The following is a 288,358-nucleotide window of genomic DNA, read 5'->3' on the forward strand; positions in this document are numbered from 1 at the left end:
GGTTTGAAATCTATAGCTGGCTTTTATCAAACCAGAACTTGTAGCTCTCGGCTGACAATCAGCCAGCAGCTAAAACCCACGAGGGATGGTTCTTTCTCGAGGCTTCTGGCTGGCTATTAGCTACCAGCAGCCTTCTGACCCTTTTTTCCAGGGAAGTAACAGCTGGCAGCTGACAAAGGCGCTGGCAGAGCGGGCAACTTTTGCTTCTCTGGAATCGAATGTAAGATTGGCAGGAAACAAGGCATTTAAAAAATGACGATTAGAGGCGCTTTCATTTGCTTTTCTTTACGAAGCTTTTGGGTTCTGGCTCTGATTGCTAAAATGTATTATGTGCTAAGGAGCTTTGATGGCTTTTTTTTTTTTTTCAAAGTACATATCTTCTCTTTTTTTCCCTGTTCACGAGTACTAACCCAGATAAAGGTGCATTCTGTGAGCGTTGTCTACTTAACCCTCTGCAAAGCAAGAATTAATAAACAAAGATGACGGACCAATGGCCACGAGATAGTAGGAGCTCAGTGTGGTGCTGCTGCCTAATGGAAACGTGGCTTTGGTTTAGCTGGTCCTTTCCGGCAGGGCCCTCTGCCGTGTGTAGCAGTTGGGGAGAAGTGAAATTGGGATGAAGTAAAGTACAGGTGGGTTAACTGGCAGTGTCGGAGGATAGAATTTAGTCTAATTTTTCTATGCTCCGCCCGGCTCTCCATTTTGCTGTGGGGAAGGGCAGAAATGACAGGGATAGCAGGGGGAGCCAGCTGAGGAGTGAGCCATGGGATGGGTAATCATCCCTGGGAGAGTGGAAGGCCATGGTGTGGGGATCCCACACTTTGGCCACTTTGGTTCTAGCTGCTTTGCCACTCACTGTGTCTCCCCTCCTAGAGCACAGCACTTTGGGACTGTAGCTAATACGTTATTTGCAACCTTGCTGTTTTTATCCTGATAATCATTTTACAATCTGCTATTGTGACAGGTGACCTATACCGAAAGTTTTAATTAAAATGTAGATGTTCAAGGTAATGTTTGTCCGGAGAGCACCAAATGGATGAGGGCAAAAAGCCTGGATCCTGAACCCATGAGGGCGACAGGATAGAGAAATATCTAGAAGGTCAAAAGGACCAGACTAGATGGAAGAAGTATGTTTCTAACACAGGCTTAAATTACACACACATATGTATGCATTTTGACTCTGTAAGCAGAGGATTTTCAAGACAATGGATTCTGCTTTTTATATTCTTGCCTAAGGAAAAAAAAATTAGTCCATGATGAGAGGAAGGCTTGTTTTTCAAGATGGGCACATGGGTTTCTATATGCTGCCTTCCAAGGACCCATTAAAATGATAATGAAGGAATACGAAAAAGGTATAACCCCACAAACATGAAGAAAATGGAGAAGCAGGAATCTGTGGACAGTGGAAGAAGGAAGGTAAGAGAGAGGGCAATTGGTTTACTAAAGAAGTCCTCTCTACCATTTGTTTTTTAAATTGTGTAGATATATCACTCTGGTAAGAAATACATTTTTTTAAGTTAAAAGGGATCTTTGTTTTGTTTCTATTCCAGTTTTTTTTTTTTAATTGAAGTATAATTGATATACAGTATCTTGCTAGTTTTAGGTATAGGTCTTAGTGATTTGATATTTTATACATTATGAAATGATCCCCATGCTAAGTCTCATTACCATCTGTCACCATAAAAAGTTATTACAATATTACTGACTAGATTCCCTAAGCTGTACATTCCATCTCCATGACTTATTTATTTTATAACTGGAAGTTTGTACCCATTATTCCCCTTCACCTATTTTGCTCACCCCAACCCCTCCCCCTCTGGTAACCAACAGTTTGTTTCTTGTATCTATGAGTTTGTTTCTATTTTGTTTGTTTGTGTTTTTAGATTTTACATATAAGCAAAATCACATGGCATTTGTTTTTTTTCTTTCTGACTTATTTCACTGACCATAATACCTTCTAGTTTCATTTATTTTGTTACAAATGGCAAAATTTCATTCTTTTTATGTCTGAGTAATACTTCATTGTGTGTGTGTGTGTGTGTGTATACACATGGATACGCACAGACATAACCACATCTTCTTTATCCATTCGTCTACCAATGGACACTTACATTGCTTCCATATCTTGGCTACTATAAATAATGCTGAAATGAACATGTGAGTGGATGTGTCTTTTCAAGTTGTGTTTTCATCTTCTTCAGGTAAATATCCAGAATTGCAATTGCTGGATCACATGGTAGTTGTATTCTTAATTCTTTGAGAAAACTCCATACTGTTTTCCATAGTCTCTGCACCAATTTATGTTCTTGAAACAGTGTGCAAAGGTTCCAATTTCTCCACTTCTTCACAAATACTTGTTATTTTTGTCGTTTCCATAATAGCCAATCTGACAGCTATGAAGTGATACCTTATTGCGGTTTTGATTTGCAGTCCCCTGCTGCTCACTGGTGTTGAGCATCTTTTCATGTTCCTCTTGGCCACCTGTATGACTTTTCTGGCAGAATGTCTATTTAAATCCTCTATTTTAAAATTGGCTTCTTTGTTTTATTGATATTAAATTGTGTAAGTTCTTATTTATTTTGGATATTAACCCCTTATTGTATATATGGTTTGCAAATATCTTCTCCTGTTTAGTAGGTTGCCTTTTCATTTTGTAGATGGTTTCCTTTGCTTTGCAGATGCTTTTTAGTTTGATGTAATCCCATTTGTTTATTTTAGCTTCCATTGCCCTTGCCTGAGGAATTTGGTCCAAAAAAATATTGCTAAAAATGGTGTTAGAGTTAACTGCCTGGGTTTCTTATAGGAGCTTTACGGTTTCAGGTCTTACATTCACATCTTTAATCCATTTTGAGTTTATTTTTGTATATGGTGTAAGGTGGTGGTCAGGTTTTATTCTATTGAACATAATTGTCTAGCTTTCCCACACTAGTTATTGAAGAGACTGTCTTTTCCCCATTGTATATTCTTGCCTCCTTTGTCATAGATTAATTGATGGTAGATGCATGGATTTATGTCTGGACTTCCTATTCTGTTCTATTGATCTAGGTGTCTGTTTTCCTGCCGGTACGGTATGTTTTGATTACTATGGATTTGTAGTATAGTTCGAAATCAGGGAGGGTAATACCTTCAGCTTTGTTCTTCTTTCTCAAGATCGCTTTGGTTATTTGGGGTTTTGGTGGTTCCATACAAATTTTAGGATTTTTTGTTCTAGTTCTGTGGAACATGCCATTAGCACTTTTTAAAAATTATGTATTTAATTTTAATTAATTAATTAATTAATTAATTTCAAGTAAGCTCTATGCTCAGTGTGGGGCCTAAACTCATGACCCTGAGATCAAGAGTTGCATGCTCCATGGACTGGGCCAGCCAGGTGCCTCGTCATTAGTATTCTGATGGGGATTGCATTGAATCTGTTAATTGCTTTGGGTAGTATGGACATTTTAAAATGTTAATTCTGTCAGTTCATGAGCATGGTGTATCTTCCCATTTATTCATGTTGTCTTCAGTTTCTTTTATTAATGTCTTATGGTTTTTGGTGTACAGGTTTACATCTTCTCGGTTAAATAGCTTCCTAAGTATTTTATTCTTTTTGATGCAATTGTAAGTGGGATTTTAAAAAAATTTCTGATGCCTCATTATTAGTATACAGAAACGCAACCAATTTTTGTATGTTAATGTTATATCCTATGACTTTACTGAAATCATTTATTAGTTGTAGTAGTTTTTTGGTGGGATCTTGAGGGTTTTCTTTATACAGTATCATGTCATCTGCAAATAGAGTTTTCTTCTTCCTTTTCAATTTAGATGCCTTTTCTTTTTCTTGCCTAATGGCTATGGTTAGGACTTGCAATATTATGTTGAATAAAATAGTCAGCGTGGGCATCCTTGTCTTGTTCTTGATCTTAGAGAAAAAGCTTTCAGCTTTTCAGGATTGTGTATGGTGTTAGCTGTGGATTTCTCATGTATGGCCTTTATTATGTTGAGGAACTTTCCTTCTATATCCACTTAGTTGAGAGCTTTTTTCTTAAATAGATGTTGAAGTTTGTCAAGTGCCTTTCCCGCATCTATTGAGATGATTGTATGACTTTTATCCTTCATTTTGTGTGGTTGGATTGATTTGTTGATGTCAAATCATCTTTGCATCCCTGGAATAAATTCTACTTGACTGTGGTGGACAATCCTTTTAATGTACTGTTGAATTTGTTTTGCTAATATTTTATTGAGAATTTTTGCATGTATGTTCATCAGGGATATTGGCCTGTAATTTTCTTTTTTGTGTCGTATCTGTTTCTGATTTTGTAACAGGGTAATGTTGGCCTTGAAAAATGAGTTTGGAAGTGTTCTTTCCTCTTCAGTTTTTTGGAATAATTTGGGATGGATAGGGTCTAAGTTTTCTTTAAATGTTTGGTAGAATTTACCTATGAAGATGTTTGGTTTTGGACTTTGGGTATTTTGGGAACTTTTGAATTACTGATTCAATTTCATCACTTGTAATTGGTCTATCCTGATTTTCTGCTGCTTTTTGATTCAGTCTTGGAAAGTTGTGTCTTTCTAGGAATTTGTCCATTTCTTCTAGGTTTTCTAATTTACTGGTATGCAGTTGTTTGCCACAGTCTGTAATGATCCTTAGTATTTCTGTGGTGTCAGTTGCAACTTCTCCTTCATTTCTGATTTTGTTTATTTGGACCCTTTTTTGTTATTGATGAGTCTAGCTAGAGGTTTATCAATTCACTTTTGTTTATCTTTTCAAAGAACCAGTGTTTAGGGGCGCCTGGGTGGCTCAGTCGTTAAGTGTCCTGGGATTGAGCCCCACATCAGACTCCCTGCTCAGCGGGAAGCCTGCATCTCCCTCTCCCATTCCTCCTGCTTGTGTTCCCTCTCTCGCTCTCTCAAATAAATCAATAAAATCTTAAAAAAAAAAAAACCCCAGTGTTTAGTTTTAATCATCTTTCTTTTTGTTTTGTTTTTAAGCTCTATTTCTGCTCTGATCTTTATTGTTTCCTTACTTCTACTAACTCCGGGCTTTGTTTGTTCTTCTTTTTCTAGTTCCTTTAGTTATAAAGTTATTTGGGAGTCTCTTGTTTCTTGAGATAGGTTGTATTGTTATGAACTTCCCTCTTATGCTGCTTTTGCTGTGTCCCATAGATTTTGGAAAGTTGTGTTTTCATCTTTATTTGCGTCGAGATTTTTTATTTTCTCTTTGACTTCTTCATTCACCCATTGGTTCTTTAATGTCATGTTGTTGAGTCTCCATGTGTTTGTATTTTTCCAGTTTCCTTTTTAGAATTGATTTCTAGTTTCATACCGTTGTGGTCAGAAAAGATGCTTGATATGATTTCAATCATCTTGCATTTTTGAGACTTGTTTTGTGGTGTAACATGTGATCTGTACTGGAGAATGTTCCATGTGCACATCAAAAAGAATGTGTACTCTGCAGTTTTCTGATGAAATGTTCTCCATATATCTCTTAAGTCATCTGGTCTAATGTGTCATTTAAGGCCAACATTTCCTTATTGATTTCCTGCCTGGATGATCTATCCATTGATGTAGGTGGGGTACTAAAATTCCCTATTATGTAATTGTATTACTTTCAATTTCTCTCTTTATGTCTGTTAATATTCGTTTTCGATATTTAGGTACTCATGTCAGGTGCATAAATATTTACAAATATTATATCTTCTTCTTAGATTGATGCATTTATCATTATTTAATGTCCTTTGTCTTTTGTTACAGTCTTTGTTTCAAAGTCTATTTTGTCCAATATGAGTATTGCTACCCTGGTTTTCTTTTCATTTCCACTTGCTTGGAGTGTCTTTCTCCACCCCTTCACTTTCATTTTATGTGTGTCTCAGATCTGAAGTGAGTCTCTTATAGGCAGCATACAGGTGGGTCTTGTTATTTATTTATTTTTTAATCCTTTCAGCCACTCTGCATCTTTTGAATGGAGCATTTAATCCATTTACATTTAAAGTAATTATTGATAGATAGGTACTGATTGCCATTTTGTCAATTGTTTTCTGATTGTTTTGTAGTTCTCTGTTCCCTACTTCAGTTTTTAATCAAGACCACACTTACACCACCGGAAAGATACAAGGTGCCACCCTATTTTCAATCATCCCTAGAGAAAGGCAATGCTAGCCTCTCCTTAAGGAAGCCACTTCATTGTCTATCTTCATGGTTTTGATTCATATTTTCCTTGCTGCTTCAAGGTGATAAGGTCCTGTCTGAAGGACCTCTTGTACACTCAGGGTGTGGCTCAGCTTTGTTCAATGAAGTAAAATATCCAGAGCTGTTCTCTTGATTCTTTCTACAGCAACACATTTTTGTATGTGATTAAGAAACAAAACAACAAAGGAAGAAGGTACTAAGCTTATCAAAGTCCAATACTTGCCACTTCACCAGAAAAACTGGTTTGCATTCTATTTCTGGTGCTGTTAGGCTGACCTTGGGGAACCAAAGATGTTTTGCACTGAAATGATTAACATTTAACAACTCTAGTCAGCCCATGGCAAAACTGTCAAATAGGCAAAGTTTGTCATTAGGATTTTTCTATCAGCCCTTGCTGGGTCTTTCTTCTGCCCCCTCTCTTAGCTTCAAGCCACCTATGGCTCTCTAGGTGCCCGGAAAACAAAACAAACTATTTTACACTAAAGTGTCATTGACTTTTGGTGAATTTTACCCTAAGGACATTTGCATTTTACATCACTCTGGATCCAATAAAGAGAATCTACACAGTCATTTGGACAAGGAAAGTATATTACAAAGAATTAGTAACTATAACAGGGGACTGAGGTAACAAAGAGTTAGTAGGAAATAAAGAGAAGTCTAAAAAAATACAAGAATGGCAGATGAGGAGTAACAGCTATGCTCAGGGCTGAGATACAGCACTCTAGCCAGAGGCCTCTGGAGTCAGGATTCCGATCTCACCCAAGAGGTCACAGCTGGGGCTCCCAGGAGGGCTGAAAAGACTCCCGGAGGCTGCACTGGTAGAACTTGCTGGAAATCTGCTCTCTAGGGTGTTAGGAGAAGATGATCATAGGGAGATATCTCACTGCTGCCAAACCACCTGAGGCGGGGGAATCGAGAGGGAAGCTGCTGGCTCCCAGGGGCTGACGGCCTCGGGGCGTTGGTAAACTGTGGGAGTCTGCACAACAAGCATATGGCAACTGGCATAGAAAAGCCCTTCCTCCTGCAGTGTCTCTCCAAGTATCCTTATCGACAAAGCTTAACCTTGTGCCTGCTGCAAAGGAAAACTCTTCATTTATTTATTTGAAAGAGAGAGAATGAGAGCGAGAAAGAGCATGAAAAGGGCGGAGGTCAGAGGGAGAAGCAGACCCCTTGCTGAGCAGGGAGCCTGATGCGAGACTCCATCCTGGCACTCCGGGATCATGAGCTGAGCTGAAGGCAGTTGCTTAATCGACTGAGCCACCCAGGAGCCCCAGATGAAAACTATTTAAAGGATGCACATCTATTTTTGAATAGCAGGCAATGCAGGATGAATATCGAGTTAAACAATAAACGGATCACTGGCGCACATTTTAGAAGAGAAAGAAATGATCAGGGTAACGTTGAACCCCGTGGGATTCTGTAGTGTTACCCTTCCAGAAGAGGCAGGCTAGAGAAGGTAGGAGAGTCTCCTGACAGTCCAGAAATTACATCAGGTAGTTGACAGAACTGTATATCCACATTAGATGGAATTATTACATGTTGCTTCTAGGTGGGCAGGGAAGGGGTCAGACCTTGAACTCTTAGTTCGGCTCCGTTCCTAGATGTACATGAAACTGGCTACGGGCCCACGAATTTCACTTCCTCTTGCAAGCACAAGAGGAGGCAACATTCCTCAGACTCCTGGCTTCTAGGTGAAGCCTGGGACAAGTTCTGGAAATAGAATGTGAGAAGTAGTAATAAACCCTACTTCCAGATCTGGCCCATAAGATGTCCCATTAGAGCATGTGTTCCTTATCCCTTCACGGAGGACCAGATGAAGGTGGAAGACTGAGCAGTAGGTGCTAGAGAAGCCTCCAGAAGTATCATGAGGTAGACAGAGCCTGAGTCACAGCTCCCAGGAGGTTTACGCAGCAGAGATGCTCAGCTCACACTAAACCAGAATGTGACTGCATTGTGTAAAGTCTCTGAGACTGTGCGGATTTTTGTTACCACAGGTAGTATTAATTTCCCTGACTGATACACCAGGTAAATTAAGACCTCCCCCCTTACCTCCAGGACAGCCTGTCTAGCCTGAGATAGCAGAGAGATTGTATCCATCATTCCCTCCCTCCTCCTCCCACCCCAAGCTTATCAAAATGAAGAAGTTGGTCTTGAATCGTTAGCTGTTGATACAAATGGATTTGGCAGGAGACCCACACTTGGCCTCAAGGCACAGAGAACATGTGCTGGGACAAGAACCGAGCACTTCTTGGCCGGAACTCAGCCTCCACTGCATCAGGGAACCCCGCTCCTGGCCCACACCATGTGCCCCAGGAAGAGGCCTGAGGTGGGTCTCCATTCTCCCCACTATTCACCGAAGAGCAGAGGCAGGTTTGGTGCTCTCTATAAATATTAAGAAAACGTACTGACTTCCATATTTTAAATATACACCTCTAATTCTGTAGATAATATGTGAATATACATTTCCCCCTGTAAGGGCCTATTTAGCCAGAGTGGCCCCATCTCGGTTGAGCAGCCATTTTGTTGTTTATGCAGTAAAACTTAAATTGACCCTGCCCCCCGCCCCCCGGGAGCTTACTTAAAAGCAAGTCCCGGAAACCAGTCCCAGGTAACAGAGCCCAAATACAAGGGTGGGTCAGGTCAGGTGGAGATAACAGCCCAAATGCAGGGATGAGTCGGGTCAGGTGGAGACATCCAGTCAGTAAAGCGCGCATACTGTCTCCCTAGCTACCAAGGAGTGTGGGCCCCGCCTTTTGGGCCCCAATTCTGACCAAGGTGATAGGCTAGTTCAAATAGCGACTATGGGGTGAATTGTAATTCAACTGGCCACCCGTGTGTGACCTAGCATGACTGTGCAGCTTTCTCTGTGTGTTGCAATCTCATTGGCCACCTGTGTGTGGCCAGGCTCAACCACATGGCCTTTGCTCTATAAAAGTTAGTCTGTAAGGCAGGGAGGGGTCACCCTCTCTGTAAGAGGTGGCCCCGACTGGTCTGTTTGACGGTCGGTTTGATTCTCGATGCTTGGTATGAAATAAAGCTTTGCTTGACCTTCACTTTGTATCAGTCTTACTCCTTTAATCACGGGCCCATTATTGGGGGACCTTTCACACCCCTTGGTTTTTCCCCTTTCAATATGTTCAGACCTTCTCTGGGTATGTATCGGTAAGAAAGGAAAGATTCGGCCCCTGGGTTTGCTGCCATCTATGAAAACAAGCGAGGTCTGCTTCTGAGGCCTCCTCTGTTTTATGGTTGTCAGGCTTCCAAGCCAGATGGGAGACCCCCTCAGCCACCTGGCCTGGGAGAAGCTTCGGCCCAGACCTCTGTGATTCGAGGTCCGGCAGAGAATTGCTCTGACCTGTCGGTGGTGTCTTTACGTGACATGGGCGGGGTTAGCCCAGGTCTCCTGAAGGGCTGCTTCCTGGGAGCCAGCGCCTGTGAGTAAATCACTTTCAGCCGCAGACAGGCACGGCATAAAGTTTAGGTAGGATGGCCGTAAATCTGGGTCTGGAAAGAGCACAGTTTCCTGTGGTGACAGGCAGCAAGGCTGGGGTGCTTTAACACTGCTCACCCCTTTTATTGGCTTCAAATAAAGTGTCCAGATGGAGGCCTTTGGAGCAGAACAGAACCCCAGTCTGGGCGGGGGGTGCTGCAGGCCAGCCAGCCAGTCGAACGCAGGCACTCAGCCTCCATCCCAGTCCAAACTTGCAACAGTCTTTTATGCCGTGAGTTGTGCTTGGCGGAGGAGATCTGTGACCCCTGAAGGCGGCAGCCTCGAACCCCTAGAGGAGGCGGCCTCACAGACTGGGACAGTAGAGCCTGGCAACAGGCAGTGTGCACTCGGTTCTTGGCTTCCCCCTTTTAGTAGCTGTGTGACCTCGGGCAAGTCACTGAGTCACCCCATTTGCCAGTTCTCTCAACAACGAAATCGGGATAATAGCCTTAATACATGCAATTAACAGAGAACATAGCAGCTCAGGGGCTAATCTGGAGGATCAGGATTCATTCTAAGGATGTAGAGGGGTTAAAAAGGAGATGTGAGCCCCTCCGCACCTCCATGCTGGAGGCCACATGGTTCTTCATGAACCCAGAAACTTTTTTGGCAGATGAGAGGGTCAGGCACATAAAAATTAATGCAGAATTAATACTTTCCTGGTGGTTCTCTTTCTTTTTCCAGGCAGGTGGTAGAAAGACCTTGGCAGGGAGTCAAAGGACCTGCTTCTCCAGCTCAGCCCTGATGCAGGAGGCATGGACCATACATCCAGTCTTCCTGGCTTCCACTGATCGATAGAGGGATGCCTACAGTGGCTGAGTGGGGCCTTGAAATTAATCTGGTCCACATTCATAACGTCGACAATAGCGACAACTGCTAATGTCAGTATTGAAAGTTTCCCGTGTCACTGTACTTTTTTTTTTTTTTTAAGATTTTAATTTTAAATTATCTGTACACCCAATATGGGACTTGAAGTCACAACCCTGAGATCAAAAGTCGCATGCTCTGCTGACTGAGCCAGCCAGGTGCCCTCCCCCTGCCACCGTGTCGATGTTCTTAGCAGTTTATGTGAATTGGCTCAGAATTCCCTTCCGAGGGGAGGTAGTTACCACTTTTATACCTATTTTCAGGCGGGAAAACTAAGGAAGTGTTTAAATGACATATTTTATGTACATTACCTCATCAGACTAATATATATGAAGTAGGTGTGATCTCTATTACAGAGGACAAACTGAGGCTCAGAGAAGGTAAAACATTCCACCTGTTCACTAAAGAGAGTGGACTTAAAATTAAGTCCTTATAACATAACTTTTAAAATGAGCAATCTTTGTCAATTATTTTTTTATTAAATTTTTCATTTTAAAAAAGTTTTTAAAGATTTTATTTATTTGACAGAGATAGAGAGGGAACACAAGCTGGGGGAGTGGGAGAAGGAGAAGCAGGCTCCCCGCTGAGTAGGGTGCCCCATGCAGGACTCAATCCCAGGACCTAGCCGAAGGTGCCCCAATTATTTTATTTTTTATTAAGGAACGATTTACCTTCAGTAATGTGTTCGTATGAAGTGAACAGCTCGGTGGATTTTGACTTATGTATAGATTAATGTAACCACCAATCTGATCAAGATTCAGAACACTTCCTTCACTCCAGAAGGTTCCTCTGCGCCTTCTCTGTTAATATCCCTCAACTCCTAGAAAATCACAAGGCCAATTTCTATTACCATTGATTAGTTCTGTTTGTTTTTAAACCTTGTATAAATGGAATCATATGGAATGTCCTCTTTGCGTCTGGTTTCTTTCATTCAATATTTTAATTTTGAGATCATCTTATGGCTTGTATCAATGGTTTCCTTTTTTATTGCTGTGTAACACGTGCCACTGTATGAATTTATCCACAACTCACTGATCCCTTCTTGTGTTGATGAACATGCGGACTGCTTCCAGTTTGGGGCTATGGTGAATAAGGTTGTTGTGAAAATTCATGTCCAAGTCTTTTTGCATGTGTATGTACTAATTTCTCTGTAATGTACAGCTCAGGATGAGACTGCTTGAGCATTGCTTGAACATAGTGTCGCAGGAGTATGCTTAACCTTACCAGTTCTCCAGAGTGGTGGATGAATTTATATTCTTACCGGCGATGAATAACCTTCCAGTTGTTCTTCACCCCACTTTGGTAGTGTCAGACCTTCCCCCGTTGGCTGTTCAGTAATATCCTGCTATGACCTTAATCTATGTTTCCTTGATGAGCAACACAGTTGAGTGCCTTTTCCTGTGCTCACTGGCCACCGAGATATCCTCATTTATGAAGGACCTGTTCAAGTCTTTTGCTCATTTTTAAAATGAATTGCCTTTTTAAAAAAATAGATTTATAGTTCTTAATATATTGTGGGTATGAGTACTTTGTGAAAAATAGATGTTGGGGGACCTGGGTGGCTCAGTCAGTTAAACATCTGACTCCAGATTTCTGCTCAGGTCATGATCTTAGGGTTGTGAGGTTGAGCCCAGAGCACATGCCCAGAGCCCAGAGTCCTCACTCAGTGGGGAGTCTGCTTGAGATTCTTTCCTTCCACACCTCTCTTGCTCGTGCCTTGCTCACACACGCCTGCTCTCTCTCTCTCTAAAGTAAGTAAATCTTTAAAAAAATAGATGTGGGGAGCTTGGGTGGCTCGGTTGGTTAACTGACTGCCTTCGGCTCAGGTCATGATCCCAGGGTTGTAGGATCGAGTCCCACATTGGGCTCCTTCTCAGTGGGGAGCCTGCTTCTCCCTCTCCCTCTGCCTGCTGCTCTGCCTACTTATGCTCTCTCTTTCTGCCAAATACATAAATAAAATCTTTAAAAAAAAACAATAAAAATAAAAAATAGATGTTGTAAATATCTGCCCCAAGCCTGGGAACTTGCATATTCACTTACTTAATGTTGTTTCTGATGAATATAAGTTCTTGTGTTTAATAAGTTCTGCATTTATCATGTTTTACTTTAAACAGTTGAAATCTTTATTTTATTATTTTTTTAAATAGTTCAAATCTTTTATTTTTTTTTAAGATTTTTATTTATTTATTTGACAGAGAGAGATCACAAGGAAGCAGAGAAGCAGGCAAAGAAGCAGGCAGAGAGAGAGAGAGAGGAGGAAGCAGGCTCCCTGCCAAGCAGAGAGCCCAATGCTGGACTCGATCCTAGGACCCTGAGATCATGACCTGAGCGAAGACAGAGGCTTAACCCACTGAGCCACCCAGGCACCCCTAAATAGTTCAAATCTTTTAAAGAAATCTCTGCCTACTCCAAGATCATGAAGATATTCTATTATGTTTTCCTCTAAAGAACTATTATTTTACCTTTCATACTTAGGAATATGATCAAACTTCAAATTAATTTTTACGTTTGGTGTTTAAGTGTAAAAGTCCATTTTTACCCACATGGATATGCAAATGAGTTGGCACCATTCTATTGAAAAGACCATCTTTTTCATATCAGATTACAATTGTGCCTTTGTTGCAAATTAAATGACTATATATATGTATGGGTCTATTTCTGGAGTCTCTTTTCTGTTCCATTGGTCTATTTGTTTATTCTTACCCCAATACCAATACTAATACTCTATCTCATAGTTTTATAGTACATCTTCTCTTCTGGTAGTATAAGTCCTCCACCTTTGTTATTCTTATCAGAATGGTTTTAGCTGTTCTAAATGTTTTGCATTTCTTTTTTTTTTTTTTTGAAGATTTTATTTATTTATTTGACAGACAGAGATCACAAGTGGGCAGAGAGGCAGGCAGAGAGAGAGAGGAGGAAGCAGGCTCCCCGCTGAGCAGAGAGCCCGATGTGGGACTCGATCCCAGGACACTGGGATCATGACCTGAGCTGAAGGCAGAGGCTTTAACCCACTGAGCCACCCAGGCGCCCCATGTTTTGCATTTCTTATAAATTTTGGAATTTTGTCAATTTCCATAAAATTGTCTTGCTGGGATTTTTGACTGGGATAGCCTTGACTCGATAGATCAATATAGAGAAAACCGACCTCTTAATAGTATTACACGTTTTAATCCATAAAAATGGAATATCTCTTCTCTATTATTTGGTTTGAGTAAGAATAATTCGAGTAGAACTTAGTATTTTCAAATGAATAGGGATAAAGTTACCATATGATCTAGTAATTCCACTCCTAGATATATACCCAAGAGAATTGAGAACATATGTGTAAGGGGCACCTGGATGGCTCATTTGGTGAAGTGTGACTTTGGCTCCAGTTATGATCTAAGGGTCCTGAGGTCGAATCTGGCCTTGAGCCCTGGGTAGAGCCCAGATTCCCTCAATGCTCAGTGCTTATCCCTCTACCTTTGCCCCTCTCCTTGCTCATGCTCTCTCTCTCTCTCTCAAATAAATAATAAATAAATAATATCTTAAAAAAACATAGGTGTACACAGAAACTTGTACATGAATTTTCATAGCAGTATTATTCACAATAGGCAAAAAGTAGAAACATCTCAAAGTCGGTCAACTGATGAACTGATAAATAAAATGTGGTATATTCATACAATGGGATATCATTTGACAATAAAAAAAGGATGAATAGGAGTGTCTGGCTGGCTCAGCGAGAAGAGTATGCGACTCTTCATCTCAGTTCGAGCCCCATGTTGGGGGTAGAGCTTACTTAAATAAAGAAACTTAAACAAAAGTACCAATAAATGCTACAACATGTGAAAACATTATGCCAAGTGAAAGAAGCTAGTCACAAATGAACACATGTTGTATGATTCCATTTAAATAAAATATCCAGAATAGGCTGATCTGTAGAAATAGAAAGTAGACCAGTAGTTGCCTAAGACTAGGGAAATGGGTAGGGATGGTGGGAGCGCTGGCTAAGGGGTGTGGTTTCTTTTGGGGGTAATGAAAATGTTCTAAAATTGGCTGTGGTCATGGTTATAAAACCATGTGACTACCCAAAAAGCCATTAAGTTGGACACTTTAAATGAGTGCATTGTATGGTATATGGATTACATCTCAGTAAAGCTGTTTAAAAATTTTTTAAAAGTTATTTTGCCCATAATCTGTTGTTATAGGTTTAGACACAATCTACAACATATTATGTTTGACCCATGACAGTCTCATTCTGAGGTACTGGGGGTTAGTGCTTCAACATATGAATTTGTGCCATTAAAAAGAGAAATTGTATGTATTTAAAAATGTAGATTTCTGGGTCTTGCCAACTTGCTCCAGGATCAGTAGAGCACAGCAATCTGCATTTAACTAAAATTTCAGACCCTGTTTGTTCCCGGAGTCGGCACTGAGCTGGAAAGGAAGTAGCCAGCCTAGATAAGAGCTTGAGCAGCCAGGGTGGAAGAAAAACTATAGGATTTCCCCAGGGCGTGGGAGGTAGAGGACAACTTGCTTGAGGGTGTTTTAGTTTTAAGAAAGCCAAATCGGGTGTGGAAGCCTTAGTGTCATTCAGCTTCTGGAGAAAGTTCCTCTTAACTGCCACAGTCCTCTCTCCCAGATGGTGCTTCTCCAACTGACCTGGTTCCATCCTCTGGGGGTGGGGGTGGAGGGACATAATCTGAATCTCTGAAGGGTAAGGGGAGCCTCTTGAGATAGTTATATCTATCAAAAGTGGGGCCTTTCCACATGGAGACATCTCGTTGGGCAAAGGATGAGGTAGGGGTCAGGAATAAAGCCAATAGATTTCAATGTGTTTGTTTTTTGGGGTGTGTGTGTGTGTGTGTGTGTGTGTGTGTGTGTGTGTGTGTGTTTTATCAGTTTCATCTATAAATCCAGGGCCATTCCACAAAAAACAGGCCTCTGTGTCCTATAAGTTTGTGATGTTCTGGGCCTCTGTAGTGGAGGCCAGGTTCATTACATCCAATAGGGCGGCCCCGCCTTGAAGCACTTGGCTAGAGGGCCAGGCCCACCACCTTGCAGCCCCAGATCCTGCGGGGAAGTGCTGTGAGCTGGCAGCTCACCCTGGTGTGCTGGGAGTCGGGCTCCCCTACTCCCTAGACCTCCATCCGACTGCTCTTGGGGAACTGGCCACAGGTCACAGGGCCTTATCATAGCAAGGACTTGCTTTCTGAGGGGTTGAGTCAGGCCAAGCCCAGCTGGCCTGACCTGGGGCCTGCTCTAAGAGCAGCTGCACCCTGGGGTGCTCCGGTCACCAGCCTTTGGTGCAGGGGCAGACCATGACGTGGTTGCCAGGGCTGCCCTGACCAGAACTGAGGCAAGTGGGACTTAAAAGGAGACTTAAAAGGAGAAGTGTGTCATGAATCAGCTCCGGCTGTGACTTGGCAGGGAAAGAAGTGCGGGGGGGGGGGGGGGGGGGGGGTGGGGGGATGGGGAAGGTGGGGGGTGGGGAAATGGGGGGGGTTGCAGGTGAGAGGAGAAAGGGGCACTTTCCCCGGCCTCCTGCCTGAGAAAGCCTGATTCAGCAAGTCTGGGGAGGGGCCCAGAAACCTGCATTTTAATGGCTTCTCTGAGGACCTTCACAGGCAGATTGACAAGGGTGGGTTGTAGGTGGGGCTTAATGCGGAAAGGTCAGCATCTGAGCGTGGACTTCGCTTCAGGTGTTGGGATCCTCCCTCCACCTGGCTGAGCAGCAAGGTCTTGGCTCATCCCATAACCTAGAACCCAACTCCTCCCCGCTCCCAGTCATACAGGAGGAGCCTGGGCTGGGCAGGTCAGGAAGGGAGAAGCCTCAGGATGGGAAGGTAGCAGGAGAGCAAAGCCCGCAGGAGCTGTGAGGCCTGCAGCTGCCGGGAAAATCGCCTTCGGGGAACGCTCATCCATTTGCAAAAGGCCGATGTCATGTCAGGCACTGTCTGCAGGAGCAGCGGCTTTCTATTCTCAACACAGGTCCACGGGGCCTTGAACCTGAGTGGACGCGTGTCCCCAGGCAGGACGAGGCTACATGTGCCTGTAATTCCAGCCAAGAGCAGGGCCCGCAGATCCCTCGTCTACACGGAACGCTTCTCCGAAGTCAGTCTCCCAGGTTTACCAGCCAGTCTCAGCTGCTGGCCTGGGCACTCGAATTTTAGACAAGAGCAATCCTAACACTTACAGTCAGGAGGCAACAGCCTTTCCGCCAGGCTAAAAGTTTCAGAAAGTTTTATATTACAGCACCAAATCCAGTGTTATGGTTCCAATCAATTCAGGAAATAAAATGTCTACAATTTATTTGGGTCTCTAAGACTCAGAACTCCTGGCCAAGAATGTGCCCTTTGATCTTCATCCCCTTAATCTGCAGCATTCCCTAAATGCATTTCCATTTTAAGGAACAATGTCTTCTATTGGCATCCTACTCCTGATTGAAGAAACTCGGATTGTGTTTTAGGGTTCCAACCCTCGGATTAAATTCAAAGCAACATCCGAGGGCCTGATGTGTGCCAAGTTCCTACCCTCAGTGAGCAGAGGCAAGGGGGGAAGCCAGGAGGAAATGCGCCGTTGGAGCCACTGAGTGGCGGGAAGCCAAGAGCAGCGGGTTCTTAGGACGGAGTGATCCCGTGTCTGGGGCATCACAGGAGGCTTCATGAGGGGGGAGGGTTTGAGTTTGGCCTCGAAGGACAGAGAGACTGCTAAGATGAGGAGAGAAGGCAAAAGAACATTCCAGGCCACGGGAAGGGACTAGAGCAGGGCAGGGCATGCTTGGGGAATCTTAGGCAGTTCAGTGTAGCCAGGAGCTAAGGTGGAGGTGATGGAGAGGGAAAGGGAGAGACGAGGCTGGCAAAACAGCGGAGCTGGACTACGGGGGCCCAAACGCCCTTGAATTTACTCAATGACAAGATGGCGCACTGCACGGGTTTGAGGATCTCAAGGAGATGGTGCTCCGGAAGTGCAGCTGGACCTCCAGATAAGGAGTGTGGAAAGCAGCTACTCCCAGTCACTTTCTCTGGTGGCCCGGGAGGTCCAACCACCACTTCCCTCTGCCCAATGTGGCTCCCCCATGGGGCCAACCTAACCTGTAGGCCAAGTGTCTATCACCACAGCCCCTTGATTCTTGGTTTCGACTCCAAGGCAACCATTCCACTAGCTAGTGACCACTCAATGAATTGGTTCCTCCTGGTCAGGCGTCTGCCTCTGGTATCATCAAGCCATTCTGGTGGGGGGGAGCAGACGGAGCAATCAACAAGAAATGAAGCGGCCAGTGCCGCAACAGTTGATCTAAGCACAAGCCAAGTCCGCCTCTCCCCTGCATCCCGAACATTCAGATTTAGCAGCTTTCTATCTCTGAGGCTTCCTAAAAATCTTCCCAGTGTGGTTGGAGCTTTATCTGCCCATCAGTACTGCTGCCTGGGGGCTCTTTGTCTCTTCCAGAAACTGCCCTGATTGCGACAGAAAGACAGATTTTGAAATTGCAACCTGCGTCCTAAAAAGGCAAGACTGACCTTGTTGGGGCTTTGATCTTCAGACAGGCTCCCGGGATAGCTCAGGTTATTTCCAACTCTAGGGTCATCACATACAGCTGAACCAGTTGTATAATACACAATTTGGCGGGGGGGGCACCATTCTCATGATCTTTTGGCGTATTTACTACAACAGTTTTCTGGCAGATGGCAGCGGTGTCTGGAGGTAGGTTAGCTTTTTCTAATTTGCAAAAAGATAACTTATAGCTAGTGGTAGGAGACGTAGGAATCAAACTAGTGTCCAATAAATCTGGGCCACTGGCAGGGAGGGGCTGGCGGGAGAGAAGGCAGGAGTGGGGAGGAGGACTGGGAAAGGCCCCTTTTGGCTAACCAAAGAGCTAAGAAGTGTTGGTCTTTGTGGGGTTCAAGATTCAGCCCGGTGGGGCCATCAGGGTCACCGAGGAGGCAAGACAGGCAAACAATGTGAAACCAAAGCAGCCACAGCTCTGACAATTGGAGATCTAAGGGCTGCATCCAGTAAACAAGTAATGAATGGCTTTTAGTGGAGAGATGGGGATGACCGGACTGTGGGAGTGTCTAAATAAAAATTCTATGGTTCTAGTAGGGGAGGGGGAGCAGGGTAGGAGGATGGGAGCGGGAGGGGAGAAGGGAGAGAGCACAGGGCTTGCTACGGGGGTGCACGGCCCAGTTCAGGGCACCAACCCCACCTCTGAGCACTCTGGTTCTGAACACCTCCATCAGTCGTGCCCAAATATCAGCATTCACAGCCGCAGCCCGGCTTCTGAGGGGCTGGGGGCATTACACGAGGACTTTTATTTCAAATACTGTAGATTGCAAAATCTTTACAGCTGGAACAATGTTCTCCATTCTGCATTTCACTCCGAAGCAGAATCCCAGCCAAGCAGGGCTTTTTGTTTTATCTGTTTATCTTGCAAGGTCTCCTCTGGCTGCGTGCATGTTGCTTTTGTTCTTGGCTTGCTGTTTTAAGTATAGCTTTGCTACATTTCCATTTTCTCTACTATTAAAAACCAAGCGCTTCCTCGAATTAGAGCAGAAAAACACTGACTCGAGAGAAGCACCTCTTCCCGTCTGAAGTGTGGTGAGGCTGTGGTTTAGTGATCGCTCTGACAATGATTAATACCCCACGCTCTCCCTTCCAGACCTTCAGGAACATATAAACAAATATTTTCTGGAATTTGCAGGTGAAAGGAGGGAGGTGAAGGGGCTCACGCAGGATTGCGCTGATTATTGTCTGATTCCTCTCCCCTTCCCAATTACCTCACAAATTACGCTCTGCTGAACAGTGCGGGAGCTGTTCATATTTTAAATCAAACTAAAGTCCACTGAAGTAGGAAAATTATGCATTTTCCATAAATGATGTGGGCAAATTATTATTCAATTTTTTAACAGGGTTTTTCCATCACTTTACTGTGCATAATGTAATATGGTTAATTTACCAGAAAGCATTGTTATTCATTCCCTAATTCTCTTACCATTTCCTCGCTGTTCTCTGGGAAGGGGCAGACCTTCCTGGCTCCGGGCTCTGTTAGGTTGGTTTGGGCTCATGGGCCGTCTCCAAGAGGCTCTGTTTCCTGGTGTGTTCTGGGGCTTGCCCCTCGGGAAGCGTCTAAGAGCAAAAGGATTCGCATACCTGGGTTTAGTTTGTGAGTGGTTTTAAATTAATCCTTTTGTAAAGACCCACCTAAATAAATAAATAAATAAATAAATAAATAAAGATGATGAAACCTCTTGCGATTTGGTAATACTTCCCCACAGGATTACATGTACGGTTTTCATTAAAAACACTATCTGCCTAATAACCATTTCATTCTCTCCTGTTTCTAATTAGCTACTCATTGATTACTACACTGCAAGCACTTGATAATTAACCAGAGGGAAAAAAATTCCAAAACAAAACAACCAGAGGACATCCCGCAACTGCCCCTATGTATCTTCTTTCGTGAGTGTGCGTGCTGCGTGGGGATTCAGGCAAAACGGCCTACTGAAGGGGAGGACAGGGAAGAATGGCAAAGAGTTCACGAATGGGAGACCAGCCCCTCCACCCTGCTCCTTGCTGTTAAGAGAGTGGGGAGGAGCTATGACAAGTCTCTTCACCTGCCACTTTTTTATTCTGATACTCTGTAAATAGATATGAGACTCCTGTACCATTCCCGCTGGGACACTAGAACCAACAACCTGCCTAAAACCTTTCTCTCTCTCCTTTTATGGTATTATCTACCATCCTCTTTGTTAGCCGCTCAGTGATCAGAGTAACTGATGCACCTATATGGTTTTGTGTGTGTGTGTGTGTGTGTGTGTGTGTGTGAGAGAGAGAGAGAGAGAGAGAGAGAGAGGGAGGGATTTTTTTTTTTTTTTTGGTTTGTTTTTTCTTCATTTAGATGCATTTGCTGAGCACCTTCTATATTTAAAACATATGCCGGTCCCTCACAGGGGTTGGGAATCAGAAGGAAACACATCCAAATACAGAAAACACCATTAAACAGTACATAATCTATTTCCACGTGTCCTTTCAGATCAAGTTCAGGCATCACCTCCTCTAGGAAGCCTTTCCTACGCTCCCCATTCTGGGCTAGGCAGCTTTCATCTTTTGCTATCATCCTTTGCTATCATCTAGCAGACTATATATAAATATATATTTTAAAATATATATATATGTTTTAAAGTAAACTCTACCCTCGATGTGGGGCTTGAACTCACAATACTGAGACCAAGAGTCTCACACTCTAGGGGCGCCTTGCTGGCTCAGTTGAGTGCATGACTCTGGACCTCAGGGTTGTAAGTTTGAGCCCCACATTGGGTGTAGAGATTAGTTAAAAATAATAAGATCTTGGGACGCCTGGGTGGCTCAGTTGGTTAAGCAGCTGCCTTCGGCTCAGGTCATGATCCCAGCGTCCTGGGATCGAGTCCCGCATCGGGTTCCTTGCTCTGCAGGGAGCCTGCTTCTCCCTCTGCCTCTGCCTGCCATTCTGTCTGCCTGTGCTCGCTCTCTCTCCCTCTCTCTCTGACAAATAAATAAAATCTTAAAAAAAAAAAAAAAAGATCTTTAGGGAAAAAAAAAAAAAGAGTCACGTATTCTACCAACTGAGCCACAGAGGTGCCCTGCGGAGCACTTATTACAACAATCTTCTATGGGTGTCCACCCTCACTGGGCTCGTATCATTATCTTTCTGACTTTCTAGTGCTAGCACAAAGGCTGGCCCATAATAAGCACTCAACAACTGTATGGAGAAAGAATGAATGTTGAGTCTTTATACATATCCATAGTCCTATCTACCATTATCCCACTACCTTGAACAGCCTTGGCAGAGGACTTCTCTCATCCCAGCTCTGTTTCTTCCTCCTTATTCAATGTCTCCATCCTATTTACTCCCAATGGCTGCCATCTTGGACCAGCAGGTTGACCCGACCAGACTTTGACTGCTGGGTGGCTCTGGATGGTTTCCTTCTTCCCACTATCAAATCCTCCTGTCTTCTGTCCCATTCTCAGTCAGAGGGCTGTGCTTTCCTGAAAAAAGGGAATCAGATAAGAGAATCCATTTTAATGGGGTTAATGTCACCTCTCCCAAATACATTCTTTTTAGGTTAATAGTAATATTTTCTGGACAATATCTTCATGCTGTGATTCTCAAGCAGGACGCAGGTCTTGCCTGGGTCATGCAGGAGTGTGCCAGGAATCCTATAAGCTGTGGTCTGCTTAACAATGCACAACCTGAAGGTCTGGGAAAATAATTTTATGTGAAGATAAAAAATGGGATATCCTAGGGAGAATATCAAATTTTCATAAAAGTACAAAGTTAGAATGAGACCTGAAAGGCCCCAGGTCCCAGGGCAGACAAGTTTATTCCCATTAGTGTTGGGGTGAGTTCTGGGCAAAGATTTGGGAAGCACTAATGGGGTTCCCTTCAGGTTCCAGACTGGGTCTTTAAATCACATACTGAGGACTGGCGACCACACATTTGCAAGGGGGCAGGGTAAGTACATGGAGCAGCTCACAGCAAATCCTAGCATGCTTGGCACTGGCCCAGGTTGGTGCATCCTTTTCAGGTCAGTCACACCCCCTGGGTGGCCATCACCCATTCAGCCACCATCCATCCATCCATCCATCCATCCATCCAAAGTCTACCAGCAGCTCATCATTGCTCTTGGTGTCGGGAGAAGACTGGTGAACCAGTTAGGCAGTTACTGTGCCCAAGGAACTCACACTCCGGCAGGAAAGATGCATTAAAAGAAGAGTCATATTATTAAACACAGTATTACAAGGAGTAGTAGTTATTCCGAAAGAGAGCACAGTGTTCTGGCTGCTGGAGGAGTAGTCGTTTGTCGCTGATCACATTCTCCTTGGACTAGTCCCTGCCAAGCTGGAAAAAGGCTTATTTTTATGTTCAGTCCTTAGAATTTTGAAAATAAAGGCATGTCTCCCCCTGCCCCCATAGGATTCTGGATATTCTGCATGTTGGAAAAGAATGAGGCATGATTTAGGAACTTATTATGAAAGGTTTCTGGGAAGATAGGTATAGATACATTATGAAGGTCTATTTGAGATTTCAAAGATATTAAAGATACTAATTTTTCATTATTTTCTTTGCTGTAGTTGTCACCTATTTTTGAGAATTAAATAAACATACATTACTGGTACTCATTAAATCTGTACCCCAGTCTCATTTTTAGAAGAAGATATTTTTGAGCTCCCTTCTCCCTACCCCCAGATTATTTTTTTCTTTCCTTCTTCCCCCTCCCCCCTCTTTTTTCCCCCCTCTTCCTCCCTTTCTTCCTTCCAGCAAATATTTTGGGCAGCCTAACTGAATCCCCACAGCATAGTATCTAGTGATGAGAAAGCCAACAAAAGCCATCTAAACCTATTATACTACATTTCAGGAACAAATGGACCAAACACCATTTTATCCAAATATAACTTGTTAGGAATGCCTCTTCTGTCAAGCGAGGCTCCCTTGTCCTGAGCACTGACACAGGGACAGATGACATCCCTCCGGAGGTAGGTTCCCTTGTAGTTCTCACCTTCTTTCAAGACTCGTGAAAGAACCATTCCAATTAGTGCAGTATACATTCTTCAGGTCCCGGAGGAAATTTCAGATAAAAATTCTGCAGCTCCAACGCTACTAGAAAAATCCTCTGGTGCCAAGATTTAACCACAGGAGGATTCCTGTCTTTCTCCAGGCGGGTAAACACCCTCTGGCACCTGTCAGAAAATCTTCAGTAGTGTGGCTGTATTTGAGGGTTTATGAATACCCTTCACTTTTCTGGGGGAGCTGCCTGGCTCCCCATACACCTTTCTTTGCCACGACTGAGTCAGAGCCAAATAAATGCATCATTAGCTCAGCCTACACCCGGGGGCCCGAACCCACAGGAGGCCCCGCAGCCCCTCCCGGCTTGCGGGTCCTCCCAGCCCACCAGGGCACCACGGACGAAGCGCCTGGGAGATCGTGAGCTGCCGTGGGCGTGGGTGAATGCCCGTCGTGTTGTCACATTTTCAGCGTCTGAGCTTTGTCAAGTGGTCTTCTCCAGTCGCTCTATTATTCGATTTTGAGAAAATAAAAAGAAAGAGTGTATTAAGAAGTCCCCCTCTGCAGTGCAGCAATGCCGGAAGCCCGCTCTCCTAAGGCAGCAGAGACAGTACTTACTAGCAGGATCCCAAAGACAAAAATCTCACCATCACCTGCGGCTAAGGTCACAGCCATACCTCGTTATACGGCGCTTCGCCGATACCGTGTTTCTTCCACATGGAAGCTTGTGCCTTCCCGGCGTCCAGCAAGCCTCGCAGCGCCAGGGTTCCAACCGCGGGGGCTCACTCCGCAGGGCTCCGTCTAATTCTCGCGATATTTCATCCTTTCTCGTTATTCTATTTGTTGATGAGCTGTGGTCAGTTATTACAGCTCACTGAGCGCTCAGATGCGAATCAGCATTTTTTAGTAATATTTTAAAATTAAGTTCATGTTGGTTTTTTTTTTTTTTTGGACATGGCTCTTGCACACACACTTAGTAAACTACCGTATCGTGTAAACATCACTTTTCTACACACTGGGAAACCAAAGCCTCCATTTGACTTGCTTTATTGAGGTGGTCTGGGTTGAAACTTGCACTATCTCTGAGGTATGCCCGTGTTTTTCTTTCTTAGCCAGACATCCTTCTGGTCAGTGAATTCAGTTTCCTCACTCCACACTTCTACAGCCTGGGGGAGGGGGGAGGGAGGCTTCTTGGAGGTGTTGGGAACCCCCGCAGGCAGTTTCATTTGCCTCAACTGGTCTACCTCAGGAATATCTCTGGGCAGCACAGTAGCTTCTGGAAGAAAAACCCTGAAAACGTCTCTGATGTCTCTGTATCTGTAGCTACTCTCTCATCCTACAGCCCCACCGTGTTCAAGAGCATTTTCTCAGATTGCCCTCGAGTTAACCCAAGTCCTTGGTTCTGCTTCATAGGAGAGAATCCACAACAAACTCAACTGATGTGTTAAAGGCTACACTTTGGTTTGAAGAAACCAAATTTTGTCTTAAAGAATCTCTGTTTAAAGCAGGTTGTAACTTTTTTTTTTTTTTTTTTTTTGAATGACCGAGTCAGAAACATAAATAACAATCCTCTGGAGAATATTTGCAAATTATCCAACCTAGTGAAATGTGAAGATGAAAAACAAAGTTATCTTTAAAAATATCTAGAACATGTTAGTAAATTGCGCGCTAATGTGATAGTAATTGTTGAAGATGTTTGATTTTTTTTTTAATCAATTTAGCAATTGCATTAATACCAAAAACAATACCAGAAAGACTTGGTTAACTAGAAAATCCCTTTGTTTCAACCATTTTTTTTTAAATGTTGGAAACCCTTTCTAAATATAGAGGTTATTTGGCAAGAAAACTCTCCTGCTTATGTAACTCCACATGACAGCAATGATCTCCGAATTACAGGATCTTAGATCTGTAGGAACCTATGGCAAATCTCATCCAACCCCCTCATCTCTACAGACAGGACCCAAAACAGAGGTGCCAGATGGCTGCTGAGGGTCCCACAGCTGAATGAGTGCACAGCCAGGCACCTGGACAGAGAGTACAGTCTACCCACTGCCCCTCCTACCACACGTGGTTGTTTCCCTGCCTAGTGGCACGCTGACAGAGGTAGAGGACCACGGGAAATACATACACTGGCTCTAGGGCAATAAAGATTCTTCTTGTAATTGTCTTTCTCCTACAGGTGGAATACAGAACATTCCAGTTAGAGATGATGTCTGATAGATTGAAACGTGAAAGTATTCTTAAGCTTGCTTTAATAATCCTCTGAAATAGCTCAACAATGGCCCATCCTTTCTAGGGGGAAGAACCCACTCCTAGTGTTCTGAATGTTTCTGTCACTTGGAAGTCACTGTACAATGGTTAAACGGACCAGAGAACTCCTTATCACCTGGTGTGGGACAGATATGTCATTACTAGAGTACCTTCCATGCTTTAAACAAATGAGCAAAAAAAAATTCAAATGTAAAATGCTCTCTTTTTAATTACTAAATTAAGAAAGTTAAACAATTTAAAAATGTAAACTCACAAATAAATCATAACAAAAAAGGAATTAAGATTTCAGAGTCGCTACCCAGTATTAAAAACTTAATAGAAATAGGCTTTTTGATTTGTTGTTGTTAAACATGTAATTCAAGGTTGGTACAAACAGCAACTAAAAATGTAATTTTTTTTCTTTTTTTCTTTTTTTGGTGCATCCCCATGAAATGTAAAGTAGTGCATAGTTATTCCACTGGAGACTTCTTGGACATAGAGAAAGTCATTTCATTAGCAGTACAGAACGTTTAAAACACTTATTTTACAATGGGAAATGTCCAACCCCCACCCTCAGAAATTTTAGTTGCATGAGAAAGTTTAGCAGGTCGCCATGATTCTAATGCTATGGGTTTTAGACCATTTAAATGTGGTTACAAGGTTTATTAAATAAAAAAAGTTTGAAACATTTCAGCATTCATATTTTTATACAAGAAGTATGTGTGGTATCCATCTTCCAGTTCCCCTGGTAGTTATTGGCCATTTGCTTGCTTCAATATGCTTTTAGGCTTCGAGAACAGATCGCAGTTAAGACAAAGCAAATACTGGAAACAGAACTTGTGAATTCAGCTCTGGGGCTGCTTGGAAAGAGTCAAAGGAACAGCCATCTACAGGTACAATCATGAACCAAAAAAGTGCAATCCAAATTAAAAAAAAAAAAAAAGAAAAGAAAGAAAAAAGAAAAAGGATCATGCTTTGCAAAAGCCAAAAAGGAGGCCACTGGTTTGCAGAATGATACCAGTGCTTTTATGCTGATTTGGCAGTAAAATCCTCACTCTGGGTCCCGAGGCTTTATGGCCCAGGTGGGCCATGGTCTCCACGTTAGCACCCACATGGTGTATGTACAGGGACATATATATGATATATATTCATATTATAAAAAAGAAAAAAAAACCAAACACCTGTCCTGATTGGTTTTTGTTAAAACATGAAAAAAAATTTTATTGTTTTAGACAAAGAGGCCACTTTTGGAAAATAATACTTTTTTTTTTTTAGTTGAATCAGGTGAAGACAGTTAAAATCACATAGGATTTGCATTTTAAAAAAAGGAAAGCACTAGGGTCGTTGGCACTGGAGTAACTATTTACATTGAACAGAGGTTTGGCCTTTTACATCACATCGATACAATGCATTTTCCAAAAGTCTGAGAAATAACAAGGTTCTGTCTCGTATGCTTCACAGAGGAGGTTCGGATTTGGGGGACAAGTGTCATTAATGAGGGCCATGGAAGTTCGTCAGCTTCAGAGTCACATGCAATCTGATCCGGGACGGCTCGCACTGCTCGCGCAGCTGGCTACGGAACTGAAAGCTAATGGGGAGGGGGCGGGGAAGCCTCGCCGAGAAGGCCTCTCTCTGCGGACCCCGGCCTCACAGGTTTTCACCGGGCTGGTACTGGGGCTCTGTGGCGGTGAAGTAGTCTTCCAGGAAGCCCTGCAAGTACTCGAAGGTGGGCCGCTCTTCCGGGTCCTTTTTCCAGCAGTGGATCATGAGCTCGTGGAGAGAGATGGGGCAGTCCTGCGGGCAGGGCATCCGGTAGCCGCGCTCCACCTGCTCCAGCACCTCCCGGTTGTTCATGCCTGCAAGACAAGGCCGTGAGTGCGCCGCCCCGCCGCGAGGGGGTGGGGAGGGTTGCGGGGGCGTGGGGAGTCCGGCCCTCCATGGGACGCCGCCCCCCAGTCCCAGCTCAGAAAGGAGCAGGGACCGCATGCGGAAAAGCTGGGTGATGAATCTCGAAAGCGTCGTCCCCGCAAGGAGCCAGACACAAAAGGCAACGGACTGTATGAGTTCATTTATGTGAAGTTCTAGAAAAAGCAAAGCTACAGTGACAGAAAGCAGATGAGTCGTTGCCAGGGGCGAGGGGAGGGGAGTGGCTGCCAAGGGTCAGGGGTCAGCAGTCTCTGCTGTAAAAGGTCAGATAGCAAATATTTGAGGCTTTGTGGGCTGCCTATGATCTCTGTCGCATAGTATTATTTTGAATAGCCCTTAAAAAATATACAAAACAAAAACAGGTGGGAGTTGGATTTGGCCTACACAAAGTAATCTGCCAGCTCCTGTTCTGTATCCTGCATGTGGTGGTGGGGCCCTTTCTGCTCATCAAAGCGCAGTGTTCTTAAAATGGTTGAATTCTGTTGTATGTAAATTACAATTCAATTAAACCAGTCAAAAACTATGAATGAGTCAGACCAAAAAAAAAAAATAAATAAATAAAAAGAAAAGAAATCCGTGGAATGAAAAATACACTATCCCGTGTTTATAGCATCTATGAACTCTATCTTTGAACTTCCTAAATTTGTTTGGCTTCTACCCGGGCCAGCTTCTACCCCACCAGCTGAGATCTGCTATTGTGTCCCCATGGCTGGGCACCGTCTGGCCCAGTGACCCCGAGGTGCCCCGGGATTTGGTGACTTTGATGGGGAGACAGGGCGCCTCCAGGGCCCGTGTTTACTGATGACCTTGGACAGGCCATTTATCATTTGAGACCTCTGTGACCCTCTGGGGGGGCTGCCTCATGTTGAAACCTCAGGCTGCCCAACACAAACGGGAGACCTCTGAGGGAGAAGGCAGCCTCCCTGCGTGCTGGCCTTCCTGACAGGGCAGGAAATACCATAGGTGGGGTGAAGTGAATGTCCCTTACTCTTCCAATCACTGCCAGACACTTCTCTACTTCTTCCTTTTCCTGCCCTGTTGCCTTCTGCCACTGCCCGCCAAGCACTTGTATGTTTTGGCTGCTCCTTAGCCCCAGGCTTGTAATCCGGAATCCTCCCCAACTTCTGGCCTGGTTTATTTACAAAATCAAGAACCTGGTTTCAAGCCATACAGAAACCTAGATAGATGTCTTCCCCCTAGGTCTCAGGGCTATCAGCCGAAGACCACAGCGTCTGCACGTAGCAGCTCCCTTCAACTCTGGAGGAGCTGGGCCCAGAGCACAACCCCGTCCTGACTTTTGGAATCTGTTGCCATTCTCTTTGTTTTCTTGTTACTTTTGGAACTGGGTTTATCCTGGCTCCCAGGCTGTCAGTCACATGTCACTCACATTTATGAGCCTTTTTGGGATGTTTTTTTATTCTCTGCCACTGTAACTTCTTGTGATAAAATCCATGTATCATTATTCCTGCTGTGTTGAAGTTGGCCTTCGATGTGATTATTCCAAAAGAAACTTGCTCACGTTTTGGGAGTGACCCTTAGTTTAGCGAGAGGGCTTTAGTGAACCAGCATGGGCCCCCTGCCTCCACGCTTTGCCTGACTTCACAGGTGCCCTCTGCAGTTGGGTGTTGGGTCAGCTCTGAGGCTAATTAGCTGAAATCCTCCTCCAACTGCTGAAGACATTCTGAAAACTCGGAGGGGGCGGGGAGCTGGGAGCAAGCGGAAGAACACGCTGCTGCTAGCAGAATGTCCTGTGGTGCTCTGGACAAACTGGGTGAGGGACAGGGACCAGCGTTTCCTTATCCACCATCCCAAAACCCAACAGGCTCTGGAAACACGAAGTTCTGGTAACTCACCTGGCAGCAAAACAGGTCTGAACTGACCCCATTTAGCCATATAACCCAAGGCTGTTTACTGTTTCTATGTATTCATCCATACTGCTATGGAAGTGATAATGTCTTATTTGAATATGGAGTGTGGCCTCAGACTCAAGGATGTTACCTGGTCTATGCACAGTATGGATTTTTTTTTTTTTAAGATTTTATTTATTTATTGGACAGAGAGAGAGAGAGATCACAAGTAGGCAGAGAGAGAGGGGGAAGCAGGCTCCCCGCTGAGCAGAGAGCCCGACGCGGGGCTCCATCACAGGACCCCGAGACCATGACCGGAGCCGAAGGCAGAGGACCAACCCGCTGAGCCACCCAGGCGCCCCAGTATGGATGTTCTTTTAAAAAAAAGTCTGATTCTCGGGATGCCTGGGTGGCTCAGTTGGTTAAGCGGCTGCTTTCGGCTCAGGTCATGATCCCAGCGTCCTCGGATTGAGTCCCACATCGGGCTCCTTGCTCGGCAGGGAGCCTGCTTCTCTCTCTGTCTCTGCCTGCCACTCTGCCTGTGCTCGCTCTCGCGCGCTCTCTCTCTCTCTCTCTGACAAATAAATAAATAAAATCTTTAAAAAATAAAAAGAAAAGAAAAAAGTCTGATTCTTGGACACATCCGGGCCCAAGAGTTTTGGCTGGGAGGCTCTGGCCTGAGTGATGGCAGTGACCACATTCCAGCTTGCCCAGAAAGGTTAGGCAGCCAGTGTCCTCATGTATGAGGAATGGCACTCTCTAAAGCCTTTGCTTTGTGTTTGACTACAGGCCTTGGTTTCGTATCTCGGAAGCCATGCTGCCGAACCTGCAGAAATGCCCCTTGTCCCGCCCCTGCCAGGAGCCTGTAGGAACTGGGAGGAAAGAAGGGCAGAAGGTCTGAACCTTGGAAGGCTCTTCTGGAAGGGGTTTCACCTCCCCTCCACTCTACCCCCTGGGCCCCAAACGCCTTCTAATGCTTTATTCTGGCATTGAGACTGTCCAAAATGGCACCATGGAGTTTAATTAAGTGTTCTCCTATTGCTCTGTGGAGCTTATGTCAGTAAATGTTTCATTTCATTAAAAAACAAACTACTCAAATGGAAAGATTTCATGTATTTTTTTTTCAACTCTTAGTTCAATCTCTGCCAATGGAAAGTTTAATTGGCCACTTGGGTCAGGCCTGTTTTTCCAGCGCTCTGCCCAAGTCCCAGACCCAGCAGATAGAGCAACTTGACCCTATCGTGTAGCATCCCCCGAGACACACTTCCTGGGCGGAGGTAGCCAGGGGACCCATGCAGGCGCCAGCAGGCCCACACCATCAGTCACAGGCCCACTACTGTCTCGCTCCGCCTCCTTTCCTGCCTGACTTTCCCCCTGCTTCTCCTCTTCCTTTTCTTCTCATGCCTTCTCTCTCCAGACTTCCTCAAGGCATGGGGACCATATGTAACCAGTTCCACACCCTGGGCCAAACCGAAACATACCAATGACAGCTTTGCCAGAAAAGTGGGAAAAGAGACAATGCACGTTCGGCTGACATTGACGGTGTGAATGGGGTCAGCTCTCTCCCTGCCGTCCTAAGCCAGAGCCCGCACAGCCAAGCCGGGACGGCACCTTCCCCACCCTGCGTGGTCAGGAGATGCCCTCTGAGCAAGGCTCACTTAGGTTGGTTTTAACTCTATAAACAACAGCTAGATTAAGTAGATTGTGTTCTTATTTAAAGAGATAGTATTCTCAGCTATAAGAATTTTGATAAATCCAAATTTGATAAATTCCAAGAATTTTTTTTTAGCAAAAACGGGCTTTACTCTATACATTCCCATAAAGATGAGCTTATTTCATTTTTCTTTTTAGATGGTTTCATATTTTTGTTACCAAAATAACTTGTTCCCCTCTTTTAGCCACTTTTCCCAAGACGCTGGCTTTACCTAGTACGTGGGAGGTGAAGGCCGGGGACCAAGGAGGGGCTACACGTGAGCCTGAGTGCGGGGTGCTCAGAGGAGAGTCTGGAGGGACACGGGGTTGCCAGACAGGAATCTCGTTACCATACTTCCTATCAAGGAAGCAGACAGGGAGGGAGGAGGGCACTTGGGAACGCTTTTCCTTTTTCTCTCTTTTCATAGGGGGTAATGCTGGCAGAGAAACAGCAAAGGCAGAAGCTTGAAAACATGGCCTATGGGCACGTTTTAGGGAAACACTGTCGTCAACAGTTTGGGCCTCCAGGTTTCCTAGCATGAGCTGCACTAGAGACCATTTGTCAGCAGGAGGGGGTTTCTCTGCCATCAGGAGTGCCACCAGGAGTGTCACAGTCACGAAGCACAGTTGGGTGTATGCCCTGGTTCCCAACCTCCACGTTGGAGGAGGACTGGGTTTGGTGGGGGGACTTGGTGGCCAGTGCCGCCCCAACCCTGTCCTTTTCTGTCCCCACCATGCAGCCCCTGGGTCTCTGCGCTCTCACCAGATCTGGAAAATGGGCCATTTCCATAGGTCACAGCGGGCGCAACTCACTGGTCCTCAGTCCACAGAAAACCCGTGGGGCTTGCTGTGCTGGGGTTTGCTTTCTAATTCCTCTTCCCTACATCCTCCATGGGACCTCCTGTTGCCATGGATTTCTGGCTTTCAAACATGGTCGCGGAGAGAGAGCATCACTGCCAGTCGGTTTGCCCAAGGCCCTGCAGCTGAGACTCTCCAGCCAAGGGACTGCCCTCCCTTCCTGTCATTAGGGCCACACTATCCTTTCTAAATCATTTTGCTGGTTTCCTCATGGTTTCTGAATTAGGGTCAAGCATCCGACACTCACCACATGCGGCTGCCCACAATGTCAGTTTTCACGTGTGTCTGTTTTCTTTTCCCCTCCCCTTCTTCTAGATTGTCCCATTCCTGTCCTTCCAGCCAACTACTAAGTCCACAGAGTCTCCCTCCCTCTCTTCTGTCAGATTCTTTGCAGAAGGGAAAGAAAGTCATTTCCCCTGGCAGAGCCACTCCGCACCTCTCACTGATGACTCAACCTCCCTGGCCTCAGTTTCTTCATTTGTCAACAAAATGCCTCCACGGTCACTGTGCTTTCAGCTGTTTAAAAAACAAAACAAACAAAACCAGTTTTCTGTGAAGGAGGCGGGTTTGGCCTTAAGGCTTCCCATGTGTGCCGCTTCCTAATAGGGATCCCGGAGGGGCCAGCTCTGTGCCATCAGGCATTTTCACTGGTAGCAGATCAAGTCTGCATCTGGATGTGACCGTGGGTTGCAAGAACGTGGATTTCTGCGCCATGGGAAAACTGAGCACTTTCACAATGGGAATGATGGGAGGTTATCAGACGTTGAGATTACTTTTGCAAACGGAGCTTTCCGTTCAAAGGAAATTAAGCTCTATTGTGCATCAGGCTTTCGTCAGGGGCTCCCCCTTCTTCTCTGCATAAACCCTGTGAAAAGCTCCGTCTGTGTCTGTCTGTTGGGCAGCGCCAGGCTAAGCCAGGGGAAGGAGGGCTGGGCTGATGGTGCTTGCTTAGTGCGACCCTGTGCTGCAGACCATCACGTGCTCTAGTGGGCTTACGAGGCGACAGCAGGAGGTGGCACATTAGGTCTGGTGGAGGATCAAAGTACAGATTTAGGGCAGACAGATACTGATCAAAGAGTGCAGGCGAAAATAAAGGAGTGCCTCTGAGAAGGCCCACTAATGTCCAGTTCTCTTTCTCTGGCCTCCTTTGACCAGCTAACCTCGGAGCAGCTGTTTTTACTATGCCCACCGTATGAATAAGTACAGAAACGACTGCGACTCAGGGGCCATCATATAGAAAGATCATCTGAAGCTGGTCATGCAGTATTATGAAGAGCTCCCTTGCCTCAGAAAAGGAGAAGCGAGGAAGAGCGTGAGGGTGTCCACCGGGAAGGCCGTGGAAGCACTGAGCTGAGAGCGAACGGCAGCAGAGCGCAGGACTCAGTATAGTGGAAAGTTCCTCTCTGGCTGCCCTCTCCACGTGTCTTCTCCTCCCCTGCTTTTACCTCTCACCAGCCACACTGGCCAAGAGAAACCTTGTAGGGAAAGGTGGCAGCGTGACCCCTGGGGACTCCAGGCAGGCTTCCTGCTCTGGGGGAACTCAGGAGCTGAAAGGAGAAGCCCTGGGGGCTATGGACAGGGGCAGGGAGGGCAGAGGACAAAGCACCCTTGGCAGAGGGTGGAGGTTCCATTCTGCTTCCCATTTTCCTGGCCGGACAGTCTAATCTTTCCCTACCCCAGGAAAAATCTGATCTGTCGGCACACTGAACACAGCAGGAGTACTAAGAGTGCAGGTGATGGCAATGGGCTGCTGAACACAGAGGAATTTATGTCTAGGATTTAGGGCTGTAGGGCGACTGAGGGGGGCGGAGGGAGGAGAAGGGTGGGACTTCTAATTCCCTAAGGAAGGTGGCTTCTAGCTTCACTAATTTCCCTTGTCTCTTCCAGTCACTGTCAGGAGACGGGATATAGTCCCGAAAGCCAGGCAGCTGTCATTACTAAAAGATTTGAAAGTGCTTCAAATGCATGGATAAATGTGATGTGCTTAAGAGAAGGCTCCTGCTTGCCAGATCCTCCACATTCACAAAGCAGGTTTTCAGCTGCGAGCCAGGGCACGGAATGGCCAGGACAGTCTGCCTAGAACGGTACTGGAACGTGGTGTTTCAACCAACCACAGTGTCAATTTCCCAGAACAACTCTGAGGACAGAGGCTATCTCATGGCTGGGACGATGCGGGCTATATTTATGTGTGGAGATTATGGAATAGAGTTAAAAGGCTTTGCAGGTTATCAGTCAAACTAAAAAAATCTTGTTTTAAAACCTCATAGGCATCATCTTTTTTTTTTTTTTTTCTCCCTATCCTGACCTTCCATCCATCCATTCATGTGCTTACACGTCTTGAAAGTCTACTATGGGGCAGACACTGCTGGGCACTGGGAATATCGAAAGGAGCTCCTGTCCCCTCAGAGCTGCTGTGAATTCCAGACTCAGGGACGGGGGCTTTAATAGAGATGCACCGTGTGTGGTGGGAGCAGGCAGACACGGCAAGTCGTTTGGTATGGACATGAAGAAAGCTACATTGAGGAGGTGATGTCTGGGTTGGGCTTTGCAGGATTCTGAGGCAGACAGTGAGGCCGAGAAGAGCAACTCACACCAGAGGGACAGCTCAGTGTGAGGTCTGGGGGTGGCAAGAGAGAAACCATGTCAGGTCATGTCGCTCTCCCACTCAAGCCCCTCAGTGACTCTCTCACTAACAACGCAAACTAAAGTCCTCACAATGACCTAGGAAGGCCCTATCTGATCTCCCCAGGGCCTCTCAGAACTCCTGTTCCCTCTGTTCCACCCACACTGGCCTCCCTGCTGTTTTCAGGGCCCGCCTTCCTCGAGGTCACCCTCCCAGTGAGGTCCTCCCTTGCCACTTTCCATCCCCTTCCCAGTTTTACTCTTCTCCCTGCCGGTTACCCCCAGCCAATACAGAATAGAGTTTGCTTATTATCTTTGTTTATTGTCTGTCTCTTACAAGAAGAGTAAACACTTATGAGGGCGCAAGTTTCTGTCTGCTGGTTCAGCGCATATGGCAGGTGCTCAATAAATATTTGTGGAATGACTCACAACGTCCCCTTCCCCCACCCCCCTCAGGGAAAGAGTTATTAAGGGCCATGCAAACTTAAGGCTTCTGGAGTTTATCTGGAAGGAGAAGGGAAGCCACAGACGGTTTTAACCAGGAGAGCAAGATAGCTGGGTCTCTGTTTTCTGGGATAACATCCCTGGTGGTGACAGGGAAAGAATGGGTAAGGGGGCAGGAGAAACCGAGGCAGGAAGTCCCAAGAAGAGGTCACTGCAGAGCGGATGGCCTGACACAGGGCAGTGGAGGTAAAGAGGAAAAGAAAGATGTGAGGGAGAGTTTGAAGGTGCCTAACTCTGATTGTATGCATGAACCCCAGAAAACTCCTTTCATGGAAGTGTTGTCATTTCTCACGTTCATCAGCCCATCAGTACAAAATCCAGTCTAATCTCAACGCAAAGGATGGTTCTGCACCTCAGCTCACGGAAAAGCAAGGCCTGGTATGTGTTTGAGTGCGGCTGCTCCCGGGGAGTCCGTAGAGCAGAGCTGTCCTCTGGAACTGTGTGCATCTCTGTGACACGTCTCGGAAGCAACCTTTGTCTGGGCGGGTGGAGTGCGTGCAACTCCTCTTCTACCTCTCTGTTAATCTCAGTGTCACATTTCAGTATTTTTTTCTTTGGCTCTAGGGCTGTCATTCCATTTGAGATTGTCCTTCTTCCCTTCCTTTTAATCCATTCCTTTTACAGAACTCGCTAACTAACCAGCCGGTCCATGTTTCATTGTCTCCTCTCATGTGGTCACAAATCACATGCTCCACTCTAGGCTCCTTCTCTGATTCTTCCTTCTGGAACTCCTGTCATGCTGGGCAGAAATGCCGGGAAAGCTTTACGAACCCATGGGTAACTCACCTCCCTTTCCTTGACCTCCATCCTCATCTACCAGCCAAAGGCCCTTTCCTCTGTGTGAAGGTAACAGAAGGTCATGCTCAGGTATGAAAGAATTCAGAAAAATACCGCCACCTACTGTTCTTGAAAAACGAATTACTTAAAAATAGACTCTAGCCAACTGAGAAATTTTTGCATGGAGATGTCAGGATGGAAGGCATGATGGGCGGGGACTGGGAGTCCGTCCCAGGGTACCCCCAACAGGCACAGGGATTTGGCGTGGTAGAGAAGCAATCCCTGGGCACACACTGACTGGGCCACACCAGCAGTGAGAATGTGGAGGGGAAGGTCCTTCCTTTCACAGTGACGTCTGGATGAAGCTTAATGACACTGTGCCTTAGGAATTGTTACCCTTCATTAAGGTAATAGTCCTGTAATTGGAATTCTTCTGTAAAAGCCTCTCCCTCAAGAAGAGTTTCCTCTAAAATCCAGAAGTCCAATTAAATAGGATTATAACTATGTTAAAAAACAAAAACAAGAAGCCCCCATGGCTAGGAACAGGCCTGGGAACAATTTTCTGTGGCTGCTGGCTGTTTGTGGCTAAGACGCAGCTCATGTCGCTCGCCCACTGACACAGTCCACCCCCAACCCCCTGCCCTCTACTGCGGACCCTCCTGGCCCCAGAGCCTCCCTGTGGCAGCGTATGAGGCCCCCATGATGACGACGACAGGTTCTGGCCAGCCTTTCCTGCTGCACATCCAGGCTTCACGCCCCCACCCTCAAATTCCTTCTCCTGCAGCTCCTTGAATGAGCTCTGCCCTCCTAGGCCTTGGTGCCTTCCCATATGCCAATCTGTATCCAGGACCTTCTTCCCTCTTCCTTGACTTGCGGAAGAAACTCTGCTTGCCCTTTCCATGAAGCCTCCCAGACACAACCGGCCCTGCTACCTCAGAGAAGCAGGGCGGCTCTCCCAGCCCCGCCCCGCCCGTCAGCAGCTGCTCTGAGTATGTAACTCCACGCAATCCAGTGGACTCAGTTCTCACTGCAAACTCCTTTGCCCCTCACAGGACTCTGAGGGAAAGGTCCCTCTGCAGACACCCAAATCACATGTCTCTGACCCCATTATCAGAATTAAGATTCGAGGCCCACAGGGGGTAAATTCAAGTAATTCATCCCATGAGGATGATTCCCTCTGATAATAAATAAGTATCAGAAAACACTGATTTCTTCCTGGACGTGGTGCATATTTTATCTATGTGACTGTAAATCCCATGAGTGCAGGAACTAAATTTATTTGCTCATTGTTCTATATCCCCAGCAACCAAAACAGTGCCTAGCTCCAGGAAGCTTTTAATCTGTTTCCTCAGAGTGTGAATGTCTGATTTGTACTTACTTTCCAGGTAGAGCAAAATGCCCGGCACAGTTCACGCTCACAGACACTGAGCTAAGTGAATCTTAGTCCGAGTTACAAAATGAGGCCATTTTCCTTATGCTAAATCCAAACTTTGGCAAAGCCTCTCCCTCAGAAGCACACACCTGCCTGCCTTCTCTGGGGTCCCAGCCCCTGCCCCTTTGTCTTGGTTTCTTTGTGCAACCCTGTCGAACAAAAAGTGGCTTTGTGTCACTGAAAGGAAAGCCTTTGCAGAAACGCAAAACAACATTAACCTTTTCCCCTCCGTGGCATTCCACACACCAGCTGACTGTAAACCTGGAGGGTCCAGGGAGAAATTTGTTGAAAATTAAGGCCAAAAAAAAAAAAAAAAAAAAAAAAAGTGTCTTCATGTCTTCAAAACCCCCAGACCTGCATTTATTTCCCCCCGAAGAAGCCACTTAAAAATGCCCACGCTGCTCTCCAGGCCCCTCGGGGGCAGCCCTTCCTGCCATGCTGGCTGGCTGCTCGCAGCGCGTCTGCCCACCCGTGCATGCGGGGACCAGCAACCGCCAGCCCATCAATAAAACTGGCTTCCACCCGCGTCGCCAAGCACCCCGTGCTGGCGCTTCAGGGATGGGGAATTTTGTTCATTTTGTCTCGGTGCCAAGCTGGCTCTCCTAGGAGTCTCAAGGCCACGCCAACCTGAAAAAAGATCCTCTCTCCCTCTCTGCATTCTCCAAAGATGACCAGAAATAATCATAAAAAACGAACAAAGGGATTACACATTAATCTGCCCTCCCTGTCTCCTCTGACTGCAAAGATAGAATTACAAACCCAGGATTTGCAAGAGACATCAGTTCCTCATTAATCTCCACTATCTTTTTTTTTTTTTTTTTTAAGCTCCTTTCTTAGGCAGGGAATGAGGAGGAGCTATGTTCTTTCTTCACTCAACAGTAACTGAAAAATATGTCCTTAACATTTCAGAAAGCAGATCGCCCACGTGCTATAATATAACCACTAAAGCGTGGAGGTGAAATGGCACGAGAGTCCTTTGCATCAGCATCTGTTGAAATTAATGAATTTAAGGGGGATCATCTAAATCTGTGGTTTCTTTGAGAAGCATGAATCTGACAGTCCAGAAAATTTCCAGAGCCTAAGACTCTCCGATTTCTTTACTGTACACTTGCTTTCACAGGGCATATTTCGACTGCTTAGATGGGCAGTGCGTGGCCTTGAAACCGCGTTTCGCAAGTGCCTCTGCTCTGTCTGGCCATCTGGGGCTGGGGCCTGCAGAGAGGGCAGGTCCTGGCATTTTCCTGCCAGGTTCATTCCATGGGTCAGTGCTACAGTGTAATCAAAAAGCAGTGGGGGCTCTTCTCCTTCTCTTCCCTGCAAGGGTCTGCAAATTCTCTTTGCGTAAAGCCGTGCCAGAACCCTTGTTCCTCCTGGAGCCACAGCTGCGCGCCCCTATCCAGAGAGCACAGGCTCCTCGAACTGGGGTGGGCTGCAGCGCTCGTGCTAGCTGCTGTTTGCATGAATCCCGGCACACCAGGTGCGGCAGCTGCTTGTCTCCATGATGCCCACGGGGGCTCCCAGTTCTGCTTTTCCCTGGCTAAATCCCTGTCCAAGTTCCTCAAACTCACATTGGGCAGAAAGTTGAGGGTGGGGCTTGGAAGGCAAAGTGGGAAGAGAGCCTCCAATCCGAGGCCCGCCTCGGCTAGGTCCCGCTCTTACCTGGGTACGGCACTCTTCCTTTGGTGACCAGCTCTGTGAGTAAGATTCCAAAAGACCACACGTCAGACTTGATTGTGAACCTCCCATACAGGGCTGCTTCTGGGGCTGTCCACTTAATGGGGAACTTTGCACCTGCAGAAAGAACACGTGGTGGGTGACTCGGCAGGCAGACAGCATGGTCCGGGGGATGGGGCCGGGGGAGGAGCACTAGGAAGTTCGCAAAGGAGGTGGGGAAGGCTGCAAACAAGAATGGACTTCAGTCGAGCAGCTGTGGGGTCTAGTCTTGGCTCTGGTGCCTTAAGCGAGCTCATCTAATTTTATTTTTCCCATCAAAGGTTGATGTTCAAAGCCCCTTAAAGTTCTGGCTTCTAGAACTTGAATCTAGGACCACACTGAATGTCACAGGACTGGTCTGGTTGTGGGGCTGGCTTGTGATTTAGGAAACTAATTTTACATGGTTTTTCTTTTGCTTTGAAATGATGTCATATTCTAATTAATACATAGAGTATTGAATCATAATGCTACTCTCACGAATTCTTTGGTAGAGAAGACCACAGTGTGCTTTTATGAGGTACACAGAAACCATACCCAACTACCATGCTTCTCCCTAAGTGAAGACAATTTGCTGTAGCCCATGTATTTTGTAGAAATGGGCTCTATTTCCCAAGGCCTTCAAAACCCATGGCAGAGAAATGATTTCGCCTCTGGCTACTTCCCTCTACCTTTTCCCTCATCACTGATAGTGGCCATCTTTACTCCTGGGACAGCTTTTTCTTCTGTATTCTATGATCCCTTGCTTACCTACCTACCTTTCTGCTACCGGTCAGAAAGCATATTGTTTTAAGGAACAGTCTTGCTTTGGTGACTATCTTATGAGTCTGATTTCTCAAGACCAAGCAACGAATTCATGGCCAAATCAGTAGAATCTTTCCTTTGAAACTTCTCAGATCATTAGAAGAATCCTCTCTCTAATTCAAAAGGGAGGGTGGCGTCCACCCTGCTCTTTATAAGGCTAGATGTGTGTACAGGGAATTAAAATTGATTTCAGCAGCCTGTGTGCTCACATATGAAGCTCAGAGATTATAAAGCAGTTCCAGAAATTTCACTGAACAAACTAAAAGAAAAACAAGGCATTTTTATTACTGATGTAAACACAATTATATATTTAAAGCATGTTAATTTTCTTAGGACCTCCTAAAAAAAAAATCATACAAAGAATGATAGAATCAGAAATTTTTGTAGTATCTTCGACGAAAAGTCACAATATGCAAACGTGGCAAATAATTAAAATCTTTAAATTAGCACGGTTTTAATAACAAGAGGTATGATAAATGACAGCAATTAGATTTTTGTTTTAAACACAGTACATGATAATGTCTTTAGCAAATCTACCCTGGCATTTTCTGGCAATATAATTTTCCTCTCCATCTCTTTTATGCCAGTGTGAAACGAAATTTAAAAAATCCTACTATTTCATTATGTGGCATCTCACATTTACACTGGAGCAGAGAAGTTATTCTACAGTTTTCCTTTCCTTGTATGCACGGAGTTATTTTTAATTAGCTGTGTTTCTCAAGCATAATTATTTCTATCTTTTCTTAAGTGCTGCATGATTCCACACAAGGCCTGGTATTCTCCAAACAGTCGTTTTGTTTTTAAAATTTCTTTCAAAGCGTTCTGCTGTGTGAGAACCTACCCTCGAGCATTCTGTTCACGCAGCTTTGGACTCTGAGCCTCTGGGATTAATGTGATAGATTTTCTTCAGTGTCGAGAACAGACTTTGCCCTGGACCAGACCTCAGCTGGAGTTCTCTTATTTCGGAGAATTAAAGGTATATTAAATTCATTCCTATTTAAACTATCTTTTGAGCCAAATGGCTTGGAAATCTATGTCCATCTCGAAAGCAAAAAGAACTTTCTTTTCTCCCCTGTGCAGAACACAAATCCTGTAAATAAAATGATGAGCAAAAGGAGCCTTTCTTCCCACTTTGGAATTATTCAATGTTCACGCAGGGGTGTGTGTGTATGTGTGTGTGTGTGTGTGTGTGAGTGTGTGCGTTTCTGAAAGGAAACTTCAAAATTTGGATAAAGTCATTTTGGATTTTCTGAGAGAAGACTTCATAATCTGAGGTGAACAAAATCCCAAACAAATGTCAATATCTCGGCCCGCTGTGCTAGTCAGGTTTATCGTTTTCTCATGACATCATCTGCTACAAGAATTCTAATATGTAAACCTTGAACAAATACATTCAAACGAAGGCTGTAAAAGATCTATGATAGGAAACCATTTGCAGATATGTGCTTTGAGACTTATTAGCAGGAGCTTTCATAAATAAATTTATTTTGCGTTAGTTTTCTTTCTAAAATAAGCAATATATTGCTTTTCTGTAGAAAAAGAAAGAATGCCTTTGTCCAATTTCTCCTACTTCTTTTCAGCCTTGAAACAGCAGCCACTGTTGACAAAAGAAGCTTCTCTAAAGATAACTCATATTTTCCTTCTCACGGCAGAAAAAAGGTTAATAAATTAAAGCAGCGATAATCTGTTAATCATTAACTACGGTTTCAACAAAAGAACTGATGGATGTCCTCTCACTCATTTCATTACCTCTACTTCCCCTTGCCTTGGTTTTCTGCCTCCTGGGGGTACAGATGCAGCTTCAAATGGTCTGTGGTGGGGGTGGAGGCTGGGGTGGGGGGGGCAGTGGGGTCTCTGTCCAGGGCCGGGCAGGTTGCACACTGCAAACCCCAGTCTATGAGAACAGCATCCCTGGGGCTGTTCGGAATACCACCTACACATCCGCACAGGCGCCCCTGTGGGGGACTGTGCGGGTTCTTAGCCTCCAGTGAAGTCAAGACACCTCAGAAACCTGGAAGGAAGGATCTCCTGGGTGTAAACACTGCCTTTCCTTTGAAAACAAAGTTCTGCCCCCTCATGTTTTTTTCAAGTTATCATGACAGGCAGTGAAAGTCAGGATCAAAGTTGTCTCCTAGGCAGTATGGATTTGTAGAGAAAAGGAGACAGAGTCCAGAGGCCTCTACTACAATGAACTTGGCCCTACTATGTAACCAGCCGATTTGCAATTCTTGAAATTCTCTGGTTTGGGAGCAGGATTCAGAGGCCAACGCAATTTCCCCTCCTTTGCATCTTATCAGGGGAAACGTAGCCAAACACAGATTATCTGCAGGTAGCATAATCTGTGTCACTGGTGTCATGGGCTTTGGAGGACACAGGAACTCAGTGAACTTGTTCGATGTTTGGATAACCCCAAAAAATAGATTTTCATCACTCTAGTGTTGATTTCTGACTAAGTTACTTTGATAGTTCAGGGTTCTTTGACGCCAACAGACAGAGGCCGTACATGATACATATGCATTTAATGCACAGACTTGAAAGCTCTTTCCACTGTTTTCCAGGCAGCGTCTGTAGATTTTGGACTTGCCAAGGGAAAGGCCTTGCAGAAAGCCTGACTTGGTGCTGTCACGGAGACCCAGTCCCTGAATCACCATCTGGACTTGCATCATTTACCTTCCTGTAATCCTAGTGAGGGCCAGCGAGACCAAGGCAGAGCCATTTTCTGTAGAGAGTAAACATGCCGGTGTTTTAGATAATAATCCGTCACCGACATCTCCATTGTGTTTCTCTAGGTTCCACTGAGAAGTGAACTCAGTTGTCATGAGCTCTGTGTGACATGGGGGAGGGTACTCCCTCTCTTGGCTCCAACCGCTCTCCTGACTCCTGTGTCACCTGCGTTTGGTCACCCGATGGGCCCTCCCTCCTGAATTTCTGATCTGTATAATCGAGTCTCTGCTCTCCGTTTCTGCTGGGAGGCCTCAACGGGCCTCACAGATACAACATCCGAAAATTACCTTCCTCAGAATTCTGCTTCTTTCTCACCGTTTGTTGCCTTGTAAACTGCCCAGCTGACGCAACCAGAATGCCGAGAATCCTTATCTGGGTGCTGGGTCTAACCGCCCATACCCATCCCTCACGAGGCAGTGCACGGCCTGCCCAGGGAAGGAGCTCAGTCCACCTTCCCCATGTCGTCTTTGGCCCCCGCTGCTTTATCACCCACAGGCCGAGTCCACTTCACCGTGAATGTGTCTGGGCACTACCATCACTCCAGTCCTTACTCACCTGTCCCCTGCCTGCACTCCTGCAAGGGCCTTCTGGCTGGGCCCACGCGCACAGTCTGGTCCATCCTCCCTACTGCTCCAGCCGCTTCCAGTTACCGCCCCCCGCCCCCCATCCCATTGCCCTTCTGGATTGTTCCCACCTGCTGCAGGGCCATAGGGCAGGCTGTTCCCTTTGCTGAAGTCCCTACCCCATGGCTAACTCCTGCTCTTTTGCTCTTAGCCTAAATGTTATATGCACGGGCAGCCTTCGCTTGATCACTAGGACCGGGGCTCGTCCCTAGCGCTGTGCCCCAAGAGCCTCTGGTTCTTTGGGGCCACTACTATTCAAGGGCAGATGAATACATCAGTCGTTTGAAGCATGCCTCTCTCAAGAGACAGAGACTGTCCTTGAGGGCAGGAGCATGTCTTTCTGGACGGCCACCTTATCTCCACTACGGAGACCAGTGCCTGGTGCACAGAAGAAACCAGAGAAAGCTGTGTTGAATGAAAGAGGAACTGGACAGCTGCTTCGCCCTTCCAGGCAGAACCACCACAGCCCCTCAGTTGGCTTGTTATTAGTTCCCTGCTCTCCAGCGGGTCCTCTCCTTGTCCTTAGTGACCAGTGTCACTGTCTGCCACCATCTGGATGCCCTCATAAGGCTCTCAGCAGTGCCGACTGCAGTAGAAGAACATCTGTCACACATGCCACTTAGAAACACCGGGAAAACCCTGTGTTTTTCCTGTCAGATGGAGTGTGGAGTGAATCTGAGGTGGAAGGAGCCCCAGACTTTGCTCGGTGAGGAGTGGGGGGCCTAGATCCCTAGAGCAGCAACTGGGGGGGGCTTATCTCAGCAGAAAACCTAGGTAGCCAGAGGCCTGGGGAGTGTTCACAGCAAAACAAAGTAGAAAATCCTTTTCTGAATAGAACAAGATGAAACAGGTAACTGGACGCCAAGCACTCACACCTCCCCCCACCCCACCCCCAGGCCCCATCTTTCTCCGGTAGAATAAGGTTAACAGTCATCCAGGCTATAGGGATGGGAAAAGAGAGGGCTGTGAATATATCCAGTTGTCAACGTTTGCCCACACAGCAGCATCAAGCCCCCACTTCCCTGGCTGGTTTTGTTCTCTGTTGTTTCCTACCGTCAGTTTTTCTGTGTTTTCCCCTCGTGCCTGGCCCCATACCTGGTGCTAGGGACGCAGCAGTGAGTGCAACCCCTGGCTCTCATGGAGCTTGCAGCTCAGACTGGGACGGAGAGAAAACAGATGAGGGGCCATTATACATGCCAGGCAGTGACAGATGCTAGAAAGAAGAACAAAATGGGCTACAAGGACAGATTTTTATGGCGCTTTGCAAGCCCCACTAGAGTCTTTGGATCCTATCCTAAGTGTGATGGGAAGCCACTGGGGCTTGTGAGCAGAACAGGATGACATCCCACCTCATTCTTTCTCCTTGTCTTTCAAGTGTGGAAGATGACATACCGTTACCTTGAGAATGATTTATGATGAGAAAGAACGTGTAAAGCATTTTGACTTTTCAACACTCTTGAGAAGCATCATGACATTTCAAGACCCATGGGTGACTCTTAGCAGTGATCGTTGGGTAGATTATGCTTCTGTTGTCACTCCTGACGTCATGTTTGTTTAACTCGTGGACCTAGTCACATTTGTGCTATTTTAGCACACTGTTCAGTTTGAATAATACTAATAATCTCAGTAACAAAGGAGTAAAACTTAGCATACTCCAACACTTTGCAAAGCTCAAGCATTTCTATGAGAAATGAATTAATTATCTTCTCTGAGTTTATTCTTCCCTGATGTCCTTCCTTCCTTTCCAGCCTTTCTTGTGTCTCTGCTTTAGGCTCTTCTCCATCCTTCACTTGATAATCGCAAGCATCTGAGAGGCTCCAGTGCTGGGACACTTTCCTCTCTACTTACTCCCCTGGGAGATACACCCTCTCTCAGGACTACCCCTGCCTATCATCTCCATGTGAATAGGCCTGGAAACACTACACAGACTCTGTTTCTCCTCCGAGAAAGTCCCAGTTCTTGATTTGCCCCTAGGGTGTCCCACCCTTATCTCAAATGTGGCAACTATGAATCTAAATTCATTATTTTATTAAGTCATCTTACTATGAATAAGACATTATGAAGGAGATTCTTGTACTAGGTAGAAAATGTTACAAAATGACAGATGACTTAAATGACTAAATCACTTAAAAAGCTTATTCTCACTTGAATATTTTAGGATGCAAATGGAGTACTTTTTTTTTTTTTTTTTAAATATCCCTTTTCTGGGGGTCAGATCATCATTCTGCCAGGTTTCAAAGTGGGGAAAGCGGCTGGAACTTCTCCCTCTCCTCAAACCTCCAAGCCAATCCACAATCAAGGTTTCTTTTCTCCCTCTCTCTCTCTTTTTTTAAGTAATCTCTGTGCCCAAAGTGGGGCTCAAGCTCATGACCCTGAGATCAAGAGTCACATGCTCTACTGACTGAGCAGGCCAGGAGCCCCATATCACCAAGGCTTCCTGTTTTTCTCTTTGACATGTCTCTCCCATTTGCCCTTTCTTGTTTAAGCTCTTTGCTGAAACTTGTCTTGGGTCCTTGTGCCCCTGATCAGTCCTCCTGTCTTGGTTCCTGGACTGTGCCCTGCCTTCGGCTCACTGTCCTTCCAACAGGTCACTTAAACCTCAGCTCCCCAATGCTCCCCTCACCAACTGCACAGTGGGCCCCCCACTGCCTCAAGGCAAAATACCTGGTCTTGTTTTCACACCTACGTATCTAATCAGCTTCAGCTCTTGCAACCCCAAACACATCTTCTCCTCTGGTCTGCTTTTCCAGAACCTGTACCCTGCCCTTGGTGTAGCCAGCCCTGCTTCTTCTTAGCTTGTTCTAAACACCTTCTTTCCTTCCACCTGCTCAGAGGAAGCCTACTCTTCTCAAGTCCACCTTCCTCACGAAGTCATCTGTGATTACTTCAGCCTTCATTGATCCCTCGATTGCACTCGGAGCCAATCTTATAAATCATAGTTTAACGCTCGACCGTAGTAGCCATAACAATAGCTACATACATACCGAGCACTGGCTCAGTGTGAGGCATCATGCTAAGTACTTTCCACGCAGGAGGCAGATGCCAGTGATAGTCCTGTCCTCCACATGAGAACAGTGAACACAGAGAGGGAAAATGATAGGCCAAAGAACATGTGGCAATGGTGGAACTGGGATTTGAACCAAGAGCTTCAACGCCATATCCCTTGCTGCTGTGCCCAGTCCCCAACAAGTCTTTCTGCTAGTTCTGCTGGCGTTATTTTTTATCTTTTTTTTTTTTTTAAAAGATTTTATTTATTTATTTGACGGACAGAGACACAAGCAGTCAGAGAAGCAGGCAGAAAGGCAGGCAGAGAGAGGAAGAAGCAGGCTCCCTGCTGAGCAGAGAGCCCGATGTGGGGCTCGATCCCAGGACCCTGGGATCATGGCCCGAGCCGAAGGCAAAGGCTTTAACCCACTGAGCCATCCAGGCGCCCCTATTTTTTATCTTCTTAAGTAGAATGTACATCCTTTGAGGTTGGAGACCATGTTCTGTACTTCTCTTCCTTGACAGTACCCTGCCTAAGGCTGCTTAAAGAGCAGCTGCTCCCCAGATCTTTAACTGGCTCATGGCAACTCGTCCTAGCCATTTGTCCAACACTGCGATGGCCAAACTCTCTTCCTTTACACAGATTTAATCAAACCAGAAGAAGGAAAGAGTGAACACACAGCAGTGTAATCAACTAATAATTATTTTCACTGTTAGTGTTTTAGGAATAAAATCATCGCTACCACACTCTGGAATCGTCTGACAGAATGTTCTTGGTTTTTAAGTGAAAACAGGAAGACCAGTTAAATTCATTAAGTCAGGACGGTTCATCCCAACCCCCAGGACCCATTCCAGTTAATGGAGGTCCTATATCCCTAGCGGCCGGGCAAGCTGTTTTCTTTGCTTCGAGAGGAAACAGTTCTCATTTGATTTGGTTACTCATCACACTTTATGCATCTTCATGCATTAAGATGATGGCAATGACATGGGAGATAGTCAAATGAAAATGGCTGAGACTTCCACTCCCACATCTACCTCCTGCACTGTGCATGTGAGGTGGCCAGGAATCAAGGAGAAAATGCTCTTAAGTGACAGTGCAAAGGGCCCACCCCGTGGGCTGTGCTGTGATTGAGGGCTCATTTGTGAAGGCCCAGGATGGCCACTGACGAAAGGAGCTCTCCGAGTCAGCAGATCTGGGCTTGCACATTCGATTTGCCGGGTGGCCACTTAAAACCTCTCCCAGCCTCAGTCTCCGTGTCTGTAAACTGAGCCGATGATACCCTCATGAGCTTGTGGTGAGAATTATAAATAATGTAAGGGGTTCAGCACACACAGCCTCTGGCACCTTGTGACAGCTGCATAAATGCCAAGCATTATTCTATTCAGACAGTAACGCAAAGGCACTGAGTTGAGGCAGGTTAGCCAAGGCTCTCCCAACTTCGAAAGCGGGAAGGAGCATGAAGAAAACCCAGCGAGCTCATCCCTCAATTACTGACAGCTTACGGAGCATCCTGTTAGCCCCAGGCACAGGGGAGGGCCTCCTGAGAAAACCAAGTGTGGGTGCACTTCCTGCCATAAGCCTTTCCAGGCAGGTGGGGAGACAGAGCTCACAGGCAAACCCAACAGACAGGTAAATAGATGGCGGCACTGACTTTAGGAAAAAAAGGGGCTCAGGAGAGAGGAAAAGAGAACACTCACAGGGAGTGAGGGCTCTGGATAGAGGTGGCCACACTGAAATGCTGCAGTGTGACCCTGTAGTTCTCCTGGGAGGGGCTCAGCCTGGAGGCCAGGACAGGCCTGGGGGGGCGCGGGGTAGGGAGGTTGGGGGGGGTTGGGTAGCCAGTTCACATCATTGGGGGTGGGGCCAGCTCACATTATTGGCTCTTGGAGAGCTGGGCTGTCAAACCTTTTTTTCCTCCCCTATGACCGGGCCAATTCCATAGTCCTGTCTCAGAAACCATCCCCTCTGGCTAAAAAACTGGGCCAAGGTGGAGGAGGCAAAGCCAGCGTGGAATAAAAGCAGCCAGATCCTTCCTACAGAGACTACAGTGGTGCCCTGATAGCATTTTCAAGGGGGGAAGGCATTCGCCTCAACAAAAGATGCTGTTTTTCTGAATTAAAGATCCATCCAGGGTCCCCTTTAATTAGAAAGCCACCAACTCTGCGAATTATTACATCTAAAATTAAATAATGTGCAGTGCTTTGACTTTCAAGTTACCCTGTGGAATAAAGGGAAAGAAATCGCACACCAGGCCAACAACAGGAAGCTGACTGTGTTGGCTGGGAGGGGTGACAAGGCAGGACCGGGACGGGATATCCTGTAGAAGCGGCAAAATCAAAGCTGACCTGACCTGGAACTCTGTGGTTATTCAAACAAAACAATGATTTCAAACCCAATAAAACCATGCAAAGCAAAACCCAGATTTTTCACACTAGGCCAAAGGAATGACTTTCGAATTTCCCAAACATGTCTGGAGTAATAGCACCATGTTTTAAAAGTAAAGGAGAGGTACAGGGTGCAATGAAGTCACGAGATGTTTCATCTGAAATGTATCATGGTGAGCCGGGATCTGAGAAGGAAGGAAGGAGGCAATGAGGAGGAGGAGGAGGAGGAGTGCTGTCCCATCGGGGATGTGGGTGGAGGAGGAACAAGTTCGGCCAAGGAAGAGACGAACCAAGGGCCAGAGGCAGGGCCTGGACACACTACACAGGCAAGGACCGACGAGCGGGGCGCGGATCCAAAGTCTGGCATGGCCGACTCCCTGGCAGGGATGCTCAGGCTGAGAGGGGTGAGGAAAGTGTCAAGGGAGGCCCAGAATGGAGGACCAGATGGAGAAGGGTGCAAGGTCCACCGGTGGGTGTTGAACACCGAATCAGAACACCCAGCCGCCAGGGAGAACGGGGGATGAGACTGCAGCCAGGGCACTAGGCCTGGCATCCTGGAGCTGAGGAAGGGCAGGCAGGAGGTGAACAGGGAAGGGCAGCGCAGCCTCATGGGGAGGAGACCAGAAAGCCAGCTGGGACACTTCTGCAATCCTTGGGGGAGCCAGCAGGTGATGGGAGGCTGATCTGGCAGCTTGTCTCCCCACCACCCTTCCCAGTGGTGACCACAGGCAACCCAAGAGAACTCTCCCCGGCAGCATAAAAGACCAGAACGCACTAGCACCTCCCGAAATCATGAGTATTGGTCCCCTTCCTTTCAGGAAGGAAATCTAAGAACCACCCAGACGACTTTGCTTATAGACTGCACTGGCGGGGGGGGGCGGGGCGGTTAAGTGGTTCTCTTGGGTGGAAGTGGGTAAAGGAGGAATCTTGCTAGCTATTCTAGAACTATTCTAGAACCAAGGACCCTTTCAGCTTTCCAAGAGCCGAAAGAGAAGCAAAATCAGAATAAAGATTCTGATTCACAGTCCCAGTGGGAGGGACACTACCTTTGCGGACTTTCATCCAGAATAACAGACAAGAAAGCGGTGTGTCGGGCTTTCTAGCCGTGTGGATACTGCTGTTCAGGGTGGTGGGGACTCAGACCTAAATAGTAAATGGGTGTCTGGGGATGCAGCTTAACACAAATTATTCCAGGAATCCAGCCGCCCTCAGAAGGGGCAGCAGGCCTGGTTCAGTCTGACATCATGCCGCAAAGTATGCTGAGCGGAAAGGACAAGCACTGGGGTTGGGGAACTGTGAGGGAACAGCTGGTGGTCATATTGAGGCTTTGGTGGGAGTCAGCAAGAAATCAAAGGAAGAGAGGATATGCAGAAGACAATAACCACGTTGGGGCTGCCTTTTCCAACTGCCCCCACACACTGCCTGTGCCACGGGGAAGACCAGCCTGATGCTGCTGTGTGCCTGCCTTCAGCGGCAGGAAATGGAGGCTTCCAAATGGGGGGCAGTTTTCATCAGCACTGCCTGCCCCTGATTATCCAGATGATGCAAATGAAGGAGTTCCTTCTGCCAGCAGAGCAAGACGAGGAAGCCAAGTGACAGTTTTGATGTTTGATGGCAGTCTGCAGTTCCTATTTACACACTTTAAAATCACAGAGGGTGACCATCTGCTTCCTTCTTGCTGATTACTAAGAAACATGGGAGGCACAGACCAAGGACATGCTCTTGACCATTCAGAAACAACCGCCAAATTGCTCTGCCCAAGACAGCACAAAGGAGAAAGACACCCACACGGAGCAGAGCACGTGACTGCCCAGTGCAGATAAAGAGGAAAGCTATTCAGAGGAGCGGGCTGTCAGGGATCAGGGCTTACAGCGGTCCCATCTGTTTCCCCGGGGCTGTCAGGGTGTGGAAGGAGTGAGTCCACCTCCTTCCCGTAGTTCTAATCTTAAAAGAGAGTCTGGGGTAGGCAGGGGTGAGGTAGTCTGTCTCTTTCTTTTCACTGTGATCTCTGGCTTTCCGCGTGTTCTTTCTGTGCGGAAAATGGATGGTGTGCACAATTCATCTCGCTTTCCCGGGCAGAATGACCCACCCTCCCTGGCGGTCAACCCGGCCCCCGCAGCTCCAGGGTGGCTCGGCAGATAAACAAAGCATCCCTTTGGAAAGGCCACGGAAGCCTGGGGCGGGAAGCCGCAGAATACCAATGAAGGTGCTTTTCTGCCTAGTGATGGAAGTGTCCAAACTGGGGACCGGGGAGGCCGGATCAGAACCAGGCTCGTTTCTGGCATGCACCCCACGAGCTCAGCGGGAGGGCTGGCTTCCACCGGGCTGAGGGCAGGTCGTTCTGCCCCCCGAGGTTCCCCAGGCTCTCACCAGACAGCCCTTCGGGGCAGACTGTAAACTCTGGGGGCCGGAGGGTCAGTCCAAACAAACAAGTTTCCTGCTCTGTCCTTAAAACAATGGCTGCTTTGGAAAGGGTTTGCTTTTCGTCAAAGGATGGTTTGCTTCTCTAGTATGGGAAGAATTAGATTAAGTCCAATGATTAAAAGGGTTCCCCTCCTACCTCCCCTTCCCTGACATTTGCTGTTCAGGTCACAGCACACTGTGTGGGAATTGCAATGCTGTTGTTGACAGAGAACAAGAAACGCATGTGCCGACAGGGGCAGAGGGAGGGCATCTCAGGGCGAGATCAGCCTTGATGTGCCACCGGATTACAGGGGCCTTGGATGAGGCTGATTAATAATTCTGCAGAAGCCCTTGAGCTGGAAAGCTGGCGTTCTGAGTCTGATAATCCCCAGTCATTGTAATACAAAGGAAGGACAGAAATTGAATTCACAGTTCTGAATTGCTGAAATTCAGAATTTGAAAGAAACAGGGATAGCTTCTTCCTGACTGTGTTTGTCAACCTAGCTGCCTCCTTGTTTGTGTTAAATGGCTACTGTGCTTTTTGAATCCAAAATCTGATTATATTTAATTAGTATAGGCATCTGGGATTTCTAATACACAAAGAGTTATTAAAGTAACAAATCTTTCTAAAATATGTTCACCATGAAAGAATGTGTTAATTTATGCAGTAACAATTTTTTAACATGAAATAATTAACATGAAAACTGCAACAATTATGAATTCTTCGCAGTCTAATTTATATGTGAATTTTCCTCCAGATACTAATCTATTCAACCTAAATCTGCAATACTGGGAGTGTTTGAACAGACGCATTTTTCTTCTTCTATTTAATACACAAGCCTAAACTCACAGCAGGTCTTATAAAAAGTCACGGAAGCCCCGGTTTCTACACACATTCCCAAGATCCAAAGATTAAATTGCCTTGACATTTACTTCCCCAACAACAAGCCGGTCATTAACTTAGACCTTAAAAAAAAAAGCCAACTAACACACAGAGCGACTCTTATGTTTCGTCTTTGTGATGATTCAGATCAGGAGAGGAGAGGGTTAAATAGGCAAATTGGCAGGTGACCTGGCTGGGAGCTGTTAGGGACAGACCAAGGGGCTTGTGTCTGTGTGTGTGTGTGTGTGTAAGCGTGTATGGGAGGGGCAAGGAGGAAGGAGGGAGGGAGGGAAGGAGGGACGGCGTGTGAGAGACACACAAGCAGCTTGATCAACCCACTGGATCAGTAGTAGCGCTATTACTATCACTACTACTATGACTATACAGCTATCAGCTCAGCATTTGCTGTGTATTAAGTGCTTTACAGACACTCCCAGGAAAGCCATCCAACAATTCTGTGATGTAGATAACTATTATTATCCCTGTTGTCGGAGGAGGGAAGGAAGGCTCAGAGAGGTTAAGAAACTTGTCCAGAGTTTATAGCTAATTAGCAGCGATGCTAAGATTCACACCAAGATCATCAGATTTCATGTGTCTTAACCAATTCTTAACCAATCCAGAGAGAGAGACAGTGTGTGTGTGCGTGTGTGCACGCGCGTGTAGCTGAGTGGGGTCTGGCTATCCAGAACGATGTGACACTAAGTGCTGCTGGGAGCAGTGGGAAGGAGTGATGAACACCGACAGTTTCTTCTCTGACCTTCCCAATCACCTGAAAGGTGACCAGTAACAACCCTCGTCCAAGGGTGAGAGAGCTGAGGCTCCCAGAGGTGAGAGATTCTGCAAAGTCCATGAGCAGGAAGTGGCAGAGCCAGGATTTGAACCCAGACCTCCTAGGTCCAAAGCTCCTGTGCTTCCCATTACCCTAAAGACAGTCTCACTGCGTGCAGGGGGTGCTGCAAACCGTCCTCACAGTATCCGATGCCCGGAGAGAGCTGTGCCCAGTGCCCAGGGCGCAGGAGAGCACGCCTGGGAAGAGTGAGTAGACGTGACAGTGACTTGGGCTGTTTTCACTGCCATAAACAGATATCTGTTAAACACCTACTAGGTGCTCTGTGCTGATCTTCAGGCCAAATGCTCTAGAGAAGCAGCGAGACTGGGTCCGCAGACACTTGGGAGAATTGCTCCAACAGTGCCCGTGCACGTGCGTGTGTGCTCGCGCATGTGTGTGCACAACCATCAGGGGCACTGCTGAGAATGCCCCACCAGACGCCCAGCTGGCAAAAGAAATAAAGAAAAAGCGACCGAGGCGGCCTGGAGGCAGGGGCGGTTCTCAGCAGTGAAGGCAAGTGCGAGAAAAAGGAAAGTCTGCTGGCATCTCTGGTTGGCTGTGTCAGGTTGGAGGGGCCCTGGGGGCAGGCAGGTAATACAGAGCCGTGGCTGCACAGACAAAATGACTGCCCAAACAGTCCTGCCCAGAAAATCATCCACTAGTTTTGTTTTTTTCCTCTTTGAAAAGACTGACTCTTCTTTACTGATTAGCTGTTTTTTTTTTTTTTTTAAACATTTTGTTTTTAGGTAAGAAAGATACTTTTCAAGGACAATATACATCAAACACAAAAATTTCAGGTCTGTAGGAATGGTTTTTATATTCCACAACCCTCAAAGAGCTTTTACAGACGGCTCATGTAGTCCTGCACTAATTATGTGAGGTAATTATTTTCATGTCTCCATTTCCCAGATACTATAACTGAGGCTTACAAAGGTCAAGTGATTTGTAAGTGATACAGTTAGTTTGAACCCAGGCCTTGTAACTTAGAATCCTAGGCTGCGCAGTCTTACTGGTCCTGTCCACAGCCTGGAGGGAGGTACACGACCAGCAAAAAACACAGTAACCCTGTATTAGACCTTCAAAGATATGCCCACAAAGTCCGTGGGCAGTATTTACAGATGCTAATGAGGTCTGTAGGACTAATGGTTCTATTTATTTATTTATTTTTCCAAAGATTATTTGAGAGAGAGAGCGAGTGCGCATGCGCAGGCACAAGCAGGGGGAGGGGCAGAAGGAGAGGAAGAAGCAGACACCCCGCTGAGCAGGAGCCCTATGCGGGACCTGGGGATCATGCCCTGAGCCGAAGGCAGATGCTTATCCGACTGAGCCACCCAGGCTCAGTTTTTAAAAAATTTTTTTAAAAGATCTATGTATTTATGTGAGAGAGAGAGTGAATATGAGCAGAAGGCGGGGAGGAGAGGGAGGGAGACTCTCAAGCAGACTCTGTGCTGAGCCTCGAGGCCCACACGGGGCTCGATCTCATGAACTTGAGGTGATGACTTGAGCTGAAACCGAGAGTCGGATGTTTAACCGACTGCCACCCAGGGGCCCCTAATGGTTCTATTCCTGGGATTATCCAAGAGATAAGGAGGACAGCTGTCTACCACCATGGCAGCCTAATTCATAATGGCCCCAAATCAGAAAGGCCAGTGGAAGAGAGAAGCGATGCATTTGTAGAGTGTAACACAGCGCAGACACGAAAGGGAAAGAACCGATCTGTGCAGCAACAAGGATGAAGCCCAGAGACACGATGGTGGGGAAGCCAGACACGGGGGAGTGAGACTCTGGGACTGGTGTTTATGAAGTTGCACTGCCAGCAGGAGTTCTGCTGACAGCAGTGGGGACAGCGGCTGCCTGCTTGGGCGCTACCGGCTGGATGGGGCTGGCGGTGGACTTCTGGGGGCGCTGGCAGTGCTCTGTGTCTTTGTCCACAGGTGGTTTCAGAGGCAAACCAATGTGCAAAAACTTCCTGAGTTGGACATTTCAGATTTACTTATTTTATTGTATGTATGTTATGGCTAAATAAAAAATAAGTGTCCCCAAAAGCAAGTCATTCTTATCCACAAGCCAAGTCTACCCGAACTTATTAGGTTTAAATCAAAGACTAGTCAGTGCTGGGCTTCCTGAAAGCTTATGAAGAAGAATATGGAGTCGATCAAGAATTCTCCCTGTTTCCTGTGTGTTTGTGTGAGCTCTGAAGGAACTGATGTTTGGAGGGGCTGGGAGTCTTAGAGAGAAAGGCCTGGTGACAGCCACCCCTGCTGGTGGTTATGGGAGGAGGTGAGGTGTGGATATGTGAGGACAGACAGACAGACAGCAGAGCCTCGGGGTGCCCACGGCATAGGCAGGGCTGGGGCCATCTCTGCTGATGCTGGGGTAGGGAGGTGGCTGAGGGTGGACCTCAGGCGATGGTGCAAGTTGCGGGGAGAGGCCAGTGTAAGTGGTGAGGCAGGGAGTGGGGGGAGGTGCTGGGAGGTGAGCACCATGGCAGCGGCACCTGGTGAGGGCTTGGACACTGCACTGGGACGTACCACCACAACCACCTCAAGTTCAGCAAACCCAAAGCCAAACTCACCCTCTTCCTCTGAAAATGAGCTCTTCTTCCCGGACTCCCTCATTTCTGTTGCTGGCAAGTCCATTCTCATGACATGTGCATTTGACTACGTGGACATTATCTTTGCTTCCTCTCTCCCTTTCCAGCACAGTGTCTGAGCCTTTCCATTGGGTCTAGAGTCCATTCTTGCACGTGTTTATTCCCCAAGGACTGTCTTGTACAGGATGACAACAGGAGCATTTATTTACCACCTGCTATGTTCTGGGCACTGTACTAAGTACTTTGCATGTATTGTTTTTTTGTTATCTTGGCAAAAATTAAAGCACGAAGCAGGTAAAATATATTTCCACCTTACAGAGAAGCAAACTGAGGTGTAGAAAAGCTCAGTAACTTGGCCAAGGCCCCAGGCAATGGATTTATGTGGCTTTGGCGCCCCCCCTGTGTGTCCCTCTTCACGCTTGCAGACCTCCCCAGTGCAAACTCAGGCTTCTTGAGATCTGTAGCTCCTAGCAAAGTCCCTTTCCCAGACAAGGCATTCAAATAATTAATGCTGGCATCACTCTGACACCCTGACACAGAATTTAGCAATGTGTTTATGACTACAGAAGATCTGCTGTGACGGAGGGAGGCGTACAGGTATTAGGGAGCAATACCAAATAATTTCGAGTTGCCTCTAGAAGGCTGTTGGCAGAGGACCACCCTCACAGGCTCTGACCCTGGTCTTGACCTTCTCCCTGACACGGCTTCTGCTTACAGTCCAGTGGGGTAGGGGGGTGGTAAGAGGAAAGGAACGTAGGAAGGGCTGTTTAACACATGTCCAAATTTCAATTCTACTTGTGCCCTGGGAAATATCACTGGATCCACCCCCGGCAGGGGGGATGGTGACAGACATTTCAGTGTTCCCTTAGATGGGAAACCCACAGCTGTGTTGAAAAACAACTGTCCCTAAATACCTGTGTTTGGCCCTTGCTTCTCAATACCGCCCACACTTCCGTGATCAAGATTGATCCTGGCCGTGGCCTGTGGGTATCATAAAACCCGACTTGAAAATATTAGCCAGCACATGGACCAGCTGTGTGGAGGAGCTGGTTAATCCCAGCAGGAACGTTAGCACGCGGCTCGCATGCCATCTGCAGAGCACACGAGAAGATACACACCGACCGGGCCCTTTCTGCCTCGTAAAGAGGCCAGGACAGGCCAGGCCCTCGGGAGGAATTTTATAAACAGCTGGGTTGTCCCAGAGCTGGAAAATAAAGCTCTTCCAAACTCCCTCACACGTGCACATCAGAAGCTCCCCCTTAAAGACTTTCCCAGAAAATAAAGGGAAAAAGAGACTCATGTCTAATCTTAGTTTTTAGTTTTTATTTTTGCAATGACTGTCTTGATGAGAGGCAGTCAGTACAGCTGACTAGAGCAGAAGCAACAGTGCTGGCCGTACCTGGACTCAAATCCTGCCTTGGCCCTTTTTCTAACTGTGACTTTGTACAAGTTACTTAACCCCTGAGTCTATTTCTAACAGTTCCCTCCACACTCTTCACAGTGACCCCCTCAGGCTGGCTCTCGGTAGGTATCCTGTAAATGCCCCAGCTCCTTCCTCTCCCTTTCCTGCAGGAGACCATTTCTTTTATTCTCCTTGCAAATCCTAGAGCCCCACAGCCTTTGTTTTTCCCCAAGTTCAGTTCTCCACATCATTTACTTCTCCTTACTTATCTCCAGTGTTTAGCACAGATGTGAAGATATTTGTGAAAGAGGAGAGAGAAGCAAAAAATGTTTTAAGAGGGATGGGTGGGACTCTCTATTTGGAAGTTAAGCAAAGGAAACACTGTACAAAGGGTATGAAGCTGATCCTTCAAAAGGTGTCAGGACAGCAGGTGGGACAGTGACAGTGGGGGTGAGGAAGCCACCAGAAGGGGGATGGGGACAGCCGGTGGGAGACGAGGATTGGATGTGATGGCCAGGGCCGAGGGTGGCCAGTGTGGCCCCGCTCCACAGAAGCATGCCGTCAGGGAACTGGGGAGGGGCTCTCACATGCCTTCCCCTCCGGTGCCAGGCACCCAGGGCCACAGCCAAAGGACCCCACTCCATGAACTAAACCTCTAGCCCTGTCCGCAGTGCCTCTGTCCACATCCTGGGTTTCTGCCCTGTAACCTTCTGGATGGTTCAAGGCCAGAATTTGTTACCACAAATTCTGTAGAGTCCAGAGTCCGGGAGAAGGGGAGGGACAAATCCTGGACGGCCCCATCTGGCACCAGGACTCCACTCATGCACACAAGGATGCTTTCACGACCGTCTGCTGAGACCGACTCCAATCTCACCCCATCCCGAATCAAATATTCACGGCTCCAAACTTTCACCTGCTCCCCCTCCTCTGGGTCTCTGGGTTGGGACGTGATGGGTTTGCCGCGGGGTGAACTCTCTTTTAGGGCCAGGTCTCAGGCCCTCTCAGCTCGCCTTGACTCAAAATCACATCCACATTTCTCTCTGAACTACCAGCACCAATCACAGCTGCCCGTGTGCCTTTGATTAGGGACATGGCCTGCCATCTGGCTCCGCAGTAGCGTGTGTGTGTGTGTGTGTGTGTGTGTGTGCGTGCGTGCATGTGTGTGTGTGAGGGCATGCTGGTGGTTTGGGCATTTGGCTCCAGGACAGGAACTGCAAAGTGTTGGGAACATTCAAATAGCCGAGCTGTCTGACCAACATGGGACTGAGCATTTGGACGGTATCTGCATGAGCCAGGGTCTTCGTTTAACCATTTCCCCCATCACTCGAGACTGCTGAGAATGATGAGGGAAGAACAGGCATGAAATGAAAAAATTTAAGAAGAAAGAAAGGATCAGAATTCCAGGGTGGCCCTTCTAAAACCCAGTAGAAAGTATTCCCCTGTAATATGTCCTCATCATCGCTCAACCCTGCTCAGAAGGCCTAGGCGTGCTTATGAGCAGCAGCCATGACCCCCCCCAACCCCCTTCAGACTCGAGCATTACGTTCTACAGGAGGAGGATACATTTGTCTGGCACACTTAATTCCACACACCTACCCGCTGACCGCTGTGTACAGATCCAGGACAGTAGAAAATAACCCTGGGAATTCCATCCCTGGCACTGGGTGCTCTCAAAGCAGCCAAAAAGCTCCCCACTGGAGTGGCTACTGGTTTGGGATGTGTTTGATCTACAGTCTGATTTCTACAAATCTCTGGGGGAGGGAGAATGGAGGCAGATGATCTAGAGGGGGGTTGGCTGCTTGGGGGACACTGTTATTTTCTATCCTCCTTCTAGATCCCTTTTCTGCTCTCTCCTGGCTCTGGACCCAGATGGACTCACCAGTGGGCTCCTCTAAGCTTGGGCTTCCCGCCAGGTTGGGCAGGACATCTGGAGGAGGCCCGAAGAGTGAGCTTGGGTACAAATCACCGGATCCATGCCTGGCCTTTCTCTGCCAAATGTGGCCTCTTGTTCTTAGCTCTGGTGGAGGTTCCCTCCCCACTGCCCTCTGGCCTCTGGCCCGCTGGGTGGCTGTTACTTACTAGCTCTAGGATCTCACACTATGCCATGTTGGTTTTCCTAACTCTGCCCATGCCTTTATGAATAACTCCCTTATTAAATTCTCCAGTGAACGTGTTTCTGTGTTCTGCTGAGACTTCGATGGAATGACGAGCTGTTATCTGACTTATCTTTTGGCCTTCCACAGCCCTCATTCCCCAAAAGTAAAGCGTCCCAGGCCTGGATGTGAGGAGGGCAGCACAAGCCAGGAAGACCACCTCGGTGGACACTCATTCGCCAGAAAGCAACATCTTGTCCATCTATTGAACCCACTACAGTCTCCCACCTGCAGAGCTATCAGATTCCTGCCAGATCAGGAAGAAAAACCTCAGCTGAAGAATGCCATTTCAAATGGAGGAAGGGCATGGAAGGAGAGAGGAAGGACCGTGCAGTAAGTCACTGTCCCCAAGGATGTGATCACAAGCTATCCTATGGAAATGCCCACCTTGTCTTGCTGTGTACTCATTGTCTTCGATCAATCTGGCCAATCCAAAGTCAGCAATCTTGCATATGAGTCCATTCCCCACTAGAATGTTTGCTGATCGCAGATCCCTGTGGATATAATTCATGCGCTCGATGTAAGCCATTCCTGCAGCAACCTGTGGGGACCAGGGAACAGGACACAAGTCACACCATGACTCGATGCACCTACACGGCGCTAAACCTGAGGCAAGGGTCCAAGGGCCACGAGGCCTACCTGTGCTGCCATATCCACAAGGTTTGGTAATTTCAGAGCTCTTCCTTCCCCATCTTTTAAGAAATCAAGTAGACTTCCTGTGAACAAAATATAAAACCATTTCAGTTTATTCTGAAAGATAAAAATGCCTGACAAAGGGCGATATTTGGTTTTCTTATTAGAAGGAATGAGGTGATTGAATGAATAATGCGGTCAATGAAGAAAAGATTTATACCAAAAAAAAAAAAAAAAAAAAAAAAAAGGAGGGTAGGAAAAAACTCTGTGCCTTGAGAGGCAGCAGTTTTCTTTCAGAAACAAACAATGCTGACTCCATTTCTAAGGACAACAAAGGTTTGATAAAAACCACAATACATGGAATACGGTTCCTTTTGTGTCACAAAGAAGGACACGTGGGCACACGTGGGGAGCTGCACCATTTCAGCCTCATCCCCCGGCAGCCCCACACAGAGGAGGGACATGGGAAAGACCATGTCCAGCCCTGTGGTTCCCGAAGTGTGGTCCCGGGACCAGGGGGATAGCACGCCTTGGGAAATTTGTTAGAGATGCAAGCTGTCGGGTTCTACCCAAGATTCAGAATCAGAAATGCTGGAAGCTGGGTCCAGAAACCTGCATTGTAAGAAGCCTCCTGAGTGATTCTGACACATGGCAAAGTTCGAGAATCACTGGCCTCGCTTATTTACAGATTTTAAATCAAGGAAAGAGTATCTGAGGAATACAGAGTGGGGCAGGTAGCTCCCCCTGCTAGCTCCGGGCCTTTAAGGAGCTCAGGACCAACACCAGGGCTGAAACAATCACCGGCAGAGGCTGGAGGTTCACAATGATCATTTGTGATTGCTTCCATGCTTTAATCACAAAGTTATTTACCAAATAACCCCGGACACAAAGGACAAAGCATTTGCCAGGTAAACAAGAATTCTACATATATTGAAAAAGAAAGTATGTGCAAAGTAAAAATTACACCGGTGTCCTCTGATGTGCAATGCTTGCCTTTTAAGGTTATTTCTTGTTTGCTTTGTCTATTTTTCCAAAACAAAGTGATCTTTGGCCTTATCCCTGGCAATAATGCTTTGATTAGAAAGAGAGAGAATGAGAATAAAATGTGCTCTTTGGGATGCCTGGGCAGCCAGTCAGTTGAGAGCCCAACTCTTGGCTTCAGCTCAGGTCATGACCTCGGGGTCTTGAGACTGAGCCCTGCATCAGGCTCTGTGCTCAGCGTGGAGTCTCCTGACACTCTCTCTCCTTCTCCCTCTGCCCCTCCCATTTGTATTCTCTCTCTCTCTAAACTATGTAAATAAATCTTCAAAAAAAAAAAAAATGTGCTCTTTAAAAGCACGTTTTTCTCCATCTGATGTTTAAGAAGCATTCTGGAAAAACAAAGGTGCTGAGAAGATGGAGACTAAACTGAACCCAGAGATCTGTGTCTGATATTAACCGTTCAGCCCTGAAAAAGAAAATTTAGCCCATGGCATTCGAAGTGATAGCAGATGATCATAGCCTCCCACGCCATCCCTGATATTAAAAATGAATGCTTTCATTACGGCCAGGAGCTGGGACTCCTGACATGTGCAGCGTGCAGAAGGTGTTGCATTTCATAAGTATGTGGGGGGCAAACTCAAGGTCATGGTCTGTTTCAAAAAAATGTTTTCATTAATGAGCACACAATTTGTGCTTCACTCATGGGAATGCTTGACTCATGAAGAAACTAGGAAAAAAGCAAGCAGGCACCGCCACTGCCCTCCCCAGAACAACCTCTGTGGGTCAGCTGTGAGGTGGGGCCTAACCTTTGTTCATGTACTCGGTGACAATGTAGATAGGCTCCTCAGACACCACGGCGTAGAGCTGGACCAGCTTGTCGTGTTTCAACTTCTTCATGATCTGTGCCTCCTCAAGGAATGACTCTGGGGACATTGTGCCTGGTTTAAGTGTCTTTATGGCTACTTTTGTGTTTCCGTTCCAGGTACCTGCACACATCCCACAATATTAAGTTAAATCCAAGATCCTCTTTTGATGGGGGGAAAAAAAAAGATTTTAAATCAATAGCTACTTGCATAAAGTTAGAGTTTAACTTAGAAGAACTTAGTATCTTTTTTTGTTGAATGAGGACAATCAAATGTAAGGACTCTGTCAAATATTTCAACAGGAAAAATGTGTTTCCTTATGGCTATATTAAGGTTTATAATTCTTGCAACTTTTTTCTTATTTTGATACATGCCACTTTCCTGTTCCGTAATCACCCATTTGACTACAAATTGGTACCAAAAGCTCTGGACACTTCTTTACAAAGACGAATGTCTAAAGGTTAGAACAGGCCCAGCCATCCCATAGCTATCCCTTAGGTAGTAGAGGGAGCGTGGAAGAAACTAGATTAAGTTCCATGTTATGAAGTGTGCCATTAAAAAAAAAAAAAAAACCATGGCAACACATTGAGGATGTCTGGAGATTACCTCCAGACTTTAACTGTTTTCAGTAAATGGGCTACTTGACTGAGTCCTTGAACAGCTGATACAGAAGTAAGATTACAAGTATGCTGATAAGCATTGGCAAGAAGCTCGCAGTCTACTTGCCCCATACTTCAACCAGGTAAGGAAAATTCCTCAGGTTTACTGATGGTCTGCCACAAGAACAATAGCTTCTATCAGTTTAGAGTGGAAAAATCAAACAGCAGCTAAGAGGGAACAGAAATATTTAGGCATAACATGTTAAAATCAGGTAGGTACAGAGACAGGCCTGGTTTATGATCATTGGTTGCCTCATCTGTAAAACATAGGAATGGAACTGGATTATCTTTTGAATCTCTTTCAGCCCCAAATGTAAGAAAAAAAAAAAAAAAAGAAAAAATGCAAGTTCAATGTGTATTCCACTATTAGCTCTAGGACTTTGACTTATATCTCTAAGGGAAACAGAAAGATCTGTGAAGTTAGAGTACACCTTTTCTATTTAGAAAAGTGGTTTAAATTAAAATTTTTATATTGAATATAATTGACTTCAGAATTAAAAAATTCAGTGAACTTTTGTCACCCTGTTCGAGACATGGTTCATATAATTACAGCATGCAACCTACAAGAATCTAAGTTATGAAAGAACAGTGGCTTAAAGAAGAGTTCATTCAAATCTTATAAAACATCTGACCACTAACTATAAATGGAAAATCTGACAATCTGTCAGTGGTCTTTCTTATTTGAGTGCTGTTAGCATCCCAAAATTTTAAATAGAGATTTTCTTCTCTAATAACAACACAGTTAGTCTCACTGGCACTCCTTCATGATCCTGAACTAGCATAACTTGATGTTTTATGTTCAGTGGGAAACAGATTCTTAATAGTATGGCATACTGATTTAAAGTTGTTAATTATAAAGTTTGATAATAAATTTTTGTATAACGTCTGATTCTTCCTGACTGCATAATTGATTGAATTAAAATCCTTGGCATCTACAACTTCAATTACAAACTGGGCGGATGAGGGAGAGGAAGGCCATATAAAGATATTTATACACACTTATTATACAGTATCTTATGTGTACACACACAAACGTGTAAGTCTGAGCGTCCATCTCCAACCTCACTGCTGTATCTACATCTATATAAACACTTGGTCCTTGTCAGGCTTTGTTCCAAGTGCTTTCACTGTGTTAAACCTTTTAATGCGGACCACCACTGACAGGTACATGTGGCAACAGGTACCTACCTGTATTTTTTTTTTTTTAGCAACATTTTAAAAAAAATTTTGTTTTTAATTGAATCTAAGAAAGAAAGAAGGAGGATTCCATAAGCACCAACATCTGTCTCACTGACAAGTGTGTTTGGGTGGGACCAAATTTATGGATTTTCTTTAAGCAAAGCTGCAACAGGGCCCAAAGGGTGTTATGAAAGCAGTGGGAGGGTCCCTGTGCAGTCAGCCTGATCAACGACATGACAACCAAATTAAGGGGAAGTAGGAGTGTCTACTGAGCATCTCCTATACACGGGGACTCTAAGTGCATTGTCCCGTGTAATCCTCAATCTTAAAAAGTAGGTATCATTCCAATTTTACAGATGAGGGAACAAAGGCACAAAGAGGTTAAATTGGCCCCTTGCTCATGGTTAATCAGTTAGTAAGGATTCAAACCCAGGCCTACTGAGCAAAAAAGCCCATGGTCTTTCCTATAGTAACTGTCTGTAGTATCTTACCTTCCCAGGTCTTAGGAAGAGGAAACAATGGACTCTTATTGTACTGGTTTCTTGTTCTGTGTGTGCCTGCCTTCATTAACTATATGAAGAAGGACAGAAAAGTGCAGCGGTTTTGCCACATTCTCAAGATCTGAATGTCCTGTGCCTATCTAGCTAGCCAGGTTAAATGTCTTGGTCCCAACGACTGTGTGGATGTTTTTGCCCCAAACGGTCTTTTAAATTGGCTTTGAGATGCATCCAAAATGAAATGTGCCCTCTGCCTTACCAAGCCACACTTCAGCGAAACACCCCTGACCCAGCTTCTTCTCCAGAAACAATGAATCACGTGCAACTTCCCAAGCATCTTTAGCCAATCCAGAAGTTTGTGGGGTACAACTCGATGCAATCCCAGTTAAGTTAAAACATAAACCATCAGCTTTCTCTAAAGGAAAGGGAATTAATAAAGAAAACACAGTCCTTATAATCCATAATTATGCATGCACTAGGAAAGATGGAAGGTGACTTGCCCTGTGGGGTGACAGTGCACTGGGCAAACAATTGCACTTGAAAATGAAAGGCAAGGCATTTGTGCAGGCTGGAACATGCCTTATACTATTTTCTGGCTTATGAGTCAAAACTCATATCATAGCATAATTTGAGCCATCTGCCAATCTTGACGGCTATCTCTCTTTTGGAAATTCCGGAATTTTGAAATTCAAATCAAAGGCATAATTCCCCACTATTAGTAATTTAAACCTTTTTCCAGGCCATAAAGTCTTCATTTTTCACCTTCCATCTTGGATGTTTGGGACTTCCCAAACAAGAGAGCTAGTAATAGAATAATTGAGTCTCAGCATACCCATCCATACTTCCCCAAACTGCCCATTTCCCAGTCTCTTGATCAACTGTAGGGATTCTCGTGGGATTTCCCAGACATCTTTGGTTTTGACAGACAGATCGGTAAGCCTTGGCATCCCTTTGTGACAGGGAACTACTAGGCGGCAGCAGAGACCCGCGGCTCTCTCTGATGGAGCGGGGACAGCAGCAGGAGAGGGAGAGAAAAGCAGAACACGTGAAACAACACTTAGAATTACACAAACCCAGCGAGCGCACGGCGTTGCTCAAAACAGCGCTACGTCAGCAGAGAACTGCACACATCTTGGAAGATTAGACACCAGACATTGAAACATGTTCACTGGAGGTAGGACAGAGGACATTTTAGGTGTGGACTGCTCTGTGCCTCCGGGTATAATATAGGCTACGCACATATACAGGTACAGGTACGGCTGTTTTGGTTTCTATACTCACTAAGGAAGAAAAATGTTTTCTGCCCAGTATGCTAATATCATGTCTCTGGAATCCTGAAAATACTTCCGCTGATTTCAAAGGGTACATCTGGACTACAGAACATCAGCACGACTGTCCCCTCCCTCTGTATGTCAAGGGCTTAGGGACCTTCTTTGCTATGAATATACTTAAAATTGTAACTTTGGTACAGGATCTTTCCATAGAATGTTAGACTATTATAAACTAGTAAGACTAAAGATTATACCTGGCAGGGGAAGAAAGAGGTCACATTTCTCTAGGATTTCTCTGGCTTTTTAACTGACTCTATTCTACCAATCAGATACTCTTGCTTCTTTGATATTTCCCATTAAAACAAATCTTTATAACAATCTCTAATATATAATTTAGAAATCTGGTTTCAAAACAGAAAGAAAGGAAACTGAAATCTGCAGAAACTCAAGGATGTGAAAGCACTCTATTTCCTACGAAAAAGACAAAGGAAAACAATTATCACTTATGGGTTATTTGGAATTTTCTTCTTTCTTTTCTTTCTCTCTTTCTTTCTTCTTCTCCTTCTTCTTCTTCTTCTTTTTTTTAAAGAATATACCTTTTAGAATCTGGCAGTGGTGAGGGGGAGAAATTGCTTGAATGCCAAATGAAACATCTTGTCAGGTAAGGGAAGGTAACAAAGCACGAGGAATCAGGGCAGTGACAAAGGCTGTAGAGAGCCTGGCTTGTGAGGTGGACAGAGCCCCACACCCCCCTGGAGGCCCCTCAGACCCAGGGAAATCATATGTAGGGTTGTTGTCTTTTCTCTGGGAACCAGCTCTAAGTTACTTTTTACTCCTTTCTTTGTGGTAGGATCAGGTTCTGAGATGTTTAGGCAGGAAATTATTTATGTGTCAGTATTTCAAAGACACTTTATTGTGTGGGAGAGGGAAAGAGGGAAGAGGAAAAGCCAATATAAAAACAAATCTAACTTGAGATGGATTTTTTTTGAGATTAAAAAACGTCTACTGCTCTTCATATCCCTTCTCTCCTTCCAGCTTTATGATGTTATTAAGGTGCCCTTTCCAACACAATATTTTCAAATGATCCAAACCCTGGGGATCCTGCTGATGTCTGGCTGTAATGAAATAGATTTCAGCATCTGAAAAAATCCTTACACATGCAGGCATTTTGAGTATGTTGTTTAAGCTCGAGGAGATATTCTGCTTCATTTCTACTACATGTTTCATTAGAACCCACATAAACTAAAGCTACCCAATGTCCTAATCAACGAGTAACTCCAAGTGTTGTTAATTTTTTCACTTTTTCATTAGTGCCCAGGATCAACTGAGAGGTGTTTCTTATTGTCATTTTCAAAAGATTGCTTTTCTTGGTGCTAAAAAATGACACACACATTTTTTAAAATGAATGTGCACAGAGCAATAGTTGAGATCAAGTCGTGCACTATTTTGTGGTGTTATTAGTGTCTTGAAGAACAATATAAAATGTGTCTATGTGTATATGCATATATGAGTGTATATATACAGATACACACACATACACATCACAAAAACACTACTGGGTTTAAGGGGACATAGCTCTATATCTGTACATATGTATCTATATAAAAAACCACCTGTGTATGTTACATAGTGGGAGGCTTTTGCTAATCTTGGAACAGAAGTGGTCATTTTGATACTTATGTGTAAGACCACATCCTCTACTAAAATGTACAGACTGCACACCTAAACACCTAGTGAGTGTACATCTCTAGGAACAACACACTAGCAGTGACATTGGGGGTCAGGACAGCGACTGCTCTACTGACTGTTCCTAAGTTTCATACAAGAGCTGTAACCGAGCTACGTGTGTGGGTCACACAGTCTACAGTATCTCGTTAGGAAACAGCAGCACTGGTGGAGAAACAGAACATGATAAGTGGATTGCAAAATTCCTCTGGTCATGGGAATGAAAAGCATGTGCAGCCACTCCTGTGAGTGCTGAGTGTGAACTGGGGGACCCCCGACAGGAGACCCCTGTGAGTTCCCTCCCAGACACTGTTCCCTCTCCTGTCACAGTTTCCGATTCCAGACTCCAGGGGAACAGGAAAAGACGAAGGCTTTTATAATTTAACTTACTGCTTTGTCCTTGGGAACTAAAATGTTAGTCTTTTGACAAACGTATACATATGGAACTAATAACAACACTGGTAGAACCTATTCAGCGGCGCCCCACCTTGTGCGGCTGGCGAACTGTCACTGCTGACTTCGTATATGCTTGTACCCATCCCCCCCAACACACACCCCCTCCCTCGCCTACCCATCCCCTCCAGGGTACCAGGGGTTACTAGTTAGTTAGAATTAGGGTTACCTGAGTAATGTTGTACAAGCTGCTGAAGTGTTTCAAACTGGGCCCGGGTGGTAATATAGTATCCACCATTGTCAAGTTTGCGAATTTTATAATGTTTGACGTGGTCTCCTTTCATGTCGTCCCAGTCTCGGATTGACAGTGAATAGGCACCTGGTAAAAACGCACATAGCATCAGCAGCTCCAATCATTTTGCGAGCTCGTTTGTCTTCTGGGTCTCGTTTACTTGAGGATTCTGATCACCAATTATGAAGAGGACACACACGCGCGCACGCATGTGTACACGCGCACACACAGGTGCACACACACACTTCCACTCAGCGGAAGAAAACACCTCTTTATTACAAGTGTCAGGAGATAGCAGCAATTCAGTGATTTTATCCTTGAGAATGAAAGCCCACCTGGGCTTTTCCTACAACACTCTCTTTAGTACCCTCGTGTTGCCTAATAGGGTACAGCCCCAACTCCCCTGGGGAGGGGGGAGATGAAGAGAAGAGCAACAAAGCCCAGCCAGCAGGGGTGGCTTTCCTCATCATCCTTGTCCATGGAGTGTCGCAGAGGCAGTGTGAGTTAAACAGGTGTAAGGACTGTGGCTCTAAAAGGAAGCCTCCAGTTCCTTCTCACAGCCCTGTCTCAGGAGCAGACCCCCACGTCTGGTAGATCAAGCTGGAAGGCCACTGCTCCTGCTTTCCCTTGGCCCAGCTTCTCTCCTGGGCTCTAACGTGTGGTTAAATAATAAAAGGCCGGCGGCTGGAGGAAAGCAGTCAGTTTTGAAAAAACAAAAGGAATGCAAGAACAACCTGTAGGATTGGTGCCTGAGAAACTAAGAGTTGAAGAAAATCGTAATTCTAAAGACCTGCTGCAAATTCTATGATCCTGTGTGCCTGCAGGAGTGAAGCTGCCTGGCCTCTGTTTCCGGACGAAGGGCTTGATTCTGAGCCTCTGCAGGCCTTTTAGCTGTCTGCAGTTCTAGAGCCTGGAGGGAAAACTGAAAATAGGACTCCGTTCACAAGGCAGGGAGGATATGTGCCATTTAAAAACCCTTGTACATTAGAGATAAGCCTTTCATCCCCTCTGACTAATCCACAGATTTGAATGACAACCAAGTTCTTCAACTCCTTATCTTACCTTTGGTGGTTTCACTTTCACGGATAAGAAAGGTACCTCTCGGGTTTCCAAAGGACAAAAGCTGTCGCTCAGCATCTTTTCGGCCAAGTTTTCCAAAGTACCACCTTTAAATGAGATCAAGGGAAGGAAGCGTTTTGTAAGGCTCATTTACAAAAATGCAATAGCACTCCTCCTCACCTCCGATCACATCCGCAGCCTTTCCCTCTACATGTCTTCCTAGCCTCATCTCGCTCCCTTTCAGTCTGCTCCTGATTCCATCCATCCCTAATCCATCTCTTTCACTCTTTAAAGAAAAAAAAAAATCAGTTTCGAATCGTGGCTGATTTCCCTTCCCTTCCAGAGTGACAAGAACTGGTTTGTGTTAACACTGCCCCCTGCATTCACAAAAGGAGAAATCCAAGACCTTGTTTTGAAACGGCAACTGCAGGAGACCCTTCCCACGCACACCTCCAAGACCCTGGGATTTCGGAGCATAATTACAACCCCTGGGAAATAATGAAACGCAGCCTTCGTCTAGATAAGATCATTAATCAAGCATTAAAAAAAAGTCAGAACGGATAAAGAACAAAGACCCGATATTTTCAGTAACTTTGTACCTATAGCAGCTTTGAAAAAAATTGTCAAGACGACCCCTAATTTGAGATGACTGCTGCCCTTGGATGCCTGCTTTCATGCTCTTCCTGGCCAGCAGGTGTGAGGACTTGGGTAAATGAAAGGCTCTGCCCGCAGGTGGGTGGGGATCTGCGCATGCGTGCTCGGCACAGCTGCAGGGATGGGTCCCTGTGAACAGTCAACGAGCGCGTCCCTAACAAATGACTGGCGTTGCAGACGCTTCCTACCCTCCCTGAGACGACACTCTGGTGCCATGTGAGAAGGCAGCACCTCCAGTCAGCTCACAACCTCGGCTGCTTATCTCTTCTCTTCCCTCCCACCCTGCAGCCCTAACTGTGGCCCCGCCCTTGGCTAACGTCTCCGCACGGGGTGCTGAAGCAGCAGCAGCAGGTGCTGTGAGAACCCGAGGAGGAAGTCAGGAGCGCCCTGCTGGCATCTGTGCCTAGAAACAATTTTAGAATATTCGACTGTGAAAGGATCCAGTTTCTAAAATGAAATTTTAATTCATTATACTTGAACACAGCTATTATGTGTTCCCTGTCAAATTCTTTTATGAATGAAAGAGCCTCACTGAAGATGAGAAAAGACACGAGGCAAGCGGGCTCCTCAGTGACTTTTAAAGGCACTGGACTGGGTAATGATCCTAACTTAGCACTAGACGGTGGAAAGAGAATCACAACAATTATTTATGAAAAATGACTTTCTGGGTTTGCATCAGCCGCCCAATGAAAATGCAGCACGAACGCGAACAGTGCTGAAAAAAGAGCTGTTAGAACAATGGATGGAACTAAAACAAGAGCATTTTCAGATAATGGTAATTAATTGCCTATGTAAAACCATACGCGTTATCTCCTTAGAATGCTAATTTATTCTTTAAAAACAAAGTATTTAAAAAATATATTACATTACACACGTATATAACGTAAATATAGAGTTGGTAGGTTCCCAGTTAAATCAAAATGCCACATTTAGTGGTACCTTTTATTCTGAACGAACACAAAGATGTTTGCAAACGTGCCCTAAAATAAAAATTCGATACAAATTCCTTTATTTTCTGATGATAAAACACACTCCCTAGAAGGAAAAAAATGAGCGCAGAAGCACTGAGTATTTGGGAGTGAGGAACAAAAGCAACTGTCTTAGAGCGAATATAAAGGAATTAAAGGCAAGACGGTGAACCAGCTGGGGGTTTGGCTGGGGTGTGCAGTCTCACCCCCAGTGCAAAATGCAGTACCAGAGCCAAAGGTGGCCTCGTGTCTGACTTTCTTGACTCCCTTACTGGTAAGGCAAGACTCCCAGAAGAGACAGATCCCCAGGGCATCAGGGAGGAGGAGAGATCCCCAGGTTTGGGAGTCCTGGGCCAGTTTTCTTTCCCTCAGTTCAAAAAAGAGGGTCCTCACACAAGCCACTCTGAGAGTTCTCCCTTTTGGAAGTGGCCAGGAGTCCTCCACAGGTCAGGAAAAGGAACAATGGCTGTCCCTCCTAGAATCTCCTCAGCCTACGGACCATCTCCCCAAACTGGTACCAGTGAAATTTCTTGGTCCAGCTAACAGCTAGTCACAATTTACTATCAAAGAAACCAACCAAGACCCCAATTCAAAGGAAAGGAGCATCTGAAATGCACCATCAGAGGATTTCCCTGAGCTGTGGGAGTATGTGAGATACTTCTAGTACCTTCAGTATCCCCTTAATATTTCCGATTACATGAAGAAAGAAAATCTCATGCTGATCTTTAATAATTACTTGCCCCCTTGACCCCCCTCCCCGCCTTTCTCTTCCCCTCCCCACTCCCATTCTTTTTCCCACCCTCGCTCTCATTTTTTTTCAGCAGACTATAGGCTTCAAACCTTGTGCTCACAGTAACAACATATGCTCTGGCCAGAACTTCATCGTGTTTTCCTGGTTAGTTTCTATCTATGGCAAGTAATATTGTTTTTTTTTTCTTTTTAAAGATTTTACCTATTCAATTGACACAGAGATCACAAGCAGGCAGAGAGGCAGGCAGAGAGAGAGGAGGAAGCAGGCTCCCCACTAAGCAGAGAGCCCGATGCGGGGCTCAATCCCAGGACCCTGAGACCATGACCCGAGCCGAAGGCAGAGGCCCAACCCACTGAGCCATCCAGGCGCCCCTAATATTGGGTTTTCATTAGGGTTCTGATAACGATCCCTTTCAAATTAAGTATGTTTTTAAAAAACAGGTGTAAGGAAAAATAGTAAGTTAGTAATAGTACAAGTGTTACATAGATATGGCAAAAACCACAGCACAAGGCCTGGGAAAACACGGCATATCCTCTCAGCCCTGAAATCACTCTAGCGAATTTCTTTTCCCTCCTGCACAAAGTTAATGGCATTTTATTGTGACAGCTAACTTTTAAAAGCAAGTAGTTGAGTGAAAACAACAAACAAAACATACTCTTCTGCCTGGATAGAGTCAACGGGAGCCACGTAATTGCTGGGAATGTAACCAGTCTCTCCGGTTGTCAAGGAGCGGGCTTCCCACCAGTCTCCTTCCCTGCAGAGAACAAAGAGAAAAGGAAGTGAATGTGTTGACCATTTCAGTGTCCTACAGTTACAGACTCAACGCCGTAAGAGTATAAGACCATCTCCTAGTCATTCCACTGCCTGATTTCTCCACACTCCAACATAGCCTTTTGTAAGGGTCACAGGGCTACAGTCTGAGCTGACTGTCACTTGACTCCGGTGCTGTCTCTCATTTCTTATTTAATTTGCAAATTAACAACGTCGGGCCCTGGACATGAGATAGCTCTCTTGGGGTGGAGGGGCATTTGGCTTGATAAGTGTCCCCAACTTGGACAGAGGGGAAGGGAACCCAACCTCAGGCTACTTCAGAAAAATCCTGTAACAAAAACAGAATGGTAGTTATATGAGGTGAAGGATGTGTTATTGTGGTAAATATTCACAATATATACATGTATCAACCCACCACACTGTACACGGTACACCATACATATCGTACAACCCGTCATGTTGTACACAACTCATCACGACCTATACAATGTTATGTGCCAATTATATCTCAGCAAAGCTAGAAGGAAAAACAAAGCATGCACTAACTCTACTAATTTAGCTAAGTCTCTATTTCAACTCACATCCTGAGGTAAGTAGCATCTTCTGGTACTGCTGGACAGATGCAAACTGCTTGCTGGCTCTAGTGTTATTTTGTTAGCCATTAATAGATATATCAGGAAAGAAAACAGCTCATCTGCCCATCATCTCAGATAGGAAGCCTGCTAGGAGGCCCAGGAAGGAATGAAAGTGTACCCCTCATACCTGCCTTGCTTGCTTTCAAGACAATGGGTAGAACGACGAGGCCAACAGGGTAGGCCTGGTTCAGAAGCCTTCAACCTGAGGTTATTCCACTGACTACAGATCTGAGTCTGGTGCATAGGAGAGGAAGGGTCTAGCTGTGTGTGTACAAGTGTGCAGGGGTGGGGGGAGGACACAAACCGGCCAGGCACTTGAGGTTCTGAGTCTCCCCACTCTGTAAGACCCAGTGCTCCAGGCAACAGCCTGTCTCAGTCGGGATGGGGAGGGAGGGCTCTCAGGTCTGCGGGCAGAAGGACGTGAAAGGGGGGCTTGTAACACCACTCTCAGCTTAGAACCAACGGGTCAGTTCAACGGTTAGAGTTCACGTGTTGGATTCACGGCAATGGACGTGTGACGGAGAGAAGGGGCAGAGTGTGTGACTCTCCCCACACACATATGTGGGGCTGCAGCCCTGCCTTGTCCACAGCCCAGCGGAGTCCACAGAACCCGGCTCCCGCCTGCGGCCAGGGGTGCGAGGGCAGGGGAGGAGGGGAGGCCGCTTCTCTTGGGCATACCAAGACCTGTCTGGTGGCTCCTCAGCAGGGGCTCAGGGCCTGTTCTCCTTCCTCTTTTGGTCCTTGGAGGCAGCAAGAGAAAACCCTACCCTTTTATTTTTTTTAAACATCATTTTGTGGCCGGACTCTGTGTCAAAGCCCTCAGCTAGTGAAGAAAATGTGTTAGCTTTTAGCCCCGGTCAAGATCGTCCTCAGGCTGATGGGATCAGGTAGAGAACAACCAGCCTCTGTATTAACATGCGCTTTACTCGAGAGCCCCATTCTCCGAAGACTGACTCTCTGAGCGAGGAGACTGATGAGCAACAACTCAGACAGGATTTAATAAAGTAACAGGCAAGTGGTGACAAGCCTGCACATGCTCTGGGTGTGGTTGTGGGCCAGTGCTTGGTGGCACAAGTGACACAAATCAGCCCATGAGAAAACAGGGTGCTGGCAAAGGCTTTTAAAAACGTATGTCTTTTGGCTTTTTAAAGATTTATTTATTTATTTTAGAAGGTGGAGGGACAGAGGGAGAGGGAGAGAGAGAATCTTAAGCAGGCTCTGCGATGCGGGGCTCCATACCACAGCCCTGAGATCAGGACCTGAGGCACTTAACTGACAGCACCACCCAGATGCCCCTAAAAACTTATGTTTTAATTCATTTTTCAGTCTTTCCTTTTTTCACCCTATTAGACAAATTTAAACAAACAAATCAACCAAAACAAGGAGATAAGTTCTCATACCTGGGAAGTCCTTTGCTAAGAAAACTTTAGTTTATGTCCAGATTTGTCTCAGGAAATGACTGACAGGCACGGAGGAACATACGTGTGTATGAACCCCTGTGGACACACCACTCGACTTAGGATCTGGGTCTTTACTGATCGTGTGGTGTACTGTGCTGCTCCCCTATTGGATTCCTCTGGCTTTTGGCCTCAAATCATGAAAGTAAAACTGTTAACCGTTGAACAGTTTATACTGGTTTCATTTCTGTTTCCTTTAAAAGAAATACATGCAATTGATAAGTATACCATCTAGGAACACATGTGGAAATTAATTTTTTTCTTTGAACATGTGCTAAGAAATGGCTTTGGAGGCTTCAAGCTGGTGACAATGTTTACTACTCTAAAGTTCCACCAGATGGAGACATTTCATCATAAAAAATTAACAATACCTACCATCTCCCCGACCTTCTCCTTTCTCTTTCCCTTACTCCACCTCCCAAACCCCACACCCAGGAAATGCTCCAAAATAGTAAAAAATTAAGAGCTTTCAGCAGCAGGTTATCTTTAATTGCAACCTCCATCAAGTTAGCTCTAATTGATTTAAATTAAGAAGACTATCTAGTATCAATGTTGGGTACGTGGAAATGTCACCTGAGGCAGGAAGCCTATACATTTTGCAGGGGCTGGACAACCCGTCTTACTCAGATGATCTGGGATTTCTCTTCCTTTCTCTTTCTTTCTTTTTCTTTCTTTTTTTTTTCTTTTTTTGACAGAGAGAGAGAGAGAGAGAGATAGCCAGAGAGGGAACACAAGCAGGGGGAGTGGGAGAGGGAGAAGCTGGCTTCCTGCAGAGCAGAGAGGTAGATGCGGGGTTTGATCCCAGGACCCTGAGATCATGACCTGAGTTGAAGGCAGAGGCTTAACAGCCTAGCCACCAAGACGCCCGGTCAGATGATTCGGGATTAATCAACTATGCTTGACCCTTGAACAGCACAGGTCTGAGCTGCATGGGTCCACTTATACGCAGATCTTTCCCAATAAAAACAGTGTAGTAAATGTACTCTCTTCCTTATGATTTTCTTAATAACATTTCTTTTCTCTAGCTCACTTTATTCTAAGAACACAGTATATATCATACATATATGAAATATGTGTTAATTGACTCTATCGGTAAGTCTTCTAGTCATCAATAGACTATTAGAAGTTTTTGGGGAGTCAAGGTTATATGCAGATTTTTGACCACGGCACATTGTGGGGGAGCTGGTGCCCCAACCCTCCCATTGCTCAAGGGTCAACTACAATTTCCATTTCAAATCCAGCACTAACATCTCATTTTGAAATTAGCACCTAAATAGTTTAGCACAGATTAGAATCCAACTATCAGCTCATTCTAAAGTCATGTATCAGGAATTCATGATTTTCTCTTAAGTGACTCCATTAATCTCACAAAGGTTTTCAGTTACTCATGAGAAAGAGAAAATTCTTTTTTTTTTTGAGGCCATCTAGGGTCACTTTTTCCATCAAAGGCAATATGAGGTGATAAGGAAACAATGTATTATGTAGTAAGCCTCACAGGTTGTGCCAAAAAGGCTGGTACAGACTCAAAACATCTATCAAAAAAATCTTTTGAGTAAATGAATAAATCATCCTTTCAATGCACTGGAAGTTCAATTCATCCACAAATATTCTTTCACAAATCATTCACCTTGATTTAGGAAAACAGAATCTTTACTATGTGACTTATTACTTCTTAAATTATTGTGAAAATTAACATTATTAAAAATGCACTTAAAAAAAACCTGTTCTTACAGTTCAGATATTTCATTAATTCAGCATTGGTGAGCTTTTCTTTAACTTTATCTTGCTTTGACTCAAAAATATGATTTAAGGCTCTCATTTAGAATAACTTTTAAGTTTTTATAATAGCTTCCCCTATTTCTCTAATTTAAAGACTTACTAAAAGAGCCCGTTCTCAATCCCCTAAATCACTCATTGGTTTTGTTGGCCCCTGAGACAGCCAGGAAGTGGCATCTGCACACAGAAGAGAGCCTGTTCCATTGAGCTGTTGAGTGTTTTTATTATAAATGCTATATTCTTTCTCAATTTGGTTACTGTCATCTTACATAAGAGAGCATATCCATAACAACGTTATCAAATGCATAGATGGGACCCGCTAATCCGGGATTTCTCCTTAACAAGATGGAAAGAACTTTAAAGGAGTCACTACCATAGGCACTATTCCACTCTGTGTAACATGTTTATTATTAGGTGGTAAATCACCAAGTCACGAAATGTGAAAATAGGGAATAAAATAGATGCATTTAAGTAGTCTGTAAAATGGGTTCAAGTTTATTGATGTGCAAGTGCAATACACCGAGTACTTGTAACAGGTCCCTGAAGAACCCTCACCCCATGCCGGGCGGCCGTGCCACTGGCTCTGGGCACAAGCACGCACATATACCACCCGGGTCCTGCCATACTTGAAAACACAAAGGCCAGCCCTGCTGCCTTCTCTTTCTGCCTCTGGATGGGGTAAGGAGTGGGAGGACACAAGTACTAGGAGGTGTGGCAGCTGCCCCAGGGAGAACAGAGTGCCATTCCTCTCCCCCCAGTGGAGGAGAGCCAGGGGCTGGGAGGGACTGGGGGAGGGGGAAGGAGGCGCTTGCCATCTGGTTCTCTATTATTGCTTTGTTTGTCCTTCATGATTTACTCTTCCCTGTTATTACCCTTTACTTCAAGATACTGTATTTGTTGTAAAAACCTTTTTTTCCCCCATAACCCTGGAAAAGGGCATTTAAATGGCATGTAAGATGAGGAATTTCACTGGCAAGAAGGAAGAACATTAAATAAGGGAAAAAAAAAAAAACTTCGTAATATTTTCTGATAAGAGAACAAGGCCAGAGCCTCAAAGCCTGTAAAACACGAAAGGCCATTCATGTAAATCATAAAACACAGATTGAGATAGACTGGATCTTCCTGGAATGTTTCTTCAAAATTTCAACTGGATGCCATTGTCGATCCTATCCAGATCAACAAAGGAAGAAGTCACAAATTTGACTTTGGCAAGGACTGGCTTTCCAAGGGTCCCAGGATCTGATGTGTGGATCCTCTGCTGGTTTGTCCACACTGCAAGGCGATCCACACATCAGATCGCCTTGCAGTGTGTACAAACCAGCAGAGGAAGAGCTGGGTGGTACTTCCTACACCTCCCTAGTTCTCACCTTTCTGAAGTTGGTTAGAAGTTCTAACCAGCTTTGGGACTGAGAGAAAATTATATAGTACGGGGAGGGGAAGTGGAGGGTATTTCAGAATTCAAAGCAGGTAGACTCAGAGGAGAAGCATTCATCTGAGAATCAAAATAACAATAAGGAATCATAGATCAGAAGAGATCAAAGCCCAATTCCCCTCTCTCCCATGTCCCAGCCGACCTAAACTTTCATGTATCTTGAAAGGTTCAGTCTTCTCTGGGCTGGAGTTTGGGGGTTGGTCCTCTGGGTCTTTCTGAGACCAAACCTGACACAGTCCTCAGGGTGCCACTCCCACACCTCACCCGTGGCTCTGCCCCCTGCTGGCTCCTCTGGGCACCCAGGCAGCTCCCTAACTCCAGCCTCTGGCTCCTTGTATGTCGAACCATGACTGTGAGGCACATCGCAGACAACTGCCTGCATGAGGACACTTGCAACTGAGTAAACAGCCGGCACAGAGGAGCTGTAGTAAATGGCAGCTGTTTCCTATTAAAAAAAAAAAAATCTCTGTGGCTGTGGGGGCTTTGTTGGGGGCAGGTCACGTTCTTCTTGATCTGGGTGCTGGTTGCACGGGATACTCAGTTTGTGCAAATACAGCAAACTGTACACTTTGAAAACATTGTGGTAAAACACGCATAGCAAAATTTACCATTTCAACCACTTTCTTTTTTTTTTTTTTAAAGATTTTTATTTATTTATTTGACAGAGATCACAAGTAGGCAGAGAGGCAGGCAGAGAGAGAGAGGAGGAAGCAGGCTCCCTGCTGAGCAGAGAGCCCCATGTGGGGCTCGATCCCAGGACCCTGGGATCATGACCTGAGCGGAAGGCAGAGGCTTTAACCCACTGAGCCACCCAGGCGCCCCTCAACCACTTTCAAGTGTAAAGTTAGGCAGCACTAAGCCCAATTTGTTGCGTGACCACCACCATGCATGCTTCTGACACATGCAGTTTTCTGCATGTATTTAAAAAGTTCAAAAAAACCCCCCACCCATACCCATTAATGATGACAATAATAAGTAAAAAAACCCGAGCAACCCCGTGGCTACTATGTAGACACTGTTTTCCGAGATCCAGAAGGGTGACCTCTTGTGGGAGGAACCCAGCACCTGTCCTTGAAAGGTGGTATATTCTAAGAGTTGGGGGCATCCCAGGAAAGGGTGGGCTTTCCAAGGAAGCAGCTTTCTGGCCCGAGGGAGTTCCCTGTTACAATGACCACTTGTCTTTCCCAGGACAGGGATGCTCTGGGGCGCCGTCTCGCTCCCCTTGCTCCCCTCTCCTCTTGCTGGAGCTCTCAGGAAAGCTGAAGAGCCAGGCTTTGACCGGTCCTTCTGCCATCGCAGTTTGCTCAGGGAATGGAGAACACAGCAAGTGGAGCTGGTGGCATAGGACTTCCTGGTAGGCCCCCAGCCCTGGGGTGGCATGCCTTCCCAGTCCCTGGGGAGTGCTCACAAGGAAAACTTGAGCTACAGGGTAAGAGGCCTGACTGCTGATGGGGACATCACCATTTTCTTCTTCTTTTCTTTTTTTTTTTTTTTTTTGGGGGGGGGGGGGGGAGGGCAGAAAGAGAGAGAGAAACTTGAGCAGGTTCCATGCCCAGCACAGAGCCCCACATGGGGCTCCATCTTACGACCTTGAGATCATGACCTGAGCCCAAATCAAGAGTTAGATGCCTAACTGATTGAGCTAGCTACCCTCTTTTTTTCTTTTTTAAAGTAAACTCTACACTCAATGTGGGGCTCGAACTCACAGCTTCAAGATCAAGTGTTATATGGTCTACAGACTGCACCAGCTAGGAGCTCCCACCACCATTTTCTTTGAGGCCAGAAGTTCCTGGACAGGCATACTGCCTTAACCTAATAGAGGCAATATTTAAAACCTACAGGGAGATATGTTTCCCTATATATAATATCATATATACCATGTTTACTCTTCTATAGGTCTTAAGTGTAGAATTACAGTGAGTGATTCTTACCCTTAGAATGTCCCCATTGCCTGTTTAACTGTTGTTCCTACGGGTCACATTTAAAACGCACACATTGTAGTCATTCGCAAGTGGGCGAAATCACTTCTCCTTCCCTCTCACAAAGATTTCAGTCACTTGCGAATTTTCACTATGGGGCAACGCCTCCAGAGCCTCACCAATCAGAGTATTTAGCAGTTTTGAAAACAGAAGGAACTTGTTGCCGGCTGTGAGTGAGGGCTCAGATAGTGCATTTTGCAAAATACAAAAAAACCCCAAACAACCCATGTCAAGGCAGAGAGACGGTGGTGTGGATAGCCAAGCTTTGTGCCAATCATCGGAAAACACAGATCTACAAGGGGCGAAACCGGAACTTTTCCAACCTGTAAACCAAAAGCCTCAACTCTGAGACTGTGGTGTCTTCCAAAAAGCTCCTTGGACACCAGCCCTGTAAAATATTGCACTGGCTCGTCAACTCTTCATGTCTCAAGTTCAGTTGTTACCCGTTACTGAATTCAGCAAGTGTTCTTTTAGCATTTCAGAAACTAAAAAGGCACAGACTGGGAACACAAGTATCCTTTCTCAATCTGAAAGACATGCACACTTCCCTGTCCCTCTCCGAACTTACGAGCTGTTCAGTATTTGGAATTTCTCTCCTTTGTGAAAACTCAGGTCATCTTCCGTCCGTGCTTCATAATCATAAAGGGCTACAAACAGGGTCACTCCTGAGAACCAAAAGGGGAGAGATTATTACACAAGGGGAAATTAATGCCAAGAAATGACATCGTTCACTGAAATCTCATTCTCACAATCTTCGTCTAATCAGCAGTGATAACATGGTGCGATGATGTAATTAACATGAAACTAGGGTGGCAGGGCTGAAGTCATGCCTCGCCCTTTGCAGGGGAAGCACTGTGCGATCTCTGAACGAGTCCTTGGGAAGAGACAGATATTAATATCATGTCCACAACCAAGAGCAGTGTTAGAGGTCAGATCTGCGGAGGCCTGCGGCAGTTAAAGACACAGATTCCCTTCCTCTCAGGAGCCCACATTAGGGTGAGGGTAAAACAGATCCCTCTCTCCCGTGACCTCACAGTAATGGAGACTGTAACGGGAGACTCCTTCTGCGGCCTGGGTCTGAGAAGACCCTCTCACAAATGCTCACCCTAACTGATATCTTGCTCTTGGCATCTGCAGTTGCTCTGGGGACTCCCTCTCTCCTGCCACAAGTCTGCCTACCCTTGCAGTGATCTGTAGTCCTTATTCCTCTTCACACCCCCCACCTACGTCTTCTCAGCTGGTGGAGTCCCCACAGAGGCCCTTCTTGCTCTGCACAAGTCTGCTGTCAACAACAGGAAATCTCCAGCAGCCCATTTGACTTAGGACCTCCTTCATATAGTGGGTAGAATTCCAAGACAGTCCTCCATGATTCCCACCTCCTGGCATTCCTGCTCATGTGTAATCCCCCTCCCGTGAGTGTGGGCGAACCCAGTGATTTGCTTCTAACCAAGAGGACATGGCAAAGGTGATGGGATGTCCCGTAAGTGACGAGGCTTCAGAAGATGGCAACTTCTGTCTTCCCAGCCGACTCTCCGTGTTGCCACTGTGGCCTGAATGCTTTGATGAAGCAAGCTGCCATGTTGGAAAGACACACATGACAAAGAACTGAGGGTGGCCTCTGGCCAACAGCCAACGAGGAACTGAGTCCTGCCAGCACCACACGAGCTTGGCAGCAGATCCTCCTCAGCTGGGCTGTGAGGTGACTGCAGCCCAGCCGACACCCCCTGAACTGCAGCCAGTGAGAGGTTCTGAAATGGGGCTCCCAGAGAAGCCATTCCTGGATTTCTGACCCCCAGGAACTGTGAGGTCCTAAATATGCTTTGTCTTAAAGCTGCTAAGTTTGTAGTAACATGTTATGCAGCCGTTGTTAACTAATACATTCCATTTCTTCACTCTCTGGCTCCTCGTTTTGATCTCCGCACACTTCGAAGTGCCTTTAGTGGCCTAAAGAACGCATGGCATGGATTCCACGCTTTACCAAGCCGCCATTTTGCTGTGTCAGTACTTCCAAGGGAGCAGATGTGCCTGTGGGACTATTTGAAGACCAGAGAAGGAGGCAGGGCTTGTTTTTCTACCCGATCCCAAGTGGGACTTCCTGGGGGAGAACTGGCATTCAGAAGGTCTGACCGTGCAAAGTAGCAGGGTTCACTTGGCAACTTTCAATTTCTTTGAAAGGTTAGAAACTGGCTTAAAACAAAGACGTGGAAGCCTGTAAAGTCATGCTTGTTCTCATTGAACACTCGATTAACAGACTCCTTTTGTTACATAATTTGAAAACAAACCCAAGCTCCATCGTGTGGAAGATAAGGCGCACGAGGACAGACACTTCCAGTCTCCCACTCTCTCCCTGCTCGGCCAGTAAGTTCTCACTGGGGTTTTGATCTTTTAAGGATGGAGGGGAGAGTCAAAGGAGGTCACAGGGGCACACAGACGCTGTTCTCGGCCTTAAAGCACTAAGCACAGTGATGGAGAGACAGACACACACATAAAACAAAGCCAAATAATACAAGGCAGAGAAATCTGCCAACATTTGGGAGTACTGTGTATTAACTTCCAAATTTTAAAAGGGACCAGGTGGCCTCTTATACTAAGGTTGTCCCTGACTACAGTGTAGACTCCCATGTTCAAGGCAATTATCCCTTTCTAGTGACTTTATGAATGATACCTGCAGACACAGGGATTCAGATCCAGCATTCATGAATGAATGAGCAAGGTCAATGTCCGCATCAGCAGAACTCAGTCTGGTTGGCGAGAACTCAGCAGGCACAGGAAGTGTGTGCTGGTGCATTTTTGGCTCTTTTCCCCCTCCCGCATCCTCAGAGACAGACTTCCATAGAATGCTTCTTTCTTTCCTCCCTCTACTCCAGGTGCCTTCCAGGAAGGGAGGAAAGATTAGTGAGTGTGCTAACACTCATTAGCTCACACAGGGCCTACTTTAAAGAGAAAGTTGGATCCACTACAACACAATGATGTGGTGCCTAAAGCTCTGGGTCAGGTCCCCTGGATAGAACTATACCGCCATGTGGCATGCAGAGGGGAAAAACAAAAAACAAAAACAAAAACAAAAACCCTGCTAATGTCTCAGTAGTGCCAACCCCCCCAGGTAAAAAGGCACAGTGGGGTCCTCATAAAAGTCTTCTGCTCCCAGATGAGCCAAGAGCATAATGGCTGACGTATATTTCTTTAAACTTTTCTAATAAACAAAACAGTTTTGGAACAAATAATGTCAAATATCTAGTTACCATGATTCACATGCTGGAAGATGATTTGGAAGGCTAAGGATGCATGAGATAACTTACAAATATTCTGCGAAACATATGTCTGAGAATGTATGCCAGATATTTTACAAAGTATTAGCTAAGTCAGCAAATGTACATGGCAGTAAAACAGAGCGTCATGGTGGGAAAGGGAAGGAAACTTAAAAAAAAAGAGAGAGAGAAGGATTCCTTAGAATACATAAAATGTGATTTTAAGATACAAGAGATCACAATACACTTGAGGGTTGATAAACTGCGTCCCATGGAAGGTGATGGGAAGATCAGAGAGAGCATTAATGAGGAGGAACGGCCAAAACCGGATGCCGCCAAATGTCCCCACTGGCTGGAAGGTGACAGGCAGGCTGGCGATTAGGAAAATGAGGGAGAAGGTGCTACCACCTGCGAAGTGGCTCTTAGCTGGGGGAGGGGAGGAAAGTGCACCGATATCTAGAGGACTCAAAACATGACAGTCTCAGATCCAGTCCCAGAGCTTCTGATTCAAAAGATCTGGGATGGGACTCAGTGTTCTGAGAAAGCTGCTAGTTACTCTGAGACAGCCAGCCACCGCTGGGACCACCGATTGGCCTAGAGTACCTAAGAGCCAGCTGTGTGTCTCCTAACCCACGCAGAATCCTCCCAGAGCGGCAACCTGGGGGCACCTCGCCCCACTGAAGCCAGCATTTCCTCAGTCCATCAAGTCCTGTTTGTTTCGGTTTTTGTTTTTGTTTTAAGAGCCCTTCATCTGGCAGTGGAGAGATGGAGACTGATGAAAAACTTAATGTTTAATCCGTAGTCAAAGGGAGCGGCCTGGAACAGGAATGTTCAGTTGACAAAAGAATGCAGAACAGCTTCACTCTTACCCGTTCCTCCCCTGGTACGCAAGGTCCCGGTATGAGACGAAGAGTTCACACCCCCGAAGACGGTGAGTCCTTGGCCTGCGGCTGCGTGGAAGTTGTTGTAGTTTGGGATGGAGGTCACGCCGAAGCTGGGGTAGTGCTGCGGGGTGGGGTCTGTGCCATAGCGGTACCCGGAGCTCTGGGTCAGGCTGCCGTCCCTCTCCTCCGTCAGTTTTGTTGCTTCTTTATCCTTACATTGCACACAGCCCATTATCTAAATTCCTGCCGAAAACAAAAGGGAGCCACGTGAACTTGATGCTCGGTAGCTGCGGGGCTGCTGGATGAAAGAGGGATCATTTATAAGGCTCGCCCTTGGCTATTTTCAGGCCTAAAAGGGACAGGAGGAAAGGCAGTGGCTAGGGCTGATGGTTAGAAGCGATCTCATGGCCTTAACTTGACAATCACATTCGTTCCCCCTGTGCTCAGGGTGACAGGAGCCACAGAGAGTATGGTCACTAGGCAGCGATGTCCTGAAATGAGGCCTGCACCCCTTAAAATCCTCAAACATTATGTACCTGCTTAAAGATAGCACAAGACTACATATTATGCTTTTCTTTAGTTATCTAAAAGGATAATATATGCTCTAGAAAGTGAGTCCATGCAATATTAGAATAAAACCTCCATTATGGGGAAAAAAAAAAATCCAAGCAAGAGGGTGGAGGAGTGCTGGAAAAGCCAGAAGATAGCCCCTGAACAGCTCATCATAATTCTTTTCTCATGGGTGCCCATTATTCAGGCACACACCTGGTGAATTTTAAGCAGTCAGATGATGATAAGTATCAAAATTAAGAAATCGTTGCTGGATGAAAAATACAATTAGAGGTGCCTGGGTGGCTCAGTTGGTTAAATATCTGACTCTTGATTTTGGCTTAGGTCATGATCTCAGGTCGTGAGATCGAGCCCCACGTTGGACTCTGGGCTAGGGGTGGAGCTTCCTTAAGATTCTCTCTATCCCTCTCCCTCTGCCTCTCCCCACCTTTAAAAAAATTAAAAAATAGAATAAAATTGGTAGAAACAAAGAGGTCTGGGTATATTTGCAGGATGTCATGATAGCCTACAGTAACAAAATCATTTTCAGCTGCTAATTAACTTTCCAAATTTCCATTAGCTTTTGACATCTTTCAGAAATATTAAAAAAAAAATCAATCTCAAGTTCCAGAGTTAGTGGTGGATTGAAAGCTCAGGTCATTGTCACCCCACCCTCCTCCAACCTACTTCTGTGTTTATTGTAGAAATGCCACCATCAATGACTGACTTGCTCAAGTCAGAATCCTGGGAAGCAACCTTATTTGCTTCCGTTTTACTTCTCACTCTCCCTGTCTCACACTCTACTATCCAGACATGCCGAACTTCTCAGTTACTTAAAGGTTCAATTTTTTCTGCCTTCCTTTAGGCCTTGGAACGTGGCCTGGAACATTCTTTCCTGAAGTGCAACATACCCTTCATGTTCCAGGTAAGACACTACTTCCTCTGCAAAGCCTTCTCTGATCCCCGCACGCACCTTCCAAGGCTGGGGTGATGCTCTTTCTAAGTGCTCCCCTGGCATCTTGATTTCTCCCATCATGGCACCTATTCTGCCATATTAAAACATGGTTTGCCCACTTATCTCATGGCCCGGTGGACTGTGGGTTCCAGGAAAACAGGGCCCTGTCCACTTTTGTCATAGCTATAATGCCAGTGCGTGGCACACGGTAGGTGCTCAATACAGAAGATCAGATGAGTGAAGGAGAATTCTCTAGCCCAGTATGTTTCTCTGTCACCCTTTCTCTCTGCAGCCAAGACCAACCCTTCTCTCAGCAACTAACATCAGCAGTTGACCATACATTTTTTTTTTAATCTATTGGTATATATGAGAAAGAAAGAGGATTCAGAAATACAAGGTTAATTTGGTTAAGTGATTGTACTTTGGACTGTAATACCTATCAGGTCAATGGGGGTAGGTAGAACATGCAATGGATGTCCCTTCCAAAACTCTGAAGAGTGGCCCGTATGGAACCAAAGGATCAAATAAGAAATGAATGACATCATATGTAATTACATGTGTTCACTGGGGAGGGCAAAGCTGGTAAGGGAATGGAAGGGACAGATAGTCGTGAAGAAGAATGAAAGCACTAGTTGCTCTTAGTATCTTGCAATCCAAAGTGGGGAATGTCATATCAGATACAGAGACTCTGTTCTGAGCACGCCCTTTCTGGGGAAAAGGGACATGAAAGCAGCATCAGACTGCTCTAATGTCCTCTTACATTACACATTTCAATAAATACTTGTGGAATTCAATGTCAGTTCCTGAGAATGGAAATGTCTGGAAACGAGCCGCCCACTGCCTGAGTTGAGATCACCCAATCTGGAACACATTTATGTGTAAATCATTCAAGATTAACTTAAAATATACTGGGTCCAATATGCTCTCTAACTTATGGTAGATGAATGCCATTTTAACCAATTTCCAATAGGAAATGCAAACTATGTCGAAGGCATGATTTATTGAAGGAATTTCATCATTTGTTGTGGGTATTGCTTCACAGGATTGAGAAGTATCTTGCTTATTTTATATTAACTCCTTTATGGCAGAAAGTTGCTTTGAGCTCCCACAAAGGCCCAACAGAAGACAGTTCTTGTCCCAGGTGCTTTTTTTCAGGGATTTCACTGATCTACTGTAATCAGAAGCTGTGAGAACTGAATCACAGTATCACATTATCGACACCAGCGGTTTTCAGCTGGGGCTGACTTTAACTCCTCTCACACCCACCAAGGAACATAACAGACAATGTCGAGAGACACTTTTGGTTGCCACAACTCAGGGAAAAGAGGCACTACTGATACCTAGTCAGTAGAGGCCAAGGATACTGCTAAACATTGTACAATGCAGGACAACCTCCAACAGCAAAGAATTAACCAGCCCCAAATGTTAATAGCATCAAGGTTGAGAAATTCTGATTAATGGAGGAGAAAGAGATCTATATCCATTTCTTCAAAACACTATCTAACAGCTATTTCCCTTATATGTGTGACCAATATGCAATTCACAATGCTTTTCTTAGGAAAACAGGCAGGCTAGGTAGAAGGACACAGTTTTAAAAATCGGTATAAAATGCTAATTCTCCCCTAGAAGTGTGTTCCTTGTGATAGAGAAAAGAATCTAAGCCAATGAGAACTCTCATTACAAACTACTCTTTCAAGTTCAACAAAACAGTACAAAAATGACACACCAGAACACCACTGGAAGCAGGACCTTACATCTAACCAAACTAAGAAAAAAACTCATCTTTTACAATCCACCAAGAAAAAGTATTACCACTGGAATAAACAACTAACACCATCTATACAGTTATGAAATAATGAAAGGAAACAGATAGTAAGCTCCTCGAGGGCAGGGATTATTTTCTGTCTTGGTTTTAGCATTGCATCGTGAGGGTCTAGAACGGCGCCACATGCTGTAGGAGCTCAATAAATATTTGTTAAACGATTACGATGCAAAAACCCAAAACTCAATCAAAATCATTTTGGAGAAAAGAATTCTCTTTTGTAGAAGGGACAGCTCTGTTACCACTTCACACATTTGCAGTTTTGAGTAAGAAATGTTTCTGGACAGGTCTTGGCTTACTCTCTTCCCTTCGTTGACAAAGAAACTGAAATAAATCAGTCAATGCAGGCTCAAGACATTAAAAGTTAATCACAATGAAAATATTTGTATAAGAACTTGTGGTCTTCTTCCTCCCACTTGGGGTGGTCAGACTAACCGTTTCCTGACGATAGAGTCAGAAGCCGCTCTGTGAGCTGTACCCAACGTGACTTCAGGCTCCCTGCCATGAGTCAAACTTCTAAGCACTCGAGTTAAAATAAAAACATCCTTTTTTATGCACAGTTCTGTGGTGTGGCACTTATGGCCAATGCTCTAGGTTCATTATGAAGACGAGATGTACTGATATACCTGCGGAGATCTGTGGGGCACTGGGAAACACGGAATAATGCCATTCCAAAGGTGGGACCTTGGCATTACTCTGACGAGTAAATCCTGAGCCATGAACTCATGGCCATGCTTCTCTCCATGGGGCTGTTTCTAGGAAACTGATGGACAAGCACTTTGACCAGTAAGATCCTGTGACTGTGGTCAAGGCGTCTGGGTTATAGCCCCAAAGGCCCCCCTCCTCCTACCATTCTTCAGTCCTTTGGCAAAACTAAAGGGCTCGCTACTATGCAAGGAAAACCGGATTTACATAAAATTTCCTTAGGCCTGTGATCTTGTATGTGCCAGCAGCGTTAAGCAGCTCAGGAGAGAGCTGTCCAAGGGAGAATCCATGGACCACCACACCCTGTTCCTGTGAGCACGGCAGATGCCATCAGCTGATCGCGGCACTGTTTCGTGCTGTGCCACACATGGCCTCAGAGTCCTCCTTCACATATGCCCTCGCGTGGTGGATGGAAGCGGACATGAAAGATGGACTCTATGCCCGACTCTGGGCACAGGCTGCTGTGATCCAGAATGAGTCCAGCTGAACACACCTTCCCTCCAGCAACGCCACAGACCACAGTCTAGCTGCTCGGTGCACATTAAACACAGATACAACAGATAGGCTCACATCGCCTTGTACACCACTCAGCAAAGTAACACCCGTCCACTCAGGTTATAACAGCAGGACTTCCGAGGAGAGTTCAGAGAGCTAGTTACCAAAAAGGGGGAAAGGCACTGGTAGTCTTCTGCAAAAGCAAATTACCTTCTGACACACATACACTTGCAGGTAGAAAGAGGGATGGCAGGAGGAGGGAAGGTGAAATGACAACAAATAATTTTAATTTCAGCTGTGTGAGCACTTCTGCCTCAGAAACCATCCCAGGTGGGTGTGGGGAAGTGAGGGCCCTGAGGCATAAGTTGCCATCCTGGCTGCTGGAAGCACAAACTTGGAAGAGCGACAGGTCGGGCCACACTGGCCTGCACTGGGATGTGGCAGCATATTTCCCACTAGTACCATTCACCACCCCTTTAGCTGGTCTCCCATTTACTTGGGTGAAAAATCACAATAAAAGCAAAGGTACAAGGAAGGGAAACTAGAAACCAAACATAAGCAACTGAGATGGAGACAGCTGAGAAAGAACTTAAAGCTGAATTGTATATCGACGGCACGGTTTCATACACTTCTGCAAACACAGAAAGTATTGGTAGTTTAATGAGCCACCACCCTTTTCTGGTCAACAGTAGTAAGATGAGGCAAGAGGGAGAGACGTGGTAGCAACACATCAGAAATGACTTGACTTCTGGCCAGAAGAGCCATGGTAGGGGGTTCTTGATCCTTGTCAGATTGGAAACAGCCATAAGAATCCACCAGAGAGGGGCGCCTGGGAGGCTCAGTGGGTTAAAGCCTCTGCCTTCGGCTCAGGTCATGATCTCAGGGTCCTGGGATCGAGTCCCGCATTGGGCTCTCTGCTCAGAGGGGAGCCTGCTTCCCCCTCTCTCTCTCTGCCTGCCTCTCTGCCTACTTGTGATCTCTCTCTCTCTCTGTCAAGTAAATAAATAAATAAAATCTTAAAAAAAAAAAAAAAAAAGAATCCACCAGAGGTATCTAGCTACATTCTCCACCGAGCAAACAAATCCTCTGAAAGCCTAGGGAAGGCTTACTTTCATTCACACCGTGTAAGTGCTGTTAGCAGAATGTTCTGAGACATGTGAGTGCCACGGTGGAAGCAAGGGCCGTTGGGACACGGACCCTGTCACCCAAATTTCCCAGCACTTTCAATTCCTTATGATGGGACTTTCCTCTTTGGAAGACATTGGGTCCTGACACCCCACAAGAGAGTAGGGCTGGTGCTGTCTTCTGGGGATACCCTGGACAGAAGGGCCACTGCTGGCTGGGGAGGCCAGAGAGAAAGCAGGACCACACTGGACCGTCTTGGAAATGCATACACTCCCCAAGATCCCAAGGCCGGGAAAAGGTCACAGCTGGGATGGGATGTTGGGCACATCAATACTCGAGGCCTGAACCACATACAGTATTGGTGTTGGGTCCAGCCAGTAGTCCCAGACTGGCTATAAAAAAAGAATACACAGGACTCTGCTTCTTTGCTACCAAATGGAAGTAAGGAGTAAAAATCTGTGCCTTGCTGAAAAGGTGGTGTGGTAAGCAGAACTCTAAGGTAAGCCCTAGATTTCTGCCCTTGCTGTGACAAACCCTGTATCATCCCTAGGACTGACGGGATAATCACTCCCTCGATTAGGCTATTTCATTAGGCATGGCTGACTTCAACAAAGAGAAATTATCCCAGGTGGAAGTAACCTCATGAAGTGAGCCCTTGACAGCGACTGGGCTCTCTCTGAAGTAGATACAAAGTGTAAGAGGCATCCTAGGGACATTCTGTCCTGCTGGCCTGGCAGATAGAGAGAGCTATGTGGCCAGAAATGTGGGTGGCCTTTAGGGACCGAGCACAACCACCTGCTGGCAAAAAGCAAAGAAATGAGGACCTCAGTCCTACAACCACAAGGACCTGAAGTGGGCCAAGAACCTGGAAATGGATTCTTTCTGGTCAAGGTTTGAGAGGAGAATGCTGTTGGCCAAAGCAGTCTTGGGAGCCCAGAGCTCAGCCACGCCATGCCCAGATGCTCAGAACTGCAAGCTAATCAACGGGGTCTGTTTAAGCTGCTATATTTGTAGTAATTTGTTACACAGCAAGAGAAAGTGAATACTGCTTTGGTGGAATGGGCACCACTAAGGGGAAGGCTCCAATCTTGGTAGTGACGACCAATATTAAATGAGGGCTCGCTGTACTCTGGGCACTATGCTATGTACTGGAACATCCTATGTCACTCGACCCTCATGACAGTCCTTAGAAGTATCATGCTTTCCCCTCATTTGTCAACAGAGGAGAAGAGAGGTTTGAGACTTTGTCCCCAGCTCTGTGAGGGATTGGAGACAGGATGTGAAGCCAGCCAGACTGATTCCGTGGCTGGCACATGGAGCCTGTGGACCAGAGTTGCTTCCTGCCCCATGGACTCTTGGACAGTCCATGCAAGGCTGTGGGTATGTGGTCAGAGGGGCCTGTGGGGATGGCCCCCTAGTTCCCTAGAGCCCAGCTTCATGTGTATGACTAATGGGGGCCCTGACATCAGGGACTGGGCCTCACCCCCCACCCCCACATTCACACCCTGCCCACACCCAGACCATGGGCTCTGTGAGGGTGTTGGGACCATGCCAGGCGTGGTGAGTCCCTGGCTTCTTCCATGTGGTGTAGGGTCTTAATGAACATTTGGGCTAACAGCACTGACATTCCCCCTAGTTTCCTGCTATTTCCTAGATGTGGTGAGTGTTGATGTATACCACAAAGGAGTGAGCACTGGTTTCCTTGGTATAGTGAGCTTGCCAACTGCATTTAAAACAGGATTTGCTTTACAGGCAAAACTTTCTGGAACATATTTACCGTATAAACAGAGCACAAACAAGGCCTCCTTCAAGCACAAAATAACAGATTTCTACTCTTGGTGGAGTCCCATGAGGGAGAGCACCCCACCCCCAACAATAAAATGTCACATCTTTGCGGTGAAAAGACTGATTTTGACACAGGAACGCATACAGTGCAGACAGCAGCCACATGCAACAGTGGGAGAACGGAGCCTATTTAAAAAGCAAATCAAAGTTTTCCTTTGAAAATAACAAGACGTGGTGTTGGATGACCATTTGTGTGTGACTCTGCTAGGTCCTCTGGAGGGCGAGGACCATGGATCTTGTTCCATGGCACACAGCTCATATTTGTATGAACTCATATAAATCACTCTCACAAATGTCATACCACTTTAAGAAAAAAAAAATAAAAACCACATTCCTTGTACCTAGAAGATTTTTTGGCTCCCCCACCTGGTTTGTCTTGTTCAAATGACCCCCATGCCGAGAAGCAGCGGTTCACTGCCTGCAGCAAGTTCTCCTTTCCCTTCTCTAAAACCTTCCATTCCCGGATGCCCAGAGAGTCAAAAGTACTTAATAAAAAAAGAAATGGAAGCATTAGACCCCGATGGTGAGATTTAACACTGCAGCCAAGGAAGAGCTGGAACCATCCCCAAACCCAAATGGCCAAATGAGGTTTTAACACCAGATTGTGGAAAAGCTCCAAAAGGAGGGGAGAACTTTTTCTTCCTATGCTCACTTCGGATCTCAGGGTTAAGACAAGAGGGAAATGCTGATAAAAAACAAGGATACGTTTTAACTGTCTATGCCAAAGGGTTCAGAAAGAATTAGCGCAAAGATTATAAAGTTTTTCAGGCCTTCTCCCACCTCTTTTGGGAGGAAAGAAGGTTCCTTTGTGGTTACTGGTTTAAACTTTTATCTTATTTTTATTGATCTACAATTCCCATACCACAAAATTCACCCTCTTAAAGTTTATAGTTCAGTGGTTTAAAATATATTTTTAATATATATGTACATATTACATATATAAAGTATTAATAGATATTAATATGTATACTTAATATACAAAGAAACCATTGTCACTATCTAATGGTCACATTAGATATTGTCACTATCTAATCCTAGGACATTTTCATTACCCCAAAAGGAACCTGTACTCATTCCCTTCTCAGCCCGACTCCTGGTAACCAGTGGTTTTACATCTTTATGGACTTGCCTACTTGGACATTTTGTATGGAGGCAATCATATAACATGTGGCCTTTCGTGACTGACTTCTTTCAGCTGGCACACCGTTTTCAAGGTTCATTCCTTTTGTAGCATGAATCAGTGCTTCATTCCTTTTTATGGGTGAAAATACTCCATTGTACGGATGGACTAGTTTACCAGTCATCAGTGGATCGACATTTGGCTTGTTGCCACCTCCTGGCTATATGAATAATGAGGCTATGAACACTCACGCATAAGCTTTTGTGTGGACATATGTTTTTAATTCTCTTGGGTTCATATTTTAATATGTAAGGAATTTATATAGATTAAAAAAACCCTATGATTAGGTACATGGGAAAGCATGTTAATTGGCAATTCAAAGAAAGGAAAAAGGGCTTGTGAAACTTATGGGAAAATGTTATCTTCAGTAGTAATGAAAGAAATACAATGTAGATGAATGAGAGACTTTCACTTCTCAATTAACAAAATTTCAAAAGGAAGTCTGCCCGATAGTGACGGAGGTCCCCTAAATGCCCATTCCCATATATTGCTGATAGAAGACCAGGAATTAGGGTGTAACCTTTTCATAGACCAATCTGACCGCGTCATATATATATATATGTATAGATATATATCTATATACCTATATATAGATATATATCTATATATCTAAGAAAACTTAAAAAATGGGCCTGTTCTTTGTGAATCTGTGCTAAAGAGACACTTTTTGAAAAATGACATATGAAGAGGTCCTGTGACATGTTATTTTTAATTTGAAAGTTAGAAAACCAGCTAATTTTTTAATGAGAAGATGATGGCTAAATAAAAGGTAAGGCATGCCCATCATGTAAAATAAAACAGAAATTAAAACTTAAGTTTACAGAAAATAATCAGTAATACAGAAAAATGCTCATATTCTATTAAGAAGGATCACATGATTGTGACTTTATGACAAATGCCTAAAAAACCGTCTGGAAGGAAAGATACCAAGATGCTTGCTGGTGGTGTTGGGGTGGATAACACTATGGGTGACTATTCTTTCTTTTGTTTTTTTCCCTCAGATTTTCTAAACTGAGAAAGCAGAGTTTTTATGAGAATAAATCATTGTTTTAAAATAGGAATAATCCCTTTAATTTTATCAGTTGCTGATTTAATTTATACAGAAGTATATAACCATACATTGATGAAGTATGCTTTATGAACTGAAAAATTAAGAGAATGAAAGAAAGTGACTGATTCTAAAAATTAAGAGAGGGAGAGAGAGTGACTGATTCTAAAGTCTGTTAAGAAGCAACCTCTCCTCCTGGAAGGTTTGAAAGGTGAAAGGTCCTGAAGGACAGAGAGATTCCTTTTTCTTTTTTCTTGTTAATTAATTTATTTGAGAAAGAAAGAGAGAGAGAAAGTATCCTCACACAGACTACCCACTGAGTGTGGAACCTGATGCCAGGGCCCTGAGATCACGACCTGAGCCAAAATCAGGAGTTGGCTGCTAAACCGACTGAGCCACCCAGGTGCCCCTAGGGCAGAGAGGTTTCTGAGTCTTTCTAACATCTGTGCTGGGAAGTGTGCAGTGAGGGAGCAGCGCTGGGAGGGGTGGCGAATGCACCCAGATGGGTGGCCACAAAAATATAATTAAGAGACAGATTAAGCAAAGCCATGACACACAACAGCTCAGAGGACCATGTAGGTGGCAAGTGGTAGAATCTGTGATATCAGAACCAGAAGTCAGGTGGCTGGACTAGTGGGTTCTTGAAAACCTTTGGGTCCCAAGCTCCAACGTACCTGGGGAAACCCAATAAAGTCGGAATGACAGTACTCTGGACAAGTCAATGTTGGAATATAACCAAGGAGTTCAGGTTATTAAGGAATCTGCAAGACCTTTCTGTGAGCAAGGGCCTGGAGACCACGCACTGGCATGGCCCTAAGGAGCCGGGGAGAATGAAGCAAAAACACTTTTGTTCTTTGGATGCTTGCTGTTGGTGGAGACAAGAGGACTTGCTCAGGGCACCAGGCAGAAAAATTCTATCCCCTTCTCTCACTTCTCCTCTTGTGGCCCTCACCCTTTCCTGTTGGGGCATTCAGCCTGGCATTTTGATGAGGTGACTTTTGACTTTGCTTAGAATTCCCCAGTCCTTAGCATCTGGTGCATTCCAAGCAGGGCACAGAATAGTAATCAACATTGGTTTATGCGACCTAAAATTTTTCAGAAACATAAAAAAGATACAATAAAGACGCTTCTTCCTAATGTTGATGTTTGTTCAAACATCTTTCTACATCCTTTGGCCGTGTTGTGTAAAAACAACCAGAGGGAAATAAAAATAAAACTGTAGGCTTCCTTTCACGAACTGGAAGAGAGTCAGTGTCACATCTGGACCACAGTGGTAGAGACTGCCTTTCTATGCTTAACTGGCCAAGGGCCCAAGGATAGGGGTGTCACCTGGCGGGGCCACAAGAAAGCACGTTAGCACAGAGCAGCTGGGTGAACAGGCGTCATCAATGCCCCCTGCCCGCCAGTGTGGAGAATGAACGCTGAGGAGGTTCACTCTCCAACGCCAAACAAACACCCTCTGCCAATCTTTCTATTCTCTATGGAGGTTCCTCGCCAGATGATTCTGCAAATGTGGCCTCATCCTTTCAGAAAACACTGAATTCTTTTTCCCTTTAATTCATCAGTTCCAGTCAAGAAGATCTACTCCTTTAAAGAAACAGAATGGATTTTGAATAAGGAAATTTTACTTTTCTTCTTTTTGCCCTCGAGCTCATGTTTGTGTTCCTGTCCCCATGAGACCCCTTTTCCACTGGTGACTTATCTGGTCATGAAGTCAGAGCGCATCAAAATCCACCGCCCTGAGAATTTGGTTGTGAAGCCACTTGCATTGTGTTTTTGGCGCCGAGGCAGATGTCTTTTCTTTGAAGACTGACATGAAGGCCCGCCCCCCTCCCCCCCTTCCCTTGATCTTTCTGTTGGCACTTTGTCAAGGAATCAGCAACACTCCCGTCCTTAACTTCTGCCTCCCTTGCACTGGTTTTGAATTTCAAAGCCTCTTAGCAGCTGTTTTGGTGTGAATGCTGATAAAGTAGGCCTTCAGAAAACACGCCCCTAACTCTATGGCCTTTACTGGGACAAGGAACAACAGTGACAGTGATGAGGGGAACAAAGGAAACACAGAGGCCGGGGACTCTCGCCAGCCTCCTCCTACCACTTCCGCGCCTGAAGGGAGTGATGACTGTCTCTGCCTTCCCTCGACCTTACTTTGTTTATCCACGGTGAGCCCAGGTCGGCTGACTCCGTGGTGGCTGTGTGATGAAGGCTTTCACAAGAGGCCCGCACTCACGATCGCGAGCTGAGAGCCCGCAGAGACCCGAGGAAATTAACGATAAGTAAGAGGAAGAGAACGTGGGGCCCGCTGAAAGCAGTCCGTGATGCTTTCCCCAACAGCACGTAAAAATGACAAACTGTGGCCACTCTGTGTGGGAGGAACACGTGTTGCTGGGCCACTCGTTGATGACCTACTTGGCACCAGATAGAAATCCTGTCAGGTTCCTGTTAACAAATCTGAAAAGGAAAGATGTGGTTTATATAGCAGCATACATTTTGTAAACACTGCTGCTTATAAAATTTACGGAAAAGCAATTCAATAGTGACTTTTCACCTGGCATGTGAATGCGGCAGAGTGGGAATTTTCGAGTGTCTTGCACGGTCATTGAACTTGGGGTTTATCTTCTTAAAGAAGACTGCACAGCAGGCTGTCCCCTTGCGGGTTGTGGTATCAGATAGGGCTGGTCCTTGGCCCAAAGGACAAGGGACACAGCCTTGCAACCCCAAGGCGCAAATCCAGGTCACTGAGAATGGGTAGCAGGAGGATGAGGTACAGGGCGGGGCAGACCCCTCCCTGCACCCCCAGACCCTCCCCCTCCTCCACAGCGAGGCCAATGGCTATGTACCCCAAGATTCCACTTTTAGTCTCCCTTGCAGCTCGGTGTGGCCATGTCTGATCCTGGCCATCCAGCTGAGAGTGGACGTGTTCTATCCAGCCCGTGTCTTCAAAAGACAGTGGGTTGCTCTCCATCCTCCTTCCCGCTTCCTATGGGCTGGACAGTGGATGTAGTTCTGGTGAGTTGGCTTCAGCCAGGCAGAGGATGGCAACCCAGCAGGGACTGGCAGAATGGCAGGACAGAGGACCCTGGGTGTTAGACGGTCTTGCGGAGCACGGCTGCCCATCTGCCTTAGAGGTGGGATCTCTGAGCCAACACAAGAGAGGCATGAACGTCTGTCTTGTGGGAGCCACTGGATTTTTGTGAGGAGGAGCGAGAGGGATCTTTTGTTATAACAGGCAGCCTATACTCTACCACAAGAAGGAAGGGTATCCAGCATAGAGGTCAAAGGTGGCTCTACTGGTCACTTACTTGGTTTCTTCCCCTATAGCCTCTAAAACCAATAAGAGCTTCTGACCTTGTCTGATACTGACAGTTCAACTTGTACTGAGGCCGGCCAGCAGGACAACAATAACAAATAGTTAACAGTAGCTACCATTTACTGAGAACTTATTTTGTGCCTGGCACTTCACATGTGCTATTTCATTTTAATCTTCAGAACAACCTCGAAAGGGTATTCCACCGTTAAGGAATCTTGGGCTCACAGACTTTAAGTTAACTTGTCCAGTGTCACCCAGTCAGTGGGACCAGGATCTGTGTCTAAGGCAGTCACATCCTCTTTCTACTCCTCCAGGGTTCCCTTTTGAGAAGCATGCTCTGCTCCTGGCCATTTTCTCCATATTTTTTGAAAAGATCAAAGAATGAGAGATTTAATGGTGTGACAGGAGCTGGGCACTGCTGTGTCCTACCATTATGTCAGTTTTTGCACTAGGGCTGAAAGTCCTCTTTAAGTGTTCTTCTCTTTACAGGTCTTCAGCGTAGGACTGGCTCCTAGGTCTCCAGGACATTTCAGTGCTGGGGTACCGGGCTCCTGGATTGGAGAAGCTCTGCGAGCAGTAGCATAGCCTGGGACAAAGCTGGGGGTTGTCATGTGGCCCAGAACATATCACTTGACTCTGTGGAGCCTGGTTTCCTTCTCCGTCAAGTAACAAGCTTCAACCAGGAGGACTAAGCATTCATAGCAAGCCGAACACTCCTGAAGGAGCCCAGAGCCTTCCTGTACACACTCAAGCAGAACTGAGTCTATAAACAGGCACAGAACTCTCCACTCCCCACAGCCCCAGATGCTTGTTACGAATCACGAGGACCCACGGAGTAATGTGACCCAGCTGTCCAGTTTGGCTAGCAACGCTCAGGTGTCCCTCTACCATGGCCAGAGCCTGGACCATGAGTATTATGGGAGTTTTAATGACGTGACAGGAGCTAGGCACTGCTATGCCCTACGGCATTTATTTTATTTTTTGCACCGTGGCCTAAAATGTCCTTTCTTACTGCGGTTTTCAGAAGACCTGACCATGCCCTCCACTTCTCTTAGCTGCTAAAGTGAAGAACAACTTACCCCAGGGCACATAGCTCAGGTACTCGAGACCTGCTGGGGTCCTGACCCACCTCCCCCTCCTCACCGGGAGCCTCTTTCCTAGCATTGCCAGGTACAGCTGTTCTCCTGAGTTGTACAGAAAACAATGAGAAGGACAAAGAAACACCCCCCCCCAATAAAAGTTACTCAGCAATCATCATAGTAACAAATCACCCATTTATAACAATTTCATTTTCCTTGCATTCTTACCTCTTTCTTTACATCCAGGCCCACCTCTAACCTCCATTCAGTAAACATATTTTGATCTTCTCTCTGTGACAGGTGCTGTGCAAAGGGTTGTGGGTATGGAGTCAAGTAATAACCAAGGGCCAGACTGGGAGGAGCTTATATGTACTTAGGAGGGAGCCCCTCAAATTTGGACCCGGGTTGAGGAGGGAGCACTGAGGGGTCTGAATTCATCCAGGCCAGCCGCCGTGATGTACCTGGCCCAGGTGAGGAGGGGGCGGAAGCATACACGAGAGGACAGACGTGTGGCTGGGCACAGTGCCGTGGGGCTTTCTGCGTTTGTTCTTGTGGTTACAGAGCACTGAAACACGTGCCAGGCAGCTTGCAAGGTTCTCAGACGGAAGGGGCCCGGCTCCTGCTCAAAAGGAGCTTACGGTTTAATGGGATGGGTATATGCAGCTGGGAAGGTGGCTGGAGATGAAGCCAGATCCTAAACAGCTATGCATCCATGTTACTGAGCGCCCACTCCCGTACCTGCAGCCAGTGCCGTGTACGACAAGCAAACACTCTCCTTTCATCCACCCACAGCGCCAACAGCCTTGTGAACGGGGTACTGTTATCATCGGTGCATTTTACAGATGGGGGAACGAGTATAGGGAGGGCAAGTGACTTGCCTAAAGCCCCACAGCGAGGCTGAGCTGGATTCCAACCCACAAGTGGCTAAATCTAAGACGTAATCTTAACCACGTGCTCATAGGCTAAAGTATCTGCACATTTTCTATCTGATACTTACTCAGTATTAAGTGGGAGTGGAACTGGGTCCTGATAGACACAAACTGAAATGGGGTAGGGAGAGGAGAAGCATGGGGAGGCCAGAGTGAAGCCAAGAGTGGGATGAGACTGCACACGGGTGAACGGAGGCTTCGGGGTAAGTTGTGACTTCTTCAGTGGACAAACAGCTCCATCCATTCTAGCTACCTGTCTATGCCTAATTCATACCTCGTATTTCATCCCCAATGGTGGCAGCACTGTAGCATCTGTTGCAAGTGAGAATACAGATCTAAAACCAGGCTGCCGCTCAGGCAGTTGACTACGGGACTGTGTAAGTTACATTTCCGGAGAGCCCTGTCACAAAAGCAGCCCAGAATCTTTGGGGGCTGGTAGGAGTGGGAGATGTGCAGCTGCGTGGATGGCTGCCTAAACATGACAAGGACAGACAACAGTGGAGATAGCTACACATCGGCAATGTATGACATCTGGAAAAAGATAACAATTGTTCACTAAAAAGGGCATGTAACAGCTAATCTGCAACAATGGACTGAGGAGCCCGAAGAAGGAGATAGGGGTAGAGGTGCAGGTGAGTATAAGGTCAAAAAGTGCTCACCACCCTTCCCCTCCACCCACGGGCAGTTTACTCCATCAAGCCAAAGAGGAATGTCTTTTGGCAGAAATGGTGGTTACACCTCAGCTTTGTGTGGACTATGTAATCTAACACATTCTTCAGGCTAATGTCAGAAGATGCCTTATATTTTAGCTACGATAGTTCTGCTCACATCTACAAGCTCACCATGGTCAGAGGATGGAAACTCTGACCATCCACCAACAAGAGTCATCGCTCAGCAGCTCTGAGCAGCAATCCGGCCCAGCACTAGGCAGAACTGGCCTGCTCCTGGGGCTCATGCTGAGCTCCTATGGGGCGGCCTTATATACTCCAGGTGACAATGACCCAAGTATGGCTTCATACTCTGCCCCAGTTCTGGTTCAATACACCCCAACTGACTGGGTGAGTAATAATGGTCCATACTTGGAATGAGCCCGGGCAACAGCTCTGTCATAATTATTTTTGACAAAGGCTGATCTGATCATCAGTCCAGGAGGTGGAAGAAAGGTTCTGTGGCTAGCCAGCATACACACCCTTGGTTTCTGCCAGGGTTCATCTTTATTTATTTTTATTTTTATTTTTTAAAAAGATTTTTTATTATTTATTTATTTGACAGACAGAGATCACAAGTAGGTAGAGAGGCAGGCTGGGTGGGGGGGTGGGGAAGCAGGCTCCCTGCTGACAGACAGCCTGATTCGGGGGTCGTTCCCAGGACCCTGGGTCATGACCTGAGTGGAAGGCAGAGGCTTTAACCCACTGAGCCACCCAGGTGCCCCCAGGGTTCATCTTTAATCTGGACATACATTCCCTGGATGCACTCCCCACTCAGTCCCCTCTTTATTTCCTACACATTGTGCTTTTCTCTTAAGATTTGCATGTTCTACATAGGTTCCATTGCTAAAATGAAAATGTTGCTAAAAATTGGTAGATCTCTGTATCTCTTATAGAGAATTGATTATTTGTACCAACTCCTGCCTTCCAAAACCCACTAAACTGTTTCCTAAGTTTGTTTTTCTTAACCCATATCTTAACTGTTTTAAATCTGTGTCTGTCTTAACATGCTGGCTGGTTAATCTTCCTTTCCATTTTTTGCATTATTTTTTCAAACATCTGACTCTCCTTTAGCTTAAGATGATGCCTCAACTAAATTCCTCTTTTTTACTTTTGGCTCTGTTTCCCATGGCAGAACAAACAAACAAACAAAATTTATCACTTTTTTGGTACCAGAGCACTTTTGCTTTCTTATTTAGGTCAGGTAACAAAATATCATTTATTCACAAGCCAAACCAAACCTACCCCAAACTCTCCCCCCTCCTTTCTCTATTGTAATTCCAGCAAAAAGAAGTGACACTACTGGTAGGATTTTCAGTCTGCTGATACAAAGTACTGATAAAAATGGCGCCTGGGTGGCTCAGTCAGTTAAGCATCTGCTTCTGGCTCAGGTTATGATCCCAGGGTCCTGGGATCGAGCCCTGCATTGGTCTCCCTGCCCGGAGGGGAGTCTGCTTCTCCCTCTGCCCCTCCCACTCTCTCTCTCTCTCTCTCTGTCAAATAAAAAAAAATAAAATCTTAAAAAAAAAAAATGCAGACCAACAGAATTCCCAAACACTGCTGGTGGGATGCAAATTGTTATGATTACTTTGTTATGTTATTACTATGTTATGATTACTTTGTAAAAACAACTTTACATTATTTAGTGAACGTGAAGATACATCTCTCCTCCGAGTCGCAATTCCACTCCTAGGCATACATGCGGAAGAAGCATGCTTATGTGAGCCAAAGGGTAAGTGTCCCAGCAGGGCTGCGGCAGTGCCAGGAATCTGTATTTGTTACAGTCCTAGAGGCAATGTGGGGGCCTTCCTCCACAGCAAGGGCCTGGGACCTAATCAACTCAGACCTACCATATCAACTCAGATCTCTCTCTGCGGCTGGGTCCCTCCCCGGCCTGTGGTTCCAGCCACAGGAAAGCTCACTGGAGAGGAGTGACAGGAAATGGCACAAGCCTGCTGCTGGAGTAACTATGCTTGGGGTGCTGATCCCTGGTCAAAGCCAGCCAGTCTGAGGATCTGGGAAAATTCACTGTCATTTCCTCTTCTTCCTTTTCTGTCAGCCCTGACTGCCAGACGAGGCTGGGCTTGTGTTCTTCATGCAAATTCCCCCTCCTTTGGAGGGGTGCTTGAAGTCAGCACAGTTATCATCCCCATCTCCCGCACAAAGCCCCGAAGCACCCAGCCAGACAGCGTGCTCCGAATGTGCTGTTCCCCGCCAGGAATGAGAAAACCTCTAAGGCGAGGCTTCAGGAGAGAAGGCTGAAGGCTGAGCTCTCGTACGGAAGCATGGTTCTTCTCCGTGTGAGCCTGTACGCGGGCGCCCACGTCTGTGATTCTTGGTGTACGGAGTCCAACATAAGTACAACGCTAGGTGCGACCTGGCTTTTCATAGATATTTCCAAATGACGATGAATAGAAAGTGAGATGAGGAACTTCTCGAGAAGTGAAAGCAGCTGTGTGCCTTCCGGCGTGAGCTTGCTCTCCACCTTCCTACTGGTCTGTCCGCTCTCATTCGGGGAGGTTGTATAATGGTGGCTGTCTGCACCCTCACTTAGGTTCCTCTCTCCTCCTGATGCCAAGAATGGCTTCCACCATCCCTCCCTCCCCCATTCTGGGTGGACAAGTGGAGAAAGTGCGCGGCTTGGCCAGATGACCTCCCTCCGTTTGTCCATTCCCATAATCCTCCTATTTTGAAACTGAAATATCCCTGGGGCAAAGTACCGATTACCATGTGGCTGTTGTTCTTTTAGGTTTAAAAATATCTTCAAGGTGGCACAAGTTTACAGAGTCCACTGGGGACCTGAAATCTGCCCTGTTATTCAACCTCCGTAACGTACTGAGGGTGGAGGCAATTTGTTTAGTTTAAATCATTAAGCTCTAATAACGTGGGGTTCTGGCAAGATGGAGTATGTGTGGGAGACGATGACGTGATGTTGGGAGGAAATCAAGATGATGCTATGATGTAAATACAAACGGAGTTTGGGTAGGATTTTGGGGAGGCCACACAGAGCCCATCTCTCCATGACTTGGCCTCATTCCCACAGCCCTGCCAGGGTTCTGTCTCTCACTTAAGGCTGCTGTGGTCCCCACTGGAGCAGCCTGCCACCTGCCCAGCCAACTGTCTCCAGAGAGGCCCTGGCCAGGCAGTTCATTATTTGGGCACGGAGGAGAGTGACAAGAGTGATTTTTCTTTTAATGGCTTCAATTCCACTCCTTCAGTTCTGAAATGGGTTCCCTTCTAATTCTCTCCTCTTTGCTTCCTTTCTCATTGCCTTCGGGTGTCAGAAAGGTAGAAAGCTATGACTGAGGGTTAGAATTTATATTTTGAGTAGGTAGCTAAAATTATTCTGGTTTCTTCCCCGTAAAATGGGGATTATGCCAATGTTTATAAGAATTGACATTCTACTATTAATTACTAGGAGGAAGTTCTGACACCTGACCATCTTTGATCTGAAAAAAGGAAACATCAATTTCATATAGTTCAGATGAGTAGATAATATCTAGACCATTAACTGGCCATGTAGTAGCAGGCTTCCTAGGCATGTGTGTAGTAAAGAGAGGGGCCACGCAGGAGTCTGGAGGTTCTCCTGGGGTTATGGCTGGTCTTTCCATCCCAGGCACACATGACATCCAGTGACTTCCTGGCTGGCCAGGAGACAGCCAATCTGCCATTACTGGCGTCCAGCGACACTACCAAACTAGTCCCCATGGATTAGTAATAACATTTAATGAGTTTAACTGAGTAGACAAACAAAATGAATTATTTTGACAAAAAGTAGAAGACAACAAAAAAAGAAAGAAGGGAGAAAGCTGCATTTCTGCCTGATCTTTATTTGGTTTCAACTCAAGAAAGAATCTACCACCTAGAGTTCTCAAAGGGAACCACACCATTTGTATGATAGTCACATTGTTAATGTATCTGTTGGAAGGTGGGGATGGAGGACTGTTTACTCTCAGAAAAAAAAGGAGCTTTTAGTGTAACTCTTGGGTTAAAAATCTCAGTATGAATCACACCATTGAAGAGCCAGTTTCAGGGGCTACTAAAACTACAGCACTCCTGTCGGACAGCATTTTTGCATCTACTAAGCTTATTGTCACATAAATACTAATATTCGAAGCACAGATTTCTCAGAAGCTGTAGGCTGATGATATAACCAGGAGAACAGCACACGGATCTCAGCGGAAGGGGTGTTATATTTAGCTCCACTGCTTCCTCAGAGCCACAAGAAGACTGTCCAGAAATCCCTGGCATTTTGGGCACAGTCCTCATGGCCTGATGTGATCAGAGAGCTCCGAAGGAATCAGGAACAGGTGGGTTTGGGGCAGCCACATTCTGATTCCTCACAGATCACTCCTGTGGCTCCATGAAGTGTCATCAGCCTCTCCCAGGACACTGTCTGTGCCCAAAGGGCCCGAGTCACCGGAATGCCGACCTCTCCTTCACGCGCCAGGACATCCAGTGACTTCCTGGCTGGCCAGGAGACAGCCAGTCTGCCATTACTGGTGTATGGTCCAGTACTGGGACTGCTAGTCCAAGCAGGCACCAGATGCTGGCAATGGCCCCATCTCCAAGGCATTTGAGCAAGGTTACCTGAGGACCTTCTCCTTTACCTGTGCTGGGTTAAGAGCGGAGGACTCTTCCTGTCAGATTAGACACTGAGCCTTTGGCCAGAACTGGGTGGTCTAGAGGGATACGGCTTTGCAACATTTTGGGTTAACAGTTTTTGGACTTGTGGCTTTTTCTGATGATAATCATTCTTGCGAGGCATCTACTCACAGACCTATATGCCCAACACTTATTTGTTTGCTAAAAATAGGCTCACTGGGGGTGGGGAGGGTGGTTTGTAATGAAAAGGAGTACACGACAGAAGAGAAAGACAGTTTGCTTGGTGGTGCCTGGAAAGTCTCAGCGTGCTGACGACATCCCTACTCTGTGGTGTGCCGGGCTGCCTGGAACGTGTATGGCTGACACTGGCGGTGGGAGAGAGCTGTGAGTGTGTAAGACCAACGGGGCCACAAGCACACGAGCCCAACGGTTGAGGAGTGGGTATATAGGTACAGAGATCCCTCCTCTGTCTGCAGTCATTTGCTGAAAGGAGGCTAAAAGGCCTCGACTTCTATGTGGAGGCCACATGTTGGGGTGAGGCAGAGAAAGAAACCAACATATAAACTGAAAACTTACTTGGTTACTTGAAGGGTTTTTTTTTTGTTTGTTTGTTTGTTTTGTTTTTGTTTTTTTCTTTGGATTCTGGCCAATTTCTCTTTTCTGTGAAATAGAAAAAGCCTCCAAACTTTACCTTTTTTTTAGCTCCCCAGTTTTCCTGAGAAGGTGGAGAGAATGAAGGGAATCACTGGCCACTGTCGGGACTATGCGGTTAGGCTAGTTAGACACCCTGTAGGCTCCTAGTGAATTCGACCCAGGAGCCATGGAGACCTCCCAGTCATAACCCTCAGGGCAGCTGGGTGGGACAGGGAGGCAGATACTCGATCACAGCCGTTCATGATTCAGGGAAAAACAGGGTGCTTAAGACAACTGTGCCGGGACATACCTGTAAGTGAAGAATGGGGATCTGCACCCAGTACCTGTTACATGTTTGTGTTTCCTAGCTGCTTAAGAATGAGGAGGATAACAGAAGCACGCACTGTTACTATGTAGCTGACAATAAGTTAGCGACAGAACTAACTCTCTAACAGGGTAAGTAAAAGCAGACTCAAGCCTACAGACAAGTAATTACTTTCTTATGTTTTTCTTGTATAAAAGTGCCAGGGCCAGGTCTAGGATAAAGTGAGTGAGGCACGTGCCCCGAGAGCAGTATAAAAAGATGCTGAAAGACTTAGTAATCAGGATTTTAAAAATTGCCTTAAGATATTTATCTTGATTACTGAGGTTTTGTTTTTTGTTTTTGTTTTTGTTTTTTGGGTGCCTTTAAATTATGCACCCCAGGAGAGTGCCTCACTTGTCTCCCTCTGGCCCCTGCCTGGTAAAACACATCAGCTAAAGGTGTTAAGTGACTGGGGGACACCAGTTACATAATTACAAATGAAACCAATGAACAGACCCAGGAAAGAGTCTTCAAATTTCCTTAGGCTAAAGAAGTGGGGAAGGACTTCTACTTCTAGGAATGATCCTAAGGAAGCAACAAGAATGTACACAAAGATTTGAGAGAACTCCCTTTGCTGTTATCTCCCTTTGGTGTTATTCAGGACAACAAAAAATTGGGAATAATCCAAGTCCTTATCTATAGGGGATTAAAAAAAGATGATAATCATACCAGATTCCTATATAGCTATGACAAAGGAGGATGCCGCACAACTTACTTGTAAGGGATGTTCATGTTCAAGTCAGGGGAGAACATGCAAGTTAGAAGACATGAGGTGGAAACAGGAATCTGCTTCTCCTGTTTCCATTCTTGCCCTCTATAATCCATCCTCTACCTAGCAGAGTGATTTTTTTTTTTTTTTAATTTCCCCTCATCTTAGAATGGTTTCCTATTATATTTAGAATAAATTTAAACTATACAGCCATCCCTGTTCTGGCCTCCTCTTCTCTCTCTCTATCTCTCTGGTCTCTTCTACGGCTCTCCCTTCCATGCCTCTTCCCTAGCCAGACGGGCTGCCTTTAGAGCCTCCACACAAGCTCGTCCCTTTGCCTGAAATGCTCTTCCCTCCCAATACCCACATAGCTGGACTGTTTCTGGGATTCAGGTCCCAGCCCAAGTGTCGGCTTCTCAGAAAGGTTTTTCCTGGCACCATCTCTTAACTAGACACTGCGCTGTCACTCTATAATATCACACTCTCATTTTCTCTCTTTTTAAAAGCATTTATTTATTTGTTTATTTATTTATTTATTTATTTATTTATTTGAGAGAGAGAAAGAGAAAGAATGTGAGCAGGGGGAGGAGCAGGGGAGAGGGACAAGCAGACTCCACGCCAAGCACAGAGCCTGACACAGGGCTCAATGTCATGACCCTGAGATCATGACCTGGGCCAAAATCAAAAAGAGTCAGATGCTTAACCGACTGAACCACCCAGGAGCCCCTCATACCACTCTGTTTTATTTCCTTCACATACCTAATACTCTCAGAAGTGATCTTATTTAATTATTTGTTTACTGTCCACCTCCCTCCATGAGAATGAAAGTTCCACAGGGAGAAAGGCTTTTCCTGACTATACCCACAGATGTTAGGCACATAGGTTCCTATAGGCATCTGCATTCACATTTAAAAAAAAAAAGGACTGTAAGAGCATGGGACAAAAAAACTGAATTTTCAGAGGGTTCTAAGTTTCTTCATTTTGCTTATTTTAATTTTCTACAACAATAATGTACTACTTTTGAAACAATGAAAACAAAGTTTCCCTCTGTTTTAGAGTACGATCATTATGAAGATGTTGCCTGGACACAGCTAGGCTGAGATTAGAGCCACAGATGCCAGAACTGGAAAAGAGCAGAGAGAACGTTTGGTCCCTCCCAGCTCCCGTTTCAGAGATGCGGAGGTCAAGGTCGAGCAGGGAAATGACTGCTGGCGCCTAGAGCAGAACATATAATGAGTCTGGTGTTCTTCCCACTACACCAGTGGTTCTCAAAGTTAACACACATGAGAATTATCTGGAAAGGCTTGTGAATATTAACCGCTGGGCCTTACCTGCAGTTTCCAAGAGTGGGTCTGGGGAAAGGCCTGGGAACCTGCATTTCTGACAAGCTCCTGATCGATTCTGAAGCTGCTGGTCTGGGTCCACACTTGGAGAACCACTAGGCTATGCCACGTGGCCTCTCATAACTCCCTCAGAAATGTCTTATTCTTTTTGTAGGAATGGTAGTGATGAAAACAATACCTTCAACCAAAGAATTAATGAAAAACTCTATCGTTTTGGCTCACTCGCCGAGCTCCTAGTGAAAAGAAGGAAAGGAGACAGGGATAATTCTGAGAGCCTACTCTATACCAGGCATTGTTCTAGATGGATCTACTTTTGTTTGTTTAATCTACTTTGCCGCCGGAAACCTAAGGTACTTCAGAGGGATAAAGAAACTCATTTAAGAGCAAACAGCTAGGGAGTGATTGAGACAGATTTTAAATCCATGTCTATTTGACTACATGAAGTCCACGCTCCTTCTCCAACCTTCAGAGAAGAAGGAAAATCTGTCACTTGTGGCATTTAGTGTGGCAAATCAATGTCTCCCAATGCAGAAACAAACACCCCCAAGAAGTATTAATATAATGTCATGCTCCCAAAGATACTGAAGGTGTGTACAACAATATTAACATCCAGCCTTTTCTCTGGGCTTGAAGCCAAGGTTTATTCATTTACATGATACTCAGCAATTTCCAACTCAGACCCTCAAAGTAGAGATGATTTGAGTCAATGCCTGGATCATTGCAAATCATCTATGAAATAACTGGGAAGGGAGAATTCATCAATCTCAGTTTCTGACAAAAGGAAGAATTCACACATGCTCTGTGGGAATAGAACCAAACAGACTTTGCAGCTAAGCAGAACTGTCCCACTATTTGGAGAACTAAATTTGAATTCAAAGGCCAACACCCAAATATGAGAACGTATCATTTACTATTTTAGGTAAAAAGTAACCTAGACATTAGTTATTGTTCCCTTTTTGTTTGTTGATGAGGAAATTAATAAGAAACAAATCTACACGGCAAACAAATCACTCATACCTACAAACACCCACACAATCAACGAGTCACAGTTTGTCCTATTATTGTGGTCACACTCAATCCATGTTTGAGAAAGCTCTGGTAATACTATAATGGCAAAGGACCTTGATGACATTCTTTAGCATTGTAGTTTTGATTAGGATTCCAAGTTAGGTACAAAGTTAAATATTAGTGGGTTATTTCAGGACCAACAACAAAAAGGCGGTTTTCTTTCTTCCTTCCTTTTTTTTTTTTTTTTTAAAGATTTTATTTATTTATTTGACAGAGAGAGATCACAAGTAGACGGAGAGGAAGGCAGAGAGAGAGAGAGGGAGGGAAGCAGGCTCCCTGCTGAGCAGAGAGCCTGATGTGGAACTCGATCCCAGGACCCTGAGATCATGACATGAGCAGAAGGCAGTGGCTTAACCCACTGAGCCACCCAGTTGTCCCAAGGCGGTTTTCTTTATCTATCTCTCTGTATTTCTTATTTCACCTCCTGATTTCCCCCCTTATATTTTATTCCAGATCCCTGAAGCAGCTATAGAAATAGATTTCACATGAAAATAAAAGGAAATACTTGCTATAATTCTGGATATAGAATCAGAGGAATGAGGGCTTCGACGAAGAGGACTCACATGATGGTCCCTTCCTGTGCTTTCCCCAAGGATCCTTGGAACCTCTTCTTTCAGAAGGTCATTTTCTAACTGTGATCACTGAAATGTCTGCATAGTTTGGCTAGCAAAGCTGGCCAGTGGAGACCTTGAAGGAAAGATAAGTGGGAAAGAGGGAACAGGACAGAGTGGATGTGAAAAAAGGAGAAAAGGATCCCAAAGATGGGTACCCGAGAGTGGTTTAAACACAGTTGTGAATAGGTTTAAGGTTGGGAGTGACTGTGGTCTTCTCTGTGCACAAATCAGTAAGGTGGGCCAAATACCTAACCCCTCATTTACTAATGTTTATAAAGATATGGCTCTTTCACTCCCAGTAAAATGCATGGAATTTTATTTATTACAGAAAAAAGAAGGTCTGCAAGATCTAGTAGAACGAACCCTGGATCTCAAAGCCAACGAGCTGTCTCTGCGGACAGCTTCTGAGCTAGGGCTCTAATGCAAGGCGTGAGATTGGACTGTGCCGTATTAGGTATGAGCAAGCTGTCTTTTCATTCCCGACTCTCGCCCTTCATGAACAGTTTGGAAAATAGCTATCTTGCCTTCCCCAGAGGAATGATGCTGCTGCAGCTGCAAATGCAGTTTCTGCAGCTGTTATTCCATGGTTTAATGTTTCCTCTTAAATATGAGACCGGCCTAGCAGAAAGAGCAGTCTTGTGTCCCCCTCCCCCTCCCTCCCTTCCTTTCCCCCACCCCCCGCCCAGTCCCCCAGCATTACACACACTCACAGAACATGGGACAAAGCTCCATATCTGCATTAGCACCCGCACCTGTGTCCCAGCAAGGATTTAAGAAAAGGCATTCCCTAATTTCTATCCAAATGGACGTTTATTCCGTAAGTTGCAAATATATTTTGGCAGTGTGTGGTCGCTGTCGTTTCAGTTTTCACAGTGGCCTTCAGCGGGGGGTAGTTCATGCAGAAGACAAAAGAATAGCTACTTGGCAGATGATACTCTTCAGGCCTTAGGGAGGGCACTCAGCTGGAAAGATCTGTTTTCGTTGGAGATCGGAAGTGCTTTTCCAGCAATTATTTGATCTTTCCTGGGAACTCGTACTTTTGAAAATCTCCCAGCCTGGTAGGAGCACATGGACTTCTATTCTGGTCTCAGCATTATCACTAACCAGACGTGTGACTCTGGGCAAATCATCTGGCCTTTACTTCACCTCAGTTTTCTCATTTGCTTGCTGGAATAATTATCCCTTCTCTGCTTAATTCATGTGGTTTTTGTGAAGATAAAACCAGGTGTTGTATGCGAAGGTATTTGGAAAACATAAAAAGGCAAGTTTTTTGTTAGGTGGTATTTGTATGAGGTTTTTCATTTTGTCCCTGCCCTGGTTTACATGACATTGGTATGTTCTGGTTTTCTTTCTGAGAACTAGGTAGGAATTCCCTCGTGCAGAGGAGAGGTAGATAGTGCAACTCAGGCAGAGAACAGGATCAGATCCTTGTTACCTCTCGGAAACAGAAAGTAAAAAAGCCAGAACCAGAACACTGTAACATCATCCTAGAAAGTCTGCTTTTGCTAGGTTTGCTAGGACCACAGCATTCTGGTCCTTATCTGCCTCCTCTCCAGAGGTCCATACAGAGAAAGCTACTGCTGCAGTGCTGAACGAAGGAAGGAATGAATCCAAACACCCAGCCACCCATCTTTTATAGAACAAAATTATATATCAAGCAGTGTGCATAAAATACAAGATGCAAAACGCTGTCCCCCTTGCTGAAGAGAGACCAGCCAGCCAGAGGCAGACATGCAAAGGATTTGCCCTGCCCCAGTGTGGTCAAGTGTGCCCTCCAGAGAAACACGCATGTGCTCTGGGAGTTTGAACATGCGGGTCATTCCTTCCCTGAGGAGGCTGGGACATGTTCTCAGAGCTCAGATAGCTGAGCTGGGCCTGCAGGAAGGACTGGCAAGGACAGGACAGGCGAAGTGCTCTCCAGCTCTTAAAGGAACAGATTCTAGAAGGAACATTCCAGAGAGCATCCTTGTTTGGTGTGATGAAAGCCAGGAGTGGAGATGGGCAACTAGAAAGTTGGGCAGGGGCCTAAATGTGAAAGCAGGAGCAGGCCGTCCAAGCTTCTGAGCAAGAATTACACAATAGATCGGTATTTCAGAAAGATTACTTAACAGCAGGGAGGACAGACTGGAGGGAGCAGGTCGGGGGTAGGAAACAGATTTAAAATCTAACGTAAACATCTAGATTTCACAACACTGGACACTTTACAGCAAGTATGATGTAACAGCATTCCTCCAAATTCTAAATTAATACAGCCAATCACAAAGGTGATTAGGGAGATGAATAGTCAATGCCTTCCAGAAACTATTCTCCAAGCAACAAATTTCCCTTGCACAATTTAGAAAACACTGATTTCCCATATAATCTGGAAAAATCTTTGTGAAAAGGCAGTCACTCTGATTCTGAAATGTGGCTAAGGAGCAGAGCGAGAGAGAGAAGAGATTCTCAAGCAGACACCATGCTCAGTGCAGAGCCCAACGCAGGGCTCCATCTCACGACCCTGGGATCACAACCTGAGCCGAAACCAAGAGTTGGATGCTTAATGGGCTGTGCCACCAGGCAGCCCCACTTTCTTTCTAGTGTTTGCATAACTCACATACAATACAACATATAGATCTTAAGTGCACAGTTCAATGAGTTCTGACAAATGTACCTGTGTAACCCAAACCCCTCTCAAGAGAGAGAACATTTTCATCACCCTAGAAAGATCCATCAGGGCCCCTTGCTGTCACCCTCATGCAAAACAATCACAGTTGTGATTTCTACCACATAGATGAATTTTGTTTGGCCTAGAACATCATATAAATGTAGTCGTATAGTGAGCACTTTTTCTATTACTTATTTTTGACATTTACCCACAATAAAATGTCTTTCGCTAGTTTACTAATGTTGGGCAGTATAGCAGTTTTTACTGCTTCATTCATTACAGTACTTTTTATCACCGAGCGGTACTCCGTGGTCTGAATAGACCACTATTTGGCATGTTTTTAACAGCCTTCTCTTCGGCTGGAGTGTGCAAGTGCCTAACCAAGACAAAGCAAACAAGAAAGGTGCAGTGTGCAAGGTCAGGTGAAGTAGCCGACTGTTTTCTGTGTGTTTGGGGCCCGACCTCCTGAGTCAGCTTGGTCTTCAGGACCCCTAACACCAACAGTGGCTAAAACTTCGGGTGAATCAAGGAAACTAAGAGAGACTACCCTTTATATCTTCTTAGTGCTATATGTTTGGATCACAGAAACATGAAAAGGGAGAAGCCAACTTACTGAGAATCAGGTACTTGGGATGAATGGTTAGACCAAAGATTTAGGTAACAAAAGCCTTCTTTAAGACCTTAAAGTGTGTCTATGGAGTCCTGCATATAGCCTAGGGTTCTAGGTTATTCCTACCACAAGTGGCTCTTCCGTAAGGGGACTAAGGGAGTTCAGCAGAGAAAGGGAGTGATTCAGAAATACTCCCAGGATTCCCAGTTTCTGATGAGAGAAGGGCACCCAGGAGTGCCATGCAGCTGTGAGGCAGGACAGTCGTTGCGCTCAACTAGGAGATGATACCTGGAGGCTTTGAGGAGAGCCGGTGAGCTCCTGCCAAGAGGGGTACTGGGCAGCACGGGAAAGAGTCCTTACTCTGTGGAACTGTGTAAAGAAGCATCACAAAGGATCCAAATGGCTTCCAAAATGCTTATTCAGGCTTCCCCTGTACATCTGTCACAGCTCACTATGAAATCAAATATGAATACCATTCTAATGACTTGAAACACACCATTTGGGTCAGCCCCTCCCCCCGTCGCTATACAATGCCTGTCCTTTAAAATGAACTAGTCATTTTGGCTCCAACATTCCCATCATCACCAAAAGTGATGCTGGTTACAATCATGCTGAAGGCACACTGGAAACATAAAGCTCTCGGCTCTGGGTTGAGCCTGGTTTGGGTCCAAAAATCATGCGGATAATGTCCTACAAAAAGCTGGCAGGCTCCCTCTCCATTCTTCAGACTAGACACACCGATTTGCTTTCTCTTTTGCCCAACTGTTTTTTCGAGGCCCTTGCAAAGTAAATAATAACAGCTCTCATTTTTGTGGAGCCCTAACTATGTGCCGGTCACTGTGCTTTGCCCATCATTCTTACAGGCCCTTGAGGCAGGAGCTGTTACTCCTCCTCCTTCAGTGATGAGGAAATTAAGAGCTAGCCACAGCTCCTCCCGTCGTCATTCCCATTCCCTGTGTTGCCTTTGCTCGGCCACTGGGTGGTGGGGGCTGGGAGACATAAGAGATGATGCTGAACTAACAGAAAGCAAAATGATCCTCTTCTCTGATCTCCCCTCCTTACATATTTTAATGTTCAGTTTTGTAATTAGGTCAAAGTGAGAGATATCACTGTGGAGAGTGACAGCTCAAGTTGAACCATTATTTCTTAGAAGACCGTTAATTAGACTGACTGACAGAATTCATACTCTTTCTGAGAGCAGTTACAGCACAAGACATCTCATAAATAAAGGCCATTTAGAACATTATCCACAGGAAACAGCTGCAGCTGGCAAGGGAACTTCTGACATTAAGGAAATGCAGAACTTCATGGAATTAGAGGAAGGCAGGAGTCATATATCACAGGGTAACACTATCTTAGCAAGAGTTGGACCATGTTTTCAATAGATACACTTGTTTTACAGCAGTTGGTGCTTGCTTCCTTCTCTTGGGTTTTCAGGAGACAAGCTTGGCATGTTAAGAGCAAAAATTCAAAAGAAATGTGAACTAGACTCAGGGGTATTTACAATTTCAAAGGCTATGAACCTGTGGTATGGTGCAAAGCTTGGGGCTGTTTCACAGTACAGACCTGTGCCGTCCAAAATGGCACATCCTCTCTAACCGCATGTGGTTATGATTTAAGTGCGCAGTATATTAGCCAGATTTCAGACTTAATGGGAAGAAAAGTATGTAAAATCAGTAACTGATAAATTTTGAAATACTGACTGCATGTGAAAATTATAATATTTGGGACATGTCATCCTAAATAAAATATATTATTACAATTACTTTCAGGAGTTTCTTTTTGCTTTTTCATCACGGCTCCTAGAAAATGTAAAATGACCCGTGTTGCCTGCATTTGTGTTTTGCATTGTAAGTCTATGGACAGTACTGGTAACATACTCAGTAACTGAAAAGAGTATTTGATGAAAAGTGATCAACCATCTGCAGTGAAATATGTTCCCTAACAGGTGAATGGAGTAATTTAAAAAGTAAACATGCACACTGCTGTTCTGCTCTGACCCACTGGAGACCTCAGGTAAGCCACTCATTGTTCCTGGGTCTAGCCTCTGCAATGGTTGAGTCACATAATTTATTTATTTATTTATTTATTTATTTTTAAGATATGTGGAGAGCTGGGGGAGAGGCAGAAGGAGAGGGAGAGAATATAGTATCATAAGTAGGCTCCATGCCCAGGGCCAGAGCCTGGTGCAGAGTCCGATGTGAGGCTCGATCTCATGACCCTGAGGTCGGATGCTTAACTGACTGAGCCACCCAGAGCCCCTGACCCGGATAATCTTGAACATTTCTTCTAGCGCTCACATTTTAAGTTTGTGCCAGCTCCTAAGTGTTGTTTGCTCGCGGGTGATGTGAATAATAGTAAAAAATATTTGCAACTCCAATATTGCCTGCTGATCTTTCACAAGCAACACAAACCTTGACTGTCTTTCTGGAGCAACAGCTAAAATTTAATGGCAATAATAATCATTTTTCAAAAAAGATTTTATTTATTTATTTGACAGAGAGGCAGGGAGAGAGGGAATACAAGCAGGGGGAGTGGGAGAGGGAGAAGCAGACTTCCCGCAGAGCAGGAAGCCAGATGAGGGGCTTGATCCCAGGACCCTGGTCTCATGATCTGAGCCAAAGGGAGACGCTTAATGACTGACCCACCCAGGCGCCCCAATAATCATGTTTATAATAGACAGACTGGACTCCCTGAAAGGAGGGACAGTGCCATTTGCCAGTGCACCTGAATAAGTGGGTTTTATATGATAAGATTATATTTCTTTTTTTTTTTTTAAGATTTTATTTATTTATTTGACAGACAGAGATCACAAGTAGGCAGAGAGGCAGGCAGAGAGAAGAAGGGAAGCAGGCTCCCTACTGAGCAGAGAGCCCAATGCGGGGCTTGATCCCAAGACACCCTGGGATCATGACCTGAGCCGAAAGCAAAGGCTTTAACCCACTGAGCCACCCAGGAGCCCCAAGACTATATTTCTAATATGGAAAAACTTAAGAGCTCCTTAACCCAACAGATGCTTACTGAAAGGTGAACCCAAGATACTATAAAATATCCCAGGAGAGGCCAAAGAGAACCAGTTATTCTTTTAGTTCAGATTCTGCCCTATTTCTTTTTATTTTCAAAGCATCGAATAATTTGCTGGAAGCTGTTCTGTATCTCTCAGGCAAATTACACACTTTTTAGATGATTCCAGAGTTTTTCCTTAAAAGGTAAAAAATTTCAATTTAGATAACTCAATTATAACTAATAGGGTAAAGTTGCAACACAAGCAACATAGATAGCATTCATGACCCTGTGAAATATTTGAGCAAATGTATGCTCAAAATCTATGTGTGGAAACAAATTTGGAATTAAGAAATTGTAGGAATAAAGGCCTGCAATGTGTATGGTTGGAAATCTTGCTTACTGTGAAGACCTCCAGAAATATTGCATGAGTTCCCCTGGAAAGAATTCTAGAATTTACATTCCCATTTCTCTTTGTGTCCTGTTATATCTAATTAAAATCTGACACCTTGAACTTCTGAACATGGAGTGACAGTGTGTTTAACTGCCACTAAGATACTCGCCCATTTTGAAGTAGTCCCTGCCTTTATTTACATGGCTCCAGATTCCTTCAGTTGTGACTTTCGGCAGCATGACATTAACGTCACTGATACTGATAAATCTTGCCTGTACCAGAGTAACTCAAGAGATACTTGGTGAGAAAAGGAATGTTAGACAGGCAGGCTCTTTCCCTCTCTTCATCTCTTTTCTTCCTTCCTATTTTTTTTTTTTTTTTTGGTCTATCCATAATCATGCTACTATAATGCATGTCTTTTTTTTTTTTTTTTAACTAACATTGAAGGCAAATTGGAAAATTTGACTGAATTGCTGAAATAAATGGCTTGGGCTTCAGCCCTCCAGACTTTAGGGGAACTTATTTTAAAAAGCAAGAAAGAAGCTCTGACATCACAGAACAACAAAAGGACAGATTGGCCACCTTCACTTCTGAAATTGGTGGAGTGGGAATTGGTCAACCCATGAATGAGAGCAAGTCCTGGTGGGTCTATTGTGCAAGATAACAATTTGACTTGAAAACGGAAAAAATGACCCTGCATTTCTTTCCCTTTGCCATTATCTACAGAAGCACATTTGAAAATGCACGAAGAGAAGCAGATTAAAAAGAATAGCTTCTGGCTGGCTTTTCCTCAGCATTTTATACTTTCATTCCTTTGTTCTTTCCTCTTTCAACCTCATTCCCAATTATTGCAGTGTTCTGGAGGCACTGGGGACAGGACGTCTGGGAAACATAACACATATTAGTCCATCTGCTTTCTCTGCGAGTTCTTTTCAGCATCTTCCCGTGGCAACAGGAAGGATGTGGGCTCCCTTTCAGATTCAAATGAAGCTAATCAGCCCTAGCTCAGGTTGACAACATCATGCTTTTGTTACAGGGTAGCCTGAGAAAGCCAGAACCACCTCCCTCGTGGGGTAACCATTTCATCCCTGGGCTTAAGCTCTTATTTTTGACATTGGATTCCTAGGCCACTCCTCCCCCCAAAAACTGCTGATGCAGTATGACTCAAGTGCATTCTTCCATTAAGAGAATTCTGATTTTCGCAGTTGGAAAGACCAAAGTTTCCAATGTATTTGAAGATGTTTTAAGTTGTGTGGCAAAAGGTTTCCAAAGTGGCAGTGTCTCCTTCTTTCACATTATTTATGAAGAATGTGGTAAGAAAAGCCCACCATGTCTTTCCCCCAAGTATATATTTCTACATGTGGTAAAACAAGAGGTATTATAATCAAATATGGAACTTTGGGTCTAATTCTTAAAATTGGATGCTTTATGACTAATACTTCTACAGAAAGCAAAACCATGGAAGAGAATGTGGTACAGTGTTGGATGAATACCTTATTGTTGAATTTGGGAACTGACTCTATCATCAATTCTATTACCCAAAACTTTGTGATCTTGACAAGTTATTTATCTCCTTTGAATCTCAGCACCATCATCTATCCATCCATCTAGTCATCTGTCCAACACTATGTCCCATTTACTAGGTGCCTGGCCCTTTGTGAGCTTAACAGGTGAATAAGCCACTGTCTCAGCCCTAGAGCAACTTTTGATAAAACAAGGAGAGAAACAATTCTACACAACTGTTACTTGGTAGTTACACAGCGCTAACAGGAGCTCAGAAGAAGAAGAAATCCCTTTCAGTGGAGAATCAGTCAAGACTTCATCAAGGAGAAGCATTTATTTTATTGCTTGAGAGAGGAGCAAGATTTCTAAATGTAGAAATTGATTGGAATATTCTCCACCTCAGGAACATTGGTAGCAAAGATGGCACCAGGGAGTCCAGGAGGCAGGGGAGACTTTTAGGGAACAGTCATGACCCCACTCGGTGGTGTAAGTCTGAGGAATGGGGAGGTGGCTCTGAGCAGACTGTCAGCCAAGGGAACAGGATGGATCTAGCTTGGAGTGTGGAAGGGAGGCCCTGAAGAGCTCTGAGCGAGTAACTTGGTCTGTTATCTCTATGCAGAATGGCTCAGCAAAGGGAGAACCCAGAAGAGGGGCACACAACTAACAAGGAGTTTGGTAGACCAAGCCAATATTAATTAATCTAGATTTAGGAAGTGATGGGGAGGGTTGGGTAGAGGGACACGCAGGGTTGTTGACTGGTGGAATGGTACTGGAGAACTTGGTTTCTCTCTAACGTTCTAGCGGACATATTCTGGTACTGAATAGGTTAGCACATGTGAGGAAAATTGTTGAACCAAATGCCCACAAAACGAGTAAAAACAGCTTTGGATAAAGTTCAGTCCTATTTCCATATTTGAAATCTCAAACATTAATTGGTTTTGTTAAATAGATTGGTCTTACGGAAAAAGCATCACGGAGTGCTAGATGAAAAAAGCCCAGTTTGGATCATCCCATGAAAGTGTTTCAGTATTTGGTTTGATCCCGCCTATAGGATAGGGACGGTTAGCCCATTTTCTATTTTGAAAGGAATCAGAGAAATGTGGTTCTTTATGGACTTTAGCAGTGGATCATCCAAAAAAGCTTCTCACATTCCCTTGGGAGATAGGAAAACGTGGACTTGAGACCAAGGCAATGAAGGGAATGATAATATTTAAATGGGGCTGATCAATGAATTCGTGTCCTCTCAGAAGGTAGACTCCAAAGGACACAGAACAGGGCTCTGAGCCCTTCAACAACTTTGCCAACATCTTAGATGAAGATATGGAAAAATTACCTGATAAAATACTCAGATGAGTTTGGAGGGGCAGGAAATGTTAGGTGACATATCTTGCTAGGCCAGGGTAATAGGGCCAGAACTGAGATGATAAAATTAGTGAAGGAAAATGTGAGGGCCTGAAAAAAATATGTTGCATAACTACAGGAAGGTGGGCGTGTGGTTTGAGCAGCAGCACGTGTGAACAAGATTTGGGGGGTGCTAGCTGAGTAATTTCAGTTTGAGTCAATTGTTTGACATGGCACAGGAAAGTCAGTGCGATCTAATGCCGTGCCTACTGAAACAGCATTAGGTTTGGCCTCACTTAAGAGAAGGTTTCAGAAACAGAAAGACAGGAACTTTTATTATATAAACGTGTTGGGTAAAGTTACTTAACAAACCTAGCTTGACTTAACCAAGAGAAGAAGTTTTGCTGGTTATCATGAGGGTCCTCCCCTCAGTCAGGCTAAGCTAAGGAGGTTAACAGATCACAAGGAGGAGCTGTCACACTAGAGGCTGCACTGACTCATTCTTAGCAAATCTGAACTCTTGAGTCTTTAAATTGCAACAATAATGAACTTTTAGGCACCACAAGACAGACACCATTTCAAAGGGCAATGGTGTCCCTCTCTTCCTCTTTAAGTAAATGCTAAGCATTGTATTAAATAATGAAGATATTGTGTGTCTGTTTGAAGGTGGGACTCTTTAACTGTCTGAATAGTTCTGGGCACCAAGCTGGGGTTTGCTTTCCCTGATGGTTGGAGAGGATCATGAGGGAAAGGGGGTAGAATGCCCATGATTTATAGCCAACTCCCTGCAAGCACAATAGTGTACTATTCCCACAGTGGGAGGAGGTCTTCTGACACCTCTTACTATTCCCTCTGTGTATAAGTTGTGAATTCTAAAACTTCCAAACAGAACACTTACTTTATGTCAGCGAATTGGCATAATTTCTAAACAAAGTTGGATTTTTTTTTTTAAATATATAAAAGGAAATCTATTGCTGTGTATTGTTTCCCTTCCTCCTATAGCTGCTGCTGATCTTCAGGGCAAGGACTGCATGGATCTTGGTGTACAGTTTAGAACAAGAGACAAGAGCCATAAATCTCTCATCTCAACTATTTCTCTTGGGAGAGAGAAATTCCTATATGATGTGGTCAGTGGGTTTTAGCCTCAATGTAGCATATTTTTCTGAGGGGCTTCCCTAGTCATTATCAAATAAGATATTTTCAAAACATATATATATAGAGAGAGAGATACATACACACATTTACACATATGTGTGTGTGTACAATTTGAAAGTCTCTCAAGCCATGAGTATATAGAATCTAGAACTTGTCCAGAAAATAAGGGATATTGAAAAGACCTGAAATTATGTTGGGACAAACTAATACAAAAACTGAAAATTGTTTGGCTCTAAGCAAAAGAAGACGTTTAAGCAGTCTTAAAAAAAAAAAAAAACAACCCAACCTGATGGGTTGTTACATAGAAGAATATTTTCTTATGACTTGTTTTAATGATGAGAACTTCCCAAAGATTGTAGAGACTATGTGACACTGGAGATGTCCCAGCAGAATTTGGATCAACAGATACTGGTTGGACTAGATGAACATTAAGGCTCCTTGAAGCACAGTAGCTCTTCTCTTCCCCCCTGAAATGGCCCACAGTGGAAATCTAAAAAGGTAATCTGAAGGTGGATGCCTTGAGGCCAGGGCTTCTGAGAAACTAGATTCATAGTTACTTAGAAGCTCAAGAAGGGAATCCATGTTCTGAGAGAAAGAGGACGGTACCAGCGAAGGACTCTTTGACACTCTTCCATGATTAAAGCAAATTGTCAGAACTGTAAGGACAGAATGACAAACATAGTGGGAGATTTTAACAATACCTCTCTGAATGACTGGTGAATTAATAAGTCCATAAAAGACTTGAACAACATGATTAAGAGGTTTCATCTAATGGGTATATTTTTAGAGTTCTATCTTACCAGCACCCATCAGTGAATATGGATTTAAAAAAAAACATACATAGATTGTTTTTAAGAAATCGATCACACACTAGGCTATGAACCAAGTCTCAATAAATTTTGTGGAACTGGTTTCACATAGAAAACATTCTCTAACAACAACAGATTTTTAAAAGTTAGACTCCTAAACAAAATGGTTACTTAAAAACTCTCACTTGTTTGGGGATTTAAGATGACACGGCTAGTATCTCATGAATCAAAGAAGAAACAATTATGGTAATGATGACATTCTTAAAATTGAGTGATGATGAAAATATTCTGTAATACCACTGGGAAGATTCCACTAACAATGTACTTAGAGGAAAATACTTAAATCTGATCCTAGGAAAGAAAAAAAGTTGGAAAATTAATGAGTAGTCAACTCAAGAGGTAAGAAAGTGAACGAGAGTAAATGCAAAGAAAGTGGAAGAAGGGACTAACGAAGTATAGAAACTAATAAAATCAGTAAACAAAGATATACTAGAGAAGATTAACAAAGAAAAAACCTGCTTATTTGAAAAGGTTGACAGGCTAATCACCAAAATCGATCAAGAAAAACACAGGGAATACTCCAAATAATATTGGGAATAAAAGAGAATAAAACTATAGGTACAGCAGAGATTAAAAAATAAGGGTGTACTATGAATAACGGTATGTCATTAAGTTTGAAAATTTCAGTAAGATGAAGAATTTCAGAAAAATACGGTCCTATAACCATTGAAGAAACTGACATATCAGTTAAAAATCTACTCGTCTCTTCATCAAAGAAAACAAAACCAATAAGCACTAGGTTCAGATGGTTTTGGAGAAAAAAAGATGCAAGTTTCAAAGATGGAGACTGGAAAAGCACTAGTATAATCTTATTACCAACACCAGACAAGGGCAGAAGGGAAAAGGGAAAATTATAGGCCAATTTCAGATATTAATACAAATAAAAATCCTAAAAATACATTAGCAAATGAATCCAATAGTGCACTGAATATATCATGGCTAACTTGGATTTTTACCAATAATGCAAGGGTGATTTAACTTAAGAAAGTTGCTGACAGCAAGTTCCCCATTATCAGATTAAAAGAGAAAAAACCCCTTGATCTTATCAATGGACACAGAAAAAGCACTGAGTAAAATTCAACACTTATTTGTGATTTTAAAAAACAGAAACTCTTAGCAAAGTAGGATCAGAAAGGAACTTTCTTAACCTAAAGTGTATTAACCAAATCCCAATGGTAAGCATCATGTTCAATGATGAAATGTTAGTTAGCAGCCTTCCCTTTAAAATTAAGAACAAGTCGAGGTGTGCTCTCCCTATTCTGCTTAACACTGTACTGTGGGTCCTACACAAAGTGGCAAAATAAGAGAGAGAGAGAGAGAGAGAGAGAGAGAGAGAGAAATAAATAAATAAATAAGTGTTGGAATGGGAGAACTAAAACTCATAATTATTTATGGATGTCACTGATTATATGGACCAAAGAGAAATTGCAGATAAACTATCAGAGTTGGTAAAATGCCTTAGCAAACTATTAGTTCAATATGAAAAATTCTGTTCCTATGCACGGGTAACAGTTAAAGTAATTTTTTTCAAAGAACTAGAACACTTACTTTTCTTGACCTTCATTTCCTTTTCCTTTTTAAAGCTTTTATTTATTTACTTGAGAGAGAGAGACAGAGAGTGTGCGAGCGCATGCACGTGCAGGAGCAGGCAAAGGGAGAGGGAGAAGCAGACTCCCTGACAGGAGAGCTCAATCCCAGGACCCCAAAAGCATGACCTGAGTCGGAGGCAGCCGCTTAACTGACTGAGCCACCCAGGTGCCCCTTGACCTTCGCTTCCTGCTCTTTGATGTGCACCTCATTCAGATAAGCATAGGACGATAAAAAAATTATTCAGAAAAACAAGTAACCAATTATATTGCAAAACTATGAGAAGCAGACAGCACAATTTCATGGAAGGCTTACAGGATTCCTTTCTATTCTATGGTTCCCACAGAAAAATTCCACTTGAAAAAAATGGGGCGTTGTAGATGGGGTTACCTTGAATCATGGTGAATCACATGTGTTACTGGAAAAGAAACATAAACAGGAAGTTCCAGGCCTCTGCAAATCAAACTCTGCCTCAAAGGAAAAATAAGGTTGCCACTTCTCTTCCACACAGCTTACAATAAAGTGAGCAGGAACCAGCCCTTCAAATAGCATCCCGCGTCGGGAAGGAGACAGTTATCTTGAAGAGAGAGGTGCGGGCAAGAGGTAGGTAGAGGGAGAGAGTTAAGAAGTTCTTCATCTACATGAAGATAATATTGAGGGTTACTTAAAAAAAATTTTTTAAACTGAAATTTCACTATATCAAGCACAGGGTATTTACATTCTAAGAACTATCTACTTCAACTAAGACCCCTAAACTTATTCTACATTTGGTAGATCCATCAGCAGGGGGCTTGGTCTGCTTGTGTTTTCAATACTCTTAGAGCAGTATACTATGGCACAAACAATGTTTCTCCACTCAGGGGTTGATTATCATTTTGATAAAGTGACAACAAAAATGAGATAAAACTTCCTGAAGAACTTTTATGTTCACTTGGGTCTGACTGGGCAAGTCACTCAATAAAAACAAGGTTATCTGAAAATACTATAGTATGATGTTGTTTTTAAAAATGGTTAGAACCTAAATCACTGGAAACAACCAAAATAAGCAAAAAAAGAGGCTGTTTTCCTATCTGATTAGATAAACTATGGCACATTCTTATGGTGGGATAGGAGATAGCACTGGAGTCATACTCTAAAATAACCTTATCGACACACAAAAGTATTCATGGTATATTGCCAAGTTGTAAAAATAAGATCTAAAACATTAAGTGCAATCACTTTTAAAAAGTTCTGAGTTTGGACATTGAACAAAAATACTAGCAACGTGTATGATTATTTCTGAGTGAGTGATGGAATTAATAGTGACTTTTGTTTTGTCCTTTATGCTTTCCTGTATTTTCTAAGTACTCTACACTGAGGGTGTGTATTAATGTGGATATTATTTTTAAAAACTCACCCTAATGACACTTGTGACAACATGGATGGACATTATGCTAAGCGAAATATGCCAGACACAGAAACACCAAATACCATATGATTTCACTTGTATGTGGAATCTAAGAACAAAACAAAACAAAAAAAATGAACAAATATACGAAGAAAAAGAAACAGATCCATAAATACAGAAAATAAACTGGTGGGTGCCAGAGGGGAGGGGTAGGGGGGATGGACAAGATAGGTGAAGGGGAGTGAGAGGTACAGGCTTCCAGAAAGGGAGTGAATAAGCCATGGGGATGCAAGGTACAGCACAGGGAATACAGTCAGTGGGACTGTAATAACGTTGTGTGGGGACAGGTACTTGTGGTGTACAGAGAAGTTGAATCACTATTTTGTATACCTGAAACTGTGTAACATTGTATGTCAACTACATTTTGATAATTAATAAACAAATAAATAAAATTGTCCATAATAAAGTACCTAGAGTTCTGCAGCACAAACTTCTGGAGCTCTCCGAAAACACTCAAACTTAGCACAGCTTTGTGGCAGCCAAAACAACCAACAGAAACAGTGTCTACTCACAGTCGCACTGGAGGATCTTTTCTTACTCTTGTTCCACCACCCGAGTGGTGGTAGTTGGGCTGCGGTATATCAGGGGCCCCAGGAGACACTGAAAAAGCTCAGTGCCCATCCCAAGGAAGGGTCTGCTTCCCTCAGCTTCCCCTCCTTTAGCGCAGAGCCCCGAACTCAGCATCTGCAGCTGCAGGACCTTAATGAGAATTCGGGGCATGGGCAAAAGTTCCACTTAACCACACTTCACTGTTGCTTTCCTGCTCAGCACTCTCCTCAGCTCTCCAGCTCGGCTTCCAAGCCTTCCACAGTAGGGCCCCACACGTCTTCCACCGATCTCCCATGGCCCCCGCACAATCTCCACCCAGGACGGTGCATGTCTCCACGCTACCGTCCCTTGGAGTTCCCACACCCCATTCACGTGCCAGGCCCCAAGCTGATCTTACCCTCCAGAAGCCTTCCTTTTAGCTCCTCCAGCTCACATGGATCTCCCAGTCTCTCAGCTCCTTGGCTTATCCCCCACACTTGATCACATGGGGGTGGGACATTCTCATTGATTCACTGTTTCCTGTGCATGGGAGGGTAGGCCAAGTCCCAACCAAGTCCCAACAATCAAGGGAGAACCCTGATTCTCCCTCTTGCCTTCTCCCAACTCTCAGCATGGGGCTGCGACACGGTAGGCTCTCCCTTCCAGTCTGTCTGTTTGCCTGCTTCTTTCCCTCTTTCTGCTTGTCCCATGCTACAGAGCAGAGCACGACATCTTCCCTGCTCATTTTTCTAAGCTTCTATCTCTAGGTTTCCTCTGATGTCTTTGGCTCTTGTTTAGCTGCACTAATGGATGGCAAGTCACTAACGCAGACGATTCACGAGGGTGCCTGGTGCTCTTGCCTTCTCACGCCCAGGCACCCCCACGGTGCTGCACGCATTGAGGACTAGGTCTCTTTCAGTTCCTCCCTCGCTCTTCTCCTTGCTTTTCAGGACTTTAGTGGGTTACATTACCCGTTCATCTCTTTGCCACTCATTCAACTCCGCGTTACTGAGTGCCTGCTGTGTGCTGGGCACTGTTGCTTAAACTCACACTTGGCGGTCTGTTTCCTCCACTAGACGGGAAGCTCCCTGGTGGAAAATGTTATCTGTTACAATTATTTAAATGTCCAGACAATCTAGCAGTGTGCTGATAAAGTGTTTGGAAAAAATATATGTATATTTTAAAGATTTTTAATTATTTGACAGAGAGAAAGGACAAGCAGAGGGAGAAGGAGAAGCAGACTCCCCACCGAGCAGGGATCCCGACCTGGAGCTCGATCCCTGGCCCCCGGATCATGACTTGAGCAGAAGGCAGACCCTTAGCCGACTGAGCCACCCAGGAGCCCCAAGGGTTTGGAAAATATTAAACTGAAACTAGAAAGAGAAAAGGAATGAAGCAGAAGGCTACAGTTTCATTCTATAACTCTCCACTTTGTGGTTTGACTGCAGAGATGGTGTAAAGACAAGGAAAAACTCCCACTCTAGCAGAATGAGTAAAGCCTTTGCTTCTTCCTGAGTTTAAAGCAGACAAAACGGGACAGTGATGTAGGTGAAGGCAACCTTTAGATAGCAGAATGGGTTACAAATATGAAGCACCGTTGTCATCATGATACGCGTTATCTATACCTGGATATGGGAAGTTTGATCCCAAACCATAAGCAACGAAGTCACCCCATTTCGCAACTTCCTGCAACCAGCAGCAGAACACAGCCTGAAAAGAAAGCTGATAGCCTGACGAGCCCAAATGAAAGAAAAAATGAGCAAGAACAGCCACAAACCCAAAGAAAGAACAAACCCCACTGCTGGGAGCAAGAAAACCTCTAATTGCCTCCACACCCCTGCTTACTTCCATCTGCTCCCGTTTAAGCCCAACGACACGGCTCCTTGCAGCTGCGGAGAAGAAAGTAAATGCGTTCAGAGTGTCTGGACGGCTGCAGCAGGCAGGAGCCCACAATACGGACGGAAGATTCACAAGCAAGGCTAAACAGCAAAGAGGACAACAGATTCGATGTTTGTCATGCAAAACTGAGCAAACAACCTCTCAGAGAACACACGAAATGATAATGGAAATCATTGTTGGGAGGAGGGCAGCAGTAACACGCGTGGGCAGGAATGCCGCAGTGGCGCTTCGGAAGTAGCCGGGAGCCTCCCTGGGGCAGGGAGTCGGAAGGGTCCTGGGCTGCAATAGGTTTCCTATGCAGAAGGGACCAGAAGCGCAGGCAGCCACACTCCTTAGCGTGCTGTAACCCAGCCTTGACAAAACTCCCCAGTGGTGATCTGAGTTTTTAGAAATGCTAACCTTTGGATTTTGGTGTCATTTTGATCATTTCTCCCCTGCTGTCCCTACCTCAAGCTCACCAGTCCCAGTTCTCAATGTTTCTGGGCTGCCCCATGCTCAGGAATTTCCCCTGTGCCCCCACAGTCTGAAGGATCCCCCTAAGGAGCAATTAGGTGGTGTAAAGTCGCAGCATCTTGGAGAAGAGGCCATTTTTAGATAATGAGATGGAGGTGTACAGATGCAAAAAAGACGTGGTCATACCACCAGCTAGTGGCAGGTATATGAGCCCTCATCTCATACTTTACAATATATCACACACGGGAGAAAAGGGAAACCAATGCTTAGGGACATTAGCTATTCGTAGTGACACTATGTTAGGTGGCTTCACATACTTTTATCTGAGCTCCAACCTTACAATAATCCTATGAGCTGGGCTCAAAGAACTTCGGCACTTTTCCTCAGTCTTAACAGCTAGGAATGGGAGAAGTTGGGGGTCCACATCCAGTGTGATTACAAAGCCTGTTCTTCCTTCCAGCCAGGACTGCCTAAGCATTTCAGGATAAAGGAAGCTGAGGAACTAGTTAACTTAAGGGACAGGTACCTTTTGAGAGCTTTAATTTCTGTTCAGGGCAGAATGAAAGGAGAATAGTATAATGGTATGAACATCAGGGTCACATGGGCCCCAAGACTCAATCAGAATTTTGGAAATCAGTGGGAAAGGTGGATACTAGAAACTTCTTGGTTTCCTTATGTGACTATAGTTTTGCAATTTGTGGGGACCCTGGAGGATTCTGGTGGTGACTTTCCTATCTCTAAGCAGCTTCCTCCTGCAGAGCAGGCTAAAGCTAGAAGGGCAGGTTGGGTAATGCCAATGTCAACCACGCTTGGGCTACTGGGACACACAGGGTTCTCTACAGGAGTGGGAAGGGGCCTGCTGGCTATACCTTCAGCAATGAAACACCCTCAGGAATCCCTTGAACAGAGTATCTTTACATCCAACCATTGCTCCCAACAGAGCACAGGCTGCTCAGCAGTTCCTGGCCAGGCCAAGTAAGGTGGGGCCTGTGTTACACAATGGAATGCTGTGGGCCGCTCTATTTCTGATGTAGTATAAAAGAAATTGATTATGTCTTCCCATGAGAAGGAATGGCTTCAACAGGCAAGTTGAATATGCATAAAATGTTCCTCTGGGTAAATGATGGAATCCCACCCAAGGGCCATAACTGGAAAAGAGGACCGTCCATCATTATATCGAGCTCTAGCTTTCCATGAGCCGCAATGGGGTGGGGTGGGGGGGCGGCTTCTGAGCTGTCAGCTCACTGGCACCATCCCCGGAGGCTCTGTTTCTGCAGGGATTTTCAAAGTATTCTTGGACCTCACCAGTCAATGTCAGTTAAGTACACCTCCAAGCGATTTCTATCCCTGGCCTGACATTTCTAAAATTAAAATTCAACTAAGTCTCTACTCTGTCTCTTTGAGAAGACATGACTAGGATGGGTAACTGAAAATAGCTTGTGTGTTTTGTCCACTGTTCGATGGGTAAGACAAAGTATGCTTCTGTTGGAATTCCCCTTCAACATTTTATTGTGAAAAACTGCAAATATGTAGTTTTAATAGTTTTACATTATCTACCTAGTTCTAACATTAACATTATACTGTATTTGCTTTAGCATACAGCTATCCATCTCCCCAGACTGTAAAACTCTCATATCTGCACATTTAGTAAGTTTACATTGAACATGAACCTAGCTTCTAACATTAACATTATACCATATTTACTTTATCATATAGTGATCCATCTACCCAAACTAAAACTTATCTATGCATTTTTTATGGCCCTTATTCTCCTAAGGTGCAGCTTGGGGGAAAAGCAACGGCTTTCAGACACGTCTGGCCGTGAACCCCTGCTCGAGCACCTACTAGCTGGGAGACTGCACACGTTTGATTTCTTAGCGCTTCAGTTTCCACAGTTATAAAATGTGGGGAAAAATGCCTTGGGGTGTTGTGAGGATTAAATGCCATATGGTGGGGGAAACACCTGTAAGGACATGGAACCATGTTTTAGTTCAGAGACAACGCATGAGCATGACACACGCGTGTGCTCTCTATCTTTTTTCTATGAAACAAAACTGCAAAGTCAAAAAACAGTAACAATAATCTAGGTACAGACGAAACAAGAATGGTAGAATGTGGGTAACTGTGGGAGCTGGGTGAAAGATTCATGGGGGGGGGGTTGGCCCTTTAGGCTACACTGTTTACTTCCTATAAATTCAAAAATTTCCATAATAGAACAAAATATTTTTTTTCAAAGATTTTATTTATTTATTTGACAGACAGAGATCACAAGGAGGCAGAGAGAGAGGAAGGGAAACAGGCTCCCTGGCGAGCAGAGAGCCCGATGCGGGGCTTAATCCCAGGACCCTGGGATCATGACCTGAGCCGAAGGCAGAGGCCCTAACCCACTGCGCCACCCAGGTGCCCAGAACAAAATATTTAAAAAAAATGAACTCATCACTGGATTTTGTCAGGAAAAAAAAAAAAAGGCATCCTATATTGGAAAGACTTAATAAGAAACCTCTGAGAAAGTAATAAGGAAATGATGACACGGCAGTTAATAGTACAGGTTTAGGGAGGCCCTGGGTCATTTCACTCTCCCGGATGGGAGGAGAAGCAGAAGCAAAGGGCTTCAGGATTTTGTAGACACTCCCCAGGTGACTTGGTTCACTAAGGGGTGAGAACCTTCGTCCTGGCAGAAAAGTGTGAAACCACACTTTCCAACAGATTATTGGTGAGAATAAATACTTAGCATAATGCAACACTTGTGGCTCCAGCTAATCCGCAGGCAGACGATGACGGAGCCTCTGATCTAGCAGAATAAGAACTATTCGTAACCCAGCAGCCTCCCTCTGTAAGTCGGGGGTGGGTTAAGGAAGGACCCAATTAGACTGCATTCTCCCATGCTGCCTACCAAGGGTCTAAACTGGTAGAGCTGAGGACTTCCTTAGCAGTTTTCAGAATTGGGGACCTGGGGAAATCTGGAGGAACCAAACAAAACACCCGTGGACAGTGTTTAGCAGAGAAGTAAAAGGAAAGACTTCATTTCTTTCTTTTAAAACAAAAATGTCCCCCTCCTGTTCTCGTACCCTGATTCCTTCCCTTCCCTGCTGTGGGTCAATGTCTTTCCCCTTCACTGGCAGCCAGGTGCCAGGAGAGGCTGCGAGGGCATTGCTCTGCTCAGGAGACGGTGTGTGTCTCCTGGAGCCCTCGAAGTGGCAGCGGGGGGGCTCTGGGGGGTGAAGGCAGCTCTACTGGGCCTGCTGGGCAGGGCTCCCACAGGTGAGCGACAAAGCCATCTGCTGCTCTGTGGGCTTTCTGTATGACCGTGGCAAAGATGCAAGCTAGTAACAGAGCACAGAGGGGCATGCGCGCGCGCACACACACACACACACACACACACACACACTCCCTCAGAGGAGTTGGAAGTATTTTTATACGTATATATAAGTATTTATATATTGACTGAATAGTGTCCCCCCAAAATTCATATACTGAAGCTCTAACCCCCACTATCATGATATTTGGAGATAGGTCTTTTAAGGAGGTAGTTAAGGTTCGATGAGGTCCTAGGCTAATAGGTCTGCCCTCGTGACAAGAGGAAGTGATACCAGGGCTGTGTCAGTACAGAGAGGCCACGTGAGGACACAGTGGGAAGGTGGCCACCCGCAGGCCTCCTTGCAGACAAGAGAGGCTTGACCAGGAGAGGCCTCTCTGAGCACCTGTGCCGACAGAGAGACACAGTGTCGGGTGAAGAGGGGATTTTTCCAGCCTGAGGGCCTGGGAATAAAGGGCATTTAGGATGAGCCTCGCTCGTGGCAGACTCTAAGAGATGGGAGGAAAGCATGCTGGAGGAGGAGAGTGTCCAAGGCCCACTGAGGGCACAGAGGCGGCTTGCTTTGGTTGTGGGATGACTATTAAGTGTAAGGGCAGATGTGGCAGAAAGGTAAGTCAGACAGAGGAACGGTGAAGGGCCTTGAATATCAGGTTATGACGTTTCTTTCTCAGAGGCTAATGAGAACCCTGAAAAGTTTTTCAACAAGAGGATGACAAAAATTGATATATATGCTAACAAGGGCAGAGTAAAGAGGCCGGACATGGCATAAGCATTTAACAGTGTCAGGTATCACTTGATCACCACATGTTATCTCCCGTGATTCTCGACTCCCACTTCAGAAAGTAGGAAGGCAAGGTTCACAGAGGTGAAGTGACTTGCCCAAGACCCCACAGCTCATTCGCAGTGGAGAGCTCGGATTTCAACCCTATGTCCAGCACCAAAGTGAATGCCCTATCCATCCTGCCATTTATAGCCCTAAACCCAGTTCCCATGGCTTCATCTACTTTCCCTGCAACCAGAATGGCTACTTAACGGAACACACACTGGAAGGCACATTTTGTTTAGGCTTTGGAAATAGGAAGAACAAGAGCAAAAACTTCCAATGCACAGGGTACCTCCGGAAATCTTATTCAGCTTTCTAAAAAAGGCAGTAAGGGAGCTAGTTCTCGTCCTCCCATGTCACAACAGAAAGCTACAAATGTTCCTGTTATGCTCAGCGGTATCAAAGTAACCAATGATGGTAATTTGCATAGAAGCTGCAAAAATGTGTAGGGAGAGCAGTTGCCCTGGGTGAGCTGACACCCTGCACTGAGAATATTTTTTTCAATGCAGTGTCAACAGCTCCTCTCAAATACTCTTTGCTCCCCAACTCCTGAAGGAGCAGCCAGTACCCAGGAAAACACAATGCTGTGTCCCGGATCTGCTGGAAGGACAGACTTGGTAAGGGATGCCATGATCATTTCTTTTTGGCTCAGTGGCTCATCCAAAACCTCAGCTACATTGAAAAGTGAAAAAGAATAAAAAACTGGGTTAGCAAGAAGAGTTACTGTTCTTGAAATATAAAAGTCAAATCATACCGTGACACACACCATCAGGAACTACTTAAATATTCTTAAATGCACTCTCCTTCAAGGGCAAATATTTTTAGTGTTTAGGAAGCAATACTTACAGAGGTAACTTGGGTGCTATTTTGAAAATTACACACTACTATTATTATCCCAAGACGCAGCGGTGTATAACAGTTTGTCGGGGGTGAGGCAAACGACTGAAGGAATCAATTCAATTCAGCACACCTACTGTGTGGCATGCCTACTGTGTCAGGCACTGGGACAAGATAGAGCAGGATAGACAAACTGAAGACTACGAAAGCTTGTGGAAATCACTGTAAAAACAATTGATGACATAATGACTTTTTTTTTTTAAATTAACTTTGGAGCCAAATAACCAAATTTTGAGAGCCATTCCTTTGTAAAACAGGCATAATATTTTCCACTTCCTTGCCTAATCATGCCCCAGGACTCATGTTCTGTGGCTTCTCTGTGAAATTTTCCCAGGACTGCCTACCACATTCTACTTTTAAGAAGGAAGGGGGGTAGAGCTGGGAATGTGTGTGTGCGCACATGGGTGTGTATTTGTTGGGGGTCTTCTTTTCCTTTTTTGCTCTATAGATATATCACACTTTCCATTTTGCATCCTCATTGGTGGATACTGGTCTCACCCATAAAACAAAACCCTTGTCAAAGTACTGGGTCTCAATGTACCTCTGTTTTCCCAAGGCAGAAACAATGCCTAGCACTGCTCCTTAAATGTTTACTGAATGAATGAATGCTTGTTTTGACTGTGGGCTTTATCTCGGAGTCTAGTTTGGTAGTCAAAATATTCTCCATGGTGGGTGTAAACAATTTCAAAAATCTCAATGCATGCATATAAATATACTTCGGGATATTAAGTTTGATAAGGTATAATTTACACATGGCAAAGCTGTCCCTGAATTTTGACAAATGGACGCAACTGAGTAAGAGTGGGTTTAATATACTGGTTTGGGTCCCTGTCCCCAGGGCTTCTGACAGTGAGGCCTGGGACCAAGTTTTTTAACATCTCCTAACGTGATCCAGATAAGAAACCTTGAAGTAGATGAAGCTCTGCCTTTCCATTCCATTCTAGATTTCCTTTCCTTTCCTCTGTCCCTCATCCATCACTCTCAGTCAACTATTAAGATTGAAGATGAAACTGAAACATTTCTAAACTGAGGCAACTCAGCCACTTGCCTGGAGTCAACTATGATTTCTGGTTGTAGAGCAGAAATACAGCTAGTAAATGATATTTTGAAATGAACACAAGATATCTGCTTAAAGAAATAAAAATGCCTTTGAATCAGAGTGAATAAAAGGGCTGTGATTTAAATGGGGACTGAGGGGTGCCTTGGTGACTCAGTGGCTTAAAGCCTCTGCCTTCAGCTCAGGTCAAGATCCCAGGGTCCCGGGATGGAGTCCCACATCGGGCTCTCTGCTCAGGAGGGAGCCTTCTTCCTCCCTAACCCCCGTCTGTCTCTCTGCCTACTTGTGATCTGTCAAATAAATAAATAAAATCTTTAAAAAAAATGGGGACTGAGTACTGATGTAGGAAAGGGTGGGGGGGAGGTGATAGAAGAAAACTGCCCTTATAAAATACATCGTTTTGATTCCAAATGCAACCTTACACCTAAAGATTCAGGGGCCCTGTGAATAGGAGAGATTGACACAAGGTCAAAACCTAAGGAATACAGAGTTGAAGGAAAATAGGGGAAACTCATTTCTCTGGTTTGATGGAGTCATCCTTCAATGACTGGAAGAGGCCAGAGGATGAGAAAAAGGCATTATCCTTTCTATCCTTTATTTAATGGAGATTGTTGGAAGATGTGGAGTCTGGCCTCTAATTAGGAATATGGGACAATCTTTACACTATTCAAATTTCTATTTTCACAGTTCAGCATTTCCATTTGGGTAAAGTCCATCATAACAAACTCCAGGGACCTGTCACCCTTCTTCTGTCATCCCCCCCCCCACCCCAGGATTGTATTATAATCTAATACTTTAAGCGACAGGGTCAATGTCCAGGAGACTTGACATTTAGCAGAAATGGAATCTGACCTTTATTAATGTTTCATTTTGAATAATGTTCTTGGTTTCATTGTGAATAATGCTCAAAGTGGGACTGATGTATTGACTAGTATTTCACTAATAAAAAAAAAAGAAGAAGAAAAAGAAACCATCATGAATCAAAACAAAGGTATACCTGGTGTTAAAACAGCTAAAAAATGTATAATGCTTACTTGTTCTGCTGAGGTCCTGGGAGATTACAAGTCTGCACGAATTTTAAGAATCCATTGATTAGAATGGGTCTTTCAGTGAAGATGAATTAAAAAAAAAAAAATCACCCTGGGTTTGCAAAATGCCCCGGAGTTACCCCCTCAGAGAAAGGACATCATGGAAAGTGCTGTGGAGACATTTGGAAGCGTGCTTTACACTGTCATTTACAAGGCCGGGGATGTGGGTCTCACCAGCTTCCAGGACTGGAAGAAAAATGCTGAGCTGGCTGTTATGGCCAAACCCAGCATCTCCCTGTAATTAGACTTAGCTGGGGGAAAAAGTGGCACACAGAGGATAGAAATATGTGGCCTCAGACTGGTGGGGAGGACAAGAAAGCTGATTAAGTTTCTCTCAAGAGAGTCAATTAAAGAATCTTGCTGGGTGTGGCCTTGGACTGCTTTGCAGCCCAAAGAAGTAGCCATGAGCCACACAGAGAGCTTGAAATGTGCCCTGTCTAAACTGAGATGTGCCATTAGGTGTTACATACACACTGAGATTTCTAAGACAACCCACAGATATGTCAATAATTTTTTTTTTTTAATTTGACAGAAAGAGAGGTCACAAGTAGGCAGAGAGGCAGGCAGAGCACAGGGAGAGGGGGAAGCAGGCTCCCTGCCAAGCAGAGAGCCCAAGGTGGGGCTCGATCCCAGGACCCTGAGATCATGACCTGAGCTGAAGGCAGAGGCTTAACCCACTGAGCCACCCAGGTGCCCCTCAATAATTTTTAATACGGATTGATGCTATAATAATTTAGCTATATCTTAGGTTAAAGTGTATTATTAACATTAATTTCACCTATTTCTTTTTACTTTCATTTAACATGGGTACTGGGAAATTTTAACTTATACATGCACTTTGCCTTCTATTTCTATTGGACAGCATGGATTCAGACCTTCATTTCTTCACTTGTTAAATGTTCCTGGCAGTGGGAAGCTGGGTCATGGAGGGTTAGCAATGGAAGAAACACCGTGTGTGTCTGTGGGACGAGGGTCATGCTGGGGTGAGGCACTATGGTTTGTACTTGCTGACTAAAAACTAACTTCAGGAAATGTGAGGAGGAATCACAAGAGACCCAAGCTAATTAGGTCTGACCTAGGCCCGACTCAATGTGCCGGTGCCTCAGGTTGTTAATCTGTAAAATGGGAGGGCAGGACTAAATTCCTGCAGGATGAAGTAAGACCAGAGAGGGCCTCTACCTGCAATTGTTTCCCCGTTACTCCAAACTCAAGGATAATTTCTCCTACAAATGATTAGAGTTAACTAATTGGTCCTTGGCCTTGGCCAACACACTGTGACAACTGAGGCCCATTCTAAGGAGCCCTGCTATCCATCTGTGTCAGCTCTGCTCCAGTTCTCCTCATGGGAACAACACACAGTTCCTTCCGCTGCACGTTACTGTAGTTAAATACACACAAAGAACGAGGAGTGTGAGGTGGGTGAAACAGACAGGCTTCGTCTCCTTGGTAAGGACTCAGAGAACAATTATAATATTTTTTGGAAGATTTTGTTTATTTGAGAAAAAGAGAGTGGGAGAGAGAGAGCACGAGCGGGGAGGATGGACAAAGGCAGAGGGAGAAGCAGACTCTTCTCTGAGCAGGGAGCCCACCTCGGGACTCGATCCCGGGGCCCTGAGATCATGACCTGAGCCGGAGGAAGACGCTTAACCGATAGAACCACGAAACCGAGAGGTGCCCCTCAGACAACAGTTTCAAACAGAAAAATCCTACAGATGATATTCAGAGGGAAATGTGTTTGCTTTCGTTCAAAGCCACAGATGAAATATCCACGACTGTGCTATTAACCTACTAATTAAGAAATACGAGGATTTGTAATAATATATCAGTTAAAGAACACGTCTACAAAACCCAACTTTCCCCCTCTTCAAAAACCAAACACCCCTCAAATCAAATTTCAAGAACATGAATCTTTGTTTAAAAGAGTGTGTGAAACGCAAGCAGAGAATTCCATTTTAAACAAAGCCTTGGCTGACAAGAGGAGCCAGCCAGCCGCAGTGCAGGTGCTGAAACCTGCCGGTTCTGCTGACGAGTGTCAGAATATATAAATGAGCTCCCGACACTGAAAACCTGGGAGGGTTAGAATACAGATCAAGACTTCTGATAGTACTGGGCCCGCAGCTGTCTGCGACCCTGGAGCACATGCACCTTGCGTTTCTGCAGCGGCACAGCCCCCTCCTGGCTGACTTTGCCTTATTTCACAGACCTGGGCATTCATCTACGGCAGGAACTGTAGGTGTAAGGCACCGACAGGGCTGGGAATCAGAGGGAACACGGCAAAGTGGAAAATCCCTGACAGATCCTGCTTGACCTCGGCTCCACCAGAGGAGCCGGGAGACCCTGAACAAGTCCCTTTGCTCGCTAACATGAGCCGGTGTGTGGGGGAAAAAGTGAAAAAAGTTCTATAGTTAAGGAGCCTATGTGGTACTCTGGCATGAGGTAAAAAGCTTTGTTAAAGTTACTCCTTCTTATCCTAAAGACAAGAAATCTATTATCACAGCAAAACCTAGCTGACCACCAGGGAAGTGGCTAATCATTACTGTAAAAACACGAAGGCCTAGATCATTCCCTATAAAGAACCGAGGAAGAGAAAGCAAAGGGTAAAAAGTATCAAACACTATCCCAGTGTAGCAAGTGATCCAGGTAGGGATTACCCATTGCTGCTCAAAGCACTGACAAAAGGCAGGAGGGTGGCAAGATGTTCACAAAGGATCCACGGAGCAGCCCGCAGACGCCTCACTGACTCCCGGTGTATCTGGGCATAGGGAAGGTCTGGTTACCACCGCGCCCGAGAGCGCGAACTGAACTCTGTGGATGGCGGCACAAGTTGACATTGTCAGCCTCCTGTTGTGATGTAGTATCAAACACGCATTACCATCTATGAACTACCCTTGCCAAAAATATGTTTAACCCGCATCTAATACCAAGCCTCTAAATCTAACAATTTTCAGGAAGAGAGAAGGAGTAAGTTGACTAACACTATGAAGAGACAGGCAAGGCCAGAACTCAAGACGTTCTATACCACATGCAGCCTGGATAATAGGGGAGGTCTGACTATGGACCAGATGTTAGACAGTATCATGGAATCACTGTAAACTTCTTAGGTGTAAGAGTGTTGTGGTTATGTAGAAGAATCCATGTTCTTAGGAGATACACAATGAAATATTTGAGGTAAAGTGTCAAGATGTTTGCAACTTTCAAATATGGCACAGCAAAAATTTATATAATGTATGTCATATATATTACATGCAATACATAGAAATACATATGTATAAATAATTGGAAGAAGGAATAAAGAAAACAAATATGGAAAATTCAGAACAATTAGTGAATCTAGGTAAAGGGCATGTAGGTGTTGGTTTTATCATTCTCCTAAACTAGTGGCTTTGTTAAGAATAAAAAGTTGGGGGGGCGCCTGGATGGCTCAGTGAGTTAAAGCCTCTGCCTTCGGCTTAGGTCATGATGCCAGGGTCCTGGGATCGAACCCCACATCGGGCTCTCTGCTCAGCAGGGAGCCTGCTTCCCTTTCTCTCTCTGCCTGCCTCTCTGCCTACTTTCGATCTCTCTCTGTCAAATAAATAAATAAAATCTTAAAAAAAAAGTTGGGAAAGAAACTAGAAGAGAGATAAAAGAAAAAAAATGATAGGAAAGAAAAAAAATAATGTAATATCACTACCTCTTCTTTTCATAATCCTCTCGACATTTTTATTCAGGTCAGCTTCACTGTGTGCTTCGTTCAATATGGTTACATTTTTACCATTTTAATAAATTCCATATGTGCTCATTCAAACTGAAGTAGCCACTGTTTTGGCTGCTTTGTTAGCCAACATCAAAATCAAACTTCAAAAAAACCTCTTAAGAGCAGGCTCTTGAAGTGCACCAGGTAGGTACAAAGCCTAAGGTATCATATCAAAAACTCCTGAAATTGACACCCAATTCCCTATCTACATGGTTTTTAAGCCAGTAAGACTGGATCAAAGGCTCCAGGTGGAGCATCCTTTTGGGCTGTGATCCTTTCCCAAGATGGCGCTCTTTTGACCAGTGCTAGGCCCTGATAGGAGACTGACAGGTACAAGGTGCTGTTCAACCCGGGCCACTAAGGTTTCAGAAAGGCTGTTTCCACACAGAGTATGCTGTGCTTGTGTTCTGGTGCACAGTAGCAATGGCACAACCCAATTAAAAATCAGAATTTGATTTTTAATGCAGTGAGAGCTCCCAGTGAAGCAGAAATTCATTCTATGATGCCTTTAACAGGGAGGGGGCCATAAAGGGCCTGGATTCAGATAGCATAGATACAAGCACAGTTCAACTGCACAAGTTAGCCCTACAACTTCAGAGCAGTGTTACTGAGTTAGGGTGCAACCAACACCATGCCGGGGACAGCTCTTCACTGGGCAGGACTGTGGGAGACACTGTAGGACATTTACCCTCCCTACCTGACACCCCATGCCAACTGCATGCCAACGCTCCTCCAGTCTATGAAAGGAGGACAACACATAAACCCCAGGACACCTGGGTGGCTCAGTTGTTGGGCATCTGCCTTCGGCTCAGGTCCTGATCTGGGATCAAGTCCCGCATCAGGCTCTCGGCTCGGTGGGGAGCCTGCTTCTCCTTCTTCCACTCCCCCTGCTTGTGTTCCATCTCTCGCTGTCTCTCTCTCTCTCTGTTAAATAAATAAAAATCTTAAAAAAACAAACAAACCCATAACTCCCAAATGCCTCCTAAGGCAGAGGCTAAATACTCGGGAGTCGCAGATTTTATCTGGGGATAATACCTGTTCCACCATCTAAGAAGTGATTTGGGAGGAGCGAGTATGCTGCAGCTCCTTATAAGCTTCTGTTAGCTCTACAAACGATATCACGAGACCCATTTACACAGGCAGCCGTCCAGTTAGAGGCAGGGCTCTAGAGTTGGTCCCAATACCTGTATCCCAGGTGGGAATTATTACACAGTGGCAGCTGTCCAGCATGTACTAGAATATGCAACAGTTATTTATTCTGAAAGTGTTTCCTCTCCATAAGTGGGAAATGCTGGTTTTACGGCACCCACGCTACAGTGTAAATTTTCGGCAGATCCATGGGCTACTGGAGTAGACAAGAAGGACGCAGTCTCAAAGCAGCTTCCAGGAATCTAGGATGGGCCCACACTAACCTGGAATGAGAAGAATGCTTCTCTCCATGAGGGAGGAATGAACTCAAGGATCAAGAGAACGAGGTAACAATATGGTGCTCTACCCTCCCACGCACAGCAGAGCAAGGAGCATCACGCACAGTTCTGACCTTCAAAATGGCTGATCTGTTCTTTGCATTTTTCAGCCATGCTTATGGAAGAGAATCTTAGAGACTGGGCAGGGGTGCATATTAGTATGGACAAGAGCCACCTGGAGAGTGGCGTGAAGAACACACCTGCCACAGGGGTTTGGATTCTAGCCATCTGGACTGGGCCCGGGGACCCACACTCTGAAATTCTCTCTCTGGGTGATCCAGGCACAGGCTGCAGCCTCTGGGAGAACAGGGACACCTCTCCAGAGACTTCTACAGTTAGAAGGCTTTGCTTTCAACCCTCCCTCCCGAAATTCCCTCATGGAACATTCTTGCTCTCATTTTATTGCTTCTATGACTTAGAATTTAGGTGAAAGTGCTTCTCTGCCCTCAGGTGTGGTTGGTTTTTTGGGTTAAAAAATTGTTCTTACTCGACCTCTGTTCCTCCTCCCCACCCACCTACCACACACATTGTGTAAGCGAAAAGTGAGTTTATTTTGTTGATCTAATTTCTCCTTTATCATTTGCTATCAAATGAGGACTAGGAAATGCTGACTGGGCAGAAAGTTCCAACCCTTCCGCTGAAGAAGGCCAAAGGCCTCGGGTATTAACAGAGAAGTGAAGGAGGCCACCAAAGGCAGAGCTGGGGAAAGGCATGAGTCTTGAAGAGCAAATGTGCAAATGGACACCCACTCTAGGTTGTCAGCTGAGATAAAAGGGCAATGAGGTGGCCCACAACAATCCTTGGGGGCTGGAGAGGCAGTGCTGGCAAATCAGGAAGCAATAAATGTGTAGCTTTTCTATCATTTCTTACATTAAATATTCAGCATCACCCAATGCTGCTTACTATTCAGCCTTGGTACATTTCTCCAAATTCTGTTCATCTTTTTTTTTTTTTTTTTAAGATTTTATTTATTTATTTGACAGAGATCACAAGTAGGCAGAGAGGCAGGCAGAGACAGAGAGGGGGGAAGCAGGCTCCCCACTGAGCAGGGAGCCCGATGCGGGGCTCAATCCTAGGACCCTGGGATCATGACCTAAGCCAAAGGCAGAGGCTTAACCCACTGAGCCACCCAGGTGCCCCAAATTCTATTCATCTTAAACACAGCAGACTGATAATGTAAAGGCCCTAAATCTCTGGACTTGGCCATCTGAAATGAGATCTTTTATCCTTTTCTTCTCCATGTTTCCAGAACGCATTTTCATAGCATACTTGCAAAGGGAAAGATTATCAGAAAAAGAAAAATGTTTGGTAGTAAACTAGGAAAGAATATTATACCAAAGGTTTTGGTAGGAAAATATTTATGTCCACAAGCACAAGCCACACCCTTTCTGGGAAGATATTACTGGCCTTGAAGCTGGGTTAGTGCATCCCAAAATATATCTCACAAAAAGCACAGTTACCCTCCCAAAATAAGCCCTATAATTAAAGTCTTTTCAAGTGGATTGTCCTATATCACAACTTGACATATGTTGCTTTAATCTCCCTGCTTCAGCAAATGTAGCCGTCTTTGGGCTATAGAAGCTCTCAACAACTTACATTTAAACCAGACTGTGGTGTCACTAGGAAATTGATGCAAATAAACAGCACTGTGTACCAAAATACCCAATCTCAATCATCTGTAATGAGATCTCCCTCCTCCCTAAGCACATTTTCATCACAACAGAATCACTGCCCTTGATTCAAAAGGAAGGACTAGCCCAGATTGAAATGCCATTTTATCTCAGAGACCATCGAAAGGCAGGCACTTCTGAAGAAGCCGGGGCTGAAATTAAAATTGGAGAAAACCTCCTTTGTGTGAATGTGGGGGTCATGTTGTGTGAGTCTCATTTTTAGTTGACAATCATCAGTGTAAGCCTTCAGACGCCCAACTGTCTGTCTGAATTCATTTAAATCAGTTCTTGCTCGGAGTTAGGGGTGGTGTAAGAGAGAGAGCCTCTTACAAGACCTTTCAGGCCTATGATTCTCTGACCAAACTTCTTTATGTTTTCTAGTTATATATTTACATATAATTAGATGTTAAACTATTTAAAATTTTAAACCTTCAAAATAATAAGTACTTCCGATATTTGAATTTTTTTATTACTTCCATATCAGGTTTCTCGGTGTCAGCATCGCCGACACCTTGGGCCTGATCATTGTGGGTGGGGGGTGCTGTCCTGTGTTCTGTAGGACAGTTAGCTGCACCCACGGCCTCCACCCACTAGGTGTCAGTACACACATTCACACCCCACCCCACCCCCACCCCACCCCCAGCTGTGACAACCAAAAATGTCTTCAGACATTGCCAAATGTCCTTTGGGAGAACAAAATTAACTCGGGTTGAGAACCACAGCTCTCTATCTCTCTCTATTTATGTATTTATATATCTCACCGTGACATGGCCGGGGCAGGGGTGATAGATTTTTTAAGGCACTCACAAGTTTATGTTTTAAGAATTTAAAACTTCCTATGATTCATAATGAATTGTTAGGATCTGTGACACAGTGCTACTTTGAAAGATTTATAAACAGCACTACTGCTCTCTTCAACAAAGGGTGGCAAGGCCTGGCCTCATTTCAGTCAAGACACTTAAGAGAGAATGGTTTTGCTGTCACCCTAGCTCTTGGACGGCTGTCCTCCCTACTTTGAGGAGTTCCATTCTTAGAAGACTACTGTTAAGAAATCCTTCACAATCTATTACCAGGCACTCAGTACCGACTGCAAAGGCAGAGGATTATTGACATTTTCTATAGAAATTGACATTTTCCATAGAAGCAATGGCCCTCTATACTGCTCATGGGCCAGGTCACCTTAGGGGCAGCGTTAGGGGAGGGAGAGGGAAATAACATCAGGACACAAACAGTACAAGGATGGAACATGATTAAGTTGAGCCCAGAGAAGAGATGATGAATGATGGAGAGGGTCTTCAAACACCTGAAGAGCTGGTGTGTGAGAGAGTGGGTAGACTTTTCTCTGTCTGCTTAGAACATGACTACAAGCATAGTTGGCTCAATAAGTACTTATCATAGGCCTTCTAGGTGCCAGGCACTGTCTAGGCACTGGGACCAGAGGAAGGAAGAAGACCAAGTTCCCGGCTCACGGAGCACATACCATTCAACGTAAGGACTAGATTGCTTTCCTCCCTTCTCTCTCTCCCTTCTTTCTTCCTACTTTCTTTTTAACAATTTGAGCTAAATATCCAGGTATTTGTCTAATTGCTTGTTTTTTTATTTTTCCTATTTTAAAACTGAGATTTAATTAACAGAGCAAAATTCAACCTTTTATCATAGAGCTCTATGAATTTTCATGAAACATACAGTTGTATAAATATGGCCACAGATCCAAGATCCAGAACGATATCATCACCCCCTCAACTCTTCCTGTGTTCCTTAACTGCTTTCTTTACTTGGAGCATGCTGCTTTATGCAGTGCCAGCTCCTCACCTGAGAGAATTCGGACTCCCCTGTCACAGATTCTGTAGAAGAGACCTTGTTTTGGCTGGTGGGAGAATGGGCCAGACAACCCTGAGGCCATGGCCATCTCTTCGATTCTGTGAAACCGGAGGGATCCACCTAGGGACACCAATCTTCAACACCAGCCCATCTGCAGTGAGTGATCTGGTTGATTCCTTCCAACCAAAGATAAAAGCCCTATCCCAGAGCCAAATTTTTTTAGTCAAAGCTCAAAAATTTCAGCCCAATAACTGGACCTCTGCGAAGGGACCTAGTAAGCACAGATGAAAAAAATCAGAAGAAAGGTTTGGAAACAAAAGCCTAAATATGGTAACTGCTCCCAACTCTTCTTTTCCTTCTCATTATTTTTGTTCAAAGTAACATTAACTTCAAAACCAAACAAAACTCTGACAAATGTAACTGCACTTGTCTGTAGAGGTGGCAGGAAGGGAAGTTAAATTTGCCAAGCCTCTCTAAGAATGGGTAGACAGGAGGCGAGAAGATGACAAATGTCTTGGGGTTGCCACAGTGTGTTATGGAGTGGACTCTGGAGGACAGTCTGTGGTGATCGGCTGTGACATCCCTTGGGACAGCAAAGGTGGCGTGCCATCCCCAGTGGCCCTCCTGCTGGGAGATATGTACACCTTTGGGTGGTTTGATTTCAGTGATAAATGCCCCGTTTCCAAAAAGGCTGTCCCGTTTTCAAGAATAACTGTTTTACTGAGTCACTCTTACGCCCCAGCACCACCTCGCTCAGTTTACTCTTGCGATAACTGTACGAAGTGGGTAACATTACAAGCCTCATTTTACAGACGAGGAAACTGAGGCTCAGAGAGTAATGTACCAACCAGTTAGCAAATGAACTTAAATTTTAGCCAAGGTTGCCTGACCCTGAAGACTGTTCTTACTACTGCTAGGAAGGTATTCTAAGTGGTTGCCGAACTTAATGTCCTTGGTCTCTTGGGCCACTGTCATTGGTGGAACCGACTCCCACACATGACGGGGCTCTCGATTCCCTTCCATTTCCCATTCCACAAACAGCCAATTGCCATTTCTCACTTCAACAGACAGGCCGGAAGGATTTCTCTGCTGGGGAGACTTTGTCGCTGTTGTTACCCTACTGGTCTGCCCTTCATCACACTTACATTCTGTGGCTTACTTAGACCATAAGCTAACTGTCAAGGGTATTCTTTACCCTGTGTCCAGAAGCTTCCTAAATCTAGACTTCTTATTGAACCTTAGACAACCCCCTATTTCTTAATAACATCAGCAATGACAAGAAAAAATGTCATACTGTCAACAAGTACCGACTGAATGTCACATCTAATTATAAAATCCCATTTTGTCTAAGTTAAGTGCAGATTTAAAAGATGCATGAAACGAGGCAATGGCTACCCTTTGGGGCACCATTTTACAACAAAAGGTATTAGAAATAAATGCAGCAACACTTACCAAAATTTCCCCCAACTATTACAAACTTTATATACACCGCATGTCTTCTTCTACAGCTGCTGGACCGGTCCTGAAAAACAAACCACGACAAAAGGAAAAAAATACATTGCTGAACAGAAGTCATTTGCTTCTGGAAACCACGTAGTCTTCCTCATTTGAGGCCCTCATCCATGTACCAAAGCCTTACTGCCAGATTCTTCTCTGTTTTTCCCAGATGGAAACAATTTATGAGTTAACAAATAAATAAAACTCTGGAGGATGAAATAAACCAGAAGCTTTGCTCCTACTTTATTTGAATTTTTAGCCCTTTAAAATAATTGGAGACAAAACAATGCAAAAACTATCTAAAAGTGAACTCATAAAAATTTTCCCCAAACCAATTCTTTTTCCTACTTCTTTCAATAACACACTCTCTTTTCACTTGCTGACTGTGAGACCCTCACCTTTCATTTCCGGAGTTCACTTCCTTATCTGTAAATCAGGGATTATTGTACTGACCTCCCAGGGTGGTTATGGAGATTAAATGAGATAAATTTAATGACATATAAATGTCACAGAGCAAGGCTTAAAACAGCATCTGGCATGTCGTAAACACTTAGTGCATGCAAGGAGCTATTATCTGTCTCCTAATCAGCCAGGCTTGAAAACAAACCCGGCCTTCCTCACCTCCTCGGTAAATGAGGGCCCCAGCCTGCCCTTCTAGTCCTGCGGGTGTGCTGGAACTCAGCGCCTCACTCCATCTTATCATTACACCAGCTGGCATAGCTCCTTGAAGAAACCGGTTCCCTAGCCCCAGGTTTCTTCCCTTCCAATCCTGTTCTCATGGTTCTGGAAGGCATTCTTCCTAAACACAGCTTAAAGCCTTGTGGAAACACCTTCCACTGTTTCCCGTGACCTACAAATTTACGTGTGAAGTTACATTAGCCTGGGACTCCAGCTCCCCTCTGCTCTATCCCCACAGCTTCCCACCGGAAGCTATAGTGTCCTGTCACCTGTCCTGCCTGAGCCCATGGGCATGCCAGTTCCTTCCCCGAGTGTCTCTGTCTCTGAATTGCCGGTAGGAGCCTAGCCACTTTCTGGGGCAGGGGCTCTTGGTCTTCTTTGTCCCATAGCAGTCTAGAGACATGTTTCTCAGCATAATGTTTTTAAATGCTTGAAATTAATGCAGGAAATGAACAGCATTCAAAAGAAGTATATTGATAAATAGTTATCAAAATATATAACAAAATTATGATGTCTTTCTTTTCATATTTAAATAAGTTCCAGCAAAAGTCTAAAAATTACTGTAATTTGAAGTACTGTTGGGCATAAATGATATTTAGGATATCTATAACCAAAATGTAATATGAAAATACCCATAATTTCTATTGGTGAAAAAAAAACTAATGCTACTTTGTAATAGAAGGAAATATTAGATTTTGGTTAAGGGTTAGTGAAAACAACTTTTTCCCCCCATCCAAGTTCACAGAGCCCTGAATTCCACTCATGGACTCAGGTTATGAGCTCCTGCTTTTAGGCCTGGCCTAACTCTCCTCTTCTTCTTGAGTCTGCCCACCCTTCCTTCCTTCTTTCTTTCCTTCCTTCCTTCCAGATTTTATTTGTTTGAAATAGAGAGAGAGAGAGAGAAAGAGAGAGAGAGAGTGAGAGCATGAGTAGAGGGGAAGGGAGGGGCAGAGGGAGGGGGAGAAGTAAGTTCTCTGCTGAGCCAAAAAAAAAGCCTGGGACCATAACTTGAGCTGAAGACAGATGCTTGACTGACTGAGCCACCCAGGTGCCCCTCCTTGAGCCCTTTCTACCTTAATTTTCCCAATGGCTATGATCTTACCTCTCTTTTTCTCTTTTCAAAAATTATGTTTCACTTGATATAGATACTTGAAATACACTTACTGTATCCTGCTTTTTAGGCTGTAAGGGAAGGTGCTGTTTTTTTATTCCTCCCGTGGCTAATAGCATTTTGCCTCACAGCACACACAGGCCAGAAGGCGTGTGGCCAGCACTGTTTGAATCAATCAGTTAGTCTAAGGGCTTTCTTGCCGGACCCCCCAGATCACCTATTATTACTATGAATTCACCTCTCTTTGGCAGGCTGTAAGGTCCTAAATACGTAGACAGGACTCCTAAACACTCCATATTTTGAGTATAAATTACTGAAGTTAGGCAACAAAACGTTCTCTTCTTTCACTTCTCTTTAGAGTGTGGACACTCAGCTGGGCCATCACACTGGGGTTCCTGCATGATGCGGGCACAGTTCCTGCCTTCACGGAGCACTGAGTCCAGCAGCTTTCCCCCACCTGGTAGAGAGGAACTGGGAATCTCTCAACCTTTCATGGGTTTTGCAAAGATGAGAAATATCTGGTGATTTCCTAAATAGGGGCACCTTGGTGACCTATGTAGGCAAGGCCAATGAAGATTTGCTCTGGCTTCCCATTTGTCTTACAGATGTGAGCCTGTGGTTCCCATAGATGGGGAACTGAAATGTCATCTTCACTCCTAAGTGACACCGTCCTTGCATATGATGTCAGAGATTAAAATCCCACCAAAGAGACTGTCTCAGGAAGGTCTACTTAACATCTGGCTGCGTACTTCACTCTGAACCCCATGGGGTCTACGATGGATCTGCCCCGGGACGGACACCAGTCCTTTGGTCTCACCAGCTTTTCCCCTAAACAGCTGCAGCCCAGGACTCCTGTGTATCTTTTATTAAGAAAACTTCTAAAATAACAGAATAGGGGGTGTCTAGCTAGTTCAGTCAGAAAAGCATGTGATTCTTGGTATCAGGGTCATGGATTTGAGCCCCAGACGGGTGTAGAGGTCACTTAAATATGTAAACTTACAAAAAAAAAAAAAAAATCACAAAATAGTTCTTCCTTTCCAAATGGTGAGAGCATAATGATTTTCTCCCCCTGATAATCACTCATAAAGGCACTGTGACCATTTGCTTTGGCATAAATCCACCACTGGCAGCATTTTTCATGCTCAACATCATATCAAGTGACTCTGAGGACAGTAGGGGTGTACTCTCTCTCCCGAGAACCAAGACAGATGACACATTCACTCAGATCAAAGGCTGGGCTTGGCACACTCTTTTTAAACTTATGGACATTTACATCCATCTCATTTGAATTTGTTCTTTTCGAGACACACTAAATATATGATATTAAATAAAAATAACTGAATGATAACGAGGAGGGCAACATGACTGTTTAATCTTTTGTTTCAAAGAATTATGACATATACATCCTCATAAATAGTAAGATACCAATAGGCAGTCCCACACAACACATTGCCCTGCACGAACTTTTTGCTTCTACTACATAGACCCTGTGCAGCTCCTGGTTTAAAGTTAACATTCTCATTACCACTGGGAACAAATACCTCTAATACAGTCCTCACATGCATGGGTCAATCGTTCCTTCGCCCTTCTTCCTAACAGATCCCCTATGTACCTTCAGCCACAGTGCCTCAGGGGCAGGTGACAGCACTCCCAGCTGCTGAGTGGGGACCCGAAGGGCCCAAGGCTTTGTGGTGTGCCACCCAGCAGAATCAACATCACTGGGGAGCTTCTGAGAAATGTTAGCTCTGAGGCCCCAGCCCAAACCTACCGAATCAGACTTTATTTTACAAGATCCCCAGGTGATCTGTGTGTCCACAGGGTTTCAAATGCACTGATCTAAGTGGAACACATTCCTCTTGACAGTGATTGGTTCAAGATTAGGCATGTGACTCAATTCAGGCCAACATGATGTGAAGAATGTTTTTGCTGGGAACTTCTCATTCTGAGACAACCCCCCTCTCCCCCCCCCCGCTGAATGTTGTGTGGGACAGGATGCCTAGGACTTCTGTAGCTACCTTGCTCCAGTCTAATGATAAAGCTGGCTCAGAGAGGAGGGCAAAGACAAAAAGCCCCACTGAAGTGAAGTTGGGGTGACTCTATCAGGTCAATCCTGAAGTCTGTGGAACCAATGGAGCTCCAGGAAACTTCTTATTGCTCAGGCCTCCTTGGGTTGGGTTTTCAATTATCTGCCGCTGGAAAGCATCTGTCCAGCAAATCAGTGCCCCGTAAAGCATTGTAAAAAGAACAGAACCCCTAGACTTTGGGCTCAGCCACATGCTGAAGAGTCCAGACAAGTCAGTGCATTGAGAGACTAGAGCAACAGTTTAGAGACTTGTTTTGTGCGGGGAACTGACCCAGGAGGATTTCTGGTTCTGACAACCTGACAACCTTTGTTTGCTTTGCGCATTTCCAAAAGCTTTCTAAATCAGCCAGTTTAAGTGATCAACCAGGGGAAGTGCTGAACACTTTCCAAACTGTTTTAACCAGAGTGGTCAGCAGTTGCTTTCCCCAGAAGCCACACGGATGTCATTTCCTGTAAAGACAATGGGAGACTAATTGCTCAGCCTCAGACTCCAGTAGGGAAGGCAACCTGTGACATGTAATTACTGGCAGGGTAAATAAGGAAAAGCTTGAGGATCTCAGAATCTGCTTCTGGATCTACTCCAATAACTCGGGGGAAAGTTAAAAAAAAAAAAAAAAGCACCAGCTGGTCTAGGAAAAGATTTGAGGGGCTAGCAACTTAGGTAGTCATCTATAGCATTTTTACATACCCTGGTATTTATAAAAGACCTTCCCAAGGAGACCAAATAGAGCTGCTCTTGTAGAAAACCATATAGGACTCTGGTGTAATCTTGCTTCATATACGGGAGTGATGTTGTCAAGGAGGCCGGGCGTCTAACTGGACATTCTCTCTTCTGTGTGTTAAAGCTTCTTAGCCACAAAAGGATATTTTGAGGACGGGTTTGCTGTGTTGGCTTGATGAAGAATGTGCTTTCAATTTCTATCATGGAGTGAAATTAGTTGGTTCTCCACAGAATGCTCTTAGGTTCTATCACCTCAGGTCTTCTTTTCTCTCAAAACCTTTTTGCTTTTTCTTCCCTGGTACCTTATATGTTTCCAAAGCTCCAACCATCACCCCTTGTCATGAGTTTCAAACCACACCCCTAAATCTATCAACCATGCTCCCAGTTCCTCTGCTGCCTCCTAGACATAACACACTCTGAAAGTGGGGACTTCATTTTGGTTGCTGCTATATTATCAATGCTTAGCACAGTGGCTGGCACTGAGTATTACCTGTCTGTTGAAGGAATCAGTAAAAGCCCTCATGCAGAGTCTTAGGGTGGCTCAAAGAAGTTCTTGCTATCACCTCCTAACTGGCTTCTCTGACTTTGGTCTCTCCTTTTTCCACTCTATTGACATGCATGAAAGCTCTGAATTATAGCTCTGATCATGACACTCCTAGAATGTCCCCGCTGGGAATGACTTATCAGTCCAGCCCTGTGTTTTCCAGGTGAGACACCAGTCCCACAGATATCAGGAGACTTGACTGTGGTCTTATGAACAGCGGGTGGCAGAGACAGGATGGTTCTTGCTACCGTGTCATTGACAAGTTGGAAATCTTCAATGGTCTTTCAGTAGAACCCAGTGGAGGGCTAAGAATGTAGGAGTCACTTAAAATATATTTGTTAATTGACTGGAAAAATGAATGGGTCACTTTTGCATGTACCAAGGGATTTCAGTTTTTCTTAAAGTGGAATATTCTTAAAGAAAGACAATTCCCCAGTAACAAAATGGAGAAGAGAAGAGTTGCTCCGGACCTCTGCCCTGCAGTGTTTCTGAACCAGCTCCTAGGAATCTCAGGGCTTGGTGGCATTGCAAACAAACAAACAAACAAACAAAACCAATCAAACAAAAAAACAATGACTTACATAAACTCAAACTCTTCAGCTTTGTTCCCAAAGCCACCCACTATTATTCCAAACCCACCTCAACCTTATCTTCCATTTCTTCTTCCTCCTTCATGCCCAGTCTTACCAAAGCACTTGTTGTTCTGACACTTGCCCCTCCCCTGGGCCTTCATGTGCCCTGTTTCTTCCCTCTTAGGTGCTCTTACCTCCACCTGCAAGAATGGAGAACCAACCAGTCCCTCTGGTCCAACTCTAATATAAACCTCTCCCTGAAGTTCTTGCCCAATTTCTTCCACTGGAATTAATCTCATTCTACTTGTACTTCTACTACAGAACTTACCATACCATCTGCTTCAAGGGAAAGAGTCAGCTCCTTGAGGGCAGGAACCTCCTCTAAATTTATCTTTGAACCACTAGCACCTTGCTTGATCCAATGCCTTGCACAGAAGAGGTACTTCTAATCTTCTTGTTGCATTTAAAGGGCATTATCCTTTTTGATCCACCTCTGTAACCAAATTACATAAATTCTGTAATGGGGATTCCAAGTCTCCCTCTAGATAATACAGGCTGATGATAAAGCCAGCACACACTTGTGTGGAGCCCACTTGCTAAGAAACAGCTGTGGGAGTCTTTGCTGAGTTTTATTTCCAAAAGCAAGAAATGTGGGGGCAGGGAGAGTGACTCTCCCTCCCCTCCATAGCTCTCCTGTGGCTATGGCTGTTCTGCACAGCATGAGGCACAAGCCGGGCAGCTTGTGCACAAAGGTAACAATAGATTTAAAATACAGTCCTGATCCTTCCACGCTACCATATTCTCTGTGAGTCTAAAATCAATTGTCTGAAAAATTAAAGCATTCCAAATGGTGGGATAATGCATTAAACAAGCTAGTGCACAAAGCCCAAGCACAAGGGAGGAGGATGGGAACCAGAAAACACTGGTTCCCTAGGAAACCAAGCCCACTTTATGACTGACTGTGGCCTTCGTTCCTCTTAGGGGAAGAGAGGTGTGCTCTGAGGAGGTAAAACTGACCCATCTGCTTCCCCCTGGTGCAAGGCCCTATTTCTTCTGGCTTCACTCCCACAAGTTCAGGAGACTTGAGCAAGGCTTGGTTGTTGCTTGTTTTATTATTTGCTGCAGGGGGAGTAAAGAACAGAAGAAAAGAGGAGGAAGCCAGCCAGACAGAAAAAGAGATGAGCACAGAAGGCACTTGGCCAGAGAAAGAAATTACTGACCACACAGTGAGAGGGCAGGACGGCAGAACTACAAAAGGCCATTTCAGGGAGTTAGAGTCTCCCTGTGAGCAGGGCACCACCAAACCAGCAGATGAGTTTGTCCTCAGCGGCCCAAGAGGCCAGCTCTGAAGTCAGACTAGAGAGGTATACAGTTTGGGTTCACTGTCACAGATGGTTGGACTGAATCATGCAAAGGGATGCTGGAGGGGTTGGGTGGGGCTTTAGGGCACCCCCTCGCCCCTGGTAGCTTCCATCAGGCCCAAGAGTAAGTAGTAATGATATAATTTCTAATAATAAGAATAAATTATTAAGTTTAAACCTTTGGGCTGAAGACGCCCAGTTTATTTGGGGAAGAAATCAATGCCACTGGAATAACTAATTAGCTGACTGTCAGAAGGAAAAATAAAGATTCTATTCTATAAGACTCATGAGAATGAAGTACAGATTTATAATAATCATGTCTTTTCTTAAATGAGTTAAAGAATGAACAATGTGTTTCTGTCAGGTGACCACATCACTTATGTATCAGGTAAAGAGAAAAGAGAAACTTTTTATAGTACATTTGAATCGTTTCTGACTTGTCCTTGTAAGTGAAGCCATTTCTAGGGATCTACAGTCCAGGGTCTGAACAGAAACACTGCTTTGCTATGATGCAGGAGCAGTTTCTGGACAAGTCCCTGAGCTATCTTCCAATCTGCATACTACTCCCAAGACCCTTCGAACAGATATTCTGCACTGGCTCCTGGGAAGGCCTGTGGAACGCACATGGTATCACAACACTGCCAAGATCCAGGCTAATAATGATGTGTGCAGAGCCCCTGGGGTGTGTAGGCTGGCTACAATATTAGAATCCCAGAATCCTAAGGAAATGTTAAAGAATATCCAGTCCGGTAGTTTTAATGCCATTTTTAAAATATAAGAACCTTGTGAATTCATACACATGTGTCACATTTTCAAGGTTTATACTAAACGCCAATATAGTAAATGAAAGTAGAATATGACAGTCCCGGTTCAAGGGGGGAAAGGACTCAAAATGCTACCACCTGGGCCATCCTCCTGGCCCACTTGGCACTTCTGGGGAACCCTAATATTCTAAGAACACTGACCATCCAGATCTAGTCCCTGCCCCCACCCCGGATCTGCATCTTGTCTTCACTTCTTCCAGCCAAGCACAGCCTCCCCATGTAGCACTGTGGGTGACCAAACATCACCTTTCTTCTATCAAGGGCCTATTTTTGCCTACCCCCAAGGGGTCCACATTACGAATGATTTCACCTTTCATAAAAATTGCATTCCTGAAGCAATTACTAGTTTATTTGCCTAGTGAGACCTCAACTTAAAGCTTAGCCCTGCTGTGCTTGCTTAACTTGAGCAAATTCCTTAATAACATAAAGTAGAAGCCCAGTAGAAGCTTTTCTTCTCTTCTCTGCCTCCTATTTCTTCAAACAATCTCCATCAAAGAAATATCAAATACCTAGGAATAAGTCCAACAAAGAATAAGTCCAACATGAAACACTGAGAGAGATTGAAGACCTAAATAATAGAGGGTTATGCATGTAGAAGGACTGGAAGTCTCACTATTTTTAAGATGTCAGTTCTCCCCGGCTGCCCGGCAGGCTCAGCTGGAGGAGTGTGTGACTCTTGATCTCAGGGTCATGAGTTTGAGCCCCATGTTGGATGCAGAAATTATTATTTTTTTTTGTAAAATATTACACAATTTTTTATTGTGAAATGAGAAAAATCTCATTTGTTACATTATAGAGATTACTTAAATGAAAATAAAACTTGAAAAAAAAATGTCAGTTTTCCCCCAAATTACATCTTCAATTTCAAAAAAATTTTTTTTCCTGGTACAAACTGACAAGCGGATTCAAAAACTTACATGGAAATGTAAAACTCCAGGAGCCAAGATAATCCTGAAGAACAACAACAAGGCTGGAAGACTTACTCTACCAGATTCAAAATTCATTACAAAATAATTGTAATTTAGACAATGTGGTATTTGTTTAAGGATAAATAGGCCAATAAAACAAAACAAAAAAGGAGGTCCCAAAATAGACCTACAGAGATAGTCACCTAAATTATGACAAAGATGACACTGAAGTTCAATAAGTTGTGCTGGGTCCACTGGGTGTCATGGGTTGAACTGTGTGCCCCAGAAAGATACACTGAAGTCCTAACCAACCCCCTCTCCCCGTACTTGAGAAGGTGACCTTATTTGGAAATAGTGCTTTGTAGGTGTAATTCACTCAGTGAGGTCATAGTGGCTTAGGGTGGGGCCTAAATCCAATATGACTAGAGTCCTTATAAGAAGGAAATTTAGATACAGGGAGACATGAGGGGAAAGGGTCATGTGGTAACGGGCAGAGAGATCAGAACAATGTAGCTTGCAAGCCAAGGAGTGCCAAAGATTTACTGGCTATCACCAGAAGCCATGAAGGATTCTTCCCTAGAGCCTTCAGAGAGAGCATGGCCCTGCTCATACCTTGATTTTGAACTTCTAGCCACCAGAACTATGAAAGGACAAATTTCTGTGGTTTTAAGCCACCCAGTTTGCAGTACCGTTCATCAACGGTAGTCCTAGTTGATGAATACATTGGGTATCCATATGAAAAAATTATTCTTAATCTCTACCTTACACCATGTAAAGATCAATTCTACATGGGTGGTAGATCTAATTGTGAAAGGTAAAATATACCTTTAGAAGAAAACAGAGAACACCTTCACACTTTGCAAGAGGTGAAGATTTTTAAAGAACAGAACCAAAGAAAATGCTAATCATAAAGGGAAAATATGATAATTTGGAGTATATTAAAATTAAGCATCTCTTTGTCAAATGACATCAACAGAATCAAAAGCATGCCCACAGTGGGAGATAACTGCAATACTACATCCAGCAAATACCGCCTGCAAATCCATAAGGAAAAGTAGGCACCCAATAAAGAAATAGGCAAAAACTTTAGAAGAAATTTTGCAAAAAAGAAAACCCAAATGGCCATTAAACAGATTAAAAGATGCTTTAGTTATCAAAGAAAAGTAGAGTAAAATCACAGTGCTAGCAATACACACCTACCAAATTGCCTAAAATGACAAAGACTACAAAGTGTTGGTGAGGAGATGGAGTAAACGGAACTCTCGTACGAACGTTGATGAGAGTAAATTGATAAAGACACTGGAAAACTCACAGTATTTGAAAGCCGAACACACCCATAACCTATGACCCAGGGTCTCACCATCAAGGGGTCTACCCTACAGAAATGTTACATATGCTCACCCACTGATATGTACAAGAATGTTCCTGGTAGTGCTCTTTTTGATAGCCCCAAACTGGAAATGACATAAAAGTCCATGTGCAATAGAACAAGGGTTAAATACATTTTGGGGTAGTTATACGATACTACATAGCAGAGAGAATGAACAAAGTACAACTCATAACAACACGAGGAATCTTCCAAATATACTGTTAAGGGGAACACAAGATTACATGGTGCAATTTTATTTATGCGAAGTTTAAAATAGACAAAATCAATGTTGTTAGAAATAATGCTATTAGTTACTTTTGGTTGGAGTGGGGGTGGTTAGGGACTGGGAGTCAAGGGGCTTTGGGTATTTGGGTGACATTCTTTCTCCATCTGGCTGCTGTTCACATAAGTGTTCACTTCATGAAAATTCAGTATTTGTGTGCTTAATTTCTGTGTGTTTCTGTATGAATGTTATACTTCAGTTAAAAAAAAATCTTGGTGGTTAATGCAGTGAAACCAGAAACAAAACAGGGCTCTTACACGTACTGAAAGAAGAGAGCACAGCAATTTAATTTAAGCAAAATAATTTAAAAATTTGCTTTGCTAAAAGCTTAAAAAGTGCCGTTTCATTAAATTGTGTTTCTTATTCACTTAAGAGGACTCTCATGCCAAAGCTGTTTTATTATTATATGTTAGGATGGAATGAAGGGAACAGTTTCAAAATAAAATAACACATTTTATTTGATTTCTTAGAGTGAAAATTTAGATATTAAGCCCATTTTCTTCATGTCAGTTAAAGTTTTCTGGGTCCTTGGTGTACAGTCTGAAGAATCCCTACATGGGAAAGCCCTGGGGATAATGGCCTTCTCCTTCTGTGCACACAAAGCACTCAATTTCCCTTCCAGAGTCTCTCCGTGAGATCAGCTCATCCCTCCAGTGGAAGCGACAGCAGCTTAGCTTGCCTTCACAACCTGGTTGTTGGTAAATTTGGTTTCTACCTGACAGTCTAAAATACTCAAGATAACTCCCAGGACACTACTCCAGCGTTGGCCAACTTTGATGGCTCTTTGGATTCCTGCTACGTCACAGGCAGAGTCCTGACCTCCCTCAGAGCAGTCAGCATTAGAAGGATGGAGAGAGAATTCTGTCCCCTCGTCCTGGGGGGCAGCTCAGCCCACACCTTCTACTGGGCCCTCTCCCTCTTCTGGTCAGTGTCTGGCGAGGGGCGAGCTCATCGTCATTAGACGCGCGCTCTGTACAACTGCTCCAGCTACCGCTGAAATAAAGCCCTTGGAGCACAGAAACCAGACGGCCAGACTCTTGGCTTTCTCAGACAGCTTTGTTCTCTCAGACCCTCTGGGAGGGAGATTTGTTTGGGTGCTTACAGGGCATCCTGAGGCTGCAGGCAGTCCCCACAGGAAGTGAGAGCTGGCCACAGACACCATGGCCTACATGGTGAGCTGAGAAAGAAACTACGTGAGGGGACCGTGGAGGATGTGGGGCTGCTCTGTGGGCAACCTCACGCACCCTCACCCTGAGAGGAAAGCGTGGGGACCGGGGCCCTAGATCTGAGCTGCTATCCTCTATCTGCCTTGAGGAAACCTGGGCCTTTCTCTGGCCGCTCTATTTCCCTAAATATCAACTTCTAGAGACTTCTTTTTAGATTCAAGCTCTGTTATTCTGGTGCAGACTTTCTGTGCTAATTCTATTCCTAACTTTATTGCCTCACAAACCATGACTTTCTGGGCGCTTTAAGAATATTTCCACATCCCTAGTTAGAGTTCCCTCTGGTAAAACAAAACAAACAAACAAACAAACAAAAAACAACAACACTTGCTTTTTAGATAATTTTTTTTTAACCCTGAGTAACCATGGAGATTTTTCAGAATTTATATGGATTGAGGAAAATCATTCAGGCCAAATTCCTTGAGAGCCTTTTAGCTAGATACTTTGGTTCTGCCAGCCAGGGAAGGGGTAGGCAAACTACAGCCTGTGGGCCAGATCTGGCCCACAGCCTGTTTTTGCCAGAGCCCATGAATTAAGAATGGTTTTTATATTTTTAAATTGTTGGGGGGAGAAAAGTCAAAAGAATATTTCATGACATATAAAAATTACAAGAAATTCAAATTTCAGTGCTTATAAATGAGGTTGTATTGGAAAACAGCCATACCCTTTAATTTACCCATTGTCTCTGGCTGCTGTCATTATACAACAGAGCTGTTTTGGCAGAGATCGTGGGGCCACAGAGTCAAAAATACTTGCCATCTGGATATTTACAGAAGTTTGTTAATGCCTAAGCTTAGGTAACTGTTACGTGTTTGCAGAAGGTTGTCCCCTCTGATCTTCTTACTCTCCCACACATGTTTTCAGCCTCTGAGGCTGTCTCTACAAAGGCAAATCCTAATGCTGGTCCCAATTTCACACTAACCACCACAACCCACTAGAGAAGTGCCTTTCAACAGTCTGGTAATCAATATAGTGGACTGCAAAAATTGATTGAGTTGGTTGTGCCCAGCATTTTCTTTGATAAAATAACAGAAAAATATCAAGGGCGTTGTTGCGGACTGGATTAGGTTCCCCTTGCCAGTTCATATGTTGAAGTCTTTAAGTTTCCAGTACAACTGGTGTCCTTATAAGGGGAGATTAAGACATGCACAGAAGAGAGGCCATGTGAGGGGCAAAGACGGCCATCTGCAAGCCAAGGAGAGGCCTCAGAAGAAGTCAACCCTGCTGACACTTTGATCTTGGGCCTCTAAGCTCCAGAACTGTGAGAAAATACATTGTTATTGTTTACACCACTCAGTTTGTGGTACATTGTTATGGCAACCCTAGCCAACCAATATAGGCATCATACATAATATTATTTGGTGAAATTTCCCTTTTCAGCCATGTATGCATGTGATATGGCTGTGATGTAAAAATGTATATTAAATCCTTTGTGTTAGATGAAAAATAAATTGACAAATACTACATGGGAGAGACATACACGTGCCAGGTACAAAATCACAGAGGGATGCTCTAACTGAACCAAGACAAGAAAGTGGGGGGCGGGCCCTTGCTGACCACATTATTTCATTCTCACAGCAGCCCTGTGCATGGCTTATGTTGTACAACGGCCTCACACAGATGGCAGGGCCAGGTCTGACTCCAAAGCTTATGCTGTATTATTCCTTCTCATCAGTTTGCACTTCTAAGTCCCTGAGAATAGGTGTAGTCTGACAGTACTAAGGGATCAAAAGAAAGGGGAAACATTTACAAGTAAAAATAGCGCACTGACCAAGCACTCCCTGGTGCCAGGTACTGTGCTATGCTTTAAGAAATGACCTCACTTCATCCTTATCAACAACCCACAGGGTAGGTTCTGTTGTCCACAATTTTTAGCTGAGGAAGTCCGGAAAAAATTAATTAACTTGTCCAAGTTTACAAAGCTGGTAAATTGTAGACCCAGGATTTGAACTCCCACTGGTCTGATATTGGAGCTAGAACTCTTGCCTACCACAGTCTCTCCTCTGGCCTGACTGTACTTATTGTCAGCCTAAGCATAGAACCGTTTGCCGGTAGTTTCCACATGGAGAAAAAAGATGCATACTCTTTGTTCATATATCCAATAAATACCAACTAACACATACCACAGGACCTGGGGGTAGGGATACAATAATGAACAAAACAGAATTCTTGCCATCATGGTGATCATTTGGAGAAAACTTTAATAATATAACCATATTGTGGTTATTGAAATCCTCTCGTGTGTGTCATGAGGAATAAGATCCAGGTGTGTGAAAGGCACAGACCAATGAAACTGAAGAATCTGTAGAAAACAAAGGAAGGTGGGTAAGGTTTACTAGGTATTTCTGGTAATTTTAATATCTCTGGCATCCAGATTTACTTATCATGTGGGCCTGTTGAGTCTCCAAGCTGACTGGAAATTTTTCAATGGCAGGGGGTACGTCATACTTTAAAATATCTCCTTTAGTCCTTGGCACAGTGCACAGTAGTTTGAATGTATTTACTTATTTTTAAGTTGTTTTCAAAAGAGATATACGGAGGTTACTCAAGGACTTTCAAGTCAGATGTAATGACAAGATTCAGACAGCCCTTGGGAAGTCCCAAGAGGATAGACAGATCCTGTCACATGGTATCTAGCATGTGAGCAAAGAACTAAACGTTTAATGGGAAGAATTTTAGCTAAATCAAAGGAGATACCATTACAATGGTTAAGAATTTATAATGAATCCCTGGTCATGAGAGTGTGAAAAAAAATTACTCTAAGTGAAAGGAAACCAGGATGTGGAGCATCAAGAATTTTAATATATTTGTGGCAAGTATTTTTCTTATGGTTTATTTTGGCTTTATTTAGGATTTTACATGTATAGAAACTTCATATTTTTAGTCAAATCTATTGATTTTTCATTAAGAAATAATCAAGGAGATAAGCAAATATTTACATAGCAGAATGTTTACTACATGTTATTTATAATAGTAAATATGAGAAAATTTAATTGCATTATAATAGGATGGTGAATGTTTAATTATGTCTATTCATACAGTGGAAAACCCCATAGTCATTATTTAATTATATTAGAAAATGACCATAATTTAATATTTAGTAAAATCAGGATCTAAACCTTACATATATATATATATATATGTATATATACGTATATATACATATATATATATATACATATATATATATGATGCACATCCCCCCACACAAAGGAGGGGAAATAAATAGGAGCTTAACATTGTTATCACAATAGAGTGGGATGAAGAGATGTTTTAATTTTCTTGTTTACAGCTCACCGTATTTTCTACAATGAGTATATATATTAAAGCCAGGAAAAAAATAACCATTAGAAATAATCTTAAATCAAAGAGAACATTTGCATATAGTTTCCCCATTCCACACCTCTGATTTGCTGATGGTCTTGGCCGCCAGAGGCCTTTGGCCACTTTGACACATATGGCTAATTCTGGTAATGTTATTTAAAAAAGAAAAAAAAATTAAAATATGTATTTTTTTAAAGATTTTATTTATTTATTTGACAGAGAGAGATCATAAGTAGGCAGAGAGAGAGGAGGAAGCAGGCTCCCTGCTGAGCAGAGAGCCGGATGTGGGGCTCGATCCCAGGACACTGGGATCACCACCCGAGCCGAAGGCAGAGGCTTTAACCCACTGAGCCACCCAGGCGCCCCTAAAATATGTATTTTTAACACTTACCTGCAATGAGGTTTCAAAATAGATTTGGCCGTGGCCAGGGCAGTCACAAGGACATGATGATGAATTATAATGAATTACGAGGCTTTGACAATACTTTCATTCACAAGCCTTTATCGAGTACCTGTCATGCTCCAAGTACTCTGTGGGATACTGACAGGTCAAGTTGGGTCTCTGGGAACAACTGGCCCCATCGGGCTAACACTGGCCCTACACACCCCGACTCCAGCTAGGATCCAGCTGCAGGCAGGGCTGGGCAGTAATCCTGCAGGTCTGCCCTCAATCCTCCTGCCTCTTCTGGGCCAGGATCTGCAGCCCTGAGGAAAGCTGGCTTCACCTCCCCAGCACCGGCCGCCTCATTTGTAAAACAAGAATAATCCTGACCCAGTTCCCAGTGCTGTGGCGAAGAAAAAGTAAAAAGCTTGTTTCTATCTATTCAGTGCCAAATAGATTCTACCTGTTAATAGCCAGCATTGCTTCCTTCCTTTGGAAACTGTGTATTTATTCTTAAAAAAAGAAAAAAGAAAAAAAGGGAGGGGTTGGAGATGAGGTTTACTGTTAAAGGCCTATTCTGTATTTTTCTCCCTTAGAATATCTAGATGAATAATTACAGAAATAAAAACTTGTTTCTCAACCTCTAACAAAAGCAGAGGAAACTCAAAGTTCTTGCAAGGTCTGACGACATTCCAAGGACAGAACTAGGCGAGATGCTGCCAGTCCTTAGGGAAATGATTCAATTATAACCAGCACTTCAAAACCTAATAAAAATTAACTTATAGTTTTCCATCTCCCCATGTTGGGTAGGATGATTTTCCAAAGAACAACATTTAAAAACACACAAGTGTTGGGGCGCCTGGGTGGCTCAGTGGGTTAAGCCGCTGCCCTCAGCTCAGGTCATGATCTCAGGGTCCTGGGATTGAGTCCCGCATCAGGCTTTCCGCTAAGCAGGGAGCCTGCTTCCCCCTCTCTCTCTTGGCCTGCCTCTCTGCCTACTTGTGATCTCTGTCAAATAAATAAATAAAATCTTCAAAAAAAACCCACACACACAAGTGTTAATCCAAATGTTACAAAATCTCAACCTTTCTAAGAAAGACGAACGAGCACTGAAAGGACACCATACGGTATGCCCAAATCAGACATAAATATGAAAATACCCCTTCTCTCACCCAAACTGAACTCATCTTCCAAACATTGGGAATATCTGTGTAATAAGCCCTATTACAGGCAGAAGAAGAGGTAAGGAGGGAGCAGGCAAGACAGAAGGAGAAACACACAGACCCCAAAATGGGGCACATCACGAGAGAAGTTTTCCCGGATCAGCTATCCAGTGAACACACAAGCAGTGTACAAAAACACGCAGCGAGAAGGGGCAGTGCTAACACCTCGTGTTTGCATTTTACCTGAAAGATTAAGAGTATTTTCAAGGTGTTTCTATACTGTCTTCCGATTCTTTGTGGTTCTTCTACCATAGCAAGGATTGGTAAATGGAGGATTTCAACAGCTTTACGCATACCTGGACTGACTCCCCCCAACTCCCCACTGTTCATTTTAGGAACATTATCTGTCAATAACCACACAAATAGATCAGGTGAAGCCAAAACCTCTACTTTTCTTTGTCCTATGGGTGACAATGGGTATGGTTTCTGTCCTACTTCCGGTGCCTTCTCCAGTGTTGTGATGCCGCGTCCCAAGTACTCCAGCAGCCCCCCGATGGACGGAAGTGTGCAGGAATGGCGGGCACAAGGTTAAGCCTCCCAACACTGACCTTGCCTGCGTTGGACAAAGCTCGCAACTTCCAGCCTGGGTGGAGCAGGACTGTATGAGTGACTACAGCGTTTATTCCCAAGGACTTGGGCATGTTGTGGTGATACATCCAGTAATTGCTCAATTTTTTAAAAAGGAGTTGTAAAAATCGTATTTAAAATGCTTGTTGATGCCCTGTGGGTATGAGTCACTTTGCAAAGCAGGATCAAAATGGAATCCTCTGTGACCGGCTCCTGCCGGTTCTTTGATTCTAAACAATTTTATAAATGTTAATGGGAGTTACGCATACATCAATGAGAGAATAAATTCCTTGGGTTTAGTGGCATTTCAATTAATGATAATAAGCAACATAAAATGTTTTCTAATTCTTTCTCCAGGTAATGACACACTACCCCAGCAGAGCTGAAGATGAGGCCCAGGTCTCAGCCCCCGGGGTGGGGAGGACCAGGGGGATGGCAGAAAGAAGGCTCTCCATCTGGTCGGAGGCCTGCCCGAGGCTCTGCAGAAGTCCTCTGTGAAGCGCGTGGGAGCACAGCGGGAGGGACAGACACAACTCGCCTAAGGGACGATGAACGTGATGAAGACAGGAAGAGAAAACTCACAAGGAGCGAGCCTGACGCAGAAGGAATTTACTATAATCTAAAACGGGAATGACTGCTGCCGTGCTTCTTAAATCTGTCACCGGATCATTCTCTTTTTTTTTCAGAGCATAAGTTAATACTATTCATTGACTTCCAAAAATACCCACCAAGATGAAAATGGGAATTTAAGTTCCAGGGATGATGCAGCAGGATTCCTAATGAATAGGTTAGTTTGCAGTGACACAGAGCTCTGCCTTGAATTTCTGGAAACCCAGCTTGCGATTTAACCCTCTCTTGCCCAGGCCTGCAGGCCTGTCCTCAACTCTTCCCATGGGAAACCAGGTGCCGATGATCGATACTTGTGAGGATGGGGTGGGATGCCATGGGGGCCTACAGCAGAGACAAGTGTAAATTGCAAAGGCCTACATTCCACCATTCAGGAAGAGAATGGATTAACGTTCTCATCTAGGAATCTCCTCAGTATTTGCTGTTCCATACTTAATCACCTTAGACCTCCTTATAATTTTATCCTAGTAACAGATACTGAGAAGACCTCTGCCCACGAATAAGACCCCACAACATTGAAGACCAGACACAAGGGACATCTGCTCTTAGCCACCCAGAGTCTGGTGTTGTAGTGATGTGGAAGCATTACATGCATCCCTTGTCCTGCTGCTGGGGCTAAGCTCCCCTCCAGTCTCTGGCAGCAACAGGGCAGTGCCCCAATTGTTTGCTCAGCAGTCACCTCCCACTCGGCAATTTCTGGAGCACTTTGGATTTTGAGGGTTTTGCATTTAGACATTCCAGTGTAAACCATTTCCCAAATAACCAAGGCAGGGGTCCATACACCGTGGGCGTTCTATGAGGATTAGAGAGCTTTACGAGGGAGTTCTTCCAGTAATATCTGCCTACAGGGAATACACGGAAACAGAATTCAGAAACTCTTAGGATGTGTAGTTTAACTGAACAAATATTTATAGGGAGAAAAATTTGCTGGCTCGGGAAATGAGTACCAAAATTCGAGAGAATTTCTCTACCAGTCACTCGGATACATCTGGGAAGGCATCATTCATTCTATGAATTATCAGAAACCTGAGGGGTCTTCCCAGTGATCCAGGTCATACTAGAGAAAATGAATCAATGACACAAATAGCAAGTGAAGAGAATAAAGTATTCAAAACCATATTAGCCTTCAAGACATCTAAGATACACCCACATGTCAAACTGACTTACCAATGCAATACTTAACCACTGAGTATTTGCCAAACTCAATGCAGAGTCTGTTTTGAAGAAACTGGGTAAAACTCCTAGATTTCCCAACCATACATGTTTTTCTTGGCTATGAAACTGGAAAATTTTGGACCAGAAGATGACCAAAATCCAGCTGAAGTTTTTCTAAGTGAGAAAAGTGACAACTAAGGAAACTGTTTACCCACTTTTCTCCAGAAAAAGACCCCATCCTCTTTGGGAACTATTTCCCGGATCTGTCTGCCTCCAAACAGCAAGTTCTCACTGACCTTTAGAGACCACTGGGAGTTTCAAGGGCATGCTGCTGCTTCCTCCTCCGAGGACTATTCTGGGCTAATTTATAGTTTTTTGGATTTTCTAAATCAGGTACCTTTAGGGGTACATACATATCTGGCTCTTTTAAAAAGTAGGAATTCAATCAGTTTAACTATTTGGGCTTCATTTAAAAAATTTCCTTTCGAAACCATGCTGCTTTTGTGGCTTGACTCTGGAGGTGAGGTTTCTTCCATCCTATGGGTCATTTTTGTAAGTCAACAAGTAACTCTAATAAATGTCGAAGAGGCTTTCTTATTCGCAAGCTACGCAGATTTGAGGACCACAGTTTACAAAGCCAGTCAGCTCCTGGCCAGTTGCATTCCCATAGATTCTTCACTTTTTTACTTTCCTGTCCTCCAGTCTGCAAATGGTCAAGTATGATTCTTGGGACCATCAGGGAAGAAAGTTACCCACTTCGTAATGTTTTCGGCTGGTGTGGGTGTGGGGGGTGGAGGCCATGGAGGTAAAGGGCGAAGGAGGAACCTTAGTAACAGGTGTCTTGGTTTCTGGCTCTAGCTGGTTCCCGTTTAACACTATCGCTCCTGAGATCATAAAGCAGCGATCTGCCAAGGATAATTTCATTTTTGCAGCAAACAGTGCAAACTGTAGCAGCACCTGAAGAAATAATGTGTGGAGGAGCATGTGGGATTCCAGCTTCCCAAAAAGCCATGCAACGTTAACGTGGGATATTTTGCTTTCCAAGAAAACATCGCAAATATCCACCATGTCAGGAATGGGGCAAACCACATGAGTGGAGAAGAAGAAAAGCATCTTCTTTCCCATAAATGACCTTCTCCCCTCTAAATAGTTTCCCACGTGTTAATTTACTGAGAGGCTAAGACAGTGTGGACACAGCTATGGGTTCACTGAAGTATTCTTATCCTCAAATCCACAGTTTACATCAAAAGCTGCTAAAGTAAACAAAAAAAACTTAAAAAAAAATTTCATTCCCGCATATTTAAAAGCCAGGAAAAGGCACAGTGGTCCTGAAAATATAGGAAGGCCTTGCTTAAGGATTCAGAAGAAAAAACAGGGTCAATTCAATCTTTGGGTAACATCGACACCTCCTGTTATCATAAAGCTCTCGGTCTGTGGAGGAACTGGGGGTGATGGTTTTCTCTAAGTCAAAAGAGACCCTGACCCTCCCCATTCCTCTCCATCCTAAGCATTTCTTTCTTCCCAACCAGGCACTGTGGAGGGCCCCGGAGAGCTCATATGCAGGCTTCTGCTGACTAGTCCCCGTACCACATTTCAGTCCTAAATAGGAATGAGTGCTACATTGCAAAATCTCTGGTACTTATTTTTTTTAAGGATTTATTTACTTGAGAGAGAGTGAGAAAGCGTGCATGAGTCGGGGGAAGAGCATTGGGAGAAGCCGACTCCCCGATGAGCAGGGAATCCCATGCTGGGCTCGATCCCAGGACCCCAAGATCATGACCTGAGCTGATGGAGGACACTGAACGGACTGAGCCACCCAGGCATCCCACTGATTCATATTTTTAAGCCAGAAGGAAGCACAACTTTAGGTTTTTCTTTCATGCTACCGAGTAGCCAGATTTTGGAAACATAGATAACTGCTCCCAATCGCACCTAATGCAATGAATGGCAAAACCTGGGTGTTTCTGGTCCCTGGTTTTTGTTAACTGGGATCTAAAACGTAACCCAGCCTCTTGGTAATAAGGGGCTACCAAGGAGGTTCTTACACCAACAGAGAAGAAAATGAGGACAGTGATTCATAAGCAGAGAGTCCTTCCCAGGGCTGGCCGGAGTGGGTAGAGCATCTCGAGCCGCGCTTGTGTGGAAACTTGGAGGGCTGGATACGAATCTGCAGTGTCAGCACTACGGACTGGAAAGAACTCAGGGAGGACTTAAGAAACCCGATTCTGCTCCCAGCTTCACGGATGTTGTTTTTCTGCGGCTGAATGCTCAGTTCACCTTATCCTTCTGAGGAAGGATAAACCAGGTGACTCTTACGTTCCTTCCTGGCCTCTGCCCCAACCTCACCTGCGTGTTCACTACCTGGAGTCTCTGTCCTCCCAGCTGTCCAGGGCTTTTGGAAGGAAGCCCTCTGCCGCCCTCACCTCCTTCCAGGGCCCTCAACACCATCGAGATAATACCAGACAGCCCAAAGTGTGTTTGGGAGCCTGCTGTCTGGTGCTAGTGCGTGCTCCATGGTTGGTATGGGGACTGGGAACACCAGCTTCTGGAGACTTTTTCACTAGCCAAGAGGCTAGAAACCACAATCCCTCCTAGCCTAGGCTTTCCCATCACTGAGGTGGGGCCAACAATATCTTTCCCACAGAATTGCTGAGTGTCAGGAGCTCAACCATTCCGAACACTGCCAGAGAAAATTCAGAACACCCAGTTAAATCTGAATTTTGGATAATCTGGGACAGACTTATACTTAAAAAATTACTGTTTCTCTGAAATTCAAATCCTGTATTTTCTTTATTTGCTGAAGTTGGCAACCCCACATATGATGGATGGTACTGTTGGTGGTGTTAGGTACCAAAACAGCCTTACACAAAACAAAACCCCTGCTGGCCTGACTTGGTGTTAGGAAAAAGACTCTATGTGGTGAAGGTTCTTTCTCCCGCATCTTCTCGCCGTTCCTAAGCTACCCCCTTCTAGTCCCGCATTGGCTTTATATCACCGCATCTCCTCCCTGGGTCTCTCCCGGGTACCCACATTGTGTACTGACCACTTTCCACTCACACTCCCCTCCCCCTTGGCTGGGAAATCGGATCCAATGAATTCACGTACATGTGTCACTAGTCATTTCATGAGTCATTAACCTCCTGTGAAGCAACTTTTTTCTTTTTTAAAGGTCACTTATAACCTCAAATTAAATGATTGAACTGAAGGCCATCAAAAAATTGAGGTGAAAAAAGTAGGTTGTGTGGGGAAAAAGAAAGAAAGCATGGCAGGGGTTGGGGCAGGGCCACCCCCCCGCCCCTCCTGCTGGCTCTCATGGCAGTTCCTCTAAGGTGTTTCTGCTGCTTCTAGCTTTTTCCTTTTGTCTCTTTCTGAGCCCACAGCAGCTCTCGTGGTAGCTGAAGACCCTGTGGATAAGGGGCAAATGGAAGGATGGAGTGGAATGGGGGTCTACTATCTCCTAAGATGCTGGTCCCCACACTGCCCCCACCTGCAGCCACCCTCTTGGTCACCAGTGCAGGTCCTGGGGGGTCCCCAGCATATCTAATTCAGTTAGACCGTGGAAAACACAAACCCTGACCAGCCTTTCTCCTTTTTGAGCACCATGTGTTCAGAGATGAAACCGTACTGCACACACCTGTAACTCCTGGCTCCTGAGTGCTGGTCAAAGTAACTCCGGGGGCCTTAAGGACCCTTTCTCTCTTTCTAGGGCATATTAGTCTAGATGGCTCTGAGACCTAACCTGGAGAGGCAAGGAGTGCCTCGAGGTGGATGGACACACTTCAATCAGAATTGCCCAAACACTTCCAAGTGGGTCAAATGAATTCCTCCTGGCCCAGCTCTGCCCTCCTATAAAGGATCTCTGTTCCTAGGCTGTTCTATCCAAGATGACCTTTTATCTTAATCTCCACAACCCATCAGCTAAAAGCACTTCGCCAAACCATTAAAAGGAAAAGGCTTAAAATGAACGAAATGGCAAAATATTATATAACACATAATTTATTATCCTTCTCTAGCAATTAGCTCTCAGCAGACTATCCCTCATTCCACCTTCTAAGAAGACAGAACTGCTACATGCCTTGGCTCACTATTTGGCTGAGATGAATCACTACTTAACTTGGGACTGAGAAATTCTCTTATAATTTTGCAAGGCCTGTTGTAGGGTAGATGGGGGCACCTGGGGTCTGCAGACTATATTTTGCAATTATCTTGACATCTTTGTAACTGCCCTGAGATTAGAGATGTGAATTTTTTTTTTTTTTTGTTAAAGATAATAACAGAGTTCTGGTGGGGACAGTGGTTAGAGCGGGGGCAGGGAGTAACACTGAGACTCTCACACGTCCCAACAGCTTAACTAGGAGAAGCAGATCACTTGGCCCAAGCAGGATTTGAAACTGTGTCCTCTGGACACTCCCCATTGTCCATGATACCATTTTATTCAAGGTTTTGAGCCCCAATCTCACTTTTCCCTTGGGAGTGTGAACGCTGACGCTTTTTCAGAGTGTGGTCACTGACAGGGACTGACTAAGCATTTCATTGGTGATAAACAGCAAGTGCTCTACTGAGGGATTTGCTTTAAAACAGTATTTATAACTTCTTTTTTGCAGGAAGTGTCCAGTATTTAGAGAATTACGTTTTGCACCTTGAGTCATACTTTGATAGTCAACAAGATTTTTCCCTTAACAGATGATGGTGAGGAACTCTGACAAGACAGACACGAGGCTTTCCTCTTGGATACTAGGCAAAGGTCTCTTCCTTTCCAAAGCTCGAACAGGAACCAGGAATCTGGCCATCCCGGCACTTAATGCATTAGTTCACTGTTGTTAACAAGGAGTTAAGAGAACAGTTATTCTCCTCTCTGAGGTTTAATTTTATTTTCTTTTCTCATCAAACTATATTTTTCAGGAGAATCTGTATTTTCCAACCATCAGGTGTTTCTCTCACTTACTTCCAGGTAACAGTAAAAACATGGCTCCTAAGGCCTAGTGCCCTTGAACCAGTTACCTGTTCAGAAGGTCACCTGGGTTTGGGGTACTATAAATTATCATATTCTGTGTCTAGTGAGCAAAGGTCAAGAGGTACAAGCACCTCGGAGCCATCCTCAGCACCCTGAAGCCAGGAGTTGGAGGGGAGGGGCCTAGGAAAATGCCTAGGGGCATTTTCACAACCTCCCCAAGCGATCTTGAAGCACCTCTGAGTTTGGGGACTGTTCTGGTATACAACACATGGCTGTTAAAGCTGAGGTCAGAGGTCAGGCCATTTGCGACCAGTCAGTTTGGCTGTGCTGTAATTTGCCCAATTCACCAGTCAAGGTTCCAGCAGGAAACAGGTGACATTCTCAAATTATGATAATTTGAAAGGAATTTAATAAAGGGGCTATTTACAAAGAAGTGGGTGGGGAGCAGGAAGGCTACAAGGCCTAGTGCAGTCCCTTGGGTCAATAACATGGGGGAATCCGGTAGGCCAGGCTCTGTCACACCCCAAGGCTGAAGGGGCAAGATGAGAAAGTGGCTACCGGAACCTGGGACAGAAATGCTTGTCGGACAGCACTGCCTGACAAGAGCTGTGATCACCCTTCAAGAGCCAGGGCCTGAGAAACCCCACAGAAAAAAGGATCCTGACCTCACTCCTGCCCCCCAGGCTCAGGTGCCCCTCGTGCTGAACCCAACTGGGAACCAGAGGCAATGGCATCCACCAAAGCAGTGCACAGAAGTCAATTTTCAGGGGCACAGAGCAGGGCAGGAGAGGCAGGGCAGTGGACCTGGGTGAGCAAAGGGAAGACGCCTGGTACGGTATCACTATAGAAACCTAGAGAAACCACACCAAGGAGTGTCCAGTCTTCACCAGCATCACAGATGACAGCATTCTGTCTGCAAACACCAAGTGTCTATGCTTCTGCCACACCCACTCAGCAAAGCACCTGGCAGGATAGATAGCTACAGGAAGGGCAAAACTTTGTCAAGTATTTCAAAAATAAATTCACAAATGTACCTATCAACCATCTACTGAGCACCGATTCCATGAAAGACATGATATTTCACACTTTAGTAGTAAAGGTCTTGGTGCCTTTTATGTTGAACTCAATGGGGCTACTGCTGAGAGATGTGCTTGTAGGGTTTAGAGAAGCGGCTGCTGCTGCTTCCTGAAAATGTGTGCACGTGTGTGTGTGCGTGTTACAGAAAAGAAAAATATCTCAGATTTTTAGAGTGGAAAAATTGAGTTTCTGCATGTACTCATAGCCTACAGCAAAAATGACTCCCCCCCCCACTTTAATATATATGACTTTTCAACTAGGCTTCACCTGCATGTGAGCTGGTGATTATGCACAGAGTGTGAGGTCGAGTGGTCTGAAACAAATGGGGTGAGGGATGATTTATTCCGTCCTTCAACTTCTACCCAGCTGATGTTGGTTCGGTGGAATCTAACAAGTTCTCAGGAGGCCTCGCGTTTGATCGCCATCTCTCCTATGGTCACCTTCACTGGGTGCTCAATAAATGACTTTTAAGTCTCACCGTCTCCACGCTGACCTGGTTCACTGGTCTCCACGAAGGAAACAGGCCCTTGAGTTCTCTGGGTCAGCCGCACGGTGCAGCGCCCGAGGTCTGCCACCAGGGATGCCCCAAGTGACTTCAGAGGCACATCACGGAATTACAAAATGAAAACCTTATTTCTTTCTCAGTGCTTTTCAAGCCTTCTCAAACACCAAAGTGTCAGCTAGATGCTGCATGTCTATGACAGCTCTCCTCCGTAACACCTGCCAAGGCCCCCCTTTCCCTGCAGAGGGACGGCCTTAGGCCCTAGTCTTATTTCACTTATTTATTTTAATGATGATCATCTGTTTGTATCAAGTGACGCAAACTTTCTACTTGAGGAGGTCACACAGTCTCCTTTCAAAATAAGTTTGGTTTAGTATAAAAAATTAAGGGCTATTATATAAATAATGCAGGTGGTACAAGGTATACAGAGAAGACAAGACAGGTGGTGTACAAATGACTAGAGTCTGGGAAACACTGATCTAATGCCAAGTATACCTCATGAGTCACAGAGACTTACGTTTAGTTCTAACTGCCATCCAATAGCAATAATGACTAATTTTATTGCCTTGTAAACAAACAGTTCTCTCATAGAAGGTAGTAGTTCTGGTCAGAGGGTTAAAGCTCAAAGAGAGTAATAAAAATTTAGTAAAATTGCTTTGTAATCCGAATCCTGTCTTGTTCTTAACAGAGATGCCCGTGATAAATATTAAACATTTATACCGAATACTACTGTAGGATGAAAACACAGCATAATAAATTACGAAGGGAGAAGAAAACAGCTAAATGCTGCTCTCCTCATCAGGTCTGACAAGAGGGACTTCGGCAGTCCCTGTAATGCAAGGAGAAAAACCTTCCCTCATTCACTTAAGATTCACTGACCGTATTCCAGGTCCATCCAGGCAGAATAAATTACAAAAGCAATCTGTCATGGTCCGTGAATCCTTCTGATGTTTTGGTAAAAGTATTGTGTATTCTGTGGTGCTGATCAGGGAAGACATGGCCAGTGGTCCCTTCCTACACAAACTGTAACGCTCTGAAGGCATTTTACTTCAGCCCTGTTTTGTTTCAAGTCAGCCAAAACCCCCAATTCCTACCTCTTGAAAAATTTACATATATGTTCACGTTCCTTTCAAGTTAAGACCTCAGGAAACATTAAATCAACCAATGCATGGTGGCTTTTTTCTTCTTACTATCATGAGCATGAGAAAGCAGAGTGTTGCGGTGCGCTCACGCCCACTTGTGCGTACACCTGCACACACACTTGCCCCCACCTGCTAACTCACCCTGGGGGGGTAGAGCCGGAAACAAATGCTGCCCAACTCATTCCAGAAAGAGGTGTTTGAAATGAAGTGTGCTGTCCTTCTGAGCCCGTATTTATCCTTGTCCTTTACTAAATATCACACGTCGGCAGACACTCTAGAGCTGGGGCCCCTTCCCTATGCACTGTCTGCTGTTCACTTGTTTTAAAAATATTTCTACAATGCATCTATTGTTCTCCATTCATCATATAATTGTATGATACATTGGCAAACAACTGTTCCTCAATGAATAAAAGTGTGTTTACCAAAGAATAATTGGAGTTACTTGGCACAGGGACCAGACCTTGCTCAGCACCAGCTGATGTATGTTGCAAACATGGAGCCCTCAGCCTTCTGCCCCTGCTGCATGTGTAAGTGGTCAGTACTTGTTAATCCTGGGACCTCAGTTTTAGCCATGTAAGATAAAGAAATGCTATTTTATGCTGTATGATTTCATTTGTAGAATTTTTAAAATTATGCAGTTGCTAGAATTATAGAAAATAGATTTGGGCGCCTGGGTGGCTCACTTGGTTAAGCGAATGCCTTCGGCTCAGGTCATGATCCCGGACTTCCAGGATCGAGTCCCGCATCGGGCTCCCAGCTCCCTTGGGAGTCTGCTTCTCCCTCTGACCTTCTCCTCTCTCATGCTCTCTCTCACTCATTCTCTCTCAAATAAATAAATAAAATCTTTTTAAAAAAATTTAAAAAAAAGGAAAGAAAATAGATTTTAATTTTATTTAAATTCTAAAATTTAGATTCAAACAAAATGGTTTAAAACATGCTATAATAGATAGTAGCTTATTTTGGCGGCGGCGGGGGGGGAGGTTCCTATAACCACATTTAGACTTATAAATGTACATATAGTGAATAGAGGCCAATACAGGTCAAGATACTGCTATGCTCCTTATTCTAGCAGAACCCAGTTTTGTAAAGAGACTTGTTTGAGGACAAGTATTTGAGAGCAAATACAGTTTTATGTTTCAGGTCTCTCAAAATCGTATCTGGACCATATATGTTTCTGGGTGTCTGCCTCATCCTTGTCTTGTTCTCTAGGAATCTGTCCCACCAATGGCTCAGCAGCAAATCATGTGACCACAGCTACCTGGCAGCATAAGATTGGACAGAAGTGTACAAATGAAATTACTGAATATCAAAGAATAAAAGGAGCTCCCAGAGCAAATGCTAAAGGGATGAAAGTAAGAATCATCAACTGAGAATTGGAAGCTCCAGAGGAAGAGACATGTCTGATGGGATTTCCACATGCTGGTGGTAAGGAAGACTCATAAATGCCCCAGCAGATCGCAAGTGATTACCTCATAGCACACACCAGTGGTTCCACGTGAAGTTTCCAGGCAAGAACAAAAAGGTCGTAGCCCAAATGCCAGAGAGAAATGTGGCACCTGTGAGTCCTACCTGAAGTCACAACTGCTGCTTTGCTGTGACTCTCCTCTACAGTAATTTTTAAACATTGTGGCAAGATGACCAATGATTACCTAATCAGACAACACAAATGTCTTTATTTCAAATTTCTAGGAGGTAAAAGAAAAATCTGATCCTGACGCTTTATACGTGCTCAAGGCCAGCTTATAAAACACTGAATTCAGTGATAACATAAATATGCAACAATGAAAAGAAACTGGCAAAATCCACCTCTTGCCATTCAGCTGAAGGAGCCCCACCCACAAATGCTGGTTGGGAAGCTTCCAGCTGTACAGCTTGGCTTAAAAAGATAAGTCAAGCCAATCAGATTGCTCTGCCAGGAATCTGGAACTAGAAAGTAGAGAAGCTGTTACTGGTTAGCTGTGGGCTGCTAAGTTAACAGATCATTTCAGTCGCCAGGCTTTTTAAATCTCTTTTAATTTTGGGAAGGGGAGTAATAAATAGAAATGGCTAGATGAAGTATCCACAAAGTTTTTTCTGTCCCAAAGAACATTTGGGGTCGAAAAAAGTTCTGAGTCTCTGCCCTTTAAATACAGTTAATAATTATTCACCTAGGGAGAACATTTGTGAAGGAAGAAAAGCGTGTACGTGATTCCATGGTGAGCGGCGCAGAAAGCAGGGGCTACTGCCTGGTTCCTCTGATGCGTGAAGTCTCGCAGGCCAACAGCTGTTGGCTCTCCAGGCATCGCAGGTGACAAGCCAAGCTGCAGCCTTGAAATCAGAATACAAAGAAGAAACATTTGTGCCAGCTCCCAGGGAGCCTGTCTGAGGACCCTCGGTGCCCCAGAGCCCAGGCTGGTGTGCGGAGGGTGCTCATGTCTGTGGAACTGCGTGGGCTTGAACCTGGCCCAAGAGCAGCGCTGGGTGGAAGCCGGACAGGCTTCGAGTGAAACCGGGGTGAGTGAGGGACGGGGCGGCTGCTGTCAGCACTAGGTCTGAGTGAACCAAGGGTGTCCTGAAGAAGAGGCCAGTGACTGCCTGGGCAACGGGGTAGGGTGCCACGGCCTCACAAGAGGCCGGGCAGATGGTGATCCTTCAGGGGAGCGAACAGAAATGCCCAGAGCAAAACCCCGAGACTCCTTCCTCTAAATGGATGTGCTAATGGCTCCCATGGCGCGGGTGGAAAAGGCCTGAGCACATATGCCTCCGTCTACTGTACTGGCTGTAAATAAACCATGTGCTCGTCGACGCCATCTGCTTCGTGTGCACTTTGTGGAACTGTGTGAAGAGAAAAAAGTGTCTGGGGCCAAATGTCTAGAAATACTTGTTGTATACTTAGAAACCAAATGTGCTTACGCAGCTAAATTATTACATTTCTTTTAAAGTGGGTAATTAATTTAAAATGCTCCCCCTTTTAATAAGGGGGGTAATGCTGGACAGTAGGAGGCCACAGCTTTGAAAGGTCAACTTGTAGGGCGCAGGCTCAGAATGAGGCTGGAGGCAAGTTATCCTACAACTAGAGTTAATCAATCTTGGGTCAGTCATACTTAACCAGTCTTAACCATAAATTCCTCATCTATAAAAGAAGGGTGTCCCTCATCTTCCTCAGAGTGGTATTTTGAAGAATAATTAGTTCCTTAGATAAAATATAATCTGAACATACAACACTTTTTTTTTTTTTAAAGATTTTATTTATTTATTTGACAGAGAGAGATCACAAGTAGGCAGAGAGGCAAGAAGAGAGAGAGGAGGAAGCAGGCTTCCTGCCGAGCAGAGAGCCCGATGTGGGGCTCGATCCCAGGACCCTGGGATCATGACCTGAGCCGAAGGCAGAGGCTTTAATCCACTGAGCCACCCAGGCGCCCCACAACACTTTTTTTTTTACAACACGTTTTTATGGAAACAGTCATGCCCTCTATAAAATACTTAGTATACATCGTACATGATCATTGGCCCAGATATACACTGAGTTTTGCTCATTATTCATTATTTTTAGTTCCTCCAAATTATATAAATAATGCAACTAATTCACTCATGAAGCAATCATTTACTGAGCATTCAGTATGTTCTAGACCATGGAATAACTTACATCAGAAGTAAGACACCTACAATTATGTTCTAAAATCACAGACTTAGTATGGTGCATGTAATTTCCAAAATACATAGTTGGATTTGTGTTTTCAAAATTAAAACAGTCTACAAAACTTCACATTGGGGTATTTTCCCACTTCTGTATTGGTGATGATCTAAAGTTTAGTGATTTTTGACGAGTTCGAAGAAATCCCTCATCTAACCTGGATGACCTTTTCCCCCAGGACTAACACAGCAGCAGTTCGGGTAGATACTACGCACACACTGCCAGACAGCCCAACGATTTTACGGAAAACTCTACAATACAGCGTGAACGCCTGCTATATGACGTGCAAAGTGAAAGAATAACCACACTGTGTTAGACTGAGTTACAAGCCACATATCACGGTAACGGAATCCCCAGAGATAATGAAGGTCAAATCCTGATAAAACACATCCCAAGGATTGCTCAAATACTTTTTATGGAGCTGAACTTGGGCCCCATCAGAAATTGCTTAGAGGAAGGAGGAGGTAGTGAGTGCAGTACTTGGAGCACGTGGAGTCCCACACCACGATGCATCAGTCATCATTTTAAATCAGCTGCTTTAGGTTTTGTCTGTGGCTTTGTCATCTACAAAATGGAGACGATAATACAACCTATCTCAGAGGATTTCCAAGTGAAACAGTAAAGGTCTTAGTATATGGGAAGGACTCAATATATATTAGCTAATACAGAGATCTTCACTGTGTGGAAACAGAATTGGCATGGAAGCCAGGAGGTCATCAAAGTGTTACTGAAACTGGAAAGTGGGTTGAGGAGGGGGAGACCCTGCTCCTTCTATGTTCCCATTGGCAGCTCTGTCGCCCTTGCTAGGTAGAAAGCACAGAGGTGCCAAGGAACTCGAGGGAGATGGACCATCCTTCTAGTCTGTCTCAGCAAGACTCGAGCTGAAGGACAGAGTACAGGTCATTCTGGAAGCAGCGCAAGTGAACCTTAATTTCACATCACGTCCCAACAGGGGAGTGCCTCGGTACCATCTCGATTTATGTTAATTCCATAAAGAGAAAGCACAATGTGTGCTCTGGATGAGTTTTTAAACTAAAGGGGAAAATCCCACACTCACAATGCATTTTAATACTGTTCTTATTAAAATACTTTAAAAATAGGTCAAAATGGTGGGGACAAAACAAATCCTAACCACTGGGTTAATTTCAGAAGTGGCATTGGTTTTACAAACTAAGTCTTGATTCTAAAGACAAAAGTAGAGAGGAGAATGATAAAGCCACAACTCTCTGACTAGGTCCCAGATTCTCACCAAAACCAGAAAGAAATAAAAGCCTAAAGCATGAAAGGATCTTTTTCTGCATGTGTTTGGAATTTCCTAGGAGAAGGATAAAGATACACCTAGAGCTGTGAATATAACGCAGGTACATTTTGATCTTCTTTTTTGTCAAAAGATTGGAAATAATTAAGAACCTGAGATGGAAACAAGTTTATGCAAAAATTTTTAACACGTGGTATATAAAATGTATACTATGCATCGAATCAAGCAAATATATACCTACACTATGAATTTCATAGAGTGACAAGGATATTCTCAAGGAGTATTACTAAACAAAATGTTTTTAAAACATCTATTTGATTTAGACCTTTGAAACAACCCCACACTTGTTACAAAAAAAAAAAAAAGAAAAGGAAAATGGCAGTAAAATTAAGACGATTTTTCAACTAAAATAAATTCACATGGAAATCTTAGGAGGGCCTAAAGCCAGGACTTGACTACAGAATGCACAAGCATGAGAACAGAGAATATTTGAGTTCCCTCCTTTCAGAAAATTTATGAAATGTAATTCCTGGATAATCTCAATCTGCAAGGCAGATAAACTGGTGAGTGCTCAGTTTTGTGTGTGTGTGTATGTGTGTGTGTGTGTATGTGCCTGTTTTAAAAAAGATAGACAACAAGGCTTTTTTGAAGAATTGGCTTCAAAGTAATTTGAAGACCTTAAAAGAAATGTGATAACAAAAACTTAATTTCGACACTATAGTAACACAACTATCTCATGAAATCCAGCTCAGCCACATGGGATGAGACATAGAGAGCTGAGAAAGATTCAGTCCACATTTGGTCAGTGCAAGATCGCCTCGCTGTTCTCCCAGACCGGAAGCAGTGTAGACGGGCTACAGCCCCAGCCTCCTACAGTCTGTAAACATCTTCAGAAATAAGGGGAAAAAATGGCCACATTATTTGATTGCGTAACAAGAAGATCTGAATGATGAATTCAGAGGAATTGCTGAAATAATGTGGCAATTATAGTTTTAATTGTCCAAAATGTCTTTCAATTACACTTAATCCTCACTCTAACAAAAAAAAATGTGTTATAAGTAAATAGTAACACAAAATTCTCAATTCAACTGCAATTAAAAAAAATCAATCTGGGTAACCACTCTTTCCTATTGTTGAAAAATTAAGTATAAGCATTTGCTGAAATTCAAAATCTTGTACAATTTTAGTATAGTCCTACTTTTGTAGAGCAGGTATCTGGAGGAAAAAAGGACTGGAATAAAACACCCTCAAACCAGAAACACTGATCTTCTCTGGCTGGTGGAATTTTAATAAAGGGATTATATCCTTTTCTGAGTGTTTCTAATTTTGCTAAAATTTCCTACAATCACTGAGCATGTATTAGAGGCCAGGCAGGATCCTGTGATGCTTTCTGCATCTCACAGAGGGCTCACACCTGCACGAGGTGGGAATTCTTACCTCTGCAGATATGGAAGCAGAAACCCAGGCAAGTGACACTGGAGGGGTGAAGATTAGAACCCAGACATGCCTGTCTCATAATCATTCTGCTGCAAACTAGATTTCATTTGTGGCCAGAAAACAAACAAACTTAAGAGTAAATTCAAGTGCTACACAGGCAGGTGAAGGGTGAATGGAGACGATATACTTCTAGGCTTTTTTTAACGTTTAAGATTTTTATTAGGTAATCCTTCAATTTAGTAACTATGATTCTTTTTTGTGGATATTTTCAAAAGTATGGCATCTATTTGAAAATGAAAGGAAATGAATGAAATCTTACACAATGCTAAAAGCAATGAACTGGATTTTGGGCAGTTACCATGTCTATATAACATCCTTTCCGTGAGGATTTTTTGACCGAAATACCTGACTCTGAAGAAAAAAGTAAAAAAAAAAAAAAAAATTAAAAAAGAAATAGAATCTTCCCTTTTAAGAGGTATAGAGATTGGACTCACAGCAAATGGTATTCCATAGACCGCATATGGAGCCCATGATTTCCTGGTGGCTAAAACTCCCATCTAAGCACAACAGAAAGCAAAGAAATAGAGGTTAAAACAGTGGAGCCTCATTTTTCACCTGTCACACTGACAAAGACAATAACCAATGAAAAGTATTATCATAAAAGTATTGAAAAACTGGCACTCACTAATCAGTAGAGAGTGGGTAGGCAATAAATATGGTTCACACTTCAAAATGTGTAAACGACTGACCAGCCAATTCTCTTCCTAGGGACTTATTCGAAGGAGAAAATTGGGTTATGTATGCAAAGATAAATGTGGCAGTAATTGCTGTTCAATGCAGTAGTGTTTATAACATAGAAAAACTGGTGAAAACCAAAATATCCTCTGATAGAGGAGTTTGCTGCTTATCCCCAGAGTTTAGCAGTGTCCACTTATACAAGTAAAAATAAGTATCAGTGAATGAATAAATTAACAGGGCACAGCTATACAACGGAATTTCATGCTGGCATTAGCATTCCTGAAATAAAGCTATACTCAACCTAGAAAGGAGTGTGCAGCATTTTGTTAAGTGATCAAAACAGATTACAGACTAGCCTATGTAGTAATTGATCCCCCTTAGAAAAAATTCTATGCATGTCCACCTGTGTATAAATGCACAGAATGGCAGGATAGGTGGGATTTGTGAAATTTTCATTTTTTTTCTTTATACTTTTCTGTATTATTTGGGTTTATTTTAAAACAGTAGCCAAATATTTTCTATTTGGCTGAGGAGGAGGCTATTTTTTGAATTCTTATCTTGACCACTCAAACTCTGGAGAAGGATAATCCTACTAACAGGTAACATCCAGAGGATATAAGACAGTTCTTTTCCCCTTGATTTCTCAAATATTGTGCTAGTTCTCTTTTCTGCAACTTACTCCTGTAACAGGCCTGAAGCAGAATGAACACAAGGCACATCTGTTTTAAAACAGTTGCAATCACATCCTGGTAACCATTACACCAAAGAGCAAATCTCAACGCACGGTATTTCACTATTTGGACTTTCTTTGTCCACAACCCTTCCAAACCCACCCTTGTTAACTTTCTGGCTGACCCTCAACACCCAAGGGTGCTCTCTTGTGCATTCAAGTGTATCCACCATCAATGGACTTCATCTGTCAGCTCTACACACAAAGACCTTCAAGTTATCTGGCAAAGAGACACTGCTTTTCTTGAATGCTGGATTGAGTTTAAAAGTGGACAGTTTGTATTAATAACTAATGGCTTCTGGTAATTTTTTTTTCAGCCCAGGAGAAAATACAAGCATTCCTAATAAACAAATGACAAAGTGTCTCTCTTTGGATTCAAACGAGAGCAACGTGATTCCTCCATTGGGGCACTGTCTGCGATTCTGGCCAGCCTCTGAAAGCAAGAGTCAGGGCCAACAGATGTGGCGTCTGTGCACGTGTGCCCCGAAGAACAGCCAACTGTGAGAAGGACAGAGAGAACACATGAGCTGATGACTGATACGCTGCCTTTGCTGGATGCCACTTATCTGAAAGTACAGAAGTTGGCTGATGAAACATGCCATGCCAATGCCTGGGTTCATCAAGTCAAGAATAAACTACATATTCCGTTCCTGTCGCATCTTCTCCCAAGTAATCAAGCCCAGAGAAAGAGCAAGATGGAGGGCTAAGAGAACAGAGATGGAATGCTGGAGGACAACGCACGTCTCTACTTCCTCCCTGCAGTTCCTGGGTGTGCTCCATTCCAGGTGGGTGTTGGGGACAGCAACAGGAGACACCCAATGTGAAAAGCTTTCTAAACCCCGAGCATGAGGGTGGCTGGCTTGATCTAATCAGGTAGATTATGGATTTAATGTGGCAAATCCTCTTTTCTTAAAAAGGTACCACTGTATATGAAGACGAGCCCAGTGGCATGAGCTCTGAGTACAGGTTCAGTGGTGGTGACAGTTTGTAATCACACCTGTTGATGCCAGTACCACTCATTTACAAGACGCTCGGACAGCCTGGGGGCCGGTGCTGTTTGACGCCGTGGGGCCTCAGAAAGGAGCCCCGACCACGGCCCACCTCGGGAGCCAGGCTCCATCACGGTGACAGGTGCTGGATCTTTCACCTGGCTGCTGGTGCTGACTAGTTTTCTCTGATTCTGCTGTCATGTGCCCTGTCTGCTCAGACCTGTCAGCTTCAAAGCCACAGCTATTTCCTGAGGGATATACAACTCAACAAACGGCAAATAAACAATACAAAACATGATTTCATGGTGTCATGCTGCTGTTTCTCTCGTCTGTAGCATTGTGGCAGCTCCCTGATTCACAAGTATCATTTGACACTTTTCTCTTCCACTTACTTCTTTTTTTTTTTTTTTTAAAGATTTTGTTCATTTATTTGACTGACAGAGATCACAAGCAGGCAGAGAATCAGGCAGAGAGAGAGAGAGAGAGAGAGAGGAAGGGAAGCAGGCTCCCTGCTGAGCAGAGAGCCTGATGCGGGGCTCGATCCCAGGACCCTGGGATCATGACCTGACCGGAAGTCAGAGGCTTTAACCCACTGAGCCACCCAGATGCCCTGACTTCCACTTACTTCTTTTTCCTGCTTTTACCCTTAGGCCATCAGCAACCTCTATTGCCTAAACCCTTCCCCTGCCCCACACCCAGGACCCTGGCTTTCAAGGTCACCAGGCTACAAAAAGTGAGCTTGTAAAGTTCACCAGCAAGTTAACCCAGGTTGTTCTCAAGAGTTTAACACTGTCTCTCTGTGTGTGTGGCTTTTGCTGCCAGTGTTGGCTATGCCTGATCATCTTCTCTGTCCAAATCAGCTCTATGTGCTCACTACAGTCAGAGGCAGACATCCTCCCAGGCTGGGAAACTCAGTCTTGTCTCTTTCCCCTTATTTCATCCCCTATATCCAGGCAGTCTGCCTCCATCAAACTTCGAGATTCAGTCTTCAAAAAGGCTTGCAATTCATCAAGATTTAATATAGATTTAATAAAATACCATTCCTAAAAGGAGTCTAGAAACCATAGTATGATATATGCATACAAGATATCAGTTATGGGCATAATCATTTTACTTCAATTATGTTTCCTGTTGAAGTCATTCCAAGTCTTATTACAGTGTTTAAATCCTTCTGAAATCTGGAGTCACTTTAAATCTCCACAACTAGATCATGATTATTGTTTTATGGTGGACCCTGGAAATGGAATATATCCTTTCCTCTAAAAACCTTTCTTTAAAAATGCAGCACTTGAACCACCTTCTCCAACACCTTGACCCAGATTAAACTGAGTTTTAACCACTCCAGTAACCACTTGGGCAGAATTTTAATTAGTTTAACAGACATATGTGCATTGCAGAAGTCTTTTTGCAGTTTCCATTTCCCTGCTTCTTTATTTTCTAATTTGTGTTTACTTATTTCCCAAATCAGCACAAGCAGGGATCATGTCTTAATATGGACTATTAGTGACCAACAGACTTGAGTTCACTACTGATGACAGATTAGTCCCACCTCCTTTACTGTTTGTTTGTTTATTTAAGATTTTATTCATTTATTTGACTGAAGGAGAGACAGGGAGAGGGGGAACATAAGTGGAAGAGGGAGAAGCAGGCTTCCCACTGAGCAGGGAGCCCCATGCGAGGCTCAATCCCAGGACCCTGGCATCATGACCTGAGCCAAAGGAAGACGCTTAACAATTGAGCCACCCAGGCACCCCATGTCCTTCACTTTTTAAAATACATAAATATTAAAATATTATTCCTATACACTCACCCTTGGTGTCTCCTCCAGAGGGTCCAGTGATGAGAGAGTTACTAAGAATATTTAAAAGCCTCATTTTGACTCAGGAGCAAGAAATTCATCCACCCCTGACAAAAACAGCTTAAGAATAAATTCCAAACACCCAAGTGTTATTTTCTTCACCCCACAAACCCACAAACATTATGCGACCATGACACAAGCTGGGACGACATCCCATGGCAATCAGATGATAGATGTTTCCATTGGTTTCTCCTTAAGTCAGGGCTATTAACAGCAGCTGGACATTGAATGAAAACTCTCAGCAAAAGAGCTCAAATTGTGTCCAACAAGGCTCACTTTATAAACCACAACTACTTTCCTACCGAAAGGAGGTCGTATTAAGTCAACTCTGTTTATACAACCATCATGTATTTATGTTCTCTTGAAACATAAACGATACTTTTATGAAGAATGAATTGCACACAACATACTATCTGCCTTGGAAAGATGCCAACATACACAGTTACAATACACAAAACAAAACAACCAGCCACCAATACTTCTTTGAAACAAAGCAAGTAGTGTACAGAATTCTCTTTTGCATAGTAGGGTGATCTTAATGAGGGAAGCAAAATTAATGTTACTGATAGAAAATGACCTGAGAAATAGATTAACTGTACCTTATGATAACTGCCCTAACATACTTACTATATAGCTTAGAATATTTTAATTTGAATTTAAACTATAATATTATATACAAATTAAAGTGAATGGGCAAAAATACCAACTTTACTCACTCATGAAATATTTATTGACAGGTGTTTTGATAGGGGAATATAAAAAGACACTGTCTCTACCATCTCAGAGTCTTAGGGAAAACAGATACATGACCATAAAAACTATCATTTGTTAACTACTATAATTATTCAATCGGCTTTGCTCGGAAATACCCACATTTAAGAAGCTGGTGAATCATAAAATGGGTATGATGGAGATCTGTTTATCTTGACCGATGTCCTCTCCAAATCAAAAAGCAGTATGTATAAAATTATCCCATTCGTGATGAACAACACCAAACAAACAAGATTACATGGAAAGGGTCAGGAAAAGAAACCCATTTGCCTCTGGGATGAGGGTGGGTGGGTAAAAAGGATTAAAAAAAAAAAAGGACTTTTTCTTTTTACTTTACATACTTCTGTTATTGTCTGAATTTTTAAAGTCATCTATATGTTCATATGATACTTGACCACTGAGGAAAAAATTGATTGAAGCAAATAGCACAGGAGAAGCCAGCAAAGAAGACTGAGATGAGCTCCCAGCAGAAGAAAATCCAGAAGAGGGAAGAGTCATCGAAGCTACTGGAAGACAGTGTGGAGAGAGAGGGCTGGTCAACCAGATCACCAACCTGCGTAACAGATGCGGAGGAGGACAAAGACTCAAGCAAGGACAGGCTCCTAAGGAGGAGGAGATACGGCTGGGGACGTGGCTGTTTCCCTGGAACAGCAGCAGTGAAAATAAGAGAGCAGCAGGGTGAAGACGGATGTGTGAGGGTGGGAGGAGCAGCAGCAGGAGATTAAATGCCCGCAGGATAGTAACAGGCAGGAACGAGGTGAACTGGGAGCAAGCTGCCCCGTCTGTTTCTTCCATGTTGCCAAGTGGGTACAAAAAAATACTTGTCTGTTTTGTGAAAATTGACAGTGCACATGTGATCGCGGATGGCAACTCACACGTGTGGCCACAGACGTCAGGTGTGGGGACCCACCAAGAACCTGACAAACTGCCTGGGAAAACTGAGGGGGCGGCCGCTGGGCAGCAACTTCTCCACGTAATGGCTGCCAAGTGGTGATATTCGCCCAATGTTGCGGACCATCTTATTTTTCAAGAAAAGCCATAAATCTGGATTTTGTTTTATTTTAGTGTGAAATTTCTTGACTTTTAAATGTTGGCTCAAATTAAGCAAAACAAAACAAAAACACTGGACTAGGCAAAATATGCCTGTGGGTCACCTCTAGCATTTTAACTCTTTCAAGTTTGGCACTGAAGAGAAAATGTCAGGTAAAAATTTCATTTTTTCCCTTCACGCATGTATGTATCTTTTAAAGAATAGAGCTTTTCACATGTTTCTAGGCTAAGAGTGAAGACCTAATAGGTAAAAACCATCATCTCCTTTCTTTCAGTACTTGAACAAAAAAGGGCTCACTTTGCTTGTCTTTAAAAGTCTATATACTGGGGCGCCTGGGTGGCTCAGTGGGTTAAAGCCTCTGCCTTCCGCTCAGGTCATGATCTCAGGGTCCTGGGATCAAGTCCCACATCTGGCTCTCTGCTCGGTGGGGAGCCTGCTTCCTCCTCTCCCTCTGCCTGCTGCTCTGCCTGCTTGTGATCTCTCTCTGCCAAATAAATACACAAAATTAAAAAAAAAAAAAAGTCCATCTACTCATGGGGCACCTGGGTGGCTCAGTCTGCCTTTGGCTCAGACTGCCTTTGGCTCAATACTAGGACCTGGGGGTCCTAGTATTGAGCCCCATGTCTGGCTCCCCGCTCAGCAGGGAGTCTGCTTCTCTTTCTCCCTCTGCCCCTCCCCCCTGGTCCTTCTCAAATAAGTAAATAAAATCTTTAAAAAAGAGAGCCTACACGCTCACATACTCTACTGGTAAACAGTTAATCCACACTCTTGTATCTTGCTAACATAACAGACCTCAGCTAACTATTTATTACAAGTGTTAAAATGTGTGTTTGGGTGGGAAGCACAAATTAACTGGTAATTTTTGAAAGGAAACATGAGGAAGGACCCAAAATTCTCAGGGAAAATATATAAACACTCAAGTGGACTTTCAGTTTATCAAATTTCCTCAGGAAAGAACTTCCCATGTGCAGCTGACTTATATTACAACAACACACCCAGCAATTTCATTAGAATGTTATTTTTAATCAGTTCATCATATCGCTTTGCCTCAGGAACTGGAAGCAAGGAGTACATAAAGTCACCAACTATGGATACAGAACATTCAGAGTTCAAATAGCATTTTTAACTGGGAAAATAGGAAGGCACAGCATCGCCACAAAAGAAAAGCTATCAACAATTGATTCTCTCGCATGAGTACGCAGTCTTTAAAAAAAAAAAAAATCTTCATCGCAAACTTTTGAAAACTGAAAAACATCTATTGCAAGATGTGAAGAATCTATTTGGTCATGACTCATCTGTGATAACATCATTGGCTGGGTCATTGCCATAGAATCTATTTTAAGCTCATTTCACTTTGCTCTAGTTCTCCTAGTTCATTAAGGGGCAATTTGGATGATGTGCCTCTACTTTCAAATGATTTTTCTCCTGATCCAACAAATACAATGTCAGGCCTATGGAAAGAGAACTCAAGTGAAAACCCTCCTGTATACTAGGCTTAACTTTCTACTGAAACTTAGGGGAAAGACTGACTACCACCCCCACCCCTCTGTTTAGCATCTTTAACACTGGGAGACATTCTTGCCTGTGGCTCTGTGTCTTTGTCTTTTCATCTCCAGTACATTTCTCTGTCACATGTCCTTCGTCCTCAGCTCATGCGTAGCTCTGCTCTAGCTTGCCTTTCCCTGTTCACTCTGTGTCATCTGTTTTGCCTTACGTGCTCTCATTCATTATTTCGTATTTGTATTTGTATTTGTTTAGGTTTAGCTATTTTGTTTCTCTGGTCTCTTATCCCTTCTTCCAGTTCGGACCCTTTCCTCTCCCTGCCCAAGTGAGGGGGCCACAAAATGCATTCTTTGTCTACTCTTACCATTAAGCTTCTTTTTATTTTATTTTATTTTATTTTAATTTAATTTTATTTATTTATTTGACAGACAGAGATCACAAGTAGGCAGAGAGGCAGCCAGAGAGAAAGGAAGGGAAGCAGGCTCCCCACTGAGCAGAGAGCCCGACATGGGGCTCGATCCCAGGACCCTGGGATCATGACCTGAGCTGAAGGCAGAGGCTTTAACCCACTGAGCCACCCAGGCGCCCCACCCTTAAGCTTCTTATTTGTGAATTTATCAAGTTCACAAATCCACAGGCTGAACCTGCGTGTCTGTCAGAAAATGTATTTTATACTTGTGACAAAGGAACTGCTCAAATTTCCTGTATCTTTGGAAGCTCCTTCATGCTCCCATCTCTGTGCACTGCAGGCATTTCCTTAGACTGCCAGGCCCAACATTAGCAGGTTGTAAAACCTGCTAAGAAGACTGTCAGGAAGAGATGGCCTCGGATGTGTGGGACCAGTGGTTCACAGAACCTACTGGGCTCTCTCTGGGCTTGGGCAGAGAGGCCCAGACTGTTCTGTTTCCAAATAAGACAAAGATTGCACTCCACTTTGGGGGAACATCCTCTTCTCCAGTTAGCTCCTAGGCTTCCAAAATCTTTGCTGAGAACAGATTTAACGGCCTCAAACAAACACCAAAGACTTAGTTTTGTACTTGCGCTTCCCACCCAAACAAATCTGCAACTGAAAGAACATGGAGCCTCTGGGATTTACGTTACTTAGAGGGAGCGCCACGTAGGACCAAGAGCACCACTTCTATAACCAGACAGAACTGGGCTCAAATCCTAGCATTGTCTACAGAGCACACCACACAAGTTACTTGACTTCTCAGGCTTAGTTTATTTCAGCAGCAAAATGAAGCTATCAATACCGACCACCCAGGATTTCTGTGAGGTGTAAATCACATGGGGCACTACAGAAGAATGACTCGCACAGCATGAACAGTGGTGTGAGGGGAGCGGAAATCAAGAATGCCTGCTTTCAGGCTCTCTTCCCCCAGCCGCAAAGGTGGATTCTGACTTGGCTTCGCTGGTTCTTCCCCTCGCCTGCCCTTCTGGGAAATGTTCTGATCTTGGCCTCCCTGGGGGATATCTTATGATGCAGCATAAGAAGGGAAGGTGGAAAAGAAATGGGTCATGGTTAGGAAAAGGCAGTAAGTGTACAAATGCTGTAGAGTGTGAGGAAATCTGATGGGAGAATGAGGGGCTTGAGGTATTGCTGTAGATTCTATGTCCCCACTGGTGCCCTGACAAACACAAAGAATTTGCTGTTTGCAATTGTCACCACTGGACTGTATCTGCTTGACTCTAACATCATCCTGAAGCTGGACCATGGGGCTCTGGATGCATAAAGGTTAGAGTATTAAACCAGTCTTATTATTATTTAATTATCCAGACTTGGGAGTGGAGGTGGTTCCTGAGCAAAAGGGGAGGGGAAGTCAAAACAACCAAGCTGTCTGCCTCATTGTAAAAGGAATGTAGGGAGGCACTGGAAGCGGGTGACTGATGGTCCAAGGGCCGGAGCCAGGTCCTATTACCCATCCCTGATTCACGCGGATTCTGGTGAGTCATTAGCATTTCTGTGTTCCAGTTCTTCCCCTGGAAAATGGCAGGATGGGAGGGCTATATTATTATGGCCCAACAGCTGACCTTTTAAAAGTTTGCTGGGAGATGTGCCAGCAGCTGGGTTCACCCAACTCTGGCTTGTAGTGCTCCTTAAACAGAAGTACGTGTGTGTGCACACGTGTGTAAACACCTATCTATACGTGTGTATGTGTGCACATGCCACACACACACACACACACACACACACACACACACGTATGCACAAATTCTGGAGCTATCCCTGCACAAACAACTAAATCACTGGAAAAGAAAGCCTTCAAAAGGATTATCTGGTTAATCCTGCTACATCTGAACGAGAATATCCCTGAATCTAAAAAGAAGAGTAGAATGTTCTTTTCCTAAAATCTCCAAGGGAGATGTTTATAGCTTCTGATTAACAATGTACTTGATTTTCTAACAACTCTCATCATGGAAAAGTTCCTCTTTGTTATGTTTTTTAAATTGCACTCCTGCCTGTGTTCTCGATCCCTCTTACTTACCACACTATTTTGTTCTTGGACAGAACACATCACCTTCTAACAACTATATAACTCACTTATGCATTAACGTTTACTGCCTATTGTTTCATTTCCTCTCCCCTAACTGGAATAAGCTGCCTCATTCACGGATTTATCCCAAACACCTACCACAGTGCCTAGCTCATAAAAGGCACTTGATAAACATTTGTAATTTGAAGGTGAATTCTTTTTGTGTTTAATCTTTGATAAATATCATCCACCTAGTGAGCTGGAAGGAACCTCAGCAAAGGACCGGCGGCGATGACAAAGCCGGGGCCCGGTGAGGGGAAGCGAATCGCCCCAGGTCATACGGTTCCGTCAGGGCTCCTTCCCCTTCGCCTCAGCACCTCCATATGGAGCTGCGATCCCAGGGGAACAGCATGGCTGGAAACTGGCCAATGAGCAAGGCCAAGTCTGAACTCATTAAAAGCAAAGGAGTCCGAGAGAATAAGCCATAGTATTTATTTACAGAACATAAAGTCTCCTATAATAATAATTTGTGCATCAGTAGCTGCTTTCATCTAAGGATCCCAGAGAGCTGATGAAATTCTCAACCCGCGGTGCCGGCTATCATTACCTGCTCTGGGGCAAGGATGCGAAGACACGGGTGGCCCTGCAGGCTCCCTGGAGGCAGCTTGGAGCTCTCTGCAGCTACAGATCCGCTCCATAGTTTTATCTTCTCTCCACGTCCTCATCCTTATCAACATCGCAAACAGCCTGAGGGAGCTACAGCAGCTCTGTAACCTCCTGGTCTGTTCTCTTTCAGGTGCCCCTAAGACCACTCAGGCCCGTGCCAGTTTTCAAACCAGTGTAGACAGAAACAACACTGAGCACGTGGGGTGTTCAATCATGTAGTATCTCCTTCAAGTCACCAAGGGCCGGCCCCTCCTGAGCTTGTCCAGGAAAGAGGCAGACCACAAGCACAGCTGACGACGGTGTCCAGCGGCTTTTGGGGTTGGGATTTTTCTTCTTTCCTCACCTTACTTCCTTTGCCCCATATACCCCTTTTTCCATCTGTGGAAAGCAGATCAACTCAGTTGGCATTTCTACCTACCCACACAACGATCGTATTTACAACTACCCCTCAATTATTTAGGAACCACATTAAGGGCCAATTAGATGGAGTCAGCACAACAAGTGGAGGAGCTCTTCCACACACGGTTTTGACCAGGTGTCATTACCTCCTCCTTGAGGAATGAGGGAAACGGTGGCTTTTGCACTCCAACACTTCTCACTATGAAGCCCTCTCCAGGCCCCTTCCTGCGTGTAGGCAGGGGGTGGCTCTTCTTCACTGTCCCGCTGAACGAAGGTACCAACCTAACCAGTGCTGCCTACGTGCCGCCACGGCAGCCTCTCGGCCAGTGCCAAGTTCACAGCATCAGTTCTAGGCGGAGGAACCCGGGCTGCAGTCTGTTGTGTATCCTGTGAGCTTCCTTGGCTTCTGCAGTTCCGGGGACCACCCTGCTGACTTCGCTTGTGGGCTGGCAGCTTTGGGGCTGAAATGCCCAGCCAGCATCCTGAGGTCTGCTGGTTCCTTGGAACAGGAGGAAATCCTTGGCACAAGCGGAAATAATCCCAGGCTCAGGATTTCCCAGTGTTTTCTGGGAGGCCCGGGTTCTGGGGGATACTCAAAGGTACAATGTGGAAAAAGAATTCTGTGGTCAAATGAATCTGTGAAACTTGGGTAAAAAATATGTTAAACAATGGTGGTTGCATAAAAAACTAAAAACAGAATCACCATATGATTCAGTCATTTCAGTTCTGGGTATATATCCAAAAGAACAGAAGTAAATTCTTTTTTTTTTTTTTTCTTTTTGGAGAAAGAGAGAGCATGGGGTGGGGGGTAGAGGGAGAAAGATTCTTAAGTAGGCCCCATGCCCAGTGTGGAGCCTGATGGCAGGACTTGATCTCACAACCCTGAGATCATGACCTGAACCAAAATCAAGAGTCAGATGCTTAATGAACTTAGCCACCCAGGTGCCCCAAAAGTAAACTCCTGAAGAGATATTTGTACAACCATGTTTGCAGCAATATTATTCCCAGCAGTCAGAAGGTGGAAGCAACTCAAGTGTCAGCTTGTGTTGACTGGATAAACAAACACGGACTATCCATACAACGGAATATTACTCAGCTTTACAAAGGAAGGAAGTCCTGACACATGCTATAACATGGATCAGTCTTGACAACATGTCGCTAAGTGAAATAAGTCAGCCATAAAAAGATAATACTGTATGATTCCATTTATGTGAGGCACCCAAGGGTAGTCAAATTCACAGCGACACAAAGTAGAATGGTGGTGGCCAGGGGCTGGGGGAGGGGAGAATTGTTACTTAAGGGGTGCAGAGTTTCAGCTTTGCAAGATGAAAAGAATTCTGGAGATGAGTTGAACAACAAAGTGAATATACTTAACTCCACTAACCTGTTCAATGAAAAATGGCTAAGATGATAAATTTCGTCATGTGTGTTTTGCTGATTAAAAAAAAAAATGTACATTCAACAGTTATCCTTGCAGTAGGACTTGTCAGAACCTTTAAATGCTAATATGTATACGGAATCCTCAAGAGGGGCATATACCAAGCAGCTTTGCACAGCTTCTCTGGCCATGCAACCCATTTTTCACTGAGTATCTGGCGGGACCTGTGTGCTTCAGAACATACTTTAGGAAATGAGCCACTAAACTAGAAACGGTTAGAAAATAGGAAATCCCAACTTTTTTTATATTTACATCAAGGAAGGAAGGATTCCAGAGCTCAAAGCCAGATTTCCAAAACAGTTTTAACTTGCTATCATCCTCAGGCTCGAACCTCAACCGTGTCACTTATTGCCACATGGTCTCGGTCTAGAACAAGTCACTATTTTTATCTCCTCTGAGGTGTGAGAATAATACCGGCTCAACCTATCTTACTGGTTTGTGGTGAAAGCTAATGGAAAAACATATGTGAAAGAACCTGAAAAGTACAAAGTGCTATTCAAAAGGTAAGATAATTATTAAGTACTTATGCTTATTAAAGTGCAACAGATAACTGAAGCAGCACGAAGAGCTCAGAATATCCATAGGCCTCAAACAGGTACTAATAAGTGTAGAGATGAAGGAGAAGGGGAAAAGGAAGAATGGTGGGTGGAGCACTTGTAGTGTAGCAAAGACAGAGACTAGGAGTCAGAAAACATAGGTTCAATAGCTGGTTTTATTGCTGTCTGACCTTGGACAGGTCACTTAACCTCTCTGACCCTCAGCTTGCCCAGCTGTCAAATGAGGTGGCTGGAGATCATGTCAGAGGTCACGTCCAGCTGTGAAACTATCAGATACCACGAGAGATGCACGGTGGCACCTGCACACATCCCTTATCAGACACTTAGGCCCACCCTTGTCTCGTGTTAGGACACAAAGAGGAGCAGATGACAGGCCATGCTCCCTGGTGAGTGAGTGGGGTCTGCTGGCCTGCAGACCAGCAGGGGAAGATGAGAAGGTGCACGTGGGGTAAGCCACAGATTTATTTGCTTCATAGTATCCTCCTAGTCCCTTGCCCCCATGCTTTTTAAAAAAATCAACATATACTATATTATTTGTTTCAGGGGTACAGGTCTGTGATTTGTCAGTCTTAAACAATTCACAGTGCCCATCATAGCATGTACCCTCCCCAATGTCCATCACCCACACCACTTCATCCTTCCCACCTCCTTCTCCTCCAGCAACCCTCAGTTTGTTTCCTGAGATTAAGTGTCTCTTATGGTTTGTCTCCCTCTCTGGTTTTGTCTTGTTTCATTTTTCCCTTCCTTCCCCTATGATCCTCTGTCTTATTTCTCAAATTCCTCATATCAGTAAGATATGATAATTGTCTCTGACTTATTTCACTTAGCATAATACCCTCTAGTTCCATCCATGTTGTTGCAAACAGCAAGATTTCACTTTTTGATGGCTGCATAATATTCCTGTGAGTGTGTGTGTGTGTGTGTGTGTGTGTGTGTGTGTGTCTCACATTTTCTTTATCCATTCGTCTGTTGATGGATATCCAGGCTCTTTCCATCATTTGGCTATTGTGGACACTGCTGCTATAAACATTGGGGTGCGTTTGTCCCTTTGGATCACTACATTTGTATCATTGGGGTAAATACCCAGTAGTTCAATTGCTGGGTCGTGGGGTAGCTCTATTTTTAACTCTTTGAGGAACCTCCATACTGTTTTCCAGAATGGTTGCACCAGCTTGCATTCCTACCAACAGTGTAGGAGGCCCCCATGTTCTTTTTTAAAAAGGTATTTCCAAAGTATCTTTACTTCAGTAATGACTCAATTGAGCTAGATGGTAGGGAAAAGTTACTAAATGAACAGAAGTACAGACTTCCATAGAAGTAAGGCTGCCCAGACCTGGGGACCCATCTTCCTGCCAGGTTCAGTGATTATTTACAGAAAACGTGAGATGCCCAACCACTGCCTATCAGCAGACTGATCATCTGTCCTAGGCACTCTCTTGGAGGGCCAGAGCTATTGGCAGTGCAGGAAGATGGGAGAGGAGTGGCTGGATAGGGACAGGCAAGGCGCTTTGGGGAAAGAAAGAGTCTCTGGGGGAAATGGGAGGAGGAGAGCCAGCCCCCATAATTAAAGAGCTGGTGGTTTTTAACCTTCTGTGTGCCGTGATGGAGAACCCCCAAAGGTGTCCAAGAGGGTAGGGGCAAGGTAAAAGTGTGCCTGTGTAAGGCAGGCCACACATAGGGAAGATAGAGTACCAAATGAGGGGTGGGACAGAGGAAGTTTGGGCCCATTTATAAGAGAGATGTTTGAGGCTTGTAGCAGGGTGGTGTTGATAAACAATGGAAGGGATGAAAGCAGTGGAAAGAACATGTGACAAAACGGTTATCAATATATAAGTGACATGGGGTAAGACAGCACACTTGTTCCAGCTTTTGGGGAGATAGGGCAGAGGAAGAAGATGGTGACCACCTATAAGGACTGAAGAAATGATGAGATGAGACAGAGATCAGTAGTGGTGGAAAAGGGATCTCTCTATTTCTGTTGCATTTAGACTGAACTAACCGGTAACGGAGACTGAGTAAAAATGTCCTATGGCAAAAAGGTATAAATGAAAATGAATTTGCAGACATGGGCAGTGGAGAGCCTAGACATGGGGCATGTGCAAAACAGAAGGGGCTATTTGTACAATTTGCATGTAGATCAAGGATTCACATCTTTGGGTCCATGAAGAGGCATTCAGGAACTTAGTCCACAGACCTCCTGAGGTAGCATACTGTATTTGTGTTTCTGTGTATGTGTGCACGGGTTTTTCTTGATGGGGGACTTCCCCAGCTTTCATCTAGTCCTCTAAAAGGCCCCCAACCAGTGGTTTAGTTGGTATTAAGATCCTCAATATTTGATGGAAATTTCTCTCCTACCTGCTTGACAAATCTACCATGTCAGAGGACATTAAGAATACGATGTTAAAACTGCACTTATTACCACATTTAAGAACCAAGGAATAGTCACTCTCTTATCACCTTATCAAAATTAAGGTACATTATAACACTCCAAAGACTACTGACACTGGCAAACATGTTTAAATATTTTACATTAAAAATGCTAAAAGTATATTTAGAATTTTGCAAGTACAGTTTCCTTGCAAGAGGTTTACTATGTGTGGTATTTTAATATAAAAGTACCTGAATCTGTTAATATTCACAGCTAGATTCAAAGACCTGCCAAAAACAATTATTGGAACTACTTTTAATAGTCATGACCCCTTTTCCCCTAAAGGATGTTATCAAGTACACTGTGCAGTAATGACTATAAATACATGACATGTCTGTTACTATAAATAAATATTGCACATTCTCCCAACCCATTTAATTACCATTCACCCAAAGCAGTGCAATTAAGAAACTGTCTGTTGAATTCTGAAAATGGGAAAAGCCCTCGTGTCTCTCTTAGGTAGTTTTACAATCCTAACAATAGACTTAATGAAGCCTTTTAAAACAAGGACGATTACATTAAAATGACCAGGGCATATAAAAATTCATTACACAGACCCTCCTGCTGACTGGTGGATTAAATGCCTCATCACACCCTGGAGAGAAGTAAGAACAAATAATAAAGAAAAATCACAACTCTCTGAGTGAACATCTTTTTTTTTTTTTTTTAAAGATTTTATTTATTGATTTGACAGAGAGAGATCACAAGTAGACAGAGAGGCAGGCAGAGAGATAGAGAGAGAGAGAGGGAAGCAGGCTCCCTGCTGAGCAGAGAGCCCGACGCGGGACTCGATCCCAGGACCCTGAGATCATGACCTGAGCCGAAGGCAGCGGCTTAACCCACTGAGCCACCCAGGCGCCCCCTGAGTGAACATCTTATGCATGAAATTTAATTTGGCCCTGTAAATCACTCAGGACTTCACTCTATACCCAAAGTGCAAAGGAGGTATGCTTGGTACCAGGTAAATCGTGAAGTGGCCGTAGGAGGGCTACATGGCTTATTGAATACAAGATGACATTACAATCCACATCTTGATGATGCTAAACAATGATGCAAGTTGATACAGATTTTCCCCTTGAGAAATGATAACAGCTACAAAAACCAAGTCCAATCCCAACTGTCTGTGACCATTAGCACCCATTACCTTTAAATGCCCTCAGAAACTGCATCAGCTGATAGTTTTGTTACATTTATTTTTAAGTGTTTTATGTGTTTCTGTTGCTGTTATACAGAGTTGTTTTCTTAGCTTCATTTTACCTATTAGCTGCTAATATATAGAAATACAATTGATTTCTGTATATTGACCTCGTATCCTATGACTTTACTAAGTTCATTAGTTCTCGCTAGAAGTGGTTTTATATTCCTTAGGACTTGTCTATGTAAACAGTCGTGTCACCTGCAAGTAGAGGGAACTGCCCTTCTTCCCATACAGTCTGTATGCCCTTCATTTCTTGTTCCTGCTCGATTCTCCTTCTTAAAGGGCTATAGCAGCTTGTTTCACCAGAGAGGAACCTCCTGCCACTGCTTTCCAGTTGGCATCATGCCATGCCATCTTTGACCTTCATAGGGCCAAGAAACCATGCCATGGGGAACTGTGGCCTTAGAAGAAAGACCTTGACCCTACCAAGCCATCCACAGAAGACAGGAGGCCTGATTCCGAGCCTCAAACTTGAAGGAACAAGAATTTATAGTTGATTTCCTATAGTTAATTACTTATACCTCTCAAGACGCTGGCATGTAGAAGGAGGAGAAAGAAGGAGAAGAAGGAGAAGAAGAAAATAGTCAAGGGAATTACTGAATTTTTGGACTTTGGACCCAGAAGAGTACTTAGAGGTTAAACCTCTCTTCTTACAACAAAAGTGAGGCTCAGCATGTCCAGTGACTTGTACAAAGCCAGCTGGAGGCAGACGGAGAGTCTGCTATTCTAAACAGGACATGAACTGGGAGTGCACAGACCTGGATCCTAGCCTTGAGGAGGTCAGGAATATACTCCTGTCTTCAGACTCTAAGAGTCTAGGGGAGATCTCAGATACTCTAAGAACTGGTCCAAGTAGATGGGATGACTCGGGCCCTGTGCATAAGGGCATCCTTCTTTGGGCCTTTGCTAAGGATATACTCTAAACCAGGGCAAGATAACATTTTCCAGCACCTGGTCCATCTATAGCTGGCTCTTACGCTTAAGAAATGAGTTCTCAGGGTGCCTGGCTGGCTCAGTCAGCAGAGCACGTGACTCTTGATCTCAGAGTTGTGATTTCAAGCCCCACGTTGGGTATAGGGATTACTTAAAAATAAAATCTTCAAAAAAGAAAAGGAAAAAGAAATGAGTTTTCCTCTCCTTGTCTGAATAAACTTACCCTGAAATAAGTTAAAAATTAGGATCTCATTGAGCAGCTCTGGCCCTTTTTACACCAACTGCTGAACATGATCATCTCCTGTCATCAGGAAGCTTGGTTAACATCTTAGGGCTCACACACAGCCCCTGGGGATCCTGCTAAATCTTATCTTATATATTATTTGTATTTTTCTCTTAAAAGAACTTGACAGAGCCAAGAAAATCACCAGTCTGTTTAGCAAGCATATAACATGTTCCCTCCTTATTAGCCAAGGGATATTAAGATGTCCTCAAATAAGGAAGCATCATTCTGTCAAATAAATAAATATATATATATATATATATATTTGAACAGCTAAAATTCTCAAACTTTTAGGAAGTCCAGTTCCTCAAATTTCCCCTCCTGTCACATAAGGCCAAACATTCTTACCAATCACTTCTCTAAAATAACCATCAGTTGTCACTGCTAAAACAGAAGTTCTGAGAGGTCAAAAGTGTTTACTGACATCAGAGTGAGGCTCCAACTGGACGAAATAGAAACCAGATAATAAAAGAGCATCACTCATGGCTGTTGGGCGTGTCCTGGGCAAGGCCTGTTTCACAAGAGAAGGGGAAGCTGCAGAGGACAGGAACCGCCATAGTAGCTACTTGCACCAGGGGCGGGGTGCTTGGGAATATTACCTGACTAGCAACAACCCTATGGGGGCAGATATAACATCTTGAACTCCTGAGGAAGCCGGTTAAGTAGCTTGCCCAAGGTCAAACAGCTGGTTAATGGTAGAGTGGCAATTTGAATCCAGATTGATCTCTCTTAAGTCCAGCCTTTTAATTAATTTTATTATAAAAGTAATATAATCACATTAACAAACACTGAGACAAAAATCCCTGTAATCTCATAACCCAAATACAACTGTTAGCATTTTGGTATAATTGTCGTAGGTTTTTCCTAGGTATGTATTATGCTTTGCAAAATTACGATCATACTCCACAATTTGGTATCAAACTAAACATTTGTCTAACTTATTTAACAATTTTTCCAATCATTTTAATTAACAGATCATATTCCAAGAGTAGACATGTCATAGTTTACATAATGAGCCCTCAAACCATGAAACACTGGTGGTTCTTTGCAGCTTTGGGAGCAAATCATGGTTTTGTTTTTGTTTTTGTTTTTTTAATATTCAGTTAGCCACTAGATTGTACATCACTGGTTTCTGATGTAGTGTTCAGTGATTCATTAGTCACACCTAAGACCCAGTGCTCATCTTGAGTGTAACATGCTGCCTTCCCAAATACGTACTGTCACCACTGAAAGCTTCAAATAGACAATACCAATCAACAGATGATTTAAAAAAAAAAAAACTATGATGAAAATATTTTGAAAATGCCACCATCCCTGAGCTCTTAGGCCTAGAAGCAAATAAGTCTGATGAATACTATTAATGAAGGGTCGTCCCAAAATAACAAGTTCAAAGATGCTACACTTCTGAGACCCCAGACAACATGTGTTGTGAATGGTTCAGTGCCCTTACTTTCGGTTTCCTAGGAATGCCAACAAAAGAAGTTATCCTCACTAAAATCTAGATTTGGAAGAACGGAAATTCTTCGAAAAGAAAACAAGTCCTATCCGTTTTATGTGTCAGAGCAGTCAGAACTTACAAAAATAAGGCCAACATGCTCACCCAGAACTGTGTCATGTTTCATAGTTAATTTCCTATTCAAAATGCCATGTACCCATTTTTCTCAGGTCAAGTGACTGAGCAGCAGCAGTGCTCTGGGTTTTTGGCAAATAACCCTATGACATAAAAGAGTCAGCAATATTGAATCCTGTGTAAGCTGACCGAATTTATAAAGTATAAAGCATGCCTGTCAGAAAAATCTCTTATGGGCACCTGGGTGGCTCAGTGGGTTAAAGCCTCTGCCTTTGGCTCCGGTCATGATCTCAGGGTCCTGGGATCAAGCCCCACATCTGGCTCTCTGCTCAGCAGGGAGTCTGCTCCCCGCAGCCCCTGCCCCCACCTGCCTCTCTGCCTACTTGTGACCTGTGTCTGTCAAATAAATAAATAAAATCTTTCCAAAAAAAAAAAAAAAAAAGAAAGAAAGAAAAATCTCTTACCTTTGGAGGAAAGTAATATCCAAAATGCCTGTGTGCCTCTGTGTCTGTTTTGAAAATTTTATTAGAATCCATGCTGCCATCAGTGTGATGTGGAAACAGTATACTTAAACGCCGGGAAGCATCTATCTGCTCCCCAGATAGAGCACTAAAGATTCCTGCTGATCAGGGAGAATGGAGTAAAAATGGGGACAAATGGGGAATTCATTCCTACGGAGATGGAACTGTTCCACTTAATGACAACTTGACTATAGTCCACGCGAGATAACCTATCACCCTATCCACAGTGCCTGTTTAAAACCCGTATCTTTTTCTTCATATCCCCAGCTCTCTGTACCGCACATTTGATGGTGAGTTGTACTTCATCAGACCCTAATGATATCCTTTTCCTCTCCAACGTTTAATGAATCCTGCACTTCGGACTTCCCCCTTCTCTTAAAAGTAACATGTTTACTCGTGGGAATGTCAAATGGAATGTCCAAATATAACCACTTTGGAAAAATAATTTGGTATTATCCAGTAAAATTGAAGATGCACATACTCTAAGACTCCAAAATTCTTCTCTTAGGCACCTGTCCTAAGAGTTTGTTTGCAGGAGGATGTACATACAAGAATGTTCACAGCAGCACTGTTTAAGATGGCACAACACTGGAAATGACCCAAATGCCCAACGAGAGGAGACTGGATAAATAAAATATGGTATGTTCCCGCAATATAAGACCATATAGCAGTGGAGATAAGTGAATTTCATGTTTGTCATTTCATGCATCAACAGGGATGAATCTTAAATGACTGATTAAAAAAAAAAGCAAATGGTACAATACTACATGTCTATATATCCGTATCTATATATGCCCAGGGCAAACAAAACTTAATAACAGATTACATAGAAAAGCCATAGGGAAACATACTTAAACAGATAAGCCAGGAAATAACAAACACAAAATTATTCAGCAGTGGTACCAGGAGACAGGAATATGGCCAGGGTGGAACACATAAGGATTCCCAAAGTAATGGTGATATTCTAGTTCTTATGTTGCAGGATGGGTACAGGGGGTTGTATTTCTTACCCTCTTTTTCCCTCCACTCCCTTCTCTGTGTATGTATATCTGTAATATATGTATATAACTGATGCATATGCATATTTCTTTGTAGGAATATAAATATAATAACACATAATAACAAATATATTTATTATAGAATATTATACATATATAAAATTACATCAATATAATATATAGTAATAAATATAAATACATTATCTATCTACACACACACACACACACACACACACCTTTGTAGACATCCTCATGATCATCATTTTCCTTTTCACTTCTCACCCTGGACCTGCCTCCCTCAGCCCCTCCTTCCAGGCATTCTGACCCAGGTGGAGTCCTCAGCTCAGACCTTTGTCTTAGACTTGCGTGCTTGCTCTGTCCAACTCCCTCCTCTAAACATGATAACCACTGAAGACCCAACATGACGGCCTTTATTCTCTGTACAGATTCACGCGGAACATTCACCGTTGATGGGAAGGTAAACCTCGTGGTGAGCTCTCATTCAGAAGGTGGTACCAACTGCACTGCAAGGGAACCTGAAATGCCACTCAGAGTGCAATGACTGTTTGCTAAATTATACCAAGTTGCTGCAGGCAACAATATTGGCCTTGATCTCCCAACCTGACCTAACCACAGGGTGTCCTGTGCTCCTGAGAAGCTTGTCAAGTTTGCTCCATTGCATTACTGCTGCCTGGCCTGATTTCTCAAACCACCTTTTCTTTCTTCCTGCAAAATAATCTTAATTCCACTCATCTCCCAGACACCCGGGCTCCTGACCTTACCATAATTCTTCATCTTTTTTTTTTTTTTTTTTAAGATTTTTACTTATTTATTTGAGAGCGATAGCGAGAGAGAGCACAAGTGGGGACAAGAGGAGAAGCAGACTTCCCACTGAGCAAGAAGCCCGACATGGGGCTCAATCCCAGAACTCTGGGATCATGACCTCGGCTGAAAGGAGAGGTTTAACTGACTGAGCCACCCAGGCACCCCAATTCTTCATCTTTTTACCTCTTTTAAGGGTAGTCTCTGAGATTACTTTTCTCCTCCAACCTCAGGCTCTCTCAGGAGTCCCTGATCATGGTACCACAGCCGTCGTTTAGACAAAATAAGAATTCTTATTAAATTTGTTCCATTTCAGTAATGTTTATTCTAAAAGCTTTTCTTATTTCCTACTCAAAAATTAAAAGTGATAAAAAAATTATTTCAAAACAAATGAATTTAGCAAAGTTTTTTACGTTGGGTTTTCTCTCCTATTTGGTAGACTGCTTGTTGGGGGGAAAAAATACATAAACTGTAACTACTATCCTAGAGATCTGAGTTTAGGGAATTTGATTTTCTTAAAAAAAAAAAAAAAAAAGATCAGAGTTTGCCAGAAGTTAGGGGTGAGGGAAGGATGGACAACCAGAGCACAGAGGACTGTTAGGGCAGTGAAAATACTCTATATAATAGCATAATGGCAGATACTCGTGGTCGTACTTCGATCCAGCATACAACACCAAGAGTGGATGCTAATGTAAACTATGGATTTTGGGGGTTACTGCTGTGTCAATTTAGGTTCATCAATTTTAACAACTGTCCAACTCTGGTGAGGGTGTTGATAATGGGGGATGCTCTGCATATAGGGGGACACAGATATTTGGGAAATCTCTGTACTTTCCCCTTATTCTTGTTATCACCTGCTCTAAAAAAAAAAAATAAAGTCTATTTAAAAAAAAAAAGAAAAACTTGAAAAAAAAAAAAAAGAAACCAAACAAGTGCTTTTTCCCACCCTGAGACATCTTGTTCCGCTGGCCCTGAAATTGTTTCTAAAGCTTTTTACTTTTTCCTTCAAAAAACATTACATGGCATCTTGTCGTTGGTGTATTTACTACCTACAGAACATGGAGGCCTAATTATATTCTCCTCTAAGCCACTGCAAAAATAGAATAATAATAAAATTACATAATTGGGTAGTGGCCAGTATTTACATTAAAAAATATAACTGAATATGAGAAAATACAGTAAATATTATGGTAACTGTCAACATTTTTTGTTCTTCCAGTTCATGGGTTAGACAGTGAGAAGCACTACGGACATTTTGCCAGCAAGTTCTCTCCCGTACCTAAAACTTCACTGTGGATCCCTGTGAGGACTTCCAAACTCTGTGAATAGGTTTTAGAAGTTATTTCATTTCAATACCTAAGGATTGTTCAAATTTGAAACCTCATTATCAAATTTACTTTTTTGCAATAAGCATCACCTTGACACACGGGTCAGGCTCTCTGGTAAAGAAAAAAAATTTTCCCCCTTATTTGATAACCGTATTAGGCAAAGTGACTGTTACTTTGTTTTTTAAACTACTGCTTCCTGTACCACCAGTTTAGTAGGACTACTTTTCAGAATATTCTTCCAAAGATGAACAAAATCTCCCCCCACACACAGACACACACGTTCTGTTTGTTTTAAATAACTATGGCATTAAATCTTGATGAAAAGCAACAGAAAAATTAAAGTCATAGAAAGGAAACGTCCCCCCCGCCCATTCTTCTGGCCCAAGCATGGATCTGTCCCGGTCACACTGGGAAGTTATCCGATCTTTGGCCAGTATTGCCCAAAGAAAGAAGGAACAAGAAACAGAAGTTGCAAACTCCGTCCTGGAGTCCTCCTGGATCATTTTCCCAGGCCCCCGCACGTCCCCTCACTCACCGCTGCTGCAACTCTGCGTCTGACTCTCCGCTTCCCCCACGGCCAACATCACACAGCTCTCGGGTGGCACAGCAGGACCGAGTCAAGCCCCTGAGGCCCACACAGTCTTTCCACTACATCACGCCGCCTCGTGACTGACCCTGAAACCATCCCACTTGGTCTTGGCGAATCTTATTTGGAAGAACTATGCAAATGAATGAATTGTTGTTTTCCCCCCTTCTTTGGTTCACATAAATGATCCGCACAGCATCTCACTTCCTTTCCCTCACTTTACATGCTGACTACACTTAGTAGTGGCACATTTCACAAGTTCACGAACACCCCTACATCTTCCAAGAAGTGGCCTTACGCACCCAACAGTGAGGTCGGCTCTTCAGAGACCACATGCAATCTGCAAAGGAGGATGTCTTTAGTAATGGTGAACCCTAGAAGCAATGATTGGGGCTCCTCATCTGAATGCAGGCTTCTAGTCTCACCTTCAAAATCCCCCATGGCTAACACCCACAAGTGTGCTACAGGATGTGGGGCTCAGGACTGAAACCCATGGACATCAGTGAGAACAACCGGAGGGACCTCCGCCCTCACAGCAATGCTCCTAACTCTCCCTTCCTGGGGCACTGCCCTCATCTCAGGGCATTTTCAAGGGACTATCAGAGTGGTATGTTACAGACACAGAGCACCCGGCCTCAGCAAAGCATCTGTCGCTTGAAGCACAGCTGCTCGAGACGGAAGGCCCTGGGCTAGGTGACAATTCAGTCTGAAGGCCCCAGAGGTGATGAGCAACCATACCCAGCGGTGCTAACATCACCGAGGAGCAATGCTGACCTGGAGGGAGGGCCCTGCACAGCGGGGCTTTGTAGGTTCATCCCTGGTAAGGTTTTCATCAAGATGTGCTTAGGGATATCACAAATAATTCACAACTGAGGGGACAGTCAATCAATGAGAGGAAAGAATGGAGATTTTAAAACATTTCAGCCAGCTCAGACCAAAAAAGAACCCAAAGAGTTCACAAAAATTAAACGGTAAGAAAAAAAACCAATTGTGTATGTATAGGAGGGTTTCATCACCTACCTTACACCCTCTAATCTGCTCAGCTGGGACAACTCAGCCCTGTTCACGAGCTCTGCCATGTGACCTGGACCCCAGGCTCTGAATGGGTGAGGCTCCATGCCACTGACACACAGACCCACCTCAGTGTTGTGACTCTGACGTCACACCAGGGCCTTCCTCTTACTCCCTGGGCTCAAGCTCCTATCTTGGGCCCTCCTGTCTTGGCAGTTGGTTCGAACTCATTATTCAGGACTCATCTCTTCATCAGCTTCTTGTCTGAGTCTTGTCCCTCCCACCAGTGCTCCTCCTATCTGCCCCTTGGCTTGCTCAGCTGGACAATTCTGCTGCCAACACCTGTCCATCTAGATGGCCACCTGTGGAAGGCTTTCTCCAGTTCTGTGCCTCACCAAATTGCCCTAACTGCCTCCTGTTTACTGTCTGCGGCTGGTACCATCCCCATGAGCACATGAGCACAAACCAGCTTGCCGATGTGTCTGTTCTCTGGACCCCTGTCTGGCCTCTGTCTGGATCCCAAGCTGATCCCATCCTGCTACGGACAGAAACCCGGCTCTTCTATCTGGCAGGGCAAAAGGGGACAGGTTTAAAGCAATTCGTATTTCAAAGTCTTAAGGATGTGCACCAAATCCAAGTTCGATACAAGGCAAAAGTGTGACAGGGTGGCTAAAGAGAGGTGTGACCTTGGTTCCCCTAAGTGTAGCACATAAGGATGCAGAAAACATGTACATCTCACAAGACCTAATAGTTCCAGCAGTAGAGTTCTTACCCTACACTGGGCAAGCCATCACAGAAGTACCATTCGTGTCTGAGTGTTATGTTCTTAAGGGAACGCCTCCAGGGAGATGTGACCACAATGACAGAATTCCTAATATTAGGTACTGTAAGAATATCTGTAAGAACAGGGCTGATGGCTGAGGAAAGGGGGATTTGCAGGGATGGGGTTCTCCAGTGCCAAAGAGCTGTCATAAGAATGATGACATGGAGACTTACAAGACGAGAGGACTCTCACACAGGGTCACACACACAGGGACGCATACAGGCATATCGTGGAAGAGGTGGCTTGAAACAGAAGGTGCTGGTCCTACCTCTGTTCCTGCCTCAGCTCACCCTGCATCCTGGCCTCAGTTTCCCCCTAAGACTGGGAGACTATGATTTTGAAGACCTCTCCCTGCTCTCAGAAACCATGATTCCTCAACTTCACATTAACCCCAATCTAAGAAAGAAGAGAGACATGGTCTTGCCTGTTCTGTGGCCTGGGAGACTAGATGGGCTCTTAGGTCTCCCAAGGGCTCCTTGTAGGAAAAATCAAACTCATTGGAAGTATTGTGTGAAACCAGTGGTCATAAGCTTTATGTTCCAGGAAATGAAAAATGTGGAAAAGAGAAGGTGTGCGAGGCAGAAAAATGTCCACCCCCTCCCCAAGATTTTCACTTCCTAATCCCTGCAATCTGTGATCACACAGAATGGAATGCTAGGGTCTAATGAAGTGAAGGATCTTGGGAGGAGGAGCTTATCCTGAATTATCCAGCAGGTTCTAAAAGCCATCACGGGCATCCTTACAAGAGGGATGCGCAGAAGCTCTGACAGAGACGCACAAAGGAGAGAAGAGAATCTGAAGGCGAAGGCTGAGGCTGGACTTATATGGCCCCAAGTCAGAGGAGCGCCTGTACCATGAAGAGCTGGTGGGCAAGTAACAGCTTCCCCCCTCAGCCTCTGGAGGGCATGTGCTCCTGACATCCTGCTGTGGGCTCTGACCTCCAAAACTGGGAGAGAAGAAATCTGTTGTTTTCTGCCGTCCAGTGTGCGGCTGCTTGCTATGGCAGCCACAGTAAATGAATACAGAGATTTTCTACTTAAACTTTTGTGTAGCCCCCCCCCGAAGTGGGCAGTAATAACCACAGTTAGGGGAAAAGCTTGAATTTTCCCATATTTTTAGGTCTCTTCCCCATACACACAGCAGCTCAGACCAAGTGCAGCTCTGCTTTTGAAAGTGTTTTGGGGCAGTGACAAAAGTATCTTCTTAGCCATTCTTTACACATATTTTACTAATAATCTCTCCTTCACAGGTGATTTCAGCAGACAATAAATCCGACGACCGAGGGATTCCAACCTCCCCTCAGCAGGCCTGGCTGCAGTGGAAGAAATTATGCAGCAACTCACGGCTACAGGAGAAAGCCTGCAGAGTAGGTGGGAGCTTGTCTTGATTCTCCATTGTGACGTGGGCTGAGTTTCTCCCCACTCTCTCCTGGCAGCATCCAGCTCTCTCCTTGTAGAATGATGAATGTTACTGAGAGGAGGACAATGAGATGATCCCGAGCCCAGGAACAGGCCTCCCCAGATTCCCACTCCTACAGAATGCCTTCGTGGAAAGTCACCCTCACGTGGTCACCCCCAAGGGACCCCCTGGTAGGACCAGGACAAGAGAACATCCACGGTAGAGTGGAAACAGAGGGTACTCCGAGTTTGAGAGCTACTTTTGGATCTTGTGACTTCCCAGATATAAGTCCTGGGGCAAATCATTTCAGTTCTGTTGGGTTTCATTTCCCTCACATGTAAAACAGGACTACTGAGTAAGATAACATGTGGCCTAGGATGGTGGTTAGCCCACAGATGTTTGTTAATGTTTGAGGAACAAATGAAGTATGTGTTTGGCATCAAAGACTAGACAATTCACCCATAATTTTCCAACTCTTTCCTTGGATCACAACTTAGATTTTGTTCTCTGTAGCTCTTCCAATGGTCACCAACATCTGCCCGAGTTTATGTCTAGGAAGAGGGAATCTTTTATTATCTTAGAAATTCAGATTGGCAGAAGACATATTTTTTCTTCTCCCACAGCACTTAGGTTTATAATGCAGAGATTTATATAAAAGAAAATTGGTCAGTTATTATGCGTGATGTCTAACAACTGTTTTCAATGCAGCACTAGAACCATTTGCTCTTCGACCTAAAGCAGAACTCCATGGAAGTTCCTCCCTCCCAAACAACCCCCTCCCACCCAAATTGTTCCCAAGTCACCAGGAAAGCAGGCTGTAGGAAGCCTGGTCTTTCCCCATGCCCAATCTCCAAGAAAATGGATCAGTCTATGTGGAGGCTGAGGCAGGGCATGGAGAATGGGAGACAAGTGGGCATCCTATAAGCCCTGGGGTTGACAGCCCTAAGCATGTGAATCACAGAAAGTCTAAGGCGCAGTCCCATCTGCACACCAGGGCTGCCTTCTCCATTCCCCACACCTACCTCGTGAGACCTCCACTCCATTCAGGGAGTAGTGGCTTCTACAGAGGGCAGCGAGTTCTGCTTATGGGTGTTCTTCTCTCCTCCTCTTCACACCTTACGGCAATCAGCCTACACAGGGACACGCTACACCCTGACACCGTCCCCTGCCCCACACACAGACACATTCTCACTGAAGACACATCCTCATACCTTTGCACTCCCCCCCAAAAGCACTGCTGACCTTCTGACTCCTGGAAAATCCTATTCCTCCTACTAAAGAAAAATCTTACATGAATTAATTGTTCTACCTCTCAACCAGCTACATAGGAATCCAATATACATGCCTTAAAGCTTGGTTCTGGATGCAGTCTCAAACTTTGAACCAATTGTTTAGAATGACTTTTTTTTTCTTTCTTTCCTTTTTTTTTTTTTTTTTTAAACAAAAACTATCAGCTCCACATTAAGAAACCAGGATATCATTATCACTTCTCTTGGGACTTATTAAAACAAAAGAAATTGGAAAATGGAGCAACTTCTACGTACATTCTACATTTATGGATGAACACATTTTAAGGAATTCACTGGGAAAAAGGAAACATTCTAAAGCATTCTGTTTACTTTTCTTTTGAATGACAATTTTTATTTGGGGTGCACTCCGTAGCTATCAAACAGACAGTAGGATCTATGGCCATATTTGTGGCCTGAAGGCAGCCATCTAAACCCTGCAAACGTAATAGCAATACAGGGATTCTGGTTCTCACTGAAACTACAAAAATGACAGGTCTCTCTCAAGGCAAGTGCCAAATGCTTTCAATCATGCTAGACAAAGGCCACGCAGCATGCATGAAAATCATGGAGGATACATGGATCTCAAACCTCTCTCTTTAGCTCTTTGAAAGTCATTACAACCAAAGTAGATGTTGTTTTCACCAAACCCATTTAAATCATGATTTAAATTACCAAATAAGAGAACCCAATTTAATTAGTTTTATTTTTTAAAAAGTATATTTTTGTCCTTGTGACATAATCTGATTACATATTCTAAAATTCAGTTGAGTATGGGTTTTACTTTTAGAAGATACACTGTATATCTTTAAATCAGTGATTTATGTAAACCATACTCAGAAGTGTATCCCTTAATAATTCAAGAAGATTCTGTGAAAAGACCAAAACAAAGCAGTATTAATGTTTCCCTTCTGCTCTTACTGCTCCTCCCTCTTTTATCCTTAGACTTTCTTTGCTTGCACGATTACTTAATTCTTAAGGATTATCTATTCATTTGTCTGCTTGAAACTTTGTACTTTTGAAGAGGAAGCCAAGGAGTGATTGTCTTATTGCCATATAATGCTATTAATTAGCATGGTTTCCACAGATAAAACCTATAGATGGAAAAAAGAAACATGATTGCTGGAGTACACAGTAAGATTTTTTTACCTTGCCACTTACTAAGGTGGCTTTCACGGACTCTCATTATCTGCTATTTTGGTCATGTGCCATTGTCTCACGCCTGTAGTCAACATTTTAAGAGGGCATTCTAGAAGTCAGGTCCTAGGCTTAGCACGTGAAAGGAGTCAGATCTGACAAAGCTTACAGTTCAAGAGGGAACAGATACTAGATGGCCACTGCACAAATGACTATACAACAATGGTAGCTTTGAAGAAGGGCAGGGTGGCACGGTAACCCTGTGGATTGTGAGGGAGTCTTAGCGAAGACCTCTCTAGAAAGTAACATTGCTTTTTTATCACTCATAAAACTTTTTAGAAAGAAATCACACAAATATATTATCCCAAATATTGTATCAATTTTAAGGTAAGGTATGGCATGAGAAAGAGAAGGCTCTAGACCCAGATATAATTAGAATCCTTGCTGTTACTGTGGTGCCTCAAGCAACTCATGGTAAGGGACATGGTTCCCTCACAAGATTGTTGCAATGGTCAAGTGTGACACAGAGAAAGCACTCAATATGTAGTATAAGCTCAATAAACTATAGATAATAATAATTACAGCATTTAGTTGACTTATCTTTGAGCTTTCACATGTCGAGATAAGGCTAATTTTCCATTCATAGTTCTATCTTTACAAAAATGTTCAACTGAATGAGAAAACTCAAAAAGCCATTTAGAAAAAAACACACCATGACTTCTGTGATTTTTCTTCCCTTGGGTTGGCCAGCAGGTATCATTTAATTATACAATGGAGGCACACTCTATTCTAGATTCTTCCTGGCAGATATTTAAATACAGGCGAAAAGAACAATTTATACATCTGTGCTCAACAGCTTTCTATCAGCATTAGAAAAAAAATCTGGAATTGGAGCTTTTGAATTAGAACTTTTAAAATAGTGAACTCCCCTAGGGCAGTTAAGTATTTTCCAGGTCATTAACTATGGGACCAAGAGGGTGCAGCAGGCAAGAGTCCTTTGCAGGCAGCTCAAATTCATGCAGCCCAAGAAGCATTTCCCACCACACTTTTAGCATCTCTTATTCTGAATTCCCCTCAGTACTTAAACAAATACCCAACCCACAGGACAGGGTCGGTCACAATTCCCTCATTAGACACTCCCTGCCGCCAGTGCTGTACGTGAGGGTACAGACAATAGACAGGGCTGCTCCTGCCAGGAGCTCCCAACCTCTGGTGGGCCTTATTAAGCATCCTTCTCACTCATGGCTAACAGTGCTTTATCCTTTTTGGTATAAGGACCAAGTAAGAAAACACGAAAAAGTGTCATTTGTGTTTTTAAGTTAAAAAATGAAGAATTTTACTTGATCCTGGAAGAGGGACCACATTACTGATAAGAAAAATGAGGCTTGCACAAGAGAAAAGGTTTGCTTAAGGTCTCAGAGCAAGTGGACAGTAGAGCTGAAGCAAGACTCTAATTCATTCCACTCAGGGCTTCCCACCCTACTTACTGAGCCGTCTTGTCTGCCTGGCATTGGGTTATACGGAAAACACAATGAACAGACCCGCCTCTTCCATAAACTGGACCTCCCCCTTTCACGGTTGTAGGATTCACCTCGCACAAGGCAGGGCAAGCCCTGCAACCTGGAACAGCTCCAGGCACTTCCTAAACCGTCCCGCCAGGGTTCTGGCTATGCCGGCTCTTCCACGCTACACCATCCCGAGGTGGATCCAGGCACCCAAAGGCTCTTCTAACCTGCTGTGGGGCCAGCCTGGCCAGGAGGGCCACAGTACGGGCCCTCCCCACGCCTCCCGCCCCCATAGGGAGTATCTTTGCCAGCCTTTGGCTTTTACAGGCCAAACCTAAGCACACCAGGATTTTAAAAAGGTTCCCCTCCAATCTAGCCCTGACTAGAGCCTGAGTCACCTTGGTTTGCGTGAGCTGAAAAGGCCACGAATGAAAGTAGATCACAGTCCATTCTGCAGAAGCTAGGGGGCTACATGGGTCAAAGGTCAGGGGTTGCTCATAATTGTTCTAGAAGGAGGTTTCAGATAGTATACTTCCTTAACTTAAAAGTACAGCAACTGCATGAAGAATGGCTCTAGTTTGGGGAGAAGAACCTGTCTTACACACCAAGTTCAAAACAAGAAATAACCCCAAGTCATTCTTAGACAATGAAGTAGAGCCCCTGAGTGCTCAGCCCCTGAACTGCTGAAAAATTACCTCCAAGGCAATGTGACTGGGCCGTGGAGACCAGGGCAGAATAGGATCCCACGGGTGGCGAGTGAGACATGCTTAAGTCCAGCCTTTCATGGGAACCCAGGGCACCTGGGAGACGAGAGAAGGACAGGCAGAGAAGACTCAGCAAACGCTTGCAGAAGCAATGGATACATGGTTCCTTCACACATGCCCTCCATCAGGGAGATTTTCTGGACAGTCCAGCCTCAGTCTGAGCTTCCAGAGCCCCTTCTGCACACTTCTATCACATTCTATAATCATTGCCTGTTTACTGGTCGGTCACATTCATTTTTGTCTCAGCAGATTCCAGCACGGTGCCTAATACCCCAGTGAGCATCAAAAAGTGTTCAGTGAATGAAAGAATGACCTGTGACACAGTGACTACAATTTGGAGGTACAACTAGGGCAGAGGTAAGCAGTAGTCATCTCAGAGTGGAGAAAAAACGAAAACAGAGGGACTGAAGGGACCTTCCTTAACCAGTCTGAAGACAGAGTGCTACCCACCCCTCAGCAGCCCCTGAAGGCTCATCAGCCACAGGACAGCTGTCCCATTCTATTTCTGGGGTAAGGAGACACGTCGTATAGCTAAAACATATGTTTCCCATAGTTATCCCATAGTTATCAAAACCAAGTGTTACAACTAAGAGAAGGGGGGAAATGGCAGATCTACCTAAGTGAGGGAAGAGTTTCTATTCATGTACCAACTCCATCTCCAACTCAACCTCTCTCTTAGAAACGTAGAGACTCAGAATCACGATCCCAAGTTCAAAGTGGACCAAGTCCTGGGTCCCAATGGGACACCCTTTCTAATTCACAAGGCATGTGCTCTCAGTGCAAAACTTGTCAACTTACTTTTTCCACGTCTAGATCAGCATCCTGCTTCTTCAAAAAACTGTAGAAGAAAAAAAAAATAGACATCAAAAGAGAACTGAACACTCATTGCCTGGAAACCTCCCACAAAGTACCACCATAGAATTTCCATGTGCTGCAGACAATCAGCTTGCTCACAACTTTTTTCTCGTTCACATAATTGTTGCTAAGTCACAGTTGCCACAAACACCTGCTTGCAACTGCAAAGACCTGGCCCTCCACCATCAAAGGAGGCCAACACGAGATTTTGAGTTTCTGGAGTCAGGAAAGATAAAGATGGAGGTCTTACATACACACACACACACACACACACACTCTCTCTCTCTCTCTCTCTCTCTCTTCTGAGTGCCTACAAGTCATCCACAGTTGGGACACATTAAAAAAAATAAAATGAGTCTTCCAAGGTCTTGTTCAACTCACCTTTTGACTTAGATCTTCCCTTAGCCCCCAACCCATATGTGCCCCACTTCCTGTCTGACTGTGGGTGGGGCTCACTGTTAAAACAGACTTCTCAGGATGGCCCCTCTTTCCCATCAGCTGGTGTTCCCCTCTCCGGGAGGTGTGCCAACCCACCAGCCTGCACCAACTCGCCCATAGAACTAGAGTCCCAGGATTACCTTAGAACCTTGTGCCAAGCCCCTGACAGAGCTGAGTGCGGATTCTGTGGCACCTGTGCCCATTTCACGTTACTCTTTAAAGTGCCAGGAGCAGACAGCAGCTTGCCAGTTTGCTCATGCGCTCTGCCTACAACCTGCCAATATTATGGTAACTCATTTGTTATATGCAATTTTAGCTATTTGAACAAAGCTTCAGTTTTAATAAGATGTTTAAAGAGAATAAAAACGGCTGACTAGAATTATGTTGATAGTGTTAGGGAAGAAAGTAAAAGATTTGAGGAATGTGAATAAAAAAGCAGAAACGATTTTTCCTATCGTAGTAGAGACTCACACTTTTTTTCATCATGATTCTTCGTGTCCTGGTCCGTGGTTTAAAATACTGCCATCACAAATCTCTATCCCCATCCAAACCATCCCTACGCACACACAAAAGAATTTTTGCACTGTTTGAAAGGGTGCATAATTAACAGTAACATCTTTGTTTTCTTTAATCAAAGATGACTCAGAATGAAGGAAAGAAAAAAATGACCGTGGGGAAGAGAATTAGAAACTCATATATTGTCTTCTGCAGATGGGTATTCAAATCATGAACTGACTGCAGACATGCAGGAGAAGCAGCATGAGGCTGGAGGGAGATAATGTGCTAGTGAGCAGCCTAATACGGCTGGTACCTTAGCCACCCACCTCACCCCAGCTCTTTCTTGCTTCGGACACACTGTCCTGTCCTAACTGAGATGCTACCAGGCAATATATGCCTTTGCTTCTGGAGAACCCACTGGGGATGCAGACCCTGCCGAGCTGGAAAAAAATGGGAATCCCCATCGTCCAAAATTTTTAACTAGCCTCCCTGTAACCAGCAAAGAATAATTCAGTACCATGAAAACTTTTCATCAGGGGTGACCGTGTGTTACAGTCAGTTAAGCGACCGACTCTTGGTTTTGGCTCAGGTTGTGAACTCAGGGTCCTGAGTTCGAACCCCGCACTGGGCTCCATGCTCAGCTCAGAGTCTGCTTAGGTTCCTCTCTCTCCCTCTCCCTCTGCTTCTCCCCGCCTCTAAAACAAATAAATAAATCTTAAAAAAACAAAAATAAATAAACAAAAACCCAACTTTTCACCAAAGGGAACATATATAAAGTGGAAGTCTGACTTCACTCGAACGTTTTTCAAAGAGGCTTAGGAAGGCGGTCATTCAGATTTACAGAATGGAATTTTCTACTTGCAAGGCAGAAGATTCCTTCACCTGCCACAGAAAGCACACTTGGAAAATAACTACCCTTTCCCAAAGCAGAAAGCAAACTCAGCCTCTCTCATGTAGACAGCACAGGTTCAAGTGCACGGGATGCCCAGTTCAACAACAGGGTCTTGAAGAATGAGCTTCAGCTCCATAGCACTTTGGCAACTCGTAGCAAAAGGAAAACTGAAAACCTGTCTGGAGCGGCTGGCTGACTAGTGCAAAAGGAATATTATCCTTCCGTGCATATATGCAGCTTCATCCAATCTCTCTTTCAGGCTTTCAAAACAGATGGAGTTAATTAACAAAGACAATACATATATGTATCATCCCGCAGCACAAAGTAGAAGGATGCCACAGCTTTCACTTCAAAGACTCCTACCAAGCACGGCCCGAGATATTTTTTAGGCATCAGCTCCATTGTTTCAAAGAAGATCTGGTTTGGTGAAATAAAATTGCCACAAAGTAAAATTCACAGGACAACCCTATCTAGTATGGAGAGTGGCATCTGTTTTTAAAACCAGGCATCTCTGTCTTAACTTAAGGGTGTGTTTCTAAGAGTTGAGAATAAATTTTGTCATGAAATGTTTAATTGGAATAGAAGTACCTTTTATTTGGGACGCCTGAGTGGCACAGTTGGTTGAACATCGAACTCTTGGCTTTGGCTTGGTTCGTGACCTCAGGGTCATGAGACTTCTTTCAGCCCTCTTCCCCTCCCCCTTCCCCACGGACCTCCCCTCATGTTCAGGTGCACCCACATACTCCCTTTCTCTCAAATAAATCTTTAAAAAAAAAAAAAGGTATCTTTTATTTGTCTTAACTTTAAAAAATCATTCTTTAAAAATTGACCAATTATCCCATTTTATTTTTATTCTAAATCTAAATTTTTGGAATATCCAAGTTTCAAGTTTGCAAGGCTTAAGGCAAGATAGACCTCTTCTTCCCTGTGTGTGTGTTTTTGTACAGACACAGATGTGTATATGTGGTTACACAGACCCTTTCAACAGTTGACTCTGTATTCAACTGTGCGCTTGTGGGCATTAGGGCATTTTCCATGCTTTTATTCTTCCTGCTGAAGTAGTGCTAATGTTTTGTTTGAGAAACATGACTGAAGTGACCCAGATTCCCCAGTGGAAAAGGCTGATCCATGAATGTTGCAAATGTGTGACTGCCTGCAGGAATGGAAGCCAGAGAACAAGGCCTTGGCCAGAACGAGCTACTCCCAACTATTTAGATCGGATCAAATCCTCTATCTTTAGGAGAATACACAGAGATCTTTGTTCTTAGAGAAAACTCTAAAAATAAAACTGAGAAGCCTTCAACTGTGGGTTTTCTCTTGATGCAGCCAACCCCATAGCCCCACCACTCTCCTATTTCCAACCATCTGGGGCACGTCTCCTGCAGCACCCACCACAGGAACCTTAGCCCAGGGCAGAGGAATAAACAGACACAGTCAACGGGGCATCAGCCACATGTTCAGAGAATGGCAAGAGGCTTGTGGGACTACAGGGCAGAGAGGGAGTTAAGAGGATGGTGGTAGGCTGGTGGGGGAAAGGTGGGAAACTGAGGCAGAGGCCAGCTAACTAGTCAGCCAGTTGAAGGCATACTCCTGGGGTTACCAGTGTCTTTTCTACTTGCCTCTATCCCAGGAAGGGGCTGAAAAATAGATACAGCTTCCGGCATATTCCTGGCACTGGACAAAGCATCATCACTCCAATCTCACCAACCCTGCTGGGTTCAGGACAGGGTTCCCCTAATTAGCTGTCGCTGTCGGGGCCCAGGACAAAATCACCTTTTCTCTCCTGTTTTCCTTTGGTCCCGCTTCTGTGCAGAACTAGATTTCTTCTCCTCAGTGTTCTCAGAGCACTTTATACTCAGTACCTGCTTCATGGTCTCCCCTGCTCAGACGCCAGCTTGTCTGTGGCCAGGACCATGCTGAGCACAACAGGGGTTGTAGCAGCTCTGCTGATGGAGGGGTGAAGGGTGACGAGGGGCGGTGACAGAGTGACTAATGAAGAACTGCCCTGACGGGGATGAAGGAAACAAAGCTGCCCTGACTCAAGCTGCAAGTACAGGGGATGGGGGGGGGGGCGGGGAGATGAATCCAGGGTGTGTCCACATACCACACATAGCTTATAGAGAACCAGAAGATGACCTTTCCTTCCATTTAGTCCTGTGTCTTTAGCTATAAATAAGTGACAAAGATCCACTCTGGAGATTCCACTGTTATTTTTAATATTAGTCAGTGTTTCCTTTCTACTTAAAAAAATGTGACTGAGAAACTGAGGTTCAATACATGAGAGTCATAGTCACAACTCCCAAGCGAAGAAGGAGATGTATGGGATATCACAAATCCAAGATTTGAATTCTGGTTCTGGTTTTTGTTTAATTATTTTAAGAAAAGGAAGATTGAGAGAGAAATGAAATACACTTTTCTCTTGCCACAGAATCTTCTCTATTTCCAATTCAACCCTTTTTACTTCTTGAAAAAGATTTAAAATATTCATCAACCTGCCAAAAAACATCTGCACGTTACTAGACACGTCTATTCACATCTGAATGGCTGCTTTCTGCTCCAACGATCATAGCTCTATTCAATCACAACTAAAGTGAGAACCTCAGAACTGTACGTGGTGTGGTGTCAATGGCAACGAGGATGAAATGGCCATTGGACAGCAACTTCCATATCAAGTATGTCAACAGGGGCACTGTTCCTTCGGTTATTAACTTAGGATCCAAGGCACAAAAAAGACCAGGCAGGGCCAGACTCTGCCACAATTCCAAAGAAAGCTGAGACACATACAGAGCGTACACAGAAGCTCCTCAATGTTCCCTGGTGAAGGGGCGGCCCCTGGCTCCCTGCCTGAAGCCTGGAACAGGCCCACTCTCTCAGTGAGCTTCCTGAGCCTTCCACAGCTGCACACAGACACGCGGCGCAGTGTTTGGGACCAGCCACGCTCAAGGTCACCACAGTCTCCTGTGTGCCCAACAACTGGGGCAGGCCCCGGAGATAGGAGCCAGCTCAGACAAGGCCCTTTGTTGTGGGGTATTCCTCATTGCCTGGTTTCCCCAGGAAAAACGTATTTTCCTTTAGCCATTCACTCTGGCCCCAGACTGGGTCATTCTCCTATGTCCTCCTCCACATACGAACCTTCTAACAAAGTTCAAGATGGCAGCAACCACAACCTCTTCTCTCATCTTACCTGTGCCCCCCACCCAACCCGCTGCCAAAGGTGCAGTGACCCATCCACATTCACCATGGTGAAGGGCACAGGGCCTTGGTAACAAGTCAAGACTCCTGAAGGAGTTTGAAGAAAAGGGTCTAGCCTGTGAGAGGACAGCAAAGGTGGTTGGGGATTGCCTTTGAGGATTCTAGCCTGGGAAGATGTGATGCGGCTCTGCCAATGTCCTATATCCTTTGTCCTACTACCACATTCTTATTTATTCTTATTTATGCTTATTTACCTCATTTATTTACCTCACTGAAAAGGTAATCTATGCTTACTGTAAATCCAGAGCCCCGTTATGATATTGGAGCTTTCCTCTTCTGGCTAGTTTTTCAATGCTGATGGAACTGTTACCCTCTAGCACCGCACCTCCATCCTGCATGTAACAACTCACAGCTCATGGTACTACTCTACTTCTGGTAGATGCAAATGGGGACATACCCCAATATGAAACATGTACCTAGTGCAATTAACTGCAGGGTCTATTTCAAGTGGAAGGTGCAAACTAGAGGCTGTATCACCTAATGATTCCTCTCACCATTGACTTTTAACTTACTCACTAAAATACAGAATTTTGGTCCACAGTGAGGGAAGAAGCAGTTGGACCCTGCTCTATTCCCTCGCTCTGCTATTTCTTTGTTCTGGACTGGGTGAGGGAAAGGGTGCAGGAGGGGTCACATACCACATAGCCCACAGGGCCAGGCAGGTAAAACAAGTGAACGAAGCAGGTGAGGTGGGGTTGGGGGAGCTGAAGGGCCCTGCCCCCACCCAGAGGACAGCTGCAACATGGCTGAGGCAGGCTGCAGTCTGGGAGAATGCAGGCTCGGTTTTGCCAGACCTTCCAATTCTTTTCAAAAGAAACGGAAAATCTCCATTTTTATATAAAACTGCCTGATTTTAAAATGTTAGTTTAATTTTTTAAAATGCGTCATGTGGCCTAACAAAATATAATTATCGAGGGTATAATCCAGCCCATGGACTGGTTGGCTATCTTTCTGAGTCATAAGATCTAGTCCTTGGTTTCTCTTAATATTAAATAGGAAATTGGCTGCTATCTGCCCCTTGGGGTTATTTAAGAGCACAGAGGGGGTTTTTATTATCATGTAACAAAATAACCCAAGCACATTCAGATGCACAAAGCAGAGTAACACGATCCCTCGTGTCTATGCAAATGTTAGTCCTATGGGGCTTCATGTTTTGTAGAATTATTTGAAATGTATAATTACACGGTAGCTTCTAAATAAACAAAAGAGGTAACTGTAATAGCTTTAGAGGATGAAGGTGTGACCAACTGGATCAAGCAGTGGGGTGGAAGCCTGAGTGGAAAGGCGCAGAGACAAACCCTGTGTAGAGACAGGTGGTGTAGACAAGCCTCTCAAGACACACAGCCATAAAGACAGCAGAGCAGTGAGGTGGCTGCTATGCAAGAACACGAGGTGAAGACACCGTATCTTCAAGATGGATGAAATCACAAATGTCTGTACGGTGATGGAATGAGCATCATGTCAAAGTAAACACCCCCCCCCCCGCCAAGTACCAAGGAAGGGAATTATGTCAGCAAAATACTAGACAGTACTAGGGGCAATAAAAATTTTATTAGTAGGAGTTAATAAGCCAAGATCTAGTTATACAGGTTTTCCTAAACAAGAAGTCAGAAAAAATAATCTCTACTACAACACACATTGCCCCATATTTTACACTGTGCCATTTCTGCATTTGTCCTTTTTAGCCTACTTCTAACAGTCTCTCTTTGCTAAAATACATTAGTTGTCATGGAAACGATGTCATAGTGTGTGAAACCATTTACTGTCCTTGGAAAGGCATTCATGATAAAAATTGAACAGTAGCATGTTTTAGAAAGAGATCCAATAGAGAGCAGGTGTGTAAGAACACCACAAGGTCTCAAAATCGCAACTTCAAAGTATTTTGCCACCACTGTCATATGTCCCAGTTCCCCCCAAGTCAACCGGAGAGGCACCTCTCCTCCTCTCATACACCAGGAGTACTTGAAATAAAATCTCTGATCTGATGTTGGTGAAAACAATAGACTCCCTGTAATGCACACTTACTCGCCTGGTGGGGTGGGGCTGGGAGGCTGCCCCGTCAGAATGGTTTGTAGACATCGTAACACCTCTGCTAATGGGAAGAATTTAGTCCTATGACACCTTCTGCTATCGTCATGAGAGAGAGAAAAACAATATTCAGTACACAGAGATTTAGACTTGTTTTCCTTATTGCCACAGATTGGCAAGACAATCCCCCTTTTTCCTTTCGTTAACTCAAAATAGACCATATTTATTCCTCTAAGTAAGATATTAAGCAGCTCTCATGTGCCTACATTGGCAAAAAACAAACAAACAAAACAACTAGACAAGGTATGGGTCCCTTGGAGACTTAAAATCTGGTGTGGCCACTTGGGTGAGGGTAGGAGCATGAAAGGCCTCCTGGACCTTGGGGAAGGGCCGGATTTTATTCTAACCGCAATAGAAAGGCCACTGGATGGTGTTGCCCAGCAATGTGATCTCCCAAAGATTCTTTAAAAGCTCACTCAGCTGTCGCGGGAAGTGGAACTGGAAGTCAACAGTGGAGGAGCGTGGAGCAGTAACGTTATCCGAACAGTCCCGACAAGAGAGGACAGTACAAAGCAGATGGAGAAATGGGATCTCTAACCAGGGTGACTTCATACCTTGGCTCCTGCGTGAAAGTGTTACATTACACCTACTGCCTTGGGAGCGATTAAACATCTGCACAGACGTCTCATTTTTTTTTCTTTAAAGATTTAATTTATTTATTTAACAGAGAGAGAGAGAGAGAGAGATCACAAGTAGGCAGAGCAGCAGGCAGAGAGGGGAGGAAGCAGGCTCCCTGCCGAGCAGAAAGCCCATTGCGGGGCTTGATCCCACGACCCTGAGATCATGACCTGACCTGAAGGCAGAGGCTTAACCCACTGAGCCACCCAGGTGCCCCGACGTCTCATTTTTTTAGACCAAGTATTAATAGCTGCATCAAAATGATACAAGGTTGAATTTGCATCATTCAGTCAAGATTGAATTTGGTGAACTCCACTTTGCCTTTCCGACTTCTGCCATAGTCTTGCCTGCTGCTGGGTGAGATGACCCAGGATGAAGAGAGTTTTCGTCCTAATGTGATTAAGTCTGAAAGGTGACGGATAACGAGCCGCCTCTTTGCTGTCCTTCTACAACCCTGGCCTAAGCAAACACCTCCCTTTCAAGGAAAACATGCAGGATGCTTATAAAATAAAGAATACTTGGACACAAGCGGCTAAGGACAGCTAATTCCTCCTGGTCTCAGTGGGTGGAGCCCCCACCAGACACTGGATGTGATGACGGGTTGTGCTGTGGCCAGAGTTGTGCAAGACACCTGTCAGAGGGCCGATGGGAAACAGAAAATTACAGGTTAGGTGTACATGAAATATTTTCAGGAAATGATCCTTCTCAAGAATGGTCTAAACGCTTGCGTTACAGTGTTTTTGTCATTTACTGATGGCTATCTATTTCACTTTGCAATACTCCTTTCAGCAGTAATGAGATAAAAATGAAAAGTGAGTGGAAAGTGAAGCACTAAATTTTAATTTTTCAAGAAAGCTGATGATGAAATTTTAACTCACACAAAATGTTTGTTGAGGTTTGATCTCCACCATGGGAGCCCCAGTGACACCCTTCACAACACGAATCACGGCCACAGATCTGCAGAAATCAGCAACTACTTCAAATGGGAACTATTACTGTAGCGAGGCTGTATCCGAGGACAATTTAACATGGGCAGCCACGGAAGACTCACTAACATAGCACTTGAGGAAGCATGACCTTTCTTTTAGGTCAAAAGATTGCCAGGAGATCACCAGCATTGGGCTCCCTGCTCAGTGGGAAGTCTGCTTCTCCCCCTCCGTCTGCTTCTCCCCCTCCCTCTGCTGCTCCCCTTGCTTGTGCTCGCTCTCATTCCTGCGCTTCCACTTTCTCTCAAGCAAATAGATAAAATTAAAAAAAAAAAAAAAGATTGCTCTTCTAACTTGATTCTGCTTATTTCTGAGTTTGGATTTTCTGGGCATATGTGAAAAGTAAAGCAATAGCTTTCAATGTGTTGGCTTCATTAGCAGAAGAAAAAAAATTAACAGTTAAATGATTCCAGTTTTATGTTAGTATTATCAGGTGTTTTATGCAGAAAAGTCAATTAATTCCAATAGAGGTTTGATTTTTTTTTTTTCCCATCTATTTCCTGGGCTCAAACAAAGCTTGTGAAGTTCATTCGGTCAGTGGTGAAACATCTGTTATTGTGAATGCTACTGTAAATTGTAAAAAGTTTAACACGAGAGACGAAATTGTTTTTGTAGTGAAATACAAATACAAATTTTATGATGCTAAAAACAACTGTCCTTACTAAATCAAGAAATCTATGGAGCAGAGGAAGTCACTTGGAATTGTGGATGCATAATTCATAACTGCCAATTCAAACAAGGGGGCTATATCCTACCAAATGCAAAAGAAACTATAGATAGAGATATAGATGTAGAAATTGACAAGTAGGAAAACTAAAGTACAAAAATATTACAAACACATCAGCACCATAATAGGTGCCTCCTATTTTGCCACCTGTCATCAGCAACCAAGTTTTAGAAATGTATGAGAAACGACTCTCTAAATCAACCTAGTTGTTTCGTAATGGTAGGATAGATGAATCCTGTAAAGTTTGGGTGCGTTCTGTTCCAAAACAGTTGGAAATCTTTCATCAAAGCAGTAAGCGAAGAGCCAAAACACTTCAGCTTTTAAAAGCCTTTAGCCAATCGCAGTTCTTAAAAACAAGGCTTGCTAAAAGGAAGATGCTGAAAGTTATCCCGACAAAGCCAAGGAGGAACTAAACTCAGTGTCCAAGATTTAATTCTGAAATTATCTTAGGATGTTTTGAAGGAACTAGACTTGAGGTGATCTTTTGATGGCGCTCCTAATTTTAACTGGATATACTGATATGATGAACCAGAATACAGAGAAGTAATGAAGATCTATGATTTGTGTCACCTAAATGTGATAAGCCATTCAAAGGATCACAGTGGATTTTATTTTCATGAATTTAATAAAAAAAAATTTTTTTAAAGAATTATTTATTTGAGAAAGAGAAAGTGTGTGAGTGCAAGCAGGGGGAGGGGCAAAGGGAGGGGGAGAGGATCTCAAGCAGAAACCCTGCTGAGTGCAGAGCCCATCCAGGGCTCCACCTCACGACCCTGAGATCAGGACCCAAGCCAAAACCAAGAGTCAGACACTCAACCAACTGAGCCACCCAGGAGCCCCTGTAAAAATATTAATGATAAAAACCTGAATGGGGGTAAAACTGGGGTGAAAATATTTGGGTTAAAATATTAACACACTTCTAGGTGGAAAAAAATTAGTCTGAGAAAAGCCTCCATTTATCAGAAATTGCTCTGAGCTTATTTGCATCTGTAGAAGGAGCTATTTTCTCAGTGAAAAATATTTCATATTTTCATAAATGCCAACTGAAGATTGTGACAATTTCAAATATTGACTATAAGACACAACCTTGAAGGAAACTGCACAACACACAACACAACCTTTGAGAAAACTTAAAACACTTCATTCTTCATAAAAAATATGTGACATGGGTATTAGAGACATATGGCTAAAAACTGACTAGAGTGAATATATATCCCCAAATAATTATGGTCTTTTGCTCTTTCAAATGCTTAATCAGTATAAAAAGGTTTGTTTTTTTTCTCTAATGTATATGGACACCTCTTTAATTTTTAGAAATTTTATTTTTGAAATTTTGAATAGAACCATTTCCAAGGTCCAAAATATTATTGAAATGATGTCAGTTAATAAATCAACTTTTTAAAATTCTGTAATATGATTTCAGTGACTCCTCTCAATACTGTTAGGATCCCACATCTCTCTCTTGGCTCCCACTGAGAGATGTGGGAAAATATGAGATGCATTTATGTTTTGAGAAGATACACTCAAAGCATCAAATTTTCTAGTTGAAAAATACATAAACAGTGTCCTAACCACACCACCAACCTTTTTTTTTTTTTAAGATTTTTATTTATTTATTTGACAGAGATCGCAAGTAGGCAGAGAGATAGGCGGGGGCAGGGGCGGGGTGGGCCGGAGCAGAGACCCCGATGCAGGGCTCGATCCCAGGACCCTGGGATCATGACCTGAGCCAAAGGCAGAGGCTTAACCCACTGAGCCACCCAGGCGCACAAACCTACACTTTTTAAAGCAAGACAAAAAACAAAAAGACTAAAGATTTCCCTTCCCAAATCATTAGGCATTTCAAAAAACAGCAGGTTTTAAGACATCTTCTTCAATGCAGCATCCTTGTATGAATGTCAAAGAGAGATGAAACGTAATTGAAAAGAGCTAACTGGTTTGTTGCCCCCTCTCTCATTTAGTGTTCTGGTACCTCCTTATGAATTACACTTGAGAAATGAATCCCTTCATCAACTCATTCTTTATTTAGCGCATGAGGACTGAAGAACAATGAAGAGCTTCTCCCCTTACAGACTATAACCTCTAGAACTCACCCCGATACCTTTAAAATATACAACAGAAGAATCACACCCAGTAAAAATTCTTTTCTAGTCTCCAGCATCACAGTAAACTCATTAAAGAAAAGCCTGAAATTCTAATACTTTCCACTGACCTGAGGCTCCATGGCTACTGAAGTCCTTCCTTCCAGGGCACGTGGAAGGAAGCTAAACAATGGGAAGCCCCAAATCCCCACTTCGCAGTAGAAGATCTGGTACACAGCTCTGCTCCTGCATAGGGCAGATCTCCGCACTTCTTGCTCAAAAGGAACTTCGTACAGGCATGTTAAGGCATGACTTACTCGGAAGAACAAGCGTACTCTAAGAATATAAGCAAGTGACTATGCCGCCATCATTGTTATCATCATCATCAAGAGAAAACACAGCTCAGACACTGTGGCAGGGCTGAAGTTTATGCCTAATACACAGCTGTAGACAAAAATGTTACTTCAGGGGCACCTGGCTGGCTCAGCGGTGGAGCACGTGACTCCTGATATCACGGTCATGAGTTCAAACCCCAAGATAGGCAAAGAGTGAGCTTGCATGCATAAATTTATTAATTAAGTTTTTAAGAAGATTTTATTTATTTATTTGATACAGAGAAAGAGAGAGAGAACACAAGCAGGGGGAGCGACAGGCAGAGGGAGAGGGAGAAGCAGGCTTCCCGCTGAGCAGGCAGCTGGACTCCGGTTCTATCCCAGGACCCCGGTTCTATCCCAGGACCCCAGGACCATGACCTGAACGGAAGGCAGATGCTTAACCGAATGAACCACCCAGGAGCCCAATAAATACATTTTTAAAGAATGCTACTTCATTTCTCCATAGTTGAATTCAATTTGATCATGACCATTGCATTTCTCATTATGGCAAAAAAAACACAATTTTGCCACTTCAAGATAACTTAATCTCTTCAGATTTAAAATTTTTAGTTGCCTCAGGGCATTAGTCAAGTTAAACCTAGCTCAAGCTTCTTCCCTGGGACTATCTGCCTTTCCCCTGCCTTTCTCCCTGCACCCCGCCCCTCGTCTGGTTTAGATGACAGACCACCACCGGATGGGTGAGGACCCAGTCCAGCCACTGCCCTCCACACCCTCACTGGTCTCCCTGGGATGTTTCTTCCTTTCTGGGATGTTTCTTCCTTCGTCGTTGGGTGTTGGCCTCGTTCTGCTGCTCTGCTGATGTGACTGGTAGATGGAACCCAACCAGTCCCCAGGAGTGAGATTGCACGGTTCCTTCTGTGCTGCCTTCATTCTGCCTCCAAGCCACTCGCACCCAGCTCCCTCTGCACCTCCACATGTGCCCCAGAGGGCCTGCAGGCCCTTGGGATCTCTCCTATGCCACATGCACGCCTTGGGCAACTGGGAGGGCACAGCACTTCAGGGCTGGTTTCTGCCTAAACATGTCCCACTGCAGGGCACCCCACAGGTGATTTCCTTCCAGGGTGCCAGGCAGGAGGCAGAGTCTTCTCCACCGTCCTGCAGGAGGGGATCTCAGCGAACCATTCACTTCTCTCTAGTCTCCTCTAATCTCTCACGGCTCCCTGCTCCATCCCAGGAAGGTACTTCCTCCTTCCTGCAGCCCCCTTCCTGCATGGCTTACTGTACAATACATGCCAGGCCTTCTGAGATCTGCCTCCTTGGAATCCACAATCATTTTTCTAACAAAGCCTGTCTCTTTTGAGTGAAGCCTGGGCTAGCTCTGGTCTCTGAAACATGTTTCAAGGGCCTGTTTTGAAAGTCAAAAGCTGAACAATGTCTTCTTTGTCCTAGACCATATTCTGTCCTCCCCCTGAAGTAATGGAATCCTTAGCTTCAATGGGGGAGAATTCCAGGGCAACAAGAATTAGAAGGAAAAGTAAACTGAATACTAGTCTAAGATATTATCACCACTGAAGCAGCTCATTATAATGCAAGGTTTCAGAGATCCCAGAACACGTATCCAGGATTTTTAAATATATATATTTTTTTAAGTAAATTCTATACCCAGTATGGGACTAGAACTCACAACCCCAAGATCAAGAGTAGCACCCTCTCTCTGCTGAATGGGCCAGCCAGGCACCCTATCATTCAGGATTTTTTTTAAAAAGTGCAACATACTGACATGTCATTCTTCTAGAAGACATAGTTTATAGTCAACCTTAGAACAACATGGGTTTGAACTGTATAGGTCCACTTATACATCGATTTTTTTTTATAAATACTGTACAGTACTATAAATGTATTTTCTCTTATGGTTGATTTTCTTAATATTTTCTCTAGCTTACTTTATTGTAAGAGTATGGTATGTATTACACATATAACATACTAAATATGTTAACTGCTGAAGATCAGTGAGGCTTTCACTCAACAGATAGCTACTAATAGTTACATTTTGGGTAAGTTAAAAGTTATACATGGATTTTTCGACTGCCCAAGGGGTCAACACCCCTAACCTTTGTGTTGTTCAAGGGTCAATTACGTACATATTTGAACCTAGGGCAAAAGAGGTCTATGGCTTTTGGTTTCTTGAAGTATTTATAACTAACGTTCTTAATCGCTATGCCAGAGATGAGTGGAGATCCATTCAACAGGAAGCCACCTTTGTTCAGCGTCATTTTAGAACTCTTTACTCCCCTCGATTTCCTTTTCCTAAGGCCTTCCTGCCTTTGGTTCCCCTTCTCCGTATGTGCTGTGTTCACTCCCCACATCCTTAAAACCTCAGATCCTTCCTTACTGTATCCACCGTCCCAATTCCCAATTTTTCCCTACCCAGCCTGAATCCTACTCGCAGCTGATTCAATGAATATTTTCTTTAGTCTCTTAGACACCCTCCTCACTTGACTGTTGAAATCAATTCTCAACTCTAGGTCACCACAAGGTCAGATTTTCCATTCCAAAGTAACAAGTACTACCAAGCAAAAATCACAAAACTGGCCTAAAGGAAACCATTAAAAAGACCTACAAATTCCAAAGGGGCCTCACTATTTCTCTGTAATACTTTTTTTTTTTTAAGATTTTATTTTTAAGGAACCTCTAAACCTATCATGGGCTCGAATTCACAACCCCAAGACCAAAAGTCACATGCTCCACCAACCAAGCCAGCCAGGCACTCTCTCTGTAATACTTTTTATCCATTTATTAACATGTTACCCTACATTTTCATGGCTGTTTGGACTTTTTCTAGATTCTCCAAGCCCCACTTCCATATCCAAACCTTCCAACCCTCAATGATGGCTCAGTCTCCAATTTTATTGAAAAGCTTCAAGACACTCCATGTGTCAGTATCTTTATCCTTGCAGTAATAGTTAGAAATCACACATGTAAAATACTGTGCCTTCCCCTCAGCAGGCATTCAAACTTACAAAGAACTTTCCATGTGTTCTTTCTCCTTCCAAGTTATTGCTAATTTTTATTCCTTTGAGAGCTATAGTGGGTTGAAAAGTGGCCCCCTTCCCACTATAAAACATGCCCATCTGGGATCTGTGAATGTGATCTCATAGGGAAGAAAGGTCTCTGAAGATATAATTAAGGATCTTAAGATGAGATCATCTTGGATTAGGTTGGCCCCTAAATCCAGTGACAAGTGTCCTTATAAGAGAAGGGCATGCAAAGACACTCAGAGGAGAATCTCATGTGTATTGGAGGCAGAAATTGTAGTGATGGTCTAAAAGCCAAGGGACACCAAGGACTGCCCGCAGCCACCAGAAGCTAGGAAAGAGGCATGGAACAAAATCTCCCTCAGAGCCTCCAGAAACAGCCAACTCCAGTGACACCTTAATTTCAAGACTTTTGGACTCCAGAACTGTAAGAGAAATTTTTCTGTTGTTTTAAGTCATCTAGTTTGGAGTGATTTGTTGCAGCCACAGAAGACGAATACAAAGGCTCCTTCTATGCCAGTACATCATGATCTCGACCCTGCCAACTCTTTGCTGATCCATTATCCCCTCTCTCTCCAGTCTCACCAACATCACCCTCATTAGTGGATCATGTAGGAGGTTCTGAAAGCCCAGCTGAGCGTCCTGGTGGGGAGCACAGAGCAGGGCTCTTCCCACGTGGCAGTTCTGAATCACAAGCACGAGAGCATTACTGTGGGAGTGAAGGCCAGGGTACTTCATTCCCTACAAACAGGGACAGGAGATAGGGAAGGCAGTGCAGTTTGCCTTGGGCACCCTAGATCAGGAACTCTTAACACCTTCCCACGCTGGAGCATACTTAGGCCAAGGTACAATCAAAGAATGTTTGGGGCTGCAGTTTTCCAAGTGCCAATCCACCTTGTATCACACTTAGGTATAAACTAAGCAGAACTTCCCTGGAACTACTGGCACCCATAGACACATGTGGCTTTGTTCATTATACTGTAGTCTTTTAGGTCCTTCCCAGCCACACATCACTGGCCTTCACTGAGCAATTCTTGGCCTCTTAGAGAACTACCTCCAACTCTTAGCAGTCTGAAATCAAGAATCTGTTGGACGATGACTACAAGAGAGTAGGAATTATATGGGCAACCACACTTATATGAAAAGAAGGGTGTGGCATGGCACACTATCTACCTATGCTTTGGACAGGATTTGGAAGTTGGCATCACTGCATTTTCACCCAAGGAGTAGAACATAAGGTAGAACCTGAAACACTGTGCAACCCAAATCTGGATTCTAAACATGACTCTGAGGATCTACCAATGCAGAGGACCTAATGTACTACGTACAAGAAGAAAAATTCAAGATCCATCTCCTTCCAGAAGTACTGAAAACATTTGTAAGACCTCCCAGCTTGGAAGCTTAGAATCATAATCAGCAAGCTTTTAATAAATGCACAGTTCAGTGCAGTACTATATAACACAAAGCAAATTAAAGAAGGTGGGTTTTCAGCCTTCTGGAAGCATGCTACTGAAAATGGACAACACTGACAATGCTGTGTACAAAAGTGACTGAATAAGAGCAAACCAGATAAATACACGAAGTGGTGACATCACATGCCAGCTCAGCAGAAAGTGCATTTTGACAAACATTGACTGTTATGCTGTTGTGCATTTTGTTACAGAAATGACTTGAGTAATGACCCTAACCATGGAAAACATTTTATGAGGTTTATTTTTAGTCTTTCTTTTGAAGGATATGTAGAGGCTCTCGTTGGGATATGGTGTTAGTCATTACTTTGTAGGACATTAAGTCCATGGAAATTTCCCCCCCTACTAAGGAGATTTTTCAGCTCATGATACTACCAAGTGAGTAAAATTAACACATGGAGAGGAAGGCACTCCCACAGCCACAGCTGGGTGTTATGTGGCTGAGGGACTCAGGTAAATGCTGCTTTGTGAGGTGCAGGAATGGGTGGACATCGACCTTCACGGGTCCTCACAGGCTTCCAGGCACCACACTGGTGGCCATTCTGCACTTATCCCACTTCCACCATCCACTACTGTAGTCTCCCAGTTCCCTCCTTGTGCTGAAACATTCTGCGTTTCCCTGGGTCTTGGATGTCATTGCACCATTGGTAAATCCCTATGGTTTTGGTGAAAATCTTACTGGTGAAAGCCTAATGGCAGAGGACAAAGGAGTAACTATTTCCCTGACCACTCTAAATTTTAAGAAAATATTTGTGTGTGTGTGTGTGAGCAAGAGAGTGCGAGAGAGTGAGAGCACAAGAGAGTGAGAGCACGAGAGAGATCAAGAGAGCGCAAGAGCACACAACAGAGAGAGAGAGAGAGAGAGAGAGGGAGAGTGAGGAGGGGTTGCTGGGGGAAGGGCAGAGGGAGAGAGAATCTCTGGCAGATTCCCCTCTGAGTGCAGAGCCCAATGCAGGGCTTGATCCCATGACCCTGATCTTGTGACCTGAGCCAAAATCAAGAGTTGGACACTTAACCAACTCAGCTACCCAGGTGCAACCCCCCCTCTCCTTGACCACTCTAAATTTTTAACAAAAAGCTCAAGATTATGAGGAAAAGCTCTTTAAACATATATCATTCTCAAAATATGACAGTGGTTCCTGAAACAGTCTGGTTCAATCATTGACCTTAAACCATGTGGATTGGTAGAGAGTGATTCCGGTGCCAACAGAAACTACAGAAGTTCAGCATCCAAGGAGATGCTAGCCTAGCCCTACAGATGGCTGGGAAACCACCCACAAATTCCAGTGCCCTGATCCAGGGCTTGTCTGAATAAACAGCCACTGAGTATCCGCACTATGAATGACATTGTGCTACATGGTATAGGGGGACAAAAAGGGGAGATGGGCAGCAAAAAGCACTTTTGCACACATGGGGCCAACAGTTTCTTGAGAAAACAAGACCCAAGCACATAAATTTCTTGGAGACTAGATTCTAGCCTAAACTAAATTATTGGATGGATGACCTCGCTCAAGTCACAAAATTTCTCTGCACCTTGGAATCCTCATATGAAAATTTAACAGCATTAAGGCATCATTTATTAGAAGACAATTGCTCACAAATGTTCAATGCAAAAGGATGAGGAGATTAAGGATTCTTCCCAGAGCTGGAATTCCAGTTGGGCCTTGAAAAATGGGTAGAATTCTGAGGGGAAAGAAGGATTAAGGGTTCCCAAAAAGGAAAACAAGGGCTGGGACACATATTTCGTATTAATGAGACAGTAGACTGACATCTGGCTAATCAAGTCTTAGTATAGTGGTGAATGAAGTGAGCCAAGTATGACCAAGATGTGGAGATGGTGGAAGGCACTGAGTGCCAGTCTAAGGAAGGCAGCCTTTCTCCTATTCACTGGGTTGTTAGTAAAGGAACGAGGCAAGAGAACCAGAGTCTACACCAGCCAGCACATCCATTTCACATGGATCGACATCTCCTCACTCAATTTAGAAGGTATAGGAGTGAAGCAACTGTAGTTGTGATTTGCAAACCATGGGAGAGCCCGAAGGACATAACAAATTAAGGGAATATAGATTGGGCAAAGGTATATATATATATATATTTTTTTTTTTTTTTAAGATTTTATTTATTTATTTGACAGACAGATCACAAGTAGGCAGAGAGACAGGCAGAGAGAGAGGAGGAAGCAGGCTCCCTGCTGAGCAGAGAGCCTGATGCAGGGCTTGATCCCAGGACCCTGGGATCATGACCTGAGCCGAAGGCAGAGGCTTTAACCCAATGGGCCACCCAGGCGCCCCTGGGCAAAGGTATATATAAAGGACAGCCACATGATTGACATTTTCAAGTAAGATATGATGACAGAGATAGAGAATGACAGAATGTTAGTGTTCACTGATAACTCAGCTGTTACATCTGAAAACAATGAGGTGCTCTGTTTCTATTTATAGGTTAGACAATTAACTCCACAATGAAAGGTGAAAGCCTCCAAACTCTGAGAGCAAATAAGAGAAAGCTTTAAGAGAAATCAGCGCTTTTCAAGTATCTTCGTGTGCATGTGCCTAGTTACAGGCAACATATCACACAGTTCTGGAATAAAATGAAAATTGAAATGAAAACCAAATTTTACAAATGACAATATTTGAAACCATTATTGCTTTTAAATAGATATGACAATGTGTGGAAATGAAGAAACTTGTCAGTGTTTATTTGCCTTTTCAGTAGAATTTAAATTGGAGTGGGGGGAGGATCTCATAGAAATACAGATTCAGTAAGTTTTTCTGGGGATTAAAAGAAGAAAGGATTGGGAAAAGTGCCCTGGGCTTTGTTGTGGGAAAGGCGATCTGGCTCATTTTTAATTTTCCATTAAAGCCCTACTTTTTGGTATAAAGCAGATGGAATCCTTATACAACTCCATGAAAAGCCTACTATTTTTGGGAACCTCAAAGATGGAAGCTCTGAAAAAAAATGAAAGTGTTTAAATTCATCAGATAAAATCCCACCAGCACATTCAAAAGGAGCAGGTACTTAGAAATCTTAAAAATACAAAGCAAGTGGTCTTCCTGTGATTGATTTCTGATCCCCAGCCTCCCTCGGGCGGTGGCTCGCTCTGGCTGATTGATGATTTTCTACCACTTCACGGCCTGTTCTCATCAATGTGGCCGAGACTCACTATGCTTGCTTCATTCCTTGTCTTTCAGAAGTTAGCTACCTTTCTGATGGTTCATTCCCCACTGCCATTCTCCTATCCAGAAGAGATTTCAGCGTTCAACCCCACCTATGCCAGACCACTGAGTCAGAAGAGGGCCTGGGAATATACACTCTAGAAGATCCTCAGAGATATTCGTGTAATCATGGCCCTAAAGCTCTCTCCCTATGATTATTATGAGCTAAGACCTAGTTCAAATTTTCTGTTATTGTTCTGCCAGTGTGGATGGAAGAACAAGAGGGCGGATGTGTACCGGGCTCGGAGGTAATATTATGCACTGTCTCCATCCTTACAGTTTACAATCTCATTTGAGAGATGGAACAAACTTAGTGTTAGGAGCACAGATTCTGGAGTCGGACTGACCGCCTGGGTTCATCTTCCAGCTCTGTTGGGGACTAGCCATGTGAGCCTGACTAAATTACCTCCTATGCATCAGCTTCCCCCTCTGTTAAATGGGAATAATAATGATAGCACATCATGGAATAATGCTAGGTGTGGTGCTGGCCAATCAACCACGAGTAGGATATAGTCCCTGACATCCAAAGAGCTCACAAGTCAGTGAAAAAGACCAGTATCCACCCATTCTCTCACCCAGCTGGTGTTTTGCTTTCTAAGTCAGACTGTGATGAGGTGGTAACCAAGTGCCATGCGGGCCCAGAGAGAGGACCAAAGACAGGGCTTCCAGAAGGTAGTCTTGAATGGAGGAATGAAGGAGTGAGGTTTCCACTAGGGGGTAAATGTGTCTTCACAGCCTCCAACACTTAACACCAAAGCAACTGCAAGGCAAAGGCAAAGAGCTTAGAAAGCAGGCAGGGAACGAGGAACCACAGTTCTGGAGCAAAAGCAGGCATGAGCTTAGGAGCCAGACAGGCCTGGCTTCTCTAATAATTAGCTGTGTGACAACACACAATTTACTTTACCTTTCTGAGCCTCAGTCTTCTCATTTGATCAATGGGGATAATAACACCTGCCTCACAGAGTTGTTACAATTAAGTAAATTACTGTATGTAAAGAACTTAATAAGGCCTCTGGGGTGCAATAAAAGTGGTAGGTATTATTATTTTTATGGTATATTTGAGGAGGGGTGAGTAGCTGTGCTGTGCTACATGCTTTTTTACATTATCACAAGGCCAGAAATAAGTAGCCCTCAGAAAAAGCCTTATGAGTTAAAATAAGAAATGAGCTAAGACCTTCCCATACTGTATATTTTTCTCCCCTAAATTCATAGTTAATAGATGTTCAATCCATATTTGCCCAAACCAACAGGTTGCTGCTTGAGATCACAGGTCTACAAGGGCAGAAATATGTGATGATCTCCACTTCCTAAAAACACCCAGGAAGGACCCAAGTCAGCTTCACATCGGAAGCGAGGCCTCCCACAGGTCATCCTAGAAGTGCTGAGACGAATGGGAAAATGCTCGCATCCAAACATTACGACAACTCAGAGCCTTACGAATGTTGTTAAAGTTTCATGAGTCAGTAAGCATTATCTTTTCTTCCCACGTTTTTATTAGACCATAAATCCAGTTCAATTTATATCCTTCTAGGATTACTGTGTTCTAATCAAGTCCAGAGTGCCACTTACGCCCAGGCTGTCTGTCCTGCATGTCACCCAAGTCCATTCGGGTAATACTCTTTGGGCTACTCATGTGTTTTAGCAGCTAAAAATTAGATTTGCTCAACTAGAAACACTGGGGGGAAAAAAAGAAAAGGCATTTCTCTGAATAATCCAACTCACCCTTTTCTCAGAGGAATCAAGTGTCTGAGAGTCATAACTCAGGTTTTCTCCCTCTGCTCTGTAGTCTCTACCTTCAGGAAGTATGAGGACATTCAAAGTCAAACTCAAGGGATTTACATTGTAAATAGGTTAAAATTCTGGTTATCTGACTAAAACCAAGAAACCCTTTCACAGGGCTCATTTCAAAGTGCTTTTATGTTTTTCTATCCTCAAGAATAAAAACAGCTCTGCATTTCTTAAGAAAACTTGCTAAATATCCTGTTTTCAATCATACTATATAAACTTTCCCATCTTTTCAGTAATTCTTGACCCGGACCTGACAATACCCAGATCGCTTTCTAAAATATTCAAAATTTCCTTTTATGAAGACAATATATCTTTCCCTTCCCTAAGGGATATATATGTTGTATGTATACATGTTACACGTGTATGTACACGAGCGCATGCAAACACATACGAAACAGCGCAGCAAACTCACAGATTTTCCCATGTGTGGGGCCTATTCTGAGTGCTCTACATTTATTACCTCACTGATTCCTCATAGCAAAGCTCTGAGGTAGGAAATATCACCTCAAGTTTAAAGATGAAAAAAGGAGGCACAGAGAGTTTAGGTAACTTAGCCCAGGTCACACTGCTGGAGGGGGAACCAGGACAACACCTGAGTCCATGCTCTTGACCCATCCCTCACCTGGGCTGAGAGGCTTGACACTGGCTTTACATGGTGATTCCGCCACCTTGGACAAGTCACTTGGCCTCTCTGGGCCTCATTTTTCGTCGTAAGTAAAACAGACATGTTGGAGTACATGATCTCCAGTCCCTATGGTTCTATGTTCTGCGGTTCTGATACAGGTTTCTACCTTGGTTTGCGAGCGGCAGAGTTTTAGACGTCCACTCAATCCCTTGATGCTGCTCTGGCCAGATTCTGAGACCTTTGGTGCTAAATCAAACTACACTTTCCATTCTTAACTTTGCTTAATCTCTGGGGCATAACCCATCCCTCCTGGGGATCAGGAACACCTCTCTTCCTTGGGCCTGCTCAACACTCTGGCTGTACCTGTCCCATTCAGGGCCTGGCTCCTCTTCCTCCTTCATTCCTGGGCTCTTCCTCAGCCCCGCCTACAAACGTCCTGAGTGAGACTGCCCATATCCATAGTTACAAGTAGTCTCTGATTTGCTACTAATAGGCTTATATTTAAGTCCCAGTCTTCACTCCAGACCCATCTATTCAACTGCCTTCAACACACATCAACCTGAAAGCCCAAACTCCCTGATAAAATCATCATTGTATCCCCTGCCCTATCCTGTCTTACTGTATTACTTATCTGCATGTGTCTCTCCACCTAATTTCTCAGGAACCCTCTTCTGCAACCCCCCATATCTGTCTCACCCCCTCTTATTCTTTTTTGTTCCATTCCTTCCATGTGGACCTTCGTCTACTGCTCATCTGAGTTTCCATAACTACCTTCCATGCATCGGTCCTGACTGCCTCTGGGCAGTAGCCTAAACAGTGGCCAGATGCTCTCTTATAAAATACAAATTATATCAGAGCATCATTTCCACACTTGAACAACACAGGGGTTAGGGGTGCTGATCCCCATGTAGTCTAAAATCCGTGTATAATTTTTGACTCTCCTGAATCTGACTACTAACAACCTACTGTTGAGGGTGCTGATAACATAAAGAGTTAATTAACACATACTTTTTTTTTAAAGATTTTATTTATTTGCCAGAGAGAGAGAGAGAGAGAGAGAGTAAGCGAGTACACACAAGCAGGCAGAGAGGCAGTCAGAGGCAGCGAGAGAAGCAAGTTCCCTGCCGAGCAAGGAGCCCGATGCGGGACTCGATCCCAGGACCCTGGGATCATGACCTGTGCCGAAGGCAGTGGCTTAACCCACTGAGCCACCCAGGCGTCCCTAATTAACACATATTTTGTATGTCATATCATATACTACATTCTTACAGTAAAGCAAGCTGGAGAAAAAAGGTTAAGAAAATCATTAGGAAAATACATTTCCAATACTGTACTATATTTATCAAAGAAATGCATGTAAGTGGACTACATAGCTCAAACCCATGTTGTTCAAGGGTCAACTGTAGGTACAAGAACATCCTCAATTCCTCCTCTAACCCCATCTTCTTCCTCTGTCCATCTCTCCACAACCCCCACCTACTCTGAACTGCTTGCAATTTCCCAGGAGGTCTGTGCGTTTGCCTTCTGGGCTGCTCCTTCTGGGGCAATGGCCTTCCGACAACACTCTGTTAGCTGACTCCTACTCCTTATCTCAAAGACACCTCCTCCGATCTTTCCTGCCTGGCTACCCCACTTTCCCACCTCTTTGCAGAGATTCTGCTCCCTTCTGTATGTTCTCTTGCTCTTGTGGGGATCCTAGAATCACAGTGGTCAGAGACTTCCTTTATCCAGGTAAGTTCCTTCAGACAGGATCACACCTCTGCGCCTGAAGCATCTAGTGCAAGGTCTGGCGTGATGGATACAATGAATGAATGCTGCTGGAAGAGTAAATACATAGGACAATTCACAAACACAGACCTGTCTGTGGCCCACAGAAGGATCCAGCCTAAAATAGAAATCACACAGAGTAGAAGTATTTCCACTGTCAACCTGCCTTGCTTTCCCATTTTTAACTTTATTTAATATGAAGTTGTTTCACAACAACTAGAAGTATCAATTTCCAAAGCATTTAGTCATCCCCCCTTTATGGAGTATTTTAATTAATATCATTATATCCATATATAGTATTTTGCATATTGTCTAATGGCTAAGAGCAAGGGTTCTGAAACCAAACTAATGGGCCCGAATTGTGACTCTACCACCTGATAACTATATGATCTTAATTAGTTACTTAACCTCTCCGCTTCAACTTCCCATCTGTAAAATGGGGATAACCAAACCCACTTCATATCGTTTTTACCAAGACCAGAACTTCAACATTGTTTGGCACATAGTAAATGCTCAATAAAAGTTAGCTTTATCTCCTCTAGCAGACTGTGAGCCCCTGAAGAGCAAGGACAGCAGAAGCATTCATTTTCATGACCTTATCTCCCAGTGCCTTGCACAGAATAACACACTTGGCTAATGTTTGCAGATCAGATGAATATAATGAACTGTTTATAGAAAAATATGTGGATTATTAAGTACGATGAATAGTATAGAATGCATTGCTCCAACAGTTTGGAGGCCTGTGGAAAACAGAGACTATCCAGAACACTAGCAGTTTGCCCTGCTCCTGGAGGTCTGGAAGCTCACTTACTTTCTATGGAATATGCAGGGTAGGGTTCATGGCCCCCAAGTCAGGGCAGTTGTGTGGTGAAGGGGACCCAGGCAGGATGGGCCTGCCGGGGCTCCCTTCCCATTAGCATGGCCCCCCAGGCAAGAAATTTCTCCTCTGCAGTTTGCTTACTCTCCCCTTTCAATTAAGACAAGGTAGAACTGTGATCTCTAAGGACCCTCCTAGCCACTTTGGGAGTCTTTAAATCAGCAAATAAAAAAACTGGGCCAAGAAAGATGCTCCTGGAGTAAAAGAACCATTTCAAAGTCAACACTGGAGGTCTAAGATCACCTTGTTGAGTGGCAACATATGGCAAAGCTGCTGGCCCAAAATACATTTCTTCTTGATTGTTTTTCTTAGTCAAGTGGCTATCCTGTATTTCCCAGGCTCCCCTGCAGTTAAATGTGACCACATAACTAGCCCTCATAGAAGCACAGAAGCCCGTGCATCAAAGCAGTGGGTGTCATTTCCAGGCCAAAGCATTTAAAAAGTGGACTACTACATGAGGAATAATAAGTATCTATTGCTTTTGAGCCATTACATTTTTGCAGGCCTATTTGTTATAGCTGCTAACGTTAGCTTAATGAATCCAGGTGTCTGGCACATACCAAAGACTTAATTCACATTTAGTGAAACAAGATTAAGTAAGACCAGGTTCCTTCTCTCAATGTGCTGACTAACTAATGATGGAAGCAGAGACATGCCAAACATAATGCCCGCTGCTGAAGTCTGAAAACAAAATTGGAGGCGTGGTGATTTGTTTGGAGGGGAAGATGGAGAAAGCATCAAAGACTTTTGAGCTGAGCCCCAAAGCTTAAATAGAACCCAAGCAAATCAGATGGGATTGGAGAGTCCAGACCCAGCACAAAGCATAAAGTACAGAAGGCAGAGTGTGCATTTGTTCACATTCAACCTTATCATTAAGTCTCTTTAGCTTGGTCAACACAGTGTGAGCTTATTGTGCACGGACTTTCCTTCCTGGGTCTGGCATCAAACAAACAACGCTTTGTTTTTACAGTACGCTCATTAACCTTATTGCTTTTTTTTAAAAAATATAAAAAGTTCCATGATGAATGTCCTTAGAAAGTGCAGAAGTAAATGTTTAATGAATCATAACTCTTTTCTAATAAAATTCTTGAAGAACGAACTTGAGGCAGATCTATTACAACCGTCAAGGAGCCATGCTCTTAGGAATCAATGGGTTTAAAGTAAGTTTTCACATTATCAACTAAGCATGTAACAGTCTCTGGCTTACAAAATGGAACATTAAGCCTCTTGATTTACATTAACATTTCCTCTTTAAGAGGAACACCAAACAGATGGTTCAAAGTTCTGTCAAAAGATTCTCTATATCCTTTGCTCATAGTTAAGTACCCCCAAACCCGAGATAGTTAACAAACCACTTCCTCCAAAAGTCTGTGAGTCCCTTCATCTGCAAGCACAGTACCCATGGGACCAGGACTCAGGAGAAAGAGCACAAAGGCTGGAAAGTATTGCCATCGCTTGGGTGGTGAGAGGAAGGATGTGGGGTTACCTGAAGCGGGGAAGAGACATGGTCTCTAGCGGTCTTCCAAATACCAATTAATGCTGGTTTTGATGGCCCCAGAAACTTGTTTAAATATAAGGGTAAAACACCACCACTGGGCAGACAAAATTTCATTTCAAGACTTCAGCACTTCTTAGACTTCAGAGAAGAAGTCTGGCTGCCTCACTCTTATCAGACACGAATTTAATCATCTGATTCAGAAGAAAAATTCTTCTGCCCTCCAAGGCCAATTCATCCTTCCCCAGCTTTTTAGTACCTATCCCCAAAAGAGAGGAGGTTAAAACAAGGCAGAGGAGGGCTACCTTGTTAGTAAAGCAACTCTTAAGACTGCTGGAATCATTTTCCCCCTTAAAACTAAGAAATACTGCAGCAGCCAGTCAACACTACTGGGTCCATGAATACAGAGAAATGACAGCACCTGCCACCCTGCAGCATCTGGGGCCTTTTATTTTTTTGGTAAATGTGGCAGGAAAGACTCTCAGAGAGAAAATCAACTGCTTTATCTGAGAGAAAGGGAAGCCCCAATGAAGAGAAATAAGAATCATCGTGCCCATCCTTGGGTACTTTGTGCGTCTCCTCTCTGTGCACTGAAAGGGCTCTTTGTGTCACACACACACACACCCGGCGAGTCTCTGTGATTTATTAAGGGGAGGAGGGGCAAGAAGGGTGATTTTATTATCCCTCTTCTCACGGAGTCCCAGCAAATCTCCGTCTGGGCCCAACCTCGGTGGCCTCTTTCTGGCCCAGTCCCCTCTGCCTGTGGCCGAAGAGATAAGAAAGGGGAGGCGACCAAACAAAAACCAGCCATCGATCTGGGGAAGTAGAGAGGAAATCCAGCGAGCAGGGAAGGGAGGAGAAAGGAGCTTGAGGGGGCAGAAGGGGTGGGGAGGCAGAGGAAGAAGAGCGAAGGCAACAGCACGAGGGACAGGGGAAGGTTGGGTGGGTGGCGGCACAGGAAGAGTGAAGGGGAGGATGGGGGAAGTGCTAGGGAGGTGCCAGAAATAGGCAGGAGGATGCGCTGAGGAAAGCGACGACCGCAGGAGGCCAAGAGGTGGAGGAGTGGGGCAGGGGTGGGGTGGGGTGGGATGGGGTGGGGAGGGAAGCAGCACGGGGCATCAATTATTAAGTGATTACATCATCCCTGACATTAAAACAACACACACAGACCGAGTCCCCGCGGGGGGCCCCCGAAAGAAGGGCGAGGGTGGAGTCTGGGCCAGCCTCGCCCCCAGCCAATTCCCATTCTCGCCCCGCGCCGCTCGCAGGCGAGGAAACGGGCCCCCATCCCTGCGCCACCTCAGGGCCGCACCCCGCAGAGGTGTCCCCCGGCGCGGCCGCGGGAAGACTCCGTGCGGGGGCAACTCCCCGGCAGCCCCGCGGGGCGCCCCGGAGGCGGCGGCCACCGGGAGACTGCAGCGCGGGGCCCCGCGGCGGGGGCGGCGCAGCGCGGGGGCGCGGGTGGCCGGCGTCTCCGCAGCATCCCCGCGGCCCTCTCGCGACGCATCCTCAGCCGCTTACCTGCGCGGCGCTCAGGCTCCGGAGCCCATTCACATGGTCTTCTCCCCGCCCTCCACCGGCGCGACCGAGGCGACTCCGCTGGCTCCTCGGTGGGCCCGGGAGCCGGTGGGCCTTCCGAGAGCGCCGAGGGGGCGGCGCCGGGTATCCCCGGCCCGGCGGCCCGATCCTTCTCTGGCACGATCGGCGGCCGCCGGGCGGTGCGGCGCGGGCGGCGGCTTTGTGTGCGCCCGGAGAGCTCTCGGTGCGCTGGCTGAAGCGCCGCGCGCCCGGACGGAAGAGGACGCGCGGCTCGGAGGGCAGCCTGCCACTGCTTTCGCGGCCGGCCGGCGGGCGGGTCTCGGCGGCCTTTGGTCACGACGACCCCTCCTCCTCTCCCGCGGCAGCCCCCTCCCCGCCGGCTCCGCTCCTGACAGATGGCGCAACTGCAACAACGCGCCGCCGCCGCCGCGGCTGCTCGCAGCTACTCACGCTGATGCTCCGGCCCCTCCAGCCCCAGCCCTGAGTGAGGACGGGGCGGGCCGCACGCTGAGAGAGGCAGTCCCTGCTGCCCTATCAACGCATTCGTAGGGAGCTGCGGGCGGCTACCATTGGTGTCTGGCTCGGGGGCGGGGCTGAAAGGGGTGGGGCCACCGAGTGGGTTGAGCGTTACTGTGGCAGCAGGCATCCTGGCGTGCTTGCCGTGTGGGTTGTGAGAGGGGATGCGAGGTTGGAGGAGTTGTGTATGTGCTTTTAAGGGTTGTGTGGACTTGCGAGGTAGTGGGTTTGGGAGGGGGAAGAAGGGGAGAGTGTGAGCTGCAGTTTTTGCTTTGCGGAAGGTTGCAGCTGCCACTGCAGAAAGGCATCTGTCATTCCCACCCCCCCGACCCCCAAACCATGGGAACCTGGCTTGGGAAAGGGCTATCTTGCTTTTCTGGTGTCTTTTCATTTGAAGGTGGGAGGATAAATTGGGAAAGTGTTAGTGGTGAAACGTTTTTGCTGATCAAACTGAAGAGTGCGGAGCAAGGTAGAACTCCATCACAGAAACCTGAAAAAACCAGGAGAACCGTGGAAACCCACAACTAATATTAATAATAATAAAGGGAAGGAGGAAATTAAGATTCATCTGTTAGTCTCCTATTTTCGTAGACACACACATATTTATCTTCAAGCAAAAGTCTGCAGGAAGTATTACTGAAATAGGGGGAGAGGTGGAGAGGGCAGGTGACCACTTAGGAATCTGAAATCACAGAGTAGAAATTTGTTGGTATAAATTTTCCCCAAATCATGTTTAATTGTAGTTATTGGTTGTCTTTGGTTTCTCGTGACATTTAGCCCTCTCATACTTTATTCCCTCATGGAATCTGAGCTTCTGCTCAGATTTTCCTTGTTGAAATAATAGCTGGTTTCATATACAGTCAGGAGTGCATCAGTCTTTATTTCCTATCCAGCTTTTCTATGGCAGGATGTAACTTCATAAAAAGAAACACTTTGGCTTCCTGATTTTCTTTATAGTTAATTCCTGTTTACTGAAAATTCTCCTTTAAGGCATGCTCAGATTCATTCTCCTTAGTGATTTTGGCAAGAACCTTACCCTCCCCCCTCAGCACATCTAATGCTCTGAGAAACAGAAGTGAATTAGCGTCTGCTTCTATGCTCAAAATCTATATTACCTTTCCGGCCCACTAATTTTTTTTTTAACAGTAGTTTAAAACTATCAATCGCTTTTGCTGACTTCTTTTTGTACACAGTACTTTGAAATAAGTTGCCTGGGGGACTTGGTTGGCTCAGTCAGAAGAGCTCGTGACTCTTGATTTGGGGATTGTGAGTTCAAGCCCAACACTGGGTGTAGAGATTACTAAATAAATAAATAAAAACTTTTTTTTTTTTTTTTTTTTTTAGAAAGTGGCAACATTTATTAAAGGATCCCCATTTTATGGATAAGGAAACTGAACTAAACTCAGGGTGATCGTACAGGGTAGTTACCGTGGAGTGTTGCTTCCTCCTTAAACAAAGTGATAAATGAAACCATGTTTAAATTACATGTCTGGTAATTCATTCCACAGCCCCAAGAAATGGAACCACAACAAGAACTAGAGGATTTCCATACAAGAGAAAACCACCTTCATCTAGCCAAGAATTGTTGATCTCAAGAGAAGGGACTCCTCTTCCTTAGTACTAGCCTGACATGGCTGTCCTCAATTTGAATTGGGATGGAGAGGCAATGGTCTAGAGCAATGGTTCTCAAACCTTAGCATTTTCAGAATTACCAGAAGGGACTTGTTAAAATGCAGATTGATGTTCCCCAATCCCACAGGGTCTGATTCAGTAGGTTTGAAATGGGGCCCAAGAATCTGTACCTCTAACAGTTCCCTGGTGTTGTCAGTGCTGCTGGTCTGGGTACCACATCTTGAGAACCACTGGTCTAGAACCAGGCTGTCCAATGTGGCAACCACTAGCCACAGGTAGCTGTTAAGTACCTGAAATGTACTTGTGTATTTGAAATGTGGCTGGTGCAAATTAAGGTATGCTGTACATAGAAAAGACATATTGGATTTCAAAAATTTGCATGAAAAAAAGAAATGTAAAGCATCGAATTAATTTTTATATGGATTATATGTTAAGAAGATAGTAGTCTGAATGTACTGTGCTCCCTAAAGTAGATCATTAAATTTTACTTCACATATTTGTTTTTATTTTTAAATGTAGCTACTAGAGAATATTTTTTAAAGATTTATGTATTTATTTGAGAGAGAGAGAAAGAGAGAGCACATGCAGGGGGAAGGGCAGAGGGAGAAGGAGAGAAAGTCTCAAGCAGACTCCCTGCAGAGTACAGAGTGTGGGGTTGGGCATAGGCCCCAGGCCAGAGGCTCAAGGCATGGGGGCCCAAGGTGGGGCTCGATCCCAGAACCCTGAGCTCGTGACCGGAGTTGAAACCAAGAATCAGACACTTAACTGACTGAGCCACCTAGGTACCCCACTACTAGAGAATTTTGAATAGTATATGCAGCTCACATGACATTTCTATCAGATAGCAGAGTTTCTGATTCCTGCTCCATAGCACACACTGTCAGCACCTTGATGAGGCAAACCACTTAGTCTTTGTGGATCTTTGTGCTCTCATACATAAAATAGGGGAGTAGTAAAATTGATCTCATACTACTTTGTGAAGACTAAATGGGCATGGAAGCAGTTTATGCATTCCTTCTTCCTTTTTAAAGATAAACGGTCCTGTACTCTCAGGAAAACCTTAAGATAAAATCTTAAGATAGGGACCTCCTTGGTATCCCACCTTGGATTCAGCTTATCTTATGTGAAACCTGGAGTAGGTGGGATAAGATGACTCCTAGTTTAAGGTTTCTTCAAGAAGAGTCACTTTTTAGTATCTGACTCTAATAGCTTCTTGATCTAATTAGTGAACAAAAAGAACAGACAATGCAATTAAAATGACAGATTAACCTGCTTCATCCTGTTTTTGTAATTCTTTCCTTGCCTACCTTTTTATCTGTTGCCCGTCTTAAAACTCATTTTAAATGGATTTGGCCTCCTCAGGAGGATTTGCTAATGGCCTGAACAAGTATATAGAGTTCTATGAGGGATTTGGATACTATTCCCCATTTTGATCTACTGTGCAGGTGTCTGCAGACACCATGATTAAAGGTCCATGGCACTGTCCCTGGCCTACCTGTGAGAAGTTGTATTGTCCTCTGCACCCCTGATTTCTTTAAATTTTCTTATGGATAGTTTGTATTATATAAATTAGAATGTAGGCATTGTTCTAGAATTTTGCTTTGATATGGCTAGTATTAGTTACTTTTAATTTTTCCCATTTTTATGTTTCTATTTCTTTACCTTAAAGTTTCCTATTTCTATCTGGGCTTTATTTTGTCTCACCTGAATTTCTTATCTTCTTGCTTTTAAAAGTAACATTTTCCTTATTTTGATTTTGTTAGTTAAAATATTTTCTCCCCTAATGGTTACATTTAGGTTTAATCGTCTCTTAAATGTTATCTCAATAGCAACACATATGGCAAAGGTAAGAATCCAGAATATAGAGTTCTTACAAATCAACAAGAAAATAAAGATGAACACTCTGGTTGAAAAACACCGAGCAAAAGAAATGCATCTCCAAATGGCTAGTACACATGAAAAGGGATTCATCTTCCCTTGCAACCAAAGCAATGCAAAGATAGTTTTTTTCTCCCTGCACAGCTGGCCAAAGACATAAAAGGATGTAGGGAAATAGATACGCACACCCTAATGTTAATTGGCATAGCACTTCTAGAAGACAGTTTACTACTGAAAAGTCTTTTGAAAAGTATATGCCTTTGACACAGCAATTCTGCTTCTGGGAAAGAACGTAACAAGTTTGCAAAAATATACGTGTGATGTGAGTAATTGGAACATTGTTTATAATAGTGAACAACTGAGAAAAGTCCATTGGTAAGAGATTGGGAGTATAAACTATGCTATGATAGAACACTCCAAAGTCAAGAAAATAATGGTGATGGCATTTAATTTTTTTTATGTGGAGAGATTTTTAGAATAAATTAATATGTGTGTATATGTGTCTCTATATATGTATTTTTATGTAAACATATTCCATTGTTCTAAAATTATAAGTGTAAATTTTCATAAGAAAGCATGCAAGTACATACATAGAAATTTTAAGAGTGATTTTCCCCAAGTTATCAAGTTATAGGTCATTATTTTTTATCTTTATCTTAATTTTCTGAACTTTTTGTATTGGGCACCCATTATTTCACAGAGGAAACAATAAAAGTTAAACTTTTTCCTGTCTTTGATACTTTAATTTCCCCTTTTATCCTTCTTTTATTTGCCCTGCTGATTTCTGCCCCTTGGAAGGAGTCTTGCCACAAGGGTGTATCCAGGAGAACCTCCCTGTTAGAGACCTTCTGGTCCCACCTGCCCACACCCACCCTTCTAGCTTCTGGTGAATCTCCTTGGCACTTGTCAGAATGATTCTCAAAAAAACTTTACTGACTGTGAGAGCAGGAGGATGCTGGGAAACTAGCCCCAGAGCTAACCTCTCTGTACCTGGTACACCTGGTTTACTGTGAAATTCTTGCTTCTGACATCTCATATCATCAAGTTCTTATAGAAAGAGCTACATACTTTATAATCCATGATGTTCAGAATATAGCCAATAGTAGGAGATGGTCCTAGGAAAATCTCATGTGCAATGGGAAGGACCCTCCCTACTACACCCCAGCCTGAGTTTAGGAAAGGGGGTAGGAGTAGGTGGTATCAGACCCACCTTTGGAAGAAGCCCAGCCAAGGTGCTGACACTGGGATTCTGGTGGTACTTTATTCCAGCTCTCTCATGTTCAATTTTACCCAGTCTGAATAGTTGCTCCCCATGGCAGGTCACAGCAGAGCCTTCTTGGTGTGTGGCTCCTCAGCTCCCTTCCCTTTTAAAAAGATGGAAACTGGGCTAAATAGATAGGAGTTATTATGAATGAGGTTCTAGTGTCCAAGTCCACTGACTTCTGCGGCCTGCTCTTAAGGTCTCAGGGTTATTACTGGGCAAGTTGGGCCTGTTAGGGAGAAAGGATTTGGCTTACAGAGGAAGAGAGGCCATATCCCATCCAATCCACAGGGAGAGTGGGAAAGGTGGTGATGATTGAGGATGGCCTTCTTTGATTCTTTGCCTGACACCCCAAGGGAGGCCTGGATTACTGTCTGGGGATGGGACTAAGTCAACCTTGAAGGTCCCAGTGGAAACACTTTTGATTTCACATATCTGTTTTCCAACAGATCTACAAGAGCCCTTGTGGGAGTCTAACTAGAGAGGCTCTCTTGTCATAGGATGGCCTGTCCCTTTCTTTCACATCCTAAATAGCTGTCCCTCCCACTCTGACCAGACTTGATAACTCACTTGTATCTATTTTCTGGCTACACTCCATGCAGTGATGGTGCCTGAAGTTCCTCCTGTGTGGCTGAGACTCTGGGGCAGATAACTGGATCTGAAGCCTCAGATTTCCCTGTTTGCAGGCATAGGTTGGTTAGGCCTGATCACTGGGTGAGCTGAACCCGATTTACCGTCCCTGGGAGACATTCAAGACCTACATAGTGAGGCTCAACAGGAACTCTGCGTGTGTGTGTGTGTGTGTGTGTGTGTGCACGCGCGTGCGCATGTGTACGTGCGTGCGTGTGTGTGTGTGTGTGTGTGTATTTGCTCGGGTAGAGCTCCTAGAGTGTGCCCTTGATGACTCAGATATTTTTCTGGTCATAGCCTGATACAGTCCTAAAGAAAAGAAGATAATGTCTCAACTTTCTAATTACTTTAGTGATCTACATCTGTATGAAATGTGGATTTTATAACATTTATCTCGCCACTTTGAAGAGTTCAAATAGTCTATGTGTCAGGTTGTCAAAGGAAAAGAATGAACAGACAGAAGTAAATTACCTTATCAGTCAAAGTTCTTGGTTACAAGCATTAGAAACTCTGTCTATTTTAAGGAGAAAAGGAGTTTATTAGAAGTATCTCATATTGGGTATCTCATAGAATCAGTGTGAGTACTTGAAAAGGAGGCTCAACAGATAAGCAGGAATCGGGAATTACCACCCAAGGGCACATCTGAGGGCTGGTCAGGAGGTCTGTTGGGGCCATTCCACAGCCAAGGACTTCTGCCACTCCTGGAGATGGATTCCACATTGTCTCTTCATTCTCGTCTCACTTGCTGAAGACTCAGATTCTCAGGTGACAGTATCCTGCAGGCGGGTCCTACTGCAGGTGTCGGGGGCATTGGAGAGAAGAAGGCAGAGGAGGGGAACAGGTATCTGGCTTTATTCAGCTGCTGTGGAAAATGGTAAGACCTTGCCCCTAGCCAACTCAGATGATAGGACTCTTTCCAAAATAGGAGGGGAAGTGGGATATTGGGCCATAATTTCAAAAATGACTATGCCCCTCCCCCTGTAATTGTTCACCCATATCTCTATGAACCTCAAATTTCCATAATTGAGTGCCACTGATCATTTAACAAAAATTTCTTCCTTTCCAGTTACGGTTCTGTTTTTTGGCAAGAGGGGGACAGGCTAGGTCCCACACTGACATTTCTCCAGCAAGGTATACAGTACCTTCTTGAACATAATGTCTCACATGAGTGATCTTTAACTTTCGTTTATTCCACATTCACGTGGGAGGTAGCTGTCTCTGGGAGTGAAGGGTTTATGACAGGTCTTATAGGGATGTGAAGCTTCTGAGGAATGGGACTATGGGTAGAATTTTTACCCTGGCTCTTACCCTGGGAGGCAGCATAGGAAGCTCATAAGAGGGTCTGTCAGCTCTAGTCTCTTCCTGTTTATTATTGTCCTTCATGTAGGAGACATTCTTCTTGTGCTTTCCCAGCACACAGTGATTCCCATTTTGGGGGAATAGCTCCCAAAAACCCAGAGGGGGCTTCGAGAGACCATGTCTTTGTGAAGTGACCTTATAACACTGTAGCCTAGCCATTGCCATGGAGGTAGGCACTTATCCCATAAAGAGCCAAGTATTACTTACCAAGAATTTAAAAATTAGATCAGAGATATACAGACTTGAATGTATTAACAGGAAAAGCCAGCTGCCATCACAAACCATCCCCAGATCGCTATGGCTGTACCTAGCAAAAATTTGGCTGAGTTTTTGTTGGGCAAGTTTTCACAAGTGACTCAGGGACCTAGGCACCCTTCACAGAGGATTTCACTGGATTCTTTTCATACCATCGGGAAACAAGGGAAAAGAGAGAATTGCGTGGCAGGTTTCAGGAGTCAACAGAAAAGGGACACATAGTGCTTTTGCTAACATTCTAATGGCTAGAAATAATCACAAGCCTAACCCAATAGGCAAAGGAGCTGGGAAGTGTTGTCTAGCTGGTGTAAGCAGGAAAAAGAGTTAATGGCTTCGGTGAGTGTCTAGCCAGCGTGCTGCACGGGGAGATGGTAAAACAGAGCTGTGCTCTGGGGAGATGATCTACCAAGTCCTGCTGCTGAGGTCCCTTCAGCATTTTGGCTTCTCTTCCTCTAATGTGATTAATCAACACCTTCTTGGACCCACTAAAATATTGCAGTATCTGCCCAATACACATCTTCCTATGTCCAGGGTAGCCAGATATGTTTACATGTGTACAAGATGGTGTGTGCATAAGGACAACAACTTCAGCATTTTTTAATCACAAAAGATTGGACATCTCAAATATCCATAGGTGATTACTCGAAGAAATTAAGGTATTTGCAATTATTTGTGCCTTAAAACAGACTAAATTATTTTTTTAGACCTGGTAGAAAGCGTTTATTTCCCCTTTGCCTTCTACTTTCTCAAGGCTGACCCAGAACCTGCCTTCGCTAATCTGGGGGAAGTTAAGGGTTGGGAAAAGAATAAGGTAAACTATGGAATTGTCAAAATATACCCATGAGGAATAAAACTTGAAAAGTTTTGAGGAATACAAAATTGCATCTAGGATTCTTCAAGGAAGAACTTTTGCCCCACACATGCTAAGAACAGATACTGATGCTAACTGAAAATTGGTGTCATCTCACATAAGCCCAGTATCTTATGTCTTACGTCTTGCCCTCCTGCTGTACAGCTTGATGAAGGGTGTTAGGTTTAAAACAAAGCAAAATGCGGACCAAGTTCATAAAGCAGCCCCCAAGATGAAATTTAGATGACAATAGCTGAATATCAGTTCCAAATTTTAAAATCATCTTACATTTTTGTAGTTTGTGTTTATGTGAAAACACTTGGGTCTGTTGGAACCAAAAATAAGAGCAGAAATAGTTACGTGGGGTGTGTATTTGGCAAGTGTGGGTATGGAATCTCAGATCCCTGTTACATTTTAAAGGCTTTATTTTTCTAGCTTATAAATCAAGGTCAACTGCCCTAAACTTTGGAAGTCTCAGACCATTTGAAGAAGCAACTGGGCCATGGAATCCAAGTCCAATGAAAATAGAGCTGCCAGAGAAGATCTCAAATAGAATAGCTTATAGAAATCTCAAATAGTGGGGCGCCTGGGTGGCTCAGTGGGTTAAAGCCTCTGCTTTCGGCTCAGGTCATGATCCCAGGGTCCTGGGATCGAGCCCCACATCGGGCTCTCTGCTCAGCAGGGAACCTGCTTCCCCCTCTCTCTCTCTGCCTGCCTCTCTGCCTACTTGTGATCTCTGTCTGTCAAATAAATAAATAAAATCTTAAAAAAAAAAAGAAATCTCAAATAGATGAGCTTATAGAAATCATACTCATTTTAAATTAAGAGAATCAAGGTTATTAGCAATGGTCTATTGAAAAATTGGGAAATATTTCTTGCCAGTGTAAAACTGAAAGTTAGTCCATCCTGCATTCAATGTGTCATTTATCTGAATTCAGTTTAATTTGCAATTTATTTTATTTAATTGCTTTTGGATAAACCATACACTTTCCCTCAACACTTTCTCACACATTATCTCAATAGAAGGAGAAACACTCTATTTCTATTCAAATCTGAAATTACACAAGGACAATCCTTTCACCACTAATACTTAACATTGTTCAGAAAATTCTAGCATGTGCAATAAAACAAGATGAAGAAACCACATGATAAATAATGAAAAGGAGACAAAATTTTTATTATTTCCTGTTGATGTGATTGTCTACCTGGAAAGACTAAGAGAATCAATTGAAATGCTATTAAAACTAATAAATGAATTCAGTAAGGAAGCCGATTGCTAAAGATCATGAGGTTCCAAAAACAGTGAACAAGGGAAAAGTGTGTAGGCAAAATCACAAAATTCTCCAAATTGTCCCCGAGATACTGTATACATGGAGATTATATATATAAGTCTATGCACTATATCTGTGTAGATGTATAATACATACAGTATTTGCAGAGTACGTATCTAAAACAATTTAACAGTACTCATTTTTTCATGGCAAAACTAATGTTAGGGTATATTATTATAGACATATATGCTGTATTTCTACCATAGACAAAGAAATCAGTAACTTTCTTATATTGCTAGTTAGGAATTATCTTTTTTTTTAGAAGTTCCATTTACAATAGCAACTAAAAATAATCAGGGATTTATGCCTTGGTTGGGGTTTCCCTAGAAGCTAACCTTGAGACAAAGACAGAGACAAAGGTAGAGTTGTTTACTGAAGAGTGATCCCAGGAACCCAGTCTGGCAATGAGCAAGAGAGACAGAGAGGGGAAAAAAGTAGAAGTGTATCATACAGTTAGTGTTTTCTGGGGAGGTTAGAGGCTCATCCCACTGGGTCCCTCTGGGGGACGGCATGAACATATATCCAGGGACTTGAACTCCAGATTTCCAGCTGGCCCTGCCAGCAGGCTTAGGGTGCTCTTATGGGCAGAAAAGACCCCTTGTACAAAAGGTCCTTCATCCCGGGGAGGTCCAGCCCTTGCTTGGCACATCGACAGGAATGCCTAAGTCATTTGGTAGGCAGGGCACTGGTGGGGCCTATCACATGTTAACCTAAAAAAGAACGGGACCTATACATAAAACCACACATTTTTCCTGAGACTCACAAATTTACAATCTTAAATGGAGAGATGGACATTGTCCCTGGGAGGAAAGACTTAATAATGTTAAGATTTTAGTTTTCTCCAAATTAAACTATAAATCAAATATAATTCCGACTAAAATTCTACTGGGTCTTTTTTTTTTTTTTAAGGTTTTTTATTTTCAGGTAGGGAAAAAATGAGTAAGAATAGTTTAAAATGTTTGAAAACTTTCATGGAGTCAATACTACCCTTGAAAATCCTTTAAATAATGAGAGCATATTAACTTTACCAGATAATAAAAGAATAGCCCTGGTATAGGGATAGACAGACAAACAAAGGGAATATTTTAAAGATTACAGGAACATACTTAAATACTTATTAGCATATAATATATATGCCATGTGACATTTCAAATCATCCAAAAATGAAAGGAATACTGAATAAATACTATTGGTGTAAGTTAAACCTTACATCATGTCATACAGCAAAACAAATTCCACATGGATGTAAGATTAAAACATAGATAAGTCAAAATAGTAAAGATAAAACAAATGAGGTTGGGGGCGCCTGGGTGGCTCAGTGGGTTAAGCCTCTGCCTTCAGCTCAGGTCAAGATCTCAGGGTCCTGGGATCAAGCCCCGCATCAGGTTCTCTGCTCAGCAGGGAGCCTGCTTCCCTGTCTCTCTCTCTGCCTGCCTCTCTGCCTACTTGTGATCTTTCTCTCTCTGTCAAATAAATAAATAAAATCTAAAAACAAAACAAACAAACAAAAAAAAACAAATGAGTTTGAACAGAATGGGCAAGTCCAGCCTAAGCTTGACACCTAAGAGAGAATCTTAGAGGACAGAAATGATAGAATTGAGTACATTTCCAAAAGTGGAAAACATTTATTGACCTAAAACACCACAAACAGGAGAGAGCAAAAGATAAAAGAAAAAGAAAGCATTTCTATACGTAACATATAAAAAGTGCTTGAAGTTCTTGAAAATCAATAAGAAAACATTAAAACACTGATAAAAATTAAACTGAGCAAAGTAGCCATCCATCCATTGTTCAACAAGTATTTCTTGAGAGCCTGTTCTGTGCTGTGAAGAGAACAGGGAGTATGGAGTGGAAGTATTGAGATATTGGCCCAGGAGAGGCCTCTAGAGTCTCTGCAAGAACTTTAGGATCAGGAAGAGACTTCTAAGTGAAAAGGAAAGGAAGTGGAAAGAACATTTCAGTAGGCAGGGACAGCACGTCCAAAGGCCCTTCAGGAATGGGAAGGAGGCCAGTGTGGTGAGGAAGAGGGTAGAGAGAGTGGTAAGGAGTGAAATGGAGGAGGGAGACAAGCACCAAGTCATGCAGAGTCTTACTGATTGTAGTAACTAGTTTGGAATTTATTTGAAAATTTATGGGTATCCAATGAAGGGCTTTAAGCAGGAATAACAGGATCAAAGTGTTAAGATCTATTCTGGAAAGAGAAGTACCAGAATGGGAAGAATAGAAAGGGAAAGCAATCAGGAATGACCCTGGTTTCTAACTCGAGTGGCTCTGAAATGGTAGTGAAGTTTTTAAGTCAGGGGAGACTGAAGAAAGAGAAGGGAGGGGGGTTCCTGTTTCTTTTAGAACATGTTGAATTTGAGATTCTTGTGACAACATGCAAGTAGAGATGTTACTGTCAGTTGAATGTCAGAGTCTGGAGCTCAGGAGGGAAGTTTTGGTTGGAGATATAATTAGCATAGATTGTAACTGAATGGAAAGTGAGTGAGATCACAGAGCCAGGGCCCAGGATTAGGCCATGAGGGGTTAGACAAAGGAGAGTGAGGAGGAATGGCTAGAGAGACAGAAAGATGAGGTATCTCAATGGGCAACAGAGGAGAGTCTTTTAAGGAGAATATGGTTAGTGGTGTCAAGGACTGCCAAAAGGTCTAGAGAAAGGAGATCAAACAAACAATCCCAGAATTAGGTAAAGAGGAGATAACCGGTGATGGGTGGAGAGTGGGCTGGGAGGTCGGTGAACAACCGTGCTGAAACAGGCAAATCTCAAGGACAAAACAAGTGTCCGTGAACAATGAAAAAGCATTTCACGTCAGTAGGAACCCATGAAAAATGAAAACAGAAAAGGCAAATCACTTGTAAACGATCAAATTGGCAAAATACTGAATGTTCCCGAAGGGGTGGGGTGGCATACGCTACTGAAGGAATTGTAAATTCATGTAACATTTCTGGAAACCTAGCTGTGTATTCACCATTTTGACTCAGCAATTTTATTTCTAAGAATACATCTGAAGGAACTAATCAGGGATGTGTGCGGAAATTTGGCTGTAAGTAGTTTTGTCACGGTGTAAGGCGTAGAAAATAGTGATATATTGGAAACAACTGAAATGCTCAACAATAAGAGACTGGTTAAATTATAATATATTGTTACAATTCAATTCTTCGCAGTCACTAAAAATATGTTGCAGAAGGCTATGAAATAACACAAAAGAGATAATAGCATATGTTACAAAACATGCAACGGCTCTCATTGATTTAGTGCTAGTATGTACCAGCGGTATTATTTGTGCTTTACATAAAGTAATTCACTTAATGGTCACTAAAAAAACCCTATGAAGTAGGTATTATTATTATTATTCCCGCTTTATAGGTAAGAAAACCAAAGCCAGGTTTGGTTAAAGAAACTTGCCCCAGGCTGCATAGCTGGTGCACAATGGAAACAATACTCTGTGGCTGTCTTACTAATATTCAATTTTTACTCACAGCAATGGTATAGATATAGATATAGGTATATGAAAGATATCATATAGATATATAGATATATATCATATGTATCATATATATGTTCATATATGATATATATTTACATATCATATATATGTTCATATATATATAATATATATTCATTCAGTTAATGAATCCATAATGAATTCAAAATGTTACACCTTGTGGTGGAACTGTGGGTGATTTTTACAGTTTCTTGTTTTGTTTCATTTTGTTTTCTTATCTGTATTTTTTAAGATTTGCTACAAAAAATATTGTTTTAGTAATAAACAAAATAAAATATTGTTTTAGTAATAAAATAACTTGAAAGAATAAATGAGTGTTTTTTCATATGCAGAGATCAAAGTTTTCATATCAGGATTTATGATATGCCTTAACAGACAAATGGACCTGTGGCCTAATTTCTGCCAGAAAAAAGTAGGTCATTGACCATAATTTCAAAAGTAAAGTCATCTCTTTGGTCAGGGTCCTCTGGCTTCTCACTGACGTAGCGGCCGCCCCTGTGGTAGGCAGTCCATTCACTCAGTTATGTGGAATGGATTACGTGGTTTATTTCAGCTGGGTGCCAGGAAGACCGTTAATGACAGACATTCTGTGTTTGGGAGCTTTCCTGAGAGTTCTTTGCATGACGCACGTAGGCCTGATTATTCTTGCATTCAAAGTTCTTCTAAGCCAAGATTGTTAGAGACACACTTTATGGCATAGAACTTCAGTGCCTCGATGACCCATTTGTGTATGTCTCGGAATAAATTCAAAATTATTTCCTGGGGAGAATCTTGACCCCTGTGAATAGTGTCAGCCCATCTCTGCATGAAGATGGTCGTGGTGGCAGGAGGGGGTAGCTATCACATGTTTTTGTATATACCACAGGTCAAGTCCTGTCTCTTGAGATGTAAAACAACAAACATCACTGAAGTGTCTGGAAGGCATTAGGCCTCACTCACAGCATTGATGTGAGGGCAGATTTTCCTTGAGGTGGTGAATGCCTTCAGATGTAGGAAAGAGATCTCACCTGCGTCTTGGTTCTGCTACTTAGTAGCTGTGTGGCCTTGAGTATGTTACTCAGCCTCTCTCAATTAGTTTTCTCATTTATCAAAAAGGTTTAAAAGCCTTCACTTTAAAGGATTGTTGAAAGGTTAAATGACATAATGTAGTCTAAACTCTCAGCATGGGGCCAGGAAGACTTCAAAATAGGTTAGGTAGAAGCTCAAAATATCTGTTTTTAATTATTTCAAAGATGCAGACTGTTTTGTTTATCTTGAAAAGATGACAGTGATTGTTTTGGTTCTTATTCCTCATTTTACAAATAAGGAAACAGGATTTGAGAAGTATTTTAGTTTTTTTGTTGTTGTTGTTGTTGTTTCTTGGCTCAATGTTATGCTACGATTTGGTTTTAGAACCAAGACTATAATTTCCTTAGTAACTAGGAATGCTTTCAGCTGCAAATAACAGAAAAATTCAGGGAACAGTGGCTAAAACAAATGGACTTATTGTTCTCATATCAAGAAGTCTAGAGATACCCAGCAGCTGGCATTGGTTCATCTTCTCAGTGGGGTCACTGACACTCCAGGCTTTTTCTATCCTTTTTTTTTTATTTTTTTAACCATCCTTGCCATGTTGGCTTTTCATCCTTTCCTGGTTGCAATATGGCTGTCACGGTCAAAAGCATCACAACATTCAAAGACCAGAAATGGCAGAGGGTGGGTGGATTGGGTTGGCCTGAAAACAGTCAGACAGAAAGACCTTCTCCTTACACACCTCCTGTTTTTACCCAGAGCAGGAACACGCAGCAGACTTCCCCTTATATATCATTGTAAAGAATGGGATTACATGTTCATCTCTCCCCAGAACAGAGGTCAGAACTGTTTCTTATCAAAGCCTCTCTTCCTAATATCAGAACATGGTGGGGGATCTGTTGGGTAAGCAACTATAGAGTCTGGCCAAGTCTCTATCTCATGACAGCTGAGTCCCTACTCCTTCCCTCTTCCATAATGCCTCTCTGCTCTGATCCTAGTCTATCTGTCTATGTTCTGCTGTTCTGCCTATTTTCCAGAGCATTTCTGACAGGGACCCTGCAGATAGGATTGCGGAGTCTCTATTTCAGACAAATCTATTCACTAATTAGTTAAAAAAAAAACAAAAACAAAAACTCTTTTGTCTTCTTTATCACCCCCAGAGTTCTAAACACCAAAAATCTAGTAAACCCTGAATGACTAATGAAGATTTTTGGTTTGCAGCCAAGCTATTAAGCTTTTAATATAACTTAAAATTTATTAAAACTTATATATTGGTTACATACATTCATAAAATGCATCTCTCTTTGCAACCTTTAAAGAAAAAGCCAATAAATCCAGATTGTATATTGAAAGCCCTTATATGCTGTCAGAACCCACACTGGAATAAAGAAAACATACTTCTGAATGCAACTTATTTCTCTTGAGACATCTTTAGGAAGATTTTTATTATAGTTCAATTTCTAGTGCTTTCTTTGCTATGAATGTATTCCTCACGAGTTCCTAAGACAGAGAACAATTACTAAGGATACAGCTGTGGTCCAGTCAAGTTACACACTTCAATATTCTCTGGGAAAGCACAGTCAGAACTTGACAGGGGTGCCTGGCTGGCTCTGTTGGGAGAGCATGTAACTCTTGACTTCAGGGTTATACTTCTAGCCCCATGTTGGTGGTAGAGTTTACTTAAAACAAAACAAAAGAAAAAAAAAATGACAGGCCAGGTGATATATTGATAGGAAATCACTGATTTAAAAAAAACAACAACACCGGAGGGGTGCCTGGGTGACTCGGTTGGTTGGTTGAGCATCCAATTCATTTCTGCTCAAGTCATGATCTTGGAGTTGTGAGATGGAGCCCCGAGTCAGGCTCCGTGCTGGGCGTGGAGCCTGCTTGAGAGGCTCTGTCTCCGTCTCCCTCTGCCCCCACGCCTTTTCTCTCTCTCTTTCTCTAAAAACAAACAAACAAAATAACTGGAAAACTTTTACTTTGCACAGACTTTGGCTACCTGAAATGCTCAGAGCACATACGGTTATTTTAGAACCAAGATAATACAAGTTACTTTAGCAAATACTACATCATATTTATTCCAGCTAAGAGGGTAACAAGGTTGAATCTTACAGTTCTTGGTAGGACCTTGTTAACAAGAAGCCATACATGAATCTGATTATTAAATCATTTGGAATCTCTCTTCTTCTTATCTTCTATCTTACAATACCCAATATTGTAATTTTTTCCAGCAACACGGTCTTGGAGTTCTGCCTACATTTCTGGTAAATCTTTTAAGACTCAGGATTGCTCCAGGATTTATTCTTTTGAAATCTATTAAGAGGGTTTCCTCTCTGCTAACCCCATGGTGTGTGTTCTTTCTTTCTTTGTGTTCCCATAGCTATTTCCACTGTGTCTTTCAAATAGCACAATGCAATGATGAAGAGAGGGAAACTGGCTGAGAATTTTGAAGATTGGAAAATTGGGTCGATGCCAAAAAGTATGAGCCAGCCTGTTTCCCCCTCTGCTTGTCTACTTGCTCAGTCCACTGAAGACTGGAAAGTCTGAGGCCAAAAAAGATATGAAGCTTATCTTGTGTCAGTAGAAGCAAGCAAATGCACAGGTTTGCACCTTTTAAGCAGTGTTGTAACTATTCTGTGCGAAGAAAGGGAGCTCTTAGGCAGATCCATGAAAAATGATATGCGTGGAAACAACAATGCAATCTGAGAATTAAAAAAAAATTATTATTATTAATTATTATTATTGTTGTTACTACTTCTGAAATTCTGAGTCTACGTCATCTACTTCCTAGTTCCTGCTATTTTTCAATCTCAGGTCTCTCTTGTCTTCGGAAAAGGAAAAGAGGATTGGGGCTTTCTCTTTAATTGGACACTCATTAAAGCCCAGGCAGCAGTAGGAGGCTTTTCCTTTCCGAGGAGGAGGAGGGGCTCCAGCCAGGAAAAGGACAGAGCTTCCTGAGCCAGGCCCCGAAGCCCCCTGGAAGGAGTCAGAGATGGACCTCAGCAGGGGCTTAACTTTTCAAAGCTACTCTTCCCTTTTGGAGGCGAAAGAGGAGGATCAGAGGGCTGAGGTTCCCTCCGAGCACTTCTAAAACCCACTTAGGACTCAGCACTTCTGAAGCAAGACAGCGATGTACACAGTTGGTATGGCCATTTCAGTTAACGCAGTTGGAAAGGAAAACACAGGCCTACCCACTTGCAGATTGGCAAACAAAAGCCCGGGACTGGGACTGCACAGTGACCACCGTGTAGGGCCCAGGTAATCATTACCACCATCATCTTCTTTGCAAATGAAAGGTAGTCACATTTTTGCTCACACATCCTCAGGGAGTTTCTGGCAGGATGCCCAGGAACTACTGCTAAAGGTTACCTCTGAGGAGTGGTCACAGGGCAATGACAGCTGGAGGGGCTCTTACCACCCATTTGCTTAATATCATCTGTTCTGTTGGAACTTTTTATAGTAGTTTTATTTAAAAAAAAAAGTGATTCAGCTTGTAAGCTATTGAGTAGACATGATGTTTTCAATGAGCCACTTCACCACTTAACACAAAGAGAGGTAGAAAGAAGAAATTGAAGAAATCTTTATTTTTCTAGAGTACCCCTCCCCCAACCCCAAGACTATAATACCAGGCCTGTCCATTCAGACAGAAAATGGACAAGACGAGGATGGCCTCTTAGTGCTGGGAGAAATTGAGCTTTAATACGGTGCTGCAAACCTGGGCGCACCATGTTGGATTTCTTCTTCCTTTTACTGTTGACAGATTGGAGTTATAGTCTTCCGACAGAACAAGAGGGGCTTCAGGCCTTGCTTTTCAGAATCCCGTTGTCTCACCAGGTTGCTGAAGCCTTCTTCCCGCAGGATTGCATGCATGGCTTCAGTGGGATTTCTTTTTCCTGTTTCAGTTTCAGCACGTAAATTGAAAACTTAAAAGCCCTTGGGTTAGAACGAATGAAGGCTGGGAATACATGTATCTTCTTCCACTTGGAGCCCTGAATACAAACCATTGCTTAGGCATGAGGAGAGAGAGGGAAGCAGGGCGGGAGGGAGAAGCGATGGAATTAATGGGCAAAATCTCATTTTATAAATAGAAATAAGAAACTTAGATTGATGGGTATTTCTCAGAGATCATACAGCAATACCACAAGTCTGTCTTGAATTCTACAACTGAAGTACTTCTTACAAGAGAGGTGAATCTATTCCTTTAGCAAATCACCCTACAATGTATGGGCCCAAGAGGAGCCTCCCACTTAAAGGACTCTAATTAGGAATATTTTTATACAACTCATTTTATTAATTCTCTTTTTTCTTTTATAAAGGCCTCAGCCTTTTTATTGTACTCCTTTTTTCTTCTCATCAAATAGACTTAATTATGACACTTTCATCTTAAAACAAAAAGGAACCCTCGTCACTAAAATGTCTCCACTAGCTACTATACTTTTTCCTCCCCTTCACGGTTGATTCCTTTTTTTTTTTTTTTTTTTTTTTATAAGATTTATTTATTGGGGTGGTTGGGTGGCTCAGTCAGTTAAATGTCTGACTCTTGATTTTGGCTCATGTCATGATCTCGGGGTCATGAGATCAAGCCTGGAGTCAGGCTCTGTGTTCAGCAGCAGGTCCACTGGAGACTCTCTCTCCCTCTGCCCCCGCCCCCTTCGCTCACGCTGTGTTCTCGCTCTCTCTCAAATAAATAAACTCTTTAAAAAAAGAGATTTATTTATTTATCTGAGAGAGATAGCACAGGGGAGAGGGCAGAGTGAGAGGCAGAGAGAGTGTCTAGCAGACTCTGGACTCGATGTGGGGCTTCATCCCATGATCCCGACATCACGACCCCAGCTGAAAGCAAGAGTTGGTTGCTCAACCAACTGCGCCATCCGGGTGTCCTGCTAAGATTTCTCAAAAGGATCGTCCCTCCTTCACTGAGGCAGCATTACTTCCCTGAAGTCATCAACTCCTTGATATGAAATCCAGCACACATGCTTTGGACCCATTTTACAGACCCTCCAGTGTTCTTTGTCCCTGCTGGAGTGCTCTCCTTAAAACATTTTCCTTCCTCCTCCCAAGGGTCCTCCTATTTCTCCTCTTGTTCCTTCTCATTCTCTTCTTTGTGCTCTGCTAGTGATGCTCGACTTCAGAAGTCAGCCATCTCATGCTTTTACTTCAGAGTTCTCACTCCCTTTAGGATTGCGTTTTTATTCACTTAAATATTTCTTGAATTCCTTCAGTAAAGACTTATTTACTGAAGGAAATAAGTCAGAGTTCCTGCCCACTGAGCTTGCAGTCCAGTGACAGTGACTTTCACATATGCTAATGACCATGACCATCAGAAACCCAGCCCAGATCTTTTGGGTTCTAGTGTGTTCCTGTGTGTTTGTCACCACTTCAAATCAAACATATTTAAAACAGTATTGTTTCTCTTTCCATCTCTACACAAATACTCTCCTTATGGGAGGTTGGTAACTCTATCTACTCAATCACCCAAGAGAAAATGGGACAATTTCTTGGCTTCTTCTTTTCCTTTAGCCTGGGTGTCAAATTTTTCACGCAGGTTAGTTTTATCTTCTTGAACATGACTCAGATCTGACCTCAAAATCCCCTAGTCCCGACGTCTCCACCTTACTTCTTACAGCTATCATTTCTTGCCTCCTAGCTGGTCTTCCTGACTCTACACCTCCCCTCTTCTTTCTTTTTCATGTTTCCTGAATATTTCTAAAATGTAAATGTGATCCTGTCACTTATCGATTAAAAATCCTCTGCTCCCTGTTGCCTACTGGACAATATCCAAACTCTGTACTATGACATGCTAAGCAACATACTAGATGCATAGTTGAATATCTTTATATACTTCCATACCAGCTATACTGGACTGTGAATTCATAAGTAAGTCCCCGTGTGTTCCCGGAATGCATTGGCTGTTCTCAGGCCTTTGTCCCTTCGCATAAACTCCTCTTCTTCCTGGAATGCTTTTCTTTCTTTCAACTATCTACTTTACATTTTTTTCTTTAAGACCTAGTTCAATGTCACGTTGACCAAGAAGGCCAGTCTGGATAAGGCACCTTCCTGTGAGGTTTCTTCTCACATAGGACTTACCACATATGTCTATTCTTGTATATTATATTCCTGTATAAATATGTGTTTACTGAATGAATTATTAATGAATGGTGAATATAATCTCTTAATTTATGTTAGAATCACAGAGTTGTAATGCTGAAAGGGATCTTACTGAATGTCTCATCTACAGAGGAAGAAACTAAAACTAGTATATAGCTCTCTTGAGTCCTATTTCTTTTCCCCTTTTCATGCTTTCTAAACACTTTTTTTCATATTTCTCATCTGATGAAAGGGAGGTGCCAGGGCGCCTGCATGGCTCAGTGGGTTAAGGCCTCTGCCTTCGGCTCGGGTCATGACCCCAGGGTCCTGGGATCGAGCCCCACCTCAGGCTCTCTGCTCCACAGAGAGCTTGCTTCCTCCTCTCTCTCCCTGCCTGCCTCTCTGCCTACTTGTGATCTCTGTCTGTCAAATAAATAAATAAAATCTTAAAAAAAAAAAAAAGGGAGGTGCCTTGTTATGAAGTTCTGACTAGAAAGTGACCAAAGTTAGGCAAAGACATTAACATACCTATTAAGGGGATACCCCTGGGGCAAATAATACATTATATGTTAATAAAACTAATTTTAAAAATAAATAAAAGTTAACACACTGACTGTTAGAGGAGTGGTGTAGTATGCTCAGTACTCCCCTGGACTCAGCTCACAGTACTGATTTATGCATGCACAATGTGTCCTGCCAGTATTTGGTATGTCGCTTTTAAAAAACCCTTTAAAACCTTTTTAAAACCATTTAAAAACCCTTCTTTCTTAAAAGGGAGCAGATAATAAGTGTTTCTCAGGGAGAATTTTCATTCTCCTTTTCCCTTTTCTTTATAGATTTTCCTTCTAATTACCATCACCATCACCACACAGAGAACTAAACCAATAAGCAAAGAGGTTGCTGACACATTGGAGACCAGCCAAACAAACTACAATGTGGGTTAAAGGGCATATGTTTAAGAAGCAACAAAAATAATTTGGCATGCACACCCTGGAAGAATGGCAGGAAAACGAGGATATGGTGATTTATAAATAACTAAGAGCCACTAGAATGAAAGGGAGGAATGAAATATTAGATGTGGTCAAAGCTGTTGAGGCAAGAGAAGAATGAAATAAGAAAGAAAATACAATGTGTGAAAACCATGTTGGTAAGTAAACCTGGAAAGAAAAAGGAGAAATTAAGCTATAGATATGGAATGCTTACTAAATGTCAGACACTATTTTCTATTTTAACAGGGTTACACATATTAATCCATTAAATTCTCATAACAACCCAGTAAGGAAGGTATCTTATCTCAGAGAAGGAAACTGAGCCCTAGAAACATCACCCAGGCTTCACGCCCAGTGGTCTTTTCACTAGAGTAAAATAAGAGCTAGCATTCATAAAAGATTTACACTTTTCAAAAGAATGTCTAAACATGACTTCATCAGTCTTCACAACAGTCTTGTTATTATTCCTACTTAGAGATAAGGGAAGACTTGGAGAGGGTAGGACTTTTCCACGGTTGCTCCATCTGTAAATGGTACAAGTGGCTTTGAAGTCAGCATGGCTTCTTTTGCTACAGCCTGCAAGCCTGTAAAACAATGAGTCGCACTGTAGGAGGATAGCACTCAGAAGACAGGCCTGACCCCCTTTGGTTAATTCCTTTTCTTTCCTTTACTTTACCTTCCTTTCTCTCTACCTTCCTTTCTCTCTACCTTCCTTTCTCTCTGCCTGCCTGCCTCTCACCTTTTCTTTTCTTTCTTTCTTTCCTTCTCTCTCCTTCCTTCCTCTCTTCCTCCCTTCCTTCCTTCCTAAAACATGTCCTTATTAATGGCTTCACTGAGCTATAACTCACATGCTATAACATTTTCTATATATATTTCAATGGTTTTTATTATATTCAGAGTTGTATAACCATCACCGCAATATAGCTTTGGCACATTTTCAGCAGCACCCTCCCCCCACTCCCTGCCACCACCGAAGAAACCCCAAACCCATTAGCTGTTGTCCTCCAGCTCCGGTCCCTTTTCCCTTCTCATCAAATGGACTTAATTATGACACTTTCATCTTAAAACAAGAAGGAATCCTCGTCACTAAAATGTCTCTACTAGCTACTACCCTTTCTTCTCCCCTTCACAGCTAAGATTCTTTTTTTTTTTTTTAAGATTTATTTATTGGGGTGCTTGGGTGGCTCTCTTAGGTGTCCCTAGCAAACATGACTCTACTTTCTGTCTATAAGGGTTTGTATTTCATATAAATGGAATCATAGAATATGTGCTCGTTAATGTCTGACAACTTTCCATTTATCTTGTTTTTGAGGTTCATTCATATCATTGCAGTACCTCATTCCTTTTTATGGCTAACTAATAATCCATTGTAGGGCTACACCAGGTTTATTTATCCATTAATCAGTTGATGGACATTGGGGTTGAATCCACTTTTGGACTATTATGGATAAGATACTATGAATGTTCATGTATGAAGTTTTGTGTGAAAGATATGCTTTTTTATTTTTTAAAGATTTTTTATTTATTCATTTGAGAAAGAGAGAGACAGCACAAGCAGGGGTCATGGTAGAAGAAGATGGAGAAGCAGACTCCCCGCTGAACAGGGAGTCCGATGCAGGGCTCCATCCCAAGACCCTGGGATCATGACCTCAGCTGAAGGCAGATGCTTAATGGACTGAGCCACTTAGGTGCCCCAAGACAGTATTTTTAGACTTTTTAGGCAGCATTTAAGACTTTCACAAAAGTCTTAAGTTCCATAGAGGATGAGTCCCGTGAGATGCTCTGTAAAACAGACAAGTTCAATGGTTGAAGAAGTTAGTTAGGCTAGTGAGTCTTTTCTCAGCTCTTTTAGACTCACATTACAGGATAAAGTCACCAAGAAAACCTGCTCTATGAAAAACTGTTTGCCTTTTTTTTTTTTTTTTTTGCCTAGTATTCTTCCAATGTCTGTTGTGCTGGAAACTTCTTTCACAGAGCACATTAACATTCTGAAAAACTAGTGTACTATGGAACACATTTCAAAAAATGCTGCCCCAAATGTTTAGCAAAGAGAGGCTTTCAGGGAGCAGAATGCTTGGAACTCATTCTGGGATTCTCCCTTTCCTTAATCTGATCCAGCATCTTTGCATATGACACGCAGAGCATAATAATAGACCTAACATTATGGTCCCCATTTCTATTTTGGGCTGGGGAAAACAGGTTAAAATTTCCTCTTAAAATATAGCTTTTTTGGTAAAAATAGTCAGTAGGACACTCCAACAGCACTGTCTCAGGAAAGCTCAATGTCAGTTAGTCAGGAATGATCAGTCATGTCAGGAATGAAGATTTTGTGACCCCGTGGTTCATGCCTTCATCATCTCTGTGATTTCTCTAGGACCCAGCAGGCGGTTTGCCCCTTAGCCGGCACCCAACCTATTAGTGAATGACTGGATGTGGGAGACAGAAGATGTTGGGACCCACCATTTTGCAGAGGAAAATCCCGTCCCAGAAGGCCAGAGAGACCTGCCAAAGGTAACTCTGCTTCCAGCGGCAGCACCAGGACAAGACCCAGATCCTTGGGGTTATAATTCTGTATTCTTACTCACATGCACAGTTTAGGTTTAGAAACTTATTTTTTTAAATCCAAATATCAAATGACACTTAACATTTTCGTGAACTGGGCTTGACCTAGGTAGGCTAAAGGGAATTGTGCCAAGAAATCAAAGTCTGGGGTGTTTCTTCCTTGACATGGCGGAATCTGGGGGAGAAAGTAAGCTCGGAGCCCCCCGGAGGTGTGAGCAAGGAACGGTTAAAGGAAATACTAGGACCATGAAATGAGAGCTACCCCGCAAACATCATGTGGAATTTTGGTGTGCTGCCATGCATTTTCGGCACTAATCTACACACCCAGTTTTCACAGTGGCAAAACTATCATAAAAATACGTGTCTAAATACAGTCTGTACTAAACAAGCCTTGCAAAGATGAGCCGCTTTCTTTTCCTTTGTGATTTTAATGGGTCATTCAACTTTCCCTATGGTACACAAACCTGATGTGTCACAATGGAGAAAAATGTCATTTATATATTATAGAAACTTACATTCAAAATAAACTGGACACCCAAAGACTAAAAGTTCTGCTTAAATTATTTACTGATACTTGTAAGACTACTCTAAGAAGTTACTTAGTTTCACATTTTTTAGAAAGATGCTATCATGTTGGAAACTCAGTATAAACTCAGGAATCCTTTTTTTTTTTTTCCCTCAGAAAGAGTTATCTTCATCCCTTTTGCCATTTTAGATATAATTGTGATATCCTTACACAAGGAGAATTTCAAGTCAGTTGACCTTATAAAGCGTTCTTGAAGTCATTTTGCTCATTGTCACTAGAAGTTATGAAGGTGCCAGACAGTTCTTCTGGGTCCTTTCCTGGGCTTCCAAATTTGTTGTCTTTTTTTTTTTTAATATTTTATTTATTTATTTGATAGAAGAAGAGCACAAGTAGGCAGAGTGTCAGGGAGAAGCAGACTCCCCACTAAGCAGTGAGCTCAATGTGGGGCTCCATCCCAGGACACTGGGATCATGACCTGAGATGAAGGCAGGCACTTAACTGTTTGAGCTCCCCTGACACCCCCCAAATTTGCCCTCTTGCCTTATTTTCCTGAATAACAATGTAAGCCCCTGGTTTGTTTTCTCTTTGCTGCCATGCTAACTCAGTGTATTTCTCTAATATTTAATTTCAAACAAACATACTGTACATTCATAATATTCCATTTACCTAATAATAACAATAGCAATTGCCTGTAACACCAGGGTGGTGCTAACCTCCGTGTTCAGTACGAATACTTGCCAAATAGAAGGGAATATGCAAAATAGAAGTTCCTTTTATGGGAATAGGAATCAAGTGTGAAAAGTGATGTTTCTACCATAAGTTTGAAGGACCCTGTCAGTCTGGGGGTGGTGGAGATCATATACCACAGGTCAAGGATTGTCCCAGAGCACAGAACCATCACTGTCTCCGTCTCTTACTCAAGCCTGCCCACCCACAGGGAAAACGGGTTTGGTCCTTACCAGTAGGATAAGCTGGATATGGCGCTGGTTATTTGGCTCTGGAAACTGGGCTGTTTCAACCCTGCATCTGGCCTCCTGTATTGCTAGTCCTGAGCATTTTCTCAGTGGTGTGGGGCCAGCTCCCATCCTTTCATGCTTCTGATTGCTAGAGAATGGTCTTTATTATTTCGATACCTGGTAAAATAGATAGAGGTAAAACCACTTCTGACACATGATACAGCCCCTCATCAGAGAGAGCAACATCCTTAATGCCAGACTGAGGACTGAGGAACTTTGCAGACGTGGAGGCAAGCTGGTTTGGAAATGGAGCAGTTTTGATTTTGGCCTGTTCATCAACTAATTTCCCTGTGGTAGTATCTTAACTTCTGGGGCCTCCATTTTTCCATAAGGTCAAACAGGATTAATTCTACCAGCCCTGAGCCAACTCATGGAATTGTTGGGAAAATAATAATAAAAATACTCATAGACTTGAAGACCTTTAAACACATTGACAAGAATTACCCAAATGTAGCAGATATTATGGTTACCATGTCAAAGTCTTTTGACCATGCTCTTACAATTTTAACAAAGAGACCTGCAGAAAATAGCAATTTCCCTGCTGGATGAGCCAGAACTTTACTCAACCTAGTACACTGACAATCAAGAGGGTATGGGGAAAGCTAGGAGCTTGGCTAAAACACAGACCTGAGTTTGGGTCCCGTTTGAGGAACACTGGGCAGATTAGGAAAACAATATAGAGGTTCCTCAAGAAGCTACAAATACAACTACCCTACAGTCCAGCAATTGCACTACTGGGTATTCACACAAAGAATATAAAAACACCAATTCAAAAGATTATATGCACCTCTATGTTTATTGCAGTATTATTTACAATAACCAAATTGTGGAAGCAGCCTGAGTGTCCATTGATTGATGAATGGATTAAGAAATAGAATAATGGAATATTAGCCATCAAAAAGAATGAAATATTGCCATTTACAGCAACATGGATGGGGCTAGAGCATAATGTAAGTAAAATAAGCCAGTCAGAGAAAGGCAAATACCTCACTCACATGTGGGATTTAAGAAACAAAACAAAAAAAGGAGGAAAAAAGAGAAAGAGAGAGAGAACACAAGAAAGAGACTCTTAATTATAGAGAACAAACCGATGGTTACCAGAAGGGAAGGAGGGGATGGGTTAAAAAGCTGGTGGAGATTAAGAAGGGCACTTGTTGTGATGAGCTCTGAGTAATGAAGAGAATTGTTGAATCACTAGATTGTACACCTTAGACGAATATAACACTGGATGTTAACTAACTGGAATTAAAATAAAAACTTAAAAAAAAAGACATTGGGTAGATGACACGAACAGTTTCCTCAAGTGTACAATGGGAAAATCTATGCTTGCTTTACATCACTTTTGTGAGAATTAAGTGAAATAAGGTATACATAGCCCCAGCCATTGTAGCTGGAATCCCTGGAGGGGCCCGTCAGCTCTGGAGAAACATATGTACATATCACCTTGTGGAGGAGAACTTGGAATACAATAAATATTAATTTCTTTCCCATTTTGCAGATTCTTTTCTTCCTTTCTTTCTTTCTTTTTCTTTCCTCCCTCCCTCCCTCCCTCCCTCCCCCTTTCCTTCTTTCTTTCTTTCTTTCTTTCTTTCTTTCTTTCTTTCTTTCTTTCTTTCTTTCTTTCTTTCTTTCTTTCTTTCTTTCTTTCTTTCTTCCGAGAGAATCTTAAGCAGGCTCCACACTGAGCGCAAAACATGATGTGGGGTTCAATCTCACGACCCCCAGTCATGACCTGAGCCAAAATCAGGAGTCAGATGCTTAACCCACTGAGCCACCCAGGTGCCCCCCATCCCCCATTTTGCAGCTTCTTATGAAGCAACACTGCTTTGAAAAAGAATTGGCTCTGCCTGCAAGAGTCCTTCCTGCCCACTCTCAAGTTGATGTGGGCTGACTTTGCATTTTGACGGAGAATATAATACAGTTTGTCCTTTTCATAGCCGACATTTAAATTACTTGATTCTTACTTTACGAAGAAGATACATTTTACTCTGCAGATCCTTCTTGGAGATTTGGCCATGAATTAACTCTTCCAGCACAGATTAAGGGCTCAACTGATGAACTTAATATTTGGGAGAGAAAACTTTAGGGATAAGGATCACCATAAAATCTAGTGAATGTATAGTTCTATCCTTCCTTCCTAATTTAATCACAAATGAATGAATTCAAGTGGCAGAGATGACAATAGCTGTTGAATGTTTTCTTTTTTTTTCAGATAAAAAAGCTTAAGTGACTACTTGATAGAGAGCCCCGACCTGACTCCCAGTCATGTGCTGTGAGTTTTATACCTGTTGAGTCTCTAAGTCCCTGGGCCTTCTACTTAGTTCCCTCTTTCCCTTCCTCCTTCCAGAAATTTGTTATTCAGGGAAGGAGAGATACTTACAGTGAACCTTTTTCAAGTTCTTGTTTCATGAAAAAACCTCCATCTTCTGGAAAAGGGTATGCATTTTTGAGAGTCTAAACCCAAGAACTAAACAGCCCACAGTGTCCTCTGGATAACCCAGCCTACGTCAGGGCTATAGAGACCGCTAATCTCAATGAATAGAAGCTTCTATTTCTTCCAGACCCTTTGGTAGTCTCTTGTTTTGATTTCCTAATCATATACTTTAGCTTAATCTGATAAGTTACCTCAAATCCTTTTGAAAGTAAACAGATTGTAAGTCCTATATAAGTGAGACTACCACAGCCAAGCCCGGTTTTGGGTTCCCATTGAGGACAGTGATCTGCAACCCATTCTGTACCACCCATCTTGTGGGCTCAGTTCTAGCTCCCTGGGTCCCTCTGAATCTCTGACTACCTCCCCTGGACATCTGTAAATGCAATGGGGAGAAGTTTTCCATTATTTTGCTCTCCCTAAATGTGGAACAGATGAGGGATAATTAGAAATATACTTATTATTCACTTAATCAGGCATCCCAACTTCTGTCCTCCATGCAATGGAGGTTGGATAAAAAGTTGCTTGCAGCAGTATGAATTACTCCCTAAACATATTCCAAAGACTAAAGTTCCACTCAACAAATGAGCCAAACCAGAAACTTGGTGGTAGTTCTGAGCTTTTTGTGTCCTCCGACAATCACTGGACCAGTCCTATGACTTCCATCATCTAAACGAGTGGTTTCCAAGCCTGGATGCATATTAGAATCATTTGGAAGACTTTACAAATGTGGATACATGGCTCCATTTCCAAAACATTCTGATTCCGTGGTCTGGGTGTAGGATCTGGGCATCAATATTAAAACAAAACAAACCTTCCTTCCCCAGGGGACTGTAATGTGCATCCAGGGTTGAGAACCACTCAAACCCAGCTACAATCAATCTCATCCTTTTTCACAAACTGCCATTTTTGTGGTTCATGGCCTTAACATGTCTCTCTTAGACTATCGTCAATAGCTTTCTAACTGATTTCCTTGCCTCCTCTCTTCTCCAATCATTTTAGCTAAGACAGTTTACCTCTCTAGAACACCAATTTGACATTTTTTAGCCTCATATCCCCAAATTCTTCTTTCCATTATATGAAAATCCTTTCTTACCTGTATAATGGCAGTCACTAACATTTATTAGAGTCACAGACTCCAGGCACTGTGCCCAACGTGAAGATTTCATTTGATCCTTACGGCAACCCAATGAGGTAGGTCGTAGCATTTTCTCCATCTTACGCAGAGGAGATTGAGGTTTCAAAAGGTGGAGCAAATTAGAGACAGTGTGCGATGAAGGCAGAATTTAAATGCTGGTCTATCTGAGTTCTTAAACATTAAGATGTTTTCCCCTTGTTCAGGTTAAAGAAAAACATGCAAGTTTACAGTCAGGGGTTTCAGAAAGCCTCCTAAAATATTTGAAAGAATAAAGGAGGCTTCAGCTTGCAAGCATAACAAAAATAGGAGGGAGGACATGAGTTGACAAAATATCTCCATCTTGTTTCAAAAGCCAGAGAAGGGGTGGAGGAGAGGCATCTGATACCGCTGGACCAAGGATTCCATGTTTTAAAGGACAAGCACAGGACATCAACAAGGAGAGAACAGGTTAGTTCCACAGAACCCCGGAGAAGCTCCGGCCCTGAGGAATCACGTACAATAGAGAGCATGTGGGAAGAAGCTACATGAGGAAGTCAACACCTTGTCCAGGCAAAGAATGCCAGCACTTGTATCATCACAGCTGAAGCAGGAGGGGGATTTATTCTTTGAACAATGGAGGGAGGAGAAACCCTTGGGATTTCAGAACAATACACACAGCATGGCCAGGAGTTAGGCATAGGGATGAAAATAGGGGGATTAACTGAAAATCTGCATATGGAGTGGTTTGACTTTTCAAAGCCTTTCCTTCCTAGATTTCTCCACAGAACACAGGTAGCCTTTCAGGCAAGACAGAATTCTTTGCTGGAGAAGCCTAGCAGATCCTGAGAAAAGATGGCCACCTACCAGCATTTTGGTGTTCTTCAACGAAAGGCTGATTTCCTACCTCATCACTCCAAAGAGAAAGCCCTATGGAATGGCCCATGTGAGGGGAGCCCTGCCTGCTTTAGATTTCTATTGCTGCTGTGTCAAATTATCACAGATTTAGAACTATTCTAAAATAAAAAGTTTATCAGAAAAAAAACAATAAAAGGAAGGTTGTTCCTGGGGGCAGAGTAGGAATGAAGGTGTGGGGGAGGGGCTTCCCATTAAAATCTCCTCTTGAAAATGACATTTTAAAACACTGTACATGTATTATTCTGATAAAAAAAACTAAAATGTCTAAAAATACATATTGTTTCTCCTCTTTGTGCTGTTTCCTCCTCATGGAAGACCTTTTCATCTCTGCCTGTGGACTCTTTCCCAAGTCTTGAAGGCCCAGGTCCCATGCCAAAGTTTGTGCCGGTTCTCCCAAGCAAAATTAATCACTCCCCCACTTTGGGTTACCCTTGCATTTTGCACATGCTACTATTGTAATTATAGAAATATTGCAGTTCCTCATTATTATTTGTTTGGTATGTGTCTCTCCTACCTGGATGTGACCTCCTTCAGGACAGAAATCATCTCACTCATCTTTATGTCCCCAGTGATAATAGAGTACCCGGGTCATAACAGATACTAAAGAAATATATATTGAGTTAATGGCCGGGGAAAAAAATGAATCAACAAATAAATAAAGCAATGGGAGGAGCAATCTTCTGGAGAGTCATTGGTTTACTGTCAGCCAAATGTCTAAGGCAGAAGACAGAATAGTACTTCATATTCCTGATAACTACAAATGTTATCAAGTCTTACTCTGAAGATGAGATCAGATCAAGACAATTAGTCTGGGCACACACAGAGGGAAAATAAGCTGGAACCCCAGAAAAAGTGTGTGTAAGTTTAATGTGGGTTAAATAGAAGATATTCATAAAACACCTATGAGTAAACAAGATAATATACTCCTACAACTGTGAAGAAAATTTAGTCTTTTGTCCATTAAGAGACTGAATAAATTACCTGTGACAAAGTAGCCTTATGAGATAAAAATATGCCTGATATGGATACGTATAGCAGCTTTATTCATAATTGCCAAAACGTGATAGCAACCAAAATGTGCCTCAGGAAGTGACTAGGTTATAAATGAACTGTGGTACAACCAGATGATGAAAAGAAGACGATCTTTCATATTGTAGGATTCCACCTAGGTGATGTTCTGGAAAAAGCAAAACTATGGGGATGGCAAAAAGCTCAGTGCTTGTCAGGGGTTGGTGGATGGGGAGGGATGAATAGGGAAGAGACAGAGGATTTTTAGGCAGTAAAAATACTATGTATGATCCTATAATGATGAACACAGGTCTTTGTACCTTTGCCCAAACCCATGGAAGTTGGGCAAAGGTTCAAGAGTGAACCCTTATGTAAACTAGGGTCTCTGGGAGGTTATCAACAGTCAATGTGGGTTCATCCATTCTAACAAATGCACAACTCTGGTGGGGACGCTGATAGTGGGGGAGGCTGTGCCTGTGTGGGGGTGGGGGTATATGGGAAATCTCTGTACCTTCCTGTCAATTTTGCAGTGAACCTAAAACGTCTCCTTTTTAAAAAGTATTTAAAATATATATATTTTTAAACATTGTGTATTCTTATATAATATAGACATGTTTTAATTATCTGTGTAATTAGATGCTATGAATCTAACATAGTGTATGATGGATCCAAACAGGAAATAGCCTGTTTAGACAGCATTTGAAATCCTGCTTTGCCCATTCACATTTCTGTAGTGTCTGACTTCCCACTTCTGATGGAATAAAATCTTAGGTCTTCGCCACTGTCTATAAAACTATTCAATATATGGTTCCTGCTCTCTTCTCTTTGAAGTCACTTTGACCCTCCTTCTCCCTCCTGGTACTCCTGCCTTTCTGTTCCTTGACCATGTCCTGTCCTTCCCTGTCTCAGGGATCCCAGAGCTTCTCTCTCTCAATGGTACACTTGTCTCTTTGTGTTGTCAACCACCCTCAAATCTTAGCTCAAATATCCCCTCCCCAGGGCCCCTCCCCTCCAACTATCTGATCTCAAATAGCACCACCCCAAGTTACACTCTCTTACATCATCCTACCTCCTTTATTGCATGGATCACAGTTGGTAATTATCATGCTTATTTACTTGCTTGTTTTAGAGACTTTAGTTGTTATTTTTTATTTGTGCTTTGCCCATCTCCAGGGCAGAAAAGCAGCATCACCTCCGCCCCAGATAACCAGAGTGTCTCAGAGTTCAAGTTTAAAGAAAGAACTTCGTGACTCTTTGCTAGAGCCTTTAAAGGGATCAGATACAGGGTACAAATAAAAGGGGAGACACTTGACTCAATGTTCTCTCTTCAGTCCACAGAGTAGGCCTGGCCCGAGAGAGGCAGTGCCTCAAGGATCAACTTTTTGGGTTTCATTTTTTTTTTTTTTTCTCTTTGGGTATAAAGCAGGTTCCCCGCAATTCATAACATCTGCCCTCATATGTGATTTTCCGACATTCAAATTCACACGGCTTTTCGGGAACAGGCCCAGTGCAAAGCGGGAGACTACCTGAAGGGCTTCAAGGGGCCTGCCACTATTTCCTAGCACGTCTGGAAATGCTCCCTTGCTTCCTTCGCTTCTGTTTCATCTGGGGTTCCCACTCTCTGCCTCTGCATCCCAAGTCCTGCCATTTCTGTGGGCAGCCATTTCTGAGCCTGCTCCTTCTAATAGGAAACACACTTCCCTGACTGGGGCCCCAGCAGACAATGGATTCCCAGTTGAGCAGAAACACATGCATTATTATGCCTTCTAAGAAATACTGCTTTTAACCCTTTCACAGTCGCTTGAGCTGCCTTAAGGAAAAAAAAAGAGCAGAAGGGAAATATCATCCAGCCATAAAAAGGATAGAAACAAATTTAAGATTCAGAACATGAGAAGAGCTGACAACACCAGTTCCTTATGATAGTTTGGTTGCAAAAAACATGAATGGGCAGATGACTCAAAGGGATTAAAAACATAGGTAAGTAAACGTAGACAATGTTTGGCTGAAAAATATTTAAAGATATTTAAATTCAAGGGATTTATTGAAAATTAGAGAACTTTCTGGAGAGAATACGGTTCATATCAAAGCCAACAAATGGATCATAGTCCTTGCTCTGATAATTCCATATTTGAAAATATATTCTAAAGAAATACTTGTAAGAAAGAAATGTTTATCTGCACTATGGTATTTATAGCTAGTCTTTATGTAGTGACAAAGAAATAACACAAAACAAATTGGAAATAATGGAAATGTCCTATAATTGGTATTATAGGTGTAACTGACATATTGATTCTATCCCTTGGCATCACAATGGTAGATATGTGGACTCTATGGACACGTGAGGAAGTTATGTTAAACAACATTAAGTGAAAAATATAATTACACAGTGATTAGAATTCTGTACATATATCTTAAAATAATCATATAAAAACGGTAACAGAAGAGGTCACAGAAGCTTGTAAAAACTAGATATTTACGGAGAAGGGATGCTTTAGTTTTCATATATATGTAATTGTCTTGATGTTTGCTTATATTTTACTGTAATGTTGGCTAAATATATTCTAATTTAAAATTCTAGCAACTAGAACTTGAAAATAAATTCCTTATCCAGGAATGTGGCGATTTTCCCACTCTGCATGCTCAGAGTGAGAGTTCCAGTGTGCTCCTCTTTGCAGGGAAATATGCAGGAGAGAGAGCACTCCAGTCCATCTGTTGCCCGACTTTTGCAGGCAGTGAGGCACTGGCAGAAACAGAGAGCTGAACCTTCACATCTTTCCTCTTCTCCTTCCTTACTAACACAACTCCAGATTTTCAGCTGAGCAGAGTCACATGCAGTGAAGACTGTGTTTTCTAGCCCCCTTTGCATTTATGTGCAATTACCATGTCCTTAAAGACCTAGGGTAAGTTTTCTTCTCTTTCTACTTCTAGCTCTCTGGAAGGTAGGCATGATGGCTGGAGCTGCAACAGCTATATTGTTATTAGGTGGCTGCTAACCATAGAGATTAGTGGAGCAACATGCTCAAAACCTGCTCCCTGAAATAACAGAGAATATGACTCCAGCCCCAGGTGCTGCTGAACTGTAGGCATTCTACTTGAGTGAATAAAATCTTGGCTCCAAAGTACTGTTATTTGGGATTCTTTTATTCTCAACCAAACCAAATCTGAGGTAACACAGAGGCTGCTGTTAGTTTTCTTAATGCCTGTATACTTTGTTTCTTTATTTTCAAAAGAATGAGTTGTACTCACTCTTTCCTTACTGCTTTAACATTTAAAAAAAATCTAAAGTGGACATCTGTTACTTGTCAGTGAATGATTAGAGTCTTTTCTTCAAAATTTATCTAGAGGCCATTTTATTATTTCTTAAGCTGTTTATTTTTGATACAAAAATAAGTAAAATATCTTACAAAAAATAAAATAAAGATAGAAAATACAGACAGAGAAAAGGGAGAAAAATAATTTATAATTCACTTTCTTACATCATTGCTGTTAATATTTTAATATATACTGCCAGTAATTTTTCAATGTAGGTATGCTGCTTCTGCTCTACATAATCTGCTTTTCCCATTCACTGCATTGGTACATATTTCTAGTTCATTTAAAGTTTTTCTAAATGTCATTTCTAAAATGCGTTTTATTCTATTTCATGGATGAGGTACCATATTTAACCAATCTCAGAGTTTGACACACTTAAGAAGTTTTCATGTTTTTGTAATTATAAAAGTAGCACTGTAAAGGATAATTTTTAGCTTAATCTTTGCACATTATACATATCTCATAATAAACTTTCTAAGTCAAAGAGCAGGAAAAAGTTGCCTTGTTATCCTGGGCCAAGAAATTCATACTGGTTTCTCTCTCCTCTAATTCACCCTCACCAATGTACAAAAATGCTACATTCTCTATAACTTTATTAACAGCAAATAGTATAATTTTTTTTTAAATAGTGCAGTATGATAGATGTGTTAACTCACATTGCTTTATTAGGGAAATAAAAACTTTTTCATGGCTTTATTGGCCATTGCATTTTTCCTTTTAAGAATTACGTTTCTTCCACCTTTGTTCATTTTCTGTCAGTATGATTGAGTCTCTCATGTTGACTTCTAAGAGTTTTTATATGTTAAGGTTATTAGTCCTTTGCCATACTTACCACTAAGATTCCTCCCAGTTTAGAGTCTGCTTTTACGTGTGTTTAATTTTTTAACAGTTACACTACTTTTGTAGTCCAGTTTACCAATCTTTTATTTTATAGCATATTTTTATTTCTAGTTAACATATCTTTCATTAGTCTCCCTTTTTGAAATATTATTAGTTGTTCTTTATGTATTTCAGAATCATTTTGTCAAGTTTTTTTCTGTCTGTGCACACACACACACATACACATACACATACACACACAATCTTAATGAGATTTCAACTGATTTAAATTTATAGATTAATCTGGGGTAAAATTTGCATTTTCTCATGATCAGTCCTCTTACCCAAGAAGCTGGAATATCTGTCCATATAGTCAATTCTTTTCCTATGTTCTTTAAATTTCTTAAAATTGTGGTAAAGCACACATAATGTAAAATTTACCATCTTTATAATTTTTCAGCATTTGTACGGTTCAGTGGCATTTAACACTTTTATATCTTCATGCAACCATCACCACCATCCACCTCTGGAACTCTTTCCACCTTACAAAACTGAAACACTGTACCCATTAGACAATGACTCCCCTAATTCCTTTCCATCCTCCCTTCCCCCAGCCCCTGGCACCCACCATTCTATTTTCTGTCTCTATGAATTCGACCCCTCTGGGTACCTCATATAAGTGGGAACAATGTCTTTGTCTTTTTGTGACTAGTTTAGTCCACTTCCCACAAAGCCCTCAAGGCTAATCCATGCTGTAGCATGTGCCAGAATTTCCTTCCTTTCTAAGACTGAATAATACTCCATTTTGTTTTCCCATTCACCCCTAATGGACACTTGGGTTTGATTCCACATTTTGGCTATTGCAGATGATGCTATGAACACAGGTGTGTTTCTAGCATCTTTTCTAGAGAGTCTTGCTTTCTGAGTCTCTGCTTTCAATTCTTTTGGGTATATATCCAGAAGTGGAATTGCTGGATCCCATGGCAAGTTTCTGAGGAACAGTCCTATAGATTCTCATTAGCAGCTGCACCATTTTACATTCCCACCTACAGTGCACCAGGCTCTGATTTTTTTCTATCTTTTAAAAAGATTTATTTATTTGAGGGAGAGAGCATGTGCATTCATGTGCTCATGCGTGCGGGTGCAGGGGCGAGGGGCAGAGGAAAGACTCTTCAAGAGACTCCCTGGTGAGCATGGAGCCCCATGCAGAGTTCGATCTCATAACCCATAAGATCTTGACCTGAGCTGAAGCCAAGAGTAAGATGCTCAACCGACTGAACCACCCAGGTGCCCCTAGGGCTCCAATTTTTCTAAATCCTTGCAAACTCTCATTATGTTTTGCTTTGTTTTCAGAGTACCAATCATAATAAGTGTGTGTTGATATTCATTATAATATTGATTTGCATTTTCCTAAAGATTAGCGATGTTCTTTTTTTTTTATGTGCTTATTGTAACTTGCATATCTTCTTTGGAGATATCTCTATTCAAGTCCTTTGCCCATTTTAAAATCAAGTTGTTTTGTTTCTTTTGTCGTTGAATTATAGGAGTTCTTTATACATTAGGTATTAACCTTTTATCAAACCTATGATTTGTAACTATTTCTTCATTCCTATTGCCTATTCACTATTTTTTTTAAAGAGTTAATTTATTTATTTGACAGACAGAGAGGTCACAAGTAGGCAGAGAGGCAGGCAGAGAGAGAGGAAGGGAAGCAGGCTCCCCGCTGAGCAAAGAGCCCGATTCGATTCGGGCTCGAGGCTCGATCCCAAGACCTTGAGATCATGACCTGAGCTGAAGGCAGAGGCTTAACCCACTGACCCACCCAGGTGCCCCCGTCTTGCTATTTCTGAATTTTTCAGTTGAATATTCGAGATCTTCTAGGCAGACAGAAATATTCTTTGCAAATACCTCATGAAATTTAGAAAAAATATTTCTTTGTCTATGTCTTATTGAGAAAATGAACTTTTCAACTTTCAGTATAATAGAACCATGATTAATCTTAAAGTCAAAGACATATCTTTTTAAATTGTATAACAGTTATCTTGGCACATCAAACAGCTCCTCTCTCTGTATTTACGTCTAGCACCTATTTTACTCAAAGTGTGGTCCTCAGACCAATAGCGTCAGCATCACCTGGGACCTTGTTAGAAATTCAAATCCTGGGGCACCTGTGTGGCTCACTGGGTTAAAGCCTCTGCCTTCAGCTCAGGTCATGGTCCCAGGGTCCTAGGATCGAGCCCCGCATAGGGCTCTCTGCTCAGCCGGAAGCTTGCTTCCCCGCACCCCCCCCCCCCAGCCTGCCTCTCTGCCTACTTGGGATCTCCATCTGTCAGATAAATAAATAAAATCTTAAAAAAAAAGAAATTCAAATCCTTAGCTACGCTGGAATTAAAATGAAAAACTTAATAAAATAAAGAAAGAAATTCAAATCCATGGGCTTCACTTCAGACCTACTGAATCAGAATATGCATCTTAAAATCTGCAGGTAATTTGTGTACATGCTCAGGTTTGAGAAGTACAGCTTAAGAGGTTAATGAAATAGCATCTTTTCCTTTCCTTTCCTTTAAAGGTTTTCTTCCATTTTCCAACCACAAACCATTAGATATTATAAAATGCCAACAAAAAAATTTTAAAAGGGCAATATGTCAACTAGTCTTCGACAAGGGTGCCAGGAATATGCTGGCTTAATATGAAACTATATCCCTATCTTACATCATATAAAAATTAACTTGAAATGGATTAAAGACTTAAACGTAAGGCCTAAAACCATGAAACACCTAGAAGAAAGCATATAGGACAATTCCTTGACATTGGTCTTGGCAATGATTTTTGGATATGACACCAAAAGCGCACACAACAAAAGACAAAATAAACAAGTGGGACTATAACAAATGAACAAGTTACTGTAGAGCAAAGGATAACATCAACAAACTGAGAAGGCAAGCTATGGAATGGGAGAAAATATTTGTAAACCATATATCTGAGAAAGGGTTAATATCCAAAATATATAAAGAACGCATACAACTCAATAGTCAAAAGAACAAATAACCTGGCTGAAAAATGGCAAAACACCTGAATAGGCATTTCTCCAAAGAAGGCATACAAATGACAAGCAAGTACATGAAAAGGTGCTCAACAACACTAAGTACTGGGGAAATGCAATTCAAAACTATAATGAGATGTTGCCTCTCACCTGGTAGGATGGCTATTACCAAAAAAGACAGGAGATGAAATGTGTTGGTAAGGGGGTGAAAAAAAGGGAACCCTGGTATGTTGTTGGTGGGAAAGTAAATTGGTGCAGCCACTATGGAAAACAGTGTGGATGTTCTTTAAATAACTAAAAATAGAACTACTGTATGATTTTGCAATTCCACTTCTGGGTATGTATGCAAAGGAAATTAAACCAGGATCTTCAAGAGATATCTCTACTCCTATATTCACTGCAGCATTATTCACAATAGCCAAGACACAGAAAAACCCAAGTGCCATCAATGGATGAATGGATTAAGAAAATGTGCTGGGGTGCCTGGGTGACTCAGTGGGTTAAATCCTCTGCCTTCAGCTCAGGTCATGATCTCAAAGTACTGGGATCGACCCCGCATCTGGCTCTCTGCTCGGCGGGGAGCCTGCTTCCTCCTCTCTCTCTCTGCCTGCCTCTCTGCCTGCTTGTGATCTCTGTCTGTCAAATAAATAAATAAAATCTTAAAGAAAAAAAAATGTGCTATCTATCGCTATCTCTCTATCTACCTAGGAATTTTATTCAGTTATAAATAAGAAGGAAATCTGTCATTTGTGACAACATGGATGAAACTGGAGGGTATTAGATTAAGTGAATTAAGGTAGACAGAGAAAGACAAATATTGTATGATCTCACTATATGTGGAATCTAAAAAAGTCAACCTCATAAAACCAGAGTATAGAATGGTGGTTGCCAGGGGCTGCGGGGTGGGGGAAATATTCACCAAATGACATAAACTTTTAGTTATCAGATGAAAAAGTTCAGGGGTCTAATGTACATCCTGGTGGTTAAAGTTAATAATAGTGTAATGTACACTTGAAATTTGCTAAGAGGGTTGATCTTCATTGTTCTCACTATACGTACCAAAAAAATGGAAACGATGTGAGGTGATGGGTAAGTTAATTAAGTTGATTGTGGTAATCACTTCAAAATTATACATAATTAAAGTACCATGTGGTACACCAAAAAATTATGGCATACAGCCTAAATATGTACATTTTTTATTGATCATTTATACCTCAATAAAGCTGGGGGGAAAGAGCAAAAGTAGCTTAAAATAATAGGATGTTAGAAAGGAAAGCAGGCTTAGGAAGCATTTGGTTTGAGTTTCCAGAAGTCTGTCTTGGCAGGTCCATGATTTTGGACTTAGTGGTATAACCTTTGTACAATTATTTACCCAATAATCTTTATAGGGACTTATCTTTTTAAAAATTAAAATAATTATATTTAAATGAAAGTTTACATAACTTTCATGAACAACGAACTGCATTACTTGCCAAAATAGAGCATTGCCATAAAAAATGAGTTAATAAAAACAAAAGAACTTTACTCAAAATAAAAGTTAGCAATGAATTACAAGGAATAATGAATCTATCTATAAACATATATATTTAGGGGATGCCTGGCTGGCTCAGTCGGTAGAGTACAGGACTCTTGATCTTAGGGTAGTGAGTTCAAGCTCCGCATTGGGTGTGATGTCTACTTAAAATTTAAAAAAAAAAATAATTAAAAGATAAATGTATATATTTATCTTTTAGTTTCCTCAGAGAAAGCAGTAGGCCTTTTATGACTGACTGGGAACTTGATCTGCTAAATGTAAGACTATGTAAGTTTCAACAGCAATGAAAACATGTAAAAGCTAACAAGTATGGCGGGCTTACCGTGTACCGGGCATAGTTCTAAGAGCTTGAATGCATATCTAAACTTCACAAGGCATTCCTTCATGTTTTATAGGTGAAGAAACTCAGGCTTTGAGAGATCAAGCTGTTTGTGATCGGTCACAGAGCTAGTCAGTGGCAAAGCAAGGCTTTGAAGCCAGGCGTATCCGTCTCCAGGGTCCGGCTCCTGTTGCTGGTTAACCAGCACCAAGAAATCCAAGTCAGGCGTGCATTTAGTTGGAAAGGGCAAAGAGAGATGATCTACCTTCTCTAATTATAATTACGTTCATTGATCCAGACTTTCTATACAAATCCATTGTCAACTTTTAAAGATGTTAGCTTGACGTATTGCTGACAGAATGCCATGATGTGGCTGGGAAGTTAGGGAATAAGAGTTCAAGTCATTGAGGCAGAACACCTGCGCGGACCGTGCTGCAGGACAGTTACCCACTCTTCTAGTTCCAGATAAATTCTTGTGCCTTTTACAACTAACACAGCTGGGCTAGTCCTCATCACGAATCACCGTGTGACCGGCTGGTGGAGCGACAGATATCTTCACAGGTGGCCTACATGGTGGAGATGAATTGCCATCTTCAGATTTAGGTGTGTAAGACATGTAATTTTGTTAATCAAATGAAATTCCCACCCTGAGCTTACCTCCCGCCAGGCTGGCAGGAAATCTAGCTGCCGTCCTTCTCCTCCTCACCCCCGGATATGCAAAGCTCAGGAACCGGAAGCAGAACAAACCCCAGTCTTCAGCCACCATCTGCCTGGCTACTGCCTTCCGGCCTCTGCATGCTACTCTCTGGGGCTCTGCTGCGTCAGGACTGGCCAGGGCCCTGAGCCTCTTTGGTTGACTGGGGAGGCCTCTGCCTGAGCTCGGACCACTCTCTGCCTCATGGAATTCCTTCCTTAGGGAGTTGCCTCTCTCTGGCGCAGGCTGAATGCACCTTCCTCTGTGTCTTTCACAGGCGTGGGCTCTGAGAAAGACAGTCTCGGACACCAGGCCGCTTCTGCTTTCTGTGAAAGCCATAGTACTCAGAGCAAGACAAAAGCCAGCTCTCTGCCTAGAATGGGGGGAAGGGAATGTGTGAGGAAGAGACAGTTCACTAAGATGCTCTGGCACACGTGAAATAGTTTTCACTGTAATGAAGGAACAGTGATCATTAAAAACTGTAAGTGATGGGGTGCCTGGGTGGCTCAGTGGGTTAAGCATCTGCTTTCGGCTCAGGTCGTGATCCCAGGGTCCTGGGATCGAGCCCCACATCGGGCTCTCTGCTCAGTGGGGAGCCTGTTGGTCTTTGGTGATGTATCCTGAGGGGTTGTGAGCACATTCTGTTACTCGTTCTCACAAAGGACAACCTTGCCTTTGACACCTCTCTTCCCCTACATCAGCTGGTCATACAACCCTCTGTGAAAAAGCATCATCTTTTTTCAGGGGTAAATTCTTCAGGTATAATGTTGGTGTTTTATGCACAGAACTCGCTTAACCACGACTGAAATCTAATATTTGGCAATATCCTTTTAAACTGGGAGGTCTACTGTCTTCCCACTCAGTTTGAAGCTGGAAGAGACACTTGGGCACCCCACACCTGGCCCCACCAGACTCTTCTCTGAGGGCTGGTGAGGGCCTATGGGTGCCCTGAACTGCCTGAGCTTTCCGTCCACGGAGGGATGGCCTCGTGGAAGATGGTCTGAGTGCACAGAGGCTGGCCCAGTCCTTCCTTGGGAGTGAACCAAGAATGTAGGACCCATGTTCCACCAAGCCCAGAGTGCAGGTGCTGAGGACATCAGGCCTTGAATGTAGAGGGAGGCTGCTTCCTTCATCCCATGCTCTCCTCTTGCCGTAATTTTCCTCTCGCCTCCCAGGCCCAGGCCACCCCGGCGGATTCTGCCCACTGACCAGGCAGCCAGAGCTCAGGGCCTCCGTTTTCTCCAAAGCCCCCACAGGGGGCAGGCTGCTGTCCTACATGTCCTTTCTTGGGACAACTGAGCCACTAACTCTGTCCCAGACTTTCAGAGTAAAGCTACTTTAAGTCATTACTGGGGAACTCCTTTACCCCACTTCCTAAAGGGGAAGTTCCTCTTAGTGGCTCTAAGATGATTTTTCTTGCTACTTTTCTTTCTGGAAAACCTGTGAAAACCACACGAACTTGATCTCTGGGGGCACACTATTAAACGTTTAAAAAAATCGGCCACACAAGCAAGCAAACAGGTCAATGTTTATGCACAGCCCAGAAGAACTAATCATGATCAAGAAGAGAAGGCCTGGATTTTCACACAGGGAGGCTGCTCCTTGCTGGCTGAGTGATCTTGGCTAGGAAAGTCACTGAACCTCTCTGAACCTCAGTCTGCTCATCTAGCGAGTAGTGTGTAGAGGGAAGGGGTGCGGGAGGGGGGACGGCTTATACCACCTCACAGCCTGGTAGTAGGAGTAAATGCAAGTAGGAAACCACAGGATTCTTTTGTGAATGCTATAGCTCTCTCCAGGTATAAAGCATTACTGGCAATATATTTGGTCTCCCCCTATAGCATCTTCAATACTTATTTCAGAAAACACCAAATTTTGGTTTATAAAACTAAATTGATCAAAGAACGGGTGAATGTTTGTACATTTTTTGACAGCTGAACGCAGCCCCAGAATTCAATCTATATCATGGAAGGGAGTGAGAAGCTGACACCACCACGCCCACCCCCCGGCAGCCCAGGAATCTGAAAGTGTGTAAAATGTCTATTTCCTAATGTTTATGCCATACATTCCAACTTGCTATGAACATGTGTGGTGATCTCAAAGACTGCAGGGGTAGCCCTCTCTCCCCTTTCCAAGTTCTGGCTCTTGTCTCCTATGCCTACCCTTACCCCCATCCATCTGCCCTTTGTCCACTCTTACTTCTGCCCCCACAGTCCATCTGTCCTCTCCTTGATGGCCCCGGGGGTGTCAGATGCTGGGAGAAGGCAGAGGAGTCCTGAACTATAACGTCTTCTTAGGGAGGCGAACCTGCAAACTAGCCAGCCTTTACCAGCTTGGACGTACCAGCCTGTTAATTTCTCCCTTAGGCTTTTATGTCAAAACCACGGCTTGAACCAGGCGAACAAGGCAGAAGGAGAAAAATCCCATCCGATGGCATAAACATTCAGTTCACAGCTGCAAGTCGGTGAGAGGACTTGATACAACTTGGAGAAAGGGAAGCTGCTTCGGGGGTGTTTGAGAACGAGCTTTGGAAAGGATCTCTTCAGAATTCAGTCATTCGAGTCAGACTTGCAAATCAGTTTAGGACTTTTCACCACCAACCGCAGAGGAAGCCTCTAAAATCCCTCCACCCCCTGGGTCAGTGACCTCTGATCACACCTGATCATTCATTCGTTCATCCTTTCCATAAGTATCTGCAAGGGACTAAGAGCACCAGGTCCCTGTCCAGGACTATATCTTTTGGCTCAGCTCCGAAATATTTGTGAACTCAGCCAGATGTTGGGTTCCTGTGGCTGTTGGTCACCAACATAAGCCCCGTTAAAAGCACCCCATTTCCAGAGCTTTCCTGCTCTGAGATAATTAACTGCCTGTCCCCCGATGAGATGCGAAACCTGCTGTAGCTCACGTTGATAAAAACTAGCTCCTGGTAAGTACTTGTTTTGTTGCACAAGTGCTTGTTAATTTTGCATTTAAATTCTGAGAGTCCCTTAGATGCTATCATTTGGAAACATGACTCTAAAAATACGAAATTATAAAGAAATTACAGCACAATAAGGATTTTAATCACTTTTTATGGCTCCCAATCAAGTTGACAAATGAAAAAAAATTGCTTGAGTATTATTTTTTAAAACATCCTGTAATTAGCACTCTTGTTTTCCATTTTCTTGGAAGAGGAGGATCTTTGCTGTGCATGTTGCTTAACTATCAAGAAACATGAGAGAAGAGTGGTATCTTCTAGCCAAACACCCTTTACTTTCTTTAAAAAATCTTCCTAATGGACTGGTACCTTCTTGAAATAACTTTCAGCAGTGTTTTCTTATGAAACTTACTTTTTTTACTCAGAATCACAAAGACGCCTTAAGTTGTTCCTGCAGCCCTCCATGGTTTTCATCTCTGACGGTCACCATAAGAAATGTGTCGTGAGAGGGCTCTGTCATCTTCCCAGTGGAGCTGAGCCTAACCCACCCTCCTGTTCCTTAACTCCCCATTACATCTCTTCCTTCCATTAACTTATTCTCTTCAAACCTTAATAAAAACAGATTTAGATACTCAACAAGAACTATTAATATTCTGGGAGGGTGTCTAGTCACTGTAATTTCCAAGATTGTAAAAAACATTTTATTTTTAGTTGGTTAGGTAAACATTCACAGAGCAGTGAAACTCTCTGCCATTGATGACATCAGACATTTGGGAGGTCTATGGTCACAGTCTAATTTGTAAGTTACAGTTAGAATCTGATGAAATAACAGTGGGTGTTGCAAGAGACATCCTGGCTGAAATTTGAAGATGATTTTGAAACTGCTTAGTTAGTATCTTCTTTTAAATATATTTTCCTGTGGACTGCTCATGAATTATAATTAGCATGGATACTCTGTCATTCCATAAGTATTATCAATGGCTTTTGTAAATACACATTTGCCTCATAATTAAACCCAGGTAATTGAATGCCAGCCACGTCCATGGTGACTTATAATCACCTGTGGCTCTGCTGAAGTCTTAATTACAAAGGAAAAGGTGGGCTGTGTAAGCCCTCATAAGGGACATTGCATTGTGTGATGCTTAGAATTCCAACTTGTTCATCTCAGTTCCTGCTTCAGTCTATATATGCTGTATTTCCTCCTTCTTCCCTCCTTTCCTTCCTTCCTTCCTTCCTTCCTTCCTTCCTTCCTTCCTTCCTTCTTCTCTCCCTCCCTTCCTTCTTCCTTCCTCTCTCCCTCCATCCCTCCTTCTCTCCCTTCCTTCCTTCCTTCCTTCCTTCCTTCCTTCCTTCCTCTCTCTCTTTCTTTCTTTTCTTTCCTTCTATTATCTATACATCAAGCACTAATCTAGGTTCTAAGAACCTTCCTCTCTCCCTCCCTCCCTCCTTCTCTCCTTTCCTTCCTTCCTTCCTTCCTTCCTTCCTTCCTTCCTCTCTCCCTTTCTTTCTTTCTTTCTTTCTTTCTTTCTTTCTTTCTTTCTTTCTTTCTTTCTTTCTTTCTTTCTTTCTTTTCTTTCCTTCTATTATCTATACATCAAGCACTAGTCTAGGTTCTAAGAACAGGCAGAAGGGTCAGAAAAGAGCTTATCCAAAGTTTTCAGTCCAAATCCAAACCAACCAATCTGGTTTGGGATAACTCGAGATGAGCTACATGTTATTGAGTGGGAGCTCACAACCAACCTTGTGAATAAGTTTATTACACAAAAACTTCGATGTGGCATGATTGTGGGCAATCACTATCGGCAATTCACTTAAAAAGGAAAAAAAAAACTCTGGCTTCTGTCATGTGGGGATATGAAAGTGTGTTGTGCAATGCTATGCAAAGTCTGAGAAGCTACAGAAAGGTATACAGTTTGTTGTTATTCATCAACATGAAGTGCTTTCATTTTGGCCATTTCTTCTGACTCTTGATATTTTTTCAAAGACCGATACAGGGGCCTCGGTTCTGGAAAGTAACATATGGATGCTAGTGAATTCGCAGGAATGGAACCTGGCTGTGGTGAAACCTGACCTTTTCCCTTTCCTTCCTTCCTCTGACAATTATAGTCTCATCTGCGTATGCTTTCCTCAAAGATGTTATTTAAAGGGAAACTACATCTTCTTGGCTCAAATCATCCCTGTGAAATAGACACTTCTATAGTATTTGGTTTCAATAAGACAAAAATAAACACAAATTATATCCACTTAACTTTTATTTTAAATCATCTGCTGAGATTCTAGTCTTTTAGAAATGTAATTGTGCATCAGATAACAATCCAAGTCAGGAAGATTATAGGTATAATGTAGGGCAGGGCAATAAAATGAATGGGGAACACTTTCTATAATTGTAAATGGAAATGAAATCTTTCAAAACAACTAAATAACTTCTGGCAATGTTAAACCTTGGCTAAGTCAAGTGAAGTTGATTGGTTGTCTATCTGTGTAACCTGCTCTCCAGATCAAGTGTCTTGTTGCCTACTGGGCCGACTGTTGGTCAATAATCTCCTTCAATGATCTGTTTAGCTACTCTAGTGATCTACCCATCTACCCTCTTTTCTGGCATTCTAAGATATTTGTTGGTATGTCTGTGTCTGGTAGAATATAGGTTGGGCTGAAAGAGACAGAGATCCAAAGTAATGGTGGTATAAATAAAAGTAGTTTATTTTTCTTTTATATAAAAGTCCAAGATCGCTAATGACACTGTTCCCATAAGTCATCAGTGGCCCCTCCTCCTTCTGTGTCATCTAAGGGTGACTTTTCTCCATGTCTGCATTTCAGTCAGCGTCACAACTGCTCACGTATGGGCAGCTGTAACTTGATCACATGGTCTATGGGGCACCACTCAGCTGCAAGGGACCTAGAAAATGTTGCCTCTGCTTTGGTTATCCTTGTGCTCAGCTCAATAATCAGATTCTATAACTGGAGATGAAGGTAGCGAGCAACCAGTGGTTTTTGACTAAAAGTCATATCAAATGTCTGAGCATCCTCAAGCCCAGGGCTATATGCCAGTAGGTATGTTTTTGTTTTTGTTTTTGTTTAGATTTTTTAAAATTTATTTGGCACACAGAGAGAGAACACAAGTAGGCAAAGAGGCAGGCAGGGTTTGGGGGGGAAGCAGGCTACCTGCTGAGCAGAGAATCCAATGCGGGGCTCCATCCCAGGACCATGAGATCATGACCTGAGCCAAAGGCAGAGGCTTAACCCACTGAACCACCCAGGCGCCCCATGTCAGTAGGTCTTAAAGCATGGTCCTCAGATCAGCAGCATCAGCATCACCTGGAAACTTGATAAAAATTCAAATTCTCACCCTTTGTTCCTCTTCCCGATGCTCGAAGATCAGAAAATCTGGGTGGAGCCCAGCAGTCTGGATTTTAACAAGCCTCCCAGGTGATTCTGAAGCCTGCCAAAGTTTGAGAACCACTGGCCCACAGTATTCTTTTCCAAAACGCCAGGTGGGAGGCTGGTCATTAGAGGAGATGAATCAGGAAGGAGCGGCCTGGAAATGGTCAGCTTCTGAGCCTTGACTGCTCTGGTCCTTATGAAGTCACCCCTTGTAAATCCCTCTTCCTGATCAGTGACCAGCAGCCAGGGTCATGCCGTATGGTGGGCAGATCGTGGAATTATGGGTGACCTTTCTCAGGAGCATACTTCGCCTTCTTGTGACCTGCTTTTCTCTTCTATAAAATGGTTTGCAGTGCAGAAAAAGAGCAAACGATCTTGACAATTGCTTCCAGACCTTTCTTCTCGTGGTTCCGTGCATGGCTCTGCTGGCTTCCTGGAGTCACGGATTTGTCTTTTCCCACCAACAGTGGGGATGGTGCAGTCTGGGGCTTCAGCACAAAGACCCCAGAGCTGAAAAAGCTTGGGTTCAAACCAAGGTACCTCTGCTTACTAGCTGCGTGATCTTGGGCAAGTTGCTTAACGTTAACATCTCTGGATCTCGATTGCCTCAGTCATAAGGTGGTGATAATAAAGTTAACCCACTGGACTGTTTTAGGCATGAAGTGAAATGTGTGTTTGTGTGTAAAACACATAGCATAGTGCCTGGTATGAAGTCAGTGCTAATCATATGGAGGCCATTGTCATGGTTTGGGACATATCAAGTGAACAACCATTGCTTCCAGGTATCTCTCTTTATGTGGGGAATCGTCAAGTGATTCTTTTCTCTTTTGTGAGGTTTTACCCACTTCAGGAAATAGAGACCGAACTGATAACTTCCTGGCAATCTGAAGGTTTCCTTACATAGAGAAGGACACAACACCATTAGCAAAGCAAACTTACACAGCTACAAATCTCTCATGGGTACGATCTCCCTTGAGTGTCCTATAAAAGGGAAAAGAAGCTTTCTTCCTGTTTTACAGGCAAGGAAACAAAAGCTCAGGAGATCAGGCACCTGGAACAAGGTCGCCTGGCAACTCAACGAGGAGCCCAGATCCAAACACTCGTGTCTGAGTTAGATGCCTCTGCAGAAACCAGGGTTTCGTTATATTGTGAAAACTCTGCTCTTTTCTGTGTCTCCCAAAGGCCTATAAACTCTTTTTGTTTCCTGGTCCTCACGTTATCTTTGGATCCCAGCACCTGATCTGCACCTGGGACAGAGGAAGTGCCCAGCAAATGTTCGTTGAATGACAAAATGAATGAAAGACGTGAAGCCATTAGACTCCTACTCTAGGGGCTCTCTGAGCTCCCTGCGGGCCTTCTGTTGTCCAAGGGTTTGGCAGCACGGCACAAATTTTCTAGAAAGAAAGTCTTCCTCTGCTGCCCTTGGAAACATGGCTCAGTCTGCTCCTCACCATCATCCATCGCTTGCCAGCACAGAATAGCAGATTTGGTCAAGCAGCAAACTCTCCACTTGTGTTTCCTCCTCCTCCTTTCCTCTGGGACTCCCCAGCCTCAGCCTGTCTCTCGTGGGCCTCGAGTTATTTCTGTAGACACTCTGAAAAGCAGATGTCCCTGAGAGGGCACTTGACTTTTGACACTGTAATGTCTTTCCCCCGATCAGCCAATTATGTTGCTGGTGTCCCCGGACTCCAAAGGGAAAAAGACGAGTCAACGTAATGGGAGCATTCTGCCTCAGACATCATCCGCTCCCCCCTCCCTCTTACACACCCTCAGATTCCCCCTCCCCACTGTCAACATTGGCGTCTGTCAGCTGGCGGCCAGACACTTGAACAGACTTTGCCAATTAGAGAAGTCACACCTGCTGGTTGGCAGGCTCCCTATTGTGCCTGGGCCCCCAGCAGGGAGCCATATGGCTTTGGGGGCAAAGAATTTGCCAGAGAGGAACAAGGGAGTTACACCCCCCCCACCCCCCAGGGCAACTCCTATCACAGGTCTGGCCCCCCTATGAGCCCTTTTCTCAGGTAAACACACGATGTGAGCTGTGTTCTTTGGCAGGTTTAGTTTGGAGCTATTGTTGCCCCTCGTCCAGTCATCTTGTTTCATTCACGGGGAGGTGACTCTGAATCTGTCTTGGCATTATTCGAGCCGATCTGGTGTTCTCTTGTTCTCCATTACTCTCCCGCACCACCCCTCCCCCCGCAGCCCCTCCTTCAGGGGACTCGGGAGTTTTGCCATTCCACCCTGGGTAAATGTGAAAACACAGGAACAACTTCTTAAAGCTGTGAAGAGTTTCGCCGAGCCCTCTCCCCTTCCCAGGCTGGTTGTGAATGAATTAGGTGAAGTAAAGTAGGGGTGCTTTCATGTTAGGGAGAAAGATGCTGAGCTCCAGGAGGACTAAGTAATTGCTCTGCCACACGTTCAAGAAGAAAGAAAACGGAATTGAGAATCTGGGTTTTACTCCTGGTAGACCACGGGCTGGCTGGCATGGGCTGGGTGTCCTAAATCACTCACTCAATTTTGGCATCAATATTCTCATCTGCAGTTCATGGGAAGAGTAACCCCTGAGGTCCTGCTGGGCTCCAGGAGTCTTTATTTCCAAGGTCACTCAGTTTATAAGTGACTTAAACGAGATTAAACTACCATGGGGTCATGCCCGGTTGGAGAAACTGATCTTCAAGTGAGTTCATTTTTTCCCCCTTAATTTTAAAGAGGAAAATTTTCAAACACACACAGAAATAGAGAGAGTAATATAATGAACCCTCGCATGTCATTAACCAGCTTCAACCAGACCACCGTTTTGTCCATCTTGTTTCTTCAAGCCTTCTTTTAAAAATGATCTGCAGTATTTTATTTTATTTTATTTTACTTACTTATTTGTCAGAAAGAGAGAGAAAGAGAGCACAGTCAGGCAGAGTGGCAGGCAGAGGCAGAGGGAGAAGCAGGCTCCCCGCTAAGCAAGGATTCCCCACCTGGGACTTGATCCCAGGACCCTGGGATCATGACCTGAGCCAAAGGCAGCCCCTTAACCGACTGAACCACCCAGGTGTCCCAATATGCAGTATTTTAAAAAGAAATCCCAGGTGTCAAATCATTTTGCCAGTACAAATTGTAGTGTCTCTAACCAACAGGGATTAAAAAACCAAAAACAGAAACACCAGCACCAAGCCATTATGACACCTCACAAAAAAATTCACTAACATTCCTTGATGGCCCGTATCACTCCTACCGTATTAAAATGTGCCTGTTTCCTCAAAGGTGTCTTTTTATAGTTGATTCATCTGAATGGGGATGAAGACAAGATCTACCCATTGTATTTGGTCATTCTATGTCTTCTAAGTCTCTACCATCTGTTCCCACCCTCCTTTTTTCTTCTCGTGCTATTGGTTTGTGACAGAAAACAAGTCATTTGTCCTGAAGAATGTACCATATCTTGGATATAGCTAATGGCTTCTCTGCAGCGTCATTGAACTCCGTCTTCAATTTCCCGTAAATGTGTAAGCAGATCTAGCGGCTCATGAGGTCCACACTCAATTTTTTCGCCTCCAACAGGTGCCACATACTTTCTGTTGCCTCCCATTCTGAGGCACATACAGTCTGATTGGCCATTTTTCGGTGATTCTGCAACTGAGATTGATTACACGGTTCAGATAGTATCAAAGAGATCTCTTCATTACAAACAAACTCATTTTTTATTTACATTTTCCCTTAGCCTACATATTAACAGAGCCATCAAATTTCAAAAAATGTATCTGCCTTTATCCTCCTCTCTTTCGTCTTTCTCAGCCTTTTCCTAGTTCCCCTGGCAGAAATTAATTTTCTTCCTCTCCTACCACGAAAATATTAAAGACAAATGAAGAGCAGTATACTTACAAAAAGGAAAACCTCAAACACGCACCCAGACATTTGATTCGGTGTAAGGACAATCTGCCGCTCATTACAACAGTTTTTGTAACAAATGAATTTCACGTTGCTGTTTTGTAAGCCTCTTGGTGGAAATTCTGGAAAGTAATTGAGAATTTATACTCAGGCAAATTGTGTAAATGGAGAAAATGATGAACATTACTCTCAGGAATTCATCAAAGAATTTATTTTTTATTTTTTATTTATTTATTTTTTTTAGTTAGGGTTTTAAAAACACCTTTTTTTGCTCAGCAGACATACTTCTGCTTTTGTTTCTTTGCCACACAGGGCAGGAGGACTCCCCTGGGGTGCAGAAGTCCAGAGGCAGGCTGGGGGTGATGGGGAGGCTCTTGCTGGGGAGCCTGCTGCTCTCACCCACAGTGGAGTCGCACACTTCCCATGGGCGCAAAATGGCGTCTTGTGCACAATGCACTTGTGCATTGTCATCATGGTAATGTAGATCGGGGATACTGATAAACGTTGCGGGGCACATGCTGGGATAAAGAAAGCAGCAGGAGCCTGTCAGAGTTCTTTGTAGTTCCCAGTAATTACACTGGGTCTTACATGCATTCCCACACGTTCGCAGCCCTATAGAAAGGCAACATGCTTTTTAGAGAAAGTCTATTACAATCACAGAGGGTTGAAGTTGGCTTTTAGAATATAATAGTGTTCTTTGTGCTGTCCTGCCAGACTGGTTTCCTACCTATCCGTCCTTTCTTGACTCCTTTCTTCTTTCATCTTTTCTTGCTTGCTTTTACGTTGCAGCTCTGCCCCTTATAACCAGTGTGTGTCTTTGAGTGAGGCACCAAAGCTCTTAGAGCCTCGGTGGCATCTTCCTTACGAAGGTGTTCATAATACCTCCGTGGGGATTAATTGTTAGGATTAGGGGATGGGGAATCTTTGAAGGCCCGGTAAGCCAGCTAGCACCTTGCAAGGGTGCTGTTTTTACCTCTTATTTGGCCTGGACTTTGGAGTTTAAAACTTTCTGGTGGCTTCCCCTTGCTCTTCCTGTAGCACAGACTCTTGAAAGTGCTTCCAAGTTCTGCAGGATCTGGCCTCCCTGTCCTCTCCAGTCTCCTCTCTCCCCATCTCTCAGTTTAAGCCTGCAGACATCCTGAACTTTTGTTTGGATGCTTAATGTGCTATGCTTTCTGCCCTGCTGCCTTTGCATGTGGTGTTTCCTTGGCTTAGAACATTGTTCCTCACCTCCTCTGCCTGCCTTGGCTAATGCAACCCCAATGTTCATGTTTCTGTTCAGATATTGCTTCATCTAGGAAGCTTTCACTGCTCTCCAGAAACTGGAGGGTACTATCAGAGAGCACTTAATGCTCATGATGCAAATTTTTGTTAACTTCTCTCTCTCTCTCTCTCTCCCATGAAACTGTGAAGTTTTGAGGGCAGGAATCATTGTTAAGACATTTGTCTTTGCAGCTCAATTTCCCAGCCCAGCGTATCACAGATTATTGGGGTTCAATTGACTTATTGCGTGGATGAATGAAATACCGAATTTCAACTCTACTTTCTTCTTGGAGAATTGGTATCTTCCTCCTCCAACTTACCTTTCATACTCTGGAATGATCATCTCTTTGTGCACAGTCTTGTTACCTACAGCATATACCTTAGCACCTTATTGTGTGTGGTCTTGTTCTCTAATTTTCTTGTTATTGTTGTGAGTCTTAGAAGAGATAGACCAGGAACGCCACCCCTATTGTGTTAGTTATGGATTGCTAGCTAACAAATTACTACCAAATGGAGTGAATTGAAATGTCTCTTATA

General features: G+C 43.8%; 1 protein-coding gene and 1 long non-coding RNA gene across 10 annotated transcripts; both read right to left on the minus strand.

Annotated features, from left to right (window-relative positions):
• Positions 1–19,581: 19,581 nt before the first annotated feature.
• LOC116868225 lies at positions 19,582–23,339 on the minus strand. Its single transcript, XR_004382770.1, has 3 exons — positions 23,041–23,339; positions 21,313–21,529; positions 19,582–19,630 (listed from the first exon to the last, which is right to left on the minus strand). It is a non-coding gene; the product is annotated as an uncharacterized LOC116868225 (long non-coding RNA).
• A 2,385-nt stretch (positions 23,340–25,724) lies between these two features.
• Positions 25,725–236,260, minus strand: FYN (FYN proto-oncogene, Src family tyrosine kinase). 9 transcript variants are annotated; one of them, XM_032858337.1, is made up of 15 exons: positions 235,766–236,260; positions 208,002–208,041; positions 207,135–207,239; positions 142,396–142,465; positions 82,540–82,797; positions 78,991–79,087; positions 71,028–71,126; positions 68,003–68,106; positions 66,878–67,027; positions 64,092–64,256; positions 60,868–61,047; positions 59,087–59,163; positions 58,835–58,988; positions 38,613–38,744; positions 25,725–27,151 (listed from the first exon to the last, which is right to left on the minus strand). In XM_032858337.1, exons 5-15 carry the CDS (start codon positions 82,784–82,786, stop codon positions 26,943–26,945), a joined length of 1,614 nt encoding a protein of 537 aa, XP_032714228.1. In that variant the 5' UTR covers positions 82,787–82,797; positions 142,396–142,465; positions 207,135–207,239; positions 208,002–208,041; positions 235,766–236,260; the 3' UTR covers positions 25,725–26,942. The 9 variants fall into 9 exon arrangements, with proteins under 9 accessions (XP_032714228.1, XP_032714235.1, XP_032714227.1 ...); XM_032858344.1 differs by lacking the exons at positions 64,092–64,256; positions 207,135–207,239 and adding an exon at positions 63,519–63,674; XM_032858336.1 differs by lacking the exon at positions 207,135–207,239.
• Positions 236,261–288,358: the final 52,098 nt, after the last annotated feature.

This window comes from Lontra canadensis, unplaced genomic scaffold (genome assembly GCF_010015895.1).
Source record: "Lontra canadensis isolate GAN:19392208 unplaced genomic scaffold, GSC_riverotter_1.0 scaffold14, whole genome shotgun sequence".
NCBI lineage: Eukaryota > Metazoa > Chordata > Mammalia > Carnivora > Mustelidae > Lontra > Lontra canadensis.

Bases quoted from the DNA above. Each gene is read 5' to 3' on its own strand.
- FYN (XM_032858340.1), bottom strand. From the start codon at position 82,786: ATGGGCTGTGTGCAATGTAAGGATAAAGAAGCAACAAAACTGACGGAG. The intron at 67,028-68,002 runs GTAAGATAAGGA...CGTTTTTACCAG, and splicing joins TGAAAGTGAAACCACCAAAG to GTGCCTATTCACTGTCAATC. The intron at 58,989-59,086 runs GTAGGCCTCGTG...TGGTCCCCACAG, and splicing joins TTGTGGATATGGCAGCACAG to GTTGCTGCAGGAATGGCTTA.